The sequence below is a fragment of the Pongo pygmaeus genome, chromosome 1, assembly GCF_028885625.2.
Source record: "Pongo pygmaeus isolate AG05252 chromosome 1, NHGRI_mPonPyg2-v2.0_pri, whole genome shotgun sequence".
Lineage (NCBI taxonomy): Eukaryota > Metazoa > Chordata > Mammalia > Primates > Hominidae > Pongo > Pongo pygmaeus.
The window spans coordinates 198,420,383-198,696,946 of record NC_072373.2 but is presented as its reverse complement, the minus strand read 5'-3'; the positions used below and the strand labels follow the sequence as shown (position 1 = coordinate 198,696,946).

Below are 276,564 nucleotides of genomic sequence, written 5' to 3'. Positions count from 1 at the left end.
GCCCACCCACCCAGCTGCCCTGTATGTCAGTCACCTCCCCTGTAAGCTGAGAAGGGATGACATCAGCCTTTCCGTCTTCCCCACTCCCAAGCCTCTAGGCTGTTTTGAGCCATAAATATTTTAACTGGGCCTTTCTCTGGCTGTTGCCAAGGTGATGGGCTCTCAGGGGACTGGGGTGGGAGTGTGGAGGTGGGGCTGGCAGCCTGGGGCCTGGCAGCAGAGCTGGCCCTGGAGGAGTGGGTATGAGGCCTGGCCAAGAGCCAATGCTTGCAGCTCGACAAGCAGGCTGTTGCTCTACCTACCTGCCTTCCCTTTCCTCGGCCCCTCAGAGCCACTCCTATTGCCTACAGGCCCACTTCTGCCCTTGGCTGCTGCTCTTCGACCTCAGGTAAATTGTTCAGTGTCCCTCCTAGGCTTTCATTTTAACATCCGTAACAAAAATCCAAGAAAGCAAAGGAGGTTTTGTAAAAATGCTGTAAGATGCGAGGCTAGTGAATCATGATTGGAGAAGCTAGGTCCCGCTGCCCTTTCTGATAGACCTAAAGGCTGAGGTCTTGATGTCATGTGGATGTCACCCTAAAGACAGCTCTTAGATATGCCCTCTCTCCCCTTCCTCCTTCCCCACGATGCACCCCCTGCTCTTTTTCCTAAATTTCCCAGGTCTAGCTAGATGACCTCGCCTGCCATGGGGTAGCCCAGGAAGGAGTTGGTCCTGGTGGCTTATGAGCAGAGTTGAGAGTCTCTTTTGCTTGAGATACAGACATTCAGGTCCCTAAACTAGATGTGGCCCTCATCCTTACCCACCTCAGCTCTTTCCTGGTGACCTTACATCTGGCTAGCTGCTAAATTCTAGGTTGTGGCAGCATGCCCCACCCCCTCTCCTTGGGATGGGTCTAAGAAGGCCCATAGAGGGGGCACTGGGATCCATTCCCTACCCTACCATTGAGAATCGCTGCAGTTGTATCCAGGATTCCACATCTTATGCCCAGCTTAATTTCTCTGTTGTACTTGGAGTTGAGATTCCTTTGTATCAGGCTCTCTCTGGTGGTTAAGATGGGCATTGCAGAAAAATAAGATGAATGAGAGACTGAATTTCAGGCCACCCTGAGAGGTGGGGATAGCTTACACTAAGGAAAAGAATCTGTGTCTCCAACTCCTAATAACATCCGCTCCATTTGTCACACAGGATATCTCTCCCATGTGTTTGCTTCTCTCCATTAATCCTCACAACATAGTAATTTTCCTAATTGTACAGATGAAACAGGCTTAGAGAGTTGAAATCAAGTCCAAATTCTTTACTGTGTGTAACATTCAGGATAATCAAGTGATCCGAATTGAACCTATTTTTCCAACCTCATCTTCAGTTATTCTCAAGCCAAACTGGACTCACCCTTCTGGAACATAGCCTACTTGACAGTTCCCTCTATCTTAATTACCTTAAATACATTACCTGCCAAAATCTTATCTCTTTTTAAACTAAAGAAATATGATATTTTCTGGGTTTTCTATAGTTTACATATATTTGTAATAAATATAAGATGTGGGAAGACAAATGTCTGGATGAGAATGGGGGTGGGGGGATTGCCTGACAGGTGGGAGGTTGTGTGGAGAGACTAATGTATACCTGGAGTGAGAATGGCCCAGGAAACTGGAAGAACATGAAGACACCTGGATTCTCTGGTATTGAAAATCAGATGTAAGTATTCTTGCTGGCAAGAGAAGGTGAAAGCAAATCCCTGGTGGGCTGGGACCGGGCTGCAGGTGACATTTTTTTCAAAGCCTTCCATCTTACATTCACATTAGTTTGCTTTGTTTGAGATGAAGTTTTGCTCTTGTTGCCCAGGCTGGAGAGCAGTGGGATGATCTTGGCTCACCACAGCCTCTGCCTCCTGGGTTCAAGCGATTCTCCTGCCTCAAGCCTCCTGAGTAGCTAGGATTACAGGCATGCGCCACCATGCCCGGCTAATTTTGTATTTTTAGTAGAGACAGGGTTTCTCCATGTTGGTCAGGCTGTTCTCAAACTCCCGACCTCAGGTGATCCGCCCACCTCAGCCTCCCAAAGTGCTGGGATTACAGGTGTGAACCACCGCGCCTGGCTTGTTTTTGTTTTTGACACAGGGTCTCGCTCTGTTGCCCAGGCTGGAGTGCAGTGGCACAATCTCAGCTCACTGTAACCTCCACTTCCCAGGTTCAAGTGATTCTCATGCCTCAGCCTCCTGAGTAGCTGGGATTACGGGTGCAAAAAACCACACCTGCCTAATTTTTGTGTTTTTAGTAGAGGTGGGGTTTTGCCATGTTGGCCAGGCTGGTCTTGAACTCCTGGCCTCAGGTGATCTGCCCATCTTGGCCTCCCAAAGTGCTGAGATTACAGGCGTGAGCCATCATGCCCAGCCCACATTAGTTTGCTTTGTACTTCACAATATATCCATGTTTTAATAAAAATAGCTAATGCTTCAATAGCACTGAATGTATGCCAGGTTCTAGTCTAAATACTTTACATAGACTCTCAAACCCATAAGGCTTGAGGAAACTGAGACCCAAAAAGGTTAAGTAACTTGCTAATGTCATACACCCAGTAGGTGATGTGGCCAGGAAGTCTGGCTCCAGAGAACGTGTTCTTAATGACTGCGATTTGATGTTGAAAATTCTGCCTTACAGGCTGGGCGCAGTGGCTCACGTCTGTAATCCCAGCACTTTGGGAGGCCGAGGCGGGCAGATCACAAGGCCAGGAGATGGAGACTATCCTGGCTAACGCGGTGAAACCCCGTCTTTACTAAAAAATACAAAAAAATAGCCAGGCCTGGTGGCAGGCACCTGCTACAGTCCCAGCTACTCGGGAGGCTGAGGCAGGAGAATGGCACGAACCCAGGAGGCGGAGCTTGCAGTGAGCCGAGATTGCGCCACTGCACTCCAGCCTGGGCGACAGAGCGAGACTCCATCTCAAAAAAAAAAAAAGAAAAGAAAATTCTGCCTTATATTTCCATTGAATAAAACTGACATTCCAGAAAGCTGCATTGTGTTTTATCCTGCGGATTCATCACTTCTGTGTACCACCAGAGGTCTGCATAGTCTGGTCTGAAAACTGCTGATTTAAGGCCAGGCGCGGTGGCTCATGCCTGTAATCCCAGCACTTTGGAAGGTCGAGGCAGGCGGATCACCTAAGGTTCAGGAGTTCGAGACCAGCCTGGCCAACATGGTGAAACCCCAACTCTACTAAAAATATGGAAATTAGGCATGATGGTGGGCACCTGTAATCCCAGCTACTCAGGAGACTGAGGCAAGATAATCGCCTGAACCCGGGAGGCAGAGGTTGCAGTGAGCCGAGATTGTGCCATTGCACTCCAGCCTGGGCAACAAGAGCAAAAGTCCATCTCAAAAAAAAAAAAAAAAAAAAAAAAAAACAAAAACCTGCTGATTTATAGGACACATTTGGGCCAGGTGTGGTGGTTCCATTTTGTAAACCCAGTGATTTGGGAAGCCCAGGCAGGAGGATCATTTGGGCCCAGAAGTTGAAGACCAGTCGGGGTAACGTAGTGAGACCCTGTCTCTACAAAAAAAAAAAAAAAAAAAAAAAAAAAATTTTTTTTTTCTTTTGAGATGGAGTCTTGCACTGTCGCCCAGGCTGGAGTGCAATGGTGCAATCTCAGCTCGCTGAAACCTCCACCTCCCAGCTTCAGGCAATTCTCCTGCCTCAGCCTCCCAAGTAGCTGGGATACAGGTGCACACCGCCATGCCGGGCTAATTTTTTTTTTTTTTTTTTTGTACTTTTAGTAGAGATGGGGTTTCACTATGATGGTCAGGCTGGTCTCGAACTTGTGATCTGCCCACAGCCTCCCAAAGTGCTAGGATTACAGGCCTGAGCCACTGCGCCTGGCCAATTTTTTTTTTTTTTTTTTTTTTAATTAGCCAGGCACAGTGGTGTGCACCTGTAGTCCTAACTATTTGGGAGGCTTACGTAGGAGGATAACTTGAGCCCAAGAGTTGGAGGCTGAAGTGAGCTATGATTGCACCACTACATTCCAGCCTGGGTGACAAAGTGAGGCTGTGTCTCTAAAAAACAGGACAGATTTGCCAACTTTTGGCCATGGTCCCAGAATAACATGACCAAAGAAGAGATCTCAGCTTCCAGTAACCCAGTGACAGGATTGGCTTAGAGCCAGTGGCATTTCCTCAAAAACTTAAGACTCCTGGAAGGGCCAATAGATAGCAAGTTTATCAGGAAATGAAGGCTCAGGGAGGGGAAGTAAGGGTTTCAAAGTTACAAAACAGCTGAGACGTGTGGCCACAGGTCTGGAAGACAAGGGCCTAGCCAAAATCCTGCCATCTTACTATTTTCTCCAGAGATTAGTAATGATTGTATGTGGGATATAAAAATATTTTTTACAAAAGAAAAGATAAATATTTTATCCAGGGAAACTGTAAGAGGCAGATTTGAAAAGAACAAAAACCCTAGGTGTTTCAGGTAGATTCTATGATAGAATTGTAGATTCTAGATTATTTCAGTTGCAGTTGTCAAACACCAGGCACAAACTGGCTTTCTGGAACAGAAAAAAATCCATAAAAGCTTCAGGTATGGTTGGATCCAGGATTCAATTGATGCCATTAATAAAGTGTTGAGTCAGGCACGGTGGCCCACACCTGTAATCCCAGCACTTTGGGAGGCTGAGGCAGGCGGATTGTGAGGTTGGGAGTTCAAGACCAGCCTAACCAATATGAGGAAACCCCATCTCTACTAAAAATACAAAAATTAGCCGGATGTGGTGGTGCCCGCCTGTAATCCCAGCTACTCAGGAGGCTGAGGGAGGAGAATTGCTTGGAGCTGGGAGACGGAGGTTGCAGTGAGCTGAGATCACGCTATTGCACTCTAGCCTAGGCAACAGAGCAACAGCGAGACTCCATCTCAAAAAAAGAAAAAAAAGTGTTTTGGCTGGGCGTGGTTGCTCACACCTGTAATCCCAGCATTTTGGGAGGCCAAGGCAGGAGGATCACATGAGTTCGAGATCAGTTTGGGCAACATAGACCCTGTCTCTCCAAAAAACAAAAACAAAAAAAACTTTTTTAATTAGCCGTGTATGGGCCAGGCACGGTGGCTCACGCCTGTAATCCCAGCACTTTGTGGGGCCAAGGCTGGCGGATCACCTGCGGTCAGGAGCTCAAAACCAGCCTGATCAACATGGAGCAACCCTGTCTCTACTAAAAATACAAAAATTAGCTGGGCATGGTGGTGCATGCCTGTAATCCCAGCTACTTGGGAGGCTGAGGCAGGAGAATTGCTTGAACCCAGGAGGCGGAGGCCTCAGTGAGCTGAGATCGTGCCATTGCACTCCAGCCTGGGCAACAAGAGTGAAACTCCATCTCAAAAAAAAAAAAAAAAAAAAAAATAGCCGGGTGTGGTCGCATGCACCTGTAGTTCCAGAAACTCTAGGGGCTGAGGTGGAAAGATCACTTGAGCCCAAAAGGTAGAGGCTGCAGTGAGCCATAAACACACAATTGCACTCTAGCCTGGGTGACAGAGCAAGACCCTGTCTTGAAAAGAAAAAGAAAGAGGCCAGGCACAGTGGCTCACGCCTGTAATCCCAGCACTTTGGGAGGCCGAGGCAGGCAGATCATGAGGTCAGGAGATCGAGACCATCCTGGCTAACACAGTGAAACCCCGTCTCTACTACTAAACACAAAAAATTAGCCAGGCATGGTGGTGGGCGCCTGTAGTCCCAGCTACTCGGGAGGCTGAGGCAGAAGAATGGCGTGAACCCAGGAGGCGGAGCTTGCAGTGAGCAAGATCGCACCACTGCACTCCAGCCTGGGTGATGGAGCAAGACTCCATCTCAAAAAAAGAAAAAAAGAAATGTCTACTGATCTCTTGACCTTTTTTTTTCCTTTTGAGACAAGGTCTCTGTTGTCGAGGCCAGAGTGCAGCCTCAAACTCCTGGGCTCAAGGAATCTTCCAGCCTCAGCCTCCTGAATAGCTGAAACTACAGGCATGCACCACCATGCCCAGCTAATTTTTAAAATTTTTTGTAGAGATGGATCTTGAATTCCTGGGCTCAAGTGATCCTCCTGCCTCTACCTCCCAAAGCACTGGGATTATGGGCATGAGCCACTGCAGCCAGGCATTTCTTGATTCTTCTGTGTTTCCTTCATTGTCAGCTAAATAATTCTCAAAAGATGGCAAGATGGCCACCAAGACCTCCAAGTTTATAACTTACTTGCTCAGCCAGCCCAGAGGGGAATAAAAATTTCCTTCCCAATAGTTCTAACAAAGATCCTAGGATTGCACCTCATTTGGGCCGACAGGTCACTAATCCCCTCCTACTCCCCAACAACCCCAACCAGTCACTACCCTTAGGAGGCAGGAATATTGGAATGCTTTGATTTGCCAAGCCTGTGTCTTCTGCCCACAAAGGAACTGCAAAGTAAGGCAACCCCACCAAACCACACAGACTGAGAGTCAGAGGAAGAGTAGTTCCCCAAGGGAAAAATCAGTGTTCTTATGAGAAGGAGGAAGAATAGATGCTGAGCAGGCAAATTCAGTAGAGTCCACCACTACAAGGTGGGCTGGAGCCACAGGTGATAGGTGGGTCACATTCATGGCAGTCCATACAAGTGGACTTACCTCCCCCGCTTTTTTTGAGACGGGGTCTCACTCTGTCACCCAGGATGAATGCAGTGGTACCATCGTTTCACTGTCATCTCAAACTCCTGGGCTCAAGTGATTTCTCTCCCTTCAGCCTCCCGAGTAGCTAGGACTACAGGCACGCACCCACCATGTCCGGCTAAGTTTTAAATTTTTTGTAGAGACAGGGTTCCCCTGTGTTGCCCATGCTGGTCTCAAATTCCTGGACTCAAGTGATCCTCCCACCTCAGTCTCCCAAAGTGTTGAGAAAGTGTTGAGATTACAGGCATGAGCCACTGCACCCAGCCTCTAACAGAATTTCTTTTTTTTCTTTTTTTCTCTATAAGAATTTCTATGGCTGGAAAAAAGAACTCCCAGTCCTGCTTTCTTCTTTGTTTGTTGAGCCAGGGATAGTCATTTTCCATCCCTGGGCTACTTTTCCCCTTGAAGGGAAGGACTGACTTGGTGTAAAATCTGTCATAATTGGCCGGGCGCGGTGGCTCAAGCCTGTAATTCCAGCACTTTGGGAGGCCGAGGCGGGTGGATTACGAGGTCAGAAGATAGAGATCATCCTGGCTAACACGGTGAAACCCCTTCTGTACTAAAAGTACAAAAAAATTAGCCGGATGTGGTGGCGGGCGCCTGTAGTCCCAGCTACTCAGGAGGCTGAGGCAGGAGAATGGCGTGAATCCGGGAGGCGGAGCTTGCAGTCGTCCAGCCTGGGCGACAGAGTGAGATTCCGTCTAAAAAAAAAAAAAAAAAAAAAAAAAATCTGTCATAATTTAAAAATATACATTTGTTGAATTGGACTCCATATTTCCATTAGTGCAGGCTACATACCTTGGAGTCATCCGTATCTCTTCCTCACACACTCCTATCCATTTTGTCAACGGGTCCTGTTTTGTTTTTGTTTTAATTTTTTTTTAGATGGGGTCTTGCTACATTGCCCAGGCTGGAGTGCAGTGGCACTATCACGGCTCGCTGCAGCCTCAGTTTCCCGGGCTCAAGTGATCCTCGTAACTCAGCCTCCCAAGTAGCTGGGACTACAGGCGCATGCCACCACAGCTTGCTCATTTAAAATTTTTTTTTTTGTAGAGACAGGGTCTCACTTTGTTGCCCAGGCTGGTCTCAAACTCCTGGGCTCAAGCAATCTTTCCACCTCAGCCTCCCAAAGTGCTGGGATTACAGGCATCAGCCAACATAGTCAGCCCAACAGATCCTGTAGACTTTACCTTCAAATCCAGAATTCAACCATGTCTCACCATCTCACCCAACCTGGTGCAAACGATCAACATCTCTTGCTAAGATCATTGCCACAGCCTCCTGCCTGGTCTCCCTGCTTCCACCCTGGTGCCCCTGCAGTCTATTCTCACCATACAGCTGGAATAGTTCTTTTAAATAGAAGTTCAAACCCTAAAATAGCTCTGCATCTCATTCAAAGTAAAAGCCACACAGCCCGACATGATCTATCCCTTCTAATGTCCTACTCTTATATCTATACCTATGTCACACTGGCCTCCTTGTTATTTCTTAAACACACCCTCTTGGCTGGGCGCAGTGTCTCAGGCCTGTAATCCCAGCACTTTGGGAGACTGAGACTGGCAGGTCACTTGAGGTCAGGAGTTCAAGATCAGCTTGGCCAACAAGGTAAAACCCCGTCTCTACTAAAAAGTACAAAAATTAGCCGGTCGTGGTGGCACGTGCCTGTAATCCCAGCACTTTGGGAGGCCAAGGCAGGCGGATCATGAGGTCAGGAGATTGAGACCATTTTGGCTAACATGGTGAAACCCCATCTCTACTAAAAATACAAAAAATCAGCAGAGTGTGGCGGCACACACCTGTAGTCCCAGCTACTCGGGAGGGTGATACAGGAGAATTGCTTGAAACTGGGAGGTGGAGGTTGCAGTGACCAGAGATCACACCACTGCACTCCACCCTGGGGACAGAGTGAGACTCCGTCTCAAAAAAACAAACAAAAAAACAAAAATTAGACCAGGCGCGGTGGTGCACACCTGTAATCCCAGCATTTTGGGAGGTCAAGATGGGTGGATCATTTGAGGTCAGGAGTTTGAGACCAGCCTGGGCAACATGGTGAAACCCCGCCTCTCCTAAAAATAGAAAAATTAGCCGGGCATGGTGGCGGGTGCCTGTAATCCCAGCTACTTGGGAGGCTGAGACAGGAGAATCACTTGAACCCAGGAAGCGGAGGTTGCAGTGAGCCGAGATCATGCCACTGCACTCCAGCCTGGGCAACTGAAAGGGAGACTCCAGTCTCAAAAAAACAAAACAAAAACAAAAATTAGCCGGGCGTGGTGGTGCGCGCCTGTAATTTCAGCTTGTTGCGAGGCTGAGGCAGGAGAATCGCTTGGACCCAGCAGGTGGAGGTTGCAGCGAGCCGAGATTGAGCCACTGCTCTCCAGCCTGGGCAACAGAGACTCCATCCCCCAAAAAAACAAAATAATAAAATAAATACACCCGCCTGCCTGAGGGACCTTGCACTAACTATTCCCTCTGCCTGAAATGCCCCTTCTCCAGAAATCTGCACCACTGACTCACTCATTTCCTTCATGTGTTTACTCAAGTCAACTCTGAAGCCTACTCTGCCTGCCCTATTTAAAACTGCAACCCCATCCCCCTTTCCTGTTTTTCCTTCACACCAATCATTCCCTTCTAACATACTACAGAATTTACTAATTTTCTTCATGTCTATCTCCTCCCACTTGACTGTAAGCTCTATGACTATTAATGAAATATCACTAATTCAATTAATTGAATACTGCTATTAAGTGCCAACCACTGTGCTAAGCAATGGAGCTACAAGATGACTAAAACTGCTTGTAGGTCTTGTGAGGGAAGAAATCCTAATGACAATAAATATAGCTCATTTAGTGAATGCTTCTCCAAACATCATGATGGCTAATACTAAAACAGACTCAGTTCTGCATGCTCTATCTCATTTAACCCTCACCGAAACCTACACGGTGACTATCAGCAGCCTCATCGTAAAGCATAAAAAACAAGATTGCAAGGCTGGGAAATGGCAGAGTCAGGATCTGAACCGCGGTGTTGACAATGAGAACGGTGCGTAACGTCAAATGTGAGAAATATTTAGGACTTAGGCTCACAAAGACTAAGGCAAAGATCGGATGTGGGGGCCGAGGGAGGGAGGAAATGACTCCTGGGTTTTGACTGGGGTGGACTAAAGAGCAGTGAGGTCTAAGAGGATGAAGCGCAACGTGGGGCTGGGCTGGAGGTGCCCGCGGACCGCTCAGGGATATGGTCCACCCCCAGGCGAGCGGAGAGGCGGCTCCGCACGCCGCCCCGGTCCAGGAGATGCTGGGAGAAGACACGCACGGGAAGAGCAGGAGGTGGGTTCCGTTCCCCTCCCTCTTGAGTCTCTTCAGCAGCAGCTGCAGGAAGGGCGTGGGGGACCCAAAGACAAAGAGCGCGCAGGCACCGCCTCCGTCCGGGCGGCCCCTTTAAGAAGCGCGCGCCAGCTTCCAGCCCGCCTTGTATGCAAATGTAGCGGCGCGGCGGGAGCGCGCGGCTGATACCCGGGACTGGGCTGCGGCGGTTAGTCCTCTCCCGGCCGCCGTCGCCTCCGACATATTGCCCGCAGGAGCTGCGGCGGCGAAGCGGAGAGCACCGGGGGGAGGAGATGGGTGAGCAGAGCGGCTCAGGCTCGGCCTGGCAACGAGCGGGCGTGCGGGTTAGGATGGCCAGGCTGCTAATTGCTGCCCCACGCGGACAGGAGCCCGGTGACGGGAGGGGGAAGGGATGCGAGCGCAGACGGGATCCCGCCCCCTCCTGTCGTTTTGCGGGGTGGGGCCTCTGTTGTGGGGGCGGGACATTGGTGGTGGGCGGGGCTTCTAAGACGATGCCCTGTGGGGGCTTGGGCTTTGGTGAGGACCCGCTCGTCGGGGCTAGAAAGGGGGGCGGGACTTACCAGTGGGCGTGGCTTCAGCGCTAAGGGCGGAGATTCTGGGCAGGGGGCGCTAGTGCAGTCGGCGTTTCTGAGCTGGAGGGGCTTACACTGGGGGCGGTGGGGCGGGGAGACTTCCGACTGAGGGAGCCCGTTCTGGAGTGGGGCGTCTGGGCTGAGAGGGCTTTTATTGGCTTGTGGGCGGGGTTTCTGGGCTGACAGTTGTGTGTAGGCGGAGCTTCTGGGCTGAGGGGCTTTATGTGGGTGCAGAGCTTCTAAAGAGAGGAGAGTGGGTGTGGGCAGAGCTTCTGGACTGGACTAAGGGTGTTTGTGTGGGATTTTCTAAGCCAAGTATAACAGCGTATGAACAGAGCTTCTGGTCTGGGGGTTTATGGAGGGCAGAGCTCTTCGCCAGGTACTTTTTAGAGACTTGTGGAGGTTTATAATTTTGGGCATACATCCAAGCCCAAAATTGGCTCCGAAGTGTGGGAAACGCTTCCGAGCTGAGATGCTACGGCGTGGGGTGTATGTGAATGGAGGCTACTGTGTTACTGTGAAGAGAGATGAACAGGTTATAACTTTTAAAAAATATGTATATGTATATATATATTTTTTAATAGAGACCGGGTTTCGCCATGTTGCCCAGGCTGGTCTCCAACTCCTGGCCTCAAGCGATCTTCCCGCCTCGGCCTCCCAAAGTGCTGAGATTACAGTCGTGAGCCACCACACCCAGTCAGGTTGTGACTTTTTTAGGTGCTTAGGAGCTTTGTGCAGAACTTTTGTGCAAAGTGGTGCATGGGAGCTTGGGCTAGACTGCTCAGCCTAGTAGGTCCAATTTTTCGGTCCACAGCCACAGGATTCTCCCAGCCATATCCTTGACCCTTTATTTAGGCCCTGGGTCCTGCCTATGAGATCCCAGAATGCCCTTTGAGCTGAATCATGGGGCCCTGGATGATAAAGCTGTCCCAAAGGTACCCAGAGTTATAGGCCTTCAGAAACTTATGTCTGAATGGGGCCCAATGTGTACCAGAGTTGAGAGCACACGACCCAGCCACGATACTGTGACATAGTGTAAGCTGAGTTTCCTAATGTGTGAAAAACCTACCTTGCTGGGTTCATTCACTCATCAACATATACTTGCTGGGCACTGAGGTAGGGGATATAGCAGTGAAAAAGACAGATAAGGTAACTGACCTCATTGACCTTTCATTGTAATAGGACAGACAAGCAATAAGCATATTAACAAATGCATAAGATAATTTCGGAGAGTGAATTGTGGTGGAAAAAAAGAATAGAAATTGCAGAGAGAGTGATGGGGAGAGTTTTGAAGTATCAAAACTTCAGAAATGGCACTCAGGGAAAAGCTTTCCAGATAGGATATAATAAGTGCTAGAGGTAGCAATGAGCTTGGCTTGCTGAGGAAAGAAAGATCAAGATGTTTAGAGCATGGGGCGGGTGGTAGAGGGTGGGTGTGAGGTAGAGAATGATTGGGGATGAAGCTGAAGATGTAAGAAGGGGCCAGATCATAGGTCTCACTGAGGATTAACTGATAAAGTGAGATACTAGGTGACTGGCAGCTGGTATCATTGCTGTTATCCTTGATATATGCCCCCTGGCTTGAGGCTCTATTTTATGTTGAGCCCCACAGGAGGACGAAGAGGTCCCAACAGGACATCTTACTGTCGAAATCCGCTCTGTGAGCCAGGATCCTCGGGGGGCTCTGGTGGAAGCCACACTTCCAGCGCATCGGTGACCAGTGTTCGTTCCCGCACCAGGTAAACCACCTCTCTGTCTCACCCCTCACTGTGGCCTCACAGGGACAGTGTGGACAGGGCTCTCTCTGACTGGATTCTAAGATGTGAAATCCTAGATGCCAGTGGGGGCTTAGAGGGGAGTAAGCAGCAGAAAAGACCCAGAGGGAGCTCAGTTGAGGGATCACTTGGACAGATGCAGTGGAACATGGTAGAATAAATCCAAAGGCCTGGATTCTAATTACAGTTCTGCTCCAGATTTGCTGATGGCTTGGACAAGTTGCCTTCCTTCTCTGGGCCTCCTTTTCCTCATCTGTAGGATGGACCTAATAATTCTTTCTCTCCTAGGGGGTGTTGGAAGACCTGAATAAGATTAGGGATAGGAAAAGGCTTTGTCGGGTTCCTTTGTCTGACAAGCAGGATTAGGAAGACCCCGTCCTTGCTATGAGCTGCTTTTCTGATCTTATCCCACAATCCTTTGCCTCAGAAGCCCTTCCTGGTAGGATTCTCAGGTCAGCTGCTGATGTTGTTCCCTCCCCATTGTCAGGAGCAGTTCTGGAACAGGCCTCTCCAGCCCTCCTCTGGCCACCCAAACTGTTGTGCCTCTACAGCACTGCAAGATCCCCGAGCTGCCAGTCCAGGCCAGCATTCTGTTTGAGTTGCAGCTCTTCTTCTGCCAGCTCATAGCACTCTTTGTTCACTACATCAACATCTACAAGACAGTGTGGTGGTATCCACCTTCCCACCCACCCTCCCACACCTCCCTGGTAGGTACCCAACAAGGGTGTGTGTGTGTGTGTGCGTGTGTGTGTGTGTGCGTGTGTGTGTGTGTGTGTGTTTCTTTTGGTTTCAGTTTAGCATATCCTACTAAGCACCACTGTGCACTTGGCTCCATGCTGAACATGGAGGGTGCTGAAGGAACAGGAAACTGATGATTCACTGAATACTCCTTGTGTGTTTAGTAGCACATTGGGCACTGTAAGTGTATGGGAGATGAATCTGACAAAGATTTTGCCTAAAGGAGCTCAGAGTCTTTTTTCTTTTTTCTTTTCTTTCTTTTTTTTTTTTTTTTTTTTTTTTTGAGACGGAATTTCGCTGTTGTTGCTCAGGCTGGAGTGGAACGGTGCAATCTTAGCTCACTGCAACCTCCGCCTTCCAGTTTCAAGCGATTCTCCTGCCTCAGTCTCCCGAGTAGCTGGGATTACAGGCATGTGCTGCCATGTCCGGCTAATTTTGTATTTTTAGTGGAGACAGGGTTTCACCATGTTGGTCAGGCTAGTCTCGAACTCCTGACCTCAAATGATCCACCCGCCTCAGCCTCCCAAAGTGCTGGGATTATAGGCGTGAGCCACCGCGCCCGGCCAGGAGCTGAGAGTCTTAATCCAGTAGTGGAGATGAACCACAGGCATACATGAGTGCTTCAAGGGGAGGAAAGACTTCAGTGCAGAAACAGTATAGGGACAGGGGCATGTGTGAGCAGAGCAAGAGGGCTCACATACCACTCTCTTATCCCAGGGACTGTCACACTTCCCTTCTCGGGGTCCTGTCCTACTCCTCTAGGTAATTTCCTGGCCTGACTCAGCTGGAGGCCGATGAAGGTCAGAGAATGAGGACAGTCTCTGTGGAAAGAAATGGGCAGGGGGAGGTGGGTATGAAAAAAGCCTGCGTATGGGCAAGGGGCCCACATGACCCCCAGGCCTCTGCCCCCTGACAGAACTTCCATCTGATCGACTTCAACTTGCTGATGGTGACCACCATTGTTCTGGGCCGCCGCTTCATTGGGTCCATCGTGAAGGAGGTGATTGGGTCCTAGAGGCTGGCCAGGGACTTTGGGATTCCCCTTTTCCCCTGGGGATGCCAAGGAAACATGCCCAGCCCTTCAGCCTTAGGGTATTTCCTTGGGGCTCCCTTTGGACTTGGTTGAAGAACATTAGTTACATCCCATCTTGGAGTTTACTGGGCATCAAAGAGAAGGATTTACCTTGCCAGGTTCTGCCCAGCCTGCTGTGCCACCTCTCCCTGGGTGGGATCACAGGTCATGCTGGGTGGGATTTGGGCACAGCCCCTTCGGCCTCCATCCAAGGCCCCATCCCGTCCTATCTTGCCCTGACCCAGGCTTCTCAGAGGGGGAAGGTCTCCCTCTTTCGCTCCATCCTGCTGTTCCTCACTCGCTTCACCGTTCTCACGGCAACAGGCTGGAGTCTGTGCCGATCCCTCATCCACCTCTTCAGGACCTACTCCTTCCTGAACCTCCTGTTCCTCTGCTATCCGTGAGTACCCCTCACTTCACCCCTCACTGCCCAGCACCTGGCCCCTGGACCTCTGCCCTGACCGTAGCTGGCTCACCAGGCCTCCACATCTGGAAGATCGGAGGCGGGCAGCAACATCCTCTCACACTGTCTGATGACACTCACTGAGGTCAGGATAATTAGCCTTTTCTTGCAGAAGAAACTGAGGTGGCATAATTTACCCAGCTCTCACTATGGGGGAGGTCAGAATGGGACTCAGATCTGCATATATATCCCGAAGGAACATTCCCAAGAGGGAATGCATGGGCTTTGTCTCCCTCGCTCTTCCTTTCCCCTCCCTCTGGTTCTTTCCCTTTCTCTGTGTCTCTCTGTGTATCTCAGTGTTTGTGTAATCTCTTGGTATCTCCCTGAGTCTGTGTGCCAGCAAACAGCTGCATGGTTGCATGTCTCTGTGTGGGTGTCTATGCATGAAGCGTGTGGGTGTCTATGCATGAAGCATGTGTGTGTGCCTGCATATGCATGTGTGTATGCCTTTGTGCCTGTTTTTGCTCTCTTTCTCCATCTCACCAGACCCTAGATTGTTGAGGATGGAGAGACTGTTTTGGGGATGTGCCCAGGACTGCCCATTTCTGGCCTTGCATCAGGGAGAACTTTGGTGAGGTGTTGGATCTGGCTGCTTCTGGGGCAGGCTCCTGGCTGCCTGAGCATTAACAGTCATTTCCCAACCCCTAGGTTTTCTGGTTCACAGAATTCCCCAAGCTGGGTCAATCCTGGTCTCTGGGAAGCTTCAGAGCTGGCACCTCCCCCTTTCTACCCTGCATGTCCAAAAAGGCGCTGGCATGGGAGCCCGGTCACACTTCCTTCACTTATATCTACTTTTTAATTATAAGAGTGACATGTGGCCAGGCGCAGTAGCACACACCTGTAATCCCAGCACTTTGGGAGGCCAAGACAGGCAGATTGCTTGAGTCCAGGGGTTTGAGACCAGCCTAGGCAACATGGCAAAACCCTGTCTACTAAAAACATAAAAAACTAGCCAGGTGTGGTGAGGCACGCCTATAGTCCCAGCTACTCAGGAAGCTGAGGTGGGAGAATCAGCTGAGCTCAGGAGGTTGAGGCTGCAGTGAGCCGAAATTGTGCCACTGTACTCTAGCTTAAGCAACTGGAATGAGGTCCTGTCTCAAAAAAAAAAAAGTGACACGTGTGTCTTATAAAAACATTAAACTTTACAGAAGCTTTTAACATGGAAAAAGAAAGTCCCACATAGTCTTATTCCCCCAGAAATCCATTACTGGCGGCGTATTTTCCCAAAATATTTTCTGTGCAAGTACACACACATGCAATTTTTTTGTTTGTTTGTTCTTGAGACAGTCTTATGTCACCCGGGCTGGAGTGCAATGGCACGATCTCGGCTCACTGCAACCTCTGCCTCCTGGGTTCAAGCAATTTTCCTGCCTCAGCCTCCCAAGTAACTGGGATTACAGGTGCCCACCACCACGCCTGGCTACTTTTTGTATTTTTAGTAGAGATGGGGTTTCACCATGTTGGCCAGGCTGGTCTCAAACTCCTGGCCTCAACTGATCTGCCTGCCTCGTCCTCCCAAAGTGCTGGGATTACAGATATGAGCCACCGTGCTCGGCCACATGCAGTTTTTTAAAAAACAAAAATGGTATTATGCTATGCATGATGTACAATTTACCACACTTTTCACTTAATCATATAACAGATATTTTTCTATGCCAATACATGTGGGTCTGTCTCATTATTTTATTTTATTTTAGAGATGAGGGTCTTGCTGTATTGCCCAGGCTGGAGTGCAGTGGCTATTCACAGGTCTGTTCCCACTACTGATCAACACAGGAGTTTTGACCTGTTCTATTTCTTTTTTTTTTTTTAGACGGAGTCTTGCTCTGTCGTCCAGGCTGGAGTGCAGTGGCACAATCTTGGCTCACTGCAAGCTCCGCCTCCCAGGTTCACACCATTCTCCTGCCTCAGCCTCCTGAGTAGCTGGGACTACAGGCGCCCGCCACCACGCCCAGCTAATTTTTTGTATTTTTAGTAGAGACAGGGTTTCACTGTGTTAGCCAGGATGGTCTTGATCTCCTGACCTCATGATCTGCCCGCCTCGGCCTCCCAAAGTGCTGGGATTACAGGCATGAGCCACTGCGCCCGGCCAACCTGTTCTATTTCTAACCTGGACCAGTTCATTCCCTCCTTAGGCAATTATGTGGTCCCCCACTCCCAGGAGGTCACCATATGGATGCTGAACTTTTATGCAGGCACCTCATCGGCATAGCACATTATAGCCTAGAATTCCTCGGCTCAAGCGATCCTCCCACCTCAGCCTCCTGAGTAGCTGGGACTATGGGCATGCGCCATCATGACCAGCTGCCTCATTTTTTTAATGGCCTCACAGTATTCTATGTTATAGAATTTTCACAATTTATTTGTCTTCTATTGGCAAACTTTTTTTTTTTTTTTTCTCTGAGACGGAGTCTTGCTCTGTTGCCCAGGCTGGAGTGCAGTGGTGCAATCTCGGCTTACTGCAACCTCCAACTCCCGGGTTCAAGCAATTCGCCTGCCTCAGCCTCCCAAGCAGCTGAGATTACAGGCATGCTCCACCATGCACAGCTAATTTTGTATTTCTAGTAGAGATGGGGTTTCTCCATGTTGGTCAGGCTGGTCTCAGGTGATCCGCCCCCCTTGGCCTCCTAAAGTGCTGGGATTACAGGCGTGAGCCACCATGCTCGGCAATTTTTTGTATTTTTGGTAGAGACGGGGTTTCACCGTGTTAGCCAGGATGGTCTCGATCTCCTGACCTCGTGATCCACCCACCTTGGTCTCCCAAAGTGCTGCGATTACAGACGTGAGCCACTGTGCCTGTCCTACTGGCAAACTTTTAAGTTGTTTCTAGCTTTTCCTTATTCATAACAATGAGGCATATATCTTTGCATATGTGTCCAATATCTCTGCACAGTAGATTCCCAGAAGAATTAACTACACCAAAAGATAAGTTCATTTAGATTTTTCGTAGTTATTAACAAATTGTACTTCGAAAGGGTTGCACTGGTTAGAACTTAAGAGTTGCCTGCCGGGCACGGTGGCTCATGCCTGTAATCCCAGCACTTTGGGAGGCCGAGGCGGGCGGATCACGAGTTCAGGAGATTGAGACCATCCTAGCTAACACAGTGAAACCCCGTCTCTACTAAAAAAATACAAAAAATTAGCCGGGCGTGGTGGATGGCACTTGTAGTCCCAGCTACTCGGGAGGCTGAGGCAGGAGAATGGTGTGAACCTGGGAGGTGGAGCCTGCAGTGAGCCAAGATCGTGCCACTGCCCTCCAGCCTGGGCAACAGAGTGAGACTCCGTCTCAAAAAAAAAAAAAAAAAAAGAGTTGCCTTAATTTGAAAGTTTATGGTTACTACCTGGTGAATCTTTTTTTCCTGGATGCAGATAACACGCAATGTCCATATTATGCTTTATTTTTCATTATTTAATTTAAAAATGTTTATTGACCAAATATAAACATATTGTAAAAAATTAAATCCAATAGTGCTAAAAAGCTTATAATGAAAACCATTGCTGGGCATGGTAGCTCATGCCTGTGATCTCAGTGACTTGGGAGGCTGAGGTGAGAAGATTGCTTTAGCTGGTGGGTTTGAGGCCGAAGTGAGCCATCATCACACCAGTGCACTTCAGCCCGGACAACAGACTGAGACCGTGTCTCTAAAAATAAATAAATAAATAAAGAGAAAAACATTAGTCTCCAGTCCTGCTTTGAGATTTTTAGTCCCACTCTTCAATAGCAGTCTCTTTTACTTTCTGGAGTTTTTTGTTTGTTTGTTTGTTTGTTTGTTTGTTTAGAGACAGAGTCTGTAAACCTATTATCCAGTTCTAAAGTGCCACTGCGCTCCAGCCTGAGTGACAAGACCCTGAGTCAGGGTCTGGCTCTGTTGCCCAGGCTGGAGTGTAGTGGTGCAATCTCGGCTCACTGCAGCCTCTGCCTCCCAGGCTCAAGCTATCCTCCCACCTCAGCCTTCTGAGTAGTTGGGACTACAGGCATCAGCCACTGTGCCTAGCCTGCTTATTCTTTTTAAAAATTTATTTATTGGCCAGGAGCGGTGGCTCACGCTTGTAATCCCAGCACTTTGGAAGGCCAAGGTGAATGGATCACTTGAGGTCAGGAGTTCAAGACCAGCCTGGCCATCATGGTGAAACCCCGTCTCTACTAAAAATACAAAAATTAGCCAGGCATGGTGGTGCACGCCTGTAGTCCCAGCTACTTGGGAGGCTGAGGGAGGAGAATTGCTTGAAACTGGGAGGTGGAGGTTGCAGCGAGCTGAGTTTGCACCACTGCACTCCAGCCTGGGCAATAGAGTGAGACTCCATCTCAAAAAAAAGAAAATTATTGACTTATTTTAGAATTGAATAAGAGGTTTACATAGTTAAAATTCAGAAGATTTAAAAGAATATACCATGAAAAAGTCTCCCCTTGACTGCTGCCTCCCAGCCACCCAGTTTCCTTTCCAAGAGGTAATTATCAATGTTTTTGGTTTCTTGTATATCCTGGAAACAAATGTTCTACGCATATACAAACATACCACATACACACATATGCAAGTATATTGATGCCCTGCAATGACAGATGATTTAGCTCACCATCCCATCCTTATTGTTCCCAGTAATTGATAGCTTTTAATATTTTTAATTTTCTGTTGGTTATTTTTGTCGCTAGTATAAGTATCCCTATACTTTTTTTTTTTCCATCAACAGTAGTCAGTATCTTGAATCCTTTTTATGTAAGACAAGAATATTAGGCACCCTACCCAACCACTTTTCCTCCCCTCTTCCTCTTTTCACTTCCTGGCAGCTGTATTTTTACTTTTATATCGTCAAGCTTGACATTCACATTCTCCTATGTAACCACGTTTAAGCCTTCCATTCTTTGTCTAAGCCTAATTCTGAAAGTTAAAAACCAGTATGTGGCTTTGAAATAATTATGTGTATGAAAATACCATTCACTCCAGGGCCCAGTAGTATGCATACATGATATTTCTTCTCTATAGTTACAGAGTTACAGTCTTGGACCTCTTTATTTATTTATTTATTTGTTTTTTTTTTGAGATGGAGTCTTTCTCTGTCACCCAGGCTGGAGTGCAGTGACGCAATCTCAGCTCACTGCAACCTCCGCCTCCCAGGTTCAAGCAGTTCTCCTGCCTCAGCCTCCCTAGTAGCTGGGATTACAGGTGTGCACCACCACACCCAGCTAATTTTTTGTATTTTTAGTAGAGACGGTTTTACCATGTTTGCCAGGCTGGTCTCGAACTCCCAACCTCAAGTGATCCATTCACCTTGGCCTCCCAAAGTGCTGGGATTACAGGCATGAACCAACAAGCCCAGCCAGGAACTTTTTTTTGTTTTGTTTTGTTTTGTTTTGTTTTTTTGAGACAGAGTCTTGCTCTGTCACCCAGGCTGGAGTGCAGTGGCACCATCTCAACTCACTGCAAGCTCCGCCTCCTGGGTTCACACCATTCTCCAGCCTCAGCCTCCCGAGTAGCTGGGACTACAGGCACCCGCCGCCATGCCCGGCTAGTTTTTTGTATGTTTAGCAGAGACGGGATTTCACCGCGTTGGCCAGGATGGTCTGGATCTCCTGACCTCGTGATCTGCCCGCCTCAGCCTCCCAAAGTGCTGGGATTACAAGTGTGAGCCACTGCACCCAGCCTGTTTTTTTTTTTTTTTTTTTGAGACGGAGTTTTGCTCTTGTTGCCCAGCCTGGAGTGCAATGGTCATCTCTGCTCACTGCAGCCTCCACCTCCCGAGTTCAAGTGATTCTCCTCCCTCAGCCTCCCGAGTAGCTGGGATTACAGGCATGCGCCACCATGCCTGGCTAATTTTGTATTTTCAGTAGAGATGGGGTTTCTCCATGTTGGTCAGGCTGATCTCGAACTCCCGACCTCAGGTGATCCACCCACCTTGGCCTCCCAAAGTGCTGGGATTACAGGTGTGAGCCACCACGCCTGGCCGGCAGGAACATTTTTTTAAAGGACTTCTTTTTTTTTTGAGATGGAGATTCGCTGTTGTTGCCCAGGCTGGAGTGGAATAGTGCAATCTCGGCTCACTGCAACCTTCGCTTCCCAGTTTCAAGCGATTTTCCTGCCTCAGCCTCCCGAGTACCTGGGACTACACGCGCCCGCCACCACGCCCGGCTAATTTTTTGTATTTTTAGTAGAGATGGGGTTTCACCATGTTAGTCAGGATGGTCTCGATCTCCTGACCTCGTGATCCGTCCATCTCAGCTTCCCAAAGTGCTGGGATTACAGGTGTGAGCCACCGCACCCAGCCTTAAAGGACTTCTTTAAAGGACTTGTACTCCCAGCTACTCAGGAGGCTGAGGTATAAGAATCGCTTGAACCCAGGAGGCAGTGGTGCAATCTCAGTTTATTGCAACCTCTGCCTCCCTGGCTCAAGCCATCCTCCCACCTCAGCCTCCCAAGTAGCTGGGACTACAGGTGCAGGCCACCATGCCCAGCTAATGCCAGAGGTTACAGTGAGCTGAGATTGTTCCACTGCACTCCAGCCTGGGCAATAGAGCAAGACCCTGTTACACACACACACACACACACACACACACACGTTCCTAGTGTCAAGGTGAAATGATTTTTCTTACATTCCGTCAGTTACTTAAAATCATAGCACATTTTAGTTTGCTTCAGGTTTACATCATAACTTTCTTATATGGCTTTTTATTTTTCTTGGACTTTCTAATTGCCTTTTTTCTTATTGACAAAAGAATGATGAGCCTTCATCATATCCTCAAGTTTATCCAGCCTCTCAGTCATACTGCCTGTTGCCTGGAGTCCATTTCCTCCTCCCTACTTCCCCTTACAAAGGCGTCCCTCCTGGAACCCTTCCTCCTCCTGCTGCAGTCTGGAGTGTTTGCTCTTTAGGTCTGCTGTACAGCTTTCAGCCTGGGACTTCCCTTCACTGCCCTCCTGGGTTGGACCCCCTGCTTCCTGAATCCCATGTCTTCCTCTTTCTTGGTTTTCTTATTTTGCTGGAGTAAATTATCAGGTAATTACCTTAACAGTGGGTACATTGGAGATGAGTCCTTGCATGTCTAAAAGTGTGTTTATTCTGCCCTCATACTTGATTGATAGTTTGGCTGAATGTAGATTTCTTTTTTTTTCTTTTTTTATTTTTGAGACAGAGTCTCGCTCTGTCGCCCAGGCTGGAGTGCAATGACACGATCTCGGCTCACTGCAACCTCTGCCTCCCGGGTTCAAGTGATTCTCCTGCCTCAGCCTCCTGAATAGCTGGGATTACAGGCATGCCACCATGCCCAGCTAATTTTTGTATTTTTAGTAGAGACGGGGTTTCACTGCATTGGTCAGGCTGGTCTCCAACTCCTGACCTCGTGACCCGCCCACCTCGGCCTCCCAAAGTGCTGGGATTACAGGTGTGAGCCATCACGCCCAGTCTCAATGTAGATTTCTAAGTTCAAATTCACATTCTCAGAACTTTTGCAGTTATTATTCCATTGTCTCTAGTATCCAGTGTTGCTAGTGAGAAGTCTGATGCCAATTTGAGTTTGATTCCAGTTCTTTTATAGATGACTTGTATTTTCCTTTCTGAAAGCATTGAGGAATATTCTGTTTATCTTTTGATTACTTGAAATTTCAAAGGATGTGTCTGTTGTGGGACTTTTGTCATTCATCCTATCAGGACTCTAGGACTTTTTTAACCTGGAGATTTGAGTACTTCTTTAGCTTGGGGAAATTTTCCTTTGATATTTCTTTGATAATATCTTCCTCTCAATTTTTTCTATTATCTCTGGATTTCTGTTCATCAGATGATAGACCTCATAGATTGGTCGTCTTTTTCTCCTATATTTCTCTAATATTTAATCTCTCTCTCTCTCTCTCTCTTTGTATGTGCATTGCCTTCGGAGAGATTTCCTCAGCTTTATCTTCTAGCTTTTTTACTGAGATTTTTTCAGCAATCATATTTTTCGTCTCTAAGGCCTCTACGTTTGCTGATTGTTCTTTTCTCATAGCATACTATTCTTGTTTTAAAAATCTCTTATTTGGCCGGGCGTGGTGGCTCACGCCAGTAATCCCTGCACTTTGGGAGGCCAAGGTGGGCGGATCACAAGGTCAGGAGTTCAAGACCAGCCTGGCCAACATGGTGAAACCCTGTCTCTACTAAAAATACAAAAATTAGCTGGGTGTGGTGGCTCATGCCTGTAATCTCAGCTACTTGGGAGGCTGAGGCAGGAGAATTGCTTGAACCCGGGAGGTGGAGGTTGCAGTGAGCCGAGATTGCCACTGCACTCCAGCCTGGGCGACAGAGTGAAACTCCGTCTCAAAAAAAAAAAAAATCTCTTATTTTCCTCAATTTTATCTTTTCACTGGGGTCAATTTTTCTGTTTCATGCTGCTTGTTTTCCAAGTATAGTTAGCTTGTTTGCTTGTCTCTTTATATGTAAAAATGAAGGACTGAGTAGCAGGAGTGCATTTTCTTTCTCTCTGTCATTGTTTAAGGGGGTGGGAGCTTTGACTGGAAGCTCTAAGTACATGGGCAGTGCACACTGACTGGCACGCTTTGCTTTGAGGATGAGTGAGTGAAGTGCTGGTTGTTAGGCTTTGAGCCTCCGTAGGCCAGAAAGGGAGTGGTGGGGGTGTTACTCTAAGATATCGCCATTAGAGATCTCAATTCTTAGTTTACTCAATTTCTTTAGAAAAGAATCCTTCAGGGTGTGTTGTATGAGGTGAGTAGGGGAATAAAGGGACTGACTCTTATAAATAAACATGGGTCATTGTTTAATCCCATTTATTCAGCCGTGCTCCCCACTTCATCTTCTATCATATGTGCCCACTTCAAGCCAGAGTCTCTCTTGGGTCGCTCTGGGTAGATAAGCTCCCACCTCCAGTCCAGTTCGCTCATGGCATATTCTAGACTTGTACCGTCCAGTTGAGTAGCTACTAGCCCCCACTGGTTATTGAGCACATGAAATAGGGTAGTCTGAGTTGAGATGTGCTCTAAGTGTAAAATACACACTGATTCTGAACCCTTAGTACACACACACACAAAAGAAAGTAGGCTGGGCATGGTGGCCCATGCCTGTAATCCCAGCACTTTGAGAGACTGAGGCAGGCGGATGGCTTGAGCTCAGGAGTTTGAGACCAGCCTGGGCAACTTGGCAAAATGCCATCTCTACCAAAAATACAAAAATCAGCTGGGCATGGTAGCCTGCACCTGTAGTCCCAGCTACTTTGGAGGCTGAGGTGGCAGGATGGCTTGAGCCTGGGACGTGGAGGTTGCAATAAACTGAGATTGCACCACTGCACTCTAGCCTGGGAAACAGAGCCAGGCCCTGTCTCAAAAAAAAAAAAAAAAAAAAGAGAAACTAAGACTGGGCACAGTGGCTCACGTCTGTAATCCCAACACTTTGGGAGGTCAAAGCAGGGTGGATCGCTTGGGCCCAGGAGCTTGAGACCAGTCTGGGCAACATGGCAGAACCCTGTCTCTACAGAAAATATGAAAATTAGTTGGGCATGGTGGCACGCACCTGAAGTACCAGCTACTCGAGAGGTCAGAGGATTGCTCCTGAATAGCTGGGACTACAGGTGTGTGCCAGCACCTGAGCCTAGGAGGTAGAGGCTGCAGTGAGCCATGATTACGCCACTGCCCTCCAGCAGCCTGTGCAACACAGCAAGACCCTGTCTTAATAAAAAAAAATGAAAATAAAACATCTCAAAATATTCATTATATGTTGAAGTGATAGTATTTGCATGTATTGGGTTAAGTAAAATAGAATCTTAAAATTAATTTCAGGAGGCTGATGCAGGAGAATCTCTTGAACCCGGGAGGCGGAGGTTGCAGTGAGCTGAGAATGTGCGACTGTACTCCAGTCTGGGGCACAGAGTGAGACTCCGTCTCACATAAAAAAAAAAAAAAAAAAAAAAAAGGCTGGGTGCAGTGGCTCACACCTGTAATCCCAGCACTTCAGGAGGCCAAAGCGAGTGGATCACCTGAGGTCAGGAGTTCGAGACCAGCCTGACCAACATGGAAAAACCCCTTCTCTACTAAAAACACAAAATTAGCCAGGCGTGGTGGTGCATGCTTGTAATCCCAGCTACTAGGGAGGCTGAGGCAGGAGAATCGCTTGAACCCGGGAGGCAGAGGTTGCAGTGAGCCGAGATCATGCCACTGCACTCCAGCCTGGGCAACAAGAGTGAAACTGTCTCAAAATAATAATAATAATAATAATTTCTTCTCTTTTTTTTTTTTGAGACGGAGTCTGTCGCCCAGGCTGGAGTGCAGTGGCGCGATCTCTGCTCACTGCAAGCTCCACCTCCCAGGTTCACGCCATTCTCCTGCCTCAGCCTCCCGAGTAGCTGGGACTACAGGCGCCTGCCACCACCCCCGGCTAATTTTTTGTGTTTTTAGTAGAGACGAGTTTCACTGTGTTAGCCAGAATCGTCTCGATCTCCTGATCTCGTGATCCGCCCGCCTCGGCCTCCCTAAGTGCTGGGATTACAGGCATGAGCCACCGCACCCGGCCCATCTCTTCTCTTTTTTAACGTGGCTAAATTATGTGACTCTGGTGGCGGGCGCCTGTAGTCCCAGCTACTCGGGAGGCTGAGGCAGGAGAATGGCGTGAACCTGGGAGGTGGAGCTTGCAGTTAGCCGAAATCTTGCCACTGTACTCCAGCCTGGGTGACAGAGCCAGACTCCGTCTCAAAAAAAAAAAAAAAAAAAAAAAAAAAAAAAGCCAGGCACAGTGGCTCACGCCTGTAATCCCAGCACTTTGGGCGGCCGAAGTGGGTGGATCACGAGATCAGGGGATTGAGACGATCTTGGCTAACACGGTGAAACCCCGTCTCTACCAAAAATACAAAAAAATTAGCCGGGTGTGGTGGCAGGCGCCTGTAGTCCCAGCTACTCGGCAGGCTGAGGCAGGAGAATGGTGTGAACCTGGGAGGTGGAGCTTGCAGTGAGCCAAGATCTTGCCACTGCCCTCCAGCCTGGGTGACAGAGCCAGACTCCGTCTCAAAAAAAATAAAAATAAAAATTATGTGACTCATCTTTCTGTTGGAAAGCAATGCTCTAGACCATGACTGCTTCTTCATCTGTCATCATGTCTCCATCTGCTTTCTAAATTTGTCAAATCATTTGTGCACTGATGACCCTCACTCCCTTTTTTTTTTTGCTGATACAGATTTATTTTCTACTTTGATAGACTCACATGTAGGGTGGAGGAGATGGGAGGGAATCTGCTATCATGCATATGAAGCTGCTTCTAACTTCTAACCTGCCAGAGCAGTCTGTCACCAAATAATTTAATTGATCATAGGACCTATCTGCAGTCCTTCTTAGAGACAAAGCCAGCGAGATTCCTTAAGTTTAAGCTGGAGACCTTTGTACGTTCACATAGGTGCCCCCACCCCCTCATTACCACAAGATACCCTGAAGAGTATTTCGGGAATCCCATTTTAGTCTTTTTTCCTGTCCCCATAGAATCACTGGCCTCTTCCTTTTCTAGTCAAAATTCTATTGATCATCTATTCTGGGCCAGAAACTATGCTAGGGGTTGTTGTAGGACTAAAAGACAGTATTTATGAGAACACTAGTGTAATACCTTGCTGAGAGTAGGATCAATACAAGCTGTGTCATTTAGGGCAAGTTAAGGAAACTGAGGCTCATAGAGGTTAAATGACTTCCCATAAATCACAGAGCTAGTAAGTGGCAGAGCTGGGATTTTTTTTTTTTTTTTTTTTTTAGACAGGGTCTTATTCTGTCACCCAGGCTGGAGTCCAGTGGTATGATCTCAGCTCATTGCAGCCTTGAACCCCGCTAGGATCAGGTGATCTTCCCACCTCCAGCTCCCAAATAGCTGGAACTATAGGCATGTAATCTGGCTACTTTTTGTATTTTTTGTAGAGACAAGGGTTTCGCCATCTTGCCCAGGCTGGTCTTGATCTCATGGCTGAAGCAGTTTCTCTACCTCTGCCTCCCAAGGTGCTGGGATTACAGGTTTGAACCACCCCACCCAGCCCAGAGCTGGGATTTTGATCCAGGCCTATTTGACCCTAAAGGTTATGCTCTTGACCACAGTTCTGTTTTTATATTATGGACTGTACAGTATAATTGACCACAATTTTCTAAGCTATTTTATTTAGCCTTACCACAGGAAAAATGGTAGCATCCCTATTTTATAGACTGGAAAACAGAAACTCAGGTAGGCTAAATGACTTGCCAGGGACACTCAGATATTTCTTCTTGGGACCCCCAGAAAAAAGTAAAAGGAGATTTTTTTTTTTTTTAGATGGAGTCTCACTCTGTTGCCCAGGCTAGAGTGCAGTGGTGTGATCTCGGCTCATTGCAACCTCTGCCTCCTGAAATGTAGCATTGTCAGCCGGGTGCGGTAGCTCATGCCTGTAATCCCAGCACTTTGGGAGGCTGAGGCGGGTGGAGGTCAGGAGTTCAAGACCAGTGTGGCCAACATCATGAAACCCCGTCTCTACAAAAATACAGAAATTAGCTGGGCATGATGGCGGGTACCTGTAATCCCAGCTACTCGGGAGGCTGAGGTGGGAGAATCGCTTGAACCCAGGAGGCGGAGGTTGCAGTGCGCTAAGATCGCACCACTGCACTCCAGCCTGAGCAACAGAGTGAGACTCTTGTCTCAAAAAAAAAGAAAAGAAAAGAAATGTAGCATTGTGATCAGCCCTAACTCCTGGGGGCAGCCCAGGAACCCTTGTGGGGGTGTGTAATTCTGAGGACCTGGGGAAATTGAGAGGCCCCAAGCTTAAAAAGGGAATATTTATAAAAGCCCCTACTATGATGAGCATGGCGCTTACTCACTTTTTATAATTACTCTTCTAGACTATGGGCCCATCTAGTTTTCTCCGCATACAATAGCAGCCACACACATAATTAGCTCCAGCCCTGCTCTCAGGGCGCTGCTCAGGGGAAAGGATTTGTTCTGTTCAAGGGCCCATTTCAGTGCCTGGTACATAATAAACACATAAATATTTGTTCCTGAACCGCCCTCCTCTGCAAACTAAAGAGCTGTTGTCATATGCACCCATAACAACTCATTACTTACACCTCTCGTGTGTGTATTTTTTTTTTTTTTTGAGACAAAGTCTTACTCTGCCCCCCAGGCCAGAGTGCAGTGGCACAATCATGGGTCACTGCAGCCTCAACCTCCTAGGCTCAGGTGATCCTCCTACCTCAGCCTGAGTAGCTGGGACTACAGGCATGTACCACCATACCCACCTAATTTTTTGTTGTTGTCTTTGTTTTTGTTTTTTTTTTTGAGACAGAGTCTCGCTCTGTCGCCCAGGCTGGAGTGCAGTGGCGCGATCTCGGCTCACTGCAAGCTGCACCTCCTGGGTTCATGCCATTCTCCTGCCTCAGCCTCCCAAGTAGCTGGGACCACAGGCGCCCACCACCACGCCCGGCTAATTTTTTGCATTTTTTAGTAGAGATGGAGTTTCACCGTGTTAGCCAGGATGGTCTCAATCTCCTGACCTCGTGATCCGCCCGCCTCAGCCTCCCAAAGTGCTGGGATTACAGGTGTGAGCCACTGCGCCCAGCCCATACCCGCCTAATTTTTAAATTTGTTTTGTAGAGATGGGGTCTCACTGTGTTGCCCAGGCTGGTCTTGAACTCCTGGGCTCATGTGATCTTCCCACCTCAGCATCCCAAAGTGCTGGGATTACAGACAATGAGCTACCATGCTTGTCCTCTGTGTACACTTTTAACTACTCATAATGATTTGTTGAGCAGGTGCCTTGATCTTTGGTACCAAACAGTTCTGATTTTGAGCCCCACCCCCACCTGCCCTATCACTTCCTTACTAATGTGTAAGCTTTGGGAATTTACTTCACCTTTCTGAGCCATGGCTTCCTCAGCTGAAAAGGGGACAAAATAACAGTACCTAATGAATAGTGTTGTTATGAGAAAAGAGTTTGCCTGAAAGCATTCAGTACAGTGCCTGGAACATAGGCCATGCTCAGCGAATGTGGGCTGTTGCTGTTGTGAGTCATCCCTAGGCTGTGAGTGCAGGGACTTGTCTCTTGCTTCCTACTGTAGCCCCAATGTCAGCATTTCTGCTATACCCTTAGTGCTCGGCATGTACCGAGTGGTAATACGTGTGCTGAATGACTGGCCGTTGGATGGGAGGGTGGATGGATGGAAGGACTGGTAAATTCTCCCCTCTGGGCAGCCAGGAGAGCTGAGGCCCAGGAAGGAAAGAAGATCCCCTCAGTGGCTGAGAGTTGGGATCCTGGCCCACGGGCAGGCCTTCCCTCACCACCGTCTTCCCCAGCAGGTTTGGGATGTACATTCCGTTCCTGCAGCTGAATTGCGACCTCCGCAAGACAAGCCTCTTCAACCACATGGCCTCCGTGGGGCCCCGGGAGGCGGTCAGCGGCCTGGCGAAGAGCCGGGACTACCTCCTGACACTGCGAGAGACGTGGAAGCAGCACACAAGACAGTTGTATGGCCCGGACGCCATGCCCACCCATGCCTGCTGCCTGTCGCCCAGCCTCATCCGCAGCGAGGTGGAGTTCCTCAAGATGGACTTCAACTGGCGCATGAAGGAAGTGCTCGTCAGCTCCATGCTGAGTGCCTACTATGTGGCCTTTGTGCCTGTCTGGTTCGTGAAGGTGCGTAGCTCAAGTCAGGGAGGGAAAGGGCCTAGCTGGGACCTTACCCTGCTGCCAGCCCTACGTGAGTTCTCCTGCTGGCCTAACTAACTATGCTGTTTTTGATGTGATTTCCCATCTCTTCTCCTCTCGAGGACTGGAGTGACTACTGTCTCCATTTTATTTTTAAAGACAGGGTCTTGCTCTGTCACCTACACTGGAGTACAGTGGACAATCATGGATCACTGCAGCCTCAAGCTCCTGGTCTCAAGTGATCCTCCTGTCTCAGCCTCTTGAGTAGCTGCGACTACAGGCATGAGCTACCATGCCCAGCTAATTTTTAAATTTTTTATAGAGATGGAGTCTCACTATGCTGCCCAAGATGGTCTCAGAATTCCTGGTCTTAAATGGTCCTCCTGCCTCAGCTTCCCAAAGTGTTGGAATTACAAGCGTGAGCCACTACATCCAGCCTGTGTCCATTTTATTTTACTTTTTTTATTTTTTATTTTACTTTATTTTTTTGAGACAGAGTCTCATTCTGTTGGCCAGGCTAGAGTACATGGCACAGTCTCGGCTCACTGCAACCTCCACCTCCCAGGTTCAAGCAATTCTCCTGCGTCAGCCTCCCAAGTAGCTGGGATTATAGACATGTGCCACCATGCCCAGCTAATTTTTGTATTGTTAGTAGAGACGGGGTTTCACGATGTTGGCCAGTCTGGTCTCAAACTCCTGGCCCCAAGTGATCCGCCCACCTTGGCCTCCCATAGTGTTGGGATTACAGGCATGAGCCACCACACCCCAGCCTGTGTCCATTTTAGAGTGCAGAGAACTAGACTCACTGAAGGGAAGTGACCTGTCCAAGGTCACCCAGCCAGTGAGGGAGACATGGCATTGTTATTCATAATACTTGATTACAAAGACTAGTGAGTTTGTATTTCAGCAGCTGTTGTAACACAGACATGTCACAATGTCTGGCTTTATCATTTAGTAAGGAAGCCAGTGTTCATCCAGATTTGAGTGATCCCAAAAGCCTGTGCTCTCTTTGTCCTAACCTCTCAGTCTCCTGGGAAGGTACCTCCTCAGCTGCAAGCTGCAGTGGGCTTGAAAGAACTTAATGTCTTTTTTTTTTTTAGATGGAGTCTCGCTCTGTCACCCAGGCTGGAGTGCAGTGGTGCGATCTTAGCTCACTGCATCCTCCACCTCCCAGGTTCAAGCAATTCTCCTGCCTCAGCCTCCCAAGTAGCTGGGATTACAGGCGAGCACCACCATACCCAACTAATTTCTGTATTTTTAGTAGAGACGGGGTTTCACCATGTTGGCCAGGCTGGTCTTGAACTCCTGACCTCAGGTGATCCACCCACCTCAGCCTCCCAAAGTGCTGGGATTATAGGCGTGAGCCACCAAGCCCGGCCCTTTTTTTTTCTTTTAAGACTGGGTCTTGCTCTATGGCCCAGGCTGGAGCGCAGTGGCGCAATCTTGGCTCACTGCAGCCTTTGCCTCCTGGATTCAAGCAATTCTCCTACCTTAGCCTCCTGAATAGCTGGGACTACAGGTATGCACCACCATGCCCAGCTAATTTTTGTATTTTTAGTAGAGACAGGGTTTCGCCATATTGGCCAGGCCAGTCTCGAACTCCTGACCTCAAGTGATCCACCCACCTTAGCCTCCCAAAGTGCTGAGATTACAGGCATAAGCCACCGCGCCCGGTCCTTAATGTCTTTTGAGCACCTGTAACACACCTGGAGCTTTCATAAGTGTTACAATCCTCCTAGCGCCTCTTGGAGGTGGTTCATGGTTGCTCTTTTTGTTTTGTTGTTTTTTTTTTTTTTTTTGAGACGGAGTCTTGCTCTGTTGCCCAGGCTGGAGTGCAGTGGCACGATCTGGGCTCACTGCAAGCTCCCCCTCCCGGGTTCACGCCATTCTCCTGCCTCAGCCTCCCGAGTAGCTGGGATTACAGGCACCCGCCACCACGCCTGGCTAATTTTTTGTATTTTTAGTAGAGACAGGGTTTCACCATGTTAGCCAGGATGGTCTCAATCGCCTGACCTTGTGATCTGCCCACCTCGGCCTCCCAAAGTGCTGGGATTACAGGCGTGAGCCACCGCGCCCGGCCTTTTTTTTTTTTTTTTTTTTTTTGAAACGGAGTCTTGCTCTGTCGCCCAGGCTGGAGTGCAGTGTCGTGATCTCGGCTCACTACAACCTCTGCCTCCCAGGTTCAAGCGATTCTTCTGCCTCAGCCTCCTGAGTAGCTGGGACTACAGGCGCACGCCACCACGCCTGGCTAATTTTTGTTTTTTTAGTAGAGACAGGGTTTCACTATATTGGCCAGGCTGGTCTCGAACTCCTGATCTCGTGATCTGCCCACCTCAGCCTCCCAAAGTGCCAGGATTACAGGTGTGAGCCACCACACTGGGCCTAGTAGTTGCTCTGTCCTCATTGACAGATGAGGAAACTAAAGCACAGAGAAGGTAAATGACTTGCCCAATGTCACATAAATAAGCAAAAGAGCCAAGATTTGAATTCAGGTCTCTTGGACCCCAGAGCCTGTTCTCTGGCTCAGAGTGGTGGGCAGTAGGAGCAAATTTCCTTGTAGAAAACCAACTAGTGGGCACAGGGCCTAAGCCTTCTTTGTTGGGTGTTTGATTCTTGGTTTCAGGGTATTCTGAGGTCTCCCCAGGACTGTCCTAACCTCTCAGTCAGGTAGAATCAGGGAAGGAAAGGGTGAGGCCATTATGGGGATCCCAGGCCTCACCCACCTTCTGCTACCCCCAGAACACACATTACTATGACAAGCGCTGGTCCTGTGAACTCTTCCTGCTGGTGTCCATCAGCACCTCCGTGATCCTCATGCAGCACCTGCTGCCTGCCAGCTACTGTGACCTGCTGCACAAGGCCGCCGCCCATCTGGGCTGTTGGCAGAAGGTGGACCCAGCGCTGTGCTCCAACGTGCTGCAGCACCCGTGAGTCACCCTACCCTGCTCAACCCAATCCCAGCCCTTCTGGTCAGCATCTGGAGTCACTTGTCCACCCGCTGATTAACTTATTCAGTTAGCAAATAGTTATAGAGCGTGTCTTGTATATTATTAGGCCAAGTGTCCAGGGTGGGGTATGGTGGGGCCTGACACACGTGTTCCCTGTCCTTAGGTAACTTGCAGTGTACTGAAGATGGGAGGGGACTGATGGTAATTCATGGATTTGTTGACTTTCTCTTTGCTGACTGTTTATTCACTCATTGCCTTACTTGCTCATGCTTCACTCTTCTCTTACCTGCTCAGTCATCCACTGGGTCATTACATCACCTACTCTTTCAGCAGACATTTACTTCCACCCAATCCACACCAGGCCTGTGGATGTGCCAGGCAAAAGAGCTTGGACTTTGACTTAGGCCCAGCGGAGATAGAGGATTTTTAGCAGTGGAGGGACCCATGCCAAGGTGTGCTTTAGAATCATCAGCCTGGTGCCAGGATGTGGTGCTGTGCTAGTTGATGCTGAACCCTGGCCAGGGAAGGACAAGATGGGCAAAAGAGACCTAGCTGCAAGAAGGCACTGCACCCAGAGCAGACACAGAAGTCACACTGCTCAGGGTCCCTTTTCCAAAGTACTTTTCACCCCAGGTTATACTAATTTTCCTGCCTGTATTTCCCCATTAGACTGGAAGCTCCTCAAGGCCAGGATCACCTCGGAAGCACATCTGAGTCTTGGGCCCAAGACAAGGCTTGGCAGAGAGGAGGCCCCTAGGACAGGTTTGCAGAGGTAGGCCCACCAAGGAGCAGAGTTGCAAGCAAGGCCATAGAAGCTAAGCCTCCTGGTGTTGGCTGTGCATGTCAGTCAGGGTCCCTTTCAGGCTCTGTCCTGGAGGTCCAGAAGAGTGACTGGGCATTGCTGATTGGGCCAAAAGGAGGCTTGGCTTAGCCTTGGGCTCTGAGGGGTGGGAGGAATAGAAAGATAGAACATAGCTGAACATGAGGATATACCTGTCCATGGCTCACCGTGGTCCTTCGCGTGGCTTCTCAGATGATGAGCTGGGTCCTGCTAGATGTTTCTGCCTCATCTTTTACCATGCCCCAACCCATCCTCTGCTCTTCAGCAAAGCAAAGCAAATCTCCTCAGGTCCTCATATGCTTTATGGACTTGTGCCTCCAGGCTTTTGCATGTGATGTGTCTTTTGCTTGGGATGGTCTTTCCATTCTTTCTATCCTGATTAACTCCTATTTATCCTTTAGCACTTTGCTTCCTCCAGGAACACTTTCCTGACCATCCAGAATGGGTTCAGTGCCCCTCCCCTATAAGGGGCCCCTCCTTTCAGTGGTCCATAATACCATAATCATTGCATTTAATGCTTTCTACTGTGTTTGCTTAGTTACCTGCCTGTCATTTCAGGACTGAAAGTTCACAAAGGTCAGGGCCCTTGCCTGTCTAGCACTCAGTTGTCTCCTCAGGCCATTTTTTTTTTTTTTTTTTTTTTTTTTGAGATGGAGTCACACTCTGTTGCCCAGGCTGGAGTGCAGTGGCACAATCTTGGCTCATTGCAATCTCCACCTCCTGGATTCAAGCGATTCTCCTGCCTTGGCCTCCCAAGTAGCTGGGACTACAGGTGTGCACCACCACACCCGGGTAATTTTTACGTTTTTAGTAGAGACAGGGTTTCACCATGTTAGCAAGGCCGGTCTCAAACTCCTGACCTCAGGTGATTCACTCATCCTGGCCTCCCAAAGTGCTGGGGTTACAGGCGTGGGCCGCTACGCTTGGCCTAGGCCTTTCTTTTTAAGGTAAAATTTCCATACAGTGAAATGTGCAATCCTTTTTTTTTTTGAGACAAGGTCTCACTCTGTCCCCCAGGCTGGAGTGCAGTGGTGCAGTCACAGCTCATTACAGCCACAACCTCCTGGGCTCAGGTGATCCTCCCACCTCAGCTCCCAAGTCGCTGGGATTACAGGCGCATGCCACCACGTCCAGCTAATTTTTGTATTTTTTTGTAGAAACGAGGTTTTGCCATGTTGCCCAGGCTGGTCTAGAGCTCATGGGCTCGAGCGATCCACCCACCTCGACCTCCCAGAGTGCTGGGATCACAGGCATGAGCCACTGCACTTGGCCTACAAATCTTAAAGGGTACAATTCTTTCAGTTTTGATAAAGGTATATATGCTCATGTAACCCACCCCTCATTCAAGATATAGAACATTTCCAGCCCTTCAGAAAATGTCCCCATGGCCCTTCCCAGTGATCTTTCCCCCAAGACAATTTCTGTTTTCTTTCACGAGAGGTTAGTTTTGCCTGTCGTAGAACTTAATATAAATGAAATCGTGTCCAACTTCTTTTTTTTTTTTTTTTTTTTGCTACGGAGTGTCACCCTGTCACCCAGGCTAGAGTGCAGTGGCGCGATCTTGGCCCAGTGCAATTTCCGCCTCCCAGGTTCAAGCAGTTCTCCTGCCTCAGCCTCCCGAGTAGCTGGGATTACAGGCATGCGCCACCATGCCCAACTAATTTTTTGTATTTTTAGTAGAGATGGGGTTTCACCATGCTGGCCAGGCTGGTCACGAACTCCCAACCTTGTGATCCACCTGCCTCGGACTCCCAAAGTGAAGCTGGGATTATAGGCGTGAGCTATTGCACCCGGCCCCAACTTCCAACTTCTTCTTCTGTTTTTTTTTTTTTTTTTTTGAGATGGAGTCTCGCTTTGTCGCCCAGGCTGGAGTGCAGTGGTGCGATCTCGGCTCACTGCAAGCTCCGCCTCCCAGGTTCACACCATTCTCCTGCCTCAGCCTTCCGAGTAGCTGGGACTACAGACGCCTGCCACTGCACCTGGCTAATTTTTTGTATTTTTAGTAGAGACGGGGTTTCACCGTGGTCTCAATCTCCTGACTTCGTGATCCATCCGCCTCGGCCTCCCAAAGTGCTGAGATTACAGGCGTGAGCCACCGTCCCCGGCCCCCAACTTCTTTTATTCAGCATATTGTCTGTGAGGTTCATTCATGTTGTGAGTCGCACAGTAACTTTTCTTTTTTGTTTTTTGAGACGGGGTTTCGCTCTTGTTGCCCGGGTTGGAGTGCAGTGGTGCAGTCTTGGCTCACTGCAACCTCCACCTTCCGGTTTCAAGCGATTCTCCTGCCTCAGCTTCCCAAGTAGCTGGGATTACAGGCCTGTGTCACCATGCCCCGCTAATTTTTTTTTGTATTTTTAGTAGAGATGGGGTTTCACCATGTTGGCCAGGCTGGTCTCCAACTCCTGACCTCAGGTGATCTGCCCACCCTCGGCCTCCCAAAGTGCTGGGATTACAAGTGTGAGCCAGTGTGCCCAGCCAACTATTTTTTTTTAAACAAGTGAGTCAGCAAGGCCAAGAGCATTGGGCTGAGAAGGGAGCTGCTTACTGGCTGTGACTTGCAGTCCTCTGGTCCAGGCCCTTGGGATTCCTGGGAGATCTCACAGGACATTATAAGAAAGCTCACTGGGCTGGGTGCAGTGGCTCACGCCTGTAATCCCAGCACTTTGGGAGGCCAAGGCGGGCGGATCATGAGGTCAGGAGATCGAGACCATCCTGGCTAACACAGTGAAACCCCGTCTCTTCTAAAAATACAAACAAATTAGCCGGGCGCAGTGGCGGGCGCCTGTAGTCCCACCTACTCAGGAGGCTGAAGCAGGAGAATGGCGTGAACCCGGGAGGCGGAGCTTGCAGTGAGCCGAGATAGAGATAGCGCCACTGCAGTCTGGCCTGGGCGAAAGAGTGAGACTCCGTCTCAGAAAAAAAAAGAAAGCTCACTGGTCCCACCATCTCATTCACATGCTCACTAGGGCCTCTCTGTGCCAGGCCTTGCGGCATGCTCTGAGGACACAGGGATGGATTAGATCCTCCCACTCAAGGGCTCTCAGCCTAGTGAGGTATACAGATGGGAAATAAATAAATGACCAGCATTGGGGAATGTGGACTAGTAGCAGGAGATGCAGGGAACAGTTAAAGGATGCCAAACGGGCCAGGCACGGTGGCTCATGCCTGTAATCCTAGCACTTTGGGAGGCCGAGGCAGGCGGATCACCTGAGGTCAGCAGTTCGAGACCAGCCTGGGCAACATGGCGAGACCCTGTCTCTACAAAAAATACAGAAAAATTAGCCGGGCGTGGTGGTGGGTGCCTATAGTTCTGAGGCAGGAGAATCACTTGAACCCAGGAGGTGGAGGTTGCAGTGAGCTGAGCACCACTGCACTCCAGCCTGGGCGGCAGAGTGAGACTCTGTCTCAAAAAAAAAACACTCATAGGTGGGAATCGTACAATGAGAACACTTGAACACAGGGTGGGGAACATCATACACCAGGACCTGTCATGGGGTGGGGGGAGGGGGGAGGGATAACATGAAGAGAAATACCTAATGTAAATGATGAGTTAATGGGTGCAGCACACCAACATGGCACATGTATACATATGTAACAAACCTGCATGTTGTACACATGTACCCTAGAACTTAAAGTGTAAAAAAAAAAGGATGCCAAACTCCTAGAGTTTGAGAAAGGCTTTGTGGAGGAACCTGGGTTTTGAAAGATGATGAAGAGCTTACCAGAAGGATTAGGCTTTGGGAAGGGCAATCCAATTGGAGGGAGCAGCTTAGAGAGAGACATGAAGCAGTACAGTGCTGGAGGAACGAGAAGCAGCATGAGCCGTGTGGTGAGGGTTGTGGGAAGCCACACAAGACCTCAGAGGCCATGCCAAATCCTTGGGGCCTTGACCCCAAGGGCACTAGGAAGCCTTCAAAAGGTTTTAAGCAGGACCAGGCACTGTGGCTGACGCCTGTAATCCCAGCACTTTGAGAGACCGAGGCGGACAGATCACCTGACGTCAGGAATTCGAGACTAGCCTGGCCAACATGGTGAAACCCCATCTCTACTAAAAATACAAAAATTAGCTGGGCATGGTGGCAGATGCCTGTAATCCCAGCTACTCTTCAGGCTGAGGCAGGAGAATTGCTTGAACCTGGAAGGCGGAGGTTGCAGTAAGCCAAGATTGCGCCACTGCACTCCAGCCTGGGCGACAAGATCGAAACTCATTCTCAAAAAAAAAAAAAAAGCCCACAAAGAGTTTTAGGCAGAGGGTGGTCAGGCTGAGCTTAGTATTTTACAAAGACCACTCAGACAACTGTGTGGTGGACCACTTGGAGGCAATTGGTGAGACCAGATGAAGCAAAGGGACCCAGAGAGGAAAAAGGGTTTTCTCAAGAATCTCTTAGTAATTAATGTCAGCCCTAGACCACCTAACTTACAGTACAGTGAATTTCTCATGATTCTTACCCCATTTTACAGAGGAGGCAACTGAAACCCAGAAAAGGAAAGTCAGTGTGTCTAAGTGATAGAAATGGGAATAGAACCCTGGTGATTCCCTCCTGCCCATTCTTCTGGTATCCCTTTTGTGGGTGAGCTGGGGATAAGGGGTACCATTGAACTGTGCCTCCAGGTGGACTGAAGAATGCATGTGGCCGCAGGGCGTGCTGGTGAAGCACAGCAAGAACGTCTACAAAGCCGTAGGCCACTACAACGTGGCTATCCCCTCTGACGTCTCCCACTTCCGCTTCCATGTGAGTCTCCTCCCAGGGGAAGGAGGGTTGGGGCCTGAGAGGGTGGGAGGATCTGCAGGGCAGGAATGTGATGTCATTGCAAGAGAAAGCTATTTTCAGTATTTCCCCAATCCAAAAGAAGACAGTGCACACATGTAGCACAAGGACAGCCATATAAATTGTCACTTAATAACTGCAGCTCGGTCGGGCATGGTGGCTCTTGCCTGTAATCCCAGCACTTTGGGAGACCGAGGCAGACAGATCACCTGAGGTCAGGAGTTGAAGACCAGACCAGCCTGGTCAACATGGTGAAACCTCATCTCCACTAAAAATACAAAAACTAGCCAGGCATGGTGGTGGGCGCCTGTAATCCCAGCTACTCGGGAGGCTGAGGAGGGAGAACCACTTGAACTCAGGAGACAGAGGTTGCAGTGAGCCGAGATCATGCCACTGCACTCCAGCCTGGGCAACAGAGCAAGACTCATTCTCAAAAAAAAATAAATAACTGCAGCTCATTTGGTTGTAGATCTTTGAGAACATTGGACAGAGGGAGAGAAGATGATACAGTAAAAGAAGGGGCTCTTGGCAGTGAAAGACAATACTGTCTTCATTTGTTACTGTGTGCCAGGCATGTTGTTAAGCACTCTCCATGTACCTTCCTACTCAGCCTTACCCTGAACCTTGTACGTGAAAGATATGCTAGGGTTATCTCTGTTTTTAGATACTGAAATCAGCTTAGAGAGTTTAACTTGTTAAAGGGTGCCTTCTTGGGAAACTTGAGAACTAATGGTAATGACTCATGACTTAGCTATGGAAAGGGCTGCTCAAAATAGTTAGTGATCTCTATTTTTTTTAAAATTTCACTATGAAATCCCCTCCCCCCCTTTTTTAAAAAAACAACCAGAGTCCAAAATCCAATATATGGAACCTCCTGGCACTGCTCTGTTTGGAGGAGTTAGAACCCCCTTCACTTCCTGCTCACCCCCACTGTAACTCCTAAAGGATCCCCTTGAAACCTGGGGCTCTAAGGAACACAGCATGAGAAATCACTGACCTAGGCAGATGTCTTCATTTCACAGTTGAGAAATCCAAGCCCTAGAGAGGAAAGGGACTTGCCCAAAGTATTGCAGCCTGTTAGGTGCAGAGCTGAGCCTGACATCCTGGTCTCTTGGCCTCCCATTTCCTACCACTTCTCCTGTCCTGTAAGCAGCTCTTGAGATTTAGGTACCTTGGCCCCTGTGGAATCAAAATCCCTAGACACTGTGCACGCTTTTGAAATGATCAGAGATGTTTTTTTAGTCCCTACATTCTACCTTGCTGTTGAGAGTGAGCTTTTGCCATGTCCCTTGGCAGCTTCCAGCCTAGCTAGGGATGTACCTATGAAGTAGTAGGTAATTCAGGCTATAGAGTCTGTAATAACTTTCCATGCCTATGTCATAGGATTCTAATTTGTTCAGGCCCGACAATACCCAGGAGATGACATTAAAAGGTGTCGATTTTATTGAGGGTCAGTGGATGAGGGAGAAAAAATTTTCAAAAATTAAAAAAAATTTTTTTAAGGGTGTTGACTTTAGACCACAAAAAGAGTTTGAGAGAGCAAGCAGAACCTGTCAAGAAAGACTTCCTAGGGGAGGTAGAAGTTGAACAGGATCTTAGATGACGTACGTCAGAAGCAGCAGTCCTATCAGGAGGAATACCACAAGCAAAGGCAGATGAGGTGGCAAAGTCCACATCCAACCCCAGAAAGTCTTCCTCCCCACCCATGTCTGCATGGGGCCCCAAGAGCCTGTCCCCTTCACTGGCCCACCCAGAACCCCCATCCAGGAGGAAGGTTTCTGGAGCATACCTTTTAGCCATGCCCACCCCCTTCCGGGCAGTTCTTTTTCAGCAAACCCCTGCGGATCCTCAACATCCTCCTGCTGCTGGAGGGCGCTGTCATTGTCTACCAGCTGTACTCCCTAATGTCCTCTGAAAAGTGGCACCAGACCATCTCGCTGGCTCTCATCCTCTTCAGCAACTACTATGCCTTCTTCAAGCTGCTCCGGGACCGCTTGGTACTGGGCAAGGCCTACTCATACTCTGCTAGCCCCCAGAGAGACCTGGACCACCGTTTCTCCTGAGCCCTGGGGTGACCTCAGGGACAGCGTCCAGGCTTCAGCCAGGGGCTCCCTGGCAAGGGGCTGTTGGGTAGGAGTTGGGGGGGGAACAAAAGACAAAAAAATCCACCAGAGCTTTGTATTTTTGTTACGTACTGTTTCTTTGATAATTGATGTGATAAGGAAAAAAGTCCTATTTTTATACTCCCAACAAGCCTGTGTCCTGTGGTTCTTTCCCTTCGTGTGTGTGAGACCTATTGCAGAGGTGTGGGATTCTGGTTTAGGAAGCCCCAACATGTGGCTTCTGAAGCCTCTGTGGGTACTGCCTTCTTCAGTAGAGAGGAGATGAGAAGGCACTGGAGGTCATAGTAGCAGTGATAGCTACTGCGAACTGAATGCTCACTGTGTACCAGATGCTGCTCTGTGTGTATTTCAGGCCTTGCCTTAATCTAACTTTTATGACAACCCTAGGAGGAAAGTGCTGTCACTCCAATGGATGAAGAACTGGAGCTCAGAGAGTTATAGTGACTTGCCCATAGTAATACAGCTAGCAAGTGGTAGAGCTGGACATAAAACCTCTGAAAGGCCAGGCACAGTGGCTCAAGCCTGTAATCCCAGCACTTTGGGAGGCCGAGGTGAGCAGATCACTGGAAGCCAGGAGTTCGAGACCAGCCTGGCCAAGATGGCAAAACCCTGTCTCTACTAAAAATACAAAAATTAGCCAGGTGTGGTGGCGCATGTCGGTAGTCCCAGCTACTTGGAAGGCTGAGGCACGAGAATCGCTTGAACCTGGAGGCAGAGGTTGCAGTGAGCTGAGATCACGCCATTGCATTCCAGCCTGGGTGACAGAGCAAGATGCTGTCTCAAAAAAAAAAATAAGGCCGGGCGCCATGGCTCACACCTGTAATCCCAACACTTCGGGAGGCCGAGGCAGGTGGATCACCTGAGGTCAGGAGTTTGAGACGAGTCTGGCCAACATGGAGAAACCCTGTCTACTAAAAATACAAAATTAGCCAGGCATGGTGGGTGGCGCATGCCTATAATCCCAGCTACTCGGGAGGCTGAGGCAGGAGAATTGCTTGAACCCAGGAGGCAGAGGTTGCAGTGAGCCAAGATCCTGCCACTGCAATCTTGCAGTGCCAAGACTGAGCCAAGATCCAGCCTGGGCAACAAGAGCAAAACTCCGTCTCAAAAATAAAAATAAAAAACCTCTGAAAGATGACACTACTATCCTGGCAGAATGTGGTTTCTTGATTATCTCAGCATTCAGTCACTGAGACCCTCCTTGCTGGGTATTATGGTAGATGGTGAGGATGCCAAGACACTGGAACAAGCAAGTAATACTACACTGGGATGAGCCCAACAGTTACAAGGTACAACAGAGCAGAGGGGAGAGAATGCTTAATGTTCTCTGGGCTTCTTGGAGGAGGGGATAGTCTGAATTGTATTAGCCACTTCCTAGGTGGACAAGAGAGGAAAAGGGTGTTTCAGTTAGAGAAGCAGGCAAATGTAATAGTGCACATGCAGTAGCGCATAGATTTGGAACATCCTGGTGTGTTTTGGAGAAGGTAAACAGAATGTGGATCTTAGAGCAGTAAGGATTAAAAAAAAAGTGGAGCGGGAAAGGTCAACAGAGGCTGGATCAGGGAGGACCAGTAGCCCTAGGCTAGCAAAGGTTTATGACCAGGGTCACGTGCTAGAGTAGAAACAGCTGCTTGTAGGGTCACTGCCTCCTATGGGCATAGGATGGAGGGTTCAGGCTGAAAGGAGAGGAAACGGACACTCAGCCATTCTCATCTATTCAGCCCACGTTCCCTGAGCCCGTCTTGGCCATAAGGTATGCAGACGAACTCGCAATGGTATATGGGAGACATACACCTCAACAAATATTTTTGGTGCCTCTATTGAGGCAGACACTGTGCTGAACACTGATACGGTTACAAAGATAAGGATGATACTATCCCTTCCATAGACAGCAAGGAGAGATGGACACACACTGTGAGCATATTTGGGTGTGAAATACTAAGGAAAATTAGTGTCCATTTCTTCCTGTAGTAGCAGAGAGGACAGGTGCCCTATCTGGAAAGACAGGCTTACCCAAAGAGCTGATAGCTGAGTTCGGTCTTGAAAGTGAGTAGTTCCCAGAGTCGGGCGCGGTGGCTAACGCCTATAATCCCAGCACTTTGGGAGGCTGGGGCGGGTGGATCACCTGAGGTCAGGAGTTCAACACCAGCCTGGCCAACATGGCAAAATCCCATCTCTATTAAAAACACAAAAATTAGACTGGGCACTGTGGCTCACGCTTGTAATCCCAGCACTTTGGGAGGCCGAAACAGGTGGATCAGGAGTTCGAGACCAGCTTGGCCAACACAGTGAAACCCTGTCTCTACTAAAAATACAAGAATTAGCTGGGTGTGGTGGCAGGCACCTGTAATCCCAGCTACTCGGGAGACTGAGGCAGAAGAATCGCTTGAACCCAGGAGGCAGAGGTTGCAGTGAGCCGAGATCACGCCCCTTTACTCCAGCCTGGGCGACAGAGCTAGACTCTGTCTCAAAAAAAAAAAAAAAAACCAAAACAACAAAAAAAAACCCAACAACAAAAAATTAGCCGGGTGTGGTGGCGCATGCCTGTAATCCCAGCTAGTCAGGAGGCTAAGGCAGGAGAGTTGCTTGAACCCGGGAGGTGAAGTTTGCAGTGAGCCGAGATCATGCCATTGCACTCCAGCCTGGACAACAAGAGCAAAACTCCGTCTCAAAGAAAAAAAAAAAGTGAGTAGTTCTCATGGTTAAGTGGGGAAGGGAGGGCACTGCATTCTAAGCAGAGGGAACAGCATATGCAAAGGCACATGAGAAGACAGGCGCATATTTGAAGAAAAGTGGTTCTCCAAATATGGTTGGAGCCTGCGTTGCCTGGTGGGGAGTGTCCCAAGAAGCAGGTAAGGACCAGTCTATGTGCCAGATTAAAATGTCTGGGCATTACCTAAGGGCAGGCAGTGGGAAGTTGCTAAGCAGAACAGTTACACTAAGGTTTCTGCTTTTCTTCTTTTTCTTTTTTCTTTTTTTTTTTAATGAGACAGCATTTCTCTGTGTTGCCCAGGCTGGTCTTGAACTCCCGGGCTCAAGCAATTCTCCCACCTCAGCCTTCCCAGTAGCTGAGATTACAGGTCTCTGCTTTTCAGGAGATAGTGGGTGGGAGCCGGAGAGTCTGGAGGCAGGAGGCCAGAGAGGAGGCAGGCAAAATAGAACAGGGCAAAGTGATGAGGTCTCACCTTAAGCAGGGGCAGTAGGAAGGGAAATACAGTGCGCCCCTTCCTGACCTTCATCCTAGAGTTTTCCTTTTGATTTCTTTGCCTCAAGAAAATGGGCCAGGCGCACAACTAAAGTTGGCAATTTGTTGTGACCGGCCCTCGTTCTGCTTCCAGAAGATAGATCCCTCTGTGTCTTGAAGATATAGCCTGGCTCTGTGTGTCGAGGTGGGGGACAGGAGGGCTGGCATGTCATGGAAAAAGAAAGGCCTGATATGTACTAGCCATATGTCCCGTGATTGAAAAGGCATATGAACAATAAGAGCCTCAATTTCCTCATCTCTAAAAGGGGAGATCATGTCCCTTGCTCTGTGTAACTCAGTTTTTTGTTCATTCCTTTGTTTATTCATTCAATAGTTATTTATGGAGCACACACAATGTGCCAGATTCTGTGCTAGGTGCTGGAGATACGGTGGTAAACAATATAGAACCCACCCCTGCCTTCAAGGAGCTTGCTGTGAGGATAAATGAAATAACGATATGAAATCACTCTGTCAACTATACTGCATGGGTCTCATTTTCTTTTTTTTTTTTTAAGAGACGGGGAATCTTGCTATGTTGCCCAGGTTGGTCTCGAACTCTTGGGCTCAAGCAATCTGCCCACCTCAGCCTCCTAAATGCTGGGATTACAGGAATGAGCCACCACATCCAGCCTATTTCTTTCTCTCTCTCTCTTTTTTTTTTTTTTTCAGAGACAGGGTCTCACTCTATCACCCAACCTGGAGTATAGTGACACAGTCATGGCACTGCAGCCTTGATCTCCTGGACTCAAGTGATCCTCTCGCCTCAGCTGCCGAAGTACAAGTGCGTATTACCATGCCTGACTAATTTTTTTCTTTTAATTTATTTTTTGTGGAGATGCGGTCTCACTGTGTTGTTGCCCAGTCTGGTCTTGAGCTCCTGGCCTCAAGTGATCCTCTGGCCTCAGCCTCCCAAAGTGTTAGGATTACAGACAAGCGTGAACCACCACACCTAGCCCTGTTTTTCTATTTCTCATCTCCCAATAAGATTGCAACCTCAACTAGGGCTACCTATGTAGGCCTAATCAGAAAACCTGAGTTTAGTCTTACTTCTTTGTTTCCTTCTCTCCATAGCCTCATTGAGCAAGGCCCTTCCCCTCTCTAGATGATTCATTATTCATATTCAGCCCAAGGTCTATGATTGTTGTTTTTGTTTTTAGAGACGGAGTTTTGCTCTTGTCTCCCAGGCTGGAATGCAGTGGCACAGTCTCGGCTCACTGCAACCTCTGCCTCCCGGGTTAAAGCAATTCTCCTGCCTCAGCCTCCCGAGTAGCTGGGATTACAGGCGGGCACCACTACGCCCGGCTAAGTTTTGTATTTTTAGTAGAGACCATGGGCAGGCTGGTCTCGAACTCCTGACCTCAAGTGATCCGCCCGCCTCGGCCTACCCAAAGTGCTGGGATTACAGGCGTAGCCACAGCGCCCAGCCGATTGGTTTCAACTATTAAAAGAAGGGATAAACTGGCCCGGCGCGGTGGCTCAAGCCTGTAATCCCAGCATTTGGGGGCGGGCGGATCACCTGAGGCAAGGAGTTCGAGACCAGCCTGGCCAACATGGTGAAACACCGTCTCTAGTAAAAATACAAAAATTAGCCAGGCGTGGTGGCGGGCGCCTGTAATCCCAGCTACTCGTGGGGCCAAGGCAGGAGAATCGCTTGAACCCGGGAGGCAGAGTGTACAGTGAGCCGAGATCGCGCCATCGCACTCCAGCGTGGGGGGACAAGAGCGAGACTTCGTCTCAAAAAAAAAAAAAAAGGAGGGATAAGCTTCTGGGAGAAAAAGTTCCGGGGAAAGAACTCTCACTATAAAAAAGAAATAGCAGAAACAGCTGGGAACTCCTAGACACACTTAACTTTCTTAGGTATCCCTCCCAGTCTCCTCCCAGCCACTCCTTTCGTATTTCATTTCCACTCTCCACCTTTAGTAGCTGCGGTCTCTTTAAGTACGCACTTTCGGTGTAATGATAGGCGGTTGGGCCAATAAAGCGTTTCGTCCTGGAGTTAACTGGTTTGTCCCTTTCGGGCTGCCGTCCTGCAGATCCGCCATATTGTCTACTGAAAGCTGCCGCTGAAGCTGCCGCTGCTGCCTCCGCCGCCAAGAGTAAGCGAGCGGAGCCGCGATGGGTGAGTGAGGGAACCACGCAGTAGGGTTCTTGGGCTCAGGGAGTGTCGGGGCCTGGGATTTGGCGAGAGCCTGTCTCCAGTCTGCGGAAGATGTCTGCATCCCCTCTAGCTAGGTCTGAGGGGAAAAGTCAGGCCGGGAGTGCCCCTCTTGCCAGTTTTGGGCCGAGCTAGGGCCCGTGCTGGAAGCAGTCCTTTGGTGCTGGTTCCGGGGACACCTTGGCACGCCTGGAGCCCCCCACATGGTGGCCTCGGGCAGGAGTCCACGTGTTCCTGGGAGGTAGAAAGGGGCCTACTCTCTGTCCTGCGCCCAGACTGGGGCTGGGGGACGGGCTCCCGGCGGCAGGCCTGGGCGGCGCTAAGGTAGCTTTCTCCTGGGTTGTGTTTGGCCAACGCGTGTCTTGACTAAATTCAGTGGCTCCCCTGAACTCAGGGAAGTCCTACCTACGTAGCGAGGTGGAGTCCTCTGGTGAGGGGACGCCAGGCGAGCCAGCACCAGGCCGGTAAGCATGGGCAGCCAGGCCGAGGGCAGCTTGCGCCGCTGAAGGCCGGGAGAACGGAATCAAGGCGGAAATAGTGTGGTTCGGTTGGGCTCAGAGTGGTATCCCTTGTGATAGTAGAACACCAAAGGCCAAGTCCTCTTGGCCATCTTTAGGTTGGGGACTTTAGGTTTCTGGGCTGGCCCTGGTAAGGAGAAAAGGAGCGACCTGTTGATCTTTCTGAGGGGACTCCGGCTGGCAAGGCCTCTGTTCAGAGAGAATACCATGGCGAAGTCTTTGGATTTAGAGACAGAACCAACAGTGGTAATTCTCTAAAGCAGTAAAAATTGTGAAATTTGCTAAGCTCTTTCTACGTACGGGCATTGTTCTGATTGCTTTACATGTTTTGTTTTACTTAATTTGTACAACCTAAGGAAATAGATGCTACCATTATTGCCATTTTACAGATGTGGAAGCTGAGCTTTAGAGAAGTAAAGTAACTTACCCAAGGTCATGCAGTGGCTAAGCCAGGGTGAACACTCCCAAGCCTAGTTTGTAACTGCTGTTTATTGTTGTTGTTGTTGGTAGAGTCTTGCTCTGTCGCCCAGGCTGGAGTGCAGTGACGCGATCCCAGCTCATTGCAACCTTCTGTCTCCCGGGTTCAAGCGATTCTCCTGCCTCAGCCTCCCGAGTAGCTGGGATTACAGGCACCCACCACCACGTCCGGCTAATTTTTGTGTATTTTTGGTAGAGACAGGGTTTCGTCATGTTGGCCAGGCTGGTCTCGAACCCCCGACCTCAAGTGATTCGCCTGCCTCGGCCTCCCAAAGTGCTGGGATTACAGGTGTGAGCCACTGCGTCCAGCCTGTTTTTTTGTTTTGTTTTTTTAAAAGACCTGGCCCTCTAGTGGTTGGGCAGGGAGAAAAGGGGAAAAAAGCTTTTAACCCTAGGCAAAGTTGTAAATGTGTTTGGGTTTTCTGTTCGTTTGTTTATTTTGTTTTGTTTTGCTTTTTGTTTTTGCATGTGGGCCCACTTTGAAATTTTTTTTTTTTTTTTTTTTTTTTTTTGAGACGGAGTCTGGCTCTGTCGTCCAGGTTAGAGTGCATTGGCGTGATCTCGGCTCACTGCAACTACCACCTTCCAGGGTTCACGCCATTCTCCTGCCTCAGCCTCCCGAGTAGCTGGGACTACAGGTGCCCACCACCACACCTGGATAATTTTTTTGTGTTTTTTTGTATTTTTAGTAGAGACGGGGTCTAGAGACCATCAAGCCAGGATGGTCTTGATCTCCCGACCTCGTGATCCTCCCACCTCGCTTTCCAAAGTGCTGAGATTACAAGCGTGAGCCACCATGCCTGGCCACTTTGAAATCGTTTTTCTGAACGAAACTGAAAGAGTCCAGAGTGAATTGATAACTCTAATTATTGTGTGTGTGGCAAGCAAAATGAGAATCTGAAATTGAATTTTTTTTTTTTTTTTTTTTCTGAGAAGAAATTTCACTCTTGTCTCCAATGCTGGAGTGCAGTGGCCGGATCTCGGCTCACTGCAACCTCTGCCTCCCGGGTTAAAGCAATTTTCCTGCCTCAGCCTCCTGAGTAGCTGGGATTACACGCATCCGCCACCACGCCCAGCTAATTTTTGTATTTTTAGTAGAGACAGGGTTTCACCATGTTGGCCAAGCTGGTCTCGAACTCCTGACCTCCAGTGATCTGCCCGTCTCAGCCTCCCAAAATGCTGGGATTACAGGCATGAGCCACTGCGCCTGGCCTGGAATTGAATTTTTTAAGATCTGTGATTCTAAGGAAGCAGAAATTATTCACTTGAGCTTCAAGGCAATGACTTTAGAATCAGATCTGGTATTGGAAGTCACTTAAATGTCAGACACAACAACACATATGGAAAGCATCTAGCACAGTCCACAATAATGTTTTTCTTCCTTTCTGAGCCTTTTCTCACCTCTAGAAAGAAGGGGTGGGGCTGTGTTATCAAGATATTTGGGGACTAAATAAGATAACGGCATTTGGGCTGGGCAAGGTGGCTCAAGCCTATAATCCCATAGGCTGAGGCGGGTGGATCACCTGAGGTCAGGAAGATGACACCAACCTGACCAATATGGTGAAACCCTGTCTCTACTAAAAATACAAAAATTAGCCGGGTATAGTGGCGTGCTCCTGTAATCCCAGCTACTTGGGAGGCTGAGAAGGGAGAATTGCTTGAACCCGGGAGGCAGAGGTTGCAGTGAGCCGAGATCGTGCCAGCCTGGGCAACAAGCGAGACTCCCTCTCAAAAACAAACAAATAAAGAAAAAACAGATAACAGTGTTTGGAGCCTAAAGGGCTCCATGAATATCAGAACAGATTCTTTTCCACTTTCAATAATGTTCCTTTCCCTTAAGCACTCTGGTTTCCAGGTTTCCCTATTGAGTAATAAGACTGATAGGCCTTTCGTAGTAGCCGGAGCTTCATCTTTCAGTGAAAAAAATTTAGGGGGTTTTATGTTATAAACTTTATGTTATAAATTTTATATTGGTCTTCAGTTTCAGAAACACTGTTGCCTCAAAGGGAAAGAGCTAATGTTTAATAAGCTTAGTGAAATAAGTAGAGATTTACTCAGTTTTATAGATTGGGAAACTGCCTCGGAGAAGATAACACAGCCAGTAAGCCACAAAGCCAGGAGTAAGATTCTTACCCATTTTGCAGCACATAAATCTATAAGACTTAAGGAGTTAAGAAATAAAGTTAGTCCTATTCTGGTACAGTTCAACATGAAAGTTCTTCAGTGGAGCAACAAACCCTGACCAAGGTCTTGAAGGGGATTTTTATCCTAGAGTCAGGTAACTTCCTCTTTCCAGCTCCATCTCAGGTACCTCTCCCTCATCGTAGCTTGTCTTAATGAATGTCAGCTTTTTGTTTGTTGTACACCAAACTAATGCATTCATTTAATTCTAACATCTAATCTAAGGTATCTTGGGTTATCTCCATTTACGCTTACAAACTGAGGCTTTGAGAAGATTGGGTGACTAGTCCAAGGCTGGTATTCTGGATCCTTTGGGCACTGGAGACACTAACACAGCCTGCCTTCACATGCCCACAAGTACAGAACCTGCTGTATTTCACTGCCTCTTAAGTGTACTCTCAGTCTGTATCCTACTAGCTCAGTCGTATATACTACACTATTTCTGCTATGCCAAACTTCATTACCCTTAACAGACCTTTGCAGTGATTTCCCTGCCACTAGGTGCCCTGTAGGGGTGATATTTGTAGCTCTGGAGATTGCTTTATTCTGACCCTCTAGCAGAGACTACAACCTCATGAGTCTTGGCAGACACTACTTGTCTTTTCACCATTACTACTACTTTGCTAACTGGGAATCTGGCCACCCTTCCTTACCCCAGGGGGTGGGTCTTGATATAAACTCTAAACCAATCATTGTAACTCTAGCTCCCTAGACAGTGATTGATTTAAGCATGGGCATATGATGCAGTTCTTGCTAATTAGATGGGAAGGGAAGCCTGGGGAACTTCTGGAGAAGCCTTCCTTATTTAAAAGAGACTTGCCAGCTTTTATTATTTTTTGCCAGTTTTTATTTTAACCCAGGTTGCACCAAAATGTGTGAACCACAAAAAAAGACAGAGATGGGAAAGCTATAATAATAATAATACCCAACACTTGTATAGAACTTGCTATGTGCTAGGTACTCTTCTAAGTAGAGGCATACCTCAGAACTAAGGCAAGTTTGGTTCCAGACCACTGCAATAAAGCAAATATAATAAAGCAAGTCACACGAATTTTTCTGTTTTCCAATGCATATAAAAGTTATCTTTATACTATACTGTAGTCTCTTAAGTGTGCAATAATATGTATAGTAAAAGTATCTCTTTTATTTAGTTAGTTATTTTTTTGAGACAGAGGCTCGCCCTGTCACCCAGGCTGGAGTGCAATGGCGTGATCTTGGCTCACTGCAACCTCCGCTTCCTGGGTTCAAACGATTCTCCTGCCTTAGCCTCCTGAGTAGCTGGGATTACAGGTGCCCACCACCACACCCAGCTAATTTTTGTATTTTTAGTAGAGACAGAGTTTCACCATGTTGGACAGGCTGGTCTTGAACTCCTGACCTCATGATCTGCCCACCTCAACCTCCCAAAGTGCTGGGATTACAGGCATGCATGAGCCACCATGCCCAGCCAAAAGTACATATCTTAATTTAGAAATACTTATTGTGAAAAATTGCCATTTGGTGAGCTGTAATCTTTGCTGGTGGAGTGTCTTACATTGATGTTGATGGCTGCTGAGACTGATCAGGGTGGGGATTGTCTGGGGTGGCAGTGACAACCTATGAAATTTGCCACATCAATTGATTCTTCCTTTCACCACAGATTTCTCTGTAACGTGATACTGTTTGATAACATTTTTCTCCACAGTAGACCTTTCAAAATTAGAGTCAATACTCTCAAACCCTGCCACTGCTTTATCAACTAAGTTTATGTAATGTTGTAAATCTGCCGGTCTTGGTGGCTCACGCCTATGATCCCAGCACTTTGAGAGGATGAGGTGGGAGGACTGCTTGAGCTCAAGAGTTTCAGACCAGCCTGGGCAACATAGTGAGACCCCCATCTCTAAAAAACATTTTAAAAATTAGCTGGGTGTGGTGGCGCGTGACTGTAGTCCCAGCTACTCAAGAACGAAGTGGGAGAATTACTTGAACCTGGGAGGTTGAGGTTGCAGTGAGACATGATTGTGCCATTGCACACCAGCCTGGGTGACAGAGCAAGATCTTGTCTCAAAAAAACCCCAAAAATCCTTTGTTGTCATTTCATGTATGTGTGTATGTATGTATATATGTATTTTTTTATTTAAGACAGGGTCTCACTCTGTCACACAGGCTGGAATGCAGTGGTGCTATCAACAGCTCACTATAGCCTTGAATTCCCAGGCTCAAGCAATCCTCCTACCTCAGCCTCCCGAGTAGCTGGGACTACAGGCATGCACCACCATGCCCGGCTAATTTTTTAAATTGTTTTTAAAGAGTGTTGCTTAAGCTGGTCTTGTACTGGGCTCAAGTGATCTTCCCACCTTGGCCTCCCAAAGTGTTGGGATTACAGGTGTGAGCCACCTTGCCCAGCCTATTGTCATATCAACAGGATTAATGGCATTTTCACAAGGAGTAGATTCCATCTGAAGAAACCACTTGTTTGCCCACCCGTAAGAATAGCTGCTCATCCATTCAAGTTTGATCGTGAGATTGCAGCAATTCAATCACATTTTCAGTTATCTAGTTATCAAATTTTTACTTCTAGTTATCTTGCTGTTTCCACCCCATCTGCAGTAACTTGCTCCATTGAAGTCTTGAACCTCTTAAAGTCATCCATGAGAGTTGGTATCAACTTCTTCCAAACTCTTATTTATGATATTTTGACTTCTCATGAATCGTGAATGTTTTTATAAGACCTGAAAGTTGAAATCACTCAATTCATACAGAATGGATGGATTCTGTATGGCTACAGAATGGATGTTGTATTAACAGGTGGGAAAACAACATTAGGCCGGGCGCGATGGCTCACACCTGTAATCCCAGCAATTTGGGAGGCCGAGGCGGGCAGACCACTTGAGGTCAGGAGTTTGAGACCAGCCTGGCCAATGTGGTGAAACCTTGTCTCTACTAAAAATACAAAAAATTAGCCTGGTGTGGTGGCGCACACCTATAATCCCAGCTACTCTGGAGGCTGAGGCAAGAGAATTGCTTGAACCTGGGAGGTGGAGGTTGCAGTGAGCTGAGATCACGCCACTGCACTCCAGCCTGGGCGACAAGAACGAAACTCTGTCTCAAAAAAATATATATATATATATTCAGTAAATCAAGCTGTAAACAGATGTGCTGTCATCCAGGCTTTACTCCATTTATAAAGCATAAACACAGTGGATTCAGCATACGTTTTAAGCTTCTGAGATTTTCAGAATGGTAATTGAGCATTGACTTCAACTTAAAGGCCCCAGCTGCATTAGCCCGTAACAAGAGAGTCAGCCTGTCATTTGAAGCTTTGAAGCCAGGCATTGACTTCTCTTTAGCTATGAAAGTCCTAGATGACATCTTCCTCCAATGGAAAGCTGTTTCTTCTACATTGAAAATCTGTTGGCTAGTGTAGCCACTTTCATCAATGATCTTAGCTAGATTTTCTGGATAACTTGCTGTAGCTTCTACATCAGCACATGCTGCTTCACCTTGCACTTTTTTTGAGACAGTGTCTCACTCTGTCACCCAGACTGGAGTGCAGTGGCACGATCTCTCCTCACTGCAGCCTCTGTCTCCCGGGTTCAAGCAATTCTGGTGCCTCAGTCTCCTAAGTAGCTGGGATTATAGGTGTGCGCCACCATGCCCAGAACATTTTTGTATTTTTATAGAGACAGGGTTTCGCCATGTTGGCCAGGCTGGTCTCAAAACTCCTGACCTCAAGTGATCCGCCCACCTTCGCCTCCCAAAGTGCTGGGATTATAGGCATGAGCCACCACACCCGGCTTCACTTTTTTCTTTTCTTTTTTTTTTTTTTTTGAGATGGAGTCTCTGTTGCCCAGGCTGGAATGCAGTGGCGTGACCTTGGCTCACTACAAGCTTGGCCTCCCGGGTTCACGCCATTCTCCTGCTTCAGCCTCCCGAGTAGCTGGGACCACAGGCGCCCGCCACCACACCCGGCTAATTTTTTTTTGTATTTTTAGTAGAGATGGGGTTTCATCGTGTTAGCCAGAATGGTCTCGATCTCCTGACCTCGTGATCCGCCATCTTGACCTTCCAAAGTGCTAGGATTACAAGGTGTGAGCCACTGCGCCCAGCCTTTTTTTTTTAAGATAGGGTTTTTGTCTGTCACCCAGGCTGGGGTGCAGTGGCAAGATAGCACACTGCAACCTCTAATTCCTGGGCTCAAGGGATCCCCCCACGTCAGCCTTCTAAGTAGCTGGGGACTACACGTGTGTGCCACCACACTCAGCCAATTTTTAATTTTTTTGAGACAGTGTGTCACCATGTTGCCCAGGCTGGTCTTCAAGTCCTGTCCTCAAGTGATCCTTCTTCCTCAGCCTCCAAAGCCACTGGGATTACAAGTATGAGTCACTGAGTTTGGCCTTCACATTGATGGCTTCTTTCCTTAAACCCTTTTTTTTTTGAGACAGAGTCTCACTGTCGCCCAGGCTGGAGTGCAGTGCCGTGATCTCAGCTCACTGCAACCTCTGCCTCCCAGATTCAAGCGATTCTCCTGCCTCAGCCTCCCAAGTAGCCGAGATTACAGGTGCCCACCACCATATCTGGCTAATTTTTGTATTTTTAGTTAGAGACGGGGTTTCACCATGTTGGCCAAGTTGGTCTCGAACTCCTGACCTCAGGTGATCCACCCGCCTCAGCCTCCCAAAGTCTTGGGATTACAGGCATAAGCCACCGCACTTGGCTCCTTAAACCTTGTGAACCAGTCTCATTAGAGCCTGGCTCTGGATTAGGCTTTGGTTTAAGGCAATATTGTGGCTGATTTGATCTTCTGTCAAAACCACTAAAAGTTTATCCATATTGGCAATAAAGCTGTTTTTTCTTTTCTTTTCTTTTTTTTGAGAGAGAGGCTGGAGTGCAGTGGCCCTATCTTGGCTCACTGCAAGCTCCGCCTCCCGGGTTCATGCCATTCTCCTGCCTCAGCCTTCTGAGTAGCGCCCGGCCGGTTGTTTTTTTTAAACATTTTGTGTGTTCACTGGACTAGTACTTTTCATTTCCTTCAAGATCTTTTCCTGGCCAGGTGCAGTGGCTTATGCCTGTAATCCTAGCACTTTGGGAGGCCCAGGCAGGCGGATCACCTGAGGTCAGGAGTTCAAGATCAGCCTGACTAACATGGAGAAACCCTGTCTCTACTAAAAATACAGAATTAGCCGGGTGTGGTGGCACATGCCTGTAATTCTAGCTACTTGGGAGACTGAGGCAGAAGAATCGCTTGAACCCAGGAGGTGGAGGTTGCGGTGAGCTGAGATCACACCATTACACTCCAGCCTTGGAAACTCCTTCTCAAAAAAAAAAGAACTTTTCCTTTGCATTCACAGCTTTGCTAACTGGCGCAAGAGGCTTAGCTTTCAGCATATCTTGGCTTTTCAACATGCCTTCCTCACTAAGCTTAATCATTTCTAGCTTTTGACTTAATGTGGAGACATGCAACCGCCCCCTTCACTTGAACAAATAGAGGCCATTGTAGGGTTATTAATTAGCCTCATTTCAATATTGTTGTATCTCAGGGAATGGGGTGGGAGAGAGACTGTGGAATGGCTGGTTGGTGGAGCAGTCAGAACATAACACAGTATTTATCAGTTAAGTTCTCCATCTTATATGATCATGGCTCATGGCACCCCAAAACAGTTGCAATACTAGCATCAAATATCACTGATCACAGATCACCATAACAGATAAAACAAAAAACAAAAGTTTGAAATATTACGAGAATTACCAAAACGTGGCACAAAGTGAACACATGCTGCTGGAAAAATGGCACCAGTAGACTTGCTTAACATAGGATTGCCACAAACCTTCAATTTGGTTTTTTTTTTTTTGAGACGGAGTTTCACTCTGTCACCCAGGCTGGAGTGCAGTGGCACGATCTCGGCTCACTGCAACCTCCACCCTCCGGGTTCAAATGATTCTCCTTCCTCAGCCTCCTGAGTAGCTGGGACTACAGGCACCTGCCACCACGCCCGGCTAATTTTTTGTATTTTTAGTAGAGATGGGGTTTCACCATCTTGGCCAGGCTGGTCTTCAACTCCTGACCTCGTGATACACCTGCCTCGGCCTCCCAAAGTGCTGGGATTACAGGCGTCAGCCACCACACCCAGCCAATGTGTGTTTTTTTTTTTTTACGCCCGGCCCAATTTTTTTTTTTTTTTTTTTTTTTTAAACACACATTGGCTGGGTGTGGTGGCTGACGCCTGTAATCCCAGCACTTTGGGAGGCTAAGGCAGGTGAAACTCTTGAGCTCAGCAGTTTGAGACCAGCCTGGGCAACATAGTGAGACCCTGTCTCAAAACAAAAACAATAACAACAACAAAAAAACACACGCTATCTGTGAATCACAGTAAAATGAGATATGCCTGTACTTTATATATTCATTTAATTCTCAGATTCTTATATTTTAGTTGAGAAAACCAAAGGATGGAGAGGTTTTAGTAACTTGGGCAAATTCATAGCTAATACATGGAAGAGACGCTTACTCAGTATGATTCTAATCAAAATATGGGCTGTTTGTACATAAGCATTCTTGAAGTAGCCAAAGCAATCTCTTCCCCACCTATCTTTTCCTATAGAAATCTCACCTGTTTTTCTTTTCTTTTCTTTTTTTTAATTTGAGATGGAGTTTCACTCTTGTTGCCCAGGCTGGAGTGCAATGGCACAATCTCCGCTCACCGCAACCTCTGCCTCCCGGTTCAGACGATTCTCCTGCCTCAGCCTCCTGAGTGACTGGGATTACAGGCATGCACCACCATGCCCAGCTAATTTTTTGTATTTTTAGTAGAGACAGGGTTTCACCATGTTGGTCAGGCTGGTCTCGAACTCCCAACCTCAGGTGATCCGCCCGCCTCAGCCTCCCAAAGTGCTGGGATTATAGACGTGAGCCACCGTGCCCGGCCATCTCACCTGTTTTTCAAGGTATACTTTAAATGCTGCCTTCTTCATGAACCTTTCTGAAATACTTTATGCCTTCCAGTTTGGAAATGAACTCTCCTAAATTCTATAGCACTTTGTTTTTACTTTTCTTTTTTTTTTTAATGGAGTCTCGCTTTTTCTCCCAGGCTGGAGTGCAGTGGTGTGCGCTTTTCACATCCTTTTTTCTATTACAGTTTTTTTATTCCATGTTATTAGTTTTTCGACCAGTTACTTACTCTACATAGCCTCATTTCCTTATCTTTAAAATAGGTATAGGTTAGGTGTGGTAGCTCACACTTGTATTCCTAGCACTTTGGGAGGCTCAGGAAGGAGGATTGGTTGAGGCAAGGAGTTCCAGACGAGTCTGGGCAACATGGCAAAACCCCTGTCTCTACAAAAAAAAAAATTAGTTGGACGTGGTGGGATGTGCCTGTACTCCCAGCTACATGGGAAGCTGAGGCAGAAGGATTGTTTGAACCTAGGAGTTTGAGGTTGCAATGAGTTACATGATCTCACCATCGTACTGTAGCCTAGGTGACAGAGCAAGACCTTGTCTTTAAAAAATAAAAATGAAATAAAATAGAGATAATAGGATTGTTACAGGAATTAAATGAGGTAATGTCTGTAGAGCATTTTAGCTTGGTGCTTAGCACATAGTAAGTACTCAATAAGTGATAATTAATAGCTGTTAATCACTTAGTAAACAAAGAACTTTCTGTGTGTCAAGCCATATGTGTGTGTATATATATACATATACACGTATACGTATATACATATACGTGTATATATATATACACATATATATATATATATTTTTTTTTGGAGACAGAGTCTTGCTTTGTCACCCTGGCTGGAGTGCAGTGGCCTATCAGCTCACTGCAACCTCCGCCTCCTGGGTTCAAGTGATTCTCCTGCTTCAGCCTACTGAGTAGCTGGGATTACAGGCATCCACCACCACGCCTGTATTTTTAGTAGAGGTGGCTAATTTTTGTATTTTTAGTAGAGGTGCAGTTTCACTATGTTGACCAGGCTGGTCTCAAACTCCTGACCTCAGGTTATCCGCCTGCCTCGGCCTCCCAAAGTGCTGGGATTTCAGGCATGAGCCACCACACCCAGCCAGGCCCTATATTAAATATAAAGTTAAATTTACTAGTCTTTGTCTTTGAGTGGAGGACAGAAACATATTGTGAATACTTGTCAGAAACTCATACTTTTAGGACCAGGCGGACAGCAATTAATTTCAGCAAATGATTATTAAGTGCCCACTATGTGCAAGGGACTTTTCTAGGCCCTGGAAATACAGTGGTTAACAAAACAGACAAAACCTCTTTCTGGTGAAGTCCCAGATTTTATATTCTAGTGAATACTTTTATGAAATAAACCAAGGGAGACTGTTAGATGAACGGGACAACCCTATTTCCTGGCTGCTAACCTCCAGCCAATTGTTGCCATGGGGAAATGTGGTTCTAGTGTTGTTGATTTCGCATCCTTTCCACAATTCCTCTCCCTCTTGAAGCTGGAAATGTGGATTTTTTTTTTTTTTTTTTTTTTGGAGACGGGGTCTTGCTCTGTCGCCCAGGCTAGAGTGCAGTGGCACTATCTCAGCTCACTATAACCTCTGCCTCCCGGGTTCAAGCAGTTCTCCTGCCTCAGCCTCTCAAGTAGCTGGCATTGCAGGCGCTCACCACTGCACCTGACTAATTTTTGTAATTTTAGTAGATTTCACCATATTGGCCAGGCTGGTCTCAAACTTCTGACCTCGTGATCCACCTGCCTCAGCCTCCCAAAGTGCTGGGATTACAGGTGTGAGCCACCACGCTCGGCCTGGATTTTTAAATAATACCTACTGCTTTGTAAAGGTTACAAGCTAACTTTCAAAATCTGAAAACATTAACAAAAGATATTTGAGGCCAAATATAGCCTGAGAATTGTTTGTCTTATTTGTAAATGTTACTTCAATTAATATTCTGTGTATCTTATGAAATATTACATAGTCTCTGTATTTTACAAAATTATATGTATTTTTTTAAATGTTAATTTTTTTTTTTTTTTTTGAGACGGAGTCTCACTCTGCCGCACAGGCTGGAGTGCGGTGGCGTGATTTTGGCTCACTGCAAGCCCTGCCTCCTTGGTTCAAGCGATTCTCCTGCCTCAGCCTCCCAAGTAGCTGGGATTACAGGCATGGACCACCATGCCTGCCTAACTTTTTTTGTATTTTTAGTAGAGGCGGGGTTTCACCATGTTGGCCAGGCTGGTCTCGAACTCCTGACCTCAGGCCATCTGCCCGCCTCAGTCTCCCAAAGTGCTGAGATTATGGGCTTGAGCCACCGCACCCAGCCAATTAATTTTTTTATTAATTAATTTATTTTTTATTTATTTTTTTGAGATGGAGTATAGCTCTGTCACCCAGGCTGGAGTGCAGTGGCATGATGTCAGCTCACTGCACCCTCCACCACCTGGGTTCAAGAGATTCTCCTGCTTCAGCCTCCCAAGTAGCTGGGATTACAGGCACCTGCCATCACACTCAGTTAATTTTTTGTATCTTTAGTAGAGACGGGGTTTCACCATGTTGGCCAGGCTGGTCTCGAACACCTGACCTCAGGTGATCCTCCCTCCTTGGCCTCCCACAGTAGTGCTGGGATTACCACCACACCCAGACGGAGTTCCTTTTTTTTTTTTTGACAGAGTCTTGCTCTGTCACCCAGGCTGGAGTGCAGTGGCTCGATCACAGCTCACTGCAACCTTCACCTCCCGAGTTAAAGCGTTCAAGCGATTCTCCTGCCTCAGCCTGCTGAGTAGCTGAGATTACAGGCATGTGCCACCATGCCCAGCTAATTTTTGTATTTTTAGTAGAGATGGGGTTTCAGCATGTTGTCCAGGCTGGTCTGGAATTCCTGACCTCAAGTGATCTGCCTCCCTCGGCCTCCCAAAGTGATTACAGGTGTAAGCTACTGCTCCTGGCAGTAACTAGGAGCTCTTTGAGTAATGTGGTAGTCCTGGCAGGAGATGATGGCAGCAGCTGAGATGGTAATGGTAGGGAATAAGAGAGTTAGGAATTTGAATCATCAGGACTTGGTTATTGATTTCATCTGGTGGCTGAAGCCAAGGGGGAAAAAAAATTAAGCATGACTCCTATGCCTGTTGCTTTGAGAGCAGAATGGATAGTGATGCTGACTTTAAATTTGTGCATTTTAAGGATTCTCTGACCTCCAGGGAAGTTGTTCAAAAATCAGTTGAATGTAGAAGTCTGGAGCTCAAGAGTGAGGCCTGGGAATGGAGATAGAGGTTTGATCATCTATTTATCTCTGTACATGGCAACTAAAACTATGGAGTGATTCATAACACTCAGGAAAAATGTGATGAGAGCTGGGCTAAAAAGCTGGCCAGGGTAGATCAGCTGTGATGTGCAGAAAGGAAGGAAACATCAGTAAGAACTAAAAGAAAACAAGGAGTGCTTGATGTCTTAAAAGCCAAGAGAAAGAGGCCAGGTGTGGTGGCTCACACCTGTAATCCCAGCACTTAGGGAGGCCGAGATGGGTGGATCACCTGAGGTCAGGAGTTCGAGATCAGCCTGGCCAACATGGTGAAACCCCAGCTCTACTAAAAATACAAAAGTTAGCCGGGCGTGGTGGTGTGTACCTGTAATCCCAGCAACTCAGGAGGCTGAGGCAGGAGAATCACTTGAACCCGGGAGGCAGAGGTTGCTGTGAAGTGAGATCGTGCCACTGCCCTCCAGCCTGGGTGACAGAACGACACTCGACTCAAACAAAAAAGCCAAGAGAGGCTGGGCGCGATGACTCATGCCTGTAATCCCAGCACTTTGGGAGGCCAAGGCGGGCGGATCACCTGAGGTCAGGAGTTCGAGAGCAGCCTAGCCAACATGGTGAAACCCTGTCTCTACTAAAAATATAAAAATTAGCTGGGCGTGGTGGCAGGCGCCTGTAATCCCAGCTACTCAGGAGGCTAAGGCAACAGAATTGCTTGAACCCAGGAGGCAGAGGTTGCAGTGAGCCGAGATCATATCATTGCACTCCAGCCTGGGAGACGAGCGAGACTTTGTCTCAAAAAACAAAATGTGAAACAAAACAAAAAAAAGCCAAGAGAAAGAGAGTATTTCAAAAATAAGGAAGTGGTTGTCAGGATTGAGTGCTGCCAAGAGAACAAGCGAAAAAAAAAAGACTGAAAATGTCTATTGAATTTAGCATCATGTACTTGGTAAGTGGCCTGTACAAAGACAGTTTTCATGGCATGGAAGTGCTAAGTAAGCTAAGAAATGAGAGAGGAGAGGCCTGGCACAGTGGCTGATGCCTGTAATCCTGGCACTTTGGGAGGCTGAGTTGGGAGGATCACTTGAGGTCAGCAGTTTGAGACCAGCATGTGCAACTTAGCGAGACCCTTTCACATTTTTAAAGAAAAAAGAAGAGAGAAGAGGCAAGCTGTTTTAAGAAGTTTGGGTGGGCCGGGTGCAGTGGCTCATGCCTGTAATCCTAGTACTTTGGGAGGCCGAGGCAGGCAAATCACCTGAGGCCAGGAGTTGGAGACCAGCCTAACCAACACAGAGAAACCCCATCTCTACTAAAAATACAAAAAATTAGCTGGGTGTGGTGGTGCATGCCTGAAATCCCAGCTACTCAGGAGGCTGAGGTAGGACAATCGCTTGAACCCGGTAGGCGGAGGTTGCAGTGAGCCGAGATCGCGCCATTGCACTCCAGCCTGGGCAACAAGAGCGAAACTTCATCTCAAAAAAAAAAAAGAAAAAAAAGTTTGGGTGTAAGGAGCAAAAAGGCAGTTTGATGAGACTCTTACAATGTCTAGGCAAGAGATTATGAAGACCTAAATTCGTGCAATGGTAGTAGGAATGGAGAAAAAGAGACAGAGTCCAGAAATAATTAGGAAATAATGCCGGCCATTCTTTATGATTGGATGTGATTGGATGTGGGGTGGGAGTTAAGGGAAACAGAACTGTCAAAGATTATTCCCATGTTTCTGGGATGAAAAACTTTGAAGGTATTGGTACAGATCACTAATCCAGTGTTTCCAGGCGTGGTGTTCCTCAACTTTTTTTTAATCACCTTCCTAGGGAACCTTTTTAGACCTTTTTTCCCCCCTAATGTACCTGTCCTATGAAATATTAATACTGAAATAAACTCTGTATCTTTTTATGTACCGAGTCTGTGCTTTATACATAAGAGTAAGTGTACAATTTAGTTTTTATTCAATGCATGGTTAAGAAAGACTAAACAGGGCAGGGCATGGTGGCTCATGCCTGTAATCCCAGCACTATGGGAGACTGAGGTAGGTGGATTGCTTGAGGTCAGGAGTTCAAGACCAGCCAGGACAACATGGTGAAACCCTGTCTCTACCAAAGATAAAAAATTAACTGGGTGTGGTAGCATGCATCTGTAGTCCCAGCTACTCAGAAGGCTGAGGTGGGAAGATTGCTTGAACCCCGGAGATTGAGGCTGCAGTGAGCCAAGATCATGCCACTGCACTCCATATTGGGCGACAGAGTGAGACCGTGTCTTAAAAAAAAAAAAAAAAAAAAAAAAGGCCAAGTGGCTCATGCCTGTAATCCCAGCACTTTGGGAGGCCAAGGCAGGTGGATCACGAGGTCAAGAGATTGAGACCATCCTGGCCAACATGGTGAAACCCCATCTCTACTAAAAATACAAAAATTAGCTGGGCGTGGTGGTGTGCACCAGTAGTCCCAGCTACTCAGGAGGCTGAGGCAGGAGAATTGCTTGAACCTGGGAGGTGGAGGTTGCAGTGAGCTGAGGTCATGCCACTGCAGTCCAGCCTGGCGACAGAGCAAGATTCTGTCTCAAAAAAAAAAAAAAAAAAAAAAAGGAATGACTAAACAAAATTTTTAGGTTAAAAATTTTTAACCTGAAATTTTTAGGTTAGGCTTAAACTCCTGAGCACTTTGGGAGATTGAGGAGGAACACTTGAGCCTAGGAGTTTGAGACCGGACTGAGCAACATGATCAAACCCCATGTCTACAGAAAATACAGTAATTAGCGGTGTGTAGTGGCATGCACCTGCAGTCCCAACTACTTTGGAGGGTGAAGTGGGAGGATAGATTGAGCCTAGGAGGTAGAAGCTGTAGTGAGCCAAGATCACATCACTGCACTCCAGCCTGGGCAACAGAGTGAGACCTGTCTTTAAAAAGAAAAAAATCTATTTGGGCTGGACAAGATGGCTCACGCCTATAAGCCCAGCACTTTGGGAGGCCAAGGCAGGAGGATTGCTTGAGGCCAGGAGTTCAAGGCCAGCCTGGGCAACATAGTGAGGCCTCATCTTTTTTTTTTTTTTTTTTTTTCCCAACAGTCTCTCGCTCTGTTGCCCAGGCTAGAGTGCAGTGGCGCGATCTCGGCTCACTGCAACCTCTGCCTCCTGGGTTCATACAGTTCTCCTGCCTCAGCCTCCTGAGTAGCTGGGATTACAGGCCCCCGCCACCACGCCTGGCTAATTATTTGTATTTTAGTAGAGACGGGGTTTCACCGTGTTGCCTAGGCTGGTCTCAAACTCCTGAGCTGAGGCAATCCTTCCGCCTTGGCCTCCCAAAGTGCTAAGATTACAGGTGAGCCAACGTGTTCGGCCGGCCTTGTCTTTTTTTAAAAGCTGTTTGCGTTTAACTTATTTATTTATTTTTGAGACGGAGTTTCACTCTGTCGCCCAGGCTGCAGTACAGTGGCGCAATCTCAGCTCACTGCAACCTCAGCCTCCTGAGTAGCCGGGACTACAGGCACATGCCACCATGCCCGGCTAAATTTTTGTATTTTAGTGGAGATGGTGTTTCACCATGTTGCCCAGGTCTCGAACTCCTGAGCTCAGGCAATCCACCCGCCTCGGCCTCCCAAAGTGCTAGGATTACAGGCCTGAGTCACCTCACCTGGCCTTAACTTAATTTTTATGGCTGTATTTGCTATGTAACTTTTAATGCAGTTTACTTGCTTACATAAATTGTATCAAATTACAATCCAGTTTGGCAGTTTGTATAAAAACAATGTAATCAAAACTTTAAAAATCATTCAAAACTAGAAAACTAGAATTTATCCAACAAAAGTAAAACAATTTGAAACAATTAAAAATTATTTAGTGAGTTTTTAGATTTTTGCTTGATAATGACCAAAGCCCAAGTCACACAATCCACTGAGGATAAAACATAAATAACATTCATGAGGCAGCCAACAGGCCTGCACAGGCCATCTCTTGCCATATCGAGATCCAGCAATCAATCAAGAGAAAGTTCCCCAGTTACAGCCATCTGGTCACCATAATTTTGTAGCATAGATCCTGCATATATTTTAGCTGCCTTCTATGAAGTCACTGTCAGTCTTGCTCATGTAATAGTAAGATTTTGTTGGGTAAGGTTGAGCTTTGGAGGGCTACGTACCATTCTAACGTCTAACTTTTTTTCTCCCTCGGCGACAAACCTATTTTGCCCTTTTGGGTATGATATTGCCCCCATTGAGAATGTATGCCTTTTAAGAAATTATTTATGCCAGATGTTTCAGAATCCTAATTTTTTGAATTTTAGAAAGTCATTATGGTGCATATAACTTGTATAACACCTCCAGTGAGGTTTGGGATAGAACCCTGTATAGTCAAATATTATGAATGTTTCTGTAGCAAAAATATCCAGTTGAAAATTAATTGAGACTATATATATATATAAGGACTATAAATAATCTCATGTGAGGTTCAGATTTTGCCGCCAAATGTTTTGAGACTATATTTACTAAAAAAAAAAAAAAAAACAAAAAAAAAAACCTTTCCTATTTTCAGAGCTTGTTTTTCTTTTAATTTTTCTTTTTTTTTTTTTTGGTAGAGATTGGGTCTTGCTTAGTTGCCTAGGCTGGTCGCAAACTCCTGGCCTCAAGCAATCCTCCTGCCTCAGCCTCCTAAAGTGCTAGAATTATAGGTATGAGCCATCGTGCCTGGCCTTGAGAGCCCCTTTGATTTCAGAATTCCAGGTAAGGAATTGTGGACCATGAATTAAGAGAAATATATAAGGAACAGGTTTATGGAGAAGAAGATGCTTTTTTTTCCCCCCATTTGAGGTACTTACAGACATGATTGGAAGGAACCCATGTTCCCTCTAGGTGTTAGGTATAGATTGCAGAAGTCATCAGCATTTTTTAATTTTTTGAGATGGAGTTTTTGCCCTGTTGCCCAGGCTGGAGTGCAGTAGTGTGATCTTGGCTCACTGCAACCTCCACCTCCTTGGTTCAAGTGATTCTTCTGCCTCAGCCTCCCAAGTAGCTGGGATTACAGGCACCCGCCACCACACCTGGCTAATTTTTGTATTTTTAGTAGAGACGAGGTTTCACCACGTTGGCCAGGCTGCTCTCGAACCCCTGACCTCAGGTGATCCACCCGCCTCAGCCTCCCAAAGTGCTAGGATTACAGGTGTGAGTCACTGCATCTGAACAGTCATCAATATTTAAATCACCCAAGAGGCTATAATTTTCTAATGAGTTATGATTGGAATTGCCCACTTTGAGGTGAAGTAAAGGGGGAAATAGGCCCTTTTTTAAACCCCTGGTCATTGGTTCCTTAAGTGTAGCTTTCAAGGGAATGAAGACAGAATGGAAGGATAAAGATTAAGAGAAAGAACTGAGTGTTGGAAGGAAAAGGAAAAACCAACTGTTCAATAGAAAGCAAGAAAATAATGGTTTTTTTTTTTGACCCTAACTTCCTGAAAATTTCCCTTATAAGGAATTTAGGCCTTTCACTGCAGGAGGTGAGAAGAAAAAGGGAACACCATTGATTCAGCATTTAGGCCCTAGATACTTTCACATTACCTCCTTAATCCTACAGGGCCCTATAAAGTTTATTGTGCCCATGTTATTTTATTTATTGCTTTCTGAAGACTTGCGCCATGAGAAATACCCCTGTTTTAGAGAGGCAGAAGCAGGACTAAGATAGTGGGTACTTTGCCCACAGTTATACAGTTGGGCTTGGAACTCAGTTCACCTGACTTCCGAATCAGTGCTCTTTCCACTACATCATGTTGGATCGAGTTGATAGAGTTTGAGGGTGAACATTGGATGTTTGTTCATGGCATGTCTTCTGGGAGTGGAGAGGATTCTTTGTGTGGCCTTTCAGCCTGGCTTTTCTCTCCCATTTCACCCTGGGCCTTTCTCACATGGGGCCTTAGAAGATTGCCTCCTAAATCTAACTCCCTCGTTTTTGATGAATACATACAGGTTAGAGAAATCCCTGTTTCCAATTTGTCAGAAGGGCTGTTGGAAAGGCCCTTTCTTGTATTGTTGCTAAGAGCTAAAAGGAAGAGCTAATCAGAGGGATTTTTATAATTCAGCTGACAGACAATGCAGAACCCTCTTTGTCTGAAGACTGGAGTTGGGGGTGGAGGGTACCGCAGAATAGAGGCCAGGTAGCCAGCAGTTTTGCTATTCTATCTCAGAGGCATTTTGCTGTGTGGACCTTTGTTTTTATGCCTCTTTAACCGAACTGGTCTTGTGCCCCAAACCCTTCAGAAATATTAACCATCTAGCCTTCGAAGACCACTTCAGAGCTTACCCACTCAGTAAAGAGAGTTCTCACTCTCACTCTCTGAACTCATTGTACAGTTACATTCATTATCTTTTGTATTCTTAGAGCTGTGAGTCTAAACTAAGTTGTAAAAGCTTCCTGAAGGTAGAAACAATTACACAGTGCCTATTTGAGATTGGAGATAACCATTTGGTTATCTGCAACACACACACGTACACACACACAATGCAAGTGCTTAGGAGCTATTCAGTGAATATTTTTGTGCTGGCTTAAATGGAAATTGAGCTCTTTCATTTTCCTACTTTAATTCGTTTTAGTCCCTTGTGGTACCTAGTGGTAGTGGCAGTGAAGTGTTCCTAGAAAGGTAAGAGCCACCTGATTCTATTTCAAATGAGATCGCTGGAAAATTTCTTTTGGAGAAACTGTTTGGACTATAGTTATCCTAGTCTTCTCCTATGTCTCCCTTCCACCTCTTACCTCCCTTCCGTAGATCTGAGCATTGTGTTTACATATTTATATATACACTCAAGGGCCAAAGGACTAGTAAATCCTAAGAGAGAATTAGGATTAGCAAACTAGAAGAACTAGGACTATATATATTTTTTATATTATTTGTGTATTTTTTATATATATATATATACACACACACATTTTTTTTTTCCTTAGACCCTGAGCTTTGAATATATAGTCATGTGTAGAGGAGATAGTTTTCCCCCGGTAGCCTTTAGCTAAACCACCTAGTTTATAAATTTAGCTTTGTTTCCTAGAGTGATTACTGTTCAGCCCAGTTCAGTGAAGATGCTACCAGAATATGAGCAGCCTTATTATGGTCCCATTGTGGACTGATCCAATTGTCCAGTAGAAGAAGAGCCTCTGCCATTGTTGTGGTGACTGGCAATTCTGACAGGCTTGCACATAACACCCTGAGAGCCTCATGTTGCCAGATCTGTTTCAAACTGTTTTCCCGTTTGCAACATTTCCTGGTCATGAATCTCTGAGAGAAATTCAGGAATTTTGAAAAGCCATCTTCAAATCTAACCTACTTTACCAGCATTGCATTTTACTGTTTACAAAGTACTCGGGTATGTATTCTCATTCAGTCTTCACTGTGACTCTGAGATAGTCTGGGTAGGGGTATGAAAATTAAGATACAGATAAATAACACCCAAGTTGCACAATTATTAAGTAGCAAGACTAAGAATTAGATCTGTCTTTTTAGCTCTTCTCACCAGTACCACACCACTTCCAATCAATGTGCCTGTTGGTGGTCCATCCAGCACAGCTACCTTCTGTCAGTACTAGATATTTCCCTCCCTCCCTCTCTCTCTCCCTCCCTCCCTCCCTTCCTTCCTCTTTTCTTTCTTTCTTTCTTTTTTTTCTTTTTTTGAGACAGGCTCTAGCTCTGTTGCCCAGGCTGGAGTGCAGTGTGAGATGTCAGCTTACTGCAACCTCTACCTACCTTCCAGGCTCAAGCCATCTTCCCACCTCAGTCTCCCTAGTAGCTGGGAGGCATGTACCACCATGCCTGGCTAATTTTTGTATTTTTTTTAGTAGAGATGGGGTTTCGCCATGTTACCCAGGCTGGTCTTGAATTCCTGGGCTCAAGCGATCTGTTTGATTCAAATGCGGTTGTTTTTGTTTTTCCTTTGAGGTGACAGCCTTCAAATGACTACCTAACTACTTGCCAGTCCCTATAATTTTGTTTCTCTGCATATTAGTATTTGTATCATTTGATATTTGTGTTTTTTTGTTGTTTTTGTTGTTTTGTTTTTATTTGGAGACAGGGTCTCGCTCTGTCACCCAGGCTGGAGTGCAGTAGCGCCATCATAGCTCACTGCAGCCTTGATCTCCTGGGCTCAAGTGATCGTCCTGCCTTAGCTTCCCAAGTATCTGGGACTACAAGTGTGCACCACCATGCCCAGCCAATATTTTTTATTTTTATTTTTAGTAGAGACGAGGTCTCACTATGTTTCCCAGGCTTATATTCTTTGTTCACAGCAAGAACTGGATCATACCTCAATTGAGAGATTGAATCAAACGTGTGGTGGAATTGAAAAGCAGCATTGACACTCCTGGGAGCACACTCCTTCCAGGAAACAACAAAGGAGTCCTCTTGTGGTTGGTATGCTGTCAAATAAGGAATATGTAGTGCTGGAAACATTCGCTCTCATGGAAATACCTGGTTTAATCTCTCCCACTTATTAGCTGGTTCTTCTGCAAGTTATGCCTCAGTTTGCCTACCTCTAAAATGAGAATTCTATGTGAGTCTAAGCTAATAATCAAATCCTTACTAAATCAATTATCAATCAAATATGAATTTTGCCTGAGAATGCCTCCCTCTACAGATATTAGAGATTGGGGTATTTGAAGGATATTTCAAATATAGTATCTTGGTTTTTAGTCTGGATTTAGTAGATAAAGATTTTTTTTTTTTTTTTTTTTACCATGGCCAGTGATTTTGAAAAGCATTCTAGACTGAACTTGAGAAGGCTGCTTCACAGCTAGTAGAGAGGACACAAGTGTGACTTTCTTGGCAAAGCATTGTGATCCTTGCCTGCCTTGGTGCCTAACAGAGGTCCTCTCCCAGCAGGTCATGGAAAATAAGTAACTTGACACAGGAAAGGAACTTGTATACTGAAAGTCAGTTGGTTTGATAAGTTGATTTAATCACAAAAGTCATTAACGTTGAAGGCATCTCAGGCCAGACGCAGGGTCTCATACCTGTAATCCCAGCACTTTGGGAGGCCGAGACGGGCAAATCACTTGAGGTCAGGAGTTTGAGACTGCCCTGGCCAACATCGTGAAACCCCGTCTCTACTAAAAATACAAAAATTAGCCGGGCATGGTGGTGCATGCCTGTAGTCCCAGCTGCTCAGGAGGCTGAGGTGGGTGAATCACTTGAACCCTGAGATTGCACCACTGCACTCCAGCCTAGGCAACAGAGCGAGACTCTGTCTCAAAGAAAAAAAAAAGTCACAGGCATCTCAAAGAAGTTCATTAAGAAAGGGCTCATGTGGATCACTGATTTATTTTTATTATATTAATGTGCTAATTGCTATATATAATGCCTAAAAAGAATAGATAAACATATGCAGAAGAATTAATTTGGACCCCTGCCTCACATCATACACAAAAAATTAACTCACTGGATCAAAGACCTAAATGTAAGAACTAAAACCATAAAATTACTATAAGAAAAAATAGGGGGCCGGGCACAGTGGTTCACACCCGTAATCCCAGCACTTTGGGAGGCCAAGGCGGATGGATCACCTGAGGTCAGCAATTCGAGACCAGCCTGGCCAACATGGTGAAACCCTGTCTCTACTAAAAATACAGAAATTAGCCAGGACTGGTGGCGGGCGTCTGTAATCCCAGCTACTCGGGAGGCCGAGGCAGGAGAATCACTGGAACCCGGGAGGTGGAGGTTGCAGTGAGCCGAGATTGCGCCACTGCACTCCCGCTGGGTGACAAGAGCGAAACTTCATCTCAAAAAGAAAAAAATTTTAGGGGTATATCTTCATGGCTTTGGAGTAGGCAATGATTTTGTTAGATAAGACGCCGAAGGCTGGGCATGGTGGCTCATGCCTGTAATCCCAACACTTTGGGAGGCCAAGGCAGGAAGATCACTTGAGCCCAGGAGTTCAAGACCAACCTGGGCAACAAAGTGAGACCCTGTCTCTACTTTTATTTTTTAAAGTAAAAAAAGATTTAAAAATTTAAAAAGACACTGAAAACACACACAACCACATACATACATACACATATATATGTATGTATATATATATTTAAATCTTAAGTCTATATATACACACACATATATATATACATATATACATATATATGTGTGTGTATATATAGACTTAAGATTTAAAACTTTTGGCCAGGTGCAGTGGCCTACACCTATAATTCCAACAGTTTGGGAGGACAAGTCAGGCAGATTGCTTGACCACTGCACCCCACCATTTTTTCTTCTAATTTTCTGCCTCCCTGTCAGGGAATCCAGCCTGGCCTCTGGTGTGACAGGCAGGGATACTATAGAAATGAGGATACATTTTCACTTTCTTGATGGTGCCTTTTATTTACTTTTTATTTTTTATATTTATTTATTTTTTATTTATTTATTTATTTTTTTGAGACGGAGTCTTGCTCTGTTGCCCAGGCTGTAGTGCAGTGGCGTAATCTCGGCTCACTGCAACCTCCGCTTTCCAGGTGGAAGCAATTCTCCTGCCTCAGCCTCCCAAGTAGCTGGGATTACAGGTATGCACCACCATACCCGGCTGATATTTGTATTCTTAGTAGAGACAGGGTTTCACCATGTTGTCCAGGCTGGTCTTGAACTCCTGACCTCAGGTGATCTGCCCCCCTTGGCTCCCCAAAGTGCGGGGATTACAGGCATGAGCCACCACGCCGGGCCCAATGGTGTCTTTTAAAGCATTAAAGTGTTTTATTTTATTTTGTTTTGTTTGAGCCTGTTGCCCAGGCTAGAGTGCTGTGGTGTGATCACAGCTCACTACAGCCTCAACCGCAAGGGCTCAGGCAATCCTCCCACCTCCCAGGTAGCTGGGACTATAGGCACATGCCCCCATGCCTGGCTTTTTGTATTTTTTATAGAGATAGGGTTTTGCCATGTTGCCCAGACTGGTCTCAAATTCCTGGGCTCAAGTGATCTGCCTGCCTCAACCTCCCAAAGTGGGAATACAGGCGTGAGCCACCATTTCCAGTCAGTGCAGCCATTTTATTTTAAAAATATGGGGTCCCGGCCCGGCCCGGCACGGTGGCTCAAGCCTGTAATCCCAGCACTTTGGGAGGCCGAGGCGGGCGGATCACAAGGTCAGGAGATCAAGACCATCCTGGCTAACATGGTGAAACCCCGTCTCTACTAAAAATACAAAAAATTAGCCGGGCGTGGTGGCAGGCGCCTGTAGTCCCAGCTACTCCGGAGGCTGAGGTAGGAGAATGGCGTGAACCCCGGAGGCGGAGCTTGCAGTGAGCCGAGATGGCGCCACTGCACTCCGGCCTGGGCGACAGAGCGAGACTCCGTCTCAAAGAAAAAAGAAAAAATACATACATATGGGGTCCCACTCTGTTGCCCAGGCTGGTCTCAAACTCCTGGGCTCCAATGATCCACCTGCCTCAGCCTCCAAAAGTGTTGGGATTACAGATGTGAGCCACGGTGCCTGGCCCCAAAATATTTTTTTAAGTGGTTGCATGGCTGGGCGCGGGGTCTCACACCTGTAATCCCAGCACTCTGGGAGGCTGAGGCAGGCAGATCACTTGAGCCTAGGAATTTGAGACTAGCCTGGAAAACATGTTGAAACCTCATCTCTACAAAAAATATGAAAATTAGCCGGGTGTGGTGGTACACACCTGTAGTCCCAGCTACTCAGGAGGCTGAGGTAAGAGGATTGCTTGAGTCTGGGAGGTTGGGGCGGCAGTGAGCCATGATTGCACCACTGCACTCCAGCCTCGGTGACAGAGCAAGACCTTGTCTTAAAAAAAAAAAAAAAATTGTGGAGATTAGAAAGCAGTAGGATAACAAAGTGCTGAAAGAGGCCAGGTGCAGTGGTTCATACCTGTAATCCAGCACTTTGAGAGGCCAAGGCCAGAGGATCACTTGAGCCAAGAAATTCAAAACCAGCCTGGGCAACATCACAAGACCTAGTCTATACAAAAAAAAAAAAAAAATTACTTGGACATGATGGCATGGGCCTGTGGTCCCAGCTATGTGGGAGGCTGAGGTAGGAAGATTGCCTCACAAGGTCTAGGCTGCAGGGAGTTGATTGCACTACTGCATTCCAGCCTGTATGACAGAGCAAAAACCTGTCTCAAAAACAAAACAAAACAAAAAAGCAAAGTGCTGAAAGAAAAACCGTCAAGCAAGAATTCTATATCTGGCCAGGCGGCATGGGCGTGGTGGCTCACCCCTGTAATCCCAGCACTTTGGAGGCCGAGACAGGCGGATCACTTGAGGTCAGGAGTTCGAGACCAGCCTGGCCAACATGGTGAAACCCCGTCTCTACTAAAAATACAAAAATTAGCCAGGTGCAGCGGCGGGCATCTGTAATCCCAGCTACTGCGGAGGCTGAAGGAAGAGAATTGCTTGAGGCCGGGCGTGGTGGCTCATGCCTGTAATCCCAGCACTTTGGGAGTCTGAAGTGGGTGAATCACCTGAGGTCCGTAGTTCGAGACCAGCCTGGCCAACGTGGTGAAACCTCGTCTCTACTAAAAATACAAAAAAAATTTTTTTTTGTATTTAAAAAATGGGTGGTGGGCCCCTGTAGTCCCAGCTACTGGGGAGGCCGAGGCAGGAGAATTGCTTGAACCCGGGAGGCGGAGGTTGCAGTGAGCCGAGATTGCACCATTGCACTCCAGCCTTGGTGACAGTACAACACTTCATCTCAAAAAAAAAAAAAAAAAAGCTATATCTAACAAAACTGCCCTTCTAAAATGAGGGAGAAATTAAGATATTTCCAGATAAACAAAAGCTTAGGGGGGTTGTTACCACTAAACCTGCAGTGACTTAGCCTATGATCTTAGCACTTTAGGAGGCTGAGGCAGGAAGATCACTTGAGCCCAGGAATTCAAGACTAGCCTGGGCAACATAACAAAACCCCGTCTCTACTCAAAATACAAAAATTAGCCAGATGTGGTGGTGCGCGCCTGTAATCTCAGCTACCTGGGAGGCTGAGGCAGGAGAATCGCCAGAACCCGGGAGGCAAAGGCTGGAGTGAGCTGAGACCATGCCACTGCACTCAAACCTGGGCAACAGAGCAAGAGTCTGTCTCAAAAAAAAAAAAAAAAAATGCTATAAAAAGAATATACTGATATATGCTAAAACATGGATGAACCTCAAAATCATTACGCTAAGTGAAAGAAGCCAGTCAAAGACCACATATTGTATGGTTCTATTTAAATGAAATGTCCAGAGCAGGCAAATCTGTAAGAAATAGAAAGTACCTTAGTGATTGTTTACAGCTTAGGTGGGTGAGCATTGGGGGTGACAGCTAAAGAGTAATGGAGTTTCTTTTTTTAAAATTTTATTTTATTTTTTTTACTTTTTTTTTTCCTTCGAGACGGAGTCTTGCTCTGTAGCCCAGCCTGGAGTGCAGTGGCACAATCTCAGCTCACCTCAACCTCTGCTTTCCAGGTTCAAGCGATTCTCCTGCCTCAGCCTCCTGAGTAGCTGGGACTACAGGCACGTGCTACCACTCCTGGCTTATTTATTTATTTACAGACAGAGTTTCACTCTTGTTACCCAGGCTGGAGTGCAGTGGTGCAATCTCAGCTCACCGCAACCTCCACCTCGCGGGTTCAAGTGATTTTCCTGCTTCAGCCTCCCAAGTAGCTGGGATTACAGGCATGCGCCACCACACCTGGCTAATTTTGTAGTTTTAGTAGAGGTGGGGTTTCTCCATGTTGGTCAGGCTGGTCTTGAACTCCCGACCTCAGGTGATCTGTCCCCCTCAGCCTCCCAAAGTGCTGGGATTACATGTGTGAGCCACCGCGCCTGGCCAATTTATTTTTAGTAGAGACAGGGTTTTGTCATGTTGGCCAGGCTGGTCTCAAACTCCTGACCTCAAGTGATCCACCCACTTCAGCCTCCCAAATTGCTAGAATTACAGGCGTGAGCCACCATGCTCGGCCATTTTTTTTTTTTTTTTTTAGAGGCAGAGTCTAATTATGTTGCCCAGACTGGTCTTGAACTGACCTGAAGTGATCCACCCACTTCAGCCTCCCAAATTGCTAGAATCACAGGCGTGAGCCACCATGCTTAGCCTTTTTTTTTTTTTTTTTTTTTCGAGGCAGGGTCTTATTATGTTACCCAGACTAGTCTTGACCTCCTGGGCTCAAGTGATCCGACCACCTCTGCCTCCCGAAGTGCTGGAATTACAGGCATTAGCTGCCATGCCCGGCCTTAGAGTTATGGGTTTTTTTTTTCTTTTTAGAATGATGAAGATGTTCTAAAATTGTGCTAATGGTTGCCCAGCTCTATAAATACACCAAAAATCATACTAAATATACTAAAAATGTATGAATTGTATGGTATATGAATTACATCTCAATAAACCTATTACCAAAGGAAATAAAAATAATAGGACTTCTTTGCCAACAGGACACTTAAAAGTCTGCACAAATAGATAGGATCACTTAAAAATTCTAACATGCTCTTTAATTTGTATTAATAGAATTTAACCAGAGGCTCCAAACTAGTAGTCTGTAGGCCACACTTGGCTTGTAGTAGATGTGTCTTACAGGGACTAATATGTTTTTCAAAAATTAAACAAACATTAAACAGTTGGCTGTATATAAAATCCACATTTCTAGCTTCTTTTTTTTTTTTTTTTTTGAGATGGCGTTTCGCTCTTGTTGCCCAGGCTGGAGTGCAAGGACGTGATCTTGGCTCACTGAAACCTCCTGGGTTCAAGTGATTCTCCTGCCTCAGCCTCCCAAGTAGCTGGGATTACAAGTGCCTGCCACCACACATGGCTAATTTTTTTTGTATTTTTAGTAGAGACAGGGTTTCACCATGTTGACCAGGCTGGTCTCAAACTCCTGACCTGAGGTGATCTGCCCACCTTGGCCTCCCAAAGTGCTGGGATTACAGATGTGAGCCCTGCCTCTAGCTTCTCTTGAAAATCAGATCTAGCAAATCTAACAAATGGGACTCATGTGAGTTAGTCATATGTAGGTCTCATTCACAATGATGGAAACCTTAGTAATTAGAGCTGTGTGAAATGAAATGGGTTGCTTTTGTAATAATATATTATCACTGGTAGTACTCAGACATAGGTTATAGGTCAGGGAAACAGAACAATGATTCAGAGTATCAGAGGAGAGATCAGACTAATAATCTAAATCTATTCTGATTCAGCCTATGGATTCTGTTTGATAAAGTGGGAAGTTATATGGAATAAGTAGAATGAGATTCTCTAGGCATTTATTCCTCCCCAATTCATTACATTTGGAGTGAAGATATGGTTAGAAGAGACATCATACACTATTACTGCCAGCCTTTCTGGTTTTCAGATCAAAGCCTAAAGGGCAGACCCTAAAGCCTTAAGTATTATTCATTCTTGAAGCCAAGTTTCAGAAATACGTTGCTTTCCTTCTTGAATTAGTAGTGGAGGAGAAAACGAAAATAAAACAATTTAAGAAGAATTACTTTGCTTTCCAAATATACTTGAGTGTTCTCTTCAAGGACAATGAAAATTATGTAAGTGCTCATTTTACTTTACTTTGGATGCCGGGTAGCTGACATGCCAAAATGCCACTCTGTTTTAATAATTAAGTGGTTCTTTGGGTTCTGTTTACTGCATTCATCTTCCCCCACTTTTTTTTGTTTGTTTTGAGAAAGGATCTTGCTCTGTCACCCAAGCTGGAGCACTGTGGTACCAGCACGGCTCACTGTAGTCTCAAGCTCCCAGGTTCAAGCAGCCCTCCGACCTCAGCCTCCCGAGTAGCTGGGACCACAGGTGTGTGTCACCACGCCTGGCTAATTTTTGAAATTTTTTGCAGAGACAGTCTTGCTAGGTTACCCAGGCTGGTCTCTAACTCCTGGGCTCAAGTGATCCTCCCACCTTGGCCTCTCAAAGTGCTAGGATTACAAGTGTGAACCACTGCACCTGGCTACTTCCCCCAATTTCTATATAAATTTGTATATTCCTAATCCAGATTCTTGTTTTATTTTTATTTCATTGAATTTATTGTAAACGACTTCAGATTCTCTAGAAAACTGAAGTTTAAAATGTTAGATGGAACATTTGAGGGCATGCTGTGTACTTTGCTATAGATGCAAAGATAAGTAAAAGAGTTCTTGTTCTCAAAGATTTAATAATCTAGAAGTGAGAGGTGATGAGGGTGTAAACTAAAATTTATTGGAGGTGGTCAGTAGGAGCCAATTTGGAGTAACAGATAAAAATCAGTTTACTGAGTTGGGGAGGAGAATGTTCATGGGTGACTCCAAGACCAGGTGAATGGTGATGGCATTAACTCCGAAATAGGGAAGATAGGCCGGGCACAGTGGCTCACGCCTATAGTCCCAGCACATTGGGAGGCTGAGGCGGGCAGATCACTTGAGGTCAGGAGTTCGAGACCAGCCTGGCCAACATGGTGAAACCCCATCTCTACTAAAAATACAAAAATTAGCCGGGCATGGTGGTGGGCGACTGTAATCCCAGCTACTTGGGAGGCTGAGGCAAGAGAATTGCATCAACCCAGGAAGCAGAGGTTGCGATGAGCCGAGATCATGCCACTGCACTCCAGCCTGGATGACAAGAGTGAAACTCTGTCCGAAAAAAAAATAGGGAAGATAGCAGAAACTGGTTTAAAGAGAAAGTTGGGTGAAGATAGCCAGTAGGCAAGATGTTTTGACAATAGGGATTTCAAACTTGGTTTAAAAGTAGAGGTGGAAGCTGGCCAGGCGCGGTGGCTCATGACTGTCAACCCAGCACTTTGGGAGGCCAAGGCGGGTGGATCATCTGAGGTCAGGAGTCGAGACCAGCCTGACCAACATGGAGAAACCCCATCTCTACTAAAAATACAAAATTAGCCAGGCGTGGTGGCACATGCCTGTAATCCCAGCTACTTGGGAGGCTGAGGCAGGAGAATCACTTGAACCTGGGAGACGGAGGTTGTGGTGAGCCGAGATCACGCCATTGCACTCCAGCCTGGGCAACAAGAGCAAAACTCCATCTCAAAAAAAAAAAAAAAAAAGTGGAGGTGGAAGCTAAGGGAGATCATGAGCTTGGAGTTGGGGGCTCCTCCTGCTGAGAAGAGGACCAAAGGTAGGATTTTGGTACACACTGACATTAAGAGGTTGGCTTTGGAAGACGACCACAGTAAGAAACTTGAAGAGTGGTTGGAAGGCTAAGAGAAAAATTGGGAGAGGATGGTGTTATTAGAATCATGAATAGAGTTTCAGGAAGGCAAATTAGTTTCAGTGACAAATTAGAAAGCTAAATGCAATGACTACTGAGTGGGTCACTGGATTTAACAGTCTAAACTGTCTTTTTCTGAGGTATTTGTGTCTTGTGTCCTGTAGTTTTTATAATGGATGGTTTTAGTTTAATTTTCACATGAATTCTGGAGGAAATTGTGGTTTCTGGGTTTTTAGTAAGAAATTCTTCTGTAATCTGCCTTTGGAGGGTCTGCTTCACTCCAGTCACAAGGAAGATTTCTTTGATATATACTCCTTTACTTACCTATCTGGCAAACATTTGTTAAATAGCTGTTGTGGCTAGGCCTTGTGTCTGGAACAACGTATATGCTCAATGAGTATATAATAAATATTTGAGTGGTGATTCACTCAACAAATATTTGTTGTAGATGCCGGGGATACAACACTTCTGCCTTTGTGGAACTTAACATCCTACGGAGAGCAGATGGATTGGAATTAGTATAATGAAAGAAAGAAAACAGGTGTTCTGACAAAAATAGGGTAACTTACTTTGGGTTAGGGTAATGGGGAAGGACCCAGCAATTCCAAGAGCTAAGGAAAAGCGTTGAAGGCAAAAAGAACAGGAAGTGCAAAGGCTGTGTAGTAGGAAACAGTATGAAGCACACAGCATCACCTATATATATTCTTGGCCAACAATTACTATATATATATATATGTTTTTTTCTCCATCTATAACCCAGCAACACCAAAAGTTATTTTTAACCTGAATCTATTCTAGCCCCTAGACTTAACTTCCATTTTACAGGAAATACAAGGGATAAGGGTATGAGTTTAATAACACAAAACTAGAATGTGAGGCGTTCTATAAGAAAACTGACCTAGTCTCTTCAGAGAGTATCACAAGCAAATAAAAGGGTTGGGGGAGAGGAGGATGAGCATTGTAGATTAAAAGTGATCAGATGCTGGATAATGATACTGTAGTTTTTAAAATGGCTTTGTTGTTTGCAGTTACGTACTGAAATGTGGATGAAGTGATAGGTCACGAATTTGCTTCAAGGATCTGGGAGAGGCAGAAGCATAGATGAATGGCTGCTAGTTGATCATTGAATCTGGATGGTTAGTGTATGAGATTCATTTTATTTACGTTTTGTCTACTTTTGTGTATATTTGAAATTTTCCATGATAAAATGTTAAAATAACAAATACAATGTGTGAACCTTGGCTAGATTCAGGGAGAAAAACCCAGATATAAAGGATATGTTGAGATAATTAAGAAATTTGAATATGGACTAGATATTGGGTATTTTGTTAATTTCTTAGGTTTGAAAATGCTGTTGTGGTTATATAAGAAGAAGGTCCTGGGCCTGGCTCACGCCTGTAATCCCAGCACTTTGGGAGGCCGAGGCAGGCGGATCACAAGGTCAGGAGTTCGAGACAAGCCTGGCCAACATGGTGAAACCCCATCTCTACTAAAAAATAGAAAAATTAGCTGGGCATGGTGGTGTGAACCTGTAATCCCAGCTATTTGGGAGGCTGAGGCAGAAGAATTGCTTGAACCCAGGAGGCAGAGGTTGCAGTGAGCTGAGATGGTGCCACTGCACTCCAGCCTGGGCAACAGAGTGAGACTGTCTCGGGAGGAAAAAAAAAAAAAGAAGGTCATTATTATGGGCTACATACTAAAGTAATTGGGTGAAGTGCCAAGTGATGACATTTACAATTTTCAAATGTACAGTTAAAAATATAGCTATATTATATATACATCTGATAGAATAAAACTAATATGATGTTGTTAAAGATCATTGAATATTAGTATAATTTATAGATATTTATTGTACTATATCAAACTTTCAGTGTTGAAGCAGTTTGTAATGGAAACAGAAAAAACAGTTCGGCTATTCATGAGAACTGAGAAATGGTGCAGTAGCTAAGGGAAAATGAATGAAAAAATGCACTCACAAGTGTCTGGTTCTCAGTATAAGGAATCCCAGGAGGTGAGATTCCTAGAACTGTTCCTACAGTGTGTTTTTAGCTGGCAAAGTTACAACAATACCCAAATTTTGCCATCAACTTTATATTAATTTGCAGTAAATAACTAATAGGTAGACCAGTAAGAAGACAGCAAAATTTAAGCCATCTTTGATGTTTTCTTATGGCATCTTTGGTAAGAAACTGGGCCAGGTAAGATTTGGAAGAACATCTATGAAATCTTTGGATTTATTATTGCTTCTATCACTTGTGTATTGTGTGTTGTCTTCTCACCCATCACATCCCAGCATCATGGCTGGCTTTACCTGCTTTGGGGGAATTAATCCTGATGTTGTAGGTGTTAGTCCATACATGTACTTCAGGTTTGTGGTTGGTTGGATCTGTGGTCTAGGATGAGAACTCATTGTATTAATAAAAGGAAAACTTGTACTATGAAGGTGAGTTCCTATAAAAATCTGGTATGGTGGTGGAGGGGAGGCTCAACAGTCAATCGGCCTGAGTTTAAAATGTTTATGAATCTCAAAATGTTAAACATACCGGTGATTAAATGGAGCACTATGGCTATCTTGCTACTCACTAATGTGTGACCTGAGTGAGCCTCAGTTTTTTCATTTATCCATTAGGGCTTTTTTTTTTTTTAAGTGAATTCTTTTTTTTTTTTTTTTTTTTTTTGAGACGGAGTCTCACACTGTCACCCAGGCTGGAGTGCAGTGGCGCAACCTTGGCTCACTGCAACCTCTGCCTCCCATGTTCAAGTAATTCTTCTGTCTCAGCCTCCTAAGTGGCTGGAATTACAGGCACCCACCATCATGCCTGGCTAATTTTTATATTTTTGTAGAGACAGGATTTCACCATGTTGGCCAGGCTGGTCTTGAACTCCCTACCTCAGATAATCCACCCGCCTCAGCCTCCCAAAGTGTTGAGGTTACAGGCATGAGCCACTGTTGCCCGGCCTATTAAGTGAATCTTAACCTTTCTTATTACAGGCATGTCCTTGTGTCTCATGAAAGCAGTTTACTTTGATTGTCGCCTTTGCCCAGGTCTAAAGAGAAGGCTTAATTAACTTGAATTTGATATCAGACACTGGCAGGAGTCGGTGCCTTCTTTAGATTAGATAATTAGGGCCTATATTAGTTTGTGAGGGCCACCATAACAAAGAACCACAGGCTGGGTGGTTTAAACAACAGAAATGTATTTTCTCACAGTTCTGGAGGCTAGAAGTCTGAGATCAAGTTGTCAGAAGAGGTCAGGTGCAGTGGCTCATGCCTGTAATCCCAGCACTTTGGGAAGCCAAGGCGGGCGGATCACAGAGTTTGAGACCAGCCTCAACATGGTGAGACCCTGTCTCTACTAAAAATGCAAAAAATTAGCCAGGCATGCTGGCCCGTGCCTGTAATCCGGGCTACTCAGGAGGCTGAGGCAGGAGGATCGCTTGAATCCCGGAGACAGAGGTTGCAGAGAGCTGAGATTGTGTCCCTGCATTCCAGCCTGGGTGACAGAGCGAGACCCTGTCTCAAAAAAAAAAAAAAAAGGTTGTCAGAAGGGTTGTTTTATTCTCAGCCGTTTGTTGTTGGCTTCTATATAGCTGTCTTCATGTTCACATGCTGTTCTCCCTCTCTTGTTTTAAGGACACCAGTTACTGGATTAGGGCCTACCCCAATAACCTTATTTACCTTAATTACCTCTTTAAGGACTCTATCTTCAAATATAGACGCGTTTTGAGGTATTGGGGTTTAGGACTTCATAATATGAATTCGGAACAGACATGATTCAGCCATTTTAAGGCCCCTACCTATTTTGTATTATCATTGCTAGCTCTTTGGTTTTAAAAGCTTAGAAAGTGCATGGCAACATTAGACATTCCCTAGAAATGAAAGATGTGACTTCAGAGACCTATTCACTTTGAGAGAGTTCCTTGACTAAGAAAACCCAAAGACAGTCTAGGACAGCCAGATACTAGAAAAGGTTTATTTGTATTGTGAATTTTAAAAAATTCATCCACAGCAAGTAAGGGAGTACATAATGGAAAAAGCCGCTGGCCTGCTGGATCCCTGAGATTCCAGATGTGCTTGTGCAGATGTTCCTCCTTCCAATCTAACCTCCCTTGTCTGCTTCCCCAGTGAAGTCATAAGCAAATATTTGTGATAGTTTCTTGTCACCATGGTGACTAAAGAAGCTCAGCATGGCTCTCCTCCCAGCTTCACTGTCAGCTGTGCTTGAAGGAGAGGCTAGCGTCCAGGACAGCCCAGGCTCAGTCATGAAAAGCTATGTGTCAGGTAGTAGGGGACAGCAGTTCATAGTGCTGCTTTCAGAAATCTGTTCTCTGTTAGCCTCACAGGGATAATCGGGCCTCAAAGGGAGTGCAGAGGTGCAGACACAGCTCACTTGCAGCCTCAACGTCCTGGGCTCAAGCAGTCCTCCTGCCTCAGCCTCCCAAGTAGCTGGGACCACAGGTGCACGCCACCATGCCCAGCTAATTTTGGTATTTTTTTGTAGAGATTGTGGTTTCACCATATTGCTCAGGCTGCTGTTGAACTCCTGGGCTCAAGCAATCTGCCCACTTCGGCCTCCCAAAGTGCTGGCAGTACAGGCCTGAGCCCAGGCTACAATGCCAATTAAAAAATATATATATATATTCCAGCCTGGGCAACATGGAGAAACTCTACTAAAAATACAAAGATTAGCCAGGCATGGTGGTGGGTGCCTGTAATCCCCACTACTTGAGGAGAATCGCTTGAATCTGGGAGGTGGAGGTTGCAGTGAGCCGAGATCACACCGCTGCACTCCAGCCTGGGTGACAGAGCGAGATTCCGTCTTAAAAAAAAAATTATTAGTGGTAAAATATATGTAACAAAATTTTCAATTTAAGGTTACAATATAGTGGCATTAATTACAGTTACAATGTTATGTGACCATCATCACCACTATTTCCAAATATTTTACTACCCCTAACAGAAATTCTGTACCCACTAAGCAATAACTCCCTATTTTCCTCTCCTCTCAGCACCTGGTAACCTCTAATCTACTTTCTGTCTCTGAGTTTGACTCTAGGTACCTCATGTAAGTGGAATATTTTGTGTCTTGCTTATTTCACTTAGCATATTAATTTCAAGGTTCAATCATGTTGTAGCATGTGTTAGACCTTCATTCCTTTTTTGGCTGAATGATATTCCATGGTATCCATATGCAGTAGTCCTTGCCTTATCCACAGGCAATATATTCCAAGACCCCCAGTGGATACCTGCAACGACAGATGGTACCAAACCCTATATACTATATTATTTTCTATACATACGTACCTATGATGAAGTTTAATTTGTAAATTAGGCACAATAAGAGATTGAGAACAATAGTAATAAAATAGAACACTTATAACAATATGCCAACATCATCACTTTTGCACTTTGGGGCCATTATTAGGTAAAATAAGGATTACTTGAACACAAACACTACAATATCTGCTACTAACTGGCAGTGTATACAGTGTAGATATACTGGACAAAGGGATGATTCATGTCCCAGGTGGAATAGATGGGTTAGCATGATGTTTCATCGTGTTACTTGGAATAGTATGAAATTTAAAACTTATGAATTGTTTTTATCTGGAAATTTCCATTTAATATTTTCAGACCACTATTGTCCATGGATAACTGACACTCTGCAAAGCAAAACTGAATAAGGGAGGAATAGTATAAAAGTAGAATTGCTGGATTATACAGTAATTCTTTTTAATTTTTTTAGGAACTACTATTCTGTTTTCCACAGCGGCTGCACCATTTTCCATTCTTATCAGCAATCCACCAGGTTCCAGATCTTAGCCAATGTGTACTTTATTATTCTTACTCCATCCTAGTGGGTGTGGAGTAGTACGTCATTGTGGTCTTTAAAACCTTTTTTTTTTTTTTGAGATGGAGTCTCGCTCTGTCACCCAGGGTGGAGTGCAGTGGCACAGTCTCGACTCACTGTAAGCTCCATCTTCCAGGTACAAGCAGTTCTCCTGCGTCAGCCTCCCGAGTAGCTGGGATTGCAGGGATGTGCCACCATGCCCAGCTAATTTTGTATTTTTAGTAGAGATGGGATTTCTCCATGTTGGCCAGGCTGGAGGGTCCCACCCTTAGATAATCTCCCCACCTCAGCCTCCCAAAGTGCTGGAATTACAGGCGTAAGCCACCGTGCTTGGCCTAAAATTTTTTTTTTTCCTTGAGATGGAATCTCACACTGTTGCCCAGGCTGCAGTGCAGTGGCGCGATCTCGGCTCACTGCAGACTCCGCCTCTCAGGTTCATGCCATTCTCCTGCCTCAGCCTCCCATGTAGCTGGGACTACAGGGGCCCGCCACCGCACCCAGCTAATTTTTTTGTTGTTGTATTTTTAGTAGAGGGGGGGTTTCACTGGGTTAGCCAGGATAGTCTCGATCTCCTGACCTCGTGATCCACCCATCTCGGCCTCCCAAAGTGCTGGGATTACAGACGTGAGCCACCGCGCCCGGCCAAAACTTTTTTATATACGTTTTTTTCAGTCAGCTTTCTCAGGTTGAATCATTGTGGTTTTGATTTGCATTTCTTTTTTTTTTTTGGAGATGGAGCAAGCTCTGTTCCCCAAGCTGGAGTGCAGCAGCACGATCTCAGCTCACTGCAACCTCTGCCTCTTAGGTTCAAGTGATTCTCCCACCTCAGCCTCCTGAGTAGCTGTGATTACAGGCACCCGCCACCATGCCTGGCTAATTTTTGTATTTTTAGTAGAGATGGGGTTTCATCATGTTGGCCAGGTTGGCCTCAGACTCCTGACCTCAAGTGATCTGCCCACCTCGGCCTCCCAAAGTGTTGAGATTACAGATGTGAGCCACCCCGCCTGGTCTGGCTAATATTTCATTTTATAGAATGTATAAAATATTTCATTCTCTATACAATGAAATATTTCTTTCTCCACTGAATGGACATAATATCCTTCTTGAAAATCAGTTGGCTGGCCATAGATGTAAGGGTTTATTTCTGGACTCTCAATTCTATTCCGTATGTCCATATGCTTATCCTTATGCCAGTACCACACTGTTTTAATTACTGTACCTTTGTAGTAAGTTATGAAATCAGGACATATGAGTCTTCTGACATTTTAAAGAATGTCTTCCTTAATTTCCGTATATTTGTGAATTTTCCAGTTATCCTTCTGTTACTGATTTCTAGCTTCATTCCATGTAGTCAGAGATAATGTTTTATATGACTTCAGTGTTCCAAAATTTATTGAGACACTTTTAGTGGGCTAACATATGGCCTATCCTGGAGAATCTGTACTTGAGAAGAATGTATATTCTGCTGTTATTGTATCTCTCTAGGTGTTCTGTTCATTATTGAACGTGGTTCATTAAAAGTCTCCAAATATCTGTAGGCCACAGTTGGTGGGGACAAAAAAGTCTCCAAATATTTTTTCTGCACTTCTGTCAGAACTTGCTTCATGTTTGGGGGCTCTTGTTTATTGCATATGTTTTATAATAGTTTGATGAATTGGCCATATGATGTCCTTTCTTTTTGGTAACAGTTTATGACTTAAAGTTTGTTTTGTCAGATATTCATGTAGCTATTCCAGCTCTCTTTATTCCCTTCTGATTTCCTTTTGTGTATATTTTTAATTTTTATTTTCTGTGCATGTAGTTTTTTAGATATTTCCTTGTGAACACCATGGGGATTACACTTAATATTCTAACTTTATAACACTCTAGTTGGAATCAATACCAGCTTAATTCAGTAGCATACAAAACTGCTCATGTACAGCATTGTTTCCTCCTTTATGCTGTTGTCATCACACATTGTGTGTTTAAACATTGTGTGACCAATAATGTAGATTTATAATTATTTTATGCATTTGTCTTTTAAATCATGTAGGAAATGAAAAGTTACAAACCGATGTATAGTAATACTGGCTTTTATATCTGCCCATATAGTTACCTTTATCAGAGATCTTTATTTCTTCATACGGCATTAAGTTACTGTGTCCTTTCATTTCAACCTGAAGGGCTCCCATTAGTATTTTTTTTTTTTTTTTTTTTTTTTTGACAGAGTCTTGCTTTGTTGCCCAGGCTGGAGTGCAGTGGTACAGTCACGGCTCACTGCAGCCTGAACCTCCCAGGCTCTAGCAATCCACCTCAGCCTCCCAAGTAGCTGGGACTACAGGTGCGTACCACCACGTCCGGCTAATTTTTATATTTTTTTTTGTAGAGATGGGGTTTCACCACGTTGCTCAGACTGGTCTCGAACTCGGCTCATGTGATCCTCCTGCCTCAGCCTCCCAAAGTGCTGAAATTACAGGCCCAGCCAGCATTTCTTGCAGAGCAGGTCTAGTGGTAACAAAGCCCCTCAGCTTTTGTTTATGGGGAAATGTCATAATTCTCTCTCATTTTTGAAGGACAGTTTTGTCAGATATAGAATTCTTGCTTGACGGTTTTTCTTTCAGCACTTTGCTTTTTGTTTTGTTTTGTTTTGTTTTGTTTTTGAGACAGGGTTTCGCTGTGTCATACAGGCTGGAGTGACGGTGCAATCACGAGTCACTGCAGCATCAACCTCCTGTGCTCAGGCAATCCTCCTGACTTAGAGGTCTCCCAGGTAGCTGGGACCATAGGTGCACACCACCATGCCCAACTAAATTAAACAAAATTATTTGTAGAGACAGGGTCTTGCTCTGTTGCCCCGGCTGGTCTTGAACTCCTGGGCTCAACTAATCGTCTGGCCTTGTCCTCCCAAAGTGCTGGGATTACAGGCATGAACCACCGAACCCAGCCTTTTTTCGGCACTTTCTTATTCTACTGCCTTCTGACTTTCGTGATTTCTTTTCTTTTTCTTTTTCTTTCTTTCTTTTCTTTTTTTTTTTTTTTTTTTTTTGAGACAGGGTCTTGCTCTGTTGCCCAGGCTGGAGTCTAGTGGTACAACCACGGCTCACTGCAGCTTCAACCTCCTGGGCTCTGGTGATCCTTCTACCTCGTCCTCCTAAGTAGCTGGGATTGCAGACATACACCACCATGCCCAGCTAATTTTTGTACTTTTTGTAGAGACGGGGTTTTGCCATGTTGCCCAGGCTGTTCTTGAACTCTTGGTCTCCAACGCAAGCCATTCACCTGCCTTGGCCTCCCAGAGTGCTAGGATTACAGGCCTGAGCCACTATTCCCAGCCTGACTTTCATAATTTCTAATGAGAAATCACCTGTTGATCTTATTGGGCATCTTTGTATGTGATAAGTCACTTCTTTCTTGCTGCTTTCAAGATTCTGTCTTTGGCTTTCATCAGTTTGATTATGTGTCTCAGTGTGGATATCTTCTTTTTCTTTTCTGAGACAGAATCTCACTCTATCACCCAGGCTGGAGTACAGTGGCATGATCTCGGCTCAGTGCAGTCTCTGCCTCCCAGGTTCAAGTAATTCTCCTGTCTTAGCCCCCCCACTTGCTGGGATTACAGGTGCGTTCCACTATGCCTGGCTAATATTTGGTTTTTTAGTAGGTGCCACCATGCCTGGCTAATTTTTGTTTTTTTTAGTATAGACACAGGGTTTCACCCGGCCAGGCTGATCTCGAACTCCTGACCTCAGTTGATCCACCTGCCTCGGTATCCCAAATGTGGATATCTTCATTAGAGTTCATTTAGCTCCTTTGTATGTAGATTCATGTGTTTTATTTAATTTGGGAAGTTTTTGACCATATTTTTTCAAATATTCTACCTCTTTATCTTCTGCTTTTAGGACTCCCATAATGTGGTGTATATTGGTCTTTTTTTTTTTTTTGAGAAGGAGTCTCGCTCTGTCACCCAGGCTGGAGTGCGATCTTGGCTCACTGCAACCTCCACCTCCCGGGTTCAAGCAATTCTCCTGCCTCACCTCCTGAGTAGCTGGGATTACAGGTGCACGCCACCACACCTGGGTATTTTTTTTGTATTTTTAGTAGAGACGGGGTTTCACCATATTGGTCAGGCTGGTCTCAAACATCTGACCTTGTGATCCACCCGCCTCAGCCTCCCAAAGTGCTGGGATTATAGGCGTGAGCCACTGCGCCCGGCCCCCCTACTTTTTTTTCAATAGAGATGAGATCTTGCTATGTTGCCTAGGCTGGTCTCAAACTGTGGGCTCAAGCTGCCCTCCTGCCTCAGCCTCCAAATTTGCTGGGATTACAATCATGAGCCACCGTGGGGGGCTGGCTATATTGGTCCTTTTAATGGTGTTCCATGGGTCCACTCGATTCTGTTCATTTTTCTTCATTCTTTATTCTTTCTGCTCCTCAGATTGGATAATTTTAATTGATCTGTCTCCAAGTTTGCTACTTTTTTTTTCTATCTGCTCGTATCTGCTGTTGAACCCCTCTAGTGAATGTTTTATTTCAAGAAGTGTACTTTTGAGCTCTAGAACATTTGTTTGGTTCCTTTTTATAATTTCTTTTTATTGATATTCTCATTTTATTCATATATTGTGTTTCAGATTTCCTTCAGTTCATTGTCCAGGTTTTTCTTTATCTCTTTCAGCATATTTAGGACAGTTGTTTTAGAATCTGTCTAGTAAGTCCAGTCTCTGGGCTTCCTCAGGGATGGTTTCCTATTTTTATAAAATTATTTAAAATAGAAATAGGGTCTCCCTCCGTATGTTGCCCAGGATGGTCTCTAACTCCTGGCCTCAGGCAGTCCTATCATCTTGGCCTCCTGAAGTATTGGGCTTGAGCTACCACATGCAGCTAGGAATGGTTTCTACTTTATTCCGTGAATGGGCCATGCTTCCCTGTTTTTGTGTGTGTGTCCATGTGCCTTGTTATTTTTTAAAGACAATTTTTAAATGGCAAAAAAGGTATTTTATGTTTATCTGCCATATCTAGTGTTTTTCATTTTGTGGATATCCGAGTTTCCATCTGGTATCATTTTCCTTCTACTTGAAGAATTTTAGCATTTCTTTAGTGCAAGTCAGCTACAGAAAAAGTCTCTCAGCTTTTGTTTATCTGAAAAAGTCTTTATTAATATTATTTTTAGTTTAGCCCATGACCTGCTGAATTGCTTTCATTTCAAAAAGTATCTTTGTTGGATATAAAATTCTAGTTTACCAGGTTTTTGTTTTTTCCAGAACATTAAAAATGTTTTGTTGTTTTCTGACTTATGGTTTCTGACAAGAAGCTAGGCCATTCTTATCTTTGGTCTTAATAGGTCTTTATCTGGCTGCTTTTAAGATTTTATCTATCGCTGCTTTTGAAGATTTTGGTTGTGATGGGTCTTGTGATTTTCTTTGTTTTTATCTTGCTTAAGGATTAGCATAGCTTTTAGGGTTAATGGGATTAGATCTGGAAAATTTTTAGTCTTTTTTTTTTTTTTTTTTTTTTTTTGAGACAGGGTCTCACTCTATTGCCCAGGCTGTAGTGCAGTAGCATGATCTTGGCTCACTGCAACCTCCACCTCCCAGGTTCAAGTGATTCTCCTTCTTCAGCCTCCTGAGTAGCTGGGATTACAGGCACCAGCTACCACACCTGGCTGATTTTTATATTTTTAGTAGAGACAAGCTTTCACCATATTGGCCAAGCTGATCTGGAACTCCTGGCCTCAAGTGATCCATCTGCCTCGGCCTCTCAACGTGTTGGGATTACGGGCTTGAGCCACCATGCCCTGCCAATTTTTAGTCTTTGCTTGTAAATGTTTTTCTGTCCTTCTCTCAATTTTTTTCCCCTGTGAATCCAGTTACTAATATATTAGAGCACTTGAAACCATCCTACTATCTACTGAAGTGTCATTTCTGGATCTAACTTTTGACTGATTTTTCTCCTATGGGTCACAATTTTTCTGCTTCTTGGCATGTATAGTACTTTTTGTTGTTTGTTCGTTTGGAAACAGAGTCTCCCTCTGTCACCAGGCTGGAGTGCCGTAGCATGATCTCTGCTCACTGCAACTTCCACCTCCCTGGTTCAAGTAATTTTCCTGCCTCAGCCTCCCGAGTAGCTGGGACTACAGGTGCGTGCCACCAAGCTCAGCTAATTTTTGTATTTTTAGTAGAGACGAGGTTTCACCATGTTGGCCAGGGTGGTCTCAATCTCTTGACCTCGTGGTCCACCCACCTCGGCCTCCCAAAGTGCTGGGATCACAGCCGTGAGCCACCACGCTCCGGCTGTTTTTGTTTTTTTAGAGACAGGATCTCACTCTGTTGCCCAGGCTGGAGTACAGTGGTGCAGTCATAGCTCACTGCAGCCTTGAACTCCTAGGTTCTTCAAGCTATCCTCCTACCTCAGCCTTCCAAAGTGCTGAGATTTATAGGCATGAGCCACCATGCCTGGCTCTGGCCCATAATTTTTAATTGGATTCCAAGCATTGTGAATTTTATGTTTTTAGTGTCTGGATTTTGTTGTCTTTCTTTAAAGGATGTAGGGCGTTTTATAGCTGTTGTGTTTTAGCAGTGTAAGGCTTGTTTTTAAGCTTCATGAGTAGCCTTTTCTGGGAATAGTTTAATCCCACTACTAAGCCATAGCCCTTCTAGGGTCTCTACTATGCCCTGAGTGATCAGGGAGAAATCCCCATTCAGATTTGTCTAAAGTCTCTCAGCCCTGTGCGAGCTCTGGGAACTGTTGAGCTTACATACAGCTTCTCAGTTGCCCTTTGCGTGACTCATGGAGCTTCATCTAGCATGTATGCATCCTTAGTCTTCAGCAAAGATTTAGGGAACCCCAAACAGATTTCCCAATTTTTTTTTTTCTGCCTATTTCTTTCCTCACTGGAATGCTGTCTCAGTGTTTTCAGCCACTTCAGTCTCACTGAAGTCTCTAGTCTCTCCTCCACTAGTGAGATTTCCGTGGTGCTGTTTGGGACCCCTCTTCTGCTATAGAATGTTACTCTGGGCAGAAAGCCAAGGAGACAAGTAGAGCTCACTTAATTCGTTTCTCTCTTGGAGAATCACAATTCTGCATTGCTATTGCCCGATGTCTGAAACAGTTTATAGCAACAGGGGAAATCCTATCCCTCTTATTCCATCATGGCTGGAAGTGGAAGTGATAACTATATTAATATCCAACAGAATAAAAAGGGCAACAAAGGGCATTGTTAAGGAATAATTTGGCTCACTTTATAACAAACTTCTATTCACAGTCAAGTTACAACAGTTCTAAATTTGTATGCTTCTAATGAAATAGTATTAAAATACATAAAGCAAAATTAAACTACGGGGTAAAATGGCTACATTCACTATCAATAAGGAAAACATAAGTGAAACATTAATAGAAGATTTGAACAACATGATGGGCATGGTGGCTCATGCCTATAATCCCAGCACTTTGGGAGGCTGAGGCAGGGGGATTGCTTGAGGACAGGAGTTCAAGACCAGCCTAGACAATATAGTGAGACCCCATCTCTACAAAAAAAACTTAAAAATTAGCCATGCATGGTAGTATGAGCCTGTAGTCCCAGCTACTCAGGCTAAGGCAAGAGAATTGTTTTAGCCCTGGAAGTTGAGGCTGTGGTGAACCGTGATCGTGCACTGCACTCCAGCCTAGGCAATAGAGTGAGGCCCTATCTCAAAAACCAATGAATAAATAAAGAACAACATGATGACAACTTAATTTAATGGACATGATATTCAGAAAGCCATGCACAATAATTTAAGAATACAGATTCTTCTCAAGCACACATGAGACACTTATGTAAATTGAATAAATCAAAAGTAATTAGATATTTAGGACTGAATTACAATACAAATATTAATTTGAAGCAAATTTATAAGCCTTAGAAAGGTAATATAGAAGTATAGTGTGGGGCCAGGCACGGTGGCTCACGCCTGTAATCCCAGCACTTTGGGAGGCCGAGGCGGGTGGATCACGAGGTCAGGAGATCAAGACCATCCTGGCTAACATGGTGAAACCCCATCTCTACCAAAAATACAAAAAATTAGCTGGACGTGGTGGCGGGCGCCTGTAGTCCCAGCTACTCCGGAGGCTGAGGCAGGAGAATGGCGTGAACCCAGGAGGCGGAGCTTGCAGTGAGCCGAGATGGCGCCACTGCACTCCAGCCTGGGCGACAGAGGGAGACTCTGTCTAAAAAAAAAAAAAAAAAAAAAAAAAAATTAGCCCTGCGTGGTGGTGCACACCTGCAATCCCAGCTACTTGGGAGGCTGAGGCAGGAGAATCACATGAACCCAGGAGGCGGAGGGTTACAGTGAGCCAAGATCGCACCATTGCACTCCAGCCTGGGTGACAGAGTGAGACTCCGTCTCAAAAAAAAAAAAAAAAAAAGTACAGTGTGAACATTAATTACTTAGATATACAACTTAAATTAGAAAAAATGTAGAAAGGGGATAGAAATCATATAGTCGAGAAGACTCAATGAAGCTAAAACTTGGATCTTTCAAAAGACTAAAATAAAAATAGTCAAGTCTCTGGTAAAGCTTCTCAAGAGCAAAAGAGGGCACAAATAAGACAATATTGATGAAGAAAGTACGCAGTCACAGATAACTGATTTAAAAGAACGTGAACAGGCCGGGCGCAGTGGCTCATGCCTGTAATCCCAGCACTTTGGGAGGCCGAGGCAGGCAGTTCACCTGAGGTCAGGAGTTCGAGATCAGCCTGGCCAACGTGGTGAAACTCCGTCTCTACTAAAAATACAAAAATTAGCCATATTAGGCGTGGTGGCAGGCTCCTGTAGTCCCGGCTACTCGAGAGGGTGAGGCAGGAGAATCATTTGAACCTGGGAGGCATAGGTTGCAGTGAGTCAAGATCGTGCCATTGCACTCCAGCCTGGGCAACAAAAGTGAAATTCTGTCTCAAAAAAAAAAAAAAAGAAGAAGAAAAATATTTAAAAACATAGAAACAAACATTTTTCACAGAAGGGGAAACATATAGCAAATAACAACATGAAATCTAACCTCATTAGTAATCTGGGATATGCAAATAATCATCTCTGTGAAATACTTTATGACACCCAGTAGATTGTCAAAAGTATTGGTCAAGATATTTGTCAGTGGCAGTACAATGGAAGACAACTTTGGCACTAGCTGGTCAAGTTAACATTTATTTACCTACAACTGAGTAATTCACTGCTTAGAACAGCAGTTCTTGGCTGGGCGTGGTTGCTCACGCCTATAGTCTCAGCACTTTGGGAGGCCAAAGCAGGTGGATCACCTGAGATCAGGAGTTTGAGACCAGCCTGGCCAACATAGTGAGAACCCGTCTCTACTAAAAATATAAAAATTAACCAGTTGTGGTGGTGTGCACCTGTAATCCCAGCTACTCGGAAGGCTGAGGCAGGAGAATCACTTGAGCCCGGGAGGCAGAGGTTGCAGTGAGTCAATATCGTGCCACTGCACTCCAGCCTGGGTGACAGAGTGAGACCTTGTCTCAAAAAAAAAAAAAAAAACAGCATTTCTCAAAGTGTGGTCTGCAGACCCCTGGGATTACAGGTGGGAGCCACTGTGCCTGGTATGTGTGTTCCTGTTTTATTAAAGATTAAATTTTGAAGCAATAAAAGAGGAGCTTGTCCAAGGTTGCACAGCTAACAAGTAGAAGGGTCAGGATTTGAACACAGACAATCTGTCTCTAGGGCCCACACTTTTAACTACTAAGCTTATACCAATTGCTATAATACCACCTGTTTAGCAAGCTTATTGTAATTAAAGGAGACTGGGGCTGGGGGGCGGGTAGAGATGTCAGGCGCTATTGAGAGCTCCCAGAGAGCTGTATTCCCCCCAGAGTAGGGGAGGGTGAAGGGTGGGTAGGGATAGAAGTCTAGTGAAAAGGAAATGCTGTCCTCTCAAGAGTTTTTGGCAATGTGTATCTTTTCTTCTAGAGACCATGGCGAGCCCAGGGAAAGACAATTATCGAATGAAGAGCTATAAGAACAATGCTCTAAACCCTGAAGAAATGAGACGAAGAAGAGAGGAAGAGGGCATTCAGCTCCGGAAGCAGAAGCGGGAGCAACAAGTGAGTTAATGGGAGTATTCTCAAACATACTATTCTGGGAAACAAGCCCCTATGGTTGGCCTCCACCGTGCACCCTGACTTGCCCTGTAGAAATGTAGCTTACTAGCGGGCGTGGTGGCTCATGTCTGTAATCCCAGCACTTTGGGAGGCCAAGCCAGGCAGATCACCTGAGGTCAGGAGTTCAAGACCAGCCTGGCCAACATGGTGAAACTTCATTTTCTCTACTAAAAATACAGAAATTAGCCGGACGTGGTGGCATGCGCCTGCAATCTCAGCTACTTGGGAGGCTGAAGCAGGAGAATTGCTTGAACCTGGGAGGCAGAGGTTGCAGGAGCCAAGTTCGTGCCATTGCACTCCAGCCTGGGCAACAAGAGTGAAACTCCATCTCAAAAAAAAAAAAAAAAAAGAAAAGAAAAGAAAAGTAGCTTACTTACTGAGTGAGCTACTCATCCAGTTTCCTTTGTTGTAAATAAATGTTGGGAGCTTTGAGAAAGAGAAGACTGACCTTATCCCCTTTTCACAAGTTAGACCAACTTAGACATCATTTATGTCTTTACTGTAACATTCTAGTTCTAGCTCCTTGTTACCTTTTCTTTTCTTTTTTTTTTTTTTTTGAGACAGAGTCTCGTTCTGTCACCCAGGCTGGAGTGCAATGGCATGATCTTTGCTCACTGCAACCTCTGCCTCCTGGGTTCAAGCGATTCTCCTGCCTTAGCCTCCCGAGTAGCTAGGATTACGGGCATGCACCACCACGTCCAGTTAACTTTTTGTATTTTTAGTAGAGACTGGGTTTCACCATGTTGGCCAGCCTGGTCTCGAACTCCTGACCTTGTGATCTGCCCAGATCTGCCCGCCTCAGCCTCCCATAGTGCTGGGATTACAGGCGTAAGCCACCACACCCAGCCCGAGACTATATTAATGCCTCACCATCTGCATTCCCATGCCACCCCACCAACAGATTCAGTCACCTGATTATTATTATTATTTTTATTTATTTATTTATTTATTTCTTGAGATAAGGTCTCACTCTGTCACCCAGGCTGGAGTGCAGTGAGTCACATGATCTCAGCTCACTGCAGCCTCAAGCTCCCGGGCTCAAGTGATCCTTCTTCCTCAGCCTCCTGAGTAGCTGGACTACAGGCATGTACCACCACGCCCGGCTAATTTTTGTGGATTTTTTTTTTTTTTTTTTTTTTTTTTTTTTTTTTGTACAGACAGGGTTTTGCCATGTTGCCCAGGCTGGTCTTGAACTCCTCAGCTCAAGTGATCCACCTGCCCTGGCCTCCCAGAGTGCTGGGATTACAGGCATGCGCCACCGTGCCTGGCCAACCTATCCTGATTTTGCCCACCCTTTTGCTATACTATCATTCCTTTGTTTCTTTTTCTTTTAAGACAGGATCTTGCCCTGTTGCCCAGGTTGGAGTACAGTGGCGTGATCTTGGCCCACTGCTGCCTCTGCCTCCAAGTCCTTGAATATCTTTTCCGTGTCAGTATTCAGTAGTCTCCTCTTCTCTTTGTGGAATACATTCCAGGACCCACAGTGGATGCCTGAAACTGCAGATATTACTGAACCTTACATATACTATGTTTTTTCCCATGTTTTTATCTTTTTACTTAAAGGAAGCACTTCACAGCTTCTCTTTGGCACATTTGAATTGCCAGCATCACTACTCTTGCATTTTGGGGCTATTATTAAGTAAAATAAGGGTTACTTGAACACAAGCAATTGCCACCTGATAACCAAGTTGGTTATTAAGTGACTAACTGGCAGCAGTGTATACAGCGTGGAATGGATACACTGGACAAAGGATGTTCACGTCCTGGGCCAGACAGAACAGGATAGCATGAGATTTCAACACTACTCAGAATGGCATGCAATTTAAAACTTATGAATTGTTCATTTCTGGAATTTTCTGTGTAATATTTTCAGACCACACTTGACTGGATAACTAAAATAATAGCCAAACTGAATAAGGGGAGACTAATGTATAAAGCTTGGCCTCTTCTCAGCTACTCTAGTATATCCTTGTCAGTTATGCCATAATTTAACATTGGATTGTTTTTTGTTTTCTTTGGTTCAGAGAGTAAGTACTGTTAACTACTGTCTCTTTACTTTCAGCTTTTTAAACGGCGAAATGTGGAGCTGATTAATGAAGAAGCTGCCATGTTCGATAGTCTTCTCATGGACTCTTATGTGAGCTCTACCACTGGGGTAAGGCCCCTGCATGTGCCTCAGGCTGACCTGGAAAATACCTGCTTCTAAGAACAGAAATTGGGCCGTTCACATCATCTACTAGCTTTGCCAGTAACCATGACAAGTTCTTTCCTCTGTGGACCCTTTTGTCAGCTTCAGGAGTCAACAAAGATTCAACTTTGTTAGATATATCTGAGGAAACATTTAAGAGAAGCCATCAGTTGCCTCAGAATTAGGAATCACTTTTCAAATGTCCCAACTTGAAGCACCTATAGATTAAACAGACCCCTTCTCCTGAGCCTATTATGCCATCCTCTTGCCCTCAATTTTTTAGAAAACAGGATGCCAAGCAGTATTATGTGCTCACATCTGGCTCTAATGTTGATTTGCAAAGTCCTAAACTTGTTTTATGTTCTAGGAGAGTGTGATCACAAGAGAGATGGTGGAGATGCTCTTTTCTGATGATTCTGACCTGCAGTTAGCAACCACACAGAAATTCCGGAAACTGCTCTCCAAAGGTATAAAGCCTGGCCCTTGTCAGAGAGGCCCTATATAATTTAGCCTCTTTTCTTTTCACTGATGTCATCAACTACACGTGCCCTCTCTCATTCTGCTCTAGCCCTACTGACCTTGGTGTTGCTTGTACAAGACAGACACATTCCTACCTTCACACTGGATACTTCCTCTGCCTGATGTCCTCTATTCCCAGATATCTTTGTAGCAACTCCCTTACTCCTATAACTAAATCCTACCTTCAACAGTTTTATCTTTTTACCTTGCCCTACATATTGTCCTCCTCTCCCCCCATTATATTTATCTTCTAACATAATAAAATGACTCTTCCCACTAGGATATAAGCTCTCTGAGGGCAGAGACTTTTGTTTTTGTTCCCTCCTGTGTCCTCTGTACCTAGAACTGTGTGGCACACCATAGGTACTTAGTAAAAAAATTTAATGTATGATTGGAAAAATACCTCTTGTTTCAGTATATCAAATAGTCTTCCCAAGAAGAGAATACTGGTCTTTCTTGAAAGGGAAAAGTGTAAACCATGGTTGTTCATCCCTTAGGCATTCCTCTCTCCCACATCTTTCTTTGCTTACATTTAGTAAGCCAAAGATGAGCATTCTTAAATTAGGGTTGGCTTTACTCTTTAACATTCCAGCTGTATTATACAGTTCAAAGACGAGTAGATATTGTTAAAACCACCTTACCAGAAGGGAGTTTGGGAATGTTTGTAAGGGTAGTCAGAAGTGTCTAAGAAGGATTGCAAGCTGACCCCCATGAAGGGATCAGCAAAAGCTTCTCCCGCGTTTTTATTTTCCCTTCTCCCTTATCCAGAGCCTAGTCCTCCAATAGATGAAGTTATCAACACTCCAAGAGTGGTGGATCGGTTTGTGGAGTTTCTGAAGAGGAATGAGAATTGTACATTACAGGTGAGGCCTGAAGGGAAGGGGTTTGTTTTGTCTTTTAATTTTTGGGGGATACATAGTAGGTATATATATTTATGGGGTACATGATTTTGACACAGGCATGCAATTTGAAATAAGCAAATCATGGAGAATGGGGTATCCATTTCCTCAAGCATTTATCCTTTAAGTTACAAACAATCCAATTATACACTTTAAGTTATTTTAAATTGTGTAGTTATTATTGACTATAGTCACCCTATTGTGTTACCAAATAGTAGGTCTGATTAATTCTTTCTGGGTTTTTTTGTACCCGTTACTTATCCCCACCCCACCAGTCCCCCACTACTGGGAAGAGGTTATTAGATGAAAGCCCTACTTCCAAGAAATTGCAGTGGGATATTTCTATTGATATATCTCTTAGGAAGTACAAAAGTAATGTTAGGAAACATTCAGGAGAAACCATCAGTTCCCTCACAGCCAGAATCTCTTCCTTAAAACAATTTCAAAAAAGGAAAGACACCAGACTATGATAGACTGATCATTCAGTTATAAATCAGAGGGTATAAGTCCACTACCTGTGTGACCTGAGGCAAATTGTTTAGCCTCTCTGGGTCTCTTGTTTCAGAGATGGGTGATGGGTCAATCCATTGGAACTTGCCAGAACTCAGCTGAAAGGGACTTTGAGAGACCCATTTCATTCTAATCCTCATTTCAGAAATGAAGAAAGTGAAGCTCAGGAAATAAAAAAGTGACCTGGCAAAAGACGCATGGGTGTTGTGGTAGTGCAGGACTAAACCTGGGACCCTGGAAGCCCAATGTCTTATTCTCATCTATATCACATCACTGCATCTTCCCACTCTCTAAAGACGGGAGGGGAAAGGCTTATATTTTATGTGTGTGTGTTTTAAATTCATGGGCAAGAGGCTTGCTTGTGTTTTGTGAGGTTTTGTTTTGGTTTTTTAAATTCATGGGCAGGAGGCTTACTGTCCTGAGCTAGCTGATAGGCATGGCTGCTCAGTCTGAAATGACCTTTAAATCATTGCTTAATCTCACTTTCAGTTTGAAGCTGCCTGGGCTCTAACGAATATTGCCTCTGGAACCTCTCAGCAGACCAAAATTGTCATTGAAGCAGGGGCTGTCCCCATTTTTATAGAGCTGCTTAATTCAGACTTTGAGGATGTTCAGGAACAGGTAATGCTTAGATTTGGTGTGATTCTTTATAGTACCTGTGGTATAATAAAAAATATATTTGGTCTTTGTCCTGGTTCTTGGCACAGTGTTAAAACTCTTGGAATTTCCTGAGTGATAGGAGTGTCAAGTACAGATGGCCCCTGGGACTTGCAACTGGTATCTCAAGTGGGGGCAGTCTTGTGGGACTAACCTTCGGAGTCTGCATTAACTCTAGGTGTTAGTGTCAGAATGGAATTAAATTGTTGGACACATGGTTGGTATCAGAGAATGGGTGGTTGATGTGGAAAAAACTCTATACATTTGTTGTTGGAAGTGCCATTGGAAAAAAGACACCACAGTACCCATATCTCAGTACCCACAAATCATGGAGATAAAGGTACAACTTCCATTTCTCCCATTGAATTCTTGCTAGTTGGATAGAATCGGAGAGTGGTAGTGGCCTCTTTTCTCTATTACTACATATAGAGTTGGTACAAGGCAGCTACAAGAGTGCAACTTTCGCCAGGCGCAGTGGCTCACGCCTGTAATCCCAGCACTTTGGGAGGCTGAGGTGGGCAGATCACGAGGTCAGGAATTCAAGACCATCCTGACCAACATGGTGAAACCCCATCTCTACTAAAAATACTAAAAAATTAGCTGGGCATGGTGGCACTTGCCTGTAATCCCAGCTATTCAGGAGACTTGAGACAGGAGAATCACTTGAACCTGGGAGGTGGAGGTTACAGTGAGCCAAGATTGCGCCACTGCACTCCAGCCTGGGTGACAGAGCAAGACTCCGTCTCAAAACAAAACAAAACAAACATGCAACTTTCTGATTACTTTCTCCTTTTCTGGGCGATGTTGTTCTGGCTTCTCTGGCTATAGTACAGATGGCAGCCTGTCTTTCCCTGCTGAACCAGGAACTCCCAGGGATAGGTCCTTGTAGAACAAGTGCTCAGTAAGAATTTCAGTAGGGAGGTTACCTGAGCTTGTATGGTATATTTGGGGCCTTGACATCATCCTCATCCCGGTGGGTACTCACTTGGCAGTTGTGGCTATAAAGTACTCACAGAAGTACCAGGCTTTGTGGGTGACAGTTTCATTATCCCCTTTTCAGGCAGTCTGGGCACTGGGAAACATAGCTGGAGATAGCTCTGTTTGCCGAGATTACGTCTTGAACTGTTCCATCCTTAATCCTTTGTTAACGTGAGTAATTATAATCATCTGTACCTGAGCGTCTATCGGGTGGCCACGTGGCAGGTCATTTGGGGGCAGCATACTTGATCCCTTAAGATGATAGGTAAGTGCAAAAACTATAAAAATGCATTCTGATTGCCAAAGTAAAAGATAAGTATCTTTGGAGATTGAGAAGGTTGTGGCCGGGCATGGTGGCTTATGCCTATAATCCCAGCACTTTGGTAGGCCAGAGCAGGTGGATCCCTTGAGCTTAGAGTTCAAAACCAGCCTGGGCAACATGGTGAAACCCCAACTCTACAAAAAATACAAAAGTTAGCCAGGTGTGGTGGCATGCACCTATAGACCCAGCTACTTGGGAGGCTGAGGCAGGGAGGATCACCTGAGCCCAGGGAGATCAAGGCTACAGTGAGCTGTGATTGATCACACCACTGCACTTCAGCCTGGGCAAAAGAGTGAAAAAAAAAAAAAAGATTGTGCCACCCATCTGCCAAGAAGGATCTTGTTCCTCACTTCATGGCACTGCAGAACCTCATGTTAGTCATATCTTCATATCCTCCTCATTGTTGAGCCAGGGGAGAGAGGCAGGACTAGTCCACCTGGAAAAATCTAACCTTCTCTACAAAATGCATTGATTTGCTATGGGGTTTTGCATACATACATTGGACAGCTCTGTTGTAAATTATAGATCAAAGACCCCGTGAAGCGTCATTGTATCCTTCTCCCATCCTTCCCTCCATGCCCTTAGAGTAAACTATGCCTAAACCAAAACAGATTAATGAACTGTTCTTCAGAGACCACAGTCTCATAGCCTACCACTGTCACTTTCTTGGACCCTTCACAGAAAATTATTCCATACTGTGTGGCTAAAGCTCTCACAGTAGACCTATAGCTTTTATTTCTTAGACTTTTAGCTTTTATTTCCAGGGAACACCATTCCTTGTCCTGGACTTGTGGCCAGGGTTATGGGCATGATATATCCCACTTTAGAAGCCTTACAGGCTTACTCAAGATCTAGCCCTCTGTTTCGTCCCTATTATCTATGGTATTAACTAGCCACAGCTGTTCTGAAATGAATACTCTGTATAGAGTTTGGCCTCCTAACCTATACCAGCTCTATTAACTTCAGTCTATGAGTAGGAAGAAACAGGCTGCTAGAGTCTGAGAGGTCTCATTGGATTTGTCTCTGGGTTCATTGGCAACAGCCCTATGCCAAGGCCTCTGCTCAGGATCTGGCTTTGCTGTTTCCTTCAGACTCCTTACCAAGTCCACACGACTGACGATGACACGGAATGCGGTCTGGGCCCTGTCAAATCTCTGCCGAGGGAAGAACCCACCCCCAGAGTTTGCAAAGGTGAGAGAGCTACTTACTACACCCTGAGTGACATCAGGTTCCTTCATATGGAGTTTTTAAGTCTTTGGGATACTCCTTGGAGTCTCAAATCATGGGAAACTGAAAGAAGCAATTGTTAGTGAAGTAGATGATCTTGTGTACATGGGTAGTAAAGTGAAAAGGTAGACCTAAATGTTTAATGTAGTAGCGATCCCTAGGGTCTGGAATTACTTGTGTGTGTGTGTTGTGGGGGCGGTGGTTGCAATGTTAGGGTTCATGATAGAGCTGATATAGTCTTGTCCCCCTATAAGTCTTTCTCACTCTGCTTCCCACAGGTCTCTCCTTGTTTGCCTGTACTGTCTCGCCTACTCTTCAGCAGCGACTCGGACTTGCTGGCAGATGCTTGCTGGGCCCTTTCTTATCTGTCTGATGGCCCCAATGAGAAGATCCAGGCAGTCATAGACTCCGGAGTCTGTCGGAGATTGGTAGAGCTGCTGATGTGAGTGGTCTTAGAAGGGGTACAGGTTCTGGCTGGGCACAGTGGCTCACGCTTATAATCCCAGCACTTTGGGAGGCCAAGGTGGGTGGATCACAAGGTCAGGAGTTTGAGACCAGCCTGACCAACATGGTGAAACCCCGTCTCTACTAAAAATACAAAAATTAGCTGGGTGCGGTGGCAGGCACCTGTAATCCCAGCTACTTGGGAGGCTGAGGCAGGAGAATCATTTGAACCTGGGAGGCAGAGGTTGCAGTGAGCCAAGATCGCGTCATTGCACTCCAGCCTGGGTGACAGAGCAAGACTCCGTCTCAAAGGCAAAAAAAGAATCCCAGCACTTTGGGAGGCTGAGGCGAGTGGATCACGAGGTCAGGAGATCAAGACCATCCTGGCTAACACGGTGAAACCCCGTCTCTACTAAAAATACAAAAAATTAGCCGGGCGTGGTGAGGGGCGCCTGTAGTCCCAGCTACTCGGGAGGCTGAGGCAGGAGAATGGCGTGAACCCCGGAGGCGGAGCTTGCAGTGAGCCGAGATCATGCCACTGCACTCTAGCCTGGGCGACAGAGCGAGACTCCGTCTCAGAAAAAAAAGAAAAAAAAAGAAAGGGTACAGGTTCCTTAAGCTTCTCCAGGCTCAGACTAAAGAGAGAGAATCAGCAGGGCCGAAAATGGTGTGCTGGCCTTCTGCTGATCAGATCTTCCTCCTCTGTAGGCACAATGATTACAAAGTGGCTTCTCCTGCCCTGAGAGCCGTGGGTAACATCGTCACTGGGGATGACATCCAGACCCAGGTAAGAAAGAGGAGGGTGCAGGATCTTAGACCAGCTATGGAAGAGCTTGTGGAGAGCTGCCTGTGGACAAAAGCCTTTCCTGCAAAGGGCTGTGGTCCTGATGGGAGGCACTATCGTCTAAGAAAGAAAGTGTGGGCTTGAGTGAAAAGTTCCAGCTCTGTTACTCTCTAAGCAGTCATGGGAAACTTGGTTCCTTCTTTTCTTCCATAAATTGGGAACAAATCGTCTAATGGGTGAAGGAAAACTAAATGGAATAACTGGACTTACCATCTGGGACATTGTGAGGTAGTTGAGTTTGAGACATGGTCCCTTTGAGATACTGAAAGCTATGGAACTCCTCCCCTACTTCCTAGATCTTTAAGGTCTCATGGATATCAAGGACCTTGGAATAATCTTTTGTAAATAACCCTTCTGGTGAGGGCATAGTAAACAAAGTTCCCCTGCTCAAAGTCTAGAGATTTGGGTATTCTTTGGGTTTTGAGTAGCGGGCATAATTCTGTGGGATTCTGGACAGGTTTCTTAACAGGTGAGTAGTCTCACTCAAACACTGAAACCCACACACTCATTTTCTGGGTTACTTTGTATATGTATATACATGTACTTTAAAATACAACATAAAATTTACCATTTTAACCATTGGCATAAAGTACATTCACATTGTTTTTCCGTTATTGCCACTAGCCAGCTACAGAATTTTTTTATCATCTCAAACTGAAACTGTACACATTAAACAGTAACTCCCCATTCTCCCTTCCCCTAGTGCCTAGTAACCACCATTCTATTTTCTGTCTCTGAGTTTGAGTGCTCTAAGTACCTCATGTAAGTGGAATCATACAGTGTTTATTCTTTCTCGTCTGGTTTATTTCACTTAGCCTAGTATCTTTAAAATTCGTCCATGTTGTAGCATGCATCAGAACTCCTTTGAAAGGCTGAATGATATTCCACTGTATGTATATACCATATTTTATTTATCCATTTATCCATCGATAGACATTTGGGTTGTTTCCACCTTTTGGCTATTGTGAATAATGCTGCTATGAACATTGGTGTACAAATATTTGTTCAAGTTCCTGTTTTCAGTCCTTTTGGGTATATACCCAGAGTGGAATTGCTGGATCATGTTCTAATTTTATGCCTAATTTTTTTGAGGGGACGCCATACTGTTCTACACAGCTGCTATGCCGTCTTACATTCCCACCAACAATGCAGCATGTTCCAGTTTCCCCACAGCCTTGCCAACAGTTGTTATTTTCCGTTTTTTTTTTTGTTTTTTTTTTTGTTTTGTTTTATTTTGTTTTTGGATAATACCTACCCTAATGGGTGTGAAGTGATATTTCATTGTGGTTTTGATTTGCATTTTCCTAATGATTAGTAATGTTGAGCATCTTTTCATATGCTTATTGGCCATCTGTGTATTTTTTTTTTTTGGACACAGGTCCATTCAAGTCCTTTGCTCATGTTTTAATTGGGTTGTTGAGTTTTCTGGTTGTTCAATTTTAGGAGTTCTTCATATGTTCTGGATATTAATCTCTTATCAGACACATGTTTTGCAAATATTTTCTCTTGTTCTGTGGTTTTATCTTTTAACTTTGGTGTCTTTAAAAAAAAAAACTTTTAACCTATTTAATTTTTTAAAATTGAGACAGTCTCTCTTTGTCACCCAGGCTAGAGTGCAATGATGCCATCTCAGCTCACTGCAACCTCTGCCTCGTGAGCTCAAAGCAATCCTTCCACCTCAGCCTCCCAAGTAGCTGGGACTACAGGCATGCACCATCATGCCTAGCTAATTTTTTGAATTTGTTTTTTTTGGAGAGACAGGGTTTTACCATGTTGCCCAGGCTACTCTTGAACTACTGGGCTTAGGCAATCCTCCCACCTTGGCTTCTCAAAGTGCTGGGATTACAGGCCTGAAGCCACCTCACCCAGACCAACTTTCTTTTCTTTTTTAATTTTTTTTAGAGGGTCTCACTATGTTGTCCCAGCTGGCCTTGAACTCCTGTGCTGAGGTGATCCTACTGCCTCAGCCTCCTGAGTAGCTGGGACTGCAGGTACCTACCACTGTGCCCAGCTTACTCCAATGTCTTGATGCACAAAAGTTTTTCATTTTGATTAAGTCCAGTTTACCTGGGCCAGGTGCAGTGGCTCACGCCTGTAATTCCAGCATTTTGGGAGGCTGAGGCGGGAGGATCACTTGAGCCCAGAAGTTTGAGACCAGCCCTGCAACATGGGAAGACCCTGTCTCTACAAAAAAAAAATGTTTTTTAATTAGCAGAGTGCGGTGGCACCCTGCTACTCAGGAGTCCCCAGCTACTCAGGAGGCTGAAGTAGAAGGATTGCTTGAGGCTGGGAGGTCAAGACTGCAGTAAGCCGTGATCATGCCACTGCACTCCAGCCTAGGCAACAGAGTGAGACCCTGTTTCAAGAAAAAAAATGAGGCCGGGCACAGTGGCTCACGCCTGTAATCCCAACACTTTGGGAGGCCGAGGCAGGCAGATCACCTAAGGTCAGGAGCTCGAGACCAGCCTGGCCAACATCATGAAACCCCATCTCTACTAAAAATAGAAAAATTTTCCGGGCGTAGTGGTGGGCGTCTGTAATCCGAGCATCTTGGGAGGCTGAAGCTGGAGAATTACTTGAATCTGGGAGGCGGAGGTTGCAGTGAGCCGAGATTGTGCCATTGCACTCCAGCCTGGGCTTCAGAGCGAGACTGTGTCTCAAAAAAAAAAAAGAAAGAAAGAAAAACATAAAAAAAAAATTAAAAACAGTTTAATTTTTCTTTTGTTTCCTGTGCTTTTGGTGTTCTAGGTCATTCTTAACTGTTCAGCCCTACCTTGCCTTCTCCACTTGTTGAGCAGTCCCAAGGAGTCAATCCGTAAGGAAGCTTGCTGGACTATTTCAAATATTACTGCTGGCAACAGGGCTCAAATACAGGTAAAACAGGCAGGGAAGTCAAGGGGCATGGGAAGTGATAGGAACATGGGAGGTTGTTGGAATATTTGCTTTCAGAAGAAAGAATTTGTTTCCCTTTAAAAATTGGAGTCAATTGGCCAGGCACGGTGGCTCACGCCTGTAGTCCCAGCACTTTGGGAGGCTGAGGTGGGCAGATCATGAGGTCAGGAGTTTGAGACCATCCTGGCCAACATGGTGAAACCCCATCTGTACTACAAATACAAAAATTAGACGGGTGTGATGGCGGGCGCCTGTAATCTCAGCTATTCGGGAGGCTGAGGCAGGAGAATCGCTTGAACCCGGGAGGCAAAGGTTGCAGTGAGCTGAGATCACGCCACTGCACTCCAGCCTGGGCAACAGAGCGAGACTCCGTCTCAAAAAAAAAAGAGGGGCTGGGCGCGGTGGCTCATGCCTGTAATCCCAGCACTTTGGGAGGCCGAGGTGGGCAGATCACGAGGTCAGGAGATCAAGACCATCCTGGCTAACGTGGTGAAACCATGTCTCTACTAAAAATACAAAAAAAAAAAAAAATTAGCTGGGCGTGCTGGTGGGCGCCTGTAGTCCCAGCTAGTCGGGAGGCTGAGGCAGGAGAATGGCATGAACCTGGTAGGTGGAGCTTGCAGTGAGCTGAGATCGCACCACTGCACTCCAGTCTGGGCGACAGAGCAAGACTGTCTCAGAAAAAAAAAAGAAAGAAAGAAATTGGAGTCAGTGTGTACTATTGGTCAAAGAAGCTGTGTAACCAAAACTGGGTTCTTCTGTAGTAGCCTGTCACCTATATAGGAAGAACAAAAGAAAACACCCAGAATGGGGAAGATGTCTAAGTCTTAGCTGATTTGGGGACTAGATTTATTTATCATGCTGAAATGACTTTCTCCTTCCATCTGCCTCCTCTCAATTCTCTCTCAGGCTGTTATAGATGCAAATATCTTCCCTGTGTTGATCGAAATCCTTCAGAAAGCAGAGTTTCGTACAAGGAAAGAGGCAGCCTGGGCCATCACCAATGCCACATCAGGAGGAACCCCTGAGCAGATCAGGTATTACATTCCTTTCCCATTGTCTTGAATGATATGGATGCTCTCCCTGTTTGCTCATGGTTTACAGGTGACCATATAAACTGCTCTTGCTCAGACAGGGCTGCCCCCTAGTCTCACTGTAATAGAATTTTACTGGTAAACTGCTACAGTGTCACTGGAATCTGGAATAGATTCCATGTAAGCCATGTGGGAATCTATTCCAGATTCCAGTGACACTGTAAGTTTACCAGTTTTCTCTTCTGGAGAAGAGAAACATGGCATAGACATCCATCCTTTCTCTACCTTTTCTTATCCAACAGAGAACTGAAATCTATGTAGTTCTCAATTCAAATGAAAGGGAACCATGCTATGGCTCACTCAAAACAGTTTCTTCAGCCTGGCCAACATAAGAAGACTCTGTGTCTACGAAAGATACAAAAATTAGCCGGGCGTGGTGGCATGTGCCTGTAGTCCCAGCTGAGATGGGAGGATGACTTGAGCCTGGAAGGTCAAGGCTGCAGTGAGCTGTGATTGTACCACTGCACTCCAGCCTGAGTGACAGAGCCAGAGTCTGTCACAAAAAAAAAAACAAGCAAGCTGGTGTAGTGGCTCATGTCTGTTATCCCAGCACCTTGGGAAGCTGAAGCAGGAGGATCCTTTAAACCCAGGAGTTCAAGACTAGCCTGGGCAACATAGGGACTTTGTCTCATGTGTACAAAAATGTAAAAATTAGCAGGTTGTAGTGGCGTGTGCCTGTGGCCACAGCTACTCAGTAGGCTGAATGAAGCAGGAGGATCACCTGAGCCCAGGAGGTCACAGCTGTATTAAGCCGTGATTGTGCTGCTACACTCCAGCCTTTGCTACAGAGCAAGGTCCTGTCTCAAACAAAAAAGCAGCTTCTTCGGGAAATTAATTTGGGGTATGAGACTTGAAAGAAGCTAATAGAAAGTTATTTTGTTTATGTGTGCTCTTTTTGAGACCGCAACCTCTGCCTCCCAGGTTCAAGCGATTCTTCTGCTTTAGCCTCCTGAGTAGCTGGGATTACAGGCGTGTGCCACCACCCCCGGCGAATTTTTTGTATTTTTAGTAGAAACGGGGTTTCACCATGTTAGCAGGCTGGTCTTGAACTCCTGACGTCAGATGATCGTCCCACCTCGGCCTCCCAAAGTGCTGGGATTACAGGCATGAGCCACCTAGCCTGTGTACTCTTTTATTTTAGTTTCCATTATCTGAACATTAGTGGAAAGTGGTGGGAATAGGTAAGTGTTTTGCCCTTCACTTGCCTATTAAGGGGAGCATAGCTAGTATATATAAAGCCTTAGGAGAAAAGAGATAGCTGTTGAGTTAAGCTTTGAAGGATAAATATGGGATTGTAAAAGTCCTCTTAGACAGGGAAAAGCATAAATAAAGGTACAAGAATCAGAAACCTGGAGACCTTTACAAGTGTGGCTAGAATGTATTGTCCTTGGAAGGGAATAATGGGAGGCAGAGCTAGAAAGGAACCGGGAGCCAGATTGCAGAGCATCCAGGCTGGGCTGGGCTTGTAGTATTATGGTATTGTTGTGCCATAGAATTTGGAGTTCAGGGAATTAGGGAGCCTGTGAAAAATTTTATGCAGGGAAGTGATGTGTTCAGAGGGGTAATATTGCAGCCAAGGAGACATTAGAGGCAAGGAGGAGGAGTGTTTGGTAGCATCCACATGTGAAATGAACTAGACTAACCACATGTGAAATGAACTAGAACAATATCAACAAGAAGGTAGAGAGATAGAGAAAGGATAAGCGGGTATCAAGGCTCAGTAAGAGCAGTGGCTCACACCTGTAATCCCAGCACTTTGGGAGGCCAAGGTGGGAGGATCGCTTGAGACCAGGAATTTGAGACCAGCCTGGGCAACATAATGAGACTTTGTCTGTACAAAAAATAAAAAATAAATTAGCTGAGAATGGTGGCACACACCTGTAGTCCCAGCTGTTTGGGAGGCTGAGGCAGGAGAATCACTTGAGCCCAGGAGGCTGCAGTGAGCTGGGATCGCACCACTGCACCCCAGCCTGGGTGACAGAGCAAGACCCTGTCTCAAAAAAAAGACTTGGTTGGGGAACACTCTCATTCTCTGGCATGGAATGAGGTGTTGCACAATTCTTTTTTTTTTTTTTTTTTTGAGACGGAGTCTTGCTCTGTCGCCCAGGCTGGGGTGCAGTGGCGTAATCTCGGCTCACTGCAAGCTCTGCCTCCCAGGTTCACACCATTCTCCTGCGTCAGCCTCCCGAGTAGCTGGGACTACAGGTGCCCGCCACCACCCCTGGCTAATTTTTTTTTTTTTTTTTTTTTTGTATTTTTTTTAGTAGAGACGGGGTTTCACCATGTTAGCCAGGATGGTCTCGATCTCTTGACATTGTGATCCGCCCACCTCAGCCTCCCAAAGTGCTGGGATTACAGGTGTGAGCCACCGCGCCCAGTCTCACAGTTCTTAAAAATAAAAAAAAAAATTAGTAAGAGTGGGTTGCTGAGAGGGCAGAGCACCTGCCCAGCACTTCATGTGTCCTGTACTAATTTAGAACTTGCCTGGTCTCTGGCCCCTAGGTACCTGGTCTCACTGGGCTGCATCAAACCCCTATGTGACTTGCTGACTGTAATGGATTCGAAGATTGTGCAAGTGGCCCTCAATGGACTGGAGAACATCCTGCGGCTTGGAGAACAGGAGGGCAAGCGCAGTGGCTCAGGGGTCAATCCTTATTGTGGCCTCATAGAGGAAGCCTATGGTATGTGCCCTCTCCTCAATCTAGGTCAGAACCTGAGACTGTAGGCCTCCAACGTGGTATACATATGTTGGTGGTGGCAGAGTGTGGGTTGGAGAGCATCCATGAGACTGACGTCTGTGTCTCCAGAACAGTTAAGAGCTCCTGCCCTAGCCAAGTTTCACCATCCACAGGGTTTCAGACGTTACCATGAGTATAACGGGGATGTGCTGAGTAGCTGGGGTACAGCTAGGATTTGGATTTGGCTCATCTTTTGAGTTGAGAGTTGTCTCTCACCAGTTTCTTCTCCTTCTAAGGAGTGATAGGTCACTTCTCTTTCTGATAGGCTATACCTATAAGAGTGCTGGATTGACTCATCACTCATCCCTGAGAGACTGATGATTTGCCCAGGTCATGCTTCTAGTTTAAAGCAGAATCAGGACTAGAACCTCTGTAACTGACATTTTGGTCCTTTCCTTTGGGATTCTGTAGTTTTGAGAAGAAATCTTAACTCTCCTCTTTAAGGTCCAAGAGTGATCTGATCATATGACTTGTGTTTGTAAGCACTAACATACCTCAGGGAAGGAAAAATAGGTAAATGTTTTACCTGCCCATAGAAAAGCACTCACACTTCCCTCTCCTTCCTTCTTACTACTGTAGGCTTGGATAAAATTGAGTTTCTCCAGAGCCACGAGAACCAGGAGATCTACCAGAAGGCCTTTGACCTCATTGAGCACTACTTTGGTGTAGAAGACGATGATAGCAGCCTGGCTCCCCAAGTCGATGAAACGCAACAGCAGTTCATCTTCCAGCAGCCTGAGGCCCCCATGGAGGGCTTCCAGCTATAATATCTGCCTCCGGGGAGGGGAGGGGATGGGAAGCACCACCAGCCAGCGGAAGAGCAGCCCTCTGGTGGGCGGGAAACCAGTGTCCCCACCATCAGCCACCACACACCTCTGCTGCCCTGGAGACTGTGCTCTTGACCTGCTCCGCCCCCTTCCCTGGAGGGAGCACCCTCTGGACAGACAGAACCATCTGAGGCTCACCTTTGGGTTTTGTGACAAGAAGGGGACGTGTTGGGTTTTTCTTCCTTACACTATATTTTGGCTGCACACATGTCTTTAACCCAGGAGCCCAGGGGTAGACAAAGGAGGACTAAGGTAATCAATTTGCACCTTTTTTTATTTTTATTTTTTTTCTTTTTTTTTTTTCAGTGGTGACTTCCTTCCCTTTATCTTTTTTCATTCTTCCCGGTCCTCTGCCCTGATCGGTGTAACTCTTATCTTGGGTACTTGAGCAGACGGTATATTCCAGAGGTGGGAGGTGGGAGGGGAAGGGAGAAATCCAAAACAAAGTGTTCTTGGTCTGACAGAATATTAATCTTGTACGCTTGGATTGAGTTATTTTTTTTTCTTTTGCACATTTTTCTTGTATTAAGATTGCTCTTCCCAAGAGCCACAAGTTCCTGGTTTTAGTAAACCCAGCTGCCTGCATTGCCTGGGACTAGAGGCTGGGGAGGCTACCATGAAACAAAGGTCCCTCCCTCCCTCTGACTCTTTGCCCAGACCTCTTTAGTTTGGGAGATCCTCCTCACTCTCCTGGAGTGTCTCAAGTATACCAGTGGGAGTGCAGGGGAGGAGCACAGGCCTTCAGGGGGCTTCCCGCGTGTAGCTACTGATCCCATATTTCCTACTCACCTTCCAAATGGTGCGACCCAACTTCATTTGTTTACTTGAAAATTCCCCCTCGAGGTTGAGAGAACCTCTGAGGTGGCTGTATTTTCTCCTAAGCTTGAGATAGGGGGCTGTGGTCCTTCCCTTCTCCTGAGGAGAAAGTCCTTGCTCTGGTGACCTGTAAGTTGCAGAGGAGGGTGGAGTGAGAGTGTCATGTATTGGGATAGTCAGGGATCCCTGCCTTTGGCCTTTCTTCTTCTTCTTCCTCTTCCATAGTTGGATCATGTATATTTTACTTCTAAAGGAGAGAATGTCAAAAAGTTCTGTATTTTTTTATATTCTATATATTAGGTAGGTCAATCTTAATTGGTCTCAAGAGGAAGAACTGTCTGTCATTTCTGTAAGTAGGATACTGTGAGGAAGACCAAAAAGAGATATGGATGCTTCCTCGCTTAGGAGGCCTGAGCTTGGTCCTTTTCCTCTCTGCTTGGATTCTGGACCACCACCTGGGACCAACCTTCAGCTCTGGAACCTTCATAAGGCAGGTCAGCGTGGCCTGATTGTCCCAGGACCTGAAGGGAGCAAGGATGGCCTCAGGGCCTGGTGAAGTCTGCTACTCTGTCCTTACTGCTGAACATCCTGCTTGTATCATGAAACTCAGAAGCAGTTTGCCTTGTCAAATTCAATCTCAATGGCCATTGTCCACATAACTGATCACCCATGGCTGCCTCTCCTATTATCTGTTATCACTGATACTTAGTAGCCTGCTATTGCTTATCTTCCCTGTTTGGGATCCTTGTACCTGGTTTGGGTTTTCCCTTCCTTGTGACAATTATAATCCAGATGCCTCTTCTTTCTGTTTGAATTACGGTAGTGCACTGCCTCAGTGGCTTGCCTGTGCGTCTGGGTGGATTACATATGATAGTAAAGCCCACCTGTTTGGATGGGAGTAGAGGAAGTTGGTGTAGACCAGCTGTGGAACTGAAGGCACAGTCTGCCCCACCCCCACCTCCCCACTGTGGTTAGTCAGAGGCATCCTGCTCCAAGCTCTACTTTTCCTTCCTCTGAAACAATGCCATTCTTGCTTCTATTGCTACACATCTCCTTCTGGCTCAGGTGAAATCCATGCCCTTCTGCTTACAGACCTAAAGTTCAGGTACTTATTGGCCATTGGTCTTGAATTTGCCCTTTCCTAGTGCTGCAGTCCCACTTCAAAGCCATTTTCTGAGGAGGATGGTTTAGGTCTGGCAATTGTCCTTGAAAAATCACACCCATGTTGTACCACCATGATGAGTCAGATGCCACTCATCAGCTTGGGAATGATGGCTGCCAACTCCCAATCTCCCAGGAAGGCAGGGGGCAGAATCTTTTTTTCACTTGGCCTGCTACCTCCATTAAAAAACCATTCTCTTACAGTTAAAAAAAAAAAAGCCCTCCCCTACCCAACCTCCGCCCATTGTTCTCTTCCAAGGGCAGTTTAGTAGGATCTGCTTTGTACATCTCAAGTAAGAGTTAAGTCCCTGATATAGGGACCAGTTTCTTAGTGTAAGACATACACATCCTGCTTGTCCAGCTGTTCCTCCAAAATCTACTTTGGCTTCAGCTCCGGGTCCTGTACCAGATGGAAAATGTTTTTGGTGATCTGGCTGCTGCTTAAAGCCAGTTTTCCCTAAGAACTCCAAAGGCTGAAGTCTACTAGGGGCAGAGTGTGAGGATAGATTTCTAATCAGAGAAAAGTGGCCTCCAGGAGCTTTCATTTATGTCTTCTCCAGACCAGGTTTTCCTGTTATCTTCCTTTAATCCCCTTTCAACCAACAGGTGAAGTTCTTCCAGCCCACAGAGGTAGTAATATCATCTTTTCTATCTCCTCCTCTCCTTTGGCCATGTAATGAAGCAAAATATTATTTATTTAGCCCAGGCTTGAGAGCCACTGTTTGTGGACAGTCTTCATCTAGACTCCATACCCTGGCCTAAGCGAGGTAAGGCTCTCTGGTTATTGCCAGGATGGAGCCCCCCTACCCCAGTCTGCTGTAGGGAATACCCTAATTAGTTGAGACATGCTTTTGGAATCCTGGCATGTTGGCATATGGCTGGTCTATCCTTTTTAAGATCTCTGGTTGGGGGTATCTAGATATGGATTAGGAGGGACAAGGAGCCTTTTTCTTGGCTAATGTGTTCCAATACTTTTTTGAATGGTGCCAGCCCCTCCAGGCATCCCACCACCAAATCATCATCTTTAGTACTAACAGGGTCTCTGGTCTTAGAAGCCTGCCTTCAGATCCCAGCTGACCCCAGTGACTGCCTGGCCTTGATGTTGGCTGCAGCCTTCTGATAGAACCACATGGATTCCACCCACAGCTGGCCAGGCTTGTTACATGGGTCAGGGAATACAAATGCCCCCGCCCAGGGAGCAGGTGTTGGCCTCAGTTTTCAGGGACCCTTGGTGTTGCTCCTTACCTAGAGCCCATTAATCTACCCCATCAACTCTCTGCCATAAAAGCCATCTTCCAGGAGCCCTGTTTTTTGGAGCTGAACTGCACAGATTATAGCTGCTATTGTACTTAAATAAGGGAGAGGAAAAGAAGGTTCTCAGGCACAGACTTTCTATTTTTCTCAAGCCAAACCAGTTTAAAATGTCTAGCAGAATGAACTGTATTTCCATTTCTTCATGTCTACCTGCCTTCCCCCCACACCCTAAAGTTGTACTTGTTTCTAGCAAACTAGAAGGAAAGGATAGGAAAGCCTGGCACTACTAACCTCACCTCTTATACACCTCTTTGAAGGCCCCAGCTCTTTTGTTCAGGCCTCTCTTCTCCCCTAGACTCACTCAGCTTGGTATCCATCATCTTGAGCATTCTTCAGTAGATTCATCTAGGGTGCAGATTCCAGACTCTCAGCTGAAGACAGGGAGCCAATTTCCCCCAGGTCCCTGCAGGTAATCTAGGGACCCCGTAGGGAGAACAGGCTGACTGGGGGCATTAGGAATGTTTGTACCTCTCTGCCTCCCTGGCAGCCTGGGGAAGGGTGCAGGGCTCAGTGCACTAAACCATGGTAAACATCTTCGATAGAACTACCCTAGAATTTAGTGAGTGTGAGACTGAGATATTGCTCAGAATAAATTTCTTCCATAGCCATTTAGAATTGCATGTTCTAGACCAACCTTGTCCAGTATGTTTTCTGTTTGAGCTTCTTCATTCTTTTGTTAAGCCAGCAAGTTGAGAATTTGGCCCTGTTGGGATCCATGTAGTGGGCACTAGCTGCTCTTTGGCCAAGGCCTTCATAAATGATTCAGTCTCTCATTATCTGTCCTCTAGCCCCACACCCTGATTTAGGCCGTGGCAAAGGAAGAGCTTGAGGTCAAGACCAACCAAATCTGTGAATTAAAGCTGTTATTTTTTTCTCTGCAAGGGTGCTTCGCTTCAGGTCTGGGCTATGTGCAGAACCTAAGCAGGCTGTGAGAGTTAGAGGCAGCATTACATGTTAGGCCCAGAACACCATGGGAAAAGGTTTATGTAGCGTATCTTAGTGGCCTGCCTAGCTGCCTCTGGGCCAGCCTGACTTCTGATGTCCACATTAGCTCATACCTGAACCCTGTTGCTGAATGCCAGCCCTGTTCTCCTGTAACTACTATATATGCCATGGCCTGGGGGACATTGAAGGAAGTAAGCTCTCAGAGATCCTAACACTGGCTGGGAACCTCTGACTCAGAGCATGTCTTTAAAGAGTCCACATCTGGCCGGGCGTGGTGGCACATGCCTATAATCCCAGCACTTTGGGAGGCCGAGGCGGGCGGATCATGAGGTCAGGAGTTTGAGACCAGCCTGGCAACATAGTGAAACCCCATCTCTAATAAAAATACAAAAAATTAGCTGGGCATGGTGGCAGGCGCCTGTAATCCCAGCTACTTGGGAGGCTGAGACAGGAGAATCACTTGAACCCAGGAGGCGGAGGTTGCAGTGAGCCAAGATCATGCCACTGCACTCCAGCTCGGGTGACAGTGCGAGACTCCATCTCAAAAAAAAAAAAAAAAAAAAAAAAAAAATCCACATCTTCAGCTGGGCGCGGTGGTTCACGCCTGTAATCCTAGCACTTTGGGAGGCTGAGGCAGGCAGATCACTTGAGGTTAGGAGTTCAAAACCAGCCTGACCAACATAGTAAAACCCCGTCCCTACAAAAATAAAAAAAATAAGCCAGGTGTGGTGGTGGGCACCTGTGATCTCAGCTACGTGGGAGGCTGAGGCAGGAGAATCTCTTGAACCTAGGAGGCAGAGGTTGCAGTGAGCCAAGATTGTGCCAGCCTGGGCAACAGGGCGAGACTCTGTCTCAAAAAAAAAAAGTCCGCATCTTCATGAACCCTCAGACTCTGGAGTTGGGTGTCGGCTTTTTTAGCCAGCTTTTGTGGGAATTGCCTTTGACCTATTAAGGAAAGTGGGTAATGGAGTCCCAGCCACTCAAGAGACTGGATATCCCCCAAGAATGGCTTGGGTTACCAGCTATGGACCCTTGGAAGATGAATCTAATCCTTCTCACTGGTTTTTCTTTGCAAATTCATTTGCTTTTATTTTTCTAATAACAATAAACTCTATTTTCCATGTTCTCAGGGCCCCTGGGTAGACAGACACAGCTTGATTTCAGAGCAGACGTAGGCCAAGAAAACATGGCATTGAGTGTGCTGAGTCCAGACAAATGTTATTTATATATACATCCAAATTTGAAGAGAAAATGTATTTCTTTAGGTTTCAAACACTGTAATAGATATAAAGCAAAAATAAAAACCTGTTGCAAAGTTCTAAATTGTCTTCTTTGGCTTGGAGTGACCCTAGACTGGATTTGGGGGAAGAGAATGAGGAGGTGTTTAAACTTGTAGCTTAACAGTGGAAATAAGAGTTGTACCAACCTGCACCTGCTGTAAAGTTTTTTTCATCGACTTTATTGAAATATAATTGACATACAATAAACTGTACATATTTAAAGTATATACACTTTGATAAACTGAAACACATATGCACCCATAAAACAACCACAAGATAGTGAATATATCTATGACCTTCATAAGCCGTAAGCTTCCCGCTTGAGAATCCCTCCTTTCTGCCCCACCTCCAGCAACCACTGATCTGTGGCTGTCACTGTAGTTTAGTTTGCATTTTCTAGAGTTTCTCTAAATGATTTTGACTTACTTTCATCAGCACCACTCTCCAGCCCTTTGAACCTTTTTTTTTTTTTTTTTTTTGAAACGGAGTTTTTTATTCTTGGCATCCAGGCTGGAGTACAATGGCGTGATCTCGGTTCACTGCAACCTCTGCCTCCCGGGTTCAAGCGATTCTCCTGCCTCAGCCTCCCAAGTAGCTGAGATTACAGGTGCCCGCCACCACGCCCAGCTAATTTTTGTATTTTTAGTAGAGACAGGGTTTCACGTTGGCCAGGCTGGTCTTGAACTCCTGACCTCAGGTGATCTGCCTGACTCCACCTCCCAAAGTGCTGGGATTACAGGCATGAGCCATCGTGCCCAGCCTGAACCTCTTAAGATCAAATAGTTCACAGACTCCTCCCTTCAGTTTAGATCAATTCCTAAAGCAGAGATTACAGACAAGCAGCGAGAAAGTTGACTGAACCCACAGGAAGATTTTGCTTGGCAGAGTGTGTTTAAGTTTGAATTAGTTGCCAACATTTTTAAAAAAAATCAAGAAATGTCTGTCTTGAAAAAGACTGTCCTGAAGTGTCCATTTTTAAAAAGAGGCCAAGCACTGTGGCTCATGCCTGTAATCCCAACCCTTTGGGAGGCCAAGGTAGGAGGATCACTTGAGGCCAGGAGTTCAAGACCAGCCTGGGCAGCAAAGTGAGATCTGTGTCTACAAAAAAATTTAAAAGTTAGCTGGCTGTGGTGGCACATACCTGTAATCCTAGCTACTTGGGAGGCTGGGGCAAGAGGATCACTTGAGTCCAGGTGGTCGAGTCTGCAGTGAGCTATCATGATCACTGCACTCCAGCCCCAGCAGCTGAGTAAAACCTGTCTAAAAAACAGAAAAATACAATCTGGCCCTACCCGGCCTGAGTTTCTGCTTGGTAACAATGTGCAAGAGCTGCTGTATTTTACTGCAGTCACCACCTCTCTCTCAATCTGGCAGGTGCTAATATTGTTGCTATATTTTGTTTATAGCAAAGGAGGAAGTAACTTGTTAACCCATGTTTCTGTCAATTATTCTTGCCTGTTCTCATTACCCATCCGGCCCCTCTGGGCTATTGTTGACCCTTCTACTAACATCCTCTACCCCTCACCCCATGCATACATTTTTATGTTCTTTTTCTCACCTAGAACACCCTTGTTATATGGAAATCTATCAAGGCCTGATTTATATGGTGCCTTCTCAAGAGATTTCCAGAATGCTTTTCTAGAAATAATCAGGGCCTTGGTTTCAGGACACCTAGATTCCAAACCTTTCTGAACCTCAGTTCCATCATTATACTAAAAGTTGAATATCTCTTATCCAACATGCTTGGGACCAGAAGTGTTTCGAATTTGGGAATTTCTCAAATTTTACCGGTTGAGCTTCCCCAATCTGAAAATCTGAAATCCAACATGCACTGCTCTGAAGTCTTTCACTGAGCCTTTGGGGGAAATATTTAACATCCTAACAGCCCTAAACCAACGCTCAATTAGCACAACAGTTTACAATTTTCTCTACCCACAGCCTGATGCGAGGCTCTGGGACTAGACTATTCAGCCAACAGTTCTTGCAAAATTCACTGACTTATAAGCAAATAGTAATTTCAACACCTCACTGCTAATGCTGTAACAGAACTCTGCAGACCTAGGGAGCAAGTACGGATTGCAGAGCACTGGGAAGGCTCTGAAGTGACCTTTGAACTGGGCCTCAAAAAATTTTGGGTTTGGCAAAAGCCAAATCTCTTAGGCTTCAAATTCCAGGCACAAGGATTGTTGGGTTTGATTTCATTATCCAGAAGCAATGGGGATACAGAATTGTGATCTCACGTGTAGGGAATTGTGGGGGTTTTTTCTACTTTAACCCCAGTGAGACTTTGTAGAGTGTGGGGTAGAGAAAAGGCTCATGAATATGCCTGAAGCCTAACTCAGCACCTTTCTGAGGAACTGACTGCCAAAATGGTAATGGAGAGGGGAAAATATGACCTACTTTCACAAGTTACCTTGACTGCCTCAGGGAAACCTGCTGTGGTAGTGTTTCTTCTGGGTGAAAGACCAGGTAATTACCTGTGTGCTGGTGTCAGACTTACCAGTTTTGAATCCCTGTTTTAACCACTCACTATCGATGTGACCTTGGACAAGTTACCTAACCTTTCTCTTACCGTCCTTTTCCGTAAAATGGGGATAACAGATAGTAGTTATTTCTATGAGTGGTTATGAGAACCAAGCTATTAGATAGTGGGAAAGCACACAGTAAGCGTTCAAGGAACTGCTATTGTTATTAAAAGCCTCCTTTGGAAGAAGGACATTGAGGCCCACAGAGAGAAAAGAACATCCAGCCACACAGCAAATCCGTGATGAAGTTGGGACTGGAGTATGGGTCTCCTGAGTCTCAGCCCAGGACTCTATCCCACTTCCCGAGTCCTCGGAGTTCCTGGATGGAGTCACATTTGTTCACGGCCAGGGAGGAAGGTTTGATGGAGGCCTGCAGTAAACAATAGCCAGGCGCAAGGCTTTGGGAGTTGAAGCATAGCTTCTGCGAGATAGAAACAAGGTTGACATGGGCACTCGTGCAGAATGACGGGCTCCTTTTGGACTCCCAGGACTAGTCTCTTATGCACCTTGTGATCTGCGGCTAGCCCCTGCGTAAGGAGGGACGCGTAGTCTTTTCCCTGCCCCACCCTCCCGGCGCGCCCGCCTCCGAGGCCGCCCTCGGTTCGTCCTTCCCAGCAAGCTCCGCGCCGGCGCCGGCTATTGATTGGCTGAGGCGGGAGCAGGCGGCTGGCCGGCAGCAGTTACTCGGGGTTTCCGGTGCGAGGCCAGAGGTGGGGAAGCCGTCGGACGTCGGCGGTGAGGTACGTGCCGCGGCGGCCGGTGGGCGAGACTATTTGAGCGTGTGCGGGCCGGGATGTTCTCGGCCTGTAGGGAAATCACGCCAACTCCCCGCGTGGGCCGGGGGGCTGTCTGGGGATATGCGCATGCGCGGGCGTGCTTCGCGGCTGGAGGGCGCGCGGGGCGTGGGTGGCTGCGCGCGCGGGGGGCGCACGTGGGGCCTGAGGGGCGGGGGCGGCACCGGGAGTCCCGCCACGTCAGTCTCCGGCCCTGAGCCAATCCCGCGCCCGGCCTACCGCGAGGGGGCCGGTTGTGCCGGGAAGTGGCTCCAGGGAGAAAAGAGGCCTCTTCCCTCACCCGCTGTGGGAGCTGCGCCCCGAAAGCCTGCCCCGGCACGCCGGTCTCTCCTGACCCGCCAAGACCAGAGAGCCGTTGGCGCCCTCCGCCCGGGCCTGCCGGTCCGTTTATTTTAAGAAGCTTTGTGCTCCTGCTGTGGGGATTTCTGATCCAGGCTGCGAAGAATTTCGAAGTCTGGAAAATAGCAACTGTGTTTGTTTCTAAAGGATCTCCTCCTGACCCAGCATCGCTCATCACAATGAAGAACCAAGACAAAAAGAACGGCGCTGCCAAACAATCCAATCCAAAAAGCAGCCCAGGACAACCGGAAGCAGGACCCGAGGGATCCCAGGAGCGGCCCAGCCAGGCGGCTCCTGCAGTAGAAGCAGAAGGTCCCGGCAGCAGCCAGGCTCCTCGGAAGCCAGAGGGTGTGTGCCAGCTCTGCGTTGCCAGCGGGCAGGGGGAGGAGCTGTGGGGTCGGCCTCGCTTCTGGACTTAGAGGCCGAGGCCAGGTTGTCCGGGAGGAGGAGATGTAGAATGAGAGGACAGTGCTGGGGCCGCGGTCCCCCCTGCGTTCTGGCGAGTTGGCGCAGCTGCCCCCTCTAAGCACAGGAACAGAGTTCTGGAGAGAAGCTCTGACGGGATTAAGTCAGGTGGCAGCCAAACGAGGCACCCCGTCAGGAAATCCAGGTCCCGTTAGAAACACCTCAGCCACCAGCAGCTAACTGCCCTTCCTGTTTGAGGCATTTCTAGAATGATCTGAATGGCAAGAAATGGTTTTGTGGGGGGGAAGGAGATGGACTAGAAGTTGCTCCTTGCCATCCCTGTGTGCTGATGCTTTACATACTTTTGTGATCTAACAAATATGTTCGGGTGGTAGTGAGAAATAGTTGTGTCATTTTACAAGTAAACAGACTTAAAGAAGTTAAGCAACAATTACTATAATTTCTTGATTTAAAAGATGTTTCGAATCTAAGTTCTGACAGGAACTAGATTTGCTGAATGATACTCCATTCTTGCTTCTCAGTTTCTATAAAAAAAGAAAAGTTAGGCAACATTTAACTCAAACTGATGAGTTTGGCTGGGCCTGAAAAATCCCAACCAGTGGTATAATCGTCTTCTTTCTCACTCTACCCCTCATCCTCTCCTGCTGTAGGGGCTCAAGCCAAAACGGCTCAGTCTGGGGCCCTTCGTGATGTCTCTGAGGAGCTGAGCCGCCAATTGGAAGACATACTGAGCACATACTGTGTGGACAATAACCAGGGGGGCCCCGGCGAGGATGGGGCACAGGGTGAGCCGGCTGAACCCGAAGATGCAGAGAAGTCCCGGACCTATGTGGCAAGGAATGGGGAGCCTGAACCAACTCCAGTAGTCAATGGAGAGAAGGAACCCTCCAAGGGGGATCCAAGCACAGAAGAGATCCGGCAGAGTGACGAGGTCGGAGACCGAGACCACCGAAGGCCACAGGAGAAGAAAAAAGCCAAGGGTTTGGGTGAGCAGAGGGCGGCTCTTTGTGAAGCTGGTGAGGAGAGGGAGTTTGGACTTGACGTTCTCTGGGCCAGTCTGTTCTGCCAGGATTCAAAGGAAAATGGTACTTCTCAGAGCAGCAAGTCACTCTAGTCTAATCCAAAGCCAGGGATGTGGGGGCCACGGCATAGAGAGATGCAGGAGTTCCCAGCACAAAGCCTTCTGGCTTTTGGAGCAACTGGAGCTTGGCATGGGACCTGTTCTCTCTTTGAGAAAATGGAGACGGGAGGCCAGGGTAGGCTCCTCTGCCAGCCAGTACTACCTGCTGTGTGACCTTGGGTGTGCCCTTCTCCTCTCTGGGTCTTAGTTTATACTTCTCTTTACAGTAAGAAAATTAGACTAGGCCAGAATTGAAAACCCAAATATCTGCATAAGCTGGGCTGGCCATGGGGCCACATGAAGATGGAGGCTTTACTGCTTCCTGATTAGTTGCTCTCAGCTATCCAACTGAGAGCAGGCAAAACTACAGGCTGGGTGCAGCCAGGCTTATTTTTTTTTTTTTTTTTTTTTTTGAAGAAAAGCCAGAAATCTAGAGTTATGTGAGAACTCTAGATTTTTTCATAGTTAGCAGCTAAAATGGTAAGAGCCAAACAAAACCCATCCGTGGGTTGGATTTGGCACACATGCCTGCGAATTGCAGTCTCCGTGCTGCTGATCTCTTGGGCCCTTCTGGGGAGGTAGAGGGAAGGCTCCCTGACTCAGGCACAGGCAATGGGAAATAGGCAGTGACAGTCATTTTACAGCAGGGTATGTATGTTTAAGAGTCTAGGCCGGGTGTAGTGGCTCACGCCTGTAATTGCAGCACTTTGGGAGGCCGAGGTGGGTGGATCATCTGAGGGTCAGGAGTTCGAGAAAAGCCTGGCCAACATGATGAAATCCCGTCTCTACTAAAAATACAAAAATTAGCTGGACATGCTGGCACATGCCTGTAATCCCAGCTACTTGGGAGGCTGAGGCAGGAGAATGGCTTGAACCCGGGAGGCAGAGGTTGCAGTGAACTGAGATTGTGCCACTACATCCAGCCTGGGTGACGAGTGAAACTCCATCTCAAAAAAAAAAAAGAATCTAGAATCTAAGTCGAGTGTCATTATATCCATGTTTTATTCCTATTCCCTTTTCCCCTTATGTATCATCTTACTTTAAAGAGGAACTTTCAAAAATCTTAGGGACGGCTAGGCACAGTGGCTCACACCTGTAACCCCAGCACTTTGGGAGGCCAGGGCAGGCAGATCATGAGGTCAGGAGTTTGAGACCAGCCTGGCCAACATGGTGAAACCCCGTTTCTACTAAAGATACAAAAAATCAGCCGGGCGTGGTGGCACTTGCCTTTAATCCCAGCTACTTGGGAGGCTGAGGCAGGAGAATCACTTGAACCCGTGAGGCAGAGGTTGCAGTGAGCTGAGATCATGCCATTGAACTCCAGCCTTGGTGACAGGGTGAGACTCCATCTCAAAAAAAAAAAAAGAAAAAATCTTAGCGTCACATACATGGAAAGTATCATCTTCTTCTTCACCCCCCCGCCCCCCACTGAGATGGAGTCTTGCTCTGTCACCCAGGCTGGAGTGCACTGGCGCGATCTCAGCTCACTGCAAGCTCCGCCTCCCAGGTTGACACCATTCTCCTGCCTCAGCCTCCCGAGTAGCTGGGACTACAGGCGCCTGCCACCATGCCTGGCTAATTTTTTTGTTTTTTTAGTAGAGACAAGGTTTCACTGTGTTAGCCAGGATAGTCTCGATCTCCTGACCTCGTGATCTGCCCGCCTGGGCCTCCCAAAGTGCTGGGATTACAGGCCACCGTACCCTGCCCTTTTTTTTCTTTTTTTTTTTGAGATGGAGTCTTGCTCTGTTGCTAGATTGGAGTGCAGTGGCGCGATCTCGGCTCACTGCAAGCTCCACCTCCTGGGTTCACGCCATTCTCCTGCCTCAGCCTCCTGAGTAGCTGGGACTACAGGCGCCTGCCACCACGCCCGGCTAATTTTTTTGTTTTTTTTTTAGTAGAGACGGGGTTTCACTGTGTTAGCCAGGATGGTCTCGATCTCCTGACCTCGTGATCCGCCCGCCTCGGCCTTCCAAAGTGCTGGGATTACAGGCGTAAGCCACCGTACCCTGCCTTTTTTTAAATTAATTAATTTTTTTTAGACAGAGTCTCGCTCTGTCACCAAGCTGGAGTGCAGTGGCGCGATCTGGGCTCACTGCAACCTCCACCTCCTGGGTTCAAGCGATTCTCCTACCTCAGCCTCCAGAGTAACTGGGACTACAGGCGCATGCCACCACACCAAGCTAATTTTTTTGTGTGTGTCTTTAGTAGAGATGGGGTTTCACCATGTTAGGATGGTCTCGATCTCTTGACCTCGTGATCCGCCTGCCTCGGCCTCCCAAAGTGCTGGGATTACAGGCGTGAGCCACCTCGCCCGGCCGAAAGTATCTTCATTTTAAAGTTCACTGTTTGGCTACTCTGTTGACAAGAGTTTAGTATTTCTCAAGGAGGCTAAGATACCTATTCCTTTTTGGATCCTACCTGTATCAGGAGGGTGGGCCTTCCTTGCATTGAAACAGTATGAAACAGTAGCCCTGAATTCATAAGTGGGTTACCTTTCCTCTATTGATAGAGCAGGCAGTTTTTTTCTCCTGCCAATGGTGCCTACTAAGGAGATTTCACTAGGGTACAGTCGTTCATTTGATAAGCATTTGTTGAGCATATCTTCTGTGATGGTACTATGGACAGTACTGGGGCTATAGTGAGGGCAGGATTGAGTTGGTCCCTATGGCAAGGAAGGCAGCTAATCAACAAGCAAAATATAAAGTATGATGGGGAGGGCTATCTTCAGCACTCACGAGTGTGAGCCCAGGCCTGGAGGGGACCCCTGGAGAAGGGGGTGCATGTCTTTGCTCCTGTGCTTTGCAGGGAAGGAGATCACGTTGCTGATGCAGACATTGAATACTCTGAGTACCCCAGAGGAGAAGCTGGCTGCTCTGTGCAAGAAGTATGCTGAACTGGTCAGTTCCCCCCTCCGCGGGCACCTTCCCTGCCTTGGGAAAATCAGCATGCCACCTGGTGTAGGGTTGGGGGTGCAGAGGCAGGTAGGTGGCTTAATTCCTGTTCAGCTTTTCTCTGAACTATCTGTTAAATGGGGAATCACTCCCAGCCAGCCTCTTCAGGGCTGTGCAGCAAGAGGAGAAACTGCATATTCCTTGAAATAAATTTCTCAAAGAATGATTCCAAGGTGGTAGAGCCCTTGCTCCTGGCCTGAGTCCAAGGCACCTTGTGATCTTGATGCTTCTTCCTCAAATACAGATGCATAGAGCCATTATCACAGTTAATAAAACTAACACTAGTCACTTGATACTTTTTCCTTTTACTCCAGAGCAGTCCTCTTGTCACTGCCTCCTCATATTCTCCATGACATTGACTTTTAACAGAAACTAGACTAGCTGTCTTGTAGGATGTCCCCTTCTAGCTTTGTCATCTCTGTTGTATCATTTTACTTCTTTACCTCCTAGTGCCTTTAAGTGAAGTAGAAGTTAGCTCTAAAGCTTGATCCAATTCAGCTTCAACTTTTTGACAAGAATTCTTCATAAGTACTTCATGTTCCATCACAATAAATGCAAAGCATGCTCTTCCCACTCTGTTGTAACATTGTTCAGTGGGTTGGGGGTGGGGCAGCCAGATTCTTCCATCATCAGGTCCCCAGTCAGGATTTGAACTAACAGATTTATCCATTGATGGTCACAGCCTGTGTATGTATGTATGTGTGTATGTATTTATTTATTTATTTTGAGACGGGGTCTTGCTCTGTCGCCCAGGCTGGAGTGCAGTGGCACGATCTTGGCTCGCTGCAAGCTCCGCCTTCTGGGTTCATGCCATTCTCCTGCCTCAGCCTCCCGAGTAGCTGGGACTGCAGGCGCCCGCCACCATGCCAGGCTATTTTTTTTTTTTTAGTAGAGACGGGGTTTCACCGTGTTAGCCAGGATGGTCTCGATCTCCTGACCTCGTGATCCGCCTGCCTTGGCCTCCCAAAGTGCTGGGATTACAGGCTTGAGCCACCGCGCCTAGCCTATGTATTTATTTATTCAGAGTCAGAGTCTCGCTCCGTCGCCAGGCTGGAGTGCAGAGGCGCAATCTCGGCTCACTGCAACCTCCACCTCCCAGGTTCAAGCGATTCTCCTGCTTCAGCCTCCCCAGTAGCTGGGATTACAGGTGCATGTCACCATGCCTGGCTAAATTTTGTATGTTTTAGTAGAGACAGTTTCACCATGTTGGCCAGGATGGTCTCGATCTCTTGACCTCGTGATCCACCCGTCTCAGCCTCCCAAAGTGCTGGGATTACAGGTGTGAGCCACTGCGCCTGGCCTCTAAGTATTTATTTTAAAATTAATTAATTCCACACACATTTATTAATATTTTCCTGTAAGGAACTTTACTCATCTGTAAAATGGGGAATGTCATACCTGCCTAATGACATTCTTGTAAGGATTAAATAAAAGGTATAAGGAAGATAAGCACCCTTTTAGAGTGATCCAGCCAGGGGAAAATTGCTGATGCAAGAGAGGAAATGAGTTGCTAGAGTGGTGTTGTGAGTAGAGGAGGGGAGCTGAGGCCCAGTGCCCAAGAAGGGGGCTTGGCTGTGGTAACCACATGGCTAGGTCTGTGTGACTGGAGGAGAGGACGGGGCAGGTGGACTGGCAGATGTGGAGCTTGTGCCCCTGATTCTCTAGTTTCTTCTGTGTTTTGTGATTTGATGAGAACGATGAAATAGTTGTCTGGAAGGAGAGGAGTGTGAATAGCATATGCATTGTATTGGGATTGCTGGTCTTCCTGAACTTGGTGGCCATGAATTTAAAGTGAGACTCTTCAAGTCGGGTTGTTTTAGTACTGGTGTAAAGCAGGAAGGTGCTTTACTAGGGTTGCAGTACTACTGGGGAAGGGCCAAGAGAGTTGAGGGTGTAAGAAATCCAAGCCAGGTAATGTAGTTATTTTAAAGGAGAGTGGAAGGATGGTTGAGTCAATGGATTGGAGGTCCTATAGGGTAAGAGACTTTCTGAGGATCACAGATACTGATTGGAATGAGCTAAAAAGATAGGTGATGGTAGTTCTGGCCTGGGGGATGCTGGAAATTGAGATAGTAGGTGTGCTGTCTGGTAGTGACAAAGTCTAGATCTGCGCTGTCCAAGATAAATTCGTCTCTAGCTAATTGACATGTGGCCAGTTTGAATTTGAACGTGCTGTAAATGTAAGATACACATCAGATTTTGAAGACTTAAGCAAAAACAAAGAATATAAAACATCTCACTCTTTTTTGTGAGAGAGTGTCTCAGTCATCCAGGCTGGAGTGCAGTGGCGTGATGTCCTGCTCCCAGGTTCAAACGATTCTCCTGCCTCACAGCCTCCTGAGTAACTGGGATTACAGGCGCATGCCATCAAACTGGCTACTTTTTTGTATTTTTTTTTTTAGTAGAAACCGGGTTTCACCATGTTGGCCAGGCTGGTCTTGAACTCCTGACCTCACGTGATCCGCCTGCCTCAGCCTCCCAAAGTGCTGGGATTACAGGCATGAGCCACCGCTCCTGGCCTCACTTTTTTACATTGATTCCGTGTTGAAATTGTAATGTTTTGGATATTAGGTTAAATACATATATTACTAAAATTAATTTCACCTGTTTTTTACTTTTTTAGTGCGGCCAGTAGAATATTTTTAATTACTTATGTGGTTTGCATTATATTTCTGTTGTACAGGCCTGGATAGGGTCATGGGAGGGGAACTGAGCTGGGGAAAGGAGTGGGTTTGTGGAAGAGGTGATGGACTGTGAGGCCAGGGAGTCAGAAGGATTATCTGTTGATACTGAAGTGGCCACAAATGAGAAAAGTAATTGTGTTGGGGAGAGCGCTGATGAACCCAGTGCCAACGTTCTGAAGGAATGTGAGGGAGCGATGGGGGTCTGTCTGTTAATAGGCACAAGGTACGGTAGCAGATGGTCTCATCCTTGGGCATGAGTGTCCAGCAAGTTGGGGAAATGCAACAGCTTGAAGTGGCTCTAGTGGCCCAGAGTCAGAGCTGGAATAGGAATTGGCATCTGCTGGCTGTGTGGCCCCTGCTTGCCCTAGTGAGTTACCATTTCTCTGTCCCTACAGTGGAGCCTTTGGGGTTATTGTGAGTTCATGGGAGGAGCGTGTAAGCACCGGTACAGCATCAGCCCATGAGAGCGCTCCTGGCCTGAGAGGGTACAGGTCAGGGCAGCTCAGGAGACCCTAGACCTGCATAGTGATCCCCCCACCAGGAAGGCCCCACAAGATGCTCACCTGCCCTCCCTATCCCTGTCCCCAGCTGGAGGAGCACCGGAATTCACAGAAGCAGATGAAGCTCCTGCAGAAAAAGCAGAGCCAGCTGGTGCAAGAGAAGGACCACCTGCGCGGTGAGCACAGCAAGGCCGTCCTGGCCCGCAGCAAGCTTGAGAGCCTATGCCGTGAGCTGCAGCGGCACAACCGCTCCCTCAAGGTAGGCCTGGGCCCCCTGGAACAGGTGACTCTGGTTTCCTTGACTTCCACTTAATGTTTCTTTTGTGGGCTTTTCTCTTAAAAAGTAGTGCAGGCTAGGGCCGGGCGCAGTGGCCCACATAAGTGATTAAAAAGCTTCTGGCCACTGAAAAACAGGTGAAATTAATTTTAGTAATATACTTAACCCAATATCCAAAACATTACAATTTCAACATGGAATCAGTGTAAAAAAGCAAGGCTGGGTGCGGTGGCTCACACCTGTAATCCCAACACTTTGGGAGGCTGAGGTGGATGGCTCACTTGAGGCCAGGAGTTTGAGACCAACCTGGTCAACGTAGTGAAACCCCATTCTACTAAAAATACAAAAATTAGCCGAGTGTCCTGGCACATGTCTATAATCCCAGCTACTCAGGTGGCTGAGGCACGAGAATTGCTTGCACCCGGGAGGCTGAGGTTGCAGTGAGCCGAGATTGCACCACTGCATTACAGCCTGGGCGACAGAGTGAGACTCAGTGTCCCCCAAAAAAAAAAAAAAAAAGTAGTGCAGGCTTGTGGCATAGAAATACACTTTCTCAATAATGCCTTACATTAAGAGAGTGCTACTTGTAACCATTTGACATGTATTAGATAAGGTGAAGGATAAAGTACTAAGAGAATCCATAATGCACTGGCGTCGGTATTTCTCAGTGAAATGGCAGTCCCCTGGTAAGCGGAGGCCTGGCTCTGACAAGCAGCTCTCGTCCCAGAGGTTGGTCAATCAGGAACCTGGGTCCTTCCCATGTTCTGCTGCTTCTATGGTGAGGTCAGTCTGTGGTTACATCAAGTTTAAACACAACCTTTTAACTTTCTTTTTTATATGTAAAATCTTACATGTAGTTTTTAGAATGAAATTATTATACATGTACCATTTCATATCCTGTGCCTTTTTTTCACTTTACATAACGTTTTTCCCTATCAGTATGTGTAGGGCTATCTTCTCATTATATGGATATATTATATCAGTGCCCTAGTTAAAGCATTTTGGGGGTTGTTTACAATTTCTCATTATTACATATAGAACTATAGTGAAAATTCTTGTTATATTTATCACTGGTCAGTTATATAGAACTTATCTGTAGGATAAGTCATGGAAGTGAAATGGCTAGGTCACAGTATATGCAGATTTTTCATTTTAATAGATTTTGCTGGATTGCCTTCCAGTGAGGGGGCAGTGTGCCTCCCCCATCAAAAGTGTTGAGTGCCTAATTCTGCACAACTTTGCAAACCCTGGGTGTTACTAAATTTTAACAGCTTGGTCTCTGGGGGTACAGAGGGGACAAATGCACATTAATCTGAAATCTGGAAGAATAGGCCTTAGGAGATCCGACTTGCTTCAGAACGGCACTTAGCACTTACATGTGTGCATGTGTGCCTGCATTTTTTCTTTCTTTTTTTTGGGGGGGTGTGGACAGAGTCTTGCCCTGTGGCCCATCACCCAGGCTGGAGTGCAGTGGCGCGATCTTGGCTCACCACAACCTCCGCCTCCCAGGTTCAAATGACTCCTCTGCCTCAGCCTCCCAAGCAGCTGGGACCACAGGTGCTCGCCATCACGCCGGCTAATTTTTTATTTTTAGTAGAAACGAGGTTTTACCATATTGGCCAGGCTGGTCTCAAACACCTGACCTCGTGATCCGCCCACCTCAGCCTCCCAGAGTGCTGGGATTACAGGCGTGAGCCACCGCGCCTGCCATGTACCTGCATTTTTCTAGGGGGAGAATCTCACTTGATGTCACCTGATATACAGAGGAGCCCATTGGAACCCGCATTGCACAACATCCTGGAGTCTGGCTACTCCTCACTTTGGGAGCAGGGAGGGCTATTGGCAGAGACCATCTGTGGACTAGCTGGGGGACCCTTGTAAGGTAGCAGTGGATGATGGCTGTCGGGCTGACTTCTTTGCCCAGGAAGAAGGTGTGCAGCGGGCCCGGGAGGAGGAGGAGAAGCGCAAGGAGGTGACCTCGCACTTCCAGGTGACACTGAATGACATTCAGCTGCAGATGGAACAGCACAATGAGCGCAACTCCAAGCTGCGCCAAGAGAACATGGAGCTGGCCGAGAGGCTCAAGAAGCTGATTGAGCAGTATGAGCTGCGAGAGGAGGTAAGGGTATCAGGGACAGCAGTCATGGCCCAGAAATTGTGAGGTTTTGAGTGTGTGCTAGGCACTGGGACAGTACCTTTTCAGGATTCATCCCATTCTCCCTTTCTTCCTCCTCCTCCTTGGGAGGAGAGTAATGTTATTCCTTATAGATAAAAAACAGGTGTGGAGAAGATGCTCACTTACAGCCACACAGCCCCAGGTCCACAGTGCCTTGTCCCAAACGACTGGGCCAGGCAGCTTTTGGAATTAGAACTATCCACATTTTAGAATGGAGGTACATATATGGACTGTGTGTTATATAGCACCCTCAGCAGGGCCTTGGGGAAGCCAGACACATTAATGTGTTTATGCAGTAGAACTTCCAAATACTCACCTACATTATGGGCTTACAATGATGTAGGTCAAGTCTGGCTGCCAGCTGTGACAATTTCCATTTTCAGAGCTTTGTAGAATTTGGAATTGCAGGGGAGGGGCTGTACCTGTGATCAGTGATGGACTCCAGAGACTGTGTCCACTGATTCCTTGCTGCTCCTGCCACTTAAAAGGCAGAATTTATCAGGCCGGGTGTGGTGGCTCATGCCTGTAATCCCAACACTTTGGGAGGCCAAAGCGGGCGGATCACCTGAGGTCAGGAGTTCAAGACCAGCCTGGCCAACATGGTGAAACCCTGTCTCTACTAAAAATACAAAAAATTAGCCAGGTGTGGTGGTGCACGGCTGTAGTCCCAGCTACTCGGGAGGCTGAGGCAGGAGAATTTGTTGAACCCAGGAGGCGGAGGTTGCAATGAGCCAAGATTGTGCTACTGCACTCTAGCCTGGGTGACACACCAAGACTCCATCTCAAAAAAAAAAAAAAAAAAAATGCAGGATGTCACTCCCTTTGTCACTGTGTTGGCTGCCACCCCAGGCACTTGAATCTTTGGATCTTCCATGCCAGTCACCTGGCTGTTCTGGGCACGTTCTCATCATGAGAAGGGAGACCTGCAGCCCCCTTACAGGGCTGGCAGAGGACCTGCTCTGGATTAGGCCCTTTCCTAGCCCCTGGGGTGTGGCAGTGGGTGAGACCGGGAAGATCTGCCCTCTTAGGTTCATAGGCCAAAGTGATGATCGTGTGTGCAGGACCTAGAGGGCACTCCCCTGACCCACCCCTTTCCTTGCCATACTTCCTCCTCTGGGAACAAAGCTGCTTGTTTGGTTTGAGGGGAGTTGGTTTGGTTCTTATCCCTCAGCGCTGAGACATAGAGGCTTCCTGGGCCACTATAGTGAGACACGAACTTCAAGAATCTGAATACCCCCGTTTTCTCTCCCCGCCAAGGCAAAAAAAGACTTACTACTACCTGTGGAGAAGGAGATGCAGGACATCAGGCCCTGCTGCTTTGCATTTACAGCCCTCCCCAGACAGACACAGGGACTTTCATCATACCCAAACTGGACTTACCTGCTAGGCACCTTCCCTTCCCCATCCAAAAAAATGGAGTTATTTTCCCTTATTTCAGCAAGTCCAGTTGATTTTACCTTTGAAGTAGCACCTGAGTCCTTCACCTTCTCTCCATCCCTTCTCTCTCACCTGACACAGGTCTCCAGCGCTCCTCTAGTAGGCAGGACAGCCATTCCTTGGGGATGCACATGTCTAGTCTTTGCCTAGGTATGGCAAGTCTTTGCCAACTGAGCTAGGCTGTTATGTTCTTAGAGGCATTGTTTTTGCCCATTCTTCCCATTTACAAGAGAATCAGGGACACAGAAGTGAGGGCTTCCAGCCCCATAGGTGATCAATACTGGGGTCAGAGATTTGAGTGTGTTTATTGCTTGGCTTCTTGGGAGCAGATTCCATCCATAAACCATGTGCTTACCAAGGTCTGACTTACTGGGAGAGAAATGATGTGAGGTTGGAAAGCTGACCTTCCAGAGACTTGGGGCCCATGTTGTGTGGTACACATGGGAGTCCATCATATCAGATTGAGATGGGGGGCTGGGCAAAGTGCCCTGGTCTGTGGCTGTGGGGCCACCCTGAGAAAGGGAGTGCCTGACAAGCCGACTGCTCCCACCATCTTTGTTGCAGCATATCGACAAAGTCTTCAAACACAAGGACCTACAACAGCAGCTGGTGGATGCCAAGCTCCAGCAGGCCCAGGAGATGCTAAAGGAGGCAGAAGAGCGGCACCAGCGGGAGAAGGATTTTGTGAGGCTCAGGCCCCAGGGTTGGGGTGGGGGTGTGGGAGGAGGCAGGTTGGGCTCTGGCTCAGCTTATAGCTGGGTTATATGGGAGAAGTCTGGCCAGACCAGGCACAGATTCCTTGAGTACCAGTCTGAGAGCAGGAAGCCTCAGTGGGTCTGGTGCTTGTGGCTAAAAACCAAACATAGCCCCTGGGGGCTTCTGACAGGATCTGGGGTTCTGTCTTGGAAATAGCTCCTGAAAGAGGCAGTAGAGTCCCAGAGGATGTGTGAGCTGATGAAGCAGCAAGAGACCCACCTGAAGCAACAGGTGAGAGCATATAACCTGACCCTGTGCCTTCAAGGTCCCCTCACTGGGCCCCATCCTGGGGGTAGTGAAATGGGACCCTCATTCTAGGACTGGCTATGTCCTGGCTGCTATGAGACCTTGGTTGAGCCTTTGTTCTCTCCGGACCTGCACAGTACCTATGTGGTGATGACCAGGTAGTTAGGTGGGCTCAGAGGACTTCATTTGTAGCTCAGAAATGTATTGCCTTTGAGGAGGTAGGAACAGAAGAGTTTGAAAATCAACATAAAGGCAAAATAAAAGTCACCCTAAGTCTCCTACTTTCCAGGCTTAGCATTTTGATTATATCCTTCCAAATATATAGCTTTGCTTTGTTTTAAGGAAAAATAGTATCTCAATAGAATTACTGGGTCAGAGAGTCAAGGAGGGGTCTGAGTGTGTTGACCAGAGTGCCTCCCAGAGAAACCCAGTCTTATCTGTGGGCTGCTTTCTCCCCCAGCTTGCCCTATACACAGAGAAGTTTGAGGAGTTCCAGAACACACTTTCCAAAAGCAGCGAGGTATTCACCACATTCAAGCAGGAGATGGAAAAGGTAACTGTGGTCCAGGCCCAGGCATGGCTGCTGGGGCATAAGCTGCTTCATTCAAAATTGTTGGGCATGCCTTCAGGAAGCTCCCATCTGGGGTGTCTCAAGGGCAGGGCTGTTAGGAAGGTTCACAGCCTTTCCTCTCTCGAGGCAGTATCAGTGGTATATATACACCCCAGGTTGTCCCGGCGAATGGGGCAGTCTTATTTCTTTTGTTTGTTTGTTTTTTGGGGGGTTTTTGTTTGGTTTTTTTTGTTGTTGTTGTTGTTTTTTGAGATGGAGACTTGCCCTGTTGCCCAGGCTGGAGCGCAGTAGCATGATCTCAGCTCATTGCAGCCTTTGCCCCCCGGGTTCAAGTGATTCTCCTGCCTCAGCCTCCTGACTAGCTGGAATTACAGGCGCGTGCCACCATGCCTGGCTAATTTTTTTTTTTTTTTTTTTTTTTTGTATTTTTAGTAGAGACGGGGTTTCACCATGCTGGCCAGCCTGGTCTTGAACTCTTGGCCTCAAGTGATCTGCCTGCCTTGGCCTCCCAAAGTGCTGGGATTATAGGCGTGAGCTACCATGCCTGGCCCCTTACCATTTCTTGTTATTGGTGGTGGACACCTGTGACTTCCTGGTGGTGAGGTGGCACAGAGGACATTGACTGCACCCTGTAATGCCTTGCACCTTGGGATCAATCAGTCCCCACCTTGGAGACACAGGTGCAGTCCCCACCTTGGAGACACAGGCCTTGGAGAGGCCAGCTCTGACCATTTCCTTCTGTCTGTCACATAACCTAGATGACTAAGAAGATCAAGAAGCTGGAGAAAGAAACCACCATGTACCGGTCCCGGTGGGAGAGCAGCAACAAGGCCCTGCTTGAGATGGCTGAGGAGGTGGGCTCTCTGTGATCTGCAGCCAGGGTGGGGGTGTGCACTTAGCGCATATCAGGCCCTTTCCTGTATGTTCTACCCATCAGTGACACAGCTAGCATGAGGTAGAGGTCAGATTTGCACACAATGTCCAAGTCCAAAGTTAATGCTGTTCTCTCCCTATGGGAGGTGGTGAGCCCAGTGGTAGGTCTCCAGTGGGAGTGAAGGGAGCAAATGGAAGAAAGGAATAAAAGAGCAGAAAAAACGCGTGCCAGTGATGTGCCTGGTTTACATGTAAAGCAGCCCAGGTAATTTGTGATTTCATGGCTTGTAATGTAGAAGAAAGGAACTAACTGATGGAGCAGCAACTGCAAGCCAGACCTTGCTGAAAGTTTTTGGGTTTTTTTTTTTTTTCTTTTTGCTGCTGAATGTTTTTAGGTACGTTGTTTGTTGAACCTTCTCTTGAGCTCTGAGGATGGTATTAGTAGTCCTGTTTTACAGATGAGACAGGCTCAAAAGCCAAGTCCTTTGCCAAGGTCACGTGGTAGATAAATGGAGGAATACATTATCGCCAAGCCGTGCCCCTTTTCTGCACCACGCTGCCCCACCTGACAGCCTAGTCATGGCTTCAACTAGGACTGTTTCCTAGAGGGGGCCAGCTTTGGACTCGGTCTGCTCCCAGCCTTGTTAAAGTGTTTGCCGCCAAGTGGTGATGGTAAGTGGGAGGTTGATGGGGCACGGCACTGAAGGTCTCATTTCTCTCCCTAGAAAACAGTCCGGGATAAAGAACTGGAGGGCCTGCAGGTAAAAATCCAACGGCTGGAGAAGCTGTGCCGGGCGCTGCAGACAGAGCGCAATGACCTGAACAAGAGGGTACAGGACCTGAGTGCTGGTGGCCAGGGCTCCCTCACTGACAGTGGCCCTGAGAGGAGGCCAGAGGGGCCTGGGGCTCAAGCACCCAGCTCCCCCAGGGTCACAGAAGCGCCTTGCTACCCAGGAGCACCGAGCACAGAAGCATCAGGCCAGACTGGGCCTCAAGAGCCCACCTCCGCCAGGGCCTAGAGAGCCTGGTGTTGGGTCATGCTGGGAAGGGAGCGGCAGCCCAGCCAGGCCTGGCCCATAAAAGGCTCCCATGCTCAGCAGCCCATTGCTGAAGCCAGGATGTTCTGACCTGGTTGGCATCTGGCACTTGCAATTTTGGATTTTGTGGGTCAGTTTTACGTACATAGGGCATTTTGCAAGGCCTTGCAAATGCATTTATACCTGTAAGTGTACAGTGGGCTTGCATTGGGGATGGGGGTGTGTACAGATGAAGTCAGTGGCTCCTCTGTGAGCTGAAGAGTCTTGAGAGGGGCTGTCATCTGTAGCTGCCATCACAGTGAGTTGGCAGGAGAAGTGACTTGAGCATTTCTCTGCCTGATTTGAGGCTCAGACCCCTCCCTGCCCTTCAGAGCTCAAGACAAGTTATACACCCAGGTCTTGACTGCATTTCTCTTGTGAGCAGGGCTTGCTTGGGCAGCTCAGGCCCTCCTAGCTGCTCTGGAGGCTCCTTTGATTCTCTAGACCTGGAAAAGGTGTCCCCAGGCAGCTCCCTGGCAGGGTGCTCAGAGCTGGGGATTTCCTGCCTAGAACAAGGGACCTGGAGAATGTTTTTGTGTGGGATGATGTGCTGGTCAGGAGCCCCTTGGGCATCGCTTCCCCTGCCCTTTGGTAGTGCCAGGACCAGGCCAATGATGCTTCTCAGTAGCCTTATCATTCACAGGTGCCTCTCTAGCCTGCACAAATGATTGACAAGAGATCACCCAAAGGATTATTTCTGAAGGTGTTTTTTCTTTTTTTTTTTCCTTTTTTTCTCTCTTTTTTTTTTTTTTTTTGCACATGACAGTGTTTGTATTGAGGACCTTCCAAGGAAGAGGGGTGCTGTGGCAGTGGTGCCTGGGTGCCTGGTCTCCAGTGTCCCACCTCCTTCACCACCCCACTTGGCTCCTTTGCCGTCTTGATGCTGAGGTTTCCTGTTTGGTGAGATCAGGTTGTTTGTTGTAAAAGAAAGGAAAGGGCTTCTGATGGCTTTGCCACAAGCTTACCTGTGGGTTTCAGTCCTGAGAGGCCACCACCAGTTCCCATCAGCACCGTCTCCATGCAGCAGTTTCTGGGCCCCAGGTCCGGCTGCCTCTTTGGCTTCATGGGTTTTTCTGCTTCCTGCCCCCACCCCCACATGTGCAATCCTCAAGATTTGTCCTGATTCCATTTCCTGGCACCTCCCTGCCTGTCCTTGGGGATTCTACTTCTTCCTGTGTGGGAGCCCATAGCTGTTGTCTAACAGGTAAGAAATGAAATTGAACTATTGACTGGGCCCCGGAATGGCACATAAAATGGCTGCAGACAGTTGCTTCTGTGTCCTGTTCTCCCCCCACTCCAGTACATAACTACTATGTACTGTGTAGAGCCATTCTATATGCTGAATGTTCTGCTGTTGCAAACTTGCCAGGGTATTAGCCAGTGTTTGTGCAAAGCAGTTTTCTGGGACAATAGAATGACTCAGACCAAGATGGATAGGATGGTTAGGGCTTTGCTTCTTGCTGTTTTTCTTTGAAGCTAGTTCATTGTCCTGCAGGTCCCTTCATCTTCCATACCTAGCCCACTCTTTTAGCCCTTACCTTAAATCTCTCAGATAAGTTGGTTCACAAAGAATGTTAAGTACTGAATCATGTGTGACTGAGACCAGAGATGGCAAATGAATGGCACACCATTTCTCCTTCTGCCCCAGGGCAGGTACCACTGATCTGCATCAGAGTTGCCTGCTATTCTCTGGTGTATCCTTCACATCTAGGTGCCCTCAAGCAGCTGTGTGAGTGTTGAGATCTCTGCCATCTCTGGCTGAGATACTGCTGTCCTGTGAAGTGTTTCCCATGATCTTTTTCTTCCCCTTTGAATCCCTCTGTCTGGAGTAGTCCTTGCCTCTTCCTGCTCCAGTAGGGCCTTTTCCCTACCCCAGCCCGTGTGCCAGGCTAAGCTGGTACAAGAGCTGCCAACCCCACAGAGTGTTTGCTAGGCGAGAGAGGTGCAGGGAGGAGGCAGAGGTATGCACCTTCCCCCTTGAAGAGAGGGGAAAGGCCTACAGTGGCCCACATAATTGCCTGACTCACACTTCAGCTACCTCTTAAAGCCCGTGGAGGGACTGTAGCTGCTGGATCCCAGTGTGGTGGTGTAGGAGGCCACAGTGAGCAGGTGGCCCCAGCTGGGTTTCCCAGGTCAGGAATGTGGGCCCCAGGCAAGGTGCAGCCTTTGCTCACAGCTCCATCCATGTCTAGACCTTCAGGCCAGTCTGCAGATGAGAGTCCCTACCTTTTTCTTCTCTTCATTGACCAAATCAGCCAATCACTACAGCTGCTCTGCTTCTGCTTTCCAAAGTAGCCCAGGTCCTGGGCCAGATGCAGGGGAGGTGCCTATCCTTGAGTGAAGGCCAGTGCCTTCCTCACCCGGGTGGGTCCCACACTTGTGACCTCAGTTTTAGGACCAAGATCTGTGTTGGTTTCTTATATTGCTAGCTTTTCCTCCAGGGGACCACAGCAGGTGAAGCTCAAGAGCCCATGGCTCTGCTAACAGTAAGTTGTTTTCAGGGCCTTGTCCAGCTGAGAGCTTCATGTCCACCAGATTCTGAGAGGTGTCAGCAGCACTTTTTTTTTATTTGTTGTTTGTTTTCCATGAGGTTATCGGACCATGGGCTGAGCTCAGGCACTTTCTGTAGGAGAATGTTATTTCTGTAAAGATGGTTATTTAACCCTCCTCCACCCCATCACAGTGGCCCTGAGGGCTGACCCGGAGGCCAGTGGAGCTGCCTGGTGTCCACGGGGGAGGGCCAAGGCCTGCTGAGCTGATTCTCCAGCTGCTGCCTCAGCCCTTCCTCCTTGCACAGCACAGAGGTGGTCACCCCAGGGACAGCCAGGCACCTGCTCCTCTTGCCCTTCCTGGGGGAAGGGGGCTGCTTTCTGTCCCTGTAACTGCTTTCCTTATGGCCCAGCCCGGCCACTCAGACTTGTTTCAAGCTGCACTGGCAGCTTTTTTGTCTCCTTTTGGTATTCACAACAGCCAGGGACTTGATTTTGATGTATTTTAAACCACATTAAATAAAGAGTCTGTTGCCTTACTTGTTTCTCTCCTGACCTGTGTATTCCTTTGTTTCTGGATCTGATCCATTCAGCCCCTTCCATCATCACTGACTTGTCCAGGTCTGCTGCAGAGTGCCCATGGTGGTGCCTTGGTATCTTACATATTCCACAGTGTCTTTGAGCAGTCGCCACAGCCTCAGGACACTGGCACATTCACTTGAGCTGCCTGAGTGGAGCCCTTGGCAAAGTTGGCAAGACCCTTGCATCAGAGAGGATCACACACACACACAAAAGTTCTCCCTGACCTGGGGGCTCACAGGCTAGTGAAGGGAAAAGGTACTTTTAGCTATAGACAGGTCAATGGTGCTGAGAGCAGAGAGGAGGCCCCTGCCCCCTTCAGCAAGGGGAGGGTGTGATACCTGGAATGGCCTTCTGAACCAAAGGGCAGGTAGAAGATGAACGTCATTTAGTGATGAAATGGTACAGCTGGGAAGCAGGTACATGGAACTGGGAGAGGGGGTGAGGCTGGGCCCAAAGTCTGGGTACCAGGTTAAGGAATGTGGGCTAGATCCAGAGGGCGGGGGGGGCGACTGAAGGTGTTTCAATAGGAAATTGATAGGCTCCAGGAGTAAGGCAAAAGGCATGGAGCCAGGTATAGGCCATTTGAGGCCCAGGTTAAGAGGGGTGGACACTCAGCACTGCTATTTGGGTCTGAGCTGTGGGTAGGCTCCTATAGCCCTGGCCTGCCCAAGGGAATGCACAGGGACCTCTAATTGTATGCATTCCTTAAGGAGAGCACATTCTTTGTTCAGTTTTTACACCCCCCATTTACGCACCTCAAGCCTGGGACTCCTATATGGGAGACATTCTGCTGGTGGCCTCACCCAGCACCCTGTTCTCTCTGGGTCCTGGGTTGGTCGGGCACAAAGGATATGTGTTGAATGCCCAGGAAATGGCAGAGACAACCCACCTGCCCTTCCCTCCAGGCCTCCACAAATAGATGCGTCCACACTGACTGTGACAGTCCCAGCAGAGCCTCTGACCCTTCTAGCTGGGTCCTGATACATGTTTTCCGTGCTGGCCCTGTTATTTCTAGTCGCAGATCCTCTGGAGGGTGTGGGGGGATGCCACCCCAACTCTTAGAGATTCCAAGCAAAGCAGCTCTGAGAATAATGAGGTTTCTGACCCCCCAGTGAAGCAGCTGAGGATGGGAACCACAGGGGTGTTCCCTCTGTCAGCAGCATTACTATTGTCTAGCAGCTCTGGTGGGGAAGGAGAGGGATTTCTGTTGTCCCCAGTCTGGGCCCCTGGTTATTGAAAAAGTTTGGAATTTCTCTCTCCCCTTGTGGAGTGTTCTGAGTGTTGGAAGTATCCAGGAAGAAGCCCTGAGCAGGTGCCCTCAGGAGCAGTGCCCATGGCTCCCCATATCAGCCAGAGGCCCAACCCCAGGAAGCCACTCCTGCCCAGGGACGGGGAAGGTGGGCTGGGTGGCTGTGTGCACTGCTCTGGGCCAGCTCACTTGAGCCTGCTGAGCCGCCTGGCCAAACATGAGCCTCTCTCCTGTTGTATCAGATGCCGTTCTGGGGACCTGCGCCAGGAGCCTCTGCCAGGGCTTTAAATAGCTGCCCCCATTGATCTGGCTGCAGGTAGCAGCAGTCACACTGGGTCAGCCTCCATCAGGAGCTCAGGTTTCCCTGAGGACTGGAGTCAGGTGCCAGGGAATCGCGTGGTCTACCCTACGACCTGGTGCTCCCCACACCTGTTTCCTAGGCCTGGGGGGTGGGGAGGACTCCTGTCACTTCATCTGTGGCAAAATACAGCCCCCACCACTTACCAGAGAAAACTGTCTGGCATTGTAGGGAGAGGGGTTTTGCCCTCAAAAGACTGTTGCTTACTTTCAGTAGAATGGGGAATGACACTGGTATCTTCCTTAAGGGTTGTTATGGGGATGAAATGTATGTAAAGTGCTCAATAGGGCACTGGACTCACTCCATTGATGGCTGTCTTTGCTCGAAGTGTCTTCCTGATGCTGCTGCTTTTGCTGCTTGTGCTTCTTCTGTGCTTACATTCTCCCTCTCACTCACTCACTCTGTCTCTCCTCTCCCCCGCCCCACCCCCTTTCTGACAAAGCCACCACCATTTTGTAAGGAACTGTAGCTTCTCTCTGAAACTGCCGGGAAAAGGAAAATCTTTTTAAAACAGACATCACACAACCAACAGGGTCCCCTAGGTTCAGGCCGGGAGGTGAGGTCGAGTGAGAGGAAAGGCTTAGCATACGCTGGGATGCTCCTCCCATCTCACCCCTCCGCGCTAAGGAGAAGGTCACTTTCTCTTTAAATGCAAATGAACTCCCTCCAGCTTAGCTTTCACCCGGTGGTGTTCCCGGGAGGAGAGGGCGGAGGGCGGAGGGAACTTACACCGAAGCATCACTCGAGACCCCAAACCTCCAGGTCAGTAGCCCCCTGAGGGAGTGAGGGCGGGGGCGGAATGACGCGGGTCTGACGCTCTGTCTTCCAGCGCGGCTCCGGAGCTGAGCGATGAGTTTGGCACATGGCTTTGGAGCCCGGGCGTGGGAAATAGATCCCCGGTCGCCCCAGCCGCTCCTGGGGAGCACAGGCTCCGGCTCCAGTTCTTCTATCAAGTCCCTAATTGGGTCAAGCTGCTGCACGGAGAGGCAGAGGATGCGCTCCTATCTCCCCTCCCCACACCCGCAGACCCCGTCGGTGCCAGCCAGCTATGTGCCAGTGTAAATGCTTAAGCGCCACCCACCCCCCCACCCCCCCCCCCCAGTCCCAGAATTCGAAGTTAGGCTCGGTAGCAGCAGCCTGGAATGAGACCCCCAGAGGAGCGAACCCCAGCCGACCAGAGGCTTGGGGGGCGCGGCTGGACCGGGGACCTCCTAGCAGCCCAGCCACAGGCGCAGCCTTTGTCGGAGGCCCAGGCAGCCAGCGGCCAACCACCCAGTCCACCCTGGCTGCAGCTGAAGCCCAGCAGGGACTTTCCGACTGGGAAAAATGAAGCAGCTGGAAGCACACCCGGGGGACCTATAGGGAGTCCCTAATGTTTTCGGTTGGGGGTGGGTGGAAGTGGAGGGATGCCGGTGTCTATGTTGGGGAAACCCACAATGAACCCTGCCCTGTATGCCGCGGCTTCTCCTACAATTACCCACATCCTGGGGCTTTCCCAGGCGGCCCCACCTGCACCTTGTCCCCCTCCCATGCTGACAGGGTTTGTTAGCATCTGCTTAGGCCACTGATAAATAGAATAGGGCTTAGTTAAGACACCCCTAATCTTCGGCTGGGCTTCTGCAGCTCACCTCCGTCCTGTCTCCCACTACATTTCCTCTGCCAGCCCCGCCCCCCAGCCGCGGGGACAGGAAGCCCCAGTGGCGCCAAGTTAATTGTGTCTGGTCCCACCTTTTCAGGAGGGGCCTAGGTTTTCAGGCAGAAGGGGAATTAGGGTGGGCCTTAGAAGGTCCTTCAAGTGTACATCCACGATCCCAGCAGCAGACCCTGGCATCTGGCTCTGCCCCTACTGTATAGATGAGGTGACAAGCTGGAAGGTCCCAGGGCCCTTCCTTGGTGCAGCTCTCAGGGATTTCTGGGTGAAAGGCTAACTTTGCCCCTGGCTATCTTTGTGGGGTTGCTTCCCTCCTAGGCCTGAGGCCCAGCCAGCGCCCAATGGATGACAAAAAGAAGAAACGGAGTCCCAAGCCCTGCCTGGCCCAGCCAGCCCAGGCCCCAGGCACACTACGGAGGGTCCCTGTGCCTACCAGCCACAGCGGCTCCTTGGCCCTAGGACTTCCTCATCTGCCATCCCCCAAGCAGCGGGCCAAGTTCAAGAGGTGGGTACAGAAGGGAAGGAAAGGAGGAGGGACCCCAACTCTGGGTTGCACTGTAGAGAGGAAGGCAAGGGGGGCCTCCACCTTTAGTTCCTAAGCAATAATTGATGCCTTTCTGGAGCAGGCCCCTGAGAACTCAGAGCTCACTCAGACCCAGTCCCTACCCTCAACTGTGTAGCAAAAAGGCCAGGTGGGTCACCGGGATCACATAGCGTGAGGATGCGCCTCAGAGGAGGGAGTGAGCAACTCTGCCAGAAAGTGAATGTTCCACGCTGAGAGGCTTACCTGGTATAAATATGGAAGAAAGCTATTACCTGAAAGGTTTCAGGAACCACAGGTGGTTTGGGGGCCCTGGAGTATCAGGGGACAGGAAATGGTGAGGGAATACCTGGGGGCACAATTTGAATTCTCTGTTGAATTTTTTTTATGATTGGGAGTTTGCATGCTGCCTTATAATGTGTCCATGTTGGCTCCCCACTAAACACAATGTATTCTTTCTCCAGTTGCTCCAGATAAGACCACTGTGTTTCCCTGTGGTTTTGCACACCACTTGCCTAAAGGGCACGAAGCTCAAGGCTGTGGGGAGAGTAGCAGGAAAGGCAACTGGGAAGGCAGGAGGGCCAGGCTGGCAGGGGCATTCAATTTTATCCTGCGAGCAGTGGAAATTTTAAGACAGTTTTTTTGGTTTATTGGTTTGGCTTTGTTTTCTATGTATTTTTGTTTTTGTTTAAAACAGTTTTTAAATAGAAGAGGGTTGGCTGGGCATGGTGGCTCACACCTATAATTCCAGCACTTGGGGAGGCTGAGGCAGGCAGATCACCTGAGGTCAGGAGTTTGAGACCAGCTTGGTCAACATGGTGAAACCTCATCTCTACTAAAAATACAAAAGTTAGCCCGGCGTGGTGGTGGGCGCCTATAATCCCGGCAACTTGGGAGGCTAAGGCACGAGAATCGCTTGAACCCGGAACGCAAAGGTTGCAGTGAACCGAGATTGTGCCACTGCACTCCAGCCTGTGTGACAGTGAGACTCTGTCTCAAACAACAACAAAAATTTTTTTAATTAAAAAAAAGAAAAGGGCTGGGGCAGTGGCTCACGCCTGTAATCCTAGCACTGTGGGAGGCCAAGACAGGCAGATGACCTGAGGTCAGGAGTTCGAGACCAGCCTGGCCAACACGGTGAAACCCCGTCTCTACTAAAAATAAAAAAAATTAGCAGGGCGTAGTGGCAGGCGCCTATAATCCCAGCAACTTGGGAGGCTGAGGCAAGAGAATCACTTGAACCCAGGAGGCGAGGTTGCAGTGAGCCAAGATCACGCCACTGCACTCCAGCCTGGGCAACAGAGCGAGACTCTGTCTCAAAAAACAAAAAAAAAGAAGAGGGACAGAAAGATATTTTGGGAGGAGTTAAGATAGCCCCTGGTGGCAATAAGGGATTAGCTGTCTCTATATACACTGAAGACTAGGGAGGATAAGTGACTCATTCAGGGTCATAAAACAAATGAGTGAGGCACTTAGACAGGAACCCAGGGACCCCCTTTCAGGCACTGCTCTCGCTGTGTTATTAGCAGAAAAGACTTCTTTTTGACCTCTTCACGCCTCCTCACCCCTTCCCAGTGCCCAAGGGGAACCATAAACTTACCCATTTATGCTAGTGAGTAGATAGGCAGATGAGTTAGTGCAGATAGACAGATAAATTGGTGCATAGGCAGATGGCATGAAAGAGCAGGAGGTGCCTGACTACCCCCTATCCTGTGATCATGGTCATGTCCACCCCACCCAGAGTAGGCAAGGAGAAGTGCCGCCCAGTCCTGGCTGGAGGTGGAAGCGGCTCTGCAGGCACGCCCCTGCAGCACTCCTTCCTGACCGAGGTGACTGATGTCTATGAGATGGAGGGGGGACTCCTGAACCTGCTCAATGATTTCCACTCTGGCCGGCTGCAGGCCTTTGGTGAGTCCTGGGGGCTGGTTTCAGCGGGTGTGTGGATAGGGCTGGAGGGCCCAGTCCATGGGGTATGACTGGGACCAAGGTTCCAGGGTTCCAGAACCCTTTCCCAGGGTTCAGACAGGGGCTTCGTTCCAGGGAAGGAATGCTCCTTTGAGCAGCTGGAGCATGTTCGGGAGATGCAGGAGAAGCTAGCCCGGCTGCACTTCAGCCTGGACGTGTGTGGGGAGGAGGAGGACGATGAAGAGGAAGAGGATGGGGTCACTGAGGGGCTACCAGAGGAGCAGAAGAAGACGATGGCTGACCGTAACCTGGACCAGCTGCTTAGCAATGTGGGTTCATGTCTGGGTGCTTTGGTTCCTGGGGGCACGAGGGGTGGAGGAGGTACATACTCCCAAAGCCATTCCTGGGCCCTGGGTGAAAAGGTGGGCGTGCATGGATCCAAGAGCTCTGGGCCCCTCAACCTCCCCAGAAGATAGCCCCCAGAGCATTGGGGATTTGGCCTTGTTCCCCTCCTAACAGAAGCCTCCCTTTTTCTCTTTGTTGGCAGCTGGAAGACCTAAGTAATTCGATGTATCCTTTCCAAGGAACCCGTCTATGTGTGTGTGTTCCTGAGAGGTCAATTTCCTCCTCCCCAGCCCTCCAGGAGTATTCACACACAACCAACTTCCCCACCTCTTGCAGTCCTGTCAGATTTAGCTACAGACTGCCCAAACCCAGGTACAGGAATTTAGAATTTCCCCCAAATTAGAAGAAAAGTGGTTGTAGGGGATGTTTTACTACTGATCAAAATCTTTGTGAGTACTTTAGCTGACATCAATCATGGCAAAGCTTGTCCGATGTCCTCCTATCCTTTCAGCATTGAACAATTATTTTTACTAATTTACACTACCACCTCACCTGGTCCTCAGTCAGAAACAGCGCGAGTGCGTGCGCATACACCCCAGTGTGTCTGACCTGCACGATCTGGATGAAGAGAGAGGGGATGAGAGAGGGCAGGCGCGGACTGCAACCTCAGTCCACAGACGGCCCGAGACCCTCGTCCCCGGCCCTTTGCACAGGTGAGGAAACTAAGCCTGTGCAAGATGGGAGACCGGGGTGGGAGGAAGGACTGGTCCAAAGCGCCACGATCCTTGACGGGCACAGCCAGAAGCTGCACCTGGCCGAGAACGCCGAGCCTGAGGAGCAGTCCGCTGCGTAGGCGTCCCACGCAGGCCCACGCTGCCCCTCTCATTCTCTTCAAACTGTGACTTTTTACGGACTCGGGCGGGTGTTCTGCGGCCCCCCAGGTGCTATGGGGGAGGGGGGCGTTGAATGGAATTAAACCAGAAAGAAGGCAAGCGGCTCCGTGTCATGCTTCCCCTCCTTGCGCCTTTTCTCCCGGCCTCCGCGGAGACAGCCCAGCGCCGCGTGCCTTCGGTTATGGAGGTCCCGCCTGCGGGATTGGAGTGCCCCTTGCGGCTGCGGGAGGGGGAGTCGGGGGCTGGGGAGACGCAGGTACGCCTGTCGCGAGGACGCCTCTACCCTGGACGGTAGGAGGTTGCCGTGGGAACGGCGGGGGCAGAGCCCACGCCTGCGCATGCTCAGGAGCGACGCCGACCAATGACGTACTTCGCAGGCGCGCGGGCGGGCCTGGCCGTTGGCGCCCATGGAGCCAGAGCTGCTGGTTCGGAAGGTGTCTGCATTGCAGGTGCTGGGGCGGGCGCGGGGTTCACAGGATTTTTCCCTTAGGGAAATCATGGGGTCTCGTACCTGGACCTCCCAGCGAGATGCTACCACGTTCAGTCCCCTAACTGCGCGCCAACCTCTGGAGATACCGGCTGTCCCCAACCGCGCTGAGGAAAGCTGGGACCCTCGGACTCCCTGCCCTGCGCGCCTCCACTCCCACCACACGCTCGCGCGAGATCGGGGAAACGGGAAGAGCCTTAAGGCGAGGAGGGGCATCCAGTCCGGCATCGTCCCTCGAGCCCCCCGGAGCCCTAGCGCACAGCCCACCTATCCTTTCCCCGCCGTCGGGTCCCCTCTTGCATTCGCCGGGACGACCTCTCCAGGACAGTCCTCCGAGATGCCCCCTCTCTTACCGTGATAAGGGACTTCTTTCCTCTCGTTCTGCATACCAGGCCTGCGTCCGGGGCTTCTTGGTCCGACGCCAGTTCCAGAGCCTGCGAGCTGAGTATGAGGCGATTGTACGAGAGGTCGAGGGCGACCTGGGCACGCTTCAGTGGACCGAGGGCCGCATTCCCAGGCCGCGATTCCTCCCAGAGGTAGAACACACCTAGGAGAGAAGGGAAGGAGGGACTTGGGCAGGGTGGAACCCACCCTTCCCGGTGACAAGCTTTTCTCACTGGAAGAGGCAGTAGGCTCACCTCCTCACACCCCACTCCTTAACCCTCACCAACTTGTCTGCTAGATCATGGTACCCAGATACGTGGAAGGGTTTAGCCCTGGGGCTCTCACATCTCTCTTGTTTCTCAGAAGGCAAAATCCCATCAGACCTGGAAAGCAGGAGACAGGGTAGCAAATCCAGAGCAGGGGCTGTGGAACAACTTCCCATGTGAAGAGTCTGAGGGAGAGGCCACCGGGGAGGAGATGGTGCTGAAGAAGTCAGGAGAGACCTCAGCAAATCAAGGAAGCCTCTGCAGAGATCACAGCTCCTGGCTTCAGATGAAGCAGAACAGGAAACCCAGCCAAGAGGAGACCAGAGACACGACAAGGATGGAGAATCCAGGTACCTCTCTGCCAAGATCAGGACAAGCCCCTAACCCTCACTGTGCCTCAGCCTCCCCATCTGAAGAGTGAAAGGCTTGCGCTAGAGAAGCTGCATCCGTTTCCCATCTTCCCTCTGCCAGGATAGGGCCACCACATGGTTGGGCAGTGGGGGGGGAGGGAGTTTCCAAAGTCTAAGGCTAGGCCATTTCCCAGGGTCTGGTCCCTCAAGGTTTTCTCCTTCCTTTCTTCCCTCCTTCACAGAAGCCACAGATCAAAGACTGCCCCACAGCCAACCTCAGCTTCAAGAGCTTCAGTACCACCGCAGCCACTTGGCCATGGAATTGCTGTGGCTGCAACAGGCCATCAATAGCCGTAAGGAGGTAACACTAACCTGGAACTCTTTCTGAACATTTAGGGTCAAGGGTGGGGGTTAGGGAGAGACCTCCTGCCATGCCCAAGCAGGCCTGCTTGGTACAATGTACGTTCTCTCCCCCAACAGTACCTACTTCTCAAACAAACACTGAGATCCCCAGAGGCAGGCCCGATCAGAGAGGAACCCCACGTGTGCCTAGAACATGGGGAACAGGCCTGTGAGAGGGACCAGTCACAACCAAGCACACCACTGGAGGACCAGTCCTACAGAGACAGGACCACTGGAGAGCTAGAACAGGAGGATGACGCCTGTCACAGGGTCAAATCACCCCACAGATCCCCAGGAAGTTTGGCCACTACACAAAAAAACATTGCTGGGGCTAAGTGCAGAGAACCATGCTACAGCAAGTCTGGACCACTGTCATCTATACCATCAAACAGCCAGGCCTTGGGGGACAGGCTCACCAAAGGGCCAGACGATGGAAGACAGACCTTTGGAGGGACCTGCCTGCTGCAGATGAAAATTCTGGAGGACCAGACCCCCAGAGGTTTAAAACCTAGGGACCATTGTCCCAGGAAGTCCAGGACACAGCTGTCTGCACTCTATGAGGACTCAAGGAGACATATCCCAGAAAACTAGACCACAAAGAGCCTGACTGCCAAACAGTCAGGACACAAGAGTTGGGCCTCTCAGAGGACCACACCGTCTGGGATGGTACCTTGGCGGGGCCAGAGCATAGTGTCCTCGATCTCTGGAGGACTAAACTACCCAAAGGCCAGGCCCCCACTGACAGAAGCTCCAGAGATGGAACCTCCAATGAGTCTAGTCATGAAGGACAGAAAAACCAGAGGATTATACCATGGAGATAAAAGTCACCTGAGATCCTGTCTTCTACAGGGGCAGGCTGTACAGGAGAGGAACAGTGGAGGGGCTGGCCATGGAAAACAGGACCACCTGGCTAGACCCTAGGAAGCCAGGAGAGGATCAGGTTCCAAAGGGGAATGCTATGAAAGGGCAGTGAGACAAGACCTCATCCTACCTCTCTGACCAGCTCTGGCTTCTGCTCCTGCCCCTGGCCATTGGTGGCTAGTGGGGCCAAGAGAAGCTGGAGCAGAGAGCTGGCATGAGTACAGGGAAGGAGAAAGGACACGCTTTCAATCCTCTGCCTGTGGCTCAATCCAAATTTGTGGATAAGGGGCCGGGTGCAGTGGCTCACACCTATAATCCCAGCGCTTTGGGAGGCCAAGGTGAGTGGATCACCTGAGGTCAGAAGTTTGAGACCAGCCTGACCAACAGGGTGAAATGAAACCCCATCTCAACTAAAAATACAAAAATTAGCCAGGCGTGGTGGTGCCTGCTTGTAGTCCCAGCTACTCAGGAGGCTGAGGCAGGAGAATCGCTTGAACCCAGGAGATGGAGGTTGCAGTAGGCCAAGATGATGCCACTGCACTCCAGCCTGGGCTACAGAGCAAGACACGGTCTCAAAAAACAAAACAAATTTGTGGCTAAGGAGTTACCTGGGGGAAGTGGAATGAGAGGTCTGTTGGGAATAAAGGTTTTTCTTAGATTCTGAGCCTGGCTGCTTTCATTTCTGCTTCTGGCCAGGATATACTCTGGGCCTTGCCATTCACTTCCTACTGGCATGGGGCATTGACCCCGGAGCCAGCTGGGAGTCATGGCCCAGGAACAGATCTAGCCATCCTCCTTAGGGAACAGCTCCCAAAGCTGATCCCCAATTGAGCTCAGCCTTGTGCTTTAGAGTGGCAAGGAGGCTCTGGAGAGTAGGGTAACACCTATGTTTAAGTGTGATCTCCCCAGGGCAGATTGGATAAAACCCTGAATGCAGATAAATGCTCCTGCCACAGTCTCCCTCTGCCTTCCTGGGTGAGAGGGCAGGACTCCGCCTCTGATTGGCAATGTTCCCAGCCCTTCCTTGGTTGCCTGGCAACAGGTCTGTTTCTCTGACTGAGGATACACTATGGCGGGTGGCAGTCCAGCAGCCAAGAGGGTAGTGGTGTACCGGAATGGGGACCCATTCTTCCCAGGCTCCCAGCTGGTGGTGACTCAACGCCGCTTCCCCACCATGGAGGCCTTCCTCTGCGAGGTGACATCAGCTGTGCAGGCCCCACTGGCTGTGCGTGCCCTCTACACACCTTGTCATGGCCACCCTGTCACCAGCCTGGCAGACTTGAAGAACAGAGGGCAGTATGTGGCCGCTGGATTTGAACGATTCCACAAGCTCCAGTGAGTGGGCTGGGGCTGGTCAAACAGCCTAGCAAGGGAGGTAACGGCAAGAGCGTGTATTCGGTATCTACCATGTATATACCAGCATGTTACTGGTACTTACTGAACTCTACGTAGGAGGGGTGGTTTTGCCTCCATTAGAAAGGGAAAACAGACAGAAAACCTGCCTAAGAGTACATAACAAATAGCTGAACTGAAATTCAAATAGAATTCTGTGTGTTACTAATGTTTATGCCCATCACAGCCAAGATCAGCCTGTGGGAAGACCACTCTCCCACAGGGTGAGCCCCTTTTTCCAAAAGCTCTTCTTGCTTGGACCCCCTATCACTGAACACTCTAAATCCACCCATCCATTCTTCCCCACCATGCATAGGCATCCCAGACTCTCCCGTTAGGCTAGGGCCATCCCGTTGCAGGAGGAGACTGTCTCCCAGGGTGGGAGAAGAATTTGAGTACCTGAGTCTCTGACTCATGTCTGGCTTCCAGGTCCTACTCTTAGCTCTCAGCTGAGGTTGCTTACTATAATGTAAGGATCAAGAGGGGGTAAGTGGCTGGGCACGGTGGCTCATGCCTGTAATCCTAACACTTTGGGAGGCCGAGGTGGGTGGATCACCTGAGGTCAGGTGTTCGAGACCAGCTTGGCCAACATGGCGAAACTCTGTCTCTACTAAAAATACAAAAATTGGCTGGGCGCGATGGCTCACGCCTGTAATCCCAGCACTTTGGGAAGCCAAGGCGGGCAGATCACCTGAGGTCAGGAGCTCGAGACCAGCCTGACCAACATGGAGTAAACCCCATCTCTACTAAAACTACAAAATTAGCCGAGCGTAGTGGCGCATGTCTGTAATCCCAGCTGCTCAGGTGGCTGAGGCAGGAGAATCGCTTGAACCTGGGAGGCGGAGGTTGCAGTGAGCCGAGATCGTGCCACCGCACTCCAGCCTGGGCAATAAGAGTGAAACTCCATCTCAAAAAAAAAAAAAAAAAAAAAAAAAAATTCAGCCAGGCTTGGTAGCACATGCCTATAATCGCAGCTACTCAGGAGGCTGAGGCAGAAGAATCGCTTGAACCCATGAGGCGGAGGTTGCAGTTAGCTGAGATCGCACAACTGCACTCCAGCCTGGGGGACAGAGACTCTGTCTCAAAAAAAAAAAAAAAAAGAAAAAAAGAAAAAAAAGGCCACAGGAGGGAAGCTAGGTAGACTTAGAATCTAGGCTTCATTCCTTGTGTGACTTTGGGCAAGTCACTTAATTTCTTGGAGTCTCATACAAAATGGAGATAAAATGACCTATCTCACGAATGAGAATATTCTTGGGATACAGCAGGATGCATAATGCACTAGTTTCTAGTTTCTCTTGACTTTTTTTTTTTTTTTTTTTTTTTGAGACAGGGTCTTGCTCTGTCACCCAGGCTGGATTGCAGTGCACTGGCACGATCATGGCTCACTGCAGCCTCGAACTCCTGAGCTCACGCAATCCTCCTGCCTCAGCCTCCCAAGTAGCTGGGGCCACACATGCATGCCACCATGCCTGGCTAATTTTTGTTTTTGTTTTTTGGTAGCAATGAGGTTGCCTAGACTGGTCTCAAACTCCTGGGCTCAAGTGATCCTCCTGCCTCAGCCTCCCAAACAGCTGGGATTACAGGCGTGAGCTGCCATGCCCAGCTCTCTTGACCTTTCATCTCATGGTTAGTATTGAGACCCCAGTCTGGATTTCCAGACTTACCCAGCACTTACCCAGACAGCACTTGAGCACTCAAGGGGTCCTAGGGCAGGTTCAGCTGCCAATATCTTGTTTCTGGACTGAGATGATTGCCACTACTCCATGGGGAGGGATATCTGGTGAGCTGCGCCCCAACCCAACACTGACATCTGCCAGGCTATTGAGGCCTCGGTCTCCACAAGATGACCTGTGACCTATCTATCCTTTCAGCTATTTACCCCATGGAGGGAAGGACCCAGGTGGGAAGAGCTGCAGATTACAAGTGAGTCCCGGGGAACCTGTGCCCCAGCCCCTCTGTCTTCCCACTCCTCCTGGAACTGCCCCCAATTTTGTCTGGGAAGCCAGGGAAGCAGCAGGATCTGCCAGTTCCATGGAGGGGGGTACTTTGGAGCCAGCTACTATCTTTCCTGGGGTGTGGGATTTCAAGACACTATTTCTTGCTTCTGTTGCAGCCTTTATTTCCACACTGGGGTCCCCAAAGGAAAGAGGAAGCTGTGAAACACAGATTGGGAAAGGGGGTGGTTAGAATGTGACTTCGGGAACATTGAAGCACCTTTTGGTGAAAGGTGTGACCTGTCTTACTCGTCCTCGCCCCCTTCCTGCCCCAGTCTGGTTCCAGCCCCCTCACTCCACACCTTGGATGGACCCACCCCTAACCAAAGGCCCCAACTCTCCTGATTTGGAGGCCTGACTTGGGTTTCAGGGTCCTCCCGTGACTCGCCACTTGTGTGATGGGGTCATTGGACGGCAGCTGCCTGCAGGTGCTCCCAGCTATATCCAGTGAGTGCCAGTGTGGGGGAGCAGGGGTGTCGATGTTTGTTTTAGTAAGACCAAGAAAATGGTGTTGGGTTTGTTCCAGGAGCCTCTGGTTACTGTTGGGAATGTAGAAGTCCAGCATGCTTGATGGGTGAAAAGAGACCAGTGTTATGGTTATTGCTGGCCCTGTGCCACCCTTCCCCTCTCATGTAGGGACTCCTGGGGACACTCCCCCTTACCAGGCTTTTTGTCTCAGTGTGTTCAGGAATGGGGACCTGGTAAGTCCCCCATTTAGTCTGAAGCTGTCCCAGGCTGCCAGCCAGGACTGGGAAACTGTGTTGAAGCTCCTGACTGAGAAGGTCAAGTTGCAGAGTGGGGCTGTGTACAAGTGAGTATGGGGACTGGGAGGACCCAAAAGTCCCCAAAGAGAGCCTCGTCACTGGCTTCAGCTGTGGCTGAGGATGAAGAGGCAAAAGGAAAGCACGTTCCCCCACATGGGACTTCCCCCTATGCCACTGGGAGAGGGCCCTCTGCCCAGCCCTCAGGGGCAGGGTAGAGCCTGGGTGCCCAGAGGCCAGAGGGCACCTTGGAATAGCTGCACCCACCCCTTCAGTCTGCTGAATGTGAAGAAGCATCGAGTCTACCAGCCCTTATCCTCACCTCTCTCTCCCAGACTCTGCACCCTAGAGGGACTCCCACTGTCAGCAGGGGAGGAGCTGGTAACTGGCCATTACTATGTGGCTGTCGGAGAGGATGAGTTCAAGGACCTTCCCTATCTGGAGCTGCTGGTGCCCAGCCCCTCCCTGCCCAGGGGCTGCTGGTATGTATGTGGGAGGTGGAGCGGTAACAGGCCGGGCAGAGGAAGCCACCCTCTGGGTCTGTGTGCTTTGACTCTATGTCCTCTGCCCACTACAAGCCTTTCCTTTTGTCATTGTAGGCATCCTCCAGGCTCGAAGTCTAGACCCCACAGGCAGGGGGTAGGTGACGCAGGGGACAATGAGGGGTGGGAAGGAAGGGGAGTGACTGGCTGACAACTCTTCTGGCACAGGCTCTGACCTTATTTCACTGCATCCTCTCTTTTTCCTTTTTTCTTTTTTTTTTGAGACGGGGTCTTGCTCTGTAGTCCAGGCTGGAGTGCAGTGGCAGGATCTTGGCTCACTGCAACCTCCGCCTCCCAGGTCCCGGTTCAAGCAATTCTCCTGCCTTAGCCTCCTGAGTAGCTGGGATTATGGGCACGCTCCACCATGTCAAGCTAATTTTGTGTATTTTTAGTAGAGACGGGGTTTCACCATGTTGGCCAGGCTGGTCTTGAACTCCTGACCTTGTGATCTGCCCGCCTCAGCCTCCCAAAGTGCTGGGATTACAGGCGTGAGCCACTGCGCCTGGACTCCTTTTTTCTTTTATTTTAAATATAGAGATGAGTCTCACGAGATTGCGAAGGCTGGTCTTGAACTCCTGGGCTCAAGCAGTCCTCCCACCTTGGCCTCCCAAAGTGCTGTGATTACACTATGCCCAGCCTGCATCCTCTTAATCATCTTTTTTTTTTTGAGACGGAGTTTCGCTCTTGTTGCTCAGGCTGGAGTGCAATAGCACAATCTCAGCTCGCTGCAACCTCCACCTTCTGGGTTCAAGTGATTCTCCTGCCTCGGCCTCCCAAGTAGCTGGGATTACAGGTATGTGCCACCATACCCGACTAATTTTTTTTTTTTTTTTTTTTTGAGACGGAGTCTCGCTCTGTTGCCCAGGCTGGAGTGCAGTGGCGCAATCTTGGCTCACTGCCAGCTCCGCCTCCCGGGTTTACACCATTCTCCTGCTTCAGCCTCCCAAGCAGCTGGGACTACAGGCACCCACCACCATGCCTGGCTAATTTTTTTTGTATTTTTAGTAGAGACGGGGTTTCACCGTGTTAGCCAGGATGGTCTCTATCTCCTGACCTCGTGATCAGCCCACCTCAGCCTCCCAAAGTGCTGGAATTACAGGCGTGAGCCACCGCGCTCAGCCACACCCGGCTAATTTTTTTAATTTTTAGTAGAGACAGGGTTTCTCCGTGTTGGTCAGGCTGGTCTCGAACTCCCTCAGGTGATCTGCCCACCTCAGCCTCCCAAAGTGCTGGGATTACAGTCGTGAGCCACCTCACCTGGCCACTCTTAATAATCTTGTGAAAGAAAGATTATCCCATTTTCCAGAGGTAGAAACTGAAGCTGAAAAGAGTGAAGTGGGCCTTGGGCACGATGGCTCATGCCTGTAATCCCAGCACTTTGGGAGGCTGAGGAGAGTGGATCACCTGAGGTCAGGAGTTCAAGACCAGCCTGGCCAACATGGTAAAACCCTATCTTTACTAAAAGTACAAAAAAATTAGCTGGGCATGGTGGTGGGTACCTGTAGTCCCAGCTACTTGGGAGGCTGAGGCAGGAGAATCACTTGAACCTGGGAGGTGGAGGTTGTGGTGAGCCGAGATCACACCACTGCACTCCAGCCTGGGTGACAGAGTAACACTCAAGTCTTAAAAAAAAAAAAAAAAAAAAGAAGTGATTTGTTCAGGGTGACACAGTTAATTGAGTGGCAGGGGCCAGACCAGAATTCTCATCTGATTTGCAGGACTTAATGCCTTCTTGCTAGGTTGGACGCTGGGGGAGAGAATTGGCATATTTGGCACAGCAGGGTCCAAGGGAAGTTATATTATCCAGGTCTAAGCCCTCCCAAGAAATTAGCCAGTGAGCATGGGGCATGGCAGTGGGGGTGGGGAAGCACAGTCTGGTTTCACTGCGCATCGAGGAGTGCCAGGCACCTACTGCTCCGTCCCTGGATAAGTCAGGCTGGTGGGAAGAGGCAGCAAGGAGGGAGGACGTAGTTTGTGAAGACAGACAGCATCTCCTCTGCCATGTTCCTGCAGGTGTCAGGGGCTCTCTGAAGCCTGAACTGGGGAGTAGGAAAGGTAAGAATGGCCAGCAATCAGGGTCCAAGCCCAGTGTCCCTTCTCTAGGCCCAAGGCCACAGGGCCCAGGTAACCCAGCCCTCTCCAAAGGAACCAGACCGAATTAAGCCATCTGCTTTCTATGCCAGACCCCAGCAGACCATTCAGCCAAGAAGCAAGCTCCCCACACTCTCATTCCCATCAGGTGAGGGGTCCCTGGGGCTCAGGCCCTTCTCAGCTGCCCTTTGACAGTGACATGGGTTGGTCCCTGCTGTTGTTGGGGATGTCCATGGGAGCAGAATGCTCAGACACAAAACCGGCACTGAAAAAAAAAAAAAAAAAAAAAAGATAAAGGAGTCTGAACCTACTCTGGCTCAGGAGACTGCCCGTAAAAAAAAAAAAAGCTGGTCCTGACCTCATAATAACTGTCTCCAGCTGCCCCCGTCTGTATATCCTGTCCCTTCTTCACAGGGCCTCATCACACGAAAAGAAGCGCCTGGAAAGGGCAGTGCTTAAAGCGATGAGACTTCAGGGGTGGGATCTAGAGGGGATGGGGGTGGGACCAAAGGCCTACCTCTCACTTCCTTGCCATCCTGGGAGGTGGTGGGGAATGCAGAACCAGGTTCAGGGGAGGGAAAGGGGCTAGCATGAAGGTCCAGGGCAGGAATGCTGAGGGCTCTTCAGCCTGGGCATCACCCAATGCTGCCTCCCCTCTTTAGGAGTTATAGGAGTACACGGAGCTCCCCACCCAAGGAAGGAGACAGCGGGGGCCCTGGAAGTAGCAGATGATGAAGACACCCAGACAGAGGAGCCCTTGGATCAGGTAAGCTGTTGGATCAGGAAACAGTATGTTGGGATGGGAGGAGCTCTGAGCTGGAAACTGGCAGCCTTGGGTCCCAGGAACAGTTCTCCTCCCTTGTGATTGAAGGTAATCTCCTAACTTCCTACCTTGTTAAATGAGGAAGCAGTTCCTAATTTCCAGTTTCTTCCTTCCTTGGGGTTGGGGACCTCCTGGCTGAGAGCTGGAGGCTGACCATACTCACGGCTCCATTCTGTATGGCCTTCCACCTCCTCCAGAGGGCAGCACAGATAGTGGAAGAGGCCTTGTCCCTGGAAAACCAGCCTGGGGCTGGGGCTGCTATCTCAGCCTCAGCCCCAGCTCTGCCATCTTGAGAGCCAGCAGCTCCAGAGGGCAACTGGGGACCACTACTCTGGCCACCTTTTGTCCTCAGCCTCCAGCAGCTTGTTCCTCAGGAGCCAGCACCTCCGCTGGGCTCACAGGGTACACTGCGGCCTCCTCAGCCCTTCCTGTTCTCCTGCTCCTAAACCCACAGCCCAGCCTTCCCTTCCTCTGAGCAGAGCAGCCCTGGCTGTGGGGGCTATTTCCTTATGGGATTCTCTGGCCAGAGAAAGAAGTAGCTGACTGAGCCTGGGAGACAGGCCACAAACGGGGGAGCGAGTTTGTCACAATAAAAGAATACTTACTAATCTCCGTCTGTTTACCACAGATTTATTGACAGCTACTACTCGCCAGGTGTGCTATGTGCTGGAGTCAGGTGGGGCTGGGGCTCACAGCTCTCTACCTGTTTAAGAGGAGCTGGCAGTGAGGATTTCTGCCTACCTCATGGGTGGGGCAGGCAAGGCTAATAGACAGCTCATTTCCTGCATCTGCCACTCCGACGCACCTTCTTCCCCTCGGTTCCACACCTCATTCAGCCAAAGCGCTCTGACTGAGCCCCAGAGGCCTCCCGTTTGCATTTCTGGCTCAAAGTCTGCAGCTGGCCCTTTCCATGCAGCTGGAGTTCTGCAGTCCATGGAACCTGCCACTGTGATAGTCCAGATCAGGCCACAGTAATGGTGGCTGGGCTGGGGGCCTGAGATGTCAGCAGGAAGAGAGCTGCTGGGGCAGAAAGGTTGCTGAGGGTGAGCGTAGAGTCTCCTGTGCTAAATCCCCGCAGCTGACTTGAAGGTTACAAAACTCTTTCACTCTTGTTCTCTTATTGTGATCCATGAGGTAGCTGTTATCCCCATAAGAGAGGAGGAAGCTAAGGCCAGAGAGGGGAAGTGCTAGGTCCATCCGCTCACTGCCAGCACTTCATGGCCCAGGGGCGTCCTGGAGGCAGCAGAGCTGGAGGTGGGTTCGGCCCACTCAAAGGGTAGACTGTTGCCCCTGGGTCTTACTCACTGAGCTTGTGATGCAGAGTGAAATTCCTATCACGGTGAGCACCATGCCAGCAACTGCTCCTGGGATAATAGGCAGAAATCAAGGGGGTCTGAGCTCAGCCATGCCAGTAGGAGCTGGTACAGGGCTGGAGGAAGGGCTCAGATGGGGTCTGGTCCTGAATCCCACCCCAGCCTCTGTCTTTCCCCAGACTGTCCAGGGGAAGGGAACTCTGATGGCCACAAGGAAGCAAAACAGCTGCAGAGGAAAGGGCAGGATGGGAAAAGGCCGTGTCCTCACCCACTCTGGGGAGATGGGTTCTGGGAAGGAACTAACACAGGTATGTCGAGATCCACAGAGTTGCGTCCCACACTCGCAGTAGCCTGACTTACGTTTTCCACCAATATCTTCTCCAAGGGCCTTCCCAACAATCAGTGTGAAGATGATGGCCAGAGAGTTACAGATGGGCACAGCCAGGGTCAGATCTGGGTGGTCAGAATGAAAAGAATGCCTGAGATGCAACAAATGCCTTTCTAGGCACAAAACACTTCCATCATTATTTCATACCTTTAAAAAAGATATTAAAACCCCATCTTCCAGATGAAGTCACAGCAAATCTCAGGACTCAAACCCACATCTCCTGACTCCACGTTCAGTGCTTCCCAGGATTCCAGCATGAAGACATGAACTCTGAGGTCTGGGACCAGCCTGGTTTGATAATGAGAATGAGGTCTTTGCACTCAAAGAGAACTCGTGAGATCTCAAGGACATCTGGACAGACAGGCAGGCACCCAAATCCCAAAGGATGCAGTAGAGAGTCAAGTAACACCAAGCACAGCCACCATTTATTAAGCACATACCATGGCCTAGGTGCTTTGTGTACATATCTCAATTTTCACAACACTGCAAGAAGGGGATTATCACCATTTTGTGTAAAAGAAACAAAGGCTCAAAGAAGTCACATAAACTAAGGCAAGTTGAGGATTTAAACCAAGGCTTGCCTAACTCCAAAGCCTGCGCTGTTATTGAACTGTGGATATAGACAGAGCAGAACATCAGGTGAAGCACGTTTCTGTTTCAGCCCAAGCTCAGGCCTTATGGAGTTAAAAATAAAAAGTGTCAGAAGGAAGAAGCCAGGACCTGTTCAGGACATTGGGCTGGACCTGTGGTGTGGGTAGAGGGCATCATAGCCCAGGATCTGTTCCTTAATTTTGAAGTTCCAAGGGGCTGACTGCCAATAAGCAAACTTGAAAAAGAGTAATGGAGTTGGCCGGGTGCGATGGCTTACACCTGTAATCCCAGCACTTTGGGAGGCCAAGGCGGGCAGATCACCTGAGGTCAGGAGTTCGAGACCAGCTTGGCCAACATGGTGAAACCCCGTCTCTACTAAAAATACCAAAAATTAGCCAGGCGTAGTGGCGGACGCCTGTAATCCCAGCTACTCAGGAGGCTGAGACAGGAGAATCGCTTGAACCCAGGAGGCAGAGGTTGCACTGAGCCAAGATCGCACCATTGCACTCCAGCTTGGGCAACAAGAGCGAAACGCCGTCTCAAAAAAAAAAAAAAAAGAAAAAAGAGCCACATACACATAAAAAAGGCCAATGGACAAATCAGCTGAGTTATCCATAAAAAAGACCAATGGACAAATCAGCTGAGTTATCCATGGTAACAAGACTCAACTGCAGACCAGATGCTCACACTGGCTCCTCAGCAAATTCTTTCCCAGCACTCCCAGGGCTCGCCTGTGTGAGGCAGAGGAGGGAACTGTCCTGCTCCTCATCCCCTGGGAGGCCCCAGCATGGAGGCATTACCCATCTAAGAAACTGATACAACAACCCCACTTACAAAGAGTTGCTTTCTTTTTTTGTTGTTTTTCGTTTTTGTTGTTGTTTTGAGACAGGGTCTCTCTCTGTTGCTCAGGCTGGAGTGCAGTGGTGAGGTCACGGCTCACTGCAGCCTCAACTTCCTGAGCTCAAGCGATCCTCCCACCTCAGCCTCCTGAGCAGCTAGGACTACAGGCACACACCACCAAGCCCAGTTAATTTTCGTATTTTTGTTGTTGTTGTTGTTGCCTAGGCTGGTCTCTAGGCTCAGGTTATCTGTCCACCTCAGCCTCCAAAGGTGCTGGAATTATAGGCCTGAGCCACTGTGCCCTGCCCAGAGCTGCCTTCTTAAGTTTACATACCTTACAAGGAGTGTCATGGCTGCTAAGGTCTGGTTTGCAACAGTAGATGGAAGAAGGATGCAGCACAGTGCAGTGAAAAGTGAGGGCACCGGAGTGAGGCAGATCTGAGTTTCCCTTGTAATCTTGGTTAGGATATTCAAACACTCAACCTGTTTCCCCACATGTAAAGTAGGGATCACAGTATACCATTTCTTTTGTTGGGTTGTTGTAAGATGAACTGTGATAATGCATGGATAGTCCCTGGCTGAAGTGGATGCTTCATAAATAGTGATTACTGTTCTGGTTATTAGAAAGGATGGATATTAAAGGATACAAGCAGAAAGGGTAATGAGATAAAAAGAACCTAATACTGCAATTTCATTAAAACTTGGTGAATGGCTACCTGTAGTCAGCTGGTCAAGGGTTCAGCATTCTTCCACAGCAGTGAATGCATGAGGCCAGAGGTTTTCAAACTCTTTAAATAAGTGCATATTATTTATTTATTTATTTTTTTGAGACAGAGTCTCGCTCTGTTGCCCAGGGACTGGAGTGCAGTGGCGTGATCTCAGCTCACTGCAACCTCCGCCTCCCGGGTTCAAGCCATTCTCGTGCCTCAGCCTCCCAAGTAGCTGGGACTACAGGCACACACCACCACACCCAACTAATTTTGTTATTTTTAGTAGAGACAGGGTTTCAGCATGTTGGCCAGGCTGGTCTCGAACTCCTGACCTCAAATGATCTGCCCTCCTTGGCCTCCCAAAGTGCTGGGATTACAGGCGTGAGTCACCATGCCCAGTCGAGCATAAACTTATTTAATATATGGCTTCAAATCCTTCTGCACTGACATGCTGTGGGACTTAAGAAAGGTGAAATTGCCCAAAGTTTTGCAACTTCATTTTCTAAGATAATCATATCTGCTTTACAGAGTCATGATTGGAATTAAATAATGTGTAGTATCTGACGTAGTAGAGGGCAGTCACAAATGTCAAGAGAAAGGAAATTTATGTATATGGAGCTCTGACTGTGTGCCAGGCACTCTCCTAGATGTTTCCCATTCATTAAATTTAATCCTCACAATGCTATGAAGCCAACTATATAAAACCAAGGCTCAAATGAGTGACTTGCTCATGGTCAGGTAGGTAGCACAGTGGAAGCAAGAATGTGAAAGCCAGCACTTGGCACAGCAAAATGAACCTTCCTTCTTCCTCCACTGGTCACACAAGACTGCCAGGCTTCAAACCAACTCCAGTGCCTAGCAACATACTCATAACCAGCCCACTGTGCCCCTCTTGTTCAGAGAAGAGGGTAGTAAGAGGGAACTAGTGTTAGTCAGCCCTCTCTCACTGATGGGAATGAGGTGTTTCAAGCTCCACCCGCCCCCCCCAATCACTCTTCCAGGTGGCCTCAAACACTAAGCAGAACAGTTCCAAGCCAGGACCCACCTGTCGATGCCAAGGTGAGGTAATAGAGAAGGGATCCACACTGGTTGAGGAGAAAGGGCATCAGGTACTGGAAAGAGGAGAAACCTGCAGTCAGCGTGATGGCCTGACTGAGCAGCACTGCCTTCTTTGAGCTCCTAGCGAATGCCTTTCCTTGGAGGGAGGCAGGGTTATAAAGACCCAGAGAACACTAATCCCTCTAAAGAAGGAGGATCCTTCCAGGGCAAAGAGGGAAACAGACTGAACTCTGCCTTTGCTCAAACTACCCTCTCCCTCACCTCTGCTAGTTCCCATCCTGCAAGGCCTTGATGCCAATGTCAGCCCCTCCAGGAAGCCTTCCCCAAGGCCTCCAGCTCCAGCCTTCCTCCTCTGAACTCCTCCCCTACAGGGCCAATTTGAGCCCCAAGCCCTCCCTCTGGAAAGGCTCACAAATGTTGCCTTATGTAACTGAAGGAATCACAATAAAATATGAATAATGGCAGCCATAGATTGAGCACTTACTATGTTCTAGGCCTAATGCTAAGTGCTCTACGTATCTCACCTAATTCCTGCCACTGACCTATCAGATGGTTATTATTATAATCGCCATTTACAGATGATGAAACTGAGGCTCAAGGACAACTGACTATTCCGAGAATTTCTAGTAAATGGTGGAGCTGACCCAGACCTGTTTGACTCCAAAGACCAAATTCTTGGCGGCAACTCCCCCGAGAGAGAGGCCTTTCACAGAGACTCACCTCAGTATTCAAGAAGAGGGTCTTCATCTCCTGTAGCAACTGCCGGACCCAGGTCGGCTCACGAACCCGCTGCAGGGCGGCGGAGGCCCGCTTCAGCAGCGGCTGGGTGCCACCCCATAGAGCGGCCACCAGCACCAGAGCCAGCACCTGCCCTGAATGCAGACGAGTGAGTCACCCTGACCCCCACCCCAAACGGCCGCCCACCCCGCCCTCTCCTGGCCTTCTAGCCCCAGCTAGCCGCCCCCACTTCCCTCCTTCGCTCTCTTCGCCTCGGCTGCGACTGGCGGCTAAGGCAGGCCCAGGGAAGCTGGGGAGATGAATCCAGGAGTCCGGCCTCTGGGGTTGTAGCAGGGGTCGGGGTTTGAGTGTGGATGTGGAGCAGGAAATGAATTCGAGGCGAGGGTCGGGAAATCCGTGGAAGGGCGTGGCCGGCTACCTACCCAGAGACGCCGCCATGGCAACGCCGCTGTCTTCTACTTCCGGGAACGAGGAGGCGGAGACCCATAATCCGGAAGTGGCCTCGAAACTTTTTCCGGTCCTACTCACGTTGCGGCCTTCCTCGCGTCACCGCCGGGATGGTGAGTTGCAGAGTTGGGGGTATTGCAGTGGGGGTCCTGGACTGAGGCTGGGGCCCAATTCCGAGCACTGACGTTACTGTCTTGTCCCCACAGAAGCCGATCCTACTGCAGGGCCATGAGCGGTCCATTACGCAGATTAAGTATAACCGCGAAGGAGACCTCCTTTTTACTGTGGCCAAGGACCCTGTGAGTGTTGGCTGGAGGGCGGGCGGGACCATGCGGACGGGGTCCGGGAGGGGCGAGATCCTTCTGCCAGGACGATGGGTGGACACGCCAGTTTTGCCGTTAGCGGGGAACCAAAGAGCAGCCCATTCTGAGAAGTAGGGAGAGGCCATGCCGGGGGTAGGTTGGCGAAAGTATTCTACCGGGAAAGGTGGGGAAGAACTCTATTGGCCGAGTGCGGTGGCTCACGCCTGTAATCCCAGCACTTTGAGAGGCCGAGGTGGCAGGGTCGCTTGAGCCCAGGAGTTGGAGACCAGCCTGAGCAACGTAGTAAGACCCATCTCTACACCAAAAAAAATTAGCCTGACGTGGTGGCTCGCGCCTGTGGTTTCAGCTACTTCGGAGTCTGAAACGAGAGGATCGCTTGAGCCCGGTGAGCTGAGATCGTGTCACTGCACCCCAAGAAAAGCAAGAGACCACTGTGGAAAGGGGATAAAGATGAGGGTCAGCTTGCCCAGAGAACGGGATGCGACCTTTAGGGATAATCTAATCTTTCTACCAGGATAGGTGCAGGCTGTGTTATTCAGACACAGGGAACTTAATGAGGGTGTCTCTAGTCTCGTTTTAAGTCAATCCCATCCTGCTACTTAATGGCAAACAATCCCTCATGATACTGCCTTTTGAGGCACCTGGCCATTTTATTTTATTTTTTCTTGAGACGGAGTCTCGCTCTGTTGCCTAGGCTGGAGTGCAGTGGCGCGATCTCGGCTCACTGCAACCTCTGCCTCCCAGGTTCACGCTATTCTCCTGCCTCAACCTCCCGAGTAGCTGGGACTACAGGCTCGTGCCACCATGCCCGGCTAATTTTTTGTATTTTTAGTAGAGACGGGGTTTCACCATGTTGGACAGGCTTATCTTGAACTCCTGACCTCAGGTGATCCGCCTGCCTGCCTCGGCCTCCCAAAGTGCTAGGATTACAGGCATGAGCCACCACACCCGGCCTGGCCATTTTCAAGATAAGAAAACTGAAGTTCAGAGGAGAGAAGCACTGTTTTGAGATCATATAGTGAGACAGTGGCAGAGCAGGCACCAGAACCCAGACTTCCCTACTACCAGCTGCTCCCACTTGGATAAGACATCAGAGATACTGTTTTTCTGGACTGGAGCTCAACTTGGCCTTTTATTCTTTGGAGCCATTGGGAGTCCCAGGAGAGCTGGAGCTAACAAATAAGGATGGCTTTACGAGCCGCCTGACTCCTCTGTTGCTTACCTTCAGGAAGGGAGGAGAATCCAGGAGTTGGTCTTTTTACCAGCTCCCTGCTGTTTCCCAAGAAATGAACAGAAGAGGGCAGAATCAGCCTGGCTACAGGCTGCTGAGGGTTCCTGGGGCAAAATAGGAAGCCATTGCTCTTACTGGGATGTGTACTATCCTGTGGTTTGAATTTTCCAGATCGTCAATGTATGGTACTCTGTGAATGGTGAGAGGCTGGGCACCTACATGGGCCATACCGGAGCTGTGTGGTGTGTGGACGCTGACTGTATCCTTGTTTTGGCTGAGTCTGTGTTGCTAGGGTCTGTCAGCGATGGAGAGGCTGAGTTGGGAGTTGGGGGTGCTGTTAAGGGCCTAGAGAACGATACCTCCTACTCCCTGGTCTCTTCACTGGCTGGGGAAACATTCAGGACAAGTTCCAGTTCTGGATAAGGAGGTAAGAGGGGAAGAAAGGCTCTTTGGGGCTGAACAGGGAGATGATTCACTTGGCATCCCAAGAGGACAAGGGCTCGGGTGAACTTCGTCATATTTCTTAACAACTCTTCAGGGGACACCAAGCATGTCCTCACTGGCTCAGCTGACAACAGCTGTCGTCTCTGGGACTGTGAAACAGGTAAGCTGGGTTCATTCACTTTTTAAGCAAATATTGAGGACCTACAGTGTACCTGTTTGAGTAAACAGGTCCTAGGAAAATAGAGATAAAATCCATAGATAGTTTCCAGTCTAGGGATAAGAGATGAGAAAGACAGATGAGAAAATACACACCATGGTAGAGGAAGCATAGATTAAGTTTTCTTTTTTTTTTTTTTTTCTTTTTCTTATTTTTGAGACAGAGTCTCGCTGTCACCCAGGCTGGAGAAAAATGGCACTATCTCGGCTCACCGCAACCTCTGTCTCCCGGGTTCAAGGGATTCTCCTGTCTCAGCCAGCCCGAGTAGCTGGGATTATAGGCGCATGCCACCATGCTTGGCTAATTTTTTTTTTTGAGACAGATTTCTCTCGCTATGTCACCCAGGCTGGAGTGCAGTGGCACAATCTTGGCTTACTGCAACCTCCGCATCCCAGGTTCAAGCGATTCTCCTGCCTCAGCCTCCCAAATAGCTGGGATTACAGACATGCGCCATCACACCTGGCTAATTTTTGTATTTTTAGTAGAGACAGGGTTTCACCATGTTGGCCAGACTGGTCTCAAACTCCAGACCTCAGGTGATCCACCCACCTCGGCCTCCCAAAGTGCTGGGATTACAGGCATGAGCCACTGCACCTGGCCGCCAGCTAATTTTTGTATTTTTAGTAGAGACAGGGTTTCACCATGTTGGCCAGGCTGGTCTCGAACTCCTCACAGCTCAAGTGATCCACCCGCCTTGGCCTCCCAAAGTGCTGGGATTACAGGCATAAGCCACTGTGCCCAGCCTAAGCTGTTCTGTTTAGTGCCAGGTCTATGCTGGGTACTGGGGACATGCAGGGAAATCAGATCAGGTCTTTGCTGTGGAGAAGCGCAGTCTGAGGGAGAGACAGATATATTGCAGTCTGGGTATGAGCAGTGCCACATTAGCAGGATGTCTGAGGAAAGAGTCTAGGTAAGAAGTTAAAATACTTGGCCAGGTGTGGTGGCTAACGCCTGTAATCCCAGCACTTTGGGAGGTCGAGGCAGGTGGATCACCTGAGGTCAGGAGTTCAAGACCAGCCTGGCCAACATGGCGAAACCCCGTCTACTAAAAATACAAAAATGAGCCAGGCATGGTGGCAGGCGCCTGTAATCCCATCGACTCAGGAGGCTGAGGCAGAAGAATCGCTTGAAAGGTTGCAGTGAGCCGAGATCACACCATCGCACTCCAGCCTACAGGACAAGAGTGAAACTCCATCTCAAACAAAAAAAAAAAAAAAAAGGCTGGGCACGGTGGCTCACACCTGTAATCCCAGCACTTTGTGAGGCTGAGGCGGGTGGATCACGGGTCAGGAGATCAAGACCATCCTGGCTAACACGGTGAAACCCCATCTCTACTAAAAATACAAAAAATTAGTAGGGCATGGTGGCGGGCGCCTGTAGTCCCAGCTACTTGGGAGGCTGAGGCAGGAGAATGGCGTGAACCCGGGAGGCGGAGCTTGCAGTGAGCCGAGATTGCACCACTGCACTCCAGCCTGGGCAACAGAGCGAGACTCTGTCTCAGAAAAGAAAAAAAGAAAAGTTAAAATACTTTTTAAGTTTGGGTCACTGGAGCAAGAGAAACAGTGAGATGTGATGGTAGCATTCTCTAGAATGTCCTCCCTGCAATTGCAATGGATGGTATAGCCCAGACTCTGCCTGACTCCAGGAAAGCAACTGGCCCTTCTCAAGACCAACTCGGCTGTCCGGACCTGCGGTTTTGACTTTGGGGGCAACATCATCATGTTCTCCACAGACAAGCAGATGGGCTACCAGTGCTTTGTGAGCTTTTTTGACCTGCGGGATCCGAGCCAGATTGGTGAGGGCTGGGAATAGGGCTGGGGTTGAGGTAAAGGGTGCAGTTCTAGAGCCCAGGGCTTAACATCTACTGCCCCACACAGACAGCAATGAGCCCTACATGAAGATCCCTTGCAATGACTCTAAAATCACCAGTGCTGTTTGGGGACCCCTGGGGGAGTGCATCATCGCTGGCCATGAGAGTGGAGAGCTCAACCAGTATAGTGCCAAGGTAAGAGGCCACATGGGGCCTGAGCCTACCAGAATGATTTTTTTTTTTTTTTTTTTTTTTTAAGATGGAGTCTCTCTCTGTTGCCCAGGCTGGAGTGCAGTGGCGCCATCTCGGCTCACTGCAACCTCCACCTCCCTGGTTCAAGCAATTCCCCCGCCTTAGCCTCCCGAGTAGCTGGGATTACAGGTGCACGCCACCGCGCCTGGCTAATTTTTTTTGTATTTTTAGTAGAGACAGGGTTTCACCATGTTGGTCAGACTGGTCACGAACTCCTGACCTCAAGCAGTCCACCGCTCCCGGCTTTTTTTTTTTTTTTTTTTTTTTTTGAGAGAGTATCACCCTGTCGCCCAGGCTGGAGTGCAGTGGTACGATCTCGGCTCCACCGAGGTTCAGTGGCTTGAACCTCCACCTCCTGGGTTCAAGCCATTCTCCTGCCTCAGCCTCTTGAGTAGCTGGGACTATAGGCACCTGCCACCATGCCTGGGTAATTTTTGTATTTTTAGTAGAGATGGGGTTTCACCATGTTGGCCAGGCTGGTCTCGAATCCTGACCTCCTGACCTCAGATGATCCACCTGCCTCGGGGACTGGTGATAGCACACTAGTTCAGAACAAGGGCAGGGCTGTATGCTGTGGCTCACATCTGTAATCCCAGTGCCTTTGGGGGCCAAGGCAGGAGGATCTCTTGAGCCCAGGGGTTGGGGCTGCAGTGAGCTATGATTGCACCACTGCACTCCAGCCTGGGTGACAGTGAGACCCTGTCTCTAAAAAAAAAAAAAAAAAAAAATTAATAAAAAATTTTAAAAAGAGCAGAGATGAGATTCAAATGTAGATTTCACCACTTTTTAGCTGTGTGATTTTGGGCAAGTTACATGACTTCTCTGACCCTGTTTATCTGTAAAATGTTTCAAGGATCAAATGATATCACATGTTTGAAAAACTTGTCACAAAGTACTCAGGACATGTTAATAAGGATCACAGGCCGGGTGCGGTGACTCACACCTGTAATCCCAACACTTTGGGAGGCTGTGGCAGGAGGATTGCTTGAGCCCCGGAGATTGAGATCAGCCTGGGCAATATAGGAAGACCCTATCGCTACAAAAAAAAAAATTAAAAATTAGCTGGGTGTGGTAGAGCACACCTTTGGTCCCAGGTACTCAGGATGTTGAGGCTGAAAGATTGCTTGAGTCTGGGAGATTGAAGCTGCAGTGAGCCATGATTGTGCCACTGTACTCCAGCCTGGGTGATAGAACAAGACCCTGTCTCAAAAAAATAATTAAGGATCACAAATGAGCATTTCCCTGCCACCACTGAGTATAATGCCCTGTGCTGAGCTCCTAGAACAAAGAAGTAAATCAGACACAGTCCCTTCCCCCATGGGGAGACAGACTTGCAAACAGCTAGCATCTGAGTCAGATTGTGAATTGTGCCACCATAGAGGTCTCAACCAAGAGTGGAAGGTGCACTGTCCCAGGGAGGTGGTGTGTACATTAAACCCTGGAGAATAAATGGAGCTTCAAGCAGGAAGGAAAGAACATCCCACAGGCAAAAGGAACAGCAAAGGTAAAGGCACAGAGTTAAGAAAGTATGGAGTCTTCAGAAACCCTTGGGGTGTGGTCTTGGGGACAGAGGACGGGGAATAGATTTTAAACGTCCTTCAGTGTGAGGAGGTAAAGAGTTTTGATTTTCCTCCAGGCAGCAGGGAATCTTTAAAGGTTATCGACGGCCAGATTTTCCTTCCAACAGCTTTTGCCGGTTATGTTTGGAGAATGAACCTGAACTAGCCAATAGGCATAGGATGTACATTACTGGACAGAGTCAAGGGATATTTAGGGGTGACTGATAGGATAGAGGAGGTGAGGAAAACACAAAGTCCATGCTGTCTCAGCTTTCATGTGGGTGCTTGGGTTTCTGGGGAACTGAGATTAGTAGGGATTGGGCCCAGTCAGTCTCACTCTTCTTCCTTCCCCAGTCTGGAGAGGTGTTGGTGAATGTTAAGGAGCACTCCCGGCAGATCAACGACATCCAGTTATCCAGGGACATGACCATGTTTGTGACCGCATCCAAGGACAACACAGCCAAGGTGAGCCTGGGCAGCGGTCTGGCAGGGCTGCTCCCTCCCTCCCGCTGCACAGCTCACCCTGCCCGACTTCCCCCAGGAAGGCTCTTTTTACAGATTTCCCCCCTGCCTTCTCTCTCCAGCTTTTTGACTCCACAACTCTTGAACATCAGAAGACTTTCCGGACAGAACGTCCCGTCAACTCAGCTGCCCTCTCCCCCAACTATGACCATGTAAGAGAACCCCACCAGCTTTCCTGCTGAAGCCTCAGGAAGCTTCCAAGTCTAGATGCTTGTCCAGAAGTTGGGCTACAACATTGTGGGGGAAATGATGTCAGGCAGAGAGGAGATGCCCAGAGGAGTGACAAAGCTGGAAGGATTGAATAGCCCCAGGGAAGCCAGCAGGAGGTGGCAGAAGTGTCTGATCATCCCCTACCTTTGGTATCCTCCCACTGAGCTGTGTGAGATGTTAAAAATATATATGGCAGGAGAAAAACACAAAATGGACTTGGTGTCCATTGGTCCCATCTAGAATTTCTTCTTCCATTCAGGTGGTCCTGGGCGGTGGTCAGGAAGCCATGGATGTAACCACAACCTCCACCAGGATTGGCAAGTTTGAGGCCAGGTAAAGAAGAAGAGAGCTCTTCCAAATTAAAATCTCATGGGGTGTACCTTTTTTGTTTGCTTTTGTTTTTTTTGTTTTTGAGATGGAGTCTCGCTCTGTCACCCAGGCTGGAGCGCAGTGACGTGATCTCTGCTCACTGCAACTTCTGCCTCCCGGGTTGACGCCATTCTCCTGCCTCAGCGGCCCAGGCGCCCGCCACCATGCCTGGCTAATTTTCTTTTTGTATTTTTAGTAGAGACGGGGTTTCACCGTGTTAGCCAGGATGGTCTCGATCTCCTGACCTCGTGATACGCCCGCCTCAGCCTCCCAGCCACTGTTCCCGGCCTTTTTTTTTTTTTTTTTTTTTTTGACACGGAGTCTTGCTCTGTCACCCAGGCTGGAGTGCAATGGCACGATCTCTGCTCACTGCAACCTCTGCCTCCCGGGTTCAAGCAATTATCCTGCCTCTGCCTCCTGGGTGGCTGGGATTACAGGCACCCACCACCACACCTGGCTAATTTTTGTATTTTTAGTAGAGACAGGGTTTCACCATGTTTGCCAGGCTGGTCTTGAAATCCTGGCCTTAAGTAATCCGCCCACCTTGGCCTCCCAAAGTGCTGGGATTACGGGCATGAGCCACTGTGCCCAGCCTTCGTTATATTTCTCTATGTCCAAATTTTCTCTACTGTATAATGAGACAATGACAATATACTTACCATAAAATTATGCAGATTAAATTATTCAGTTAATATTTATTAAGCTCTTTAAGCACTGCCTAGCATCTATAAGTATTAGTTATGTATTCAGGCAGACATCTGGGTCCAGTCTTCCCCTTATAATAATAAAGTTAAAAAAGTAAGAGACAGGGTCTCACTATGTTGCCCAGGCTGGCCTCGAACTCCTGGGCTCAAGCGATCCTCTGGCCTCAGCCTCCCAAAGTGCTAGGATTACAGGCGTGAACCACAGCACGCAGCCACCAACTTCCATCTTATTTTGTTCACATTCACTTCTTATTATCTCAATTTTTCTGCTTTATTATTATTATTTTTTGAGACAGGGTCTCACTCTGTTGCCCAGGCCGGAGTGCAGTGGCACCATCTTTGCTCACCGCAACCTCCTGGGCTCAAGCGATCCTTCTACCTCAGCCTCTGAGTAGCTGGGATTACAGGTACATGCCACCGTCCCTGGCTGCTTTTTGTATTTTTAGTAGAGATGTTGGCCAGGCTGGTCTCAAACTCCTGGCCTTGAGTGATCCACCCGCCTCGGCCTCCCAAAGTGTTGGGATTACAGGCGTGAGCCACTGCGCCTCGGCTTCTGCTTTATTTTTTGTGATACAATTTGCATTTGAGGCCAGGTGTGGTGGCTCATGCCTGTAATCCCAGCACATTGGGAGGCCAAGGAAGGCGGCTTGAGGCCAGGAGTTCATGACCAGCCTGGCCAACATGGTGAAACCGCATCTCTACTAAAAATACAAAAATTAGCCAGGCATCTGTAATCCCAGCCACTAAGGAGGCTGAAGCAGGAGAATTGCTTGAACCCAGGAGGGGGAGGTTCCAATGAACTGAGATTGCGCCACTGTACTCCACCCTGGGTGACAGAGTAAGACTCCATCTCAAAGTAAATAAATAATAATTTGCATTTGGGGAGTGCCACCTCCAAAGTGTTTTGGAAGAAGATGGAAAGTGAATTAATTGTGTCCCTTTTCCTCCAGGTTCTTCCATTTGGCCTTTGAAGAAGAGTTTGGAAGAGTTAAGGGTCACTTTGGACCTATCAACAGTGTTGCCTTCCATCCTGATGGCAAGAGGTAGGGTCCCAGTGAAGCAGCTGACCTAAGCTTGGGTTGGGTCTCTACCTCTCTCAGAGTAAGCACCTGACTGGTGCCTGGCTATCTTTTTCCAGCTACAGCAGTGGTGGTGAAGATGGTTACGTCCGTATCCATTACTTTGACCCACAGTACTTCGAATTTGAGTTTGAGGCTTAAGAAGCTGGATCTCCTGCCAGGCGCGGTGGCTCATGCCTGTAATCCCACCACTTTGGGAGGCCAAGGTGGGCGGATCACCTGAGGTCAGGAGTTTGAGACCAGCCTGACCAACATGGAGAAACCCCGTCTCTACTAAAAATACAAAAATTAGCCGGGCATGGTGGCACACGCCTATAGTCCCAGCTACTCAGGAGGCTGAGGCAGGAGAATCACTTGAACCCAGGAGGCAGAGGTTGCAGTGAGCTGAGATCACGTCATTGCACTCCATCCTGAGCAACAAGAGCGAAACTCTGTCTGAAAAAAAAAAAAAGAAGGTGGATCTCCATCCAGGCCAAAGAAGATTCTCACAGAAGGTTTTGAACTCTAAGAAATAAATTGGTTTGGTAATAAATGGCTTCTGGTCAGATATTTTGTGGTGTCTGTTTCATCATCTTTCCTTTTCACTGACGCCCCAGCAAGCTGATGCTGATCATGGAGACTTTTATTATTTAGACCTCCCTATACTTTGGACACTTCAGACTTAAGACACTCAGTACTTTTGGCTAACCTGGGTTGCAGGCACCCTCATCCAAGGTGTAAAGGTCCTAAGGGGCCTGCAGAGGTTTTGGGAACATCTCAGCTGCTGTCCAAGGAGCCAGTGCTTAGAGTGGGGGCTCGGCTGAAGCAGTTGGCTGAGAGGCTTCTGTCTTCACCCTTCCTGTCACTATTTGCCACACTCTTCCCCCATGTAGGTTCTGCAGGCTCAGGTGAGCAGGTCCAGCGCAGAAACAGGCCTGAGGAAGAGGAAGACAGCTCAGGACGCTGAGCAGAGGGGTAATCCCCAGGGGAGAAGGTGTGGGGCTCACCTTGCCACAGCCGCAGGCTCTGGGGCTCCTCAGATGGCCAAGGGATTGAGGATGTAGAGTGGGTTCCGGAGTCTTTGTTGCTCTTTTGGCTGGTTGAGCCCAGACCACAGGGAGTGTGTCTGAGTCCTCACTTCACACAGGCATCTGCAGAAAGGCAGGGAGTGAGTTTCCAGCCCCAGGTATGCCCTCTGGGAGTCTGGGTGGGCAGCCCTGGTTAGTAGGGTGACAACTACTTTGGAGCAGTGATAACCTCTCCTTTTCTCCTTTTTCTTGCAAACATTATTGCCAGTCAGATCTTGTACTAGGCACTAGAATAAAAGAGGAACAAGACAAAGTCCTACTTAAGGAGTTCTATTTAAAGGGAGAAACCAATTTAGTTTTGCCTCAGTGTCAGAGAAGGCTAATTAAGAATGTGATGTTTGAGCTGAGTCTCAACAGACCTAGCATACCCACTGTGCAAAGCAACAGCCAACACTTGGGGAGAACGGCATGAGCCAAAGAAAGAAGGTGGGAAAGGGCCCACTGTGAATATTGATAGGTCTGGACCCAGGAGCTTTTGAAAGAAAACTGATAACAATGAAGATGCAGAGAATAGTGAGGCAGCTACCGGAGAGTCCAGATGGAAGAGACCAGTGTGGATGAAAACGGGGGGAGGGCCTTCTGGCAAGGGAGGACCAAACTCAGACAATGTTAGAAGAAAGACTAAAGATGAAGGATGGGGGAGAGGGAGGTAAATAGAGATGATCCAGGACTAGTGGGGTTAGTGAAGCAGGATGGGGTATGGAGGAAGACTGAGCAACAGAAGATCACTAAATCTGATCTTCACCCTGGAAAGGTGAACACTCCCTCCCAGCATCTCTCAGTCTCATAAGACAGCTGGCATCTGGGGCTGATAGGCAGCATATGCAACAAGCCAACCAAATAATAAAAATACCACTTCTTTTATTTATTTATTTATTTATTTATTTAATGGAGTCCCACCCTGTTGCCTAGGCTGGAATGCAGTGGCATGATCTCGGCTCATTTCAACCTCTGTTTCCCAGGTACAAGCAATTCTCATGCCTCAGCTTCCCGAGTAGCTGGGATTACAGGCATGTGTCATCACACCCGGCTAATTTTTTTTTTTTTTTGAGACGGAGTCTTGCTCTGACGCCTAGGCTGGAGTGCAGTGGCGGGATCTCGGCTTACCGCAACCTCCGACTCCCAGGTTCAAGTGATTCTCCTGCCTCAGCCTCCTGAGTAGCTGGGACTACAGGCAGGTGCCAACATGCCCGGCTAATTTTTTGTATTTTTAGTAGACGGGGGGTTTCACCATGTTAGCCAGGGTGGTCTCGATCTCCTGACCTCGTGATCCACCCACCTCAGCCTCCCAAAGTGCTGGGATTACAGGTGTGAGCCACCGTGCCAGGCCTAATTTTTTGTATTTTTGGTAGAGATGGGGTTTTACCATGTTGGCCAGGCTGGTCTCGAACTCCTGACCTCAGGTGACCTGCCTGCCTCAGCTCCCAAAGTGCTGGGATTACAGGCGTGAGCCACCGCGCCCGGCCAGATTATGGCTACTCTTATCCCCTTCATGCTACCGACGAGATTGAGACTCAGACAGGTTTGCTATGAACACCCAGCAGGTGAGTGGTGAAACTGGAATTTGAGCCCAAATGATTCCACTCTGCTTTCAACCTCTGTTCTATTGCTTTGAAACAATCGACCTTGCAAAGTGGTAGAGAGCCCTAGAAATTATTTTTGCAGCAAATTTCCCCTTTAATCCTTGTTTTCAAGGTAGGGGTTCACTTGCAATTGGCTATGGACAGAGTAGATCTGTCTAAAGGATTGGCCTTGGACCTATTTATCTCTGGGTTTGCAGAAGTTAGGAGGAAGTATGAGATTTGGAGATGGGGCAAGGAGAACACTCAGTTTTCCTAAAAGACAAACCCACTTGAATTTGGGAAAGATGGCTCCTAAGGAAGTAAGGTGCTGGCTGGGCGCGGTGACTCACGCTTGTAATCCCAGCACTTTAGGAGGCCGAGGTGGGCAGATCACCTGAGGTCAGGAGTTTGAGATCAGACTGGCCAATATGGTGAAACTCTATCTCTACTAAAAGTATAAAAATTAGCCGGACATGGTGGCAGATGCCTGTAATCCCAGCTACTTGGCAGGCTGAGGCTGGAGAATAGCTTGAACCAGGGAGGCAAAGGTTGCAGTGAGCCCAGATTGCGCCACTGCACGCCAGACCAGGCAACAGGCGACAGAGCAAGACTTCATCTCAAAAAAAAAAAAAAAAAAAAAGGCAGTAAGGTGCTGATGGCACAGGTATCCAACTCTTTCCTGTGCCTGCCCCCTAAGCTACCTCAACACACCCTCAGCTCACCTCTCTTTTTCGCTGTTGCAGAGGAAGGTGCCAAAAGGGGAGGCATAGGCGTGCCCAAACAGCGCTAACAGTAGCCCTTCCCCAAACTCCAATGACAGTGGGAACCGGCGGCCCAGCTGCCACACGCAGTCCAGGAAGAGGAGAAAGGTGGGTGCCTCGTGCTTGGGGTAGGCTTGGGAGAAAGCTGAATGGGCACAGCGCAGCTGGAAGGGGTGGCCGGCCTGGGGAGGCAGCAGAGCAATGGGCACGAGGAAGCAAGTTTCTGGATGGAGGGTAAGGCTGGGGTTGGGTGGTCACTTACTTTCCTGGATCCACTCCCACTCCACCAGTTCCTGGAATCCAGCCATGGTCTTGCTCAAGGGGTCCAGGATGAGTTGGGCCAGTGAAGTCACAAGCAGGGTGCTGTCTGTGCCTTCAGCCCCATGTACCAGGCCAGGAATAGAATGGACCCAGTTCTAGGCTATATTTGCTTACTGAATCACAGTTTTGCATCCAGGGGTTGAGAACCCTGCCCATCCCACCCTATTCTGTGTCAAGGGAGCCTTACTTCTCCATGCCCCGGACTGCCAGGCAGGCGGTGCTCGGTGCCTCCTTTACATGTTACAGCCAGCGGCAGCCGTCCAGCCGACTCAGCCAGTTGTCCATGCTCTGCTCCGAGTCCCCACAGGCCTCCACTAGGCGCATGAAGCTCTCCTGCAGGGGCCGCCCTCTGGGCGGTGAGAGTCTGGTCATCTTTCTCAGCCCAAGCCCTTGCCAAGTACAGCCAGGGAGCAAGTGTTCAAGACCAATGAGGGAGACACAGAATCCTGTAAAAAGCCCATCTGATAAAAGGGACACAGAGCCCTTTAGGGAGTCCAGTCTCAAGGCACACACAACCCACAGAGGAGTTCCTAATCTTTGAGACAGGGTCTCATTCTGTCCTGAAATGGTTTCTTTTTTTTTTTTTTTTTTTTTTTGAGACGGAATCTTGCTCTGTCTCCAGGCTGGAGTGCAGTGGTGCGATCTCAGCTCACTGCAACCTCCGCCTCCCGGGTTTAAGTGATTCTTCTGCCTCAGCCTCCAGAGTAGTTGGGACTACAGGCAACTGCCACCACGCCCAGCTAGTTTTTGCATTGTTAGGTTTCACCATGTTGGCCAGAATGGTCTCGAACTCCTGACCTCGTGATCCGCCCACCTCGGCCTCCCAAAGTGCTGGGATTACAGGCGTGAGCCACCGCGCCCGGCCTAAAATGGTTTCTTAGCTTTGAGGATTCCTCAATCTGATGGGAGAGACTCAAGACCCTTTGAGAAAGCACCTGGAGAGGGGTCACATAGCCCTCTGGGGAAACACACAATGTCCTGGGAAACCACCAATTTGATGGAAGTATCACAACACCCTTGATGTACACCAGTCTGATGGGAGCAACATAGCACTCCCTGGGGAGCCCCGGTCTGACAAGAAAAACACAGTTCTCTTGGAATTCTGCATCTGCTCCTACCTCCCAGAAACTGCTCTGTTCAAGGTTACCGGTGACCTCCTGCCAGAAAATCTAACAGCGACTTCTCAGCTCTGTTTAAAAGCCTTCAGTGGCTGCCCACTGCCTTGAGGATAAAGTCTAAGCTTATCTGTAGCCTCATCTGTCCTCCCATTTCATACTCGACACTCCCACCATACCAAGGACATTAGTTGACCCCATCCATGGTTTCACTTTCTGAGGTTTCAGTTACCCATGATCAACTGTGGCCTGAAAATATTAAATGGAAAATTCCAGAAATAAACAATTCATAAGTTTTAAATTGTAAGCCCTTCTGAATGTTGTGATGAAATCTTGAGTCACCCTGCTCTGTCTCACTGGATAGGAGTCATCCCTTTGTTCAGCATATCCATGCTGCACACAGTGTCTGCCCATTAGTCACTTAGTAGCTGTCTTGGTTATCAGAGTGACCGTGGCAGTACTGCAGTGGGCTTGTGTTCAAGGTCAGTAGGAGCCTAAGGCTGTATTACAAGGCCTATGTCATTCACCACATCTCATCACATGGGCATTTAAGCATCTCACATCATCACAAGAAGGGTGAGTATAGTACAATAAGATATTTTAAGAAAGAGATCACATTCATACAACTTTTTATTTTTTTTAGATTGAGTCTCCCTCTAGGTCACCCAGGCTGGAGTGCAGTGGCACGATCTCAGCTCACTGCAACCTCCACCTCCTGGGTTCAAGTGATTCTCCTGCCTCAGCCTCCTGAGTAGCTGGGACTACAGGAGCCCGTCACCACGCCTGGCTAATTTTTTTTGTATTTTTAGTAGAGACAGGGTTTCACCGTGTTAGCCAGGATGGTCTCGATCTCCTGACCTCGTGACCCACCTACCGCGGCCTCCCAAAGCGCTGGGATTACAGGCGTTAGCCGCCATGCCCGGCCTCATACAACCTTTTTTTTTTTGGAGTTTCGCTCTTGTTGCCCAGGCTGGAGTGTAGTGGCGTGATCTCGGCTCACTGAAACCTTCACCTCCCAGTTTCAAGTGATTCTCCTGCCTCAGCCTCCCAAATAGCTGGGATTACAGGCCCGCGCCACCAGACCTGGCTAATTTTTTTGTATTTTTAGTAGAAGCGGGGTTTCACCATGTTAGCCAGGCTGGTCTCGAACTCCTGACCTCAGGTGATCTTCCCACCTCAGCCTCCCAAAATGCTGGGATTACAGGCATGAGCCACCACACCCAGCCAATTTTTGTATTTTGTACAGAGACAGGGTCTCCCTATGTTGCCCAGGCTGGTCTCAAACTCTTGGGCTCAAGCAATCCACCCTCCTCGGCCTGCCAAAGTGCTGGGATTACAGGCATAAGTCACCGTGCCCAGCCACAATCTTCTAAGTCTCCAAAAATACCTATCTTTTACCTCAGCACCTGACCTATACAACTTTTATTATAGCATATTGTTGTAATTGTTCTACTTTATTATTAGTTATTGTTGTGCTTACTATATAAATTAAACTTGGCAACTTGGCTGGATACAGTGGCTCACGCCTGTAATCCTAGTACTTTAGGAGGCTGAAGCAGGTGGATTGCCCGAGCTCAGGAGTTCAAGACCACCCAGAGCGACATGATGAAACCCCATCTCTGCTAAAATACAAAAAAAAGGCCTGGCGTGGTGGCTCATGCCTGTAATCCCAACACTTTGGGAGGCTGAGATGGGCGGACCACTTGAGGTCAGGAGTTCCAGACCAGCCTGGCCAACATGGTAAAACCCCATCTCTACTAAAAATACAAAAATTAGCCGGGCCTGGTGGCATGCTCCTGTAGTCCCAGCTACTCAGGAGGCTGAGGCGAGAGAATCACTTGAACTCAGGGAATGGAGGTTGCAGTGAGCCAAGATCACACCACTGCACTCCAGACTGGGCAACAAAGAGAGATTCTATCTCAAAAATAATAATAATAAAATAAAATACAAAAAAAAAAAATTAGCTGGGCACGGTGGCAGGCTCCTGTAGTCCCAGCTACTTGGGAGGCTGACGTATGAGAATTGCTTGCATCTGGGAGGCAGAGGTTGCAGGGAGCTGAGATCGCACCATCGCACTCCAGCCTGGGCGACAGAGTGAGACTCTGTCTCAAAAAATAGTAAAATAAAATAAAATACAAAAAAGAAAATTAGCCGGGCGTGGTGGCACATGCATGTAGTCCCAGCTACTTGGGAGGCTGAGATGGGAGAGTCACTTGAACCCAGGAAATGGAGGTTGCACAGAGCCAAGATCGTGCTACTGCACTCCAGCCTGGGTAACAAAGCGAGACTCCATCTTAAAAAATAATTATTATGATAAAATAAAATAAGATAAAATGCAAAAAAAAAAAATTAGCTGGGCGTGGTGGCAGGTGCCTGTAATCCCGGCTATTTGGGAGGCTGAGGCAGGAGAATCACTTGAACCTGGGAGGAAGAGGTTGCAGTGAGCCAAGATTGCGCCACTGCACTCCAGCTTGGGTGACAGAGCAAGACTCTGTCTCAAAAAAATAAATTAAAATAAATAAAAATAATAAAATAAATTAAACTTTATCATAGGTATGGAAAAACATACAATCTGTAGGGTTTGGTACTATCTGAGGCTTCAGGCATTCACTGGGGATCTTGGAACATACTTCCTGAGGATAAGGGGGGACTACTGTACTTGGCAGTTCCCCAAACAGGACAAATGACCAGGCTGTCTCTGCACCTGGACACCTGCAATTCCCTCCACATGCAGGGTCTTTCTTTCTTCTTCTGGCTCACTCCTCCTCCATTTTTGGGTCTCAGCTAAAGCATCTTATTCTCAGGGAAACCTCTGATTACCTGAAGTTGGCGTAGTAAGAGAGGGGCACCTCCTCTGCGCTGCTGCTCATCTCAGGGGAGCCTGATTGCCCATTCTCTGCTGATCTGTGCCATGTGTGAGCTGGCCACTGTGGCAGCCCCTGTGCTCAGTGCTGGGTAAATAAATGAATAAACAGAGCTTTGTATTTCGGATAGGGAAGCAGTCTACTCTCCTCAAAACACAAAACTCCCTCAGGACCTCTTCTTGGCACTGCCATCACCTGGAGACAGGGAACAGATCACATCTGTGCAGGTGCAGCCCTCAGGGAGGGGGTGCATGCGTGCAGGGAGGTTGTTCTGGGAAGACAAATTTCAGTTTAATGTAAAGAGGTGCTTTTTCTTCCCAGGCAAAGTTGGGGTGCCTAGAGAGTAAGGAGCTCTCTCAGTGGTGGTGTGCAAGTGGGGTTGCCCACGTGGAGGGATGACACCAGGAAAGTCTTGAGTCTTCAAGGTTCCTGGAGGACCGCCCCACCCCAACACATACTCACACACATGTACATTCACAGAACCCCGCAGGAGAGATCCTGGGAGAGGGTGGGAGACCCCTTACCTCTCCAGGGACCAGTGCAACCGTTTCCAGCCAGGGTAAGCGGCCTTTGCCTGCGTGCCTCCGCCAGTCACGCGGGCCTGTTTCGCGGCCTGGGCCAGGAGCGTGTCCATGATGAAGCCCCGCGCCCAAGGACGAGTCCTCGCTAGCACAATTCGCAGCAGCTCCTGGTCCTTCTCGCAGCGCCGCTTCTGGGGACCAGTCAGGGGCTGGCTGGAGCGTAGCAGAACCTGCGGACTGGACTCAGTTCTGGAAGTGACCCCCCCCAGCCTTAGGGGGTCTCTAGGCCAGATCTGCACACCGATAGGCTGGAGTGCAGCGACCAAGGCGAACTCACGAGGCTTCGGACCAGTCTGGGGGTGTTGTGGCCAAAGTGGTTTGGGACCCTATGAATAGACCGTGGGCGGGTCCTGGCTTGACAAAGAAGGGACTAAGCTTCGCGGGGCCCCGAACCGTCAGGGGCGGGGCCAGAGAAAGGTGCTACCCTCCCCAGCGAAAAGGCGGGAGAGGGGCGGGACCAGAATGGGGGAGGAGCTGGGGGCAGCGGCTAGGCCGCGCATTGGCCGGGCCAAAAAGAAAAGGCCCAGAAAGGACGCAGCCGCCTAGGGGCGGAGCGTGGGGAGGGCGCGCTCACGGTGCCGCTGGGAGCCGGGTGGTAGCTGAGCACCTGGGAGCGACCTCCCTGACGGAAGCGGGCGCTGCGCGCCAGGGCATCATCGTCCACCACGTGTGGCACGATCACCGCACGGGGGTATCTGGGGCACAAGCTAAACTCATCGTTCACCTCGCTCAGCCGCCACGCGTTGTCTGCGGCGCAGAGAGGAGAGAGGCCAGGTCTAGGGCACCCAGGGAGTGCCCTGTCCCCGCGCCTCTTCCAGGCCCTGCGCTTCCACCTCCCCGGGCCCCCACGACCGCGCCCACTTCGCGAGCTACTCTCTTGTAGTAGCGTCCGGGCGGAAGTGCCAGGAGTCGCCCAATCTCAGGCCCTTGGGACGGTAGAATAAAGGGAAGGAGGTGATGACTGATTCCAGGGAGGACAGCGTCCGGAGAAGGAAGTCACGGGCTCTGGGGAGGGTCGGAATTGTCTCGCCCGCCCCCTTTCCAGCCCCTCAGCCCTGTAGCTTCAGCTTCGGCCTCTCCAAGTACCCCGGACCACCCTGCATCCCCCTGCCATTTAGCTGCGGCTGCGGAGCCTCTTTGAACAGAAGCACCTTTTTATTCCCCTCTACGCGAGACAGGGAGAGCTTAAAGGGCTCGGGCGCGCCCTCGGCACACCTCGATGGAGTGGGCGATGCCCAGCGTCGCTTCCGCGCCCTCTATTTCCAGCTGCAGCACTCGCAGGTCCTTACAGCACAGGGTGATGGTGCCCGAGTCACTCGCAACCCTGGGGAGGGACGGTCCTTTCCCAGGAGAGGGGCAACGAGTTTCCCGGATTGGGCGTTACGCAGGAGGGCTCCAGCTCCGACTGTGCTGGCCGTGCCCCCTACTCCGCCAAGCCGCGCGCTCCCCAACTCCGGAGACCCCCCCACCCCGCCACGTCTCACTGCTTCTCGAAGGAGTCGACGCTACGCAACAGCAGCAGCCACAGGTCAGGAGAGGACGCGGGCCCTGGCGACAGCAGCAGGTGGTGGACGGTGACTCACAGCGTGCCGCGAAGCGGGGGCGCCTCCGGGCCCCGTAGAAACTCTGCTTGGGCCCAGCCCATATGGATCAGCTCCGAGAACTCCATTCTGCCAGTGAGAGACCCGGGACCCAGCAGAAGGCCAGACTCTGAGAGCGTCAGGAGTGGCAGGCTGGAGCTCCGAAAGGGATAGGAACTGCCTGGGCAGCTGGCGACGCCGTCTGGACAGCTGTTAAGGAGGCCCCTCAGAGGAGACGATCACAGTTTCACAGGAATTTCCCCTCATATTGCCAATATCTCTTAGCGAGGTCCCTGGCCAGAGACTGTTATAAGCAAATCTCCATGTCATTGTCTGTGAAATGGGGAGAATAATCTTGCCTAAAGTCCTTAACCCTGTGCCTGGGCTGCAGGAGACACTCAATATTTTTGTATTTTTGTTTTTTCAAGCCCTGAGGTGCTAGCACTACTGCTAACTTTAAAAAGAAACAAAGGCCGGGCGCAGTGGCTCAGGCCTGTAATCCCAACACTTTGGGAGACCCAGGCCGGGCGGATCACCTGAGGTCAGGAGTTCGAGACCACCCTGGCTAACATGGCGAAACCCCATTTCTACTAAAAATACAAAAAATTGGCCAGGCGTGGTGGCTCACACCTGTAATCCCAGCACTTTGGGAGGCTGAGGCAGGCCGATCACGAGGTCAGGAGATCGAGACCATCGTAGCCAACATAATGAAACCCCGTCTCTACCAAAAATACAAAAATAACTGGGCATGGTGGCGCGCGCCTGTAATCCCAGCTACTGGGAGGCTGAGGCAGGAGAATCGCTTGAACCCAGGAGACCGAGTTTGCAGTGAGACGAGATAGCGCCATTGCACTCCAGCCTGGGCAACAAGAGCAAAACTCCGTCAAAAAAGAGAACGGAAAGAAGAAAGGAAGGAAGGAGGGAGGGAGGGAGGGAAGGAGGGAAGGAGGGAAGGAGGGAAGGAAGGAAGGAAGGAAGGAAGGAAGGAAGGAAGGAAGGAAGGAAGGAAGGAAGGAAGGAAGGAAGGAAGGAAGGAAGGAAGGCAGGCTATCTCTTCCACCGTACCGTGGTGGAAGGGCTGAAAAGTGGGTGTGAAACTGGGAACTGCCTACTTCCTCCCATACATAAGAAACTTGGGTTGGGGAAATCCTTTGGTCCACCTTAAATGCTGCAGCTGTGTAGCTGGCGCCCCTCACAGACCTCGCAGCTGGAAGTCCCTGCCTGAGGGCGCCCTCTGTGCAGCCCACTTCTGGCTGAGTCCAGACCTCAAGAACCCCATCCGCTATCCGCCATCGTTTCAGCAAGTGTGTATTGCCCGTACAGTGAGCTAGCTGGGCCCTGTGTTTGGTGCTGGGGCCCACGGATGACTGGGGAAGGTTCTGTTCACAGGGTTTTCAGTCTGGCGAGAGACACAATTAAGCTGGTAAAATTGCAGGAAGAGAGCTGAGTCAGTTTACCACAGGACCCATCTATTCATCCATCCATCTTCTTTTTCTTTTGTAAATATTTTTGTGGAGATGGAGGTCTCCCTGTTTTGCCCAGGCTGGTCTTCACCTCCAAGCCTCAAGCAATGCTCCTGCCTCATGGCCTCCCAAAGTGCTGGGATTACAGGCATGAGCCACCATGCCCAGTTTATTTTATTTATTTATTTATTTTCTCTTTCTTTCTTTCTTTCTTTCTTTTTAATTGAGAATAAAGGAATAGGGCTGGGTGCAGTGGCTCACACCTGTAATCCCAACATTTTGGGAGGCTGAGGTAGGTGGATACCTTGAGGCCAGAGGTTCAAGAACAGCCTGGCCAACATGGCTAAACCTGGTCTCTACTAAAAATACAAAAATTAGCCAGGCAAGGTGGTGTGTGCTTGTAGTCCCAGCTATTCAGGAGGCTGAGGCAGGAGAGTCCCTTGAACCCGAGAAACAGAGGCTGCAGTGAGCTGAGATCACATCACTGCACTCTAGCCTGGGCAACAGAGCAAGACTCTGTCTCAAAAAAAAAAAAAGCCAAGCGAATTGGCTCATGCCTGTAATCCCAGCACTTTGGGAGGCCAAGGCAGGCGGATCACTTGAGATCAGGAGTTCAAGACCAGCCTGGCCAACATGGTGAAACCCTGTCTCTACTAAAAATACAAAAATTAGTCGGGCATGGTGGCTCACACCTGTAGTCCTAGCTACTTGGGAGGCTGAGGCAGGAGAATTGCTGGAACCCAGGAGGTGGACGTTGCAGTGAGCTGAGATCACGCCACTGCATTCCAGCTTGGGCAACAGAGTAAGACTTGTATCAAAAAAAAAAAAGAAAAGAAAAGAAAAGAAAAAGAATAGAGGAATAGGGAGGGGAGCGGTGGCTCGTGGCCATAATCCTAGCACTTTGGGAGACCAAAGCAGTAGGATCACTTGAGCCCAGGAGTTTGAGACCAGCCTGGGCAACATGGTGAAACCCCGACTCTACCAAAAACACAAAAAATTAGCCAGGCGTGGCATGGGCCTGTGGTCCCAGCTGCTTGGGAGGCTGAGGTGGGAGGATCACTTGAGCCTGGGAGGTGGGGGTTGCAGTGAGCTGAGATTGCGCCACTGCACTCCAGCCTGGGTGACAGAGTGAGACCCCGTCTCATTAAAAAAAAAAAAAAAAAAAAGACGCCGGGCACGGTGGCTCACACCTGTAATCCCAGCACTTTGGGAGGCCGAGACGAGCAGATCACGAGGTCAGGAGATCGAGACCATCCTGGCTGACATGGTGAAACTCTGTCTCTAATAAAAATACAAAAAAATTAGCAGGGCATGGTGGCAGGTGCCTGTAGTCCCAGCTACTTGGGAGGCAGAGGCAGAAGAATGGCGTGAACCCAGGAGGTGGAGCTTGCAGTAAGCCGAGATTGTACCACTGTACTCCAGCCTGGGCGACAAAGCGAGACTCCGTCTCAAAAAAATAAAAACATAAATAAAAAAATAAAAGAATAGGCCGGGCGCAGTGGCTCACGCCTGTAATTCCAGCACTTTGGGAGGCTGAGGTGGGTGGATCACTTGAGGTCAGGAGTTCGAAACCAGCCTGGCCAACATGGTGAAACCCCGTCTCTACTAAAATATACAAAAATTAGTGGTGGCAGGCAACTTAATCCCAGCTACTTGGGAGGCAGAGGCAGGAGAATCTTTTGAACCCGGGAGGTGGAGGTTGCAATGAGCCCAGATTGAGTCATTGCACTCAAACCTGGGGGATAAGAGTGAGACTTCTCTCAAAAAAAAAAAAAAAAAAAGAAGAAAAGAAAAAAAGAATAAAGGAATAAAACAATGGTACTTCATAGGCACAGAAGCCTTTTGTTAAATTTTTTATTTTGAGACAGGTCAGCATCTGTCACCCAGGCCTGGAGTGTAGTGATGTGATCAGGGCTCACTGAAGCAGCTTTGCCCTTCTGGGCTCAAGCAATCCTTCCATCTCAGTCTCCCAGGTAGTTGGGCACAGGCATGTGCCACCATGCCCTAATTTTTTTTTTCTTTCTCATCCTCTGACTTTCAATCCTGCTATTTATTTTTTTTGAGACGGAGTCTCACTCTGTTGCCCAGGCTGGAGTGCAGTGGCAGGATCTCGGCTCACTGCAAGCTCCGCCTCCCGGGTTCACGCCATTCTCCTGCCTCAGCCTCCCAAGTAGCTGGGACTACAGGTGCCTGCCACCATGCCTGGCTAATTTTTTTGTATTTTTTAGTACAGATGGGGTTTCACCATGTTAGCCAGGATGGTCTTGATCTCCTGACCTTGTGATCCACCCGCCTCGGCCTCCCAAAGTGCTGGGATTATAGGCATGAACCACCGCGCCTGGCCGAGTTCAAAACCATTATGAGCAACAGAGGAAGACCTCATCTCTATCAAAAATTAAAAAAAAAAAATTAGCTCGGTGTGGGGTCTTGACCCTGTAAGTCCCAGCTACTGAGGAGGTCAAGCAAGAGAATCACCTGAGTCCAAGAGTTCAAGGTTGCAGTGAGCTGTAATCCCACCACTGCACTCCAGCCTGGCAACAAAGCAAGACCCTATCTCAAAAAAAACGTACAAATTGTAAAATTCCAGACCAGCAGCAGCTGGGATGGGAATTTGGTAGAAATGCAGTTTACCAGGCCTCGCCCCATACATACTGAATCTGAAACACTGGGTGGTGGGGCCTAGCAATTTTAGCAAGCTTTCTAGGTGATTCTGATGCATGCTAAAGTTTGTGAACCACTAGAAGGTATACAAACAGAGAAAACTATGCTGTTAGAATGAGGGTGATGTTACCCTTAGGAGATTAGTGACAGGCCAAGAGCACACAGGAGGCTAACAGCCGTTCCTGGGTGCTGGTAATATTCTGTTGCTTGATCTGGGTGCTGGTTACATGGATGTGTTCAGTTTGGGAGAATTCATCGAGCCATACATTTATTTATTTATTTATTTACTTATTTTTTGAGATGGAGTTTCTCTCTTTTTGCCCAGGCTAGAGTGCAGTGGTGTGATCTTGGCTCACTGCAACCTCCGCCTCCGGGCTCCAGTGATTCTCCTGCCTCATCCTCCTGGGTAGCTGGGATTACAGGCATGCACCACCACGCCCAGCTCATTTTGTATTTTTAGTAGAGATAGGGTTTCACCATGTTGGCCAGGCTGGTCTTAAACTCCTGACCTCAGGTGATCTGCCCACCTCAGCCTCCCAAAATGTTGGGATTACAGGCATGAGCCACCCTGTTTCCATGCATTTATGATATGTACAGTTTTTCTGTGTGTATGTTATGCTTCTTTCCCCTTCCTTCCTTCCTTCTTTCCTTCCTTCCTTTCTTTCTCTCCTTCCTTCCTTCCTTCTTCCCTCCCTCCCTTCTTTCTCTCTCTCTCTCTTTCCTTCTTTCTTTCTTTTGACAAAAGTCTTGCTCTGTCACCTAGGCTGGAATGCAATGGCTCGATCTCGGCTCACTGCAACCTCTGCCTCCCGGGTTCAAGCGATTCTCTTGCCTCAGCCTCCCAAGTATTTGGGACTACAGATGCATGCTACCACACTTGGCTAATTTTTTGTATTTTTAGTAGAGACGGGGTTTCACCGTGTTAGCCAGGATGGTCTCAATCTCCTGACTTCGTGATCTGCCCACCTCGGCTTCCCAAAGTGCAGGGATTACAGGTGTGAGCCACTGCACCTGTCCTTCTGTGTGTATGTTATGTTTCAAAACAAAGTTTAAAAAAGGGAACTGCTCTGGTTGAAGCCCTGGGAGGGGAAGGAGATGGAAGGCAAGGAGCCCATCCACAGCTCCGCCCTTCTCCTGCAGGCAGCCCTTGAGGGTTCCTTAGAGTATTAGCTTGAAATCCTTCATCTGTCCCAACAGAGCTCTGAGAAGGTCAGTGACTTGCCCAAGGTTCTGCAGAGCCAGCACTAGAACTCAGGTCTCCTGACTCCCAGGCCAGGGCCCTGGAGGCTAGTCCTTTCCTGAAGGGCTGGTGTCACGAGTAAGGACAAGGAGTGGCTAGGCAGCCTCCTCCCGGATCTCAGCTCCCTTAACGTGAGTCTTGGGAGGAGGGCCAAGACTCTGGTATGAATGATGCTTTTCTCATCCTGGAGCAACTTCCTTTCTGGGAACTGGGTGTCTCCTTCTGGGCAGACAATAAAATTCATCCAAAGGGCCAGAGGAGCAGGGTTCCTCCAGCTCCCACCCAGATGGGCATCACGTGGCTCCCAAGTTAGCAGTCCAGGAAAATTCCAGCCCTTGCATACTTGGCCTCACACACCCATCTGCTCACTCCTCCTGGCACACTCAGCCCCTCAGCCCACCTTGAACATTGACCACCACACACTCCCTGGCACGCTCTTCTCACCCTCAACTTCTGCCACCTCTCCCTGGGCAATATTGCCAGCCTTTCCCTAATCCCAGAGCTGCAGCCCTGCCCTGTCACTCACCTCAAACCTGCCATGTCCCTGGGGCTACTGAAATTCCAGGCAGTGGGTGAAGAGGACGAGGAGGATGAGGAGGGGGAGAGCCTGGACTCTGTGAAGGCACTGACAGCCAAGCTGCAGCTGCAGACTCGGCGGCCCTCATATCTGGAGTGGACAGCCCAGGTCCAGAGCCAGGCCTGGCGCAGGGCCCAAGCCAAACCCGGACCAGGGGGACCTGGGGTCATCTGTGGTTTCGACTCAATGGACTCCGCCCTTGAGTGGCTCCGACGGGAGCTGGTGAGTCTGGTGGGGTGGGCAGCTTTGCACAGGGCCTTCAGGCTGATCCTCCTTAGAGTCCAAGACCACAGGCATGGGGAAGGGATGAGAATGGACCCTGCCTCCAGCAACTGCCCGCTCCAGTGTCCTGGGCTAAGGAGCTGGGAATGGACTTGTCCAGTGTTGTATTCAGGGAGCCTTGCTGAAGAAGGATTCCATCCAATCTACTGATCTTGTGCTCCTGTTGCTTAGGGGACAGAGCACTGGCGTTGGGGAGTGTGGGGCACCATTATAAATAGGGAAATACACAGCCTCCCCTACTCTGGGACTTTCTATGGCCTAAAGATACAGCGAAGTGCAAAAGGAGGCACTGGCCATGCTGCAGGCAGATTCTGAAGAGGTGAAGTTTCAGTAGGTGGCTCCCAACTCAACACGAGCAAATATAAAGATACCCAGGCTCCAACGCAGAGATTCCGCTTATTTGATCTGGGATGGGGCCCAGGCAGTTGGATTTGCTTAATAATGACTCCTTAGCTGGGTTCGAGAACAACCAGGTGAAGCCAGATTGGGAGATAGGGAGAGATCAAGCCGAGGTGAGAGGGGGCTGGGGAGGACACAGCCAGTGCAAAGGCCCAGCGTTGCCAGGAAGGGAGAAACGGCGCGCGGCCGAGGGCCTGTCCGGCAGGCTCACGCCCCCTCTCGGCCGCAGCGGGAGATGCAGGCGCAGGACCGGCAGCTGGCAGGGCAGCTGCTGCGGCTGCGGGCCCAGCTGCACCGACTGAAGATGGACCAAGCCTGTCACCTGCACCAGGAGCTGCTGGATGAGGCCGAGCTGGAGGTGGAGCTGGAGCCCGGGACCGGCCTGGCCCTGGCCCCGCTGCTGCGGCACCTGGGCCTCACGCGCATGAACATCAGCGCCCGGCGCTTCACCCTCTGCTGAGGAACACCTGTGCCCCCCTGACTCCCCGCCCCCTCTCCCAATGCCGCTTCCCCTGCCTGCCTGGGAAGAGGAAAGGGAGGGGTGCCCCAGAGGCACTAGCTCCTGGCGGGGGAGGAGGAACATTCAGGTTTCTGAGAGCTGAATTCCAAGAGTGCAAAACCCCAGCATCCGGTTTCCTCTGCTGCCCCAGCTGGGAGGGGGAGGAGGAGGAGCTCACACCCTCAAACTCCTCAATAAACGCCCTCTCTGGTTCCCATCAAGGTCTCTTGCAGTCATTTATTCAGGCCCAAGGCCGCTATCTGAATGTCGCCCGTCGCTGGGACCACCCTAGTTCACTGCAGGCCCATGGAAGGTGACTTAGGTAAATTGGGCTCCTGAAGAATGCAGAATCTGAGAGACATGGGTTCAAAGCCAGCTACCCCGTTTATTTCTTTTTGTTGTTGTTATTTCTTCTGCTTCTTTTTTTTTTTTTTTTTTTTGAGGCGGAGTCTCCGTTACCCAGGCTGGAGTGCGGTAGCACAATCTCAGCTCATTGCAACCTCCGCCTCCTGGGATCAAGCGATTCTTCTGCCTCAGCCTCCCAAGTAGCTGGGATTACAGGCAGCTGCCACCCCACCTGGCTAATTTCCTTTCTTTTCTTTTCTTTTTTGAGATGGAATTTCACTTTCGCCCAAGCTGGAGTGCAGTGGCGCGATCTTGGCTCACTGCATCCTCCACCTTCCGATTTCAAGCGATTCTCCTGCCTCAGCTTCCCGAGTAGCTGGGATTATAGGCACCCGCCACCATGCCTGGCGAATTTTTGTATTTTTAATAGAGACAGGGTTTCAGCATGTTGGCCAGGCTGGTCTCAAACTCCTGACCTCAAGCGATCCACCAGCCTGGGGCTCCCAAAGTGCTAGGATTACAGGCCTGAGCCACTGTTTATTTCTATTCGACCCTGAGGAGCTCCCTTAACCCCTGAGTCTGTTTCCTCACCTCCACAATGGAGATGCTGATTCTCACTCCACAGGCAGCAGATGTGCCTTACGGGAAATAGTGCACAGTGAGCGCTCAGTGAATATGAACTATTACTCACTCCCAGCGCGGCAGTCTTTCTATTCTGTGCTGAGACCGGGAGATGGACTGTGAAGTGTTCAGGCTTACATTGCAAGGGAGTCTGGGCCCAGCACCAGGCTTGGAGCTCGAACTCTAGGCTCTGTGTCACTGTGAAGGTTTTTCACTTTGTCTCTCTCAGCCTTTGTTTCTGTGTTACCCTCTTTGTCTGACTTTCCAACTCAGGCTTCCTCTTCCCCCCACCCATTTCCTGCCCCCCCCCCGCCCCTTCTCTCCGCAGCTGAGGTGCACACAGCATTGCTTCCACCTCACAAGCCCCAACAATGCTCTGTGGGTTCCCCTCCCCCTACCAGCTCACTCAGGCAGTGACGCATGTGCACTTTCCTCCTGGTGGGGTCAAGGCCAGGTTCTTGGACCTGATGAGGCCACCTGGAGTTCCTCATATCACTGGTGACCTGGCCCTCAGCTAATGATGGGCACCCCCTCAGCCTGGCCCCAGGGGAAATGGAAATTCTTTGCCTGCCTGCTGCTCTTGACAATCTTCTTGCCTCCTGCTTATAACAAAAAGTCCTGACAGTCTGTGGCCTGCACCTGGGGGCCTGAGCGGCCCTGTTTGCTCTGTCTTCCACCTGTTGCAGGAGATAGTGCCAAGCCCTCCACCTCTGCCAGGGGCTGTGGCCTTGCCTCTACCTGAATTCGAAGTGTTGCCCTACTCTCCAATCATGATTAGTGGATGTTGTCCTGGCCTCTGACTACAGCAGGGGCCGTTACTATGCCCTCTTGAAGACACAAGGTTGTCCTGTCTGCCTCCTGAAACAGGCTGTTTTCCAGCATTCTGTCTGTAAGAGGGATGGTAGCCTACCATTCACATCCCCTTGACTATAATAAAGCTACTGTTCCATGCTCTGAGATGACATGGGAATCGTTCTCTTGGCCTGACCTGACTGTAACATGCCTGGTCTGCTCACTAGCTATTTAACAGGGATATTGTCCTCTCCTCTGACTCTGAATGATGCTACCTTTGCTGCCAGACAGAAACAAAAGGGTCTCTCAGCTGTTAACGGTGGTGCTGCGGTGCTGTTTGCCTCTCACCATAAGCTGAGTGTGTGTCTGCTTGCCCCCTGCTCACTGGGCCCAAAGGCTGCCCTTGAATCTCTTGCCCAGGTGCACCCTGGGGGGCAGAAGGGAGGGTCTATCAGACATCCTCCCCTCAACTTTAAACCTCCCAGTGTCACCCTGGGACAGTAGGGGAAGTAGGACCTGGCCTGGAGATGTAGGGGACCCCCAGGGGCTGAGAGGCAGGGGTCTATGGTGGCAGGAAGCTTGGGGTGCTAGAGGGTTGTGGTTGGGCTGCTGGGGCCCGGTTGGCTGCGGAGCCCTCCGGAGGAGGCAGGAAGTCAGGGTGGGACGTGGGCGCGGGGAGACAGGTGGTGGCTACGACGGCGAAGGGAGCTGAGACTGTCCACGCAGCCAGGTTAGGCCAGGAGGACCATGTGAATGGGGCCAGAGGGCTCCCGGGCTGGGCAGGTAAGGAGCGCTGGTATTGGGGGCGCAGGCGCCGGGGTGATAGGCCTGATAGCAGACTGCGGCTGTGCGGGCCCAGGCTCCCTAGGGATGCAGCAGCCCTTTGTGGCTGGGGAGAGAAGATCCTCGCTCAAGGTCAGGTGGGAGGCAGGCAGTGTAGCTGGGTTGCCTCTTTCCTGCGAAGCTGGTGGCGCTTGCCTCTGTCGTGCTGTCCACCAGCGGCCCCACCTCACTGGGAGCATGTTTCCTGGAGACCAGGCACATGGACAGTCAGGTGTTAAAAAGGCTTCCAGAAACCACCAAGTCCAGTCCCTCATGCCATGAGGATGAGGCTCCTGAGGCCCAGAGAGAACAAGGCACTCACTGCCCATGGTTTCTCAGCAAGGCAGTGGCAGGGCTGGGCCTCAGGAGAAAGTGATGACTAAGGCTGTGACCACCCCGCCTGGAGCAGGGTGATGGACAGGCTGGACTCAGAGGACCCAGGAATCCTGGTTTCTGGGGCAGACCCCAGTGACAAGAATCTCCTGAGAGAGAGAGAGAGAAGGAGAGAGAGAGAGAGATCACCCAGGGCTTCCAGATGGACATGCGAGGAGTGATTTTAGCCTTAGCAATTGAGGGAAGAATCTCCTGATGGGCGTGGACTGATATGTGTGGGGGTGTCCATCATCTGGGATGGAGCTCCAGGGTGGATGGACATATCTGATCTGAGTCTGGGAAGTTGGAAGTGAAAGAGAATGATGGGAGAAAGGAAGAGGAAGTACTATTTTTATCCCAGACAGGGGTGCAGGTCCTGGGTGAGGAAGCGCTGAACTCCCATCTGGAAAGTCACAATTCCTGCCCCTGCCAAGCGTCACAGCAGGATGTCCTCCTCTCGCTCCTGGCTCCCTCCCACTTCAGCCCTGCCTGTGTAGGGCCAGTTGGTTTTGCTGATTCCTGCTTCAAACCCCAGGGAGGTGGAGAGAGACTGGGGAGGCATCGTTGCTACCTGCTCACCTCCTCACTTTTTAACTCTGAGCCTTAATTTTTTTGGGGAGTCCCCACTCAGCCGGATTTCCAGGTTTCCCCTGCTTCGTTGGAGTTTTTCTTGACACACACTTTCCGCCTAGTCAGCATGTCCCAGCCTTTCTCCTGTCTACAGCTCTAAGTCCTGTAGCCTCTTGTGGGGGCTAGGGAACATGGCGGCTCTCCCCGCACTTCAGGGAGGGTCATTCACCCTGGATAGGCATGAGCAGTTCCTTCCACCCAGTACTGTGCTGACAGATGAATCAGACAGGGTCCCTTGCTCTTGGGCCCCAGGAACAGAGGCTTTTCTCAAAGAGAGAAGAGCCAAGTGGACAGGGGCCAAGAACAGGCTGAGGGTTGGTTCAGAGGAGGGGAGAAGGTGTCTCTTAAGATCTGGAAAGCTTTCTGCAAGAGTCAAGACAGTTCTGAGAAGGAGAAAGACCCATTTTCGAGAGTGCCTAGGACATGAAGCCAAGGTCACTATCCCTGGCTTCTGTTCCTTGGGTACCACGAGGGCAGAGACCTCAGAGCAAGACCAAAGGCAAGAGAGCCCACAGGTGTGGTGTGCGGCAGAGAACATGCATTTCAGAGACAGGCCGACCCAGTCACAATTCCGCTCTACCATTTCCTTCAGCAAGTGGCTTCATCTCTCTCTCTGAACTTCAGTTTACTTATCTGTAAAGAGGCAATAATCAAGCTGGGCACGGTGGCTCACACTTGTAATCCCAGCACTTTGGGAGGCTGAGGTGGGCAGATCACTTAAGGCAAGGAGCTTGAGATCAGACTGGCAAACATGGTGAAACCCTGTCTTCGTTAAAAATGCCAAATTAGCCGGGCGTGGTGGCAGGTGCCTGTAATCCCAGCTACTCAGGGGGCTGAGGCAGAATTGCTTGAATCCGGGAGGTGCAGGTTGTAGTGAGCAGAGATCGAGTCATTGCACTCCAGCCTAGGCAACAGAGCGAAACTCCATCTCAAACAAAAATGCCTCCCGGGTTCAAGTGATTCTCCTGCTTCAGCCTCCCAAGTGCTAGGATTAAAAGGCAAGCCACATGCCCAGCTAATTTTTGCATTTTTAGTAGAGATGGAGTTTCACCATATTGGCCAGGATGGTTTCGATCTCCTGACCTTGTGATCCGCCCACCTCGGCCTCCCAAAGTGCTGGGATTACAGTCGTGAGCCACCACACCTGGCCAGCACATAGTAGGTGTTTAAGGGAGGTGAGGCACTCCCTCCCCCTGCAAATGATGCACCAAAGGGAGGGCTGTCCATACCCAAATTACGCCCACTCAGCACCTTGGCGGGCCAGTGAACCACCCATTCCCTCACACTTGTGGTGTGGCTTTGCAAATCAGCCTGTTTCCTGTATATAGTGTGAGGGGTGTGATAACTCAGGCAGGCTGGACTCTGAGCGGGGCCATGGGATCTACTTTAGAAGAGGATCTCTCACACAGCCACACACAGACACACACACACACAAGCCAAAACACCATACATATCATAGGAAAATGTATGTGTACAGATGTGTTCAGAGGCAGGGCAGGGACCACACATAAAACACAGACTACATCCTATAACTCCATACACACACCCACGAGCTGATGGCTTCAAGGCCAAGCTCAATTCAGTGAAAGTAATTCTCAGTGGGGTGGGGTGGGGTAGGTGGTGAGGAGCAGGTGGGACCAAGGTACCATCCAGTAATGTGGCCTCTAACAATTAACCTCAGTGTTGATTTTAAAGTATCTGGAGCTAGGGGTTTGAGGCTGCAGTGAGCTATGATCACTCCACTGCACTATGGCCTGGGTGACACAGCTAGATTCTGTCTCTAAAAAATAAATATGGCAGGGCGCAGTGGCTCACACCTGTAATCCCAGCACTTTGGGAGGCCAAAGCAGGTGGATCACCTGAGGTCAGGAGTTCGAAACCAGCCTGGCCATCATGGTGAATCCCCATCTCTACTAAAAATACAAAAAATTAGCCAGGCATGGTGGCTCATGCCTGTAAACCTCCACCTCCCAGGTTCCAGTGATTCTCCTGCCTCAGCCTCCCTAGTAGCTGGGATTACAGGCATGTGCCACCATGTCTGGCTAAGTTTTGTTTGTGTTTTTTTTGTTTTGTTTTTTGAGACAGAGTTTTACTCTTGTTGCCCAGGATGGAGTGCAGTGGTGCGATCTTGGCTCATTGCAATCTCCGTCTCCCTGGTTCAAGTGATTCTGCCGCCTCAGCCTCCCGAGTAGCTGGGATTACAGGCATGGACCACCATGCCCGGCTAATTTTGTGTTTTTAGTAGAGATGGGATTTCTCCATGTTGGTCAGGCTGATCTTGAACTCCCGACCTCAGGTGATCCGCCTGCCTCAGCCTCCCAAAGTGCTGGGATTACAGGCATGAGCCACCTCGCCCGGCTGTTTTTGTTTTCTAATTACAAAATTAGCACCTTGCTGTTTTAAAAACACTCAAACAGGCCAGGCACAGTGGCTTGCACCTGTAATCCTAGCACTTTGGGGGGCCGTGATGGGAGGCTCACATAGGCCCAGGAGTTTGAGACCCGCCTGGGCAACATAGGCAGACCCCATCTCTATTTAATTATTAAAAAAAAATAAAATAAAACTTAAAACTCAAAGAGTACAGAGGCATATAAAGAAATACAACAAATGCAGCCTCCTCCAATCCCACTTCTGGGATATGCCCATCATGAAAAATTTGGTGTGTGTCCTTCCAGATTTTCCCATGTATGGCTGCTGAAAAACATGGAGGTTAAGTCTAGTCTCTGCAGGCTGGCAAACCGGGACTCACTTCGCAACTCCACTGTTCATTTGTTTGTTATGAGGCCTCAGACAAATCATTTTACCTGGTTTGGGCCTCAGTCTTTGCATCTGTAAAATGGGGATAATAATAGCACTTCATAGGATTATTATGAGAATTACATGAAATAATGCAAATAAAGGCTTAGCACAGAGCTTATTTAAAAGAATCCCCTGTCTACATATGTCAATGCAAATAGGCATATACTCTGCATTCTGTTCTGCAACTTGCTTGCCATGGTGCATGCGGGATGTCTTTCCGTGTCAATACATGTCAATACAAAATACCTCATCCTTTTAACTGTTTCACTAAACGTTAGGCTGGTAAATGGTTATCGGTGGTGATTTTGAAATGTTACTTCCTGGCAAGTGTTGCTGTCATGCGCGGCCATGTTGTTGGCAGTCACAGATATTATTGATCAGTGAGCTAACTACAAGCCTTATAGCCTCCTGTGAAAATGAAGTGACCCACCAGAGGGGCACCCACCTCTGTCACAGAGGGCAGGGCCAAATGCATGGGACGCTGTCTGTGCTCACTTCTGCATCCTCAGCACTAGGTCAGAATCTGGCACATAGGAGGTACCCATTAAAATTTTTTTTTTTTTTTTTTTTTTGAGACAGTGTCTCAGTCTGTTGCCCAGGCTGGGGCACACGGTGTGATCATAGCTCACTGTAACTTCACACACCTGGGCTTGAGTGGTTCTCCCACCTCAGCTTCCTGAGTAGCCTAGGACTACAGATGTGTACCACCATGCCCAGCTAATTATAAAAAAATTCTCGGCCAGGCACAGTGGCTCATGCCTATAATCCCAATACTTTTGGAGGCTGAGGCAGGAAGCTCTCTTGAGACTAGGCATTCAAGACTAGCCTGGGCAACATAGCAACACCGCGTCTCTATTAAAACATAATAATAATACAATTTATTTATTTATTTATTTATTTATTTATTTATTTATTTATAGATGGAGTCTTGCTCTGTCACCCAGGCTGGAGTGCAGTGGCACAATCTCAGCTCACTGCAACCTCTGCCTCTGGGTTCAAGCAATTCTCCTGCCTCAGCTTCCCAAGTAGCTGGGACTATAGGCACATGCCACCAAGCCCGGCTAATTTTTGTATTTTTAGTAGAAACGGGGTTTCTACTAAACTCCCAACACTTTGGGAGGCTGAGGCGGGTGGATCATCTGAGGTCAGGAGTTCAAAACCAGCCTGGCCAACATGGTGAAACCCTGTCTCTACTAAAAATACAAAAAATTAGCCAGGCGTGGTGGCAGGCACCTGTAATCCCAGTTACTTGGGAGGCTGAGACAGGAGAATTGCTTGAACCTGGAAAGTGGAGGTTTCAGTGAACAGAGATCGTGCCATTGCACTCCAGCCTGGGCAACAAGAGCGAAACTCTGTCTTAAAAAAAAAAAAATGTGTGTGGAGATAAGATCTCACTATTTTGCCCAAGCTGCACTCACACTATGTATGGTCTCAAGCAATCATCCTACCTCACCCATTACATTTTTGTCAGTAGGCCAGCTCCTTTAATCCACAAGCAGCAGCCTAAGCCCAAAGTTCTCTTGCAGTGTGGCATTTCCTAAAATATGACCTGTACACCACTCAGGTGTGTGAGTGATTTTAGGGGATAATGGATGAACATTTACGAATGTTAATTTATGTGTTTATTTTAGTGTGCGCTGTTGTTTCACTTCTATTTATGTCTCATGATTCTGGTTTTCCATTTATGGTAGTAAAGTTTCCATTTTAGGTACATATATCAAACATGAAAAGGTAGCCCCTGGAAGTGCCAAAAATCATGAAGGAAAATGAAAACGATCAATCATTTTAGCCTGAAAGATGTTTACGGCCAGTGTCTATGTAGCAAGCACTATGTTATGTTAAGCATTTTATTTTATGAGATCATCTATATATCACGTATAATGCTCACCACAGCCAGCCTTAAATGCAAGTCTTATTTTTGTCATCATTTTGCTGATGAAGGAACTGAGGGCAGTGCAGAGGTTTAGTAAGCTGCCCAACAGCCTTCTGACAGTAAGTCTTGTTTTTTGTTTGTTTGTTTGTTTGTTTTGTTTTTTTTTTGAGACGAGGTCTTGCTCTGTCGCCTAGGCTGGAGTGTAGTGGCTCAATCTTGGCTAACTGTAGCCTTGACCTCCCCAAGCTCAGGTGATCCTCCCACCTCAGCATCCCAAGTAGCTGGGACCACAAGCATGGGACACCAAGTCCGGCTAATTTTTGTATTTTTTTTTTGTACCGATGGGGTTTTGCCATGTTGCCCAGGCTGGTCTCAAACTCCTGGGCTCAAGTATCTGTCTGCCCACCTCAGCCTCTCAAAGTGCTGGGATTATAGGCGTGAACCACCCCGCCTGGTGCCCTTCTGCCAGCAAGTGATTGGGAGAACCTGGATTGAACTTGGGTTGCCATGGCATGGACATGGTGAACTGAGCTTCCAGAACTGCCAGAAACGTTCATAAAGCAGTGTGGATTGCCAAGCTGTAAGTAAGGCTCCATCCTAATAAAACTCCCATGATACAAAAAGCACACCAAAGGTACCCAAGGGAGCGGACTCAGTAAAAGAGATTATCAGGTACATTCACGTTACTGGTTGGGGGACTTCTACTAAAATACCAATTAGAATAATTGCTCTATATCCCTTATTTATAGTGATACTTGACTAGCAGAACCAGTTCTATGTTCAAGACACTCCCAATTTGTGAAAATAAATCCATTTTGCTTGCATATAAAATAATGCTTTTTTTTTTGTTCTCTGTGTCAAGAGGCTACAGAGTTCATTCAAAAAAGGTATTAAGCCAGGTGTGGTGGCTTGCGTCTAGAATCACAGCATTTTGGGAGGCCAAAGCAAGGGGACTGCTTGAGCCCAGGAGTTCAAGACCAGCCTGGGGAACATAGGCAGACCCCGTCTCTACAAAAAATAAAAAAATTAACTGGGCTTGGTGGTGTGTAGCTGTGGTCCCAGCTACTCAGGAGGCTGAGGTGGGAGGATCACTTGAGCCCAGGTGGTTGAGGCTGCAGTGAGCCATGATCATGCCACCGCACTCCAGCCTGGGCAACAGAGTGAGATCCCATCTCTAAAGGAAAAAAAAAAAGAGAAAGAGAGGAATTAAAGCCAGGTGCAGTGGCTCCTGCCTGTAATCCCAGCTATTCGGGAGGCTGAGGTGGGAGGATTACTTGAGGCCAGAATTTTCAGGCTGCAGTGAGCTACAATCATGTGCTGTACTACTCCAGCCTAGGTGACAGAGTGAGATGTGAGACTCCATCTCTTTAAAAAAAAAAAAAAAAAACACAAAAACAAAAAACCAGGCCGGGCGCAGTGGCTCATACCTGTAATCCCAGCACTTTGGGAAGCAGAGGCAGGTGGATCACAACATCAGAAGTTCGAGACCAGCCTGACCAACACGGTGAAACTAAAATTAGTTTCTACTAAAAAACACGTCTCTACTAAAAATACAAACAATTAACCGGGCGTGGTGGCGGGTGCCTATAATCCCAGCTACTCGGGAGGCTAAGGCAGGAGAATCGCTTGAACCCGAGAGGTGGAGGTTGCAGTGAGCTGAGATCACATCACTGTACTCCAGCCTGGGCAACAGTGCGAGACTCCGTCTCAAAAAAAAAAAAAGAAAAAAAGAAAACAAACAAACAAAACCCAGCCTGTGTGACATGGTGAGACCCTGTCCCTACTAAAAATACAAAAATTATCCAGGTGTGGTGTTGCCCACCCATAGTGCCAGCTACTCAGGAGGCTGAGGTAGGAGGATCACCTGAGCTTTGGGAGGTCGAGGCTGCAGTGAGCCATGATTGTGTCACTGCACTCCAGTCTGGGCCACAGAGTGAGATACCATCTCAAAAAAAAAAAGAGTATTATGTATTTAAAAAAATATAAAAAAGGAGGTAGCCCAGGACACATTCCTGATTTACCCACTAGAAATTAATTACTGATGGGGCACGGTAGCCCATGCCTGTAATCCCAGCACTTTAAGGGGCTGAGGCAGTGGATTGCTTAAACTCAGGAGTTTGAGACTAGCCTGAGCAACATGGCAAAACCCTGTCTCTACAAAAATTCAAAAAATACAAAAATTACCTGGGCCCTCTCACTCACAGCTTCTCAGGTAAAAAAAAAAAAAAAAGAAAAAGAAAAAAAAATAGCTGGAGGCTGGGTGCGGTGGCTCATGCCACACCTGTAATCCCGCACTTTGGGAGGCCAATGCAGGCAGATCACTTGAGGCCAAGAGTTCTAGACTACCCTGGCCAACATGGTGAAACCCCATCTCTACTAAAAATACAGACATTAGCCAAGTGTGGTGGCACACTCCTGTAGTCCCAGCTCCTCGGGAGGCTGAGGTAGGAGAATTGCTTGAACCTGGGAGGCAGAGGTTGCAGTGAGCCGAGATCACGCCACTGCACTCCAGCCTGGGCGACAGAGTGAGACTTCATCTAAAAAAAAAAAATAATAATAATAATAGCCGGGCATGGTGGCATATGCCTGTAGTCCCAGCTACTCGGGAGGCTGAGGTGGGAGGATTGCTTGAGCCCGGGAGGTCGAGGCTTCAGTGAGCTGTGATTTTGCCACTGTACTCCAGTGGCACAAGAGAGCAAGAGAGCAAGAGGGCAAGACCCTGTCTCAAACTAAAATAAAATAAAGAAAGAAATGATTTACCATGCCTGCTAGTCCTGATTCTTGATATTGCTTGATGTTGTCATGAGGGTTCTATGTGGGCATGAATAGCTAAGGCTCGTTATTGAACATGGGCAGCTTTGTCATTAATCAAGTCTGGGTCAGGGGCAAAGGCGAAGAAAATGTTTTAAATGATTCATTTTTTAAAATTTTATTTTTATTTTTATTTTATTTTATTTTTGAGACAGAGTCTCGCTCTGTCGCCAGGCTAGAGCGCAGTCCCGGGTTTAAGCAATTCTCCTGCTTCAGCCTCCCGAGTAGCTGGGACTACAGGCGTGCACCACCATGTTCAGCTAATTTTTTGTATTTTTAGTAGAGATGAGGTTTCACCACGTTGGCCAGAATGGTCTCAATCTCTTGACCTCGTGATCCACCTGCCTCAGCCTCCCAAAGTGTTGGGGTTACGAGTGTGAGCCACTGCGCCTGGCCTTTTATTTTTATTTTTACAGAGACAAGGTCTCACTATGTTGCCCAGGCTGGTCTTGAACTTCTGAGCTCAAGTGATTTTCCCATCTCGGCCCTAGGATTACAGGCATGAGCCTCCAGCCCTGGCCATTCTAAATGATTTCTGACAGATTTTGCCATAAGGTGGTCCAGAGTACAAAAATGGTCTGCAGTAGAATAGCCTGCTTGTTCTTTTTTCTTTTTTACTTTTTGTGCTCTACATGTTCAGAGAAACTGAACTAAAGAAATGATCCCTAAAGGAAGTATAGTCTTGTCTGCTGTTTTTTTGTGTTGCTTTGTTTGTTTTGTTTTGTTTGAGAGAGGTTCTTGCTCTTTCCCCCAGGCTAGAGTACAGTGGTATGATATTGGCTCACTGCAACCTCAACCTCCTGGGCTCAAGCGATCCTCCTACCTCAACCTCCCGAGTAGCTAGGACTACAGGCGTGCACCACCACATCTGGTTAATTTTTGTATTTTTTGTAGAGATGAGTTCTCACCATGTTGCCCAGGGTGGTCTTGAACTCCTGGCCTCAAGTGATCCTTCCACTTTGGCCTTCCAAAATGTTGAGATTACTGGCGTGAGGCATTGCATCTGACCACCTGCCTGTTCTTGATGTAAAGCATTGGCCCAAGAAACTCAGCCAAGAAGCTGGCACACATTTTGGACAAAATGTTCAATAAATCAATAGGTCTATAGTTGGAGGACAAAAAATATTAACTTAAAAAAATTTTTAAATTCAATTTAATTTTCTTTTTTTGAGACAGGGTCCCCTGTTGCCCAGACTGGTGTGCGGTGGTATAATCACGGCTCACGGCAGCCTTGATTTCCTGGGCTCAGCGATCCTCCCACTTCAGCCTCCTGGGTAGCTAGGACTACAGGCAAACGCCATCACGCCATCATGCTTGGCTAATTTTTTTTTTTTTTTTTGAGACAGAGTCTCACTCCATGGACCAGGCTGGAGTGCAGCGGCATGATCTCAACTCATTGCAACCTCCACTTCCCCAGTTCAAGAGATTCTCCTGCTGGCCGGGCATGGTGGCTCAAGCCTGTAATCCCAGCACTTTGGGAGGCCGAGGTGGGCGGATCACGAAGTCAGGAGTTCAAGACCAGCCTGGCCAACATAGTGAAACCCCGTCTCTACTAAAAATACAAAAATTAGCTGGGCGTGGTGGAACGCGACTGTAGTTGCAGCTACTTGGGAGGCTGAGGCAGAATAATCGCTTGAAGCCGGGAGTTGGAGGTTGCAGTGAGCCGAGATCGTGCCACTGCACTCTAGCCTGGGCGACACAGCGAGACTCTGTCCTCTGTCTCAAAAAAAAAAAAAAAAAAAAGGGCTGGGTGTGGTGGCTCACACCTGTAATCTCAGCACTCTGGAGGCCGAGGTGGGCGGCTCACGAGGTCAGGAATTTGAGACCAGCCTGACCAACATGGTGAAACCCCGTCTCTACTAAAAATACAAAAATTAGCTGGGCGTACTAGGCACATGCCTGCAATCCCAGCTACTCAGGAGGCTGAGGCAGGAGAATCGCTTGAACCTGGGAGGCGGAGGTTGCAGTGAACCGAGATCACGCCATTGCACTCCAGCCTGGGCAACAGAACTAGACTCCGTCAGAAAAAAAAAAAAGAGATTCTCCTGCCTCAGCCTCCCAAGTAGCTCAAGTAGCTGGGACTACAGTTGCATGCCACCACACCCAGATAATTTTTGTATTTTTAGTAGAGATGGGGTTTCACCATGTTGGCCAGGCTGGTCTCGAAATCCAGACCTCAAGTGATTTACCTGCCTCGGCCTCCCAAAGTGCTGGGGTTACAGGTGTGAGCCACGGCCCCCGGTAGCTGGGCGCCGGCCACTAATTATATAGCTGGGCATGGCCAGGTGCCGTGGCTCACACCTGTAATCCCAGCACTTTGGAAGCCGAGGCAGGTGAATCACTTGAGGTCTGGATTTTGAGACCAGCCTGGCTAACATGGTGAAACCCCATCTCTACTAAAAATACAAAAATTAGCCGGGTGTGGTGGTGCGTGCCTATAATCCCAGCTACTTGGGAGGCTGTGGCAGGAGAATCTCTTTCTTTTTTTTTTTTTTGATGGAGTCTAGTTCTGTCGCCCAGGCTTGAGTGCAATGGTGCGATCTCGGTTCACTGCAACCTCTGTCTCCTGGGTTCAAGCGATTCTCCTGCCTCAGCCTCCTGAGTAGCTGGGATTACAAGCATGCGCCTAGTACGCCTGGCTAATTTTTGTATTTTTAGTAGAGACGGGGTTTCACCATGTTGGTCAGGCTGGTCTCGAACTCCTGTGCTCAAGGAGTCCTACTGCCTCAGCCTCCCAAAGTGCTGGGATTACAGGCGTGAGTCACCATGCCCAGACTCCTTCTGGTCTTAGTTTGATAAAGACTGCTGAGTAGCCAACATGATCTAACCAGGTTAATAAATGAGGTCAGTAAAAAGAAAATCAAAATTAAAGCTTAATATAAATTTCTCATTGTCTGAAAGAAAGAAGTGGAAGAAGGTAAAAAAAAAAAAAAAAAAACCAGATGAAAGGAATCCCCAGGGCTCCCAGAACCAGCAATGAGGGCAGATTCTGGGGTGAATGAAACAGGACGTTCTTTTCTCCCAATTTAGGAATCCAAGGTCACGAGTAAGAATTTCATAGATTCGAGGCTGTCTCTGACTAGGGCATGTAATGTTCTCAGTCAAACTTAAGGCTGCCTGTGGCCCACAGAACATTTTGTGATGATTATAAAAAGGCCACCGGCCAGGTCTGGTGGCTCATGCCTGTCATCCCAGCACTTTGGGAAGCCGAGGTGGGCAGGCCACTTGAGGTTGGGAGTTCAAGACCAGCCTGGCCAACATGGTGAAACCCTGTCTCTACTAAAAATAATAAAAATTAGCGGGCATGGTGGTGCATGCCTGTAATCTCAGCTACTTGGGAGGCTGAAACAGGAGAATTGCTTGAACCCAGGACGTGGAGGTTGCAGTCAGCTGCAATTGTGCCACTGCACTCCAGCCTGGGGGACAGAGCAAGACTCCATCTCAAAATAAATAAATAAATCAATAAATAAATAAAATAAAAATTAGACTGGGCATGGTGGCTCATGCCTGCCATTCCAACACTTTCGGAGTCTGAGGTGGGAGGACTGCTTGAGCCCATGAGCTTGAGACCAGCCTGGGCAACATGGTGAAACCTTGTCATTGCAAAAAAGTAAAAATAAAAGGCTGGGCATGGTGGCTTATGCCTGTAATCCCACCACTTTGGGAGGCCAAGGTGGCAGGTTACTTGAGCCCAGGAGTTTAAGACCAGCCTGGCCAACATGGTGAAACCCCATCATTACAAAAAATACAAAAATTAGTCAGGCTTGGTGGCATGGGCCTGCAGTCCCCACTACTCAGGAGGCTGAGGTAAGAGGATCCCTTGAGCCCAGGAGGCAGGAGTTTGCAGTGAGCTGAGACAGTGCCACTGCACTACACTCCAGCCTGTGCGACAGAGCAAGACCCTGTTTCAAAAAAAAAAAAAAAGAAGAAGACTGGAAGGATGGGGTATACCCACATTTTGTATAAACAGATGTATGCCTATATGACTTCACAATTACATAGGGACAGTCGCTGCTATTCATAGTCTCATTCTGTTATATATCCCCCTGCACACACAGACTCCTGCAAACCCACAGATATGCACCCATAAGCACAGTGCTCACTGCATATGTTTTCATATGCACAGACTTGCATTCAACAGGCAGGTAAATATATACCCAGAAACATGCATTCCAGGTAGAGGGAGGATTGTCTTGAAGAGAAAAGCCTTTGTTAACAGCACAGTGGCCAAATTTTTTATGGGAAGTGGACCCTACCCTGTCAGACCTGCCTTCCTGCCTCACATTCTTCTAGACCTCTCAGCCCTTCCCCTCCACCCTTAGACTTCCCAGGGAGTGAAAAGTAGAGGAGAGGATCTTGATAAAGGATGTAGGAGCCAAGCCAGGCATATGCCAGCAATCCCAGCTATTTGGGAGGCTGAGGTGGGAGAAGCGCTTGAGCCCAGGAGTTAGAGACCAGCCTGGGCAACATAGTGAGACCTCGTCTAAAAAAAAAAAGGATGTAAGGTTTTGATATGAGTTTTGCATCTGCCAGGAACCCTCAGTGTATTATTGGGACGATCACTGAACCTCTCTTTTTCCCCAGTTTTAAAATGAGGCTGATGAACTGTATTTGTGTTTCCTAAACTCTTGTGAAGACAAAGTGTCTTTTACCATTCCCTGTTCTACACTCCCTCTTCCCCACATGGATCTCATGATTTTAAAGTTTTTACCTACTAAGCTACCTCATTTAGATGCAAATTTTCTTATTTTTAAGTTAAAAAAATTTTTCTTTTAATAGAGAAAGGGTCTCACCACGTTGCCCAGGCTGGTCTCAAACTCCTGGGTTCAATCGATCCTCTCTCCTCAGCCTCCCAAAGTGCTGGGATTACAGGTGTGAGTCACCGCACCTGGCCTCAAGTTTACATTTTAATCAAAGATTTGGCCGGGCACAGTGGCTCTCGCTTGTAATCTCAGCAGTTTGGGAGGCCGAGGCAGGTGGATCACCTGAGGTCAGGAGTTCAAGACCAGCTTGGGCAACATGGTGAAACCCCATCTCTACTAAAAATAGAGAGATTAGCTGGGCGTGGCGGCACGTGCCTGTAATCCCAGCTGCTCAGGAGGCTGAGGCACAGATGTTGCAGTGAGCCAAGATTTCGCAACTGCACTCCAGCCTGGGTGACAGAGTGAGACTTTGTCTCAAAAAAAAAAAAAAAAAAAAATTTAATCAGAGATTTAATTAAGTATGCAATGAAGAAATAAATAATACAATTTGTCAAAACAAGAAACAAAGTATAGTGGAATTTCCTTTCAGATTTTTGAAATATTAAAATAACCTAGAGGCCTCCCCGGCACTAGCCTGGGACTTCCTGGGAGCACGTAAACTTCAGGTTGGGAGTCTCTGACCACAAACATTTCTGGCATTGCCAGATCCTATAGACTTACGATTGCTGCCAGGCCCTATCCTCCAAAGCTCATATGCTTATAGAGGGCAGGATCTGCCACCTGTAGCTGGGGGGCCATAGAAGAAACAGTAGAGGCCAGATACCCTGCAAAGCTAGAGTTCCTCTGATCTTAATTTAACATAGGCTGACTTTTTCTTACTTTTTGCCCAGTCTTAAGTCGGGGATTTTCTGGCCCAGATTCAGTCTAGAATCTAGGACCTGCCTTGCATGCTTTCCTGGATCCTAGCCCAAGGCCTTGTGGTTCTTTTTCCCTCCCCACGTGACCCCAGCCTGGACCAGGTACCAGCTTCCAGCCCCATGATCTCCAACCTAGATTCCTTCTGCTTCTTCTACTGGCCTTTTCTCACTGTTGCACTCTAGTTTATCTCTTCTCCTTCTCCTCCTCCTTCTTCTTCCTCTTCTTTTTTTCCTTTATATAGAGACTGAGTCTTGCTATGTTGCCCAGGCTGGTCTGAAACTCTTGGCAATTCTTCTGCCCCAAAGGGATTACAGACATGAGCTACAGCAGCCGGCCTTGTTTTGAGACAGGGTGTTGCTCTCTTGCTCTGTCATCCAGGCTGGAGTGCAGTGGCGTGTTCATGGCTCACTGCCGCCTCAACCTTCCAGGCTCAAGTGATCCTCCCCACTCAGCCTCCCGAGTAGCTAGGACTACAGGGGTGCACCACCATGCCCTGCTAATTTTCAAATTTTTTTTGTAGAGATAAGGTCTCACTATGTTACCCAGGCGCTGGTCTCTAATTCCTGGGCTCAAGAGATCCTCCTGGCTGGGCACGGTGGCTCACGCCTGTGATCCCAGCACTTTGGGAGGCCGAGGCGGGCAAATCACAAGGTCAGGAGATCAAGACCATCCTGGCTAACATGGTGAAACCCCGTCTCTACTAAAAATACAAAAAAAATAGCCGGGCATGGTGGCGGGTGCCTGTAGTTCCAGCTACTCGGGAGGCTGAGGCAGGAGAAGGGCGTGAACCCAGGAGGTGGAGCTTGCAGTGAGTGAGTCGTGATCACGCCACTGCACTCCAGCCTGGGCAAGAGAGCGAGACTCCCTCTCAAAAAAAAAAAAAAAAAAAATGAGAGATCCTCCTGCCTCAGCCTCCAAAAGGGCTGAGATTATAGGCCTGAGCTACTGTGCCCTTTCTTCCTCCTCCTCTTCCTCCTCCTCCTCCGCCACCACCACCTCCTCTCCTCCTCCTCTTCCTCCTCCCCTTCCTCATCCCCCTCCTCCCCCTTCCCTTCCCCCTCCTCCCCCTCCCTTTCTTTCTCCTTCTCCTTCTTCTTCTTCCCCATCTCTCCCTTCCTCCTATACATTCCCTCTTCTTAACCTCAAACTTCTACAATCTTTCTCTTGCCTTTTTCTAAAGGCTCCAAGAATGTCAAGCCTGGCAGGGATCTTACTGGTCTAAGTCCACATTCCATCTGACGTTGATATTCTCTTTACAACACAACAAACTTGTGGTTTCCCAGGGCTCATACAACTATCACAAACAACAGGATGCTCACTACCTCACAAAACAGCTCAGCTCATCTGAGACCAGTTCCAGGTTGCTGTTAGTCCTTTTCTGGGGGCTTTTGTTGCTAATTACTCTCAGGCTATAACAGTCAAAAAGTCATTTGCAGTCACAGATGGGTGCGCTCTGGTCTAGCAGGATTTCCCAAATGTCCACCTCCCCCCAGGACTCCTAAGAGTAGGGGAAAGAGTGAATACATACCCTTTTCCTGGAAAGTTTCTTGATTTGATTTAAAATTCCATGCACATTTTGCATTTTCCTCCATACTAGGTCATGTTTGTTGAACTTACATGAATAAGGTCAGGAAACACTCATGCTCTGGAAAAACGCACACCATGACATGACTTCCGGTGCCCATGGGAGGCTGAGTATCTCATTTTAAGAAACAGGAGTCGAGCTGGGCGCGGTGGCTCACGTCTGTAGTCCCAGCACTTTGGGAGGTCGAGGAGGGCAGATCACCTGAAGTCAGGAGTTCAAGACCAGCCAGACCAACATGATGAAACCCCGTCTCTACTAAAAATACAAAATTAGGCTGGGCGTGGTGGCTCACGCCTGTAATCCCAGACTTTGAGAGGCCGAGGCAGGCAGATCACCTGAGGTTGAGAGATTGAGACCAGCCTGACCGACATGGAGAAATCCCGTCTCTTAAAAAATACAAAATTAGCCGGGTGTGGTGGCACATGCCTGTAATCCCAGTTACTTGGGAGGCTGAGGCAGGAGAATCACTTGAACCCGGGAGGCGGAGGTTGCAGTGAGCCAAGATCGCAGCATTGCACTCCAGCCTGGGCAACAAGAGCGAAACTCCATCTCAAAAAATAATAATAATAAGGCCGGGCACAGTGGCTCACGCCTGTAATCCCAGCACTTTGGGAGGCCGAGGCAGGAGGATCACAAGGTGAGGAGATTGAGACTATCCTGGCTAACATGATGAAACCCCATCTCTACTAAAAATACAAAAAATTAGCCAGGTGTGGCGGCACGCGCCTGTAGTCCCAGCTACTAGGGAGGCTGAGGCAGGAGAATCGCTTGAACCCAGGAGGCAGAGGTTGCAGTGAGCCGAGATCGCGCCACTGCACTCCAGCCTGGGAGACAGAGTGAGAATCTGTCTCAAAAAAAATAAAAAAGAAAAAGGTAATGAGAGAAATGCAAATGCAGAAAGAGAAATGCAAATGCAGAAAGAGAAATGCAAATGCAGAAAGAGAAATGCAAATACCTGGCAGTATGGTGGGCTTCTTTTCAAAACTTAAAAAAATTTATTATTATTATTCATTTATTTATTTACTTTAGACAAGGGGTCTTGTTCTGTCACCCAGGCTGGACTGCAGTGGCGCAATCGTAGCTCACTGCGGCCTTGAACTCCTGGGCTCAAGTGATCCTCCTGCCTCAGCCTCCCAAGCAGCTGGGATTATAGGCATGCCCCACCATTTCCAGCTAGTTTTTATAATAATAAATAATAATAATAATAAGAGGCTTGCTTGAGGTGATGGATAGCTCATTTATCCCTTTTGTGATTATTACACATTGTATGCCTCCATGAAAATATATCATGTACCCCATAAACATATATACTTACCAGATACCCATAAAAGTAAATAAATAAATAAATAAATATACAAAATTAGCCGGGCGTGGTGGCACATGCCTGTAATCCCAGCAACTTGGGAGGCTGAGGTAGGAGAATCGCTTGAACCTGGGAGGCGGATGTTGCGGTGAGCTGAGATCGCGCCATTGCACTCCAGCTTGGGAAACAAGAGCGAAACTCCGTCTCAAAAAAAAAATAAAAAAGAAAGAAAGAAAAGAAACAGGAGTCTAGGGCTGAGCACGGTGGCTCATTGCCTGTAATCCCAGCACTTTGGGAGGCTGAGGTCAGGAGTTCGAGACCAGCCTGGCCAACATGGCAAAACTCTGTCTCTACTAAAAATACAAAACACAAAATACAAAAATTAGCCAGGCGTGGTGCACGCCTATAGTCCCAGCTGCTTGGGGAGGCCGAGGGAGGAGAGACAGAGCTTGCAGTAAGCCTAGATCACACCACTGCACTCCAGCCTGGGCAACAGAGCAAGTCTAAAAAAAAGAAAAAAAAGGGAAAGAGAGAAAAGAAACAGGAGTCTAGGCCGGGCATGGTGGTTCAAGCCTGTAATCCCAGCACTTTGGGAGGCTGAGGTGGGCAGATCACTTGAGGTCAGGAGTTCAAGACCAGCCTGGCCAGCGTGGTGAAACCCCTGTCTCTACTAAAATTACAAAAATTAGCTGGGCGTGGTGGCACATGCTTATAGTCCTAGCTACTCAGGAGGCTGAGGCAGGAGAATCACTTGAACCTGGGAGGTGGAGGTTCCAGTGAGCCAAGTTCACACCTCTGAACTCCAACCTGGGTGATAGAGCAAGATTCTGTCTGTTTTTTTTCTTTCGAGATGTTGTCTGCTCTGTCACCTAGGCTAGAGTGCAATGGCGCGATCTCAGCTCACTGCAACCTCCACCTCCATGGTTCAAGCAATTCTCCTGCCTCAGCCTCCCAAGAAGCTGGGATTACAGGCACACGCCACCATGCCCGGCTAATTTTTGTATTTTTAGTAGAGACAAGGTTTCACCATGTTGGCCAGGCTGGTCTCGAACTCCTGACCTCATGATTTGCCCTCCTCAGCCTCCCAAAGTGCTGGGATTACAGGCATGAGCCACCACGACTGGCCAAGACTCTATTAAAAAAAGAAAAAAGAAAGAAACAGGAGTCTAAAGCAAAGGAGATTAATTACCCAGTCCCATTCTTCCACCTTCCAAAGCAGGAGTTGGTAGGACAGAATGTGCACTGGTGAAAGTGTTTCTAAGCACTAAAGTAAGCTAACATTTATGTGAGCTTATGAGAAATGGATGAAGAGCCCCATTTGACAGAAGAGGAAAAGTGGGGCTTAGGAGGAATGATTTCAGCAAAGTCACACAGTAAGTGTCAAAACTGCTATTTGAACTTAGGTCTCTAACTTTGGGGACAGTCTTCTGAGTTTCGCTAATGAGAAACTTCCACTGCTCCTTGCTTCCACTTAGACCCAGCATGAATTCTCTCTCTTTCTCTTTTGTTTTTTTCTTTTTAGACAGAGTCTCTGTCACCCAAGTTGGAGTGAAGAGTGCAGTGGCAGTGGCAGGATCTAGGCTCACTGCAACCTCCATCTCTTGAGTTCAAGCAATTCTCCTGCCTCAGCCTCCCGAGTAGCTGGGATTACAGGTGTGTGCCACCATGCCCAGCTAATTTTTTTTTTTTTTTTGTATTTTTAGTAGAGACAGGGTTTCACCATTGTTGGCCAGGCTGATTGTCTTGAACTTCTGACCCCAGGTGATCCACCCACCTTGGCCTACCAAAGTGCTGGGATTACAAGCTTGAACCACCGTGTCCAGCCTGCTTTTTTGAGATGGAGTCTCGCTCTGTCATCCAGGCTGGAGTGCAGTGGCTTGATCTCGGCTCACTGAAACCTCTGCCTCCCGGGTTCAAGTGATTCTCCTGCCTCAGCCTCCTGAGTAGCTGGGATTACAGGCATGTGCCACCATGCCTGGCTAATTTTTGTATTTTTAGTAGAGATGGGGTTTCACCATGTTGATCAGGCTGGTCTTGAACACCTGACCTCGTGATCCACCCACCTCAGCCTCCCAAAGTGCTGGGATTACATTACAGGCATGAGCCATCGTGCCCGGACTTTTTTTTTGTTTTTGAGACGGAGTCTCACTTTGTTGCCAGGCTGGAGTGCAGTGGCGCAATCCCGGCTCACTGCAACCTCCACCTCCCGGGTTCAAGCGATTCTCCTGCCTCAGCCTCCTGAGTAGCTGAGATTACAGGCACCTGCCACCAAGCCCGATTAATTTTTGGAGTTTTAGTAGAGACAGGGTTTCACCATGTTGGCCAGGATGGTTTCGATCCCTTGATCTTGTGATCCGCCCGCCTTGGCCTCCCAAAGTGCTGGGATTACAGGTGTGAGCCACCGTGCCCGGCCTTATTTATTTATTTATTTATTTATTTTTGAGACAGACTCTCGCTCTGTTATCCAGGCTGGAGTGCAGTGGCACAATCATAGCTCATTGCAGCCTTGAGCTCCTGGGCTCAAGTGATCTTTTTGCCTCAGCCTCCCAAGTAGCTGGAACTACAGGCGTGCACCATCACATCTGGCTAATTTTTTTATTTTTTTTCTAGAGATGAGGTCTCACTATGTTGCCCAGGCTAGTCTGGAACTTCTAAGTTTGAATGATCCTACTGCCTCAGTCTCCCAAAGTGCTGGGATTACAGATGTGAGCCACCACGTCCGGCCAGCAACTCCAGCTTTGCTCTACTCCAAATAGGTTGTGTGACTTTAAGCATACCTCTGTGGGCCTCAGTTTGCTCATCTAAAATCAGAGGTTTAGCCAGGTATGGCAGCTCATGCCTGTAATCCCAGCACTTTGGGAGGCCAAGAAGGAAGGATCACTTGAGGCCAAGAGTTTGAGACCAGTCCGGGCAACATAGCAATACCCCCATCTCTAGAACAAATAAAAAATCACCTGGGCTCAGTGGTGCCAGCTACCCAGGAGGCTGAAGTTAGAGGATCACCTGAGCCCAGGAGTTTGAGGTTCCAGTGAGTTAGGATTGGGTCATTGCACTGCAGTCTGGGCAAGAGAGTGACACTCTATCTCAAAAATAAATCAACAAATAATAAAATTGGATATTAGGCTTGCTGGTTTCTAAGACCTTTGCAGATGGGAGACTCTGTGCATTAACACTCCATGTTCCAGTTGACATTTATTAACTAATTTTGGGTGCTGGTAGCTTTCAGACAAGTAAACTACAGCTTCTGCTCTTGATGAACCCCCACTCTCATCAAAGGTATGGGAGAGGCAGTGGGACCCTGAGGCTGACATGTAAATCAGTAATCATGGAACTCTGTGTCTAAGTTGATTATTGAGGTCTGAATAGAATGTTGCAGGAGACTGGGGTGAGAGGGAAGCAAAGAGCATTGGGAAGTCTTCACAGACTAGGTGATATTTAGGCCAGGTGCCTGTAATCCCAGCATTTTGGGAGGCTGAGGCAGGAGGATTGCTTGAGGCCAGGAGCTCGAGACCAGCCTGGCCAACATGGTGAAACCCTGTCTCTACTAAAAATACAAAAGTTAGCCAAGCATGATGGTGCATGCCTGTAACCCCAGCTACTCAGGAGGCTGAGGCAGGAGAATTGCTTGAACCTGGGAGGTAGAGGTTGCAGGAAAAAAAAAAAAAAGGTAATATTTGAGCTGAACCTTGAAGAATTCAGCAGCTGGACAAAAGAGAGCATGCCGACTGGGTTCGGTGGTGCATGCCTATAATCCTAGCATTTGGGGAGGCCAATGCAGGAGGATTGCTTGAGCCCAGGAGTTCGAGACCAGACTGGGTAACATAGTGAGACCTCATCTCTACAAAAAAATAATCAGCTGCGCATGATGGTGTGCACCTTTAGCCTCAGCTACTGGGGAGGTTGAGGTGGGAAGATTGCTTGAGCCCAGGAGGTCTAAGGGGATTGTGCCACTGCACTTCAGCCTGGGAGAGGAAGGGAGACCCTGTTTCAAGAGAGAGAGAAAGAGAGAGAGAGAGCATAAGCATTTCAAAGCAGGGAGAACCACAAGTACAAAGGCATTAAGTAAGAAAATAGCATGGAGTGTTTGGGAAAGGCAAGAATAGTTCAGAACACAGGGTATGTGTGGGGGTGTGTGGGGGTGCCTGTATGTGGGTGTTTGTGTGTGTGTGAGTGTGGGTGTGTGGGGGTATGTATGGAGGGGATGCCCGTGCGTGTGTGTGTAAATGTATGTGGAGGTGAGTGGGTGTGTGCATGGGTGTGGGTGAGTGTGTGGAGGTGCCTGTGTGTGTGTATGAATGTGTGTTGGGGGGAGGGGAGAATGCGTGTGTGTGTGGGTGCATCTGTGTGTATGTGGGTGAGTGTGTGTTTGTGGGTGTGACTGTGTGGGTGTGTAGACGAGTGTGTGTGTTCGTGGGTGTGGGAGCCTGTGTGTGTGGGGGGAATATGTGTAGGGTGTGTGTGAATGTGTGTGTGTGGGTACGTGTGTGAGAGTAGGTGCCTGTGTGGGGGGGGTGAGTCTGTGTGTGTGTGTGTGTGTGAGGGGGGCACTTGTGGAGGGTGAGTGTATGTGTTTATTGAGTGTGAGTGTGGTTGCCTGTGTGTGGAGGGTGAGTCTGTGTGTGAGTGTGGGAGGGGTACCTGTGAGGGGTGAGTGTGTGTGTGTATGTGAAAGTGTGTGTGTGGATGCCTCTGTGGAGGTGGGATGGGGGTGCCTCTGTGTGTGTGTGAGAGTGTGTGTGTGTAGGCTGTGTGTATGTATAGGGTGTGTGTGAGTGTGTGTGTGTGAGAGAGTGTGTGTGTAGCAGAATGGACTGCAGAGGTGGATTTGATCTTGATATGAAAGGTCTGGAATGCATGGTACATTAGACTTTGAGGACAGCGCTTTCCAAGCACTCTGAGGAGCAGCCCTAGAGAAGGAGGAGCTGCAGGGACTCCGGGGGCTTCAAAGTGAGGGCCCCACTCTGCTTCAGGCAAAACAGGCACACGTTTATCACTTTATCTATGGAGTTCTGCTTGATTTCATCAGACAAAAAATTTCCACTGCTAAAACAGGCAAATAAACAAAAAAAAAGTTATGGCCAACAGTCACTGGAGGGTTTTCTGCTGGGGAGAAGCAAGCCCGTGTTTGAAGGAACCCTGTGAGGTGACTGTGGGCTGTGTGAGGGGAACAGCGGGGGCCTGATGGTGGACTTCGGGAGCAGAAGCCTCTTTCTCAGCCTCCTCAGCTAGACAGGGGAATTATAACAGGAGGTGGCGTGTGCACACCTCTCCAGTAGGGGAGAGTCTGTTAAGTCAGGTCTCTCCCAGGCTTGGGAAAGTGTGTGTCATCTCTAGGAGGTGGTCCTCCCAACACAGGGTACTGGCAGAGGGAGAGGGAGGGGGCAGAGGCAGGAAGTGGGTAACTAGACTAACAAAGGTGCCTGTGGCGGTTTGCCCATCCCAGGTGGGAGGGTGGAGCTAGGGCTCAGGGACCTTGAGTGAATTTACTTGTAGCCTGAGGGCTCAGAGGGAGCACCGGTTTGGAGCTGGGACCCCCTATTTTAGCTTTTCTGTGGCTGGTGAATGGGGATCCCAGGATCTCACAATCTCAGGTACTTTTGGAACTTTCCAGGGCAAGGCCCCATGATGTCTGATGTTGGGGGAGCAGATCTTGGGGGAGCCCCTTCAGCCCCCTCTCCATTCCCTCAGGGACCATGGGCTGTGGCTGCAGCTCACACCCGGAAGATGACTGGATGGAAAACATTGATGTGTGTGAGAACTGCCATTATCCCATAGTCCCACTGGATGGCAAGGGCAAGGTAAGAGGCGAGACAGGGGCCTTGGTAAGGGAGTTGGGTAGAGCATGCAACCCAGGAGAAAGAAATGACCAGCACTACAGGCCCTTGAAAGAATAGAGTGGCCCTCTCCCCTGGAATACAGAAAGGAAAAGAGGCCCAGAGAGGGGAAGGGACTCTTCTAAGATCACACAGCAAGTAGTTGGTAAACTCAGGGATAACATCCAACCAGGCTGGAGAGGCTGAGAGCAGGGCATGGGGGAAGGGGGCCAGGGTCTGACCCAATCTTCTGCTTTCTGACCCCACCCTCATCCTCCACTCCACAGCTGTCCATCCGAAATGGCTCTGAGGTGCGGGACCCACTGGTTACCTACGAAGGCTCCAATCCACCGGCTTCCCCACTGCAAGGTGACCCCAGGCAGCAGGGCCTGAAAGACAAGGCCTGCGCATCCCTGGCTGTTAGCTTCCACCTCTCCCTCACCTACTCTCTCCCCGGTCCTGCCTTCCTTGTCCCCTGGCCCAGGCTTCTTGTCCATCCCAGCCCTGTTCTCCCTGATGCCCCTTGTTTTTACAGACAACCTGGTTATCGCCCTGCACAGCTATGAGCCCTCTCACGACGGAGACCTGGGCTTTGAGAAGGGGGAACAGCTCCGCATCCTGGAGCAGTGAGTCCCTCTCCACTTTGCTCTGGCGGAGTCCGTGAGGCAGCGGCGATCTCCGAGACCCGCAGCCCTCCTGCGGCCCTTGACCAGCTCTGGGTGGCCGCCATTGGGACAAAATTCGAGGCTCAGGATTGCTGAGCCAGGGTTCGGGGAGGCTGGCTTAAGGGGTGGAGGGGTCTTTGAGGGAGGGTCTCAGGTCGACGGCTGAGCGAGCCACACTGACCCACCTCCGTGGCGCAGGAGCGGCGAGTGGTGGAAGGCGCAGTCCCTGACCACGGGTCAGGAAGGCTTCATCCCCTTCAATTTTGTGGCCAAAGCGAACAGCCTGGAGCCCGAACCGTAAGTGGGGACCCGTCGTAGGGGTGGGTGGGAGCAGATCTAGGGATCCTGGAGCAGGGAGTGGACCTAGGGTGGCAGTGAAGGCTTGAGGGCCACGGAGGAAGATCCGACGACAGCCGACGGCCTTCGTTCGCTTCCGCCCTGCACAGCTGGTTCTTCAAGAACCTTAGCCGCAAGGACGCGGAGCGGCAGCTCCTGGCGCCCGGGAACACTCACGGCTCCTTCCTCATCCGGGAGAGCGAGAGCACCGCGGGTGAGCGGGCGGCGGTCTCGACCGGGCGCGGGGGTGCCGCGGGGTGTGCCTGAGGCGGGGCGCAGGGTGAGCCCGAGGTGGGGACACGGGGTGAGTCCGAGGGGGACGCGAAATGAGCCCGAGGTGGGGACACGGGGTGAGTCCGAAAGGGACGCGAGATGAGCCCGAGGTGGGGACGCGGGGTGAGTCCGAGGGGGACGCGAGATGAGCCCGAGATGGGGGTGCGGGGTGAGCCCGAGGTGGGGGCACGGTGGCGGGCCAGACTCACTGCGTTCTTTCGTCCCTTTGTCCATCCATTCATTCATTCAGGATCGTTTTCACTGTCGGTCCGGGACTTCGACCAGAACCAGGGAGAGGTGGTGAAACATTACAAGATCCGTAATCTGGACAACGGTGGCTTCTACATCTCCCCCCGAATCACTTTTTCCGGCCTGCATGAACTGGTCCGCCATTACACCAGTGAGTCCGACGGGACCCCTCCCCCGTGCCCTATCAGCCTATCTCCCCTCAGTTCCCCTCGGGTGTCCCCCATCCATCTTTCAATGCGCTCCTCCATTCCCCGCAGTGGGTGAGGTGTGGAACCTGACCCTACAGCCCCAAGTGTTTGGGTGACAACCCCACACCCCCCTGCTAGTCCACTTCACCTAGATGGGGGTTTGGAGAAGTGGGGGAGGTGGTGTCAATAGGATGCCTGCCCTATTGACAGCCTTCACCCCTCCCTCGTCCTCACAGATGCTTCAGATGGGCTCTGTACACGGTTGAGCCGCCCCTGCCAGACCCAGAAGCCCCAGAAGCCGTGGTGGGAGGACGAGTGGGAGGTTCCCAGGGAGACGCTGAAGCTGGTGGAGCGGCTGGGGGCTGGACAGTTCGGGGAGGTGTGGATGGGTGAGTGTGACCTCCAGGACTGCCTGGGAAGAGGGGAACGGGAGGGGCCGCTGAGGTGGTGAGAATCCCAGGACAGCTGCCTGGCGACCTTCCCACTCCTTCCCTTCCCCGACCCAGGGTACTACAACGGGCACACGAAGGTGGCGGTGAAGAGCCTGAAGCAGGGCAGCATGTCCCCGGACGCCTTCCTGGCCGAGGCCAACCTCATGAAGCAGCTGCAACACCAGCGGCTGGTTCGGCTCTACGCTGTGGTCACCCAGGAGCCCATCTACATCATCACTGAATACATGGAGAACGGTGGGTGCTGCCCGAGTCGGCTGCCAGGGAATACTGCTCTCCCCGCTGTCGCTGCTGGAGGGTGGAAATACACCTTTTCTTCTGGCCCAAAGCTCAAGCAAGGAGGGTTTCTTGAGCTTTCCTAGCCCCTGAAGACTCACCTCCAGCCGGGCGCGGTGGCTCAGGCCTGTAATCCCAGCACTTTGGGAGGCCGAGGCGGGCAGATCACGAGATCAGGAGTTCAAGACCAGCCTGACCAATATGGTGAAACCCCGTCTCTACTAAAAACACAAAAATTAGCCAGGGGTGGTGGCGCATGCCTGTAATCCCAGGTACTCAGAAGACTGAGGCAGGAGAATCCCTTTAATCCTGGAGGTGGAGGTTACAGTTGCAGTGAGCTGAGATCATGCCACTGAACTCCAGCCTGGGTGACAGAGCGAGACTCTGTATCAAAAAAAAAAAAAAGACTCACCTCCAGGCATGAGAAAAAGATGTATCCTCTGATCTGATCCTGTCTGGGGGCAAGCCTAAGGTGGCAAGAATGTTCTGGAAGAGCATTCACCCCAACCTTCCCTGACCTGCAGTTCTGTTTGCTTTCTTCAAAGCCCTACCTTGATCTCAGGATGCTTGATCTCAGAAAGCAAGTGGGTCCCTAGCCCTGTTTCTCTCCCTTCTGCCCCTGAGCCTTGGGAGGGCAGATCTGCCCCCAAAACCCTCTTTTTCAGTTCTGAGTGAGCCCCCCACCCCTGCACCCCTCTTGGTCTGTTACTGGACAGAGTGAGAGCCCCAGGAAGAGGAATATGAGTTTCTAGCCTCAGCTTTGTTCACACCGATTTGCTGTGTGACAGGCCAAGTGCCTACACTGTCTCTGGTGCTCAGTTTCCCCAAGTATAACAGCAGAAATCTAAATGGGCTCACCAGAAATAATACAGAGTATTCATCAAGGCCTCTAGAGTCTGACTGCCTGGGTCAGAAGCCTGGCTTCATGATTTTATGGCTTCGTGATAATTATATCACCTCTTTCTGCCATGGTTTCCTACTATAATAACGCATTAGTAACTTCCTTACAGGGTCTTGTGAGGATGAAATAATTAATACATATAGAGCAGTTAGAACTATGCCTACTTCCAGGTGCTGTGGCTCAAGCCTATAACCCCAGCACTTTGTGAGGCCAAGGTGGGTGGATCACTTGAGCCCAGAAGTTCAAGACCAGTCTGTGCAACATAGCGAGACCTCATTCCTACAAAAAATGTTTAAAAATTAGCTGGGCATTGTGGTGTATGCCTGTAGTCCCAGCTATTTGGGAGGCTGAGGTGGGAGGATCACTTGAGCCCAGGAGGTTGAGGCTGCACTGAGCTGTGATTGCACCACTGCACTCCAACCTGGGTAACAGACCGAGAACTTGTCTCAAAACAAAAAACAAAAAACCTACAAAACTATGGCTACCATATAGTAATTGATCAATAAGTTTGTTGCTGTTATCTGGCTCTGTTTCTTTGGGAGTGTAAGATCTATCCTTCTTTCAGGAAGAGAAACAAGCTGTTCATTGGCTAATGGGAAATGGCAAATAGATTATGTCATGTGTATCTTTTTTTTTTGAGTCTCAGTCTGTCCTCCAGGCTGGAGTGCAGTAGCACGATCTCAGCTCACTTCAACCTCCCCCTCCTGGGTTCAAGTGATTCTCATGCCTCAGTCTCCCAAGTAGCTGGGACTACAAGCATGTGCCACCATGCCTGGCTAATTTTTGTATTTTTAGTAGAGACAGGTTTTCGCCTTGTTGGCCAGGCTGGTCTCAATCTCCTGACCTCAGGTGATCCTCCCGCATTGGCCTCCCAAAATGCTGGGATTACAGGTGTGAGCCACCACGCCCAGCCTATCATGTGTATCGACTTTGATTGGTAGTTGCTTGTAGTGCTGGAGAAGGATTCTGAGGTTCATTGGAAGTGAGTGCCGGGAATGATTAGTAACATCTGCCGCGGACACAATGGAAGAATGGCAGTATATCTATGTCTATGTATTTGCTGTGTGTAGGTGAGGTCTTTGTCTCTGGTAACTAGTTCAGCACTCAAAGTGGGGACACTCAGGTTGCTGTCATCCTTTTACAGGGTTTTAATCTCTTGGGAAGGGCCATTGGTCACTCACTCCATCCTAGCAACTCTCATCCATGTCCAGCTGCCCTCCACTATTAAAAAGGTGGTCCCTTAGGTCCCCAGACCCCCTCTTTCTTATTAAATCCAATATATTCAGTACATTGTTATTGTTTCTTACTCTCGGCTGGGCACCAGGAACACAGATGGATGAAACAAGGTTCCTGTTGTCAGGGAAACCTGATTTTAGTTATAGCTACTGGGGAAACCAGAGTTTGTGCAATGGGAAAGTTCCAGCATGCCCATGGGATTGTAGATGATGATCCAGTTTATTATGCCTGGTAGGATCTAGAGAGGCTTCCTAGAGGGGCAGTCTAGCTGGGCCATGAAAGAAAAGTAGAAATTTTAGCAGGCAGAGATGAAACAAAGAAGCTTTGGGGTGAGAGCCTAGTGGTCTGAGTGCAGGATCTCAAAATTGCTAAAGTGTTTGAAGTCAAAGGCAGAGTAGGGGAAAGAGAAGAAGCTACCAGTGTGGACCATGCCAAGCTTTGGATACTAGTTGAGGAGTCTAGGTTCTACCTTACTGGTGACGAAAAACCTACAGATCCCTCCCAGCATGCTCTACCCTAGCCCCTCTGCAAAAAAAAACCTTTACATATCCTGGGCATCCTTACCCTGAACACACACTCCTCCATTCTCACTCTTCACTCTTCCTTTTCACGTGTCAGACACAATTCTAGACTCCCAGTTGGAGGAGAAGGGTCTGGGGGCCTCCCCCTGGGGCAACTTGGGCCAGCAACTCTTGCTTCTGCCCACAGGGAGTCTAGTGGATTTTCTCAAGACCCCTTCAGGCATCAAGTTGACCATCAACAAACTCCTGGACATGGCAGCCCAAGTAAGGAGACTGGGGAGGGGCTGGGCAAGGGCACAGGCCAGTGGCGTGAAGACATTTGGCTCAGGACTGCTGATCTGTGTTTGGTCTGCAGATTGCAGAAGGCATGGCATTCATTGAAGAGCGGAATTATATTCATCGTGACCTTCGGGCTGCCAACATTCTGGTGTCTGACACCCTGAGCTGCAAGATTGCAGACTTTGGCCTAGCACGCCTCATTGAGGACAACGAGTACACAGCTAGGGAGGGTAAGTGTGAGATTTAAGGGTGGTCTGGCCCTGCAGGGTCTGGCCAAGCAGACCCAGGTGACCTCACTCTGCCTCCTCCTTAGGGGCCAAGTTTCCCATTAAGTGGACAGCACCAGAAGCCATTAACTATGGGACATTCACCATCAAGTCGGATGTGTGGTCTTTTGGGATCCTGCTGACGGAAATTGTCACCCATGGCCGCATCCCTTACCCAGGTTAGAGCCAAGGGCAGGAACTGAAAGGGTGATGGGAAGGGCAGCAAGTCCATGTCTTCCCATTCAATTCTTTCCAGTCTCAGAATCTGAAACTTTGTAGCTGCATCTCCTCTATCCTCTCAGGGGTATGACTCCAACATCCCCAGGCAGATGCCACATCTCCCAGGGCTGGCTTCCATCTCCGTATCTCTCTTTAATAACCCCAGTTCTTTTCTTTTTCTCTCTTTTTTTTTTTTTTTTGAGACAGAGTCCTGCTCTGTCTCCCAGGCTGGGGTGCAGTGGTGCCATCTCGGATCACTGCAATCTCTACCTCCTGGGTTCAAGTGATTCTCCTGCCTCAGCCTCCCAAATAGCTAGAATTACAGGTGCCCGCCACCATGCATGGCTAATTTTTTGTATTTTTAGTAGAGACAGGGTTTCACCATCTCAGCCAGGATGGTCTCAATCTCCCGACCTCGTGATCGGCCCGCCTCGGCCTCCCAAAGTGCTGGGATTACAGGCGTGAGCCACCACACCCAGCCCCAGCTCTTTTCTTTAGTTCTGGCCCAGGCAGCCTAGTATGGTAGAAGAGGATCTAGCTCAGGAACAAGAGGCCTACCTTTTATTAGCAGATCTGCCACTGTTGCTAACTTTCTGTTTGGCTTTGTTCAGATCATTCCTGTGACTAGTGAAGCTAGTCACTTCACTTCTCTGAGCCTCAGTTTCCTGATACTAAAAATAAGAGACTAGGCCAGGTACAGTGGCTCATGCCTATAATCCCAGAACTTTGGGAGACCAAGGTGGGAGGATTGCTTGAGCCCAGGAGTTCGAGACCAGCCTGGGCAACTGGTCGAAACCCCATCTCTACAAAAACAAAAATTAGCCAGGTTTGGTGGCATGTGCCTCTAGTCCCAGCTACTCAGAAGGCTGAGGTGGGAGGATCACCTGAGCCAGGGAGGCAGAGGTTGCAGTGAGCCAAGACCATGCCATAGCACTCCAGCCTAGGGCAACAGACCAAGACCCTGTCTCAAAAAAAGGAAAAGAGAGACTCCATCTCTACAAAAAAAAAAAAAATTAAAAATTAGCTGGGCATGGTGGTACACACCTGTAGTTTCAGCTATTTGGGAGGCTGAGGTGGAAGGATCGTTTGAGCCCAGGAAGTTGAGGGTGCAGTGAGCCATGATCGTTCTATTGCACTCCAGCCTGAGCAACAGAGAGAGAACTTGTCTCAAAAAAAAAAAAAAAGAAAGAAAGAAAAAGAAAAAAGAAAAAGTGAGAGACCATTTGTGAAAGATCCTGACTCATAGTAGGTTGTCAGTATACACTGACTCCTGAACAAAGCCCTTTACCCCTGAATTCAGCCAAGACAGGGATGGAATTTTTGAAAAGAACTTGCTAAGAAACTCTGGGGAAAGGAAATGGAGCACAAAGACAGGAGTAGGGAGGTCTTGCAGCACGGTGGCTAAATTTGTAGAAACTTTCCATATCCCCAGAGCAAGGTGAACAGACCTTTGCTCCAAGGAAGGTAAAAACACCTTGGAAGGCCGGATGCTGTGGCTCACACCTGTAATCCCAGCACTTTGGGAGGCCGAGGCAGGTGGATCACAAGGTCAGGTGTTTGAGACCAGCCTGACCAACATGGTGAAACCCTGTCTCTACTAAAAAATATATATATATAAATTAGCTGGGCATGGTGGCGCACACCTGTAATCCTAGATACTCAGGAGGCTGAGGCAGGAGAATTGCTTGAACCCGGGAGGCAGAGGTTGCAGTGAGCCGAGATCATGCCACCACACTCCAGCCTGGGCGACAAAGCGAGACTCCGTTTCAAAACAAAAACAAAAACAACCACCCTGGAGACAGGTGAAAAGCTGAGGAGCTTCCTTGCCCTGGGCTTGCCCCAACCCAGAGTCCAGGGGTAGTGCTGGAGCTGGAAATACGGAAATATTCTCCAGTTATCCTGCCAGGGGTCCTCACTGCTCCTCCCCTGTTCCCACAGAGGCAAACCCATACGGAATGTATCTATTAGAAGAAAACAGGCAGTGAAAGCATGATGATAAATGGCAACTGACATATAGCATTAGGGTCAGGGAGACAATGGGGAGAAATGGGGACCTTGGTAAACTTGCAGCTGCTCCAGCAGATGGCTGCAATTAAGGCGTGGGGGACCCAAAAAAACAGATCTTTTGTTTTTTTAAGAGAAGCCAAAACTTGGAGTTTTAGGAAAATTTGTTCATTTCCATTTATTGGCGATTGATTCAAATTGTTTAAAAGCACTCTAGGGGCCGGGCACGGTGACTCACGCCTGTAATCCCAGCACTTTGGGAAGCTGAGGTGGGCGGATCACAAGTTCAGCAGTTTGAGACCAGCCTGGCCAACACGGTGAAACCCCGCCTCTACTAAAAATACAAAAAAATTAGCCAGGCGTGGTGGTGGGCACCTGTAGTCCCAGCCACTCAGGAGGCTGGGGCAGGAGAATCACTTGAACCCGGGAGGCGGAAGTTGCAGTGAGCCATGATCACGCTGTTGCACTCCAGCCTGGGCAACAGAGTGAGAGTCCATCTTAAAAATAAATATAAACAAATTCAATTAATTAATTAATTAAATGAATAAATAAAACCACTCTAGGGCCAATCCAAAGTGGATCTGTGGGCTACACTCAGGCTGGATTTAGCCTGTGGGCTTGCACCCTTAACTCTGGCCATGGGTGTTTAGTTCTGTGGCCTACGTCCTCCTATGCCCCAATTTTAAAATGTGAGACTCCCGGCCAGGCGTGGTGGGTCACGCCTGCAATCCCAGCACTTTGGGAGGTTGAGATGGGCAGATTACATGGTCAGGAAGTGGAGACCAGCCTGACCAACATAGTGAAACCCCATCTCTACTAAAAATACAAAAATTAGCCGGGTGTGGTGGCATGCGCCTGTAGTCCCAGCTACTTGGGAAGCTGAGGCAGGGGAATCGCTTGAACCTGGGAGGCAGAGGTTGCAGTGAGCTGAGACTGTGCCATTGCACTCCAGCCTAGGCAACAGAGCAAGACTCTGTCTCAAAAAAAAAAAAAAAAATGTGAGAGTCCCGTAGGTAGAGGCTCCCTTGTACAAGTCCTGGGGAGAAAGGGTCTCTGTTGACCAGGCTTTAGTCCCAAGCTTTCCAGGAGCAAAACTTTGATTTTGTAAATACCCTGTAAAGTTTTGGTCTTTGGGAACTGCTTGTCACAATTTTTGTTCAGAAGACTGAAGGAGAAACCAGACACTACACGAGCAATTTAGAAATAGGGAAGGAGAGAGCTATGTTACTGCTGTGATCATGTAGTTCTCCAGAGCAGCTCTTCTTGGGGTCTACATGCCAAAAGCCTGCCAGAGGGGCCAGGACCAGCATAAAGGGAGGGAACCAGCTCAAAGACTATTTCATCTGGGTCATGGAGGGGCCTGGGGAATCTTCTCAAGCCCAAGCAAGGTCTGCTTTTCGAGGCCCAGGGTCCATTTGGCTTCCTGATGCAGGATGTCATGTGCATGGTCTTAAAACTGGAGAGATCTCACCACTGTCTTGGTTGTGGGTGCCCATCCTGCCCTGGGCCCTGACCATCTCATCATTCCTACCAAATAATGATAATCCCAGGCGCCCTTTATTATTTATTTATTTATTTATTTATTTATTTATTTATTTATTTATTTCAGGCAGAGTCTCTGTCGCCCAGGCTGGAGTGCAGTGGCACAATCTCAGCTCACTGCAACCTCTACCTCCTGGGTTTAAGCGATTCTCCTGCCTCAGTCTCTCGAGTAGCTGGAATTACAGGTGTGTGCCACCAGACCCAGCTAATTTTTGTATTTTTTTAGTACAGACAGGGTTTTACTATGTTGGCCAGGCTGGTTTCAAACTCCTGACCTCAGGTGATCCACCCGCCTTGGCCTCCCAAAGTGTTGGGATTATAGGCGTGAGCCACTGCAGATGGCCTCAGGTGCCCTTTATGAAGCATCTCCGATCCAGACTTTCTGTGCCTGGATAGATTTGATGCTTTCTGTGATATATATATATAATAATATATATATTATTTTTATTTATTTTTATTTATTTTTTTTTTTTGAGACAAGAGTCTGGCTTGAGTTGCTCAGGCTGGAGTGCAGTGGTGCAGTCTCAGCTCACTACAACCTCTGCACCTCCATCTCCCGGGTTCAAGCAATTACTGTGACTCAGCCTCCCAAGTAGCTGGGACTACAGGCGCATACCACCATGCCCGGCTAATTTTTGTATTTTTAGTAAAGATGGGGTTTTGCCACGTTGGTCAGGCTGGTCTTGAACTCCTGGCCTCAAGTGATCTGCCTGCTTTAGCCTCCCACTGTGCTGGGATTACAGGCATGAGCCACCACGCCTGGCCTGTGCACTATATTTGATGCTTTCTTTCTGTGCACAATCTCATTCAATCCTCATAACAATTCTGTGAGGTAGGAACAGTTATTTACTCTATTTTCCAAATAAGGAAACTGGGCTCACCCAAGGTTCCATAACTAACATGTGTGTATTATTGAGCATTTAATTTACACCAGGGGAGCCGGTCGCGGTGGTGTGCACCTGTTGTCCAGCTATTTAGGAGGCTGAGGTGAGAGGATCACTTGAACCGAGGGGTTCGAATTTGCAGTGTGCTATGATTGTGCCTGTGAACAGCTGCTGCACTCCAGCCTGGGCAACATAGTGAGATCCCTTATCTAAAACTTTTTTTAAGTAAATAATCAGCTGGGCACGGTGGCTCACACCTGTAATCCAGCACTTTGGGAGGCCGAGGCAGGCGGATCACCTGAGGTCAGGAGTTCAAGACCAGCCTAACCAACATGGAGAAACCCGTCTCTACTAAAAATACAAAATTAGCTCGGTGTGGTGGTGCATGCCTGTAATCCCAGCTACTCGAGAGGCTGAGGCAGGAGAATTGTTTGAACCTGGGAGGTGGAGGTTGCGGTGAGCCGAGATTGCACCATTGCACTCCAGCCTGGGCAACAAGAGTGAAACTGCATCTCAAAAAAAAAAAAAAAAAAGGAAATGATCTATACCAGGCACTCCAAGTGGTGCGACTGACATTCAACAAGTACCGCTAGTGTGACCTTACCATTGATGAAGACCAAGATTCTTTTGGATTGGTGCTAACACTGCGCCAGTTAAATATTCCGAACATTACCCTTGCCTGTGGGCTTCCAGTGCCTGACCTTGATGTCCTTTCTCCCATCAACCCCTAGGGATGACCAACCCGGAGGTGATTCAGAACCTGGAGCGAGGCTACCGCATGGTGTGCCCTGACAACTGTCCAGAGGAGCTGTACCAACTCATGAGGCTGTGCTGGAAGGAGCGCCCAGAGGACCGGCCCACCTTTGACTACCTGCGCAGTGTGCTGGAGGACTTCTTCACGGCCACAGAGGGCCAGTACCAGCCTCAGCCTTGAGAGGCCTTGAGAGGCCCTGGGGCTCTCCCCCTTTCTCTCCAGCCTGACTTGGAGAGATGGAGTTCTTGTGCCATAGTCACATGGCCTATGCACATATAATCCCACCCACATGTGACACATATGCACCTTGTGTCTGTACACGTGTCCTGTAGTTGCGTGGACTCTGCACATGTGTCTTGTACATGTGTAGCCTGTGCATGTGTGTCTTGGACACTGTACAAGGTACCCCTTTCTGGCTCTCCCATTTCCTGAGACCACAGAGAGAGGGGAGAAGCCTGGGATTGACAGAAGCTTCTGCCTACTTTTCTTTCCTCAGATCATCCAGCAAGTTCCTCAAGGGCCAGGACCTTATCTAATACCTCTGTGTGCTCCTCCTTGGTGCCTGGCCTGGCACACATCAGGAGCTCAATAAATGTCTGTTGATGACTGTTGTCCATCTCTTTACTGTCCACTCTTTGTGGGTGGGCAGTGGGGGTTAAGAAAATGGTAACTAGGTCACCCTGAGTTGCGGTGAAAGATGCGATGAGTGGATGTCTGGAGGCTCTGCAGACCCCTTCAAATGGGACAGTGCTCCTCACCCCTCCCCAAAGGATTCAGGGTGACTCCTACCTGGAATCCCTTAGGCAATGGGTGTGTCAAAGGACCTTCCACCCCATTATAAAAGGGCAACAGCATTTTTTACAGATTCAAGGGCTATATTTGACCTCAGATTTTGTTTTTCTAAGTCAAATGAAGCAGCGGGAATGGAGGAGGAACAAATAAATCTGTAACTATCCTCAGATTTTTTTTTTTTTGAGACTGGGTCTCATTTTTTCATCCAGGCTGGAGTGCAGTGGCATGATCACAGCTCACTGTAGCCTCAGCCTCTCCAGCTCAAATGATCCTCCTGTCTCAGCCTCCCGAGTACCTGGGACTACTTTCTTGAGGCCAGGAGTTCAAGGCTACCCTGGGCAACAGAGTAAGATCCTGGTCTCCAAAAAAAGTTTTAAAAAAACCAAACACACTTAGCCGAGCATAGTAGCTCATGCTTGTAGTCCCAGCAGATCAGGAGGCTGAGGCATGAGGATTGCTTGAGATATGATTGTGCCACTGCAGCACTCCAGAGTAGGCGACGAAGGGAGATTCTGTCTCAAAAAAAAAAAAAAAAAAAAAGGGAAGGCTTCATTGAGAAGGTAGGTGGCTTTTGAGCAAAGATTCCAAGGTGAAGGAGTGAGCCTTGTATGGAGGAGGGGGAGGAGCAGTCAGCCAGAGGGAATAGGGTGAGGCAGGTGTTTACCGGGCATGCTCTGAGAGAGGGGGATAGATCCTACAGGCCTGGGGCCTTGTGGCCTCTGCAGAAGCCATTTTGAGGAAACTTTGCAGGAATCTCTGCAAAGCTGATATGATCTGAATTACATTTTATTTTATTTTATTTATTTATTTTTATTATTCATTTATTTTTTGAGACGGAGTCTTGCTCTGTTGCCCAGGCTGGAGTGCAGTGGCACGATCTCGGCTCACTGCAAGCTCTGCCTCCCGGGTTCACGCCATTCTCCTGCCTCAGCCTCCCGAGTAGCTGGGACTACAGGCGCCCACTACCAAGCCTGGGTAATTTTTTTGTATTTTTAGTAGAGATGGGGTTTCACCGTGTTAGCCAGGATGGTCTGGATCTCCTGACCTTGTGATCCGCCCGCCTCGGCCTCCCAAAGTGCTGGGATTACAGGTGTGAGCCACCGCACCCGGCCTATTTTTTTATTTTTAATTGAGATGGGGTCTCACTCTGTCACCCACGCTGGAGAACAAAGCTGAAATCTCAGCTCCCTGCAGCCTCTGCCTCCTGGGCTCAAACAATCCTCCCACCTCAGTCTCCTAAGTAGCTGGGACCACAGGAATACACCACCACTCCCGGCTAATTTTTTGTATTTTTGGTGGAGACGGGGTTTCACCATGTTGCCCAGGCTGATCTCAAACTCCTAAGCTCAAGTGATCTGTCTTCCTCTGCCTCCCAAAGTGCTGGGATTATAGGCGTGAGCCATAGCGTCCAGCCCTGACTTACATTTTAAAAGGATGGCTCTTACTGCTGTCTTGAAAATAGACTGAGTTAGTCAGTTTATAAAACTGGGGAGATTTTGCATAAAACTCCAGATTTCTGCCTTCTCTTGAAAAATAGGGGCTAGGTGCGTTGGCTCACTCCTATGATCCCAGCATTTTGGAAGGCCAAGGTGGGCAGATTGCTTGAGCCCAGGAGTTTAAGACCAGACTGGACAACATGGCAAAACCCTGTCTCTACCAAAAAAAAAAAAAAAAAAAAAAAAAAAAAAAAAAAAAAATTAGCAGGGTGTGGTGGTGCACACCTGTAGTCCCAGCTACTCAGGAGGCAAGCCTGTATTTCCAGCTACTTAGGAGGATAGTTTGAGCCCAGGAAGTCAAGGCTGCAGTGAGCATGATCCTGCCATTGCACTCCAGCCAGAGCAAAAAAGAGAGTGAAACCCCATCTCAAAAAAAAGGGAAGATTTAGCTATGTTGGACTTACCTGTCCTCATGGAGCTGAATAATGGCCACCCCTCCAGGTAGGGCCTGAACTCTACCTTTGCCAGAGTCCCTTCCACTCCCTGTTGGTCTTAGACAATGAAACTGAGTGTTAGTAGCTATTTACCACCAAGCTCATGCTTGTTGTTCTTATAATAAAGATAAATGGTTTAATAAATGGTATAATAAAGAAAATTATATTATGGTATTATACCATTTAATAAATGGTATAACAAAGAAAATGGTTTTTTGCACCTACATTTCCCTTAAAAAGTGAGAAAATTAAAGATACCTGAGGATGGCAGAGTGTTTGATGAAAGATGGGGAAATGTCGGCCAGGCCTGGTGGCTCACACCTGTAATCCCAGCAGTTTAGGAGGCCGGGGCAGGCAGATTACAAGGTCAGGAGTTCAAGATCAGCCTGGCCAACATCGTGAAACCCTGTCTCTACTAAAAATACAAAAAATTAGCCGGGAGTGGTGGCGGGTGCCTATAATCCCAGCTACTCGGGAGGCTGAATGGTGCGATCTCGGCTCATTGCAACCTCTGTCTCCTGGGTTCAAGCGATTCTCCTGCCTTAGCCTGCCTATTAGCTGGGATTACAGGCGCCTGCCACCATGCCTAGCTAACTTTTATATTTTTAGTAGACGTGGGGTTTCGCCATGTTGGCCAGGCTGGTCTCAAACTCCTGACCTTGGGTGATCTGCCCGCCTTGGTCTCCCAAACTGCTGGGATTACAGGAGTGAGCCACAGTGCCCGGCCTGTAATTTTTATTTTTAATTTTTTTAATTTTTATTTTTTTAATTTTTATTTTATTTATTTTTTGTAATTTTTAAAATATACAAAAAAAGGGCCGGGTGTGGTGGCTCATGCCTGTAATCCCAGCACTTTGGGAGGCTGAGGCAGGCGGATCACGAGATCAGGAGATCGAGACCATCCTGGCTAACACGGTGAAACCCTGTCTCTACTAAAAATACAAAAAAATTAGCCGGGCCTGGTGGCAGGCACCTATAGTCCCGGCTACTTGGGAGGCTGAGACAGGAGAATAGCATGAACCCGGGAGGTGGAGCTTGCAGTGAGCCAAGATCACACCACTACACTCCAGCCTGGGCGACAGAGCGAGACTTCGTCTCAAAAAAAAAAAAAAATTATATATATATATGTGTATATATATATGCAAACAAAGAGCATCTGAGTCATAATAATGTAAATCTATCACCTGACTGACCTGCTGCCACACCTCATGATCTCATCTGATCCCCACACTCCTTCTCTTTGGGATACTGTGTGCAGCCATAGCGTCGGTGAACTTTGTATTCCTACCCTCCCCATTTTTGTTATTTTATTTCTTATTTATTTGAGACAGAGTCTCACTCTGTCATCCAGGCTGGAATGCAGTGGCCTGATCTCAGCTCACTGCAACCTCCACCTCCCGGTTTCAAGCGATTCTTCTGCCTCAGCCTCCTAAGTAGCTGGGACCTACAGGCACACACCACCACGCCCAGCTAATTTTTGCATTTTTAGTAGAGACGGGGTTTCACTGTGCTAGCCAGGCTGGTCTCGAACTCCTGACCTCAGGTGATCTGCCCACCTCAGCCTTCCAAAGTGTTAGGATTACAGGCGTGAGTCACTGCGCCCCGCCTCCTCCCCATTTTATAACAAGGGAAATGGAGGCCCAGAATGGTTAAGTAAACCCACCCAGGGCTAGCTGAGAATTAGCAACAGAGAACTGGGAGTAGAATTTGTTCCCTGGCCCTTTGCTGTTTCTATTATAGAGCCACCCAGTCTTAGATTTTCTGTTACCTTATAATTAATGACTCAAATGCAGTTTCTGAGTGAGTCCCAAACACTCATTAAAGAGGCATAAAGATGTATCTTGTTGTCTTCTTTTGTTTGAGACAAGGCCTGGCTCTATTGCCCAGGCTGGAGTGTGGTGGCATGATCTTGGCTCACTGCAACATGTGTCTCCTGGGCTCAAGCCATCATCCCACCTCAGCCTCCTGAGTAGCTGGAACTACAGGAGCGCGCCCCCACACCCGGGTAATTTTTCTATTTTTTGTAGAGATGGGGTTTTGCCATGTTGCCCAGGCTGGTCTCGAACTCCTGAGCTCAAGTGATCCACCCGCCTTGGCCTCCCAAAGTGTTGGGATTACAGGTGTGAGCCACTGTGCCCAGCCTCTTGTTGACTGTAGGACCACAAGTAGGTGGCTAACTTAGAGCAATGTTTGGCACATAGGAAGCACTCATTAAATATTGACATTATTGTAGTTATTTTAATAGCCCAGCATTGCACTTTTAGGTCTTTCAGCTTTCAGTGATGATCAGTTGATAACTGATGATCAGGTGGAGTGGTTCTCAATGGTAGAGTTGGGGGCAATTTTACACTCCCTTACACCCCACTAATCTTTCCCCCAACCCTATGGTAAAGCTATTGCACAGTATTTGGCAATGTCTAGAGACAATTTTGGTTGTCACAGCCTGGGGGGAAGGTGCTACTGGCATCTAGTGGGTAGAGGCTAAGGATGCTGCTTAATCTTTTTTTTTTTTTTTTTGAGACAAGAGTTTCACTCTAGTTGCCCAGGCACAGAACAGCTTCACAGAAGCTGTTAATGCACAGAACAGCTTCCTACAAAAAAGAATTACCTGGCCCAAAATGTCATTAGTTACCAGGCTAAGAAACCTGCCCTCCTAGGCCGGGCGCTGTGGCTCATGCCTGTAATCTCAGCATATTGGGAGGCCGAGGCAGGCGGATCCTGAGGTCAGGAGTTCGAGACCACCTTGACCAACATGGAGAAACCCAGTCTCTACTAAAAATACAAAATTAGCCGGGCATGGTGGCACATGCTTGTAATCCCAGCTACTCGGGAGGCTGAGGCAGCAGAACCGCTTGAACCCAAAGGCAGAGATTGTGGTGAGCCGAGATCACACCATTGCACTCCAGCCTGTGCAACTAGAGCGAAACTCTTGTCTCAAAATAAAAAAAAAAAAAAAAAAGGGAAAGAAAAGAAAAGAAACCTGCCCTCCTATCATAGGATAATCCCATTTCCTCCTGTCTAAAGAGATGCCTACTTAGTCATCCTGGGTGACTGCATCAGGGAGGTAGGTTTTGGAGTCAGAAAGGCTGGGTTCTGTCACTTTGTTACAGTGCCTCTGGTGCAAAGAAGGCATTCAAAAACCCTGTACAATTGAAAAACTGAATTTAATTACTTCGTGTAACTTTGAGTAATTCACAGAAGTCTGAACTTCTTTATCCTGTCCTGTAAAATGGAGGTAAAAAGCCCTTGGCCGAGAGCTGTTTTGAGGAAAAACTGAAATAACATTGGTAAACTGTCGCACAGTACTTGGCACACAGCAGCCCCCCGACAAACATTAGCTTTCTTTCCCTTTCTTGTCAGTTTCTTCCTCTCCAAACCCGCGTGTTGCTTTTTTTAAAAATTATTTTTCTGTAGCCCTCCTTTGCGGTCACAAACTCGCTTTCTAACCCAGGTTCAGCCCTTTTATTGGCTGAGTGACCTTGTGCAAGTCACTTTTCCCCTGTAGGCCTCGGTTTATTCTCCGTAAAATCAGAAAGTTGGCCTCCGATCTCCAAGCACGCTTTTCACGACGAAGTGGGACTGTTAAGTTTGCAGAGCTGCTTTCCTCCCCCGGGACTGATGGTACGGTCCCCGGGCGGCTCCCCACCCATCTGTCGCAGACCTTGGTACAGGCCCAGGGGGCCCTCGGCGGCCTCTCCGGGCTGCCCTTGCCCCCTGCCGAGTTCCGGGCCCGTGTCTGCGCAAGCTGATTGGCTGGAGCGGTGCCCGGGCTGCGCGGCTATAGGTGAGCCCAGGAGGGGACGGGCGGGGCGGGCCTCAGGCCCGCCCCCTCCCCCCTGGGTCGGACGCTGAGCGGAGCCGCGGGCGGGAGGGCGGACGGACCGACTGACGGTAAGGACGGGAGGCGAGCAAGATGGCGCAGACGCAGGGCACCCGGAGGAAAGTCTGTTACTACTACGACGGTGAGCACCGTCCTCGCGGCGGGGGCGGGGCCAGGCCGGGCCGGACAGGGAACCTGGAGGCTGAGGCTGAGCGCCGATGGGAGGCTGCGGGAGGCTGAGGCGCTGGGGAGAGGCTCGGAGAGGAGGCTGCGAGGGGGAAGTCGAGGCTGAGGGAGGAGGCTGCGAGGAAAGGAGATCAAAGCTGAGACCAAGAGGGGATCGCGTGGGGGAAGCGTGAGGTAATCTTGGTGGGAAGATTCTGAGGAAGTCTGATGTGGAGAGTTTGAGTGGGACTCCTAGAGGGGAGTGTGCGTCGGAGCGGGGAGGCTGAATCTGATGGAGACGGCTGCAAGGATACATTTTCTTGCCGAGAACCCAAAGCTCTTCCCTGCCCCGTCCCTTCCTCATCTTTTCTGAGGGAAGAGTCCTGCACGACTGGTCGCCCGCCTCCCCTCCCCCAGCCTCTGAGCGGGGCCTGCGGTTGCTACTGCGACGTGGGGCGCCAGGGGTTGCAAGGAGAAGGATGCAACCTGTTAAAACAGACTTCTCGCTTAATCTCTCAAGCAGGTCACTGTGTTCGAGGAAGTGTTGAGGGGCTGGGGACGTGGGGTTGATCGGGTCACCCTTCCCAGTGACCGAAGTTCTCTCCGTGTCAGAGCTCAGAGTGTTAGGGGAGCACAGAGAAGTGGCACCGAACTCCACCTGAGGAGTCAGCGAAGGAGGGGACGTCTTAGTTAGGACCTGAAGAACAGGAGTTCTTAGCCAGGCACAGAGAAGGCAAAGATAACAGCAAGTTTCAGAGGCAAAAGAGAGGACAGGACCTTTGAAAAACAGGCATTTGGCCGGGCACGGTGGCTCACGCCTGTAATCCCAGCACTTTAGGAGGCCGAGGCTGGTGGATCACCTGAGGTCAGGAGTTCGAGACCAGCCTGGCCAACATGGTGAAACCCCATCTCTACTAAAAATACAAAATTAGCCGCTCATGGTGGTGTGCGCCTGTAATCCCAGCTACTCTGGAGCCTAAGGCAGGAGAATCCCTTAGAACCCGGGAGGCAGAGGTTGCAGTGAGCTGAGATCGTGCCACTGCACTCCAGCTTGGACAACAGAGCAAGCCTCTGTCTAAAAAAAAAGATATAAATAGGGACCGGACCATGAAGGGCTGGGCATGCTGTCCCAAGGAAGTTGGACTTTATTGAGGGCACTTGTGAGTGATTCAAGTTTTATGCAGGTTAGTGACATCATCAGGTTTATATCTTAGAAATTAAAGTCATGGGGGCCAGGTGCAGTGGCTCACGCCTCTAATCCCAGTACTTTGGGAGGCTAAGGCAGGCAGATCACCCAAGGCCAGGAGTTCAGGACCAGCCTGGCCAACACCGTGAAACCCCATCTCTACTAAAAATACAAAATTTAGGCTGGGCGCAGTGGCTCACACCTGTAATCTCAGCACTATGGGAGGCTGAGGCGGGCGGATCATGAGGTCAGGAGTTCAAGACCAGCCTGACCAACATGGTGAAATCCCGTCTCTACTAAAAATACAAAAATTACCCGGGTGTGGTGGCACGCACCTGTAATCCCAGCTACTCAGGAGGCTGAGGCAGGAGAGTTGCTTGAACCCAGGAGACAGAGGTTGCAGTGAGCCAAGATTGCGCCGCTGCACTCCAGCCTGGGCAACAGGGTGAGACTCCATCTCAAAAAAAAAAAAAAAAAATTAGCGAGGTGTGGTGGCACATGCCTGTAGTCCCAGCTACTCAGGAGGCTGAGGCGCGAGAATTGTTTGAACCTGGGAGGCAGAGGTTATAGTGGGCTGAGATCTCACCACTGCACTCCGTCCTGGGCAACAGAGCGAGACTTCGTCTCAAAAAAACAAACAAAAAAAGAAATTCAGATTGTAGGGGTAAGGAAGAAGGCATGGATCCCAAGCTCCTGGTGTGGGCAATATTTTTTTTTTTTTTGAGACGATGTCTAGCTCTGTCACCCAGGCTGGAGTGCAGTGGCTTGATCTCGGCTCACTGCAACTGCAACCTCCACCTCCCAGATTCAAGGGATTCTCGTGCCTCAGCCTCCTGAGTAGCTGGGATTACAGGCGTGCGCCACCATGCCTGGCTAATTTTTGTATTTTTATTAGAGATGGGGTTTCACGATGTTGGCCAGGCTGGTCTCAAACTGACCTCCAGTGCTCCGTCTGCCTCAGCCTCCCAAAGTGCTGGGATTATAGGCATGAGCCGCACTTCCTGGCCTCTGATGTGGGCAATTTGATGGTGAGTGTTTGGAGGTTTGGAGAATGCCATGTCAGTTGATAATTTTTTTTTTTTTTTTTTGATACGGAGTCTTGCTCTGTCGCCCAGGCTGGAGTGCAGTGGCGCAATCTCAGCTCACTGCTGCAAGCTCCACCTCCCGGGTCCACGCCATTCTCCTGCCTCAGCCTCTCGAGTAGCTGGGTCTACAGGCGCCCACCACCATGCCTGGCTAATTTTTTGTATTTTTAGTAGAGACGAGGTTTCACCATGTTAGCCAGGATGGTCTGGATCTCCTGACCTCATGATCAGCCCGCCTCGGCCTCCCAAAGTGCTGGGATTACAGGCGTGAGCCACCGCACCCGGCCCCAACTTTTTTTTTTTTTTTAAACTTCTAGAGACGGGGTCTCAATATGTTGCCCAGGCTTGTCTTGAACTCCTGGGCCTGGCCTCAAGCAATCCTGCCACCTTGGCCTCCCAAAGTCCTGGGATTACAGGCCTAAGCCACTGTTTTTTTGTTGTTGTTTGTTTGTTTAGAAATAACTATTGATAACTGTTAAGATGTTTAGGGGACATCCAAGTAGAGGCATCCAGTAGGCAGTTTAGAAGATAGACATTTTTTGGTAGTCATCAGTATCTTAGTCTGCTATAACAGAACACTGTTTATAAAGAACAGAAATTGCTGAATGTGGTGGCTCACGCCTATAATCCCAGTACTTTGGGAGGCTGGGACGGACGGTTCTCTTGAGCCCAGGAGTTTGAGACCAGCCTGGGCAACATAGGGAGACCCTGTCTCTACAAAAAGTAAAAAAATTAGCTGGGCATGATGGCATGTGCCTGTAGAGAGGCTGAAGTGGGAGGATCACTTGATCCTGGGAGGTCAACTCTGCAGTGAGCCATGATCGCACCACTGCACTCCAGCCTGGGGGACAGAGTGAGACCTTGTGTCAAAAAAAAAAAAAAGAACATAAATGTATTTCTCATAGTTCTGGAGGCTGAGAAATCCAAGGCTAGAAAGTCCAAGATCAGGGTGCCAGCATTTGGTGTCTGGTGAGGGTCTGGTTTCTATTTCCCATGTGGTGCTTTGAATTCAGTGTCTTCACATGACAGAAGGTGGAAAGGCAAAAAAGGATAAACTCTGTTTTTTTATAAGGCCATTAATGTATTAGTGAGGATGGTAGAGCCCTTGAGACCTAAACACCTCCCAAAAGGCTCCACTTCCAGGCACTGTTGGCATTGGGGATTATGTTTCCAACACATGAATTTTGGGGGACACATTCAGACCATAGCAATCAACATATGGATAGTTATTTTATTTATTTGTTTGTTTGTTTGTTGTAGAGATGTTGTCTTGCCATGTTGTCCAGGCTGACCTTGAACTCCTGGGCTCAGCCTCCCAAAGTGCTGGGATTATAGACATGAGCCACCATTCCTGGCTGCTAGCAATTTTAATTATAGTAAATTTAGTCATAAAGGATGCAGTCACCCAAGAAGTTATATAGAATTCCAGGGTGGAATTCTAAGGAAGTGGATTGAGGAAAAGTTTAGTGCCCCTCATGCTGTATACTCCCCCGTGATAGTATTTGTCACTGTGTAGAGGAATTGCCCATTTACTTGGTCATATTTCTTGTAGACAGGAGGCTCTTTAGGGAAAGGGGCCGTGCCTTGTCTACCTCTGTATCCCCAGCACCAAAAACAATGCCTGGCTCATGGTAGGTTCTCAATAAATATTTGTTGATTAAATGTATAATGATATAGAGTGAGGGGCCGGAGAGGTAAGTGAACCAGAAAGTACTGGGTTGCAGAAGCTAAAGAAGGGAGGGATTGGGCAAGTGTTGGCAGCAATTGAGGCAGAAGCTAGATTGTGGCAGATTGCAGTACATGGATGGCTAGCTGAAGAGGAGACATCAGGTTGAACCCTTTTTTTGGAGACAGGGTCTCACTCTGTCACTCAGGCTGGAGTGTAGTGGCACAATCCTGGCTCACTACCACCTCTGCCTCCCAGACTCAAGCAATCCTCCCACCTCAGCCTTCCAAGTAGCTGGAACCACAGGTGTGCACCCTTTTTGTATTTTTTGTTTAGAAGACAAATGGTTGTCTTTTGTTTAGAGACAGGATTTCGCCATGTTGCCCAGGCTGGTCTCAAACTCCTGAGCTCAAGTGATCTACCCGTCTCGGCCTCCCAAAGTGCTGGGTTTACAGGCGTGAGCCACCATGCCCAGCTGGTTGAACCCTTTTAAAGGGAAGCTTGTGTGAGGTAGGGAGAGAGGATTATTGATAAGGGAGATGTAGTGGCTAAAAGTTGAGCATATTGAAATAATTCTTATGGAAAACAGCCAGAAGAGAGGGAGAGGGTGAAGATACAGAAAAAGGGACTAGTAGTGATGGAGCTTCCTGAGGAGACCAGGAGCTTCCTGAGGAGATGGAAACCGGAGCCCAGCTAGAGACACTAACCTTCAACAAATTCCTTTGTGATGCGAGGGTAAATGGCAAGGAAAAGTTCAAATGGAGGTAAGTTTGAAGAGGAGAAGATAAGGAGAAAGTTGAGGGAGTTCTCAAGATGAGGAAAGAGAATATTCCTTTTCCTGAGGGTGGGGTAGGGCAGTTGGTAGAGCAGGAATCTTGAAGAGAGGAGATTTAAATAGCTTTTGCAAAAGTGGGGGGCTAGGGAAAGAAATTTGGAAGGATTGCTGGCAGTGATGAGAATCATTTTGAGGCTGGAACCTGTGATTTTTGTAGTCATACCATTTTGCACAGTTTTATGATAACATTTTATGATAACATTGTCAGTTTAAAAGAAGAAAAAAATGGGCCGGGCATGGTGGTTCACGCCTGTAATCCCAGTAGTTTGGGAGGCCAAGGCGGAAGGATCACTTGAGGCCAGGCGTTCAAGACCAGCCTGGGCAACAAAATGAGACCCCCCAGCTCTACAAAACAACACAAAAAAATAAGCTGGGTGTGGTGGCACGTGCCTGTAATCACAGCTACTTGGGAGGTTGAGGTGGGAGACTGAGGCAGGTGGATGGTTTGAGCCCAGCTGGAGCCTGCAGTGACCCATAATGGCACCACTGCACTCAGCCTGAGTGACAAAGCAAGACCCTGCCTCAAAAAAAGAAAAAGAAAAAGAAAAAGTAGAAGGACCTCAGTCTTTAGATAAGGGAATACACTTCTTTTTTTGGGTGGGGACAGTGTCTTGCTCTGTCGCCCAGGCTGGAGTGCAATGGCGCGATCTCGGCTCACTGCAAGCTCTGCCTCCAGGGTTCATGCCATTCTCCTGCCTCAGCCTACCAAGGAGCTGGGATGGGAGGCGCATGACACTACGCCTGGCTAATTTTTTTTTTTTTTTTTTTTTTTTGGAGACGGAGTCTTGCTCTTTCACCCAGGCTGGAGCGCAGTGGCGCGATCTGGGCTCACTGCAACCTCCGCCTCCCAGGTTCACGCCATTCTCCTGCCTCAGCCTCCCGAGGAACTGGTACTACAGGTGCCTACCACCACGCCTGGCCAATTTTTTGTATTTTTAGTAGAGACAGGGTTTCACCGTGTTAGCCAGGATGGTCTCCATCTCCTGACCTTGTGATTCGCCCACCTCGGCCTCCCAAAGTGGTGGGATTACAGGCGTGAGCCGCCGCGCCCGGCCTTTTTCTTTTTTTTGAGACCGAGTTTTGCTCTTGTTGCCCAGGCTGGAGCGCAGTGGCGCAATCTCAACTCACTGCAACCTCCGCCTCCCGGGTTCAAGCGATTCTCCTGCCTCAGCCTTCCTGAGTAGCTGGGATTACAGGCATATGCCACCACGCCTGGCTAATTTTGTATTTTTAGTAGAGACGGGGTTTCTCCATGTTGGTTAGGCTGGTCTTGAACTCTCGACCTCAGATGATCCGCCCGCCTCGGCCTCCCAAAGTGTTGGGATTACAGGCGTGAGCCACTGTGCCCAGCAATTTTTTGTATTTTTAGTAGAGACAGGTTTCACCTTGTTAGCCAGGATGGTCCTTACCTCATGATCCACCCGTCTCGGCCTCCCAAAGTGCTGGGATTACAGGCGTGAGCCACCAGGCCCAGCCGGGAATAGACTTCTTACTTGAGAAACTGAGTTTTGCAGTGAGGTCATTACTTTGGGATTCAGATTTGGCTCTGCCATTGAGAAGCTTTGTAATATCAGGCAAGTCTCCTTACATTTCAGATTACTCTCCTGTAAAATCAAAATGATAGGAGTTCCTATTATGAGAACAATGATGGGAAAGGTCTTTAAGAGTTTAAAGTATGGCTGGCGCCATGGCTCACGTCTGTAATCCCAGCACTTTGAGAGGCCGAGGTGGGCAGATCACTTGAGGTCAGGAGTTCAAGACAAGCCTGGCCAACATGGTGAAACCCTGACTCTACTATAAATACAAAACTTAGCCAGACGTGGTGGCACATGTCTGTAATCCCAGCTACTCAGGAGGCTGAGGCAGGAGAATTGTTTGAACCCGGGAGGCAGAGGTTGCAGTGAGCCTGAGATCGCACCACTGCACTCCAGCCTGGGTGACAGAGTAAGACTCTGTCTCCAAAAATTAAAATTAAAATTAAGTAGTACCTAAATAAAAAGGACCATTTCTTTTAAAGTCTCTCAGCAACCTGATTAAGATATAGAGATATATCTTTATTTTAATTATAGTAAATTTAATCATAAAGGATGCAGTCACCCAAGAAGTTACATAGAAGAGGATCCAGGGTGGAATTCTAAGGAAGTGGACAGTGCCCCTCATGCTGTGTGCTCCCCCGTCATAGCATTTGTCAGTGTGTATAGGAATAAACACAGCACGGGTTGGCAAACTAATTAAAAACTGTTAAGAAAAGGATAGTTGGCCTGCACTGTTGGAGGCTCACATCTGTAATCCCAGCACTTTAGAAGGCTGATCAGGAGTTTGAAACCAGCCTGGGCAACAAAGCAAGATGCCATCTCTACAAACAAACAAAAACATCAAACAAAAAAAAAACATAAAAAGAAAAGGATGCTGTCTCAGAGCCCCACCCTCACTACCCTCACCTCAGATACTCCCTTAACCTTCTAGATAAGATATCTTAGTCCCCCAGGTCTGAGCCTTGGCTAGATCCAGGCTTGATAGGCAAGGGAGTTGCTAGGGATCAAGCCTCATGCCTTTTTTTCACTGGGTGCCTAGAGCTCTGCCTCATCCTAATAAATCTCTAAGGAGAGATCTTTGGGTGTGTAGTTCACTTGATTTTGCAACATTGTTCAAGGAACTTTCTATTAGGTAGACTTATAGAGCCCTCTAGATTAAGTGCAAACTGAAGTAGGTACCTGAGAAGCCCAATGTAGGGCCTGGCGCGGTGGCTCACGCCTGTAATCCCAGCACTTTGGGAGGCCGAGGTGGGCGGATCACGAGGTCAGGAGATCAAGACCATCCTGGCTAACACGGTGAAACTCCGTCTCTACTAAAAGTACAAAAAAAATTAGCCAGGCTTGGTGGCAGGCATCTGTAGTCCCAGCTACTCGGGAGGCTGAGGCAGGAGAATGGCGTGAACCCTGGAGGCAGAGCTTGCAGTGAGCCGAGATCGCACCACTGCACTCCAGCCTGGGCGACAGAGCGAGACTGTCTCAAAAGAAAAAAGAAAAAAGGAAAATCCGATGTAGCTTTTAGCATATTGGATTTGGAGTCTGAAGAGTGGACTCCAGATCATTCATTAGCTGTGTGATCTTGAGCAGGCACTTAACTTCTCTGAGTCTCAATTCAATTCATTGAATCTTTATTGAGCCTCTGTGATATACAAGGCATATTAATCCTTGCCTTCAAGGGGTACCCAGTCTTGTGGATATAGTCATGTAAATAATTCAGATATAAAACAATCCTAGCACTTTGGGAGGCTGAGGTGGGCATATCACTTGAGGTGAGGAGTTCCAGACCAGCCGGGCCAACATAGTGAAACCCCACCTCCACTAACGAAAATTAGCTGGGTTTGGTGGCACACACCTGTAATCCCAGCAACTTAGGAAGCTGAGGCAGGAGAACTGCTTGAACCTGGGAGGCAGAGGTTGCAGTGAGCCGCCGAGATAGCACCATTGCACTCCAGCCTAGGTGACAGAGTGAGACTCTGTCTCAAGAAATAAAAAAATAAAAGAAAAGAAATCTAATGAAGTGCTGTATACAAATTGCATGTAGAGGAAAAGACCATTTATTTTGATCAAGAAAGGGTTTGGAGCTTGAGGTGGGCTTTGTAGTATGAGCATCATCAGAGAAAGAAGGATATTTCAGGTCAAAGGAATAGTCTGCACAGAGGATACTGTGGTGTGAAGGTGAATGTCATGTTCAGGATACTGATCATAATCTGGTGTGTCTGGAGCACGGATTGGCAAACTTTTTCTGTATAGGGCCAGATAGTAAATATTTTAGGCTTTATTTTGCCATATGCGTGGGTGTCTGTGGCAACTAAACTGCTTAGCTCTGCCACTGTAGTGTGAAAACAGCTATAGAGGAACTGTAAACGAATGGGCATGGCTGTGTTCCAATAAAATTTTATTTACCAAAACAGGCAACTAGTTGTATTTGTCCCAAGGGCCATAGTTTGCCTGCTCCCCAGTCTAGAGCAAAGAGAGAGAGAGAGAGAGAGAGAGAGAGTGTATGTGTGTGTGTTGTGGGAAAGGGTGGTAGCAGGAGATGAAGCTGGAAAGGCAGGTTAAGAAAGTCCTTGGATGAAGCTGGAAAGGCAGATTAAGAAAGTCTTTGGCCGGGCGCGGTGGCTCACGCTTGTAATCCCAGCACTTTGGGAGGCCGAGGCGGGCGGATCACGAGGTCAGGAGATCGAGACCACGGTGAAACCCTGTCTCTACTAAAAATACAAAAAATTAGCCGGGCGTGGTGGCGGGCGCCTGTAGTCCCAGCTACTCGGGAGGCTGAGGCAGGAGAATGGCGTGAACCCTGGAGGCGGAGCATGCAGTGAGCCTAGATCACGCCACTGCGCTCCAGCCTGGGCAACAGAGTGAGACTCTGTCTCAAAAAAATAAATAAATAAAAGAAAGTCCTTGAATGCTGGCCAGGCGTGGTGGCTCACACCTGTAATCCCAGCACTTTGGGAGGCCGAGGTGAGTGGATCAACTGAGGTTAGGAGTTTGAGACCAGCCAGCCTGGCCAACAAGGTGAAACCCCTTCTCTACTAAAAATACAAAAATTAGCCAGGCATGGTGGCACATGCCTGTGATCCCAGCTACTTGAGAGGCTGAGGCAGGAGAATTGTTTGAACCCAGGAGGCGAAGGTTGCAGTGAGCTGAGATTGCACCACTGCACTCCAGCTTGGGCAACAGATCGAGACGTCTCAAAAAAAAGAAAGTCTTTGAATGCCAGTCTTCTGAAGTTATTATTATTAAATTTTGAGACCCAGGCTGGTCTTGAACTCCTGGGCTGAAGTGATTTTCCTGCCTCAGCCTCCAGAGTAACTGGGATTACAGGCTCATGCCACCATGCCTATGTCTATTAAAGTTATTGTTTACTCTTTATCCTGTAGGGGATGGGGAGCCATAAGGATTTTTTGAGCGAAGGAGTGATGTTATCAGAATTGTGGATTAGGAAAATAACACTGGTGACAGTGTGGCAGGTAGTGTGAATTGAAGGTAGAGGGACCAATTAGAAGGCTAGTGTTATAGATTAAGCATGTGATAAGTTTTAGTTTTCTTATCTGTAAGGTTAGAATAATAATACCCCCTGTCCTACCCATGTTACTGTGAGGATCCAGTAAGAAAACGAAGTGAATGTGCTTTGACACCATAAGTGTTACAATATGTAAGAGGTGAACTGTGGCTTCTAATAATTCTGAGTAGTGATGGTTATTTTTCTGTTGTGGGAGGGAATTCCTTGGAGGTATAGTGAGGTGAATAATTTCACTGGCTGTTGTTCCCCAGTAGCTTTGAAATGAACCCCTCTTGCTATGTAGTGCCTGTGGGTTCCAGAAGAAAGTGAGCTAGACCGAATCTTAAATGTTGACCTCACCAGGGTCCCTGCTTTTTTTTTTTTTTTTTTTCTTTTGGAGTTACCCTTCAAAATGTGGGAGAGAATCTTGGAAACTAGAAATGAGCCAGAAACAATTTGACTGGGAGTTCGCTGTAAAAATTCCTGGGTTCTCCTGGGAGTGTATGTCTAACTGTGTTAGTGAAACTGTCACTCTTTCTTCTTCAGGGGATGTTGGAAATTACTATTATGGACAAGGCCACCCAATGAAGCCTCACCGAATCCGCATGACTCATAATTTGCTGCTCAACTATGGTCTCTACCGAAAAATGGAAATCTATGTGAGTTACCAGAAGTGCTACCGCTCCCTAACCTCATCTGCTCTGGTTCCCCATATGCCGTTCATTATCTCATTTTCTCCACCACTCATTCACTCATTCATCAAATGCATGTTGACTGCTGTTACAAGGCAGGTACTGTAAATAATAAAGATTTTTGGCTGGGCATGGTGGCTCACGCCTGTAATCACAACACTTGAGGAGGTGGAGGCAAGAGGATCACTTGAGCCTAGGAGTTCTAGGCCAGCCTGGGCAACATAGGGAGACCCTATCTCTACAACAAAATTTAAAAATTAGCTGGCCATGGTGGCATGTGCCTGTGGTCCCAGATACTTGGGAGGCTAAGGTGGGAAGACTGCTTGAGCCTGGGAGGTCGAGGCTGTAGTGAGCTATGATTGTGCCACTGCATTCCAGCTTGGGGGACAGGGCAAGACTCTGTCTTAAAAAAACAAAGCCAGGTGCGGTGGCTCATGCCTGTCATTCTAGCACTTTGGGAGGCTGAGATGGGCAGATTGCTTGAGCCCAGGAGTTCGAGACCATCCTGGTCAACATGGCAAGACCTCATCTCTACAAAAAATTAGCCAGGCATGGTGGCACATGCCTGTAGTCCCGGCTACTTAGGAGCCTAAGTAAGGTAGGAGGATCATTTTGAGTCTGGGAAGCAGAGGTTACAGTGAGCCGTGATTGCACCACTGTGCTCCAGCCTGAGTGACAGAGTGAGACCCTGTCTCAAAAAACAAAACAAAACCACAAAACCAAAAATTTAATGCCTAAATAAGAGTGACTGGGACCATGTTGAAGTAGATGCCAAATCTGTAGTTATTAGAGAGTACAGACAGTCTAACCTGTAGATTCAGCTACAGGTGGTTTTTCACTGATCTTTGAGTTTTTAAAGAGAAGCTGGAAATCCAGATTATTATGTGAAATCTCCTAGGTTTAACATGTTATCCCAAGAAACCTTGTCTGTACAAAAAATACGAAAAAAAATTAGCTGGTATCCTGGCCTGCACCTGTAGTCCCAGCTATCTGGGAGGCTGAGGTGGGAGGATCACTTGAGCCTGGGAGGTCAAGGCTGCGATGAGCCGTGATTGCACCACTGCACTCCAGCCTAGGTGACAGAATGAGATTTTGTCTCAAAAAAAAGTTAACCCAGAGTTTTTGCTTTTTGGTTTTTATTTTAAGCATGTATACAAACTAAACACATTAGTATATCTGTAGACCAAATAGGTCCAATGGTTCCCAGTTTTAACCTCTCTGGAGACAGTGAGGAGGAACAAGTGAAGGGTTTTAAATGAAAGAGAGATAGGAACAGGCATGCATTTTAGAAGCAGGGAGGCTAGGTAAGTCGCTGTTACAAGAGTCCAAATGAGAAAATAAAGAGGGACTGGAGGTGATGTTGCCTTACTACATAAGAATCTGTGGTTAAAGTCTGTTTCTACAGCTTGAGTAACCTACCAACAGTGGTATTTTTGTCACCATTCCAGAGACTGAAAGGAGATGAGTGTTCTTTCCTAGATGGCCTTGTCATGTCTCTGGAGCCAGTAGAGGCAACTGGGGAAGCAAGGAAGGAAAGTAGAGGAGTAGACAGACCTTGGGACTACAGAGCTTTTTTAGGTGTGAAGGCAGCTGGGAATGAAAAACAGAAAAGGCAGAAGATATTTTTAGGTACTCTAGGGAGCAGACTATCTCTGCTCCCTAGAGCTCTGCTCCCTGTAGGCTGGAGTGCAATGGCGTGATCATAGCTCACTACAGCCTTGAACTCCTGGGCTCAAGTTATCTTCCCACCTCAGCCTCCCAAGTAGCTAGGACTACAGGCAGGCACCACCATGCCTGGCTTTTTTTTTTTTTTTTTGAGGCAGGATCTCACTCTGTCACCCAGACTAGAGTGCAGTGGTGCAATCTTGGCTCACTGCAACCTCTGCTTTCTGGGCTCAAGTGATTCTCCAGCCTCAGCCTGCCAAGTAGCTGGGATTAAAGGTGTAAGCCACCATGCCTGGCTAATTTTTTGGTAGAAATGGGGTTTCACCATTTTGCCCAGGCTGGTCTCGAATTCCTGAGCTCAAAGCAATCCGCCTGCCTTGGCCTCCCAAAGTGCTGGGATTACAGGTGTGAGCCACCATACCCAGCCTCTCTTGGCTAATTCAGAAAAATTTTTTGTAGAAACAGGGTCTTGCTGTTTTGTCCAGGCTGGTGTCAAACCCCTGGCCTCAAGAGATCTTCCTACTTTGGTCTCCCAAAGTGCTGAGATTATAAGCATCAGCCACCATGCCTGTATTCTTTTTAAAAAATTATAAAAATGATTTTTATTTTTTACCTGCAGTTCCAAGCACAGTATGTTTTAGTTTTACATGTTTGATTGTTATATAGATGGAGCCATACAGTATTTATTATGTGACTGACTTTTTTTGCTAAACATGTTCTTGAGACTCATCCATGTTGATACATGTAGCTGTATTTATTTTTACTGTATTTCGCTGAAATAAATGTATTCTAGTCTGTTATCTCTTTGATGAGCATTTGATTTGCTTCTGGGATTTGACTGTTGCAAATACTGCTGCTATAAACTTTCTTGAACATGTCTCTTGATGCATATATGCTAAAGTTTCACTAAAGGATATACTAGGAGTAGAATTGGGTCAGGACATATGCACATATTCACCTGGGTTAGATAAAGCCAAAATGGTTTCCAATTGACAGCTATGTAGGAGAATCGCAGTTGCTCTGAGTCCTTGCCAACACTTGATTTTGTCAGATTTCAATTTTGTTGCTAATTTAGGTAGACATGAAATGGTATCTTACTATTATTTTAATTTATATTCCCCTATTGAAATTCCTATTCAACATTTTTGCCCGTTTTCCTATTTGGTTGTCTTTTTTTTTTTTTTTTCTGAGACAGTGTCTCACTCTGGCACTCAGGCTGCAGTGCACTGGTGCCATCTCGGCTCACTGCAACCTCCGCCTCCCAGGCTCAAGCCATCTTTCCACCTCAGCCTCCTGAGTAGCTGGGACCACAGGTGCATGTCACCACACTCGGCTAATTTTTATATTTTTGTAGAGATGGGGTTTTGCTGTGTTAACCAGGCTGGTCTGAAACTCCTAGGCTCAAGTGATCTGCCCACTTCGGCCTCCCTAAGTGCTGAGATTACAGGCATGAGCCACAGTGCCTGACCCATTTCTTTTATATATTAAATGTCCATTTTTGTTCATTCATTGCATATATACTCATCAAGCACCTACTTTGTGCCAGGCAATATGTGTGTGTCTGGTTTTGGGCTCTCTGTTCGGTTGACTTGGTCCGTTTATTGATCCATATGCCAATACCACAGTGGCTTAATTACAGTAGCTTTATATTATAGTAAGTCTTGTTATCTGGTAGCGCAGTCCTCCCACTTTGTTCTTCTGAAAAAGTGATTTGGCTATTTGCCCTTTCACTTTTTTTTTCTTTTTCTTTTTCTTTTTTTTTTTGAGACAGAGTTTTGCTCTTGTTGCCCAGGCTGGAGTGCAATGGCACGATCTTGGCTCACCGCAATCTCCGCCTCCCGAGTAGCTGGGATTACAGGCATGCGCCACCACGTCCAGCTAATTTGGTATTTTTAGTAGAGATGGGATTTCTCCATGTTGGTCAGGCTGGTCTCAAACTCCTAACCTCAGGTCATCCGCCTGCCTTGGCCTCGCAAAGTCCTGGGATTACAGGTGTGAGCCATGGTGCCCGGCCTCTTTTTCTCTCTTTTAGAGACAGGGTTTTACTCTGTTGCCTGGGCTAGAGTGCAGTGGCACAGTCATAGCTCATTGCAGCCTCAAGCTCCTGGACTCAAGTAATCCTCCCTCCTCAGCCTCCTGAGTAGTACTTCTTTTTAATTTAATTGTGATTTTGATATACATTTCGCTAATTCACCAAGGTTTATGTAGATCTGATTCTGTTGTTTGTTGTTGTTTCTGTAGGTCCTGAACTGTGTTTCTTGTGTATTTTGTGATTTTTGACTGTGGGATAATGCAGTAGCCCACTCTTATCTGAGGGGTGATACTTTCTAGTACGCCTAGTAGATTCCTGAAACCATGGATAGTACTGCACCCTATATATATATTTTTTCTAATACATACATACCTCTGATAAAGCTTAATTTATAAATTAGGTACAGTAAGAAATTAACAATAATAATAAACTAGGACAATTATAGCAATAAGCTGTTTACAGTTTCATGCATAGAAGATTCATTCCTGGCTGGGCGTGGTGGCTCATGTCTGTAATCCCAGCACTTTGGGAGGCCAAAGCCGGTGGATCATCTGAGGTCAGGAGTTTGAGACCACCTTGATTAACATGGTGAAACCCCGTCTCTACTAAAAATACAAAATTAGCCGGACGTGGTGGTGCATACCTGTAATCCTAGCTACTCAGGAGGCTGAGACAGGAGAATCATTTGAACCTGGGAGGCAGAGGTTGCAGTGAGCTGAGATCTCACCATTGCACTCTAGCCTGGGCAACAAGAGTGAAACTCCTTCCCAAAAATAAAAAAAAAGAAGATTCATTCCTCCTGTAGATCTTAGCTCTTAGCGACTTCAGCACAGGATTTTTTTCTTTCCTTATTATATTGAGAACTTTAACCTTTTCATGTAAAGGAAGCACAGCACAGCTTCTCTTTGGCATATCAAAATTGCCAGCATCACTACTCTTGGACTTTGGGGCCATTATTAAGTAAAATAAGGGCTTCTTGAACACAAACTCTGTGATACCTTGATAATTGATCTGATTACTGAGAGGGCTACTAAGTGACTCACAGGTGGGTAGTATACAGTGTGGATATGCCAGATAAAGGGATGATTCACACCCAGGGGACAGAGCTGGATGTTACAAAATTTCATCACGAATGGCTCACAATTTGAAACTTATGAATTGCTTCTTTCTGTCATTTTTCATGTAATATTTTTGGACAGTGATTGTGTGTAACTGGAACTGTAGAAACCAAAACTGAGGATAAGAGGGCACTGCTGTATTCTTTGGAACTTTGAGTCCTGGGATGAAGATGGGTTGTTAGAAGGTGACTTGCTTTTACTTTGTAAAAGAGGTGGCATTTGAGATGAGCTCTTTCCTTCAGAGATTTGGGATAAGGGATGAATTTCAAATAATAGGAAGAACATGAGCACAGACACTGTTGAAAAGCACTATAGCTCTCTAGATCTTAAGGAAGAGTTGTTTGGAGTATAATATTTGTGAAAGAGAGCAGGGGCAATTAAATTGGGAAAGGAACCTTGTGAAGTTTCTTGATTGCTATATCAAAGAGCTTAGAATCTTTACTTCAGGCCGGGCGCAGTGGCTCACGCCTGTAATCCAGCACTTTGGGAGGCCAAGGCGGGAGGATCACCTGAGGTCAGGAGTTCGAGACCAGCCTGACCAACATGGAGAAACCCCATCTCTACTAAAAATACAAAATTAGCTGGGCGTGGTGTCACATGCCTATAATCCCAGCTACTAGGGAGGCTGAGGCAGAAGAATAGCTTGAACCTGGGAGGCAGAGGTTGCAGTGAGCCGAGATCGTGCCATTGCACTCCAGCCTGGGCAACAAGAGTGAAACTCCGTCTCAAAAAAAAAAAAAAAGAATCTTTACTTCATCAATAGGGTGTTATTGAATGAGAGCAGTATATTAATGTTTTAAGATTTTTGTGATACCAATATGGAAGATGGAAGATGATAAGGCTGGATAGAAATGGGACCAATTAGGAGGCCAAAAATACTCCAAGTGAGATTTAATTTGTGTATGGGTTTTGTTTTGTTTTGTTTTTTAATTTTTATTTATTTATTTTTTTGAGACTGAGTCTTGCTCTGTCACCCAGGCTGGAGTGCAGTGGCGCAATCTCGGCTCACTGCAAGCTCCGTCTCTTGGGTTCATGCCATTCTCCTGCCTCAGCCTCATGAGTAGCTGGGACTACAGGCACCCACCACCACGCCCAGCTAATTTTTTGTATTTTTAGTAGAGATGGGGTTTCACCATGTTAGCCAGGATGGTCTTGATCTCCTGACCTTGTGATCCGCCTGCCTCAGCCTCCCAAAGTGCTGGGATTACAGGCGTGAGCCACCGTGCCCGGCCTGTTTTATTTTTTTAGATAGGGTGTTGCTCTGTCATCCAGGCTGGAGTGCAGTGATGTGATCACAGCTCCCTGCAGCCTCACCCTCTTGGGCTCAAGTCATCCTCCCAGCTCAGCCTCCCGAGTAGCTGGGACTACACTGTGTGCTACTATACCTGGCTAATTTTTGTATTTTTTGTAGAGATGAGGTTTCACCTTGTTGCCCAAGCTGGTCTCAAAGTGCTGGGCCCAAGCAGTCTACCCCCCTTGGCCTCCCAAAGTGTTAGGATTATAGGCATGAGCCACCACGCCCAGCCAAGAGTTAATTTGTTAGGTCAACAGTTATTCATTGAGCAGCTGCTATATGTCAGGCACCATGCTTGTTGCTTCAAATAAAGTTAGAACCTGCTCCTGGCCTCCCAGAGTAGACCAAGCAAACATACAATTTCTATGCAGTTTGGTGAGTGTAATGATAAGGGAAGTACAGGCTTCTCAGGGTAGCATTTCAGAGAGTTTACTTAACTGAGATTCTGAGAGGTCAAGGACAGCTTTTTGGGGGAATTGGCTTTTCTTCTCTTTCTCTCTCTCTTTTAAGAGACAGCCTTGGCCAGGTGCGGTGGCTCACGCCTGCAATCCCAGCACTTTGGGAGGCCGAGGCGGGCGGATCACCTGAAGTCAGGAGTTCAAGACAAACCTGGCCCACATGATGAAACCCTGTCTCTACTAAAAATACAAAAATTAGTCGGGCATGGTGGTGGATGCCTGTAATCCCAACTACTCGGGAGGCTGAGGCAGGAAAATTGCTTGAACCTGGGTGGCGGAGATTGCAGTGAGCTGAGGTTGTGCCACTGTACTCCAGCCTGGGCAGCAGAGCGAGTCTCAAAAAAAAAAAAAAAAAAAAAGCCTCGCTCTGTTGCCCAGGATAGAATGCAGTGGCTGTTCCTAGGTGAGATTATAATGCACTGTAGCCTCAAACTCCTGTCTGTGCTCAAGTGATTCTCCTGCCTTAGCCTCCCAAGTAGTTGAGACTACAAGTGTGTGCCTGGGTTGACTTTTCATTTGCAAGCTAAAGGTTGAGTAGAGGGTGAGAGAACAGTGTTGTAGGTCATAGCACGTATAAAGGCCTAAATGTGAGAGAGATGGCCCTTGGGGAAGTGTAAGCAAAATGGTGCTTGGCAGATTGGCACAGTGAATGAGATCAATTCAGTCTCTCAAACGTGTTTTATTTAACTCAAAGTATTTTAAGGGCTTTAGGTTAGTGGCCAACCTTTAAAAAATGAAATTGTCCAGAAAGGATCTGGCAGTTGGGCCCAAATTCCCTCATGGCAGCCATCAGCTAGAGCTGTGTAAATAAAGATTGTCCTCTGCTCACCAGTGTTTTGTTTATGTTTGTTTTAAGCACCAAGCTAGCTAAACTGACTGGCCCTTATGAGTGCTTTGAGTTTGGTGTTCCCTGGGATACAGCACAAAATATTTAGGTGAGTGTAAGAGGGGTGAGCAGGGATCAGATTATTCTGGTTTTCCAAGCCAGTTTAAAGAGTTTGAACTTGATATTTTGAGTAATGAAGCCTTTGAAGTGTTTTTAGAGGGGAGTGACATGATTCAGTTTGCATTTTAAGACTGATAACTCTATAACAGGCACAGTGACACACGCTTGTAATCCCAGCTACTAGCAAGGCTGAGGCAAGAAGATCACTTGAGCCCAGGAGTTTGAGACCAGCCTGGGCAACACAGGGAGATTCTGTCTCTAAATAAAAAAGAAAAAGACAGGCCAGGCGCAGTGGCTCACGCTTGTAATCCCAGCACTTTGGGAGGCTGAGGCGGATGGATCACCTGAGGTCAGCAGTTTGAGACCAGCCTGGCCAACATGGTGAAACCCCGTCTCTACTAAAAATACAAAAATTAGCTGGGGGTGGTGGCGGGCGCCTGTAATCCCAGCTACTCGGGAGGCTGGGGCAAGAGAATTGCTTGAACCTGGGAGGCGGAGGTTGCAGTGAGCCAAGATTGTGCCATTGCACTGCAGCTGGGTGACAAGAGTGAAACTCAGTGAAAAAAAGAAAAAAAAAAGAGAGAGAGAGAGAGAAAGAGGGAGAGGGAGAGAGAGAGAGAGAAAGAGGGAGAGGGAGGGAGAGAGAGAAAGACAAAGAAGGAAGGAAGGAAAGAAGAGAGAAAAGAAAAAAAAAGAAAGAGAGACAGAAAACTCTGCCTGTAGTATTGAGCATAAATTAACAATGGTTAAGAGGGAGGCTAGGATACCAGTTAGGAGATTGTTGCCAGAATCCAAGTCAAAAAAAGTGGTAGCCCAGGATGGAAGTGGACAGATTTGACAGATAATACATTGGTGGTAGTTTCAAGAGAAGTTGAATGTAGCGGATGAAAAAAGAAGAATCAAAGATGATTCTTGCCTGGTGTGGTGTGGTGGCTCATGCCTGTAATCCTGGTGCTTTGGGAAGCCAAGGCCAGCAGATCACCTGAGGTCAGGAGTTTGAGACTAGCCTGGCCAACATGGTGAAACCCTATCTCTACTAAAAATACAAAAATTAGCTGGGTGTGGTGGCGGTTGCCTGTAATCCCAGCTACTCAGGAGTCTGAGACAGGGGAATTGCTGAACTTGGGCAGCAGAAGTTGCAATGAGCCGAGATCGTGCCATTACACTCCAGCCTGGGTGACAGAGTGAGACTCTGTCTTGAAAAGAAAACAAAGATGATACCCTGGCTTCGATCTTGAACAACTAGGTGGTTGGTGCTGAGAATAGGAAACCTGGGAAAGAAGGACATAGGAAAAATAGGGTAGTAGGTGCAATCAAGATTATGGAGGCATAATGAGAGAGATTGGCAATGGATTGAAACAGGAAGGCAAAAAAGGACAGAGTTTAAAATGACACTTACGTTTTCAGCCTGAGTGGACGTTGCTATCATTAACAAAAATAGTGAAAGAGAACTTCTGGAAGTTAAGTGGAATTTGAGTGCGTCTAGGCTCTCAACAACGAATTGTTGAGTCCAGTTGAATTTGAAGTGCCTTTAGGATTTGTGGGTGGAGCAGACTGAGAAGCTATTTGAACTGTGAATCTGGAGCTCAGAACTAAGATCAAAATGGAGTTTGTGCAGTCATCTGTGTAGAAGGGATAGCCACACCAGAGTTTTGATGACATTAGGAAGAGAGTAAAGGGCTTAGTATAGTAAAAAACAACTTGGTATTTGGAGCCAAGTCTTTTCTTTCACTGTGGGTGTTTTGGTTTGCCTTTTTAGAGACAGGGTCTCACTATGTTTGCCCAGGCTGGCCTTGAACTCCTGGGCTCAAGTGATCCTTACATCTTAGATTCCTGAGCAGCTGCGACTACAGTGCATGCCACTGTACCTGGCTTCACTCTGGCTGTTTTTGATAAAACAGTATCTGTCGTTCAGTCTTCTTACGCCTTATTAAATTAAGTGAGAATTAAATGAGAGTCAAAGTACCCGGAGCCAGATCTCTGGATTCCTTCCAGTTTACCAGCTGTGTAACCCCAGGCAAATTACTTAACCTCTCTCTTCTGTAGTTTCCTCCCTGTGAAATAAGGATAATAATAGTATGATTTTTTAAAAATTTTTTCTTTGTGACAGAGTTTCACTCTGTTGCCCAGGCTGGAGTGCAGTGGCGTGATCTAAGCTCACTGCAACTTCTGCCTCCTGGATTCAAGCGATTCTCTGCCTCAGCCTCCCGAGTAGCTGGGTTTACAGGCGCCTGCCACCACGCTCAGCTAATTTTTTATATTTTTAGTAGAGATGGGGTTTTACCATGTTGGCCAGACTGGTCTTGAACTCCTGACCTCAAGTGATCTGCCCCGCTCAGCCTCTCAAAGTGCTGGGATTACAGGCATGAGCCACTGTGCCTGGCTATGAACTTTTGTTTTGTTTTGTTTTTTGAGATGGACTCTCGCTCTGTCGCCCAGGCTGGAGTGCAGTGGCATGATCTGGGCTCACTGCAACCTCTGCCTCCTGAGTTCAAGTGATTCTCATGCTGCAGCCTCCTGAGTAGCTGGGATTACAGGAGCCTGCCACCACACCCAGCTAAGTTTTGTATTTTTTGCAGAGATGGGATTTCGCCATGTTGGCCAGGCTGGTTTCAAACTCCTGGCCTCAAGTGATCCTCCCGCCTCGGCCTCCCAAAATGCTGGGATTATAGGCGTGAGCCACTGCACCTGGCCATGAACTTTTAAAAGGTGTTTTTTTGTTTTGTTTTGTTTTTCAGAGATGGGGTCTTGGGAGTCTGAACGTATTCTGGCCCAGAGAGGTTGCCCGATAATTTATTTTATTTTATTTATTTATTTATTTTTTTGAGATGGAGTCTCGCTTTGTTGCCCAGGCTGGAACGCAGTGGCATGATCTCAGCTCACTGCAGCCTCTGCCTCCGAGTTCAAGCAATTCTCCTGCCTCAGCCTCCTGAGTAGCTGGGATTCCAGGCACCTGCCATGACGCCTGGCTAATTTTTGTATTTTTATTGGAGATGGGGTTTTGCTATATTGGCCAGGGTGGTCTCGAACTCCTGACCTCAGGTGAGCCGCCCACCTTGGCCTCCCAAAGTGCTGGGATTACAGGTGTGAGCCACTGCGCCAGGCCCCGATAATTATTTTAAAAAAGAGAAAAAGACAGGGTCTCACTATGTTGTCCAGGCTAGCCTTGAAGTCCTAGGTTCAAGCGATCCTCCAGAGCTTAGATCTTTAAAAGTTGTTGTAAGAATCATATGAGATAGTGTTTAAAGTGCCTGAAAGAGTGACTGTCACAGAGGAAACAATAAATGTTGGCTGTGCATTGAAAATGCTTTATAAACTACAGAAAATACAGCAGGTTCTCAAATAACATCACTTCCCTCAGCATCATTTAGTTATAACGTTGAGGAGAAAAATAACTGATTCCTGGTGTGGCCACTATCTGTATGGTGTTTGCACAGTCTCCCCATGTCTGTGTAGGTTTTCTCCGGGTACTCCATTTTTCTCCCACATCCCAAAGATGTGCATGTGAGGTGAGTTGGCATGTTTCCATGGTCCTAGTCTGAGCAAGTGTGGATATGGGTGTGAGTGCACCCTGTGATGGAATGGCATCCTGTCCAAGGTTGGTTCCTTGTGCTGAGCTGCAGGACAGGCTCTGGCCACCCTTGGAAATGAATGATTGAATTCAAATTATTGTCAAATAAAAATTCATAAAGTAGACAATAATCATACAGATGCACAACAATAAAAGATGTGATACAGAAACACTCAGCGAGCCTGCCGTATTTGTTATTGTTTGTTTTTGAAGTGCATGATGGTAGAAGGTTCTCCTTGCAATTTTAACTTTGCATACATTTATTACTTGATTTAACCCACCACCACAACAACCACCATCACTCACTGATTCACCAAAAATTGGGTAAATAATAATGTATATATTTTTTTGAGACGGGGTCTTGGTCTGTTGCCCAGACTGTAGTGCAGTGGCAAGATCACAGCTCACTGCAGCCTGGACTTCCCTGGGCTCAGGTGATCCTCCCACCTTAGCCTCTTGAGTAGTTGGGACTATAGGCAAGTGCCACCACAGCCGGCTAATTTTTTATATTTTTGTAGAGACAGGGTTTCACCATGTTGCCCAGGCTGGTCTCAAACTCCTGGGTTCAAGTGATCCACCTGCCTCAGCCTCCTGAAGTACTGGGATTTTAGGCATGAGCCACTGCACCCAGCCCAATAATGATCTTACTTATTTTTATAAATATTTCTTAAATATAGGGATATTTCGCCGGGCGCGGTGGCTTATGCCTGTAATCCCAGCACTTTGGGAGGCCAAGGCGGGTGGATCACGAGGTCAGGAGATCGAGACTATCCTGGCTAACATGGTGAAACCCCGTCTCTACTAAATGTACAAAAAATTAGCCGGGCGTGATGGTGGGCGCCTGTAGTCCCAGCTACTTGGGAGGCTGAGGCAGGAGAATGGTGTGAACTCGGGAGACTGAGCTTGCAGTGAGCCGAGATCACGCCACTGTACTCCAGCCTGGGCGACAGAGCAAGACTCCGTCTCAAAAAAAAAAAAAAAGGGATATTTCACATTTATTTCAGTATTTAATGTTTGAAGTGTTTTGGGTTTTTATTTAGAATTTTAGTGATGTTTTTGTGACAGAAATATGCTGTAGGAGCTTAAGTTCTTGTTTATATCAATTAGCCTATGGTAAAATTGGTTTCTTTATACATTGTTTTGCCTACAGTCACAATTTCCAAGAACCTGTGGATGACATTAAGTGAGGACTTTGTTGTATTGGTAATTAGAGAGGCAAGGGTCATGTTTGAAGAAGACCTACCTTTAAGGGATGGGAGGAAAAGAAAAGAATTTTAAAAAGAGGGAAGGAGGAGTCAGAATGTTGAGATAACCAGGAAATTAGCTTGTCAAGGAAGTGTTAGTGGGGAGGATGTGATCAAAATTGTTGATGTGATGACTTATAAAGGATTTCCCATCTGTTTCAATTGTCATTAGAGACCCTTTTTTCATGAACTCTTGGAGCCATTTTGTCCATAATTTTATAATACATATATATACATATATATTTTTTTAAATTTATTTTTTTGAGAGGGAGTTTCGCCCTTGTTGCCCAGGATGGAGTGCAGTGGCACAATCTCAGCTCGCTGCAACCTCCACCTCCCAGGTTCAAGCGATTCTCCTGTCTCAGCCTCCCGAGTAGTTGGGATTACAGGTGCATGCCACCATGTCCAGCTAATTTTTATATTTTTAGTGGAGACCGGGTTTCATCATATTGGTCAGGCTGGTCTTGAACTTCTAACCTCAGGTGATCCACCCGTCTCGGCCTCCCAAAGTGCTGGGATTACAGGCGTGAGCCACTGCACTTGACCAGTTTTATATAATATTTAATAATAAAAAGTAATAATTTTGTAGGCCAGGCGTGGTGGCTCATGCCTGTAATCCAGCACTTTGGGAGGCTGAGGAGGGCGGATCACCTGAGGTCAGGAGTTCGAGACCTTCCTGACTACCATGGTAAAACCCCATCTGTACTAAAAATACAAAAATTAGCCAGCGTCGTGATGGGCGCCTGTAATCCCAACTATTCGGGAGGCTGAGGCAGGAGAATCGCTTGAACCCGGGAGGCGAAGGTTGCAGTGAGCCGAGATTGTGCCATTGCACTCCAGCCTGGGTGACAGAGTGAGACTCCGCCTCAAAACAAACAAACAAACAAAAACAAAAAACAAAGGTCGGGCGCAGTGGCTCACGCCTGTAATCTCAGCACTTTGGGAGGCTGAGGCAGGCGGATCACAAGGTCAGGAGATCAAGACCATCCTGGCTAACACGGTGAAACCTTGTCTCTACTAAAAATATTAAAAAAATTAGCCGGGCGTGGTGGCGGGCGCCTGTAGTCCCAGCTACTTGGGAGGCTGAGGCAGGAGAATGGCGTGAACCCGGGAGGCAGAGCTTGCAGTGAGCCGAGATCGCGCCACTGTACTCCAGCCTGGGCGACAGAAAAAAAAAAAAAAAGTAATAATTTTGTAAAGCACCTTACAGTTTACAAAGAGATTTAACAACCTCTTCCAGTTCTCTCAGCTTCCCTGTGTGGTCCATGTTGTCCCTGTTTCGTAAATGAGGAAATGGAGGTTTAAGAGATAGTAACTTGCCTAAGCAACAGAGAGAGCTTGAGCTGCTCTAGGTCTTCTGATACTCTGTCTCCTTTGATAATCTTGTTTGTCTAGTTAGATTGTAAATTTCTTGAAGCCTGAATCTAACCAGTTATTTCTTTTTATTCTTTATAGCACCTAGCTCCATGCTGTGCAGGAAATATAAATATTCAAACTAGATTGAGTGGACTGGCCGTGGTCAAAAATAACTTGCCCTTTCTCCCTTCTGCCCTCTAGCGCCCTCACAAAGCCAATGCTGAGGAGATGACCAAGTACCACAGTGATGACTACATTAAATTCTTGCGCTCCATCCGTCCAGATAACATGTCGGAGTACAGCAAGCAGATGCAGAGATGTAAGTCCATTCTGTTCCCTCACACTCTCAAGCCCCCAGCTGCATCTCCCTTTCCACTGTAGAGGCTCGTTCTGCCATCCTCGCACGTCCCATTCAGTGGACACCTGATTTCCCCTACCTCCTAAAGGTGCCAGAGTGCTTTTTCCCCTCAAGTCGGATTTTTCATGTTTCCTGATTTGTAAACGATAGAGGTAGTACTTTTTCTGGTTATGTTCACAACAGTGTCCCAAGAGTACTGTAATTATTGTAGTGGAAAAAGCACTGACCTGGGACAGGGAGACAATACATACAGTAAAATTTAACTCTAACTCTCAGCTGAGTGGGCAAGTCACTTCCCCTCAGATTCTTCTTTTGTAAAGTGGGCTGGGCCACATGATCTCTGATTTCTGTCCAACTGTAACTGTTTTGACTTAGTGGGTATTAATTGAGAATTTAGAGGCCACTCAGGACAGATTCTAGATGGTGTAATCTTTGAGATGAGGTGATTCTGCCCCTGAGACTTCAGAGCAGGTCCCATCTTGGAAGCCACGCTTAGTTTGTAGGAATCGTGGGAATTATTTTAGCTGTGAGGGGAAAAAAAAGTATTCAAATTTGGGACAAAACTATCATACCTGACTTCCCCCTTGTGTTATTTTAGAAATTATCTCTTAGCACCTAAGACTTCATATAGTGTAACAGCATTGTCCAGAAGAAGTTTTGATTAACTTATGACAGCTTATATGGAAGTGTCAGAAAATATGCGGCACTTGTTTATTGCTGCTGACCACAAGGTAGTCTTACTCCCAAGGAAGAAAGTTATTTATAACTATTATTACAACTAATAATAACTGTACAGTGGTATTGATGGCAGAACCACAGAGACCTTCCTTGAAGCATTAAGCTTCTTTGCTACCGACAACTCCAGGAGCTGCCAGCCGCTGTGAGTGAGATGTTTGCTCTCTGAATTGCAGGGTCTTATTTCCCTCCAAGATGAGGCAAATTCATGCCTTTCCTGTAGATGGTTTTGGAGGTTTCCATAACCCATTTAGGCCAAGGATCAGGCTCTACACTCAGCAGAGTGGGCTCTCACTAGAGGAGCAGCTTGCTATTAAAGTAAGAAAATAAGCTTTCATGTCTTAGTTTGAATCCTTGGTCTCCTAACCCATCTGGTGTTATTTCCCACCCCCGCCACTTTTTTTTGAGACAGAGTTTCGCTCTTGTTGCCCAGGCTGGAGTGCAATGGGGCGATCTCTGCTCACCACAACCTCCGTCTCCCGGCTTCAAGCGATTATCCTGCCTCAGCCTCCTGAGTAGCTGGGATTACAGGGATGTGCCACCATGCCCAGCTAATTTTGTATTTTTAGGTTTCTCCATGTTAGTCAGGCTGGTCTCGAACTCCCGACCTCAGGTGATCCGCCAGCCTTGGCTTCCCAAAGTGCTGGGATTATAGGCCTGAGCCACCGTGCCTGACCTGTTTTCCCTCTTTAAGAGGAAGACAGGACAGGCACAGCAGTTCATGCCTGTAATCCTAGCACTTTGGGAGCCTAAGGTGGGAGGATTGCTTGAGCCCAGCCAGGAGTTTGAGACCAGCCTGGGCAACATAGTGAGACCCTCATCTCTACAAAAAAATAAAAAAAATAGCTGGGCATGGTGGTGCACACCTGTGGTCCCAGCTACTCAGTAGGCTGAGGAGGGAGGATCTTTTGAGCCTGGAAGGTCGAGGCTGCAGTGAACCATGATTGTACTACTGCACTCCAGCCTGGGCAACAGAGTGAGACCAAAAAAAAAAAAAAAAAGACATTAGTGCCTATTTCATAGTGAAGGATGGGGGAATAAGTGAAGATAATAGATTTAAATATAATATAGATTTAAATATAATATATATTTAAATATATTTAAATATATCTACCCTCAGTGAATTGCTTTTGCTATTTTTGCTATTGCATAATCGCTTTTGCTATTATAACTTACTATTTTTATTATTTACAAACTTATCAAGGCAGACAAAATACTGTGCCCTGAGGAGGCGCAGGTTCTGCTCTGGTGTGCCAATTTTTCCGAATCCAGCATTCTAAAGTTGTACATTAAAAAATTCAGTCTGGCTGGGTGTGGTGGCTTACGCCTGTAATCTCAGCACTTTGGGAGGCCAAGGCAAGCAGATCACCTGGGGTCGGGAGTTTGAGACCAGCCTGGCCAACATAGTGAAACCCCGTCTCTACTAAAAAATACAAAAATTAGCTTGGTTTGGTGGTACATGCCTGTAATCCCAGCTACTCAGGAGGCTGAGGCAGGAGAATTGCTTGAACCCAGGAAGCAGAGGTTGCAGTGAGCTAAGATTGCACCACTTCACTCCAGCCTGGGCGACAGAGCGAGACTCCATCTCAAAAAAAAAAAAATTCAGTCTGGGCGCCTGTAGTCCCAGCTACTTAGGAGGCTGAAGCAGGAAGATTTCTTGAGCCCAGGAGTTCAAGGCCAGTCTGGGCAATATAGTGAGACCTGGTCTCTAAAAAAAATTTTTCTAATGAAAATAATTAGGCCTCGGATTTTTCTGTCATCAGAAATGGGGGCAGGAAGAATGAGCCTCTGTAAGGACTTCAGAGTGCCTCACTGAGTTGATTCGTAGGGTTATGGAGGGCCACAGTAGACAGAGACTTTAGATGTCACTTAACACAGTGCTTTATAACCTGGGGTATCTACCAAGACAGTAATGAGCCCTTTTTAAAAAAGAATTATTTTTATTTTTATTCTTGTTTTTAGAGATGGGGTCTTGCTTTGTCATCCAGGGTACAGTACAGTGGCAAGATCATAGCTCACTGCAGCCTCAAATTCCTTATTCCTTAACTTGCCCTTTTAGAATATGTACCAATATCTAACCTAGGCGCTGGACATAGTAGCATGCACCTGTAATGCCAGTGCTTTGAAGGGCAAGGCAGGAGGGATAGCTTGAGGCCAGGAGTTCAAGACCAGCCTGGGCAGCACAGTGAGACCCCAACTCTTAAAAAAATAAAAAATTAGTTGTGTATTGTGGCATATGCCTGTGATTCTGGCTACTCAGGAGCCTGAGGCAGGAGGATCCCTTGAGCCCAGTTCAGGGCTGCATTGAGGTATGGTCTCATTTCGCCACCACACTCCAGCCTGGGCAACATAGCAAGAACTCGTCTCAATAAAAAAACAACACACATGGCCAGGCGCGGTGGCTCATGCCTGTAATCCCAGCACTTTGCGAGGCCGAGGTGGGCGGATCACGAGGTCAGGAGATCAAGACACCATCCTGGCTAACACGGTGAAACCCCATCTCCACTAAAAATTTACAAAAAATTAGCCAGGTGTGGTGGCAGGCGCTTGTGGTCCCAGCTACTGGGGAGGCTGAGGCACCAGAATGGTGTGAACCCGACAGGCAGAGCTTGCAGTGAGCTGAGATCACGCCACTGTACTCCAGCCTGGGCGACAGAGTGAGACTCCTTCTCAAAAAGAAAAAAAAAAAAAAAAAACCACACCACACACACAAAAACATCCCACACACCTAACCTAGGAAGTTATGCTTGTGATAAGATCGAGTAAATCAGGTTTCCTTGCTTGTGGCTGAAATGTAATAAACCCTTTCTGGTCACTTTGAGAGCCTTGACCGGAAGTTCTGACCTAATATTTGGCAAGTGAAAATGGGAACACAAATAAATGCACTTAGGGGGCTTTTGGTGAAAACATGATAAAAGCGATTGGTAAAAAATTGGGAGACATTCTCATCCGTTTTACAGACATGTAAACTTTCCCAGTCACACAGCAAGGTGATGGTAGAATGCAGAATGGAACTCTAGTCCCCCAATTCTGTAGTTTTAAAAAATATAGCATATATAAAATATTTTAGACACACAGTCCAGGCAGGGTAGCTCATGCCTGTAATCCCAGCACTTTGGGAGGCTGAGGCAGGTGGATCACTTGAGGCCAGGAGTTTGAGACCAGCCTGGCCAGCATGGTGAAACCCTGTCTCCACCAAAAGTACAAAAATTAGCCATGTGTGGTGGCATATGCCTGTAATCCCAGCTACTCGGGAGGCTGAGGCATGAGAATTGTTTGAACCTGGAGGGCAGAGGTTGCAGTGAGCCAAGATCGCGCCACTGCATTCCAGCCTGGGCGACAGAGCAAGACTCCATCTCAAAAAAAAAAAAAAAAAACAACAGAAAAAGAAAAACACATATTTTAGACACACACAAAAAGCATAAAAAAAAATATAATGCACTTTGGGAGGCCAAGGCGGGCAGATCACGAGGTCAGGAGATCGAGACCATCCTGGCTAACACAGTGAAACCCCGTCTCTACTAAAAATACAAAAAATTAGCTGGGTGTGGTGGCAGGTGCCTGTAGTCCCAGCTACTTGGGAGGCTGAGGCAGGAGAATGGTGTGAACCCAGGAGGCGGAGCTTGCAGTGAGCTGAGATCGCGCCACTGCGCTCCAGCCTGGGCAACAGAGCGAGACTCCGTCTCAAAAAAAAAAATAATAATAATAATAATATAACGAACATCCATGTGTGCCCAATACCCAGCCTAAGAAAGAAAACATTACCAATACAGTTGACACCACCTTGGGCATCTTTCCTTGATCACATACCCTTTCTCTCCCACTCCCCCAGCCCCCAACCCCATTACCAGCACTGCCAAGGTATAAGCACTATCCTGAGGTTAGTGTTTAATCTCTCCATCTCTTTGCAATGAGCATTTGACTGCCTTCTCTGCCTACGTCTGCTTCCACCTCTCACCCAGTATTGCTTCCCTTTAGTCTAAAGCTAGCGTGAGAATGAGAAAAGCGTTTATAGCAGAAAGAGAGAAAACCCATAGAAAAGTCTTCCCTAGCCTCACAGATTAGCTCACATGAGTATCTGCTCTTCCGTTTGCCCCCTTTCCATCTCTAATCACATAGCTTATTGACTAGGAATAAAAGGGCTGGTCATTTGAGCCACATGTTGGTTTGGGGCCTGAAGAAAAATTTTTTTTTTTTTTCTCACTTCCAAAACACCCATTCCTTCTCATGGAGGCTCCATATCCCAAATAAGAGTATAAACAAAGCTTTGGAAACGCAGGCAGGCCAAACCCTGTGCAGGAGGAAGTGGCCAGAGAGGGAAATCAGTTGCCAATGGATAAACAGCTGGGGCCCAGGGACCAAAGTTCTTATTTACACAGCCTCCCAGTGTTTACCCAGGAAGTGAGGAAGAGACCCACCCGCTGCACACTCCCTCATGCAGCCATGCTTCCTCAGAGCACTGGCTCTTGGCATCCTCCAAGTTTAGTGCAGAACCAGAGCTGGTAACTCTTGTGGTTATTGTAGATCTTGAGCTTCAGCTGTGTCTTGAGATTTTACCAGCACAATCCAAACTGAGCTCTTCTGCTCTCACCCCAGGGCTGCTCCTTCCTCTACTTTTGGAAATCTTGTTGATAACAGTGGTACAGTAGAAGGCTGGGCAAGAGAATAAGTATGCAGCCCCACACCTCCTGCCTCTGACTTCCTGTAGCTAGCTCATTGATGTCTCAGCAGTTACTTTTTTTTTTTTTTTTTTTTTTTTCTGAGATGGAGTCTCGCCCTGTCACCCAGGCTGGAATGCAGGGGTGCAATCTCGGCTCACTGCAACCTCCGCGTTTTGGGTTCAAGCGATTCTCCTGCCTCAGCCTCCCGAGTAGCTGGGATTACAGGCACGTGCCTGGCTAATTTTTGTATTTTTAGAAGAGACGGGGTTTCTCCATGTTGGCCAGGATAGTCTCAAACTCCTGACCTCAAGTGATCCACCTGCCTTGGCCTCCCAAAGTGCTGGGATTACAGGTGTGAGCCACCGTGCCCGGCCAGCAGTTACCTTTTCTGTAAGAGGAGATTTGGAGCTATAAGGTTCCTCTAGGTCTGTGAGTCTACAGCCTCCAGGTGTGCTTTCCTTCCTGTTTTCATTTCATTTGCCTTATTGTTTGCATATGTTTCCACATTATGTACTACTTGGTACTTTTACCCCATTAGGCCCGAAATAACTTTACTCCACTTGTCACTGTGAATGTAGCAGTAAGACACTGGACTACGGGAGTCAAGACACTGGGACCCTGATTCTGGTTCTGCTACTGCCTGGTTTTATAACCTTGGGCAAATCACTTAACTTCTCGGTATCTGTTTGTTCCTCCGCACAGTGGGGTTGATATCTGTCTTGTCCAGCTTATAGAGTTGTTGTGAGGATCAAATGAGGTTGTATATGTGAAAGGACTTGGAAAAGGGCCAGGATATATTTTCACAGGCTTTTAAGACAGACAGACTGGCTGGGCATGGTGGCTTATGCCTGTAATCCCAGCACTTTGGGAGGCCGAGGTGGGCTGATCACAGGGTCAGGAGTTCAAGACCAGCCTGGCCAACATGGTGAAACCCCGTCTCTACTAAGAATGCGGAAATCAGCCAGGTGTGGTGGCGGGTGTAATCCCAGCTACTCGGGAGGCTGAGGCAGGAGAATGGCTTGAAACTGGAGGGTGGAGATTGCAGTGGGCCAAGATCGCTTCACTATACTCCAGCCTGGGCAACAAGAGCAAAACTCCGTCTCAAAAAAAAACCAGACAAACCAAAGCTTGAGGCTTGCATACTGCTTCTGCCATTTACTAACAGCTCACCTCTCTGAACCTGTTTCCCTACTTTTTTTTTTTTTTTTTTTTTTTTGAGACAGGGTCTCACTCTTGTCTCGCCCAGGCTGGAGTGCAGTTGCGCGATCTCAGCTCACTGCAATCTCCGCCTCCCGGGTCCAGGTGGTTCTTGTGCCTCAGCCTCCCACGTAGCCGGGATTACAGGCACCTGCCACCACACCTGGCTAATTTTTATGTTTTTGGTAGAGATGGGGTTTCTCCATGTTCCCCAGGCTGGTCTTGAACTCCTGGCCTCAAGTGATCCTCCTGCCTTAGCCTCCCAAAGTGCTGGGATTACAGGTGTGAGCCACTGTGCCAGGCCCTGTTTCCCTACTTATAAGATGGGACCAAACCTTACCTCAGAAGCTTGTGTGAAGATGAATGATCTCGGGTATTTAACGCATGTAGCGCAGTGTCTGGCGCGTTGTAAGTGCGCAGCGAATGACAGTTCTCTGAGTCTCTGTTCTTGCCCCTTGTTTGTCAGCTGGCGTGAGGTCCAGAGGATAAGTTTTTCTCCCTCAAGAAACGAACCAACATTTTCCAAGTTGCTAACTGCTTCTCCATATTAGATTTTTGTTAATTTTCTGACCAGTGGATGAGGTGGGATATCAGTTTTGCTTGTTATAGATAATGGGCTAAGACCAGGTATGATGGCACATGCCTATTGGGAGGCCAAGGCAAGAAGACTGCATGAGGCCTAGGGAACATAGTGAGACTCTGTCTCTAAAAAAAAAAATATATATATATATATTAGCTGGGTATAGTGGCATGCACCTGTAGTCCAAAGTACTTGGGAGACTGAGGTGGAAGGATTGCTTGAGCCCAGGAGGTGAGGGTCAAAGCTGCTACACGTGAGCCATGTTTGCACCACTGCACTCCAGCCTGGGCAACAGAGCAAGCCCCTGGCTCTAAAAAAGAAAAAAACCTAATGGGCTAAAGCTCAAAGATGTTAAACAACTTGATGCAGTCATACAGCCAGGAAGTAGTAGAGCCTGGACTAGAACCCACACCTCCTGCATTTAAATTCTGTGTTTTTTTCCATCAACTCATAAATATGTAAACTAAAGGAAATTGTGGAAACTAACCTTTTGCTTATTTCTTTCAAGTCAACGTTGGTGAGGACTGTCCAGTATTCGATGGCCTGTTTGAGTTCTGTCAGTTGTCTACTGGTGGTTCTGTGGGTAAGGAATATTCATCTTCTCCCCAGGGGTAGACTGGGTTGTTCTAGTGAGGTCTGCCTTTTAGGCTGCTATCCTAGTTGGCTGATCTGAAACCATGTAGAAAGGTCCTGTGGTTTTTACTTAAGTCTTTAAAATGGCTGGTGTAGTGTCTCACACCTGTAATCCCAGCACTTTGAGAGGCTGAGGAGGAGGATTGCTTGAGCTCAGGAGTTCAAGACCAGCCCAGGCAACATAGTGAGACCCTCCTCTCTATAAAAAAATAAAATAAGTAAAAACAATTAGCCGGGCATGGTGGCTCGTGCCTGTAGTCCCAGCTACTCAGGAGTCTGAGGCTTAAACCCAGTAGGTTGAGGCTGCAGTGAGTCGTGGTCACACCACTACACTCTAGCCTGGGCAACAAAGCAAGACCCTACTTCCAAAAAAAAAAAAAGTTTAAAAAGCCTCTAAAATGTCCTTCTGGTTCAGTCCCAGCCCAGGTTCAATCTCTGACATGGTACTGACAGGTGTCCTTGACTGTCCTCTTCTGCTAAGAGATCTTATGTACAGGAGTTCCCCGCAGACCTCCTGGGGTTGTTAAGATGCTGTACATAAAAGCAATTTGTGAACTGCAAAGTGCTATAAAAATGGAAGTGTCATCATCTGTGAATCTGTCCTATGAAAAAGTATGGTAATTACCTTTAGAGGTCAGAAATACTCCCCACGTATCTCCCACTTCCATTTGCAACTTTTGGGTTATCTCCAGGATTACTCTAAACACTTTCTTAACAAATATTTATTTTCCTGTGATCCCCCACCAATATAATCATTGTGTCCACCCCCGCTGCCCCACCAATATAATCACAGAAAACAAAGAAGTGCACAGAAAAAAACAATCACCCACAGTCACAGGGTTGGTGGGTAACCTCTGTTACCATGTTGGTGTTTGTATGGTCATTCTTTTGTGTGTGTTTTTATATCTGTATCATACATATACAATATCTATATTTTACAAAAGTGGGTTATATACATATCACATATATATGGTTTTATGCCTGCATTTCCTACTTAACGAAATTGTCTGTAGTTTTCCGCAGCTTGCTTTCTTGTGGCTCTGTGATTATTCCATGTTGTGGATTTACTTGAGTTGATATAATCTGTCCCTCTTCTTGATAATTTGGATCAATCTATGCTTTTATTGCTGTTAAAATCAACACTGCAGCCGGACACGGTGGCGCATGCCTGTAATCTCAGCACTTTGGGAGGCTGAAGAGGGTGGATCACCTGAGGTCAGGAGTTCGAGACCAGCCTGACCAACATGGTGAAACCCCTTCTCTACTAAAAAATACAAAAATTAGCCGGGCGTGGTGGTGTGTGCCTATAATCCCAGCTACTTGGGAGGCTGAGGCAGGAGAATTGGCTTGAACCTGGGAGGCGGAGGTTGCAGTGAGCCGAGATCGCACCACTGCACTTCAGCCTGGGTGACAGAGTGAGACTTCATCTCAAAAAACAACAACAACAACAAATTAACACTGCCACAAATGCACTTGCACACATGGGTGTGTATTTCTCTTTTACTTCTTCTGGGACCTATTTGTGCTAGTGCTTTTTGACCTAGTGTATCAGCACTATCTTTGGTAATTTTTCTTTTTCTTTTTTTTTGAAATAGAGTCTCCCTCCATCACCCAGGCTGGAGTGCAGTGGCGTGATCTTGGCTCACTGCAACCTCCGCCTCCTGGGTTCAAGCGATTCTCCTGCCTCAGCCTATCCAGATAGCTGGGACTACAAGTGTATGTCACCACGCCCAGCTAAATTTTTTCGTATTTTTTGTAGAGACGAGGTTTCACCATGTTGGCCAGGCTGGTATCGAACTCTTGACCTCAGGTGATCTGCCCGCCTCGGCCTCCCAAAGTTCTGGGATTACAGGTGTGAGCCACCGCACACGGCCTATCTTTGGTATTTTTTCAAAGTTCCTTGACCATGAGCCATAGTAAGAAATAAATTTACACATGCAATCCAGGATACATATAACACATATGCATGCATGCACACACTCACTCACTCTGAAGCCAGAGTTTTACAAAAGAGCGGTTACCCTTACTGTTACTCTGATATTTTTTTCTATGCTATTTCATTAAAAAAAAAAAATATATATATATATATATACACACACACACACACTAATCATGATGCACTAAATCAATTTTAAGGCCTGCTAATGGGTTACTACCCTCAGTTTGGAAAATCGTTTTTTAAGAGTAGCCAGTATCATGTTTATTCCCTGCTGGAGTAGGGTGGGAGAGAGGGGACTGGTCTATGAATTGTACAATACAGCTGTTGAATAGGCAGGTCTTAACCTCTCACTAGGTTCCCTGGGCTTCTTGGAGGAAGGGGAGAGTGGCTTAGTAACGAGCTTATGTCCTCTCTTCTCATGCCCAGCAAGTGCTGTGAAACTTAATAAGCAGCAGACGGACATCGCTGTGAATTGGGCTGGGGGCCTGCACCATGCAAAGAAGTCCGAGGCATCTGGCTTCTGTTACGTCAATGATATCGTCTTGGCCATCCTGGAACTGCTAAAGTATGCCTGCCTGGCCTTGTCTCTTGGAAGAGCACCTTAGGCCAGGTTCCCATTTCCCTCCCCCGCTGGGCTTGCCTCCCTAGTTTGCTTTTCCTACCGATGTGCTGGCTAGGATGTGCTCGGTGAGTGTCTCTGGCCATCATCTCCTTGACGGGGTCTTGGTTTGATCTGAGCCACGGCATGATCAGGGGCAGGTGCTGCTCAGATCCTGCCTCCAGAGTGTCCCTGTGTGGCTGGAGTTGACCCTGGCTGTAGAGTAGGAAGATCGGACTTGGTCGGCTTGGTCAGGCCTCTGGAGACACCCGGCCGCTCTTCCACCTTCCTTCAGCCAGTTTCCACGTCTCTGGTGCTTAGAGATACCTGAGGGAGGCAGCCAGCCCGGTAAGCTGGGAGCTGGCGCCCTTGGCGCGTCCCATCCCCAAAGAGCTCCCAGACCCCTGACCCCCTTCTGATCCTAGGTATCACCAGAGGGTGCTGTATATTGACATTGATATTCACCATGGTGACGGCGTGGAAGAGGCCTTCTATACCACGGACCGGGTCATGACTGTGTCCTTTCATAAGTATGGAGAGTACTTCCCAGGAACTGGGGACCTACGGGTGAGAACGCCCTTTAGGAGCCAACCAGCTCACCCTCAGCTGGCAGCTCTACTTCTCTTTCCTATCTCATGCCACTAAAAACTGCTTCCTGCCTCCTGCCAATCAGAATACCACATCCCAATCTGAAGCACTTGCCCTGATCTCTTTCCCTTCCTTATTCTGGAGGAAGGGAATGATAGGACATAAAGGGCCAGAGAAAGAAGAGGGGTCTCCTGACTCACTGTACTTTCCTCCTGGCCACAGCTGGGTTGCATCACACTATTCTTATGTCTCATAAGCCTTGAGTTTGGGGGTAGGAATTGGGACTCTGAAGGACATCTCAAGTGTTCTTCATGTTTTTGGGTCACTTTCCCCTTTAGCCTTTTGACTGAAAACTATGGACTCTCTCTCCAGAAAAGTACATGAGGTTTTACATCTGATATAGAATAGTTAATAGACAAGTCCCCTTACTGAAGCCCATCCGTGAATCTTAGGATAAGAATCCTTGGAAGCTACTTCCTTGAACTGTTCCATCTGCTTCTATTAGCATGAATGCGGTGAAATCAGCTGCTTTGCCATGCCCAGTGGCCCTTGGGTAAAAAAGTGGCACTAATTCAGTTGTTTGCCACGGCAAGCATTAGAATAAATGAGCATTCACTTTTTTTTTTTTTTTTGAGACAGTCTTTCTCTGTCGCCCAGCCTGGAGTGCAGTGGCGTGATCTCGGCTCACTGCAGCCTCCGCCTCCCGCCTCCAGGCGATCTTGTGCCTCAGCCTCCGAATAGCTGGGATTTAGCTGGGATTATAAGTGCGTGCAACTATGCCCGGCTAATTTTTGTATTTTTAAAAGAGATGGGGTTTTGCCATGTTGGCTAGGCTAGTCTCGAACTCCTGACCTCAAGTTATTCACCCTCCTCAGCCTCCCAAAGTGCTGGACTTAAATAGGTGCACTCACTATTGAGGTTACTGGGAAGGACTTTCTTACCTCTCTCCTTCCCTCCACAACACCCTAGAGAGGGAGCATGGGGGAAGAGGAGTGAGCATTAGAGCTCTCTGGAGTGGAAAGGGTTGTCAAGGGTGGCTGTCACTTCCGTGACCCACCTGCCAGCCAGCTCTAACCCAATCCCAAGGTAGAAATCTTGTGCTATAGGGTAGGATATTCAATCTCTGGTCCCATCAACAGCTCTCAGCCTGGGTGTAGGCTTAATGCTATGTCCAGAGATGATTTGCCAGTGAAGCTAGATTTGCCAGTGAAGAGAATGGTACTAACAAGGTACCCATGTTCTGTCCTGGCCCACGTCATGGGCCTAGCTTGTCTCTCTTGAACCTCTTCCTTTATCCCTCCAGCCCCTATCCTTGACCTTCCTTCAAGCTTCATCCTTCAGTTTTACTTTAATGGCCTTTTTAATTAGGATATCGGGGCTGGCAAAGGCAAGTATTATGCTGTTAACTACCCACTCCGAGACGGGATTGATGACGAGTCCTATGAGGCCATTTTCAAGCCGGTAAGTGGCTTTATCCACCCCTTGGGCTACAAACGGGGGATTGGTCGGCGGTGGAAGGGAGCAAAGCACCCCTACCATACCTCAGGAATCTCTCCTTACTAAAGCTGGTGGGGAGATAGAAGTGTTTGAACCCTGGATTGCTGTGTGGTCAGTTAGGGGAACAAACACCCATATTTGTTGGTTCCTTCTATGGGTCAGGTCTTCTGCTGGATACAAAAATATCTAAGACATGATCTTTGCCCTCATGGACTATGGTGGGGAAGGTAGGCACATACCCAGTAGTCTATGATTAGTACTGTTTTTGTATCTCCGTTTCTTTGGGCTGCTGGGAGATTATTGTGTTCTTTCGGTAGTGGTAGGTCTCGTTGGTTTTTTGTGTTCCTCATTGCCTTACATTGATGTCTGCACATTTGAAGAAGTAGGGACTTACACTCCAGTCTTTGCAGACTGGCTTTGTCTGGGAAAGCCCTTCACCAGTCAGCCCATCCAGAGATTCTGGAAAGGCGGTCTGGCATGTTCCATGGGCAGGCTGGCCTAGTGCCTGTGTTTTTAAGGGATGATCAGAGGAATGAGAGACAAACTACTGCCTGGGCTGGCAGGAGGGTAGCCAGGGATGATTTCACAGAGGTGCTGATGTTTAAGCTGGACTTTGAAAAACAAGGAGGTGCCCGTGTGAAGAAGGAGGTGACGGCAGTAAGGGTGGCATTTAGTAGAAGGAACAGCACCAGCAGAAGTGCAGAGGTGCCAGTGTGGCAGCATGTAGGCCAGTGTGGTGTATGGGAGGAGTGCTGAAGGAGGCGGTGGGAAGTGTATGCTGGGCTCAGTATTTCAAAGGGAGCCTTGAATGCCATGCCAAGGAGTTAAATCTTCACTTACAAACAGTAAGAAACTGCTTAACCTAATAAGGTCAGGTAGTCATTCAGCAAACACTGACTGCTCACTATGTGCCTAGTATTTAATAAGGGCTACAGAAGTGGGAGTTGCGGTCTCGGTCTCAGTAATGTAAGACTCTGCTTGTGAGAATAAGATAAACTAAAAGTGCTTGCTCATAATATAAGGCTTCAAGTCTATAAGACCGAATGAGTAGAGTAGATGCAGCTAAAGGTCAGGAAGGCTTCCTGGAGGAAGTGGCACTAGAGCTTGGGCAACAGAAGAAGAGACTTAGGGAGTTGACAGGGAGGCCATTCTAGGTTCAGTGTTACTAGAGTGTTAGAAGGGTCTTAGAGAACTTTTTAAATTGGAAAATTGAAATCCCAAGTGGGCAAGCAAGAGCTCCAGCCTAGCACTCCCTTTTCTCTCTCACGTAGCATGAGGGAGAGTGGAAAGGTAGGAGTGGGTGGGAAAGTGTTGCACCCAGCCTTTCCACCCCAAACCTCGTACTGCTTTCCTGAGGTTGGTGGTGACCAGGATGTATCATTTTAGGTCATGTCGAAAGTAATGGAGATGTTCCAGCCTAGTGCGGTGGTCTTACAGTGTGGCTCCGACTCCCTATCTGGGGATCGGTTAGGTTGCTTCAATCTAACTATCAAAGGTGAGACCAGGTAGCATAAGGATGGGTGGGCGGGGTCCTGCTTGGTGCTCCTGTAACTCAGCACCCCTTCTCTCACCAAAGGGCACGCCAAGTGTGTGGAATTTGTCAAGAGCTTTAACCTGCCTATGCTGATGCTGGGAGGCGGTGGTTACACCATTCGTAATGTTGCCCGGTGCTGGACGTACGAGACAGCTGTGGCCCTGGATACGGAGATCCCTAATGGTAATAGCTGCAGGGCCAGGTTTGGCTGGGCTGGGTGGGAGCTGGAGCTTATCTGTCCTTAAGTTTATAACCCCTTCCCCGTTGGTCATATGACCGCTCCTCTTCTGATACTAGTCACTGAGGCTCCTGCCTGTCCTCTTGTGATCAGCAGACCATAACCATCACTTTTTCCCTAGTCCTTTTTAGCTCTCTCCCCTCTCCCTCCTGCTTTTGGTCTGGACAAAGTTCTCAGTGGTAATTTACAGCTTTGGAATTTCTACTCTGTAGAGTAACTGGAGTAGCGAGTGAAGGGAGCGCTCATGATGAGCATGGCCTCAAGCGTCCTAAACCAGGGACATGGGCCTTCTCTTAGCGACATATACATCACTGGTATAGACATAGGAGAGTGATGTTAAAAAGATGGAAATCCCATAGGTACCCGTGTCTCACAGTGTCTTGGAGGCATTCTCCTCTGTTTGGATAAATGGGCCCAGAGAAACCTACAAATGCTTTAGGGTGCTTACGTGCAAATGGTTAGGGTGTGGTGGCCAGGTCTCTTGACGGTCTTCTCTCCTGCCCCAATCAGAGCTTCCATACAACGACTACTTTGAATATTTTGGACCAGATTTCAAGCTCCACATCAGTCCTTCCAACATGACCAACCAGAACACGAATGAGTACCTGGAGAAGATCAAGTGAGTATATCCTCCGGCCACCCCTTGGTTGAACATTCCTGACTTTGTCCCTGACCAGAGCCCTGCTACTCTCTCCCATTGGCCACAGACAGCGACTGTTTGAGAACCTTAGAATGCTGCCGCACGCACCCGGGGTCCAAATGCAGGCGATTCCTGAGGACGCCATCCCTGAGGAGAGTGGCGATGAGGACGAAGAAGACCCTGACAAGCGCATCTCGAGTAAGACTAGACCTAGAACCCTATGCCTTCCATTCAATAGGTAGCTCCCACTTCCACCACCATTTCTGGCTGCACAGTCCCTCCAAGCTCCCCACCTATAGAGAAATCTGTTTTCGAGTTCCAGTGCCTGTAGGAACAGGTTAGGGAGCCCGAGTTCCTCCCTCTTCTCTGGTTCCCTTTCCCTTGGTGTCTCTTGGAGGACACACAGGGAAGCACTGGGCATAGATGCTGAGCTAGATCAGCACCCGCCTGCCCTCTCACCCATGCTTCCCACTCCCTCCCAGTCTGCTCCTCTGACAAACGAATTGCCTGTGAGGAAGAGTTCTCCGATTCTGAAGAGGAGGGAGAAGGGGGCCGCAAGAACTCTTCCAACTTCAAAAAAGCCAAGAGAGTCAAAACAGAGGATGAAAAAGAGAAAGACCCAGAGGAGAAGAAAGGTGGGTTTGGGTTCAGCCGGGACTTGGGTCTTGAGCCTGAGAGGATGAATCTATGTAGGGCAGTGGGAGGAGGGAGTGACTCAGGCCCTGCCAGCTCCTGTGGGGCTCTTCCTCAGTTCCTTGAGCCTTTCAATGGCTCCCAGAAGTGGCAGGGCCCACAAAACAATGAACCTCTACTGCCCAAGCACAGCCCTCACATACCACCCAAGCCCTTTTCCCAGCACTGCACCCCAGTTTCCCAGGGGGCTGCCTCCACCCACCAGGTTCTGGCTGTAGCAGGCTGGGAAACCGGTCCAACCTGTTCTCAACAGGGCTCACTGGGAGGACCAAGGATGGGCTTTTCTCTGTTGTATGTCCAGTGAGCTGTAGTGTTGGGGAAGGGGTCTCAGGGTAAATGAAGACCTCATGGGTCTTCGCAGAGGTGCTGCCCTTGGCCATCCCTGTACTCTTGTGTTCTAGAACTCACAGAAGAGGAGAAAACCAAGGACGAGAAGCCAGAAGCCAAAGGGTGAGGAAGGAGCTGCCTGCGGCCATCTCCCTGGCATTGGAGCACCAGCCCCTTTGTCCCACCACTCTGAGGAAAGGCACAGGGACAGCTGGTCCAGCTTACAAAGGCCTCTTTCAGGGACCAGTCTGTCTGGCTCTGCAGTTCTAGGCAGAGCTAGGAGCCCCAGCCCCCAGTAGTCACCTGGGATCCTGTGGAAGTCACTGTCTGCACTTTTGCCCCGAGGCTCTGGGCTGGGTCATCTCATGCCAGTCTCTGCTCTCTCCACAGGGTCAAGGAGGAGGTCAAGTTGGCCTGAATGGACCTCTCCAGCTCTGGCTTCCTGCCGAGTCCCTCACGTTTCTTCCCCAACCCCTCAGATTTTATATTTTCTATTTCTCTGTGTATTTATATAAAAATTTATTAAATATAAATATCCCCACGGACAGAAATCAAGGCCCTGAGCCCAGGGCAGCTGTGCTGGGTGAGCTCTTCCAGGAGCTGCCTTGCCACCCATTCTTCCCCAGTTCTTAACTTTGAACCATAAAGGGTGCCAGGTCTGGGTGAAAGGGATACTTTTATGCAGCCATAAGACAAAATCCTGAAATGCCAAGTGCCTGCTTAGTAGCTTTGGAAGGGTGCCCTTATTGAACATTCTAGAAGGGGTGGCTGGGTCTTCAAGGATCTCCTGTTCTTTTCAGGCTCCTGAGGTAACATCAGCCATTTTTAGATTGGTTCTGTTTTCGTACCTTCCCACTGGCCTCAAGTGAGCCAAGAAACACTGCCTGCCCTCTGTCTTCTAATTCTGCAGGTGGAGGTTGCTAGTCTAGTTTCCTTTTTGAGATACTATTTTCATTTTTGTGAGCCTCTTTGTAATAAAATGGTACATTTCTATATCCTCCTGAGCTTGTTTCCTATGTGTCCCTGGGTTGGTTTCAACTCTACTTTCCTGCACTTCTGGTGTCCATGAGTATTGGGGCAACCCCCTGAACAAGAAAACCCCATAAACTTACCTGCCTGCCTTAACTCCTCCCTTGAGGTTTGAGGTGAACTACTTTTCACCAATCTTCTCACCCTACCCCCAGAAGACCACTCATTAAAGCACCACTAAAGGGACAACATTTATTCCTTTTCCAAATGTTACAGTAAAACCAGGTGGAAGAGAATGGTTTTAGCAGTTAGAAAAAAAAAAAAAAGTACAAATCTGGGGTTTGGCCATTAAAAGTTATTTACAACAGTGGGAGAAAAAAAGACAACAAGAAGTTGTTTCACATTACAGACCTCCCCCCACCCCAAAGCCTAATACTTGCTTACCAAGTCAAAAAAGAGACACAGTTGATTCACAAGCTGGAGGTTTGAACTTGAGTAAGACATTTATAAAAACCTAGACGGGGCAGTGTCCTCCCCAGCCCAGGTGCCACTAGGCACAGCACAAGAGACTAAAAACAACAGGGGAAGGCTGGACACTCAAGGTTTGGGAGTATAAGCACCCCACTTCTGGCTCAGGGATTTGGGGAGTAGGGTAAACAAAACCTACTTGGAAAAGAATTGGGGAAGAAAACCAACAACTGCCTTATGCAGGGGTGGGGACAGGGAAGGAGGTAGGGCCAGGGACAGGAGCATTTCACATCACTAACCTAACTTGGGAAGCTGTAAGGGACCATCTTCAACTGGCCTTAAGAGGAGAACCAGATGGCTGATGGGAGAATCCACAGGAGGGAGAGGAGGAAAGGGAACGTGGCTGGGAGGAGGCAATAGCCCCTTCCTTTCTGGGCACAGGAAGGCAGCCAGGGCACCAGGTCCAGGCAGTGACCTCACAAGGACAGCACAGTTTTTGCAGCTTAGAGATCACCCACCTGCCCCCACCTAGCTACTCATTCTGCTCAGCGCTGGCTGGTGTAGGGCCACTCTCCGGCCCCGAGGGAGTGGATGGCTCTGTAGCCTGGGGCCCTGCCTCTTCTTCTGAGGCTGCACTAGCCTCTGCCCCCTTGGCCTGGGGTTCCTGGCTCTCAGGGGTGGCTGCGGCCTTCCCTTCCTGAGCAGTGCCCTCGTCGCTGCAGGCACCGATCTCCCCCTGCTCCTGCTCTTCCTCTGTGGGTGAGGAGGCAGAAGAATCACCCCCACCCTCCTTCCGATTTCTCTTGAAGGACAGGCCGCTCAATTTGAAAGGCTTCTTGAAAGAGAATTTCTTCTTCTTCTTGGGGGTCTCCTTGGGGGGGACCTCCCCCTTGGCCTCAGCACCCTGGCTAGGGGGTGCTGGCTCGATGGCATCGCCAGTGGCCCCGGCTGCCTCATCTGTTCCGTTCACGGGGGGCGACTCCCCTTCACCCTTGGGGGATAAGTCTCCATTGCTTTTCACGTGGCCATTCTCCTGCAGGGCAGAGGGGATAGCAATGAGGGCAGGAGCTCCCCCTCCCCCAGCCCGCTTCTGATCCCTTCTAGAGGAGGGGGTCCCCGATTCGATTCTACCGCAACCCTAAAGTCTGGCTTAAGCCTCACCCACACCCAGGATCCCGTCAAACACGTCTCTCTCGCCCCTCACGGGCGCGCGGGGACCGAGCGCGCAGACGGCGCGACCGGCAGGAGGCGCTGGGGTCCCGTGGCCCCCACCCCCGTCCCCCGTCCCCCGGGGCGCGCTCTCTATTCCGCGCGGAACCGCTCCGGATCTGCTGTGCGGATCCCGGGCAGGCGGGCGAGCTGCTCTAGGCGACACTGGGCGGGAAGCCGCCCCGGGGCGCTGTCTCTCTGCACCTGGACGGCCTATTTTCCCAGCCTCCCGCTTTGTGTAAGTGGCCCCCACCCACCCCAGGCTGTCCCACATCTCGGCTCCCCCTTAAAAAAAAAAAAAAGACCGTGGGCCACCGAGGTCGGGTCTGAGGGTGGAGTGCGCTCCCCGCCGGGCCCCAGCTCCGCGGCCCCCGGGCGCCCCCTTGGCGTGGCCCAGCAGTGCCTTTGTTCCCTGCGCGGCACTCGGGGCGGCCGGGGGGCAGCGCCGGGGGCCGGGGCCGCGAACAAAGAAGGCGGCGGGGCCCGGCCGGCGCCCCCTCCCCGCCCCTCCCCTCGCTTTGCCCGCGGGGGCTGCGGCGCCGAGAACAAAGGGACCGGGCGGGGGAGGGGGCGCCGCGTGTCCCGGGCCGGACAAAGCGCGCGGCCCCGGCCCCGGGCCCTAGAAGGGGCGAGGTGCGAGAGGAGGGGCTGGGGCCGGCCGGGCCAAGCGTACCCACCTGGCCGTTGGCCTTCGCGGGGGAAGCGCCTGCTGCCTCCTCGGCGGTCACGTCGCCCCGGGGAGCCTTGGAGCTCTGGCTGCCCATGATGGGGGTCTGCTGGGGGGCGCTCGGAGCCGCCCCGGGCTCGCGCCGCAGGGGATAGTACGGCGGGGTCGGCCCGGCCGGCGGAGGGGTGGGGCTGGCGCCCGAGGGGGAGGGGTGCCGGGGGAAGCCGAGCTGCACCTCCGCTCCGCGGCCGACCCGCTAACTGCGCCCGCCGCCGCTCCGCTCCGCGCCAGAATGCCGCCCGCCGACCGCCGAGCTGCCTATATATAAGCGCCCGGAGCTCGGGGCGGGGCCGGACATTTAAATGCGCGCCCAATCGAGGGGCGGAGGCGGGGTTGGCTCGCAGGCCTCACTTGCGCAGCAGGCGACGCTGGCGGTCGGGTACCCTCCACCCCACCCGAATCCCAGGGGCAGGTAGAGTCCGGTGTGGGCAGGAGCGAGGCCGGTCCTCCCGCGAGCTGGGCGGGGCGGGGCGGGGCTGGGGGCCTAGAGGAAGGAGACGGGCAGTCATTCCATCCTCTCCGCTCCACCTCTCCGTTGGGTGCCCCCGCAGCCTGGAGCGGCCCCCAACGCCTTGATCCTGCAGCCGCTGTGAGTCTCCTGCTTGAACCCTTCGAAGGGCTCACACGACCAGACTCGTCAGATGACTGGTCCTGAATTATACTCTAGAAATGTGGTCATAGAAGCCGCAGGGCCCCTGCGCTGGGCTCGGCACCCGCTCCGGCCTGGACAGCGGTCAGAGGTCCCACCCACGTCCCTGCCTGCCTGCCGTGGTCAGCCGGGGAGCGAAGGGCTCTGACTTGCCTCGGGGTCACTCTGGTCAGACTAGTGAGGCCTTTCCCTCATTCCTCCTTTCAGTCCCTTGGTGGCCAGTCATTCTGAGTGGGGACAGACAGATTCGCCTTCAGCCCCTCCTGCCCTCAGCCTGGACCCACTGCAAAGTCCCACGTGGGGGACTTTGTGACCTTGAAGGGCATCTCCATCCCCGTTGAAAGGCCAAGGCTCAGAGGCATTGACAACCTGTCTGACTTGGCTCTGGTCCTTCCTCTTTACCTCCACACACAACTCTGCTCCCCTACATCAGGGTGCCCCAGGCCAGCAGAGGAACCCCAGCTGGGGACTCAACAAACCTCAAAACACCCCAGTTTCTGAAGGGGAGGGATAGGATGCCACCAAGGATCCCTCCAAGGGACAGCTCCTTCAGGACAGCCCTCAAAGCTGCCCAGCCCAGCTTCCCACCCTGCCTGAGAGCAAGGGAGCCTGGAGGTGCTCTGGGCTGGAGACTCCCTAGCTCTGGTCCTCTGCCACCTCTCCTTCTGCTGGCCTGGATAGGCTGGTGGGAACCCCAGAGTCCTGGCCGGCCCCGGATGTTTGTGTCCGGCTGCCAGCCCTCAGCCCCCAGGAAGAAAGGGATAGGGACTGGAAGGAAGCAAAGTGTTGCAAATACAAGGCTGTGTCCCAGCCAGCTCAGCAAGTCCCTCCCCTCCCTCCTACGGTGAAGCCTCCTGGGAGGCCTGAGGCTGTGAAGTGTGGAGACACCCCAGGGCCTGAGAAATTGGGAACTCCCCAGAGATCTGACCACAGAGGGGCAGGGAGGGCTGAGGTGGCTTCTACATTCTGCACTCACTCCTGTATCCTCCATCCCCACCCCCACCCTGAGACTACAGAATACCCTCAGCTATCTCAGCTTCACTCACCCCCCACCCCCGCCCCATTTCACAGACTGGGACCCTGAGGTTCAGGAAGAGAAAGTGACATGCCCAAGGGCACACAGCAGCTACCAGTAGCTGAGGGTGAGAAAAGGCTTGGAGAGATTTGATAACATGGGCCAAGGGCTGTAAGGAATCCCCTGGCAGAATTTTCTGTTGAGATCTGGGGCTGCCTGGTCAGAGTGGGAGGCAAGGGCTAGCTTTGGGATGGGGAGAGGCACTGTGCCCCCACTGCAGCTCACTGAAAGTACCGTGACTTCTCCACAGCTTGCCACTAAGGGAAGGATGTCATGACCTGCTCTCTGTCTCAGCCACAATAGGGAACCCACAATGCTGCCAGGCGCTGCCCGCACCAGCTGGCTGGGCTCAGATGGAGGGAGGGTGTGTGTCTTGGAGGGGTTGGGGTCAGAGGTTAAGAGCAGAACCTAAGGCTTCTGATCCCCAGGCACTGCCTCGCGGGGATGAGAGGCAAATCTTCCCAAGGATCCCAGGAGGAGCATCGAAGAGCATCAGGGTGAAAGACCCCGAGTCCCCAGAGCTCCAGAGGGAGACTGGTCCTCAGGGGATGCCCTGCATCCCCACCAGACATCCCAGGAGGCTGGGGAGGGGGCGCCTGGGAGCCTGATCCCTCAGCAAATCCAGGTCCCAGCAGAATCTGACTTCTGGAAGAGGCAAGAGGTTTAGGATGGTTCAGGGTGGGGGTGGGAGGTTACAGCAGCCCCACGGCCTCCTCGGTCCACACTGCGGCTCCTTCCTCCCCAGCTGCTGCCAACCCAGACAATGCGCCCATTGTTCTGCGTCTCCGGGAGCCTGTGTGCAACTGCGTGTATCTGTTTCTCTCTGTGTGTGACTGTGTGTATTGCTCTGTGTCTGTGTGTGTGAGACTTTCTGGCTGTGTGTGTGTGTGCGCGTGTGCCCAAGTGTGCACGTTTGTGGTTGCGTGCGTCTGGATCTTTGTTTGGCCCTGTATATTCAAGGGTGAAGGAGAGAGCCTGGTGATCCTGGTAACTGAGACTTGCTGGGTATGTGCCTGCCCTTCCTTGAGACTGTTGGTGACTGTGTCTGACTGGGTGTGAAACTGTAAGTGTGTGGCTGTATGACAGAACATCGATGGGCCGGGCGTGGTGGCTCTCGCCTGTCATCCCAGTGCTTTGGGAGGCTGGGGCGGGAAGATTGCTTAAGCCCAGAGTTCGGGAATATCTGAGTGTGTGGAGCAAAGAGCAGCTCCTTTATGTCTGGGTGAGTGTTCCTGTGGCGGGGTGGGGAGGGGGCTGTGTGTGCCTCAGTGTGTCACTGAGGCTGTGGCTGTGGTGGTTAGAACCTTTGAGATGTGGGCGTTTGCCAGGATGGAGTGACAGGGAAAGGAGGAATGAGAAGGACAGGGTGACACTGGGATGGATGGGGGAAGGGAAGCTGCAGAGACCAGAGACCCCACGTTCATACAACTCCTCATCTGTCCCAGTTCTCCTAGTAAGGGCTCTGGCCCTGGCCCTGGCCTGAGATGCTCCTGGCCCCACCATGAATCGGGCACGGACAGCAGGGGATGAATTTCCCTGGCAGGCAACCTGGGGCCTCTGGAGAGACGCGGGGCAGGGGTGAAGATGGGAGGGGGCAGCAGAAACCAATGCCCCATGAAGGAGGTTGGGGGAAACTTTAAGGCCTGTCAGGCCCCGGAGCCTTGTGTTGAGGACTGGATTAGATGCCAGGGGAGGTGTGAATGGGCAATCTGTAGTCAGAGATAGAGGCGTGGGCCTTCCTAGCGGAGGGAACGGCATATGTAAAGGCCTTGAGATGGGAAGAGACATCATCAGAGGTCCCAACGGAGGCCCTAGGGAACGGCGACTTGGCACAGCCCCAGTCCCCATCTCCTTCTGGGAAGCATCAGCTGGACCTGGAGACCTCGGTTCTTGCCCCAGGCTGGGCACTTCTTGCTGTCACCATCAGTCAGTCCTCTCTCCTTTTTGGCCTCAGTTGGCTCATCTGTACAGTGAGAGGTTGGGCTCTGTGATTCATAGTTGCAGATACTGACTGGAGTTCTTCTTTCTGCTCACACTTAGACATCTAAGAGTAAGTAGTGAGTCAGGCAGGATCCCAGCCCTCAGGGGTTTCCCATGAGGAGAGGGAAAAAAGAGACAGGCCATATCTTAGGGAAAAGAAAGCCAGACCTAGCATTAGATGAAGGACCTGTGGGCTGCCTGGAGGAAGAAGAACATGGAGAAGAGCTCAGAGCAGGACAAAGTGGGAACAGGAATGGTAGGTGTGAGGGTGCAGAGGGAGGCAGAGGCCTTTTCTGGAGCAAGGTTTGGGAGGTGGGATCTCTAGGATTTGGTAACTGGCTGCGTGCAGGGACCAGATACTGATGCCAGCCACCTTTCTGTTTGGGGTGACAGCAGGTGAAGTGGACCTGTCAACTGAGATAGGCCGTTAAAAGGAAAAAGAACATGGGAGGGAGTTGCTGAATCTAGCCCTGTTGCGTTTGCGATGTCCAAGGAAGATTCAGGGGGATGTGCAGAAGGCAGCCTGAAATCTGTATACTTCACATAGACATGCGATCACATTTCCTGAGCCAAAGGCTAGTTCCTAAAGGCTGGCTAGTGACTTTACAGGGACAACGGACAGAAGGTTTTAAGTCAGGACTGACCCCTGGAAATCTAGGCCTCTGACTGCTGCCAATAAGAGGGTAACGGCAGCCAAGTCGTGCATTGGATGCCCAGGAGGTGCCTGGGTGGCAGGAGCACTGCATTGGTGGGCAGCAGCAGGAGAGGGCTCCAGGAAGAAGCCAGCAGCTGACTAGGAGCAGGAGAAAGCGCAGAGTGCAGACCAATGGGAAGAATATTTAAAAGGCAGGAAGGGGGCAGGGCGCATCCCAGCACTTTGGGAGGCCGAGGTGGGCAGGTCACTTGAGGCCAGGAGTTTGAGACCAGCCTGCCCAACATGGTGAAACCCCACCTCTATCAAAAAATACAAAAATTAGCTGAGTGTGGTGGCGCATGCCTGTAGTCCTAGCTACTCGGGAGGCTGAGGCTGGAGAATCACTTGAACCCGGGAGGCAGAGGTTGCAGTGAGCATAGATTGTGCCATTACACTGTAGCCTGGGTGACAGAATGAGAATCTGTCTTAAAATAAAAATAGGCAAAAGGCAGGAATAGGGGCAGGGTGCGGTGGCTCACACCTGTAATTCCAGCACTTTGGGAGGCCGAGGCAGAAGGATTGCTTGAGCCCAGAAGTCTAAGACCAGCCTGGGTTGTAACATAGCAAGGCCCCATCTCTACAAAAAATAAGATAGGCCGGGTACAGTGGCTCATGTCTGTAATCCCAGCACTTTGGGAGGCCAAGGCAGGCAGATCACTTGAGGCCAGGAGTTCAAGACCAGCCATGGCCAACACGGTAAATCCCCATCTCTACTAAAAATACAAAAATTAGGCGGGTGTGGTGATGTGTGCCTGTAATCCCAGCCACTTGGGAGGCTGGGGGATGGCGGGGTGGTAGGGGTTGCAGTGAGCCGAGATTGCGCCACTGGGCTCCAGTGTGGGCAACAGAGTGAGACTGTCTCAAAAATAAGTAAGTAAATAAATAAATAAATGTTTTTAAAGGCAGGAAGAACAGAGAGTAATCACCGTCATTGCTGCCGGCGTT

General features: G+C 48.4%; 13 protein-coding genes and 1 pseudogene across 39 annotated transcripts; 11 read left to right on the top strand and 3 right to left on the bottom strand.

Annotated features, from left to right (window-relative positions):
- Positions 1-9,995: 9,995 nt before the first annotated feature.
- Positions 9,996-40,035, top strand: TMEM39B (transmembrane protein 39B). Of its 6 annotated transcripts, none has more exons than XM_054464981.2 (10): positions 10,050-10,275; positions 12,184-12,310; positions 12,834-13,053; positions 14,001-14,084; positions 14,402-14,556; positions 26,481-26,573; positions 28,879-29,215; positions 31,967-32,154; positions 37,629-37,749; positions 39,606-40,035. In XM_054464981.2, the coding sequence occupies exons 1-10, from the start codon at positions 10,272-10,274 to the stop codon at positions 39,846-39,848; spliced, it is 1,572 nt and encodes a 523-aa protein (XP_054320956.1). In that variant the 5' UTR covers positions 10,050-10,271; the 3' UTR covers positions 39,849-40,035. The 6 variants fall into 6 exon arrangements, with proteins under 6 accessions (XP_054320974.1, XP_054320992.1, XP_054320956.1 ...); XM_054464990.2 differs by having other exon boundaries at positions 10,051-10,275; positions 26,481-26,558; XM_054464999.2 differs by lacking the exon at positions 26,481-26,573 and having other exon boundaries at positions 9,996-10,275.
- Positions 40,036-45,159: 5,124 nt separating this feature from the next.
- On the top strand, positions 45,160-113,460 carry KPNA6 (karyopherin subunit alpha 6). 8 transcript variants are annotated; one of them, XM_054464893.2, is made up of 16 exons: positions 79,958-80,079; positions 80,808-80,863; positions 81,712-81,785; positions 91,572-91,705; positions 93,825-93,917; positions 94,318-94,417; positions 95,238-95,332; positions 96,368-96,499; positions 97,596-97,684; positions 98,927-99,026; positions 99,341-99,504; positions 100,215-100,293; positions 103,099-103,224; positions 104,152-104,279; positions 106,839-107,017; positions 107,654-113,460. In XM_054464893.2, the coding sequence occupies exons 1-16, from the start codon at positions 80,071-80,073 to the stop codon at positions 107,839-107,841; spliced, it is 1,746 nt and encodes a 581-aa protein (XP_054320868.1). In that variant the 5' UTR covers positions 79,958-80,070; the 3' UTR covers positions 107,842-113,460. The 8 variants fall into 8 exon arrangements, with proteins under 8 accessions (XP_054320904.1, XP_063522602.1, XP_063522596.1 ...); XM_063666532.1 differs by lacking the exons at positions 79,958-80,079; positions 80,808-80,863; positions 81,712-81,785 and adding exons at positions 45,198-45,271; positions 66,919-67,042; XM_063666526.1 differs by lacking the exons at positions 79,958-80,079; positions 80,808-80,863; positions 81,712-81,785 and adding exons at positions 45,238-45,271; positions 85,127-85,244.
- A 2,634-nt stretch (positions 113,461-116,094) lies between these two features.
- TXLNA (taxilin alpha) lies at positions 116,095-135,196 on the top strand. Of its 2 annotated transcripts, XM_054464726.2 has the most exons (11): positions 116,095-116,682; positions 117,223-117,423; positions 118,152-118,487; positions 121,427-121,518; positions 124,845-125,015; positions 126,958-127,152; positions 129,211-129,330; positions 129,559-129,633; positions 130,109-130,201; positions 130,978-131,073; positions 131,818-135,196. In XM_054464726.2, the coding sequence occupies exons 2-11, from the start codon at positions 117,255-117,257 to the stop codon at positions 132,109-132,111; spliced, it is 1,641 nt and encodes a 546-aa protein (XP_054320701.1). In that variant the 5' UTR covers positions 116,095-116,682; positions 117,223-117,254; the 3' UTR covers positions 132,112-135,196. The 2 variants fall into 2 exon arrangements, with proteins under 2 accessions (XP_054320701.1, XP_054320707.1); XM_054464732.2 differs by lacking the exon at positions 116,095-116,682 and having other exon boundaries at positions 116,719-117,423.
- Positions 135,197-137,458: 2,262 nt separating this feature from the next.
- On the top strand, positions 137,459-142,285 carry CCDC28B (coiled-coil domain containing 28B). 2 transcript variants are annotated; one of them, XM_054464802.2, is made up of 6 exons: positions 137,462-137,608; positions 138,816-139,002; positions 140,780-140,946; positions 141,079-141,272; positions 141,491-141,513; positions 142,087-142,285. In XM_054464802.2, the coding sequence occupies exons 2-6, from the start codon at positions 138,839-138,841 to the stop codon at positions 142,139-142,141; spliced, it is 603 nt and encodes a 200-aa protein (XP_054320777.1). In that variant the 5' UTR covers positions 137,462-137,608; positions 138,816-138,838; the 3' UTR covers positions 142,142-142,285. The 2 variants fall into 2 exon arrangements, with proteins under 2 accessions (XP_054320752.1, XP_054320777.1); XM_054464777.2 differs by lacking the exon at positions 142,087-142,285 and having other exon boundaries at positions 137,459-137,608; positions 141,491-141,691.
- TMEM234 (transmembrane protein 234) lies at positions 141,703-158,715 on the bottom strand. Of its 10 annotated transcripts, XM_063666493.1 has the most exons (15): positions 158,596-158,715; positions 158,156-158,307; positions 157,422-157,488; positions 154,208-154,300; positions 153,840-153,898; positions 153,340-153,480; positions 152,070-153,237; positions 151,529-151,976; positions 149,797-149,992; positions 148,980-149,195; positions 147,999-148,883; positions 146,723-146,785; positions 146,176-146,294; positions 143,022-143,215; positions 141,703-142,666 (listed from the first exon to the last, which is right to left on the bottom strand). In XM_063666493.1, exons 1-6 carry the CDS (start codon positions 158,609-158,611, stop codon positions 153,367-153,369), a joined length of 501 nt encoding a protein of 166 aa, XP_063522563.1. In that variant the 5' UTR covers positions 158,612-158,715; the 3' UTR covers positions 141,703-142,666; positions 143,022-143,215; positions 146,176-146,294; positions 146,723-146,785; positions 147,999-148,883; positions 148,980-149,195; positions 149,797-149,992; positions 151,529-151,976; positions 152,070-153,237; positions 153,340-153,366. The 10 variants fall into 10 exon arrangements, with proteins under 10 accessions (XP_063522563.1, XP_063522560.1, XP_054320819.1 ...); XM_063666490.1 differs by lacking the exon at positions 146,723-146,785; XM_054464844.2 differs by lacking the exons at positions 141,703-142,666; positions 143,022-143,215; positions 146,176-146,294; ... (2 more) ...; positions 148,980-149,195; positions 149,797-149,992 and having other exon boundaries at positions 151,779-151,976; positions 152,070-152,150; positions 152,229-152,482; positions 152,603-152,764; positions 153,140-153,237.
- IQCC (IQ motif containing C) lies at positions 142,535-146,257 on the top strand. Its single transcript, XM_054464742.2, is given in 7 exon segments — positions 142,535-142,630; positions 143,061-143,204; positions 143,416-143,668; positions 143,911-144,029; positions 144,149-144,632; positions 144,635-145,269; positions 146,068-146,257. Coding segments are annotated over 6 exon segments (1,392 nt in total). The 5' UTR covers positions 142,535-142,588; the 3' UTR covers positions 144,985-145,269; positions 146,068-146,257.
- Positions 145,999-153,143, top strand: DCDC2B (doublecortin domain containing 2B). The gene is made up of 9 exons (XM_054464877.2): positions 145,999-146,266; positions 148,195-148,246; positions 148,688-148,764; positions 148,997-149,128; positions 149,414-149,560; positions 149,678-149,717; positions 151,724-151,859; positions 152,374-152,477; positions 152,732-153,143. The coding sequence occupies exons 1-9, from the start codon at positions 146,001-146,003 to the stop codon at positions 152,825-152,827; spliced, it is 1,050 nt and encodes a 349-aa protein (XP_054320852.1). The 5' UTR covers positions 145,999-146,000; the 3' UTR covers positions 152,828-153,143.
- Positions 158,634-167,889, top strand: EIF3I (eukaryotic translation initiation factor 3 subunit I). The gene is made up of 11 exons (XM_054464756.2): positions 158,634-158,733; positions 158,827-158,919; positions 160,346-160,433; positions 160,713-160,778; positions 162,481-162,630; positions 162,713-162,840; positions 164,811-164,921; positions 165,041-165,130; positions 165,448-165,521; positions 167,212-167,304; positions 167,400-167,889. Exons 1-11 carry the CDS (start codon positions 158,731-158,733, stop codon positions 167,479-167,481), a joined length of 978 nt encoding a protein of 325 aa, XP_054320731.1. The 5' UTR covers positions 158,634-158,730; the 3' UTR covers positions 167,482-167,889.
- Positions 167,890-167,944: 55 nt separating this feature from the next.
- LOC129006555 (myotubularin-related protein 9-like) lies at positions 167,945-176,265 on the bottom strand (annotated as a pseudogene).
- LOC129020471 (uncharacterized) lies at positions 176,193-178,078 on the top strand. Its single transcript, XM_054464829.2, has one exon. The coding sequence runs from the start codon at positions 176,569-176,571 to the stop codon at positions 177,187-177,189; it is 621 nt and encodes a 206-aa protein (XP_054320804.1). The 5' UTR covers positions 176,193-176,568; the 3' UTR covers positions 177,190-178,078.
- A 2,940-nt stretch (positions 178,079-181,018) lies between these two features.
- On the top strand, positions 181,019-184,529 carry FAM167B (family with sequence similarity 167 member B). Its single transcript, XM_054464863.2, has 2 exons — positions 181,019-183,354; positions 184,043-184,529. The coding sequence occupies exons 1-2, from the start codon at positions 183,094-183,096 to the stop codon at positions 184,271-184,273; spliced, it is 492 nt and encodes a 163-aa protein (XP_054320838.1). The 5' UTR covers positions 181,019-183,093; the 3' UTR covers positions 184,274-184,529.
- Positions 184,530-186,736: 2,207 nt separating this feature from the next.
- LCK (LCK proto-oncogene, Src family tyrosine kinase) lies at positions 186,737-221,354 on the top strand. 2 transcript variants are annotated; one of them, XM_054464686.2, is made up of 13 exons: positions 186,737-186,853; positions 209,575-209,684; positions 209,987-210,068; positions 210,235-210,325; positions 210,563-210,661; positions 210,811-210,914; positions 211,224-211,373; positions 211,647-211,799; positions 211,917-212,096; positions 214,981-215,057; positions 215,149-215,302; positions 215,386-215,517; positions 220,719-221,354. In XM_054464686.2, the coding sequence occupies exons 2-13, from the start codon at positions 209,580-209,582 to the stop codon at positions 220,919-220,921; spliced, it is 1,530 nt and encodes a 509-aa protein (XP_054320661.1). In that variant the 5' UTR covers positions 186,737-186,853; positions 209,575-209,579; the 3' UTR covers positions 220,922-221,354. The 2 variants fall into 2 exon arrangements, with proteins under 2 accessions (XP_054320661.1, XP_054320668.1); XM_054464693.2 differs by lacking the exon at positions 211,647-211,799.
- A 5,693-nt stretch (positions 221,355-227,047) lies between these two features.
- On the top strand, positions 227,048-268,841 carry HDAC1 (histone deacetylase 1). 3 transcript variants are annotated; one of them, XM_054464654.2, is made up of 14 exons: positions 227,048-227,425; positions 237,801-237,913; positions 251,832-251,949; positions 259,670-259,744; positions 262,160-262,298; positions 262,757-262,898; positions 264,288-264,380; positions 265,803-265,911; positions 265,993-266,133; positions 266,699-266,807; positions 266,896-267,026; positions 267,311-267,463; positions 267,923-267,971; positions 268,239-268,841. In XM_054464654.2, exons 1-14 carry the CDS (start codon positions 227,377-227,379, stop codon positions 268,264-268,266), a joined length of 1,449 nt encoding a protein of 482 aa, XP_054320629.1. In that variant the 5' UTR covers positions 227,048-227,376; the 3' UTR covers positions 268,267-268,841. The 3 variants fall into 3 exon arrangements, with proteins under 3 accessions (XP_054320629.1, XP_054320622.1, XP_054320637.1); XM_054464647.2 differs by having other exon boundaries at positions 227,112-227,425; positions 266,866-267,026; XM_054464662.2 differs by having other exon boundaries at positions 227,261-227,354.
- A 214-nt stretch (positions 268,842-269,055) lies between these two features.
- MARCKSL1 (MARCKS like 1) lies at positions 269,056-272,661 on the bottom strand. The gene is made up of 2 exons (XM_054464674.2): positions 271,172-272,661; positions 269,056-270,318 (listed from the first exon to the last, which is right to left on the bottom strand). The coding sequence occupies exons 1-2, from the start codon at positions 271,256-271,258 to the stop codon at positions 269,818-269,820; spliced, it is 588 nt and encodes a 195-aa protein (XP_054320649.1). The 5' UTR covers positions 271,259-272,661; the 3' UTR covers positions 269,056-269,817.
- Positions 272,662-276,564: the final 3,903 nt, after the last annotated feature.

Coding starts and splice junctions, on each gene's coding strand:
- TMEM39B (XM_054464981.2), top strand. Junction 13,054..14,000: donor CACCCTCCCACACCTCCCTG/GTAGGTACCCAA, acceptor GCCCCCTGACAG/AACTTCCATCTGATCGACTT. Junction 29,216..31,966: donor TGCCTGTCTGGTTCGTGAAG/GTGCGTAGCTCA, acceptor TGCTACCCCCAG/AACACACATTACTATGACAA.
- KPNA6 (XM_054464960.2), top strand. CDS start 79,986: ATGGCTCTCCTCCCAGCTTCACTGTCAGCTGTGCTTGAAGGAGAGGCT. Junction 95,333..96,367: donor ATGAGAATTGTACATTACAG/GTGAGGCCTGAA, acceptor TCTCACTTTCAG/TTTGAAGCTGCCTGGGCTCT. Junction 104,280..106,838: donor GGAACCCCTGAGCAGATCAG/GTATTACATTCC, acceptor TCTGGCCCCTAG/GTACCTGGTCTCACTGGGCT.
- TXLNA (XM_054464726.2), top strand. CDS start 117,255: ATGAAGAACCAAGACAAAAAGAACGGCGCTGCCAAACAATCCAATCCA. Junction 125,016..126,957: donor GGCACAACCGCTCCCTCAAG/GTAGGCCTGGGC, acceptor TTCTTTGCCCAG/GAAGAAGGTGTGCAGCGGGC. Junction 127,153..129,210: donor AGTATGAGCTGCGAGAGGAG/GTAAGGGTATCA, acceptor TCTTTGTTGCAG/CATATCGACAAAGTCTTCAA.
- CCDC28B (XM_054464777.2), top strand. CDS start 138,839: ATGGATGACAAAAAGAAGAAACGGAGTCCCAAGCCCTGCCTGGCCCAG. Junction 140,947..141,078: donor TGGCCGGCTGCAGGCCTTTG/GTGAGTCCTGGG, acceptor GCTTCGTTCCAG/GGAAGGAATGCTCCTTTGAG. Junction 141,273..141,490: donor TGGACCAGCTGCTTAGCAAT/GTGGGTTCATGT, acceptor CTTTGTTGGCAG/CTGGAAGACCTAAGTAATTC.
- DCDC2B (XM_054464877.2), top strand. CDS start 146,001: ATGGCGGGTGGCAGTCCAGCAGCCAAGAGGGTAGTGGTGTACCGGAAT. Junction 148,247..148,687: donor GGAAGAGCTGCAGATTACAA/GTGAGTCCCGGG, acceptor CTTGGGTTTCAG/GGTCCTCCCGTGACTCGCCA. Junction 149,561..149,677: donor TCCCTGCCCAGGGGCTGCTG/GTATGTATGTGG, acceptor TTGTCATTGTAG/GCATCCTCCAGGCTCGAAGT.
- TMEM234 (XM_063666493.1), bottom strand. Junction 157,489..158,155: donor CCCTCTTCTTGAATACTGAG/GTGAGTCTCTGT, acceptor TCCTCTTTCCAG/TACCTGATGCCCTTTCTCCT. Junction 154,301..157,421: donor CCTCACCTTGGCATCGACAG/GTGGGTCCTGGC, acceptor CTGACCACCCAG/ATCTGACCCTGGCTGTGCCC.
- EIF3I (XM_054464756.2), top strand. Junction 160,434..160,712: donor GTGGTGTGTGGACGCTGACT/GTATCCTTGTTT, acceptor ACAACTCTTCAG/GGGACACCAAGCATGTCCTC. Junction 165,522..167,211: donor ATTGGCAAGTTTGAGGCCAG/GTAAAGAAGAAG, acceptor CTTTTCCTCCAG/GTTCTTCCATTTGGCCTTTG.
- LOC129020471 (XM_054464829.2), top strand. CDS start 176,569: ATGACTGATTCCAGGGAGGACAGCGTCCGGAGAAGGAAGTCACGGGCT.
- FAM167B (XM_054464863.2), top strand. CDS start 183,094: ATGTCCCTGGGGCTACTGAAATTCCAGGCAGTGGGTGAAGAGGACGAG. Junction 183,355..184,042: donor AGTGGCTCCGACGGGAGCTG/GTGAGTCTGGTG, acceptor TCTCGGCCGCAG/CGGGAGATGCAGGCGCAGGA.
- LCK (XM_054464686.2), top strand. CDS start 209,580: ATGGGCTGTGGCTGCAGCTCACACCCGGAAGATGACTGGATGGAAAAC. Junction 209,685..209,986: donor CACTGGATGGCAAGGGCAAG/GTAAGAGGCGAG, acceptor TCCACTCCACAG/CTGTCCATCCGAAATGGCTC. Junction 215,303..215,385: donor CGAGTACACAGCTAGGGAGG/GTAAGTGTGAGA, acceptor CCTCCTCCTTAG/GGGCCAAGTTTCCCATTAAG.
- HDAC1 (XM_054464647.2), top strand. CDS start 227,377: ATGGCGCAGACGCAGGGCACCCGGAGGAAAGTCTGTTACTACTACGAC. Junction 266,808..266,865: donor GAGTACCTGGAGAAGATCAA/GTGAGTATATCC, acceptor GTCCCTGACCAG/AGCCCTGCTACTCTCTCCCA. Junction 267,972..268,238: donor GAGAAGCCAGAAGCCAAAGG/GTGAGGAAGGAG, acceptor CTCTCTCCACAG/GGTCAAGGAGGAGGTCAAGT.
- MARCKSL1 (XM_054464674.2), bottom strand. CDS start 271,258: ATGGGCAGCCAGAGCTCCAAGGCTCCCCGGGGCGACGTGACCGCCGAG. Junction 270,319..271,171: donor CCGCGAAGGCCAACGGCCAG/GTGGGTACGCTT, acceptor TCTGCCCTGCAG/GAGAATGGCCACGTGAAAAG.